At 41.6% G+C, this 288,358-nt stretch overlaps 1 protein-coding gene across 2 annotated transcripts; it reads right to left on the reverse strand.

Moving 5' to 3' along the window:
* Positions 1 to 10,377: 10,377 nt before the first annotated feature.
* EPHA4 (EPH receptor A4) lies at positions 10,378 to 225,698 on the reverse strand. 2 transcript variants are annotated; one of them, XM_061636780.1, is made up of 18 exons: positions 225,580 to 225,698; positions 221,772 to 221,839; positions 215,907 to 216,570; positions 147,159 to 147,314; positions 108,156 to 108,494; positions 66,584 to 66,708; positions 65,233 to 65,392; positions 58,068 to 58,179; positions 46,419 to 46,477; positions 45,031 to 45,144; positions 44,327 to 44,512; positions 34,501 to 34,562; positions 33,343 to 33,552; positions 29,069 to 29,218; positions 24,009 to 24,202; positions 17,892 to 18,047; positions 16,763 to 17,599; positions 10,378 to 12,804 (listed from the first exon to the last, which is right to left on the reverse strand). In XM_061636780.1, exons 1-17 carry the CDS (start codon positions 225,668 to 225,670, stop codon positions 17,485 to 17,487), a joined length of 2,961 nt encoding a protein of 986 aa, XP_061492764.1. In that variant the 5' UTR covers positions 225,671 to 225,698; the 3' UTR covers positions 10,378 to 12,804; positions 16,763 to 17,484. The 2 variants fall into 2 exon arrangements, with proteins under 2 accessions (XP_061492764.1, XP_061492765.1); XM_061636781.1 differs by having other exon boundaries at positions 16,728 to 17,599.
* Between the last annotated feature and the right edge of the window lie 62,660 nt (positions 225,699 to 288,358).

The following is a 288,358-nucleotide window of genomic DNA, read 5'->3' on the forward strand; positions in this document are numbered from 1 at the left end:
TAGGGTCTCAACATTTCTTAATCTGGCCCTGCCATTTTCCCGGGGCTGGCCCTACCATGAGGCAGAGTAAGACCGGTGGCAAATGCTGAGAAGTAGGCAGTGAGTGACGTGTGTGCCACATGGCCTGCCTTCAGGAGCAGTGGAGAATGCTGTCCCATTGCAAGTGTTAAAGTAAGATTCAAGTACCAGTCTGCCTGGCTTTTGGACAAGAGTGAGAAGGGGTGTCATTTTGTCCTTTGCCTCAGGCAGCAAAAGGTATTGGAATGACCCTGCACCTATGTACCTCACAACATAAGGTTTCTCTCTATGGTTAGAGCATACAACTTACATGCAGAAGGTCCCAGGTCCATTCTCAAGCATTGCTTTTTTGCTGGAGACCCTGAAGAGCCGCTGGCTTTCAGAGTGGATAATACTGGGTCAGATGGGCAAATACCTTGAATAAGGCAGCTTCCTATGTACCTGCTGAATCAGATCACAAAATCTGGGCTGAAGACTTATAGGAATTTTCTCTCCTTTTAGCAGTTTTTCACACCTGCTGACACCCCACTGGAAGCCAGTTCAGATAGTGATGGACTGAGTAATAACCTAAATTCAATAGGACAGTGCTGGACATCAAGAGTATGTCTACTGTATAGCAAGGTAGGTTTTTTTCTGTCAAGGTTCACATTCTCTTGGGGGTAATCTATTGGGGGTTGAATGCCAGTGATGGGTGGTGCCAGAGCCCAAAGTGGCAAGATACCCCTCCTCTCTCTCTGTTCCCCCCATGTCTTTTTCCCACTTTGCCACCCACGTGACATTAGCCTGCAGATTGCTCGACCCAACATATAGAATATAATGTGATGGTGGCTGCATTCAGACATGGGGTTTATTGCATTAGTTTTACTGATTATAATGGTAGTGTTTCTGTCCTAGTTTCCAGCATTCCTTTCACATTGCAATACCTGTTGCATTATAGAATTGTGGTTTTTTGACTGATATACTGCCATGTCATGTTAAATTTCATCCACATCACTGGATGTGATGTGACACAATAATGAACATCATTGGACAGGCCGCTACTCCCCCTTTTCCACACATGCACACTTCTATTCCCCCATGATTCCCCCATGAAATGGCAGGAAGGAACTGTATTCTGATATACTACCCCAAATTTCATCACTTTACTCCCGCAATTGTGTGGGTTAATGGAGTTGCCAAAAGGATTTTTTTCTGGAAGCAATTAACACAGAATAAGCACTAAACTTCTGCTATCTTCTGCTAGATTTCCAGAAGCAGCTTTTACACTGTGTGAAAGGTCCAATAAAATGTTGAAATGATCAGGTAAGAAAATATAAAGAAAACAATAAACTGCTTTCTGAAAGCAGCCAGTATCAGTGATACTCTGGTGACCTTGCATCTAGAAATAGGACTGAGCACACACACCCTTTCAGCAACTTTGCAAGGTCTGCTCTGAAAAGGGCAACTGTTTTCACCATTCATAATGAAGACAATACAGTCTTTATTTTCCTTGAGTGACATGCCAGGGGTGGGAAACCTGTGGCCCTCCAGATATTATTGGACTCCAACTCCCCTCAGCCCCAGCAATCCTGGCCAATGGTCTTGGATGATGGGAGCTGTAGTCCAGCAGCATCTAGAGGGCTGCAGGTTCCCCAATAAGTAGCCTCAAAATGATGCCAAAGCAGCAGCCTCACAGAGAAAAAACAATTCCAAAATAATAGGAACAAGAAAGATAAATATTTATGTATTTAAGGTTTTTTGGTGGGGAACATAGTCCCTCAAGCAATACATTAATAAAAATATGTAAATATTGAATGAAATCCTATATAGAATATGTGATCTACCTAATCTTCATTATCCCTAAACAAACAACCTTGACTAAAAGAGATGGATAGAAAATGGAAACCAGGCATACATACTCGCCTACACGTGTTTGCCCAGGTCCTAGAATGTTCTGCTTGTGGCACTACTAATGCCGAATTTTACTATTTTTAAATTGGTTTTGATTCCTTTTTATCTAGCAATATGATTGGTTTTAATATTGGATGTAGTTTAATTTCATTTTAATGTAGATTCTGTATGTTTTAATTATATGTGCTTTTATCTGGAAGCCAGTATTGGAAGGATGGCGGGATATAAATAAAGAATTACTAACTAAACTAACTAACTAACTAAACCAGACTGAGACCTAGTTCGCATATCCTAAATGCTTGGAGTAAAGTGTTCCCCTCCCTCTCATGCCAACCATGCTTAGGAGCATAGGAGCTTAGGACCCTGCCTTAGAGTGAGTCCAGCCTGCTCAATATTACCTACACTGACTGGCAGTGGCTCTCCATGGTTTCTATTCAGACAGAGTCTCTCCCAACTCTATCTGGAGGTGCTGGGGGTTGACCCTGGGACTTTCTGCATGCAAAGCAGATGCTCTACCACTGAGCTATGGGAATGAATCACCCGACATCTTTCCACAAGTAGAATTTTGCAGTGAAGACTGAGCTACAGAGACATGTGGATTGGCCCTTCATCGGCCATAGATGTGATTGCACACTTCAAACTCTCAAGGTCTAAAAACACTCCAGGCTGCAATGCTGTGCGCAGTTACAGGCTATGTATCTCCCATTGATTTTATTCTAAATCACCAGGTTAAGCAAGAAAAGAACAATTTTCGCTGAAGTCTTGGTCGTGCTTATAGACTTAATACACATAAAGAAATAATAAAAAAGCCTCATGCAATTTTGCCTCTAAAGTACCTTGAGTGATGTTATAGTATGTTTTATGGAACATGGCCCTGAACAACAAGCAAATCTCTGCAAAAAAGCACACCGTTTTGGTTATAAATGAATAATCCATAAACTGATTAAGTGGGGTATAATTGTGTAATGAATATTGGTGTATTTATGTAATATTAGCTAAATGCATACACATACTCAAGCAAATCATTGGCTTGTCCTTGTGCAGCTACTTTTCCATCTATGCTTTCCTAAGGATGATTAGGACTGAAATACCTTAAGTTTCCATTTTATTTTTTTAAAGGGAAACATTTACATATTCATAGAAGTCTCTTGGCGGCAGCTGTAAACAAAGAATTACGTTCAGGGCCATAGCCAGAAATAAGATATGTCAGAGGTCTATTACCCATTCAATCGAGAATCAGTAAATGGCCCAAGGGCACTTCCTTAAATGGGAAAGGGTAAAATAACTGAAGCTGAGGCCCCAAATGTAGCTGGAACTCAATCACATTGTTGATTTAGAGTATACCAGGCATTTTTTGTAATTGTCAAAATTCATTTAGCTTCTCTGACATGAGCAGAAGGGTCTGAGATCTCAAGATAAGGCATGCTTCCCCCCCATCGTTCACTGTGCTACACAGACCTCAAGACTGCATGCAGCAAGCACTAGGATTTTTAAGTATAACCAGGGGCACATGCATTTGGATTTCTGTTACAGTCATGCTACTCTGCTGATGCTACCAAAAGACATCAATGGAGGAACTTGCTCTCAGAGGAATAACAGCAGATGTGGAGGAGGGTCAACCGCTGCTGACCCTACACCCGCTACACCCTGACCCCCTCAAGGCCTGCCTTCCGATTCCAAAGCAAATGTATTGACTTCTGACAATGCCTTTATTCTCCAGACCAGATCCTGCCCTACCTTCCTTTCCTTGAGGCCTCTGTGTGTCATCTTTGATGGGTTCAGAGCCAGGTAAAAATATTTCTTAGGAAATGGTTAACCAACATGGTGTTCTTCACTTCCCATTACCGCTGACAATTGGCTGGAGCTGATTGGGCATTTGCTATGCCTTTCCTCTCAATGTACATTTGTGAGTTGTCTAACCTAAACAACAACAACACATTTCAGGAATTTATGTTACAGAGGCTAGCACACATTTTAAATGAGATTACTGCCTGTTCACTATTAAGCATGCTGCTTAGGTTAAAAGAAAACAAACAAGAACAAACTAACCACGTGTTCAGTTCCAACTAGTCTAATCTACAAAGCTCTTTAGGGGTCCTGAAATTGAAATGCCCTTCAACAGTGCACTAAGTGACATAACAAAAAAACACTATTGTATTGGATTAGATGTGCCTCCTTTTCTGATAAGGATCTTTATGATAGAATGAAATTTATGCACTTATTCTTTTATTTTCCTCAGGAAAGTTGGAGAGTGGCCAAGGGAAGAAGTGTGCCCACTATTTTCTGAAACTGCAGAATCATTATTTTCTCTCAATCTGGTAACTCCAGTCACACCCTTTTTCATGGGGGCTATCAACGGCTACAAGTCATGATACCTCCACTATTGTAGATAGAATGCCATTGAATATCAGTTGCTTACAAGCCTCTTTGCAATTAGGAAGGAACCCCACACCACGTATCCAGGCTGACTGGTCTAGAGGGCTAGCATATTAGCTTAATTTCATGACAGCAATTAATGTGCTTATTCCTGCACAGGATATGGATGATGTGACCTGAAAAAGGGGGCCGAATTCTCCCTCTTCACTGGTATCTTAATGCAAATTGTTTCTGAAGCAGCTATTAGTCCTAGGAGTAGATATTCCATTGGTGCCAATGCATGTTTCATGGGTCTAACAGAAGTTTTGGGGGGAATGTTCATTGGGACTTTCATGGGGGAGGGGAACTCTCCTCCCTACACACCACAGCCCATCTCCTCTTTGCCTCTCCATGTGGCTAAGGAAATTTTTTAAGCACATGAAATTCTTCCACACAATAAACATAATATGATGTGATCCGAAAGTTCTTTTTCATAACTAGCAAACCTGAACCTTAGGTGCTGGGTATTACCAGTGACAGAAATATGGATTTTGTTGCTTACAGGGATCTATCTAGATTCATTGTTTTTCTCTCTGTTTCTGTTTGCATATCTTCACTCCCCATCATATTCTGTGTTACTTAAACCCTCCCCCCCCACTATATTTCAAACTCTTTTTTGCTTATTGCTCCATTATTTTATGACATTATAATACAGGCAAGAAGAGGGACTATGGATTCTTAATGTAAGTTGCTTTGGGCCACTTTTTTGAGGAAAGCAACTAAAAATATAATAAATAATACTGATATTACTTTCAGTGATATTGTTGCAGCAGAAGGTGAAATGGGGCATCGTTCATAGGCTCAGCTGGGACAAGCTGCCATTTGTTTCCTCCTTTCCTTCAAATGTCAATTTTTAGCTGCCATTTTTACCAGCTACAGCAGAGAGGGACAGCAGGTCCCATAGCATCTGTTGCATTTGAACCCCAGCTAAAGGGCTGCCTTTCCCCATATGAACCTGCCCAGACCCTGAGTAGTCACCTGAGGCCCTTCTCTTCATGCCAACTTCAAGGGAGGTCTGGATGTGATAAGAGAACTAGACTTTTCTGTAGCAGTTCCTCAACTACAGAATGCTTTCCCCAGGGAGGCTTGCCTGGCACCAACTTTTTCATTGTTTCAGCACCAGAAACAATATGTTTCTGTTTTCCTGGGCCTTTGGGCAACACCAATGACTGGATATTTTGATTCAGATTATATTTTGTTTTATGTATTTTCTACTGTATTATTGTATCATATTCTTGTAAATCACTTCAGGACCGTCTGTTGTGAGAAATAATTCAGAAATTCAATGAAGAAACTAACCAGCTGCATTCTGGCCCATCTCCTCCCAGAACTGTTTGCATTCAAGCTGGTCTTCATGAGAACAACTATTTAATTTAAACTTCATGCCAGAGTTTTGTTCTTATTTTTCTCTTCACTCCCAAATCCTTTACTTTTCCCCCTTGTGTATTGTACCTTGTTTTTAATCTGTTTAAAATGTAAAACACTTAGCAAATTAGGCACTTTCTAAATGAAAATGAAAATACAGAAGTTTAGGACTTGGGTACCTTAAGAACCATCTTCTTCCATACATGCTTTTCCGCGAGCTCCAGTCATCATCTGAAGTCCTGCTCCAGAACCCTCAATCCCATGAGGTATGTCTGGCAGTATAAACAAAGCTAGAGAGCCAGTGTGGTGTAGTGGTTAAGGTGTTGGACTATGACCTGGGAGATGAGGGTTCGAATCCCCACATAGCCATGAAACTCACTGGGTGACCTTGGGCAAGTCACTGCCTCTCAGCCCCATGAAAAACCCTATTCATAGGGTTGCCATAAGTCAGAATTGACTGGAAGGCAGTACACATAAACAAAGCTAGGGCCTTCTCTAGTGGTGCCTTGCCCTGTGACTTCCTTCAGGCCCCTTCACTGTACTGTTTCAGGTAGCTGGTTAAGATATGGGTTGTGATGAAGAAACAGGCACTTTATTTGCAACAGGATGAAGCAGTCTCCCCTCCCCTTTAAAGACTGCTGGAACAATCTTTAAAGGGGTGAGGGAGAGTGTTTCAAACAGCACTTGTTTGGATCACTTTATCTTTGCATCAGCGGATCTGGCAATCCTGCTTAGCACTGAGTTTGGGTGTGCGAGAGCTCTGTGGCATACCCGGAGAGGGCTTTAATCCCCCCTCAGCTGGTGAGCGGGGATTAAATCTTGCTGCCTTAGCCACACAATCTTGTTCCCACAGGAGCATGCAGCCAAGGCAGGCTTAAACCCTGTCCTAGGGGCATCAGCTGGGTGTGGTTTGGGGGAAATTGCCGCATGAACCAAACTGGACCTCTTGCCGGCCAAAATTGGCCCGGAGGCCAGAGATTCCCCACCCCTGCTTTAAAGAAACCAAACCCAGTCATAAGACAATGAAAACATTAGAACCTTGCTGGATCAAACTAAAGGTTCATCTAGTCCACCATCCTGTTTCCAGCAGTGGTCAATGATATGCCTTTGAGAAGTCCACAAGAGAAGACAAGAATGACTCTCCTGTTGTTTCTTTCATTTTCTGCATTATGCATGTTGACTTTCGTCTATCCATTGTCTTGATCCCTTACCTTTTGACCTTCTGTTTCCTTGTATCCCAACATTTCTTTCAATAAGGATCAGGGCTTGTCTTTTTGGTGTTTCTATGGTGCTTAGTATACATGATGGGCCCAAGTCTGGGGGCCTAACTCTGAATGGAGCTTAACTTATTAACTTATTCCTTTCGTTTCAATGGCCCAGGGGCCTACTTCACACAGTGCAAATAAGGTGAGAAAACTGCTTCTAGACTGTAACACTTCAAGCTGCCGTGGGGAGAAACAACATGACTGAATGCTTCTGCACACCATAAATAAATCCCTGCTCATAGAAAACTAGACATCAAGACTGAGAATTCTAACTTGATCTAGTCTATGTCATGCTACTTATCTAGGTGCATATAAAAACACTCAACCATGCTATCTCCCACTGGCAATCTGTAGTGATACTGCCCATAATCATCACATCTATTTGTGTGAACTAAATTAATGTGGCGACTCTTCTACCTATTCACTAAAATAGTCTAGATGTAAACAGGTTTGATTTTGTGCAGCATGGAACTGAAAGTAACAAAGGGAATGCTAGTTATATTCACTAATAGGTGAAAAAAACCCATGCAGTTTAAGAACATACCTATAGCCAACAGATATTTCTATCAAACTTTAAAAAGCAGGGAAATTGGGCAGCTATAGTGAATGCACCAGGGGAGCAGGAGACCTGAACTCATCTCTGATATATTGTACTGCTCTACATATTTGTCAAAATGCAAACACAATTTTGGTTGGTCTTTCACAGTCCAATCCACTTCCTGTGCAGCGTGGAAGAATTTGGTAACATGCCTCTGAGCATATGGTGAGTGGTGGCAACACCTGCCATCTCCAAAGATGGAGAATTACATTTTTGTATGTTTATTGGTGTTTTTCTTACTTTGTTTCTTTTCTGTTACTACTGTTTCTACAGAGGATCTAACCTAGAAAATTATATTTCTCTCATTATTCATCATAGAAATCTGTGTCAAATTTATTTTTATTAATTTCACATCCTTTTTTATTGGTCAATGTGATATGATGGTGAAGACAGCCTTTTGTGTTTCAAACAGGAGGTTATGTTTTATTTCTATTTTGGGTGCATTAACAGTTGGATCTGAAACTGCCCTCTGATGTAAAATTAGACTGATTACAGTATGTTGCTACCAAAGCAATGACTCTAGCTGTTGGAAAAAACTTGGCCTGCCCAAGATGCATGTCTTCAGCCTGCTATGCTTAAACCACTCCACTTAAGGAAAGGTGGGCATGGCCAATTAAAAACAAAGAGCACACCTAGAAATTTGTTAAACATATTTCATCTCCTGCTGTTTTATGTTGTGTAAACTGAGACACTCCTCAGTCAGTGCCATTATTCCACAATTATTTTTTGAGTTTTTTTTTAGTGTAAATTATGCAGTGGTCCTGTACTTCCCATATTCATAGAAACAGAAGCAAAATAAAATGATTTACTTTAGGAAACCTCACTACAATTGCAAAGTGATGCCCAAGTGGTGTAACTTTCTCCTCTTGGAGACATGGACGGTTATACAATGATGGGACTCTACTGTATATTTGTTCTCTGTCTCTCTCTCTGTTTTCTCTAGATTTTGCAGACTAGATTGATTTGAGATTTCAGCCTGTTTTGTGATATTTTGTGGTGGCAGTACAATATCTCAGAGAGGTCAGGTCTCCTGCTACCCTGGTACATTCACCATAGCTGCCCAATTTCCCCACTTTTAAAAGTTTGATAGAAATACCTGGTGGCTAAAGGTACGTTCTTAAATCACAAGTTGTTTTTGGCCTATCAGTGAATTTCTCTGCTTTTTAATTTGGAAGGTAAGAAATGGAATCCTGTGCAAGTTTGCTGAGAATGTATTGATCATTTGCATGCTTATTGAGTTCAATGGGATTTACTCCCCTGTAATCATGCTTAGGTGAAACTGACCACAGGGGATGGGGAGGGGCAAGGGTAGGTGGGAGGAAGGAGGGGAGGAGGGGCAGAGGGGAGCAGGGGGAGGGGAGCAGGCATGAGGGGGAGGGCAGAGGAAGGGCAGATAATACTGGATAGATAAAACTGATCATGGGGAAAGGGGAGGGGAGAGAAGAGGGAAGGAGGGGGAAGGGAAAAGGGGATTGGAAGGGGAGGAGGAGGGGTGAAGGAAGGGGGAGAGAAGGGGCAAAAGGGAGGTAATAGGGAGGAGGAGGGCAGGTCTGATCATTTGCATGCTTATTGAGTTCAGTGGGATTTACTCCCATGCAATCATGGTTAGGATAGGTAAAACGGACCATGGGGGGGAGGGGAAGATGGAAAATGGGGGAGGAGTGGATAGGAAGGGGATAAGAGGAGCAAAAGATGAGGGAGGGAAGGGGCAAGTGGCAGGGTATAGGTGGGAGGAGGAGGGCAGGATCAATCATTTGCATGCTTTTTGAGTTCAATGGAATTTACTCCTGTGCAATCATGCTTAGGAAAGGTGAAACTGACCTGGGGGAGAGGCAGGGAGGGGTGGAGGGAGGGAGGGGTGGAGGAAGGGGGAGGGGAAGAGATTGAGTGGGTAGAGGTGAAGCCCCTTTCCTTTCCAAAAGGAAAACGTATAGCACATGTAGTCTCCCACCCAAATTGAAACTAAAGCTATCACTGGCCACATCCACACCAGGCCTTTATTGCACTTTACAGTCACAGCTTCCCCCAAAGAATCCTGGGAAGCCGAGTTAGTGAAGGGTGCTGAGAGTTGCTACGAGATGCCCTGTTCCCCTCACAGAGCTTTAATCAGAGCAGCTCACTGCTGAACCACTCTGGCCTTTGGAGCTTTGTCAGGGGAATAGAAGTCCCGTCAGCACCCTTCACAAACTACACTTCTGAGGATTCTCTGGGGCAAGCCATGACTGTCTCAAGTGAAATCAAAGTCTGGTGTGGGTGTGGCCCTGATTAGGCAAGCCAAGCAGCTGTGAGTCTGGCTTTTAGTACACTGACAGTTGGTTCTTACTGAGTATGCCCGACATTATCATTGAGTTCTAGCCAGTTCTGTGAACCTGGCTGTTTTTTAATGCATTTCAACAAATTATGAGAACTCTTTCAGAAAAAAGTCCCAAAGGGGCTGGTTTCTCTCTCTCTTTTTACACTTTGAACTCTCGATTCTCTCTGACTTTTTTGTGTATCACTATGAAAATTTAGAGAGTTGTTAAGTAAGCATTTTTGAGTTCAGGACTGTAAGGTTTTGTTTTGAAATGACCTTATGGGAAGCATCAGAATGGCATGGGGGCGGTATTTTCAATTTAACATTGCAGAATGTGAGCAATCCATGCTGGCTATAGTATACAGCCACTCTCGTAGCTGTATAATTTAATAAAAGGGATCACATTTGAGATTTGTACAGCAACTACTTTATTATTTTCAAATGCAAACTTTTGCATTTAGCTTGCTATTTTACAATTTTACAAACTAGGTATAAAAGACCATAAATAAATGACATAAGTTATGTGTACCTACGACTGATGGAGAGGGAAAAATTACAAATTAAAACAAAATAGAAAATCTATATTTCTAACCAAGAGATCGTTCAAATCTGCAAACCAAGCGATGCACTGTTAAGACTTTTCTTTTTCTTCCCCAGATTGGACTAAAATATTATATGCCTCATACATTCTAATTTTTTAACCACAGTTCTTGCATATTCTAACACACTGCAGTGATACAAAAAAATAAATGTACTCTCTCTCTCTTTTTAATCTGTCTAATTAGTATTCAGGATGCTTTCTTTCTGGTTATGAAAATGTCATGTAAAAGAAAAATACTGCTTTGAAGTCCCATTTACTGGCAAGAACCAGCTTCTTCTTCTTTTATACATATATATATATATTTAATACATAGATCCATCACAAAGTTAATACAGCAAGAAACCTGGACAAACATCAACCGGTGGGATTGTGAGCAGAACAATTTCCTAACGTACGGAGGTTTGCTGTTTTAAGAGTCCTGTTGATGTCTCATCTGTAAGCAGGAAGAAATGGAGGCCAGTTTTCTATTAATTTCTGGATGCTGCTGGGTTGTTTGTGTGTGGTGTCTTTTCCCCCATTCAAGCTCTGTTTAGCACATTTGACTGCAATCTGAGTATGCTGGGTTTGCAGTCCACAGTTTTTGCAACTTGTCTCCTTGACAGTGCTGTGTCTTGCCTTCAGCACAACTACACAAACCAAGAAATACTGGTCTTCAATTTTATGTTCATCAGACAAAAAACAAAACAACCTTTAAAATGGGAATGGGGAAAAGGAGGGAGGGAGAAGGAGAAGTGAGGATGAATAATAAACTCCAGATAAACTGTTTTAGGGGCTCATTCAATGCCAAACATTTTTAATGCAATATTTACACATTCCTTTCCTTCATTCCCTCCCCCACAGCATGTTGGATAGACTGTCCTGTTTTGGCTTGCTGTGCTGCACTGTATCTCAGTAGGGAAGAGTCTTCTATAACCAGAAAGCAGGTCAAGCACATCATCTGCTGAGCTCAAAATGTGGAATGGCAGTCCATTCCCTAGACTCCTGCATTCAGCTCGCCTCCAAGAACAGTAGTATACAGAAAAGTAATAGTGAACTCTCCAGACTCTGTAAACTTTCCTAGATAGGACCATTAGGTCATCACCACTTATTGCAGACTTGTACAGTAATTTACCTACTGTGTAGAAACATGATCGTTTTTGCAAACCTCTTGCTAACCTTCAAAATCTTGTATTCTTTCACTTGGGAGAAAATAAAATAGTTTGCTCAACAATCATTCATGGGCCCCAAAGTCCTCGCAGGTGACACACTGAATAATTTACTCCTGTGAATGGATAAGGATTGCATATTTCTGTTTGTGTTCATCAAGTCTCTCAAATATCTTTTCCAGAGAGGGAAAAAAAGGCTATTTAATAGTTCAGTTCAAAACAAATGCTGATGGATGAAGACTTCATCTCCACCTACTTTCCCTTAAAGTACTGCTGCTTCAATAATGAACAGGCCTTGACAAGTCTTATGGTTATTGATTGAATTCTTTATCACAGTTATGGAACTCACTATGGATCATTCCACAACTCAAGTGAAAGTGTCCCTGTTCTAGGCTGAAGAACTATTTGTTAAGGTTAGTGTGGCAGCTACATAATACATGAATAGATACAGGACTGTAACATTCAGAAGAGTGTGTTTTTTCTCACTACCGTTGCATAGGTCACCTACTGGCCCGGTAACTCAACAGCTCAGCAACAACCGTCAAGTTATCTGAGATGCTATCTGCATGTTCATGAGTGGCCCTGGGCAACAGGCAACACAGAAGCACACACATGTAAGTGCACACACACACACCCAAGGCCATACATACACTCACACATTCCCGGAAGAGATAATAAGTTATTTTCCATTCTATTAAAAATATTGATATTATCACAATGATACACTCTCTGTAAAAGATAACTTCACTGTCATATGCAGTCTCAGCTTTTTTTGAACTGGATTCTGTGCTACTGCACCTGACCCTGGCATCCATGGTCATGACTTGCAGAGCTCTGGTATTTGCACTCATACAAATGCAGCAGTGACATGCAGAAAAAAAGAACACACATACATACACACACAAATTAAATAAATGGAGTGAGGAAAGAAAAGTCTATAGGGCTTTGATCCAGTACATTCCTCAAGTGGCAATGAAAGAGCTGTATCTGGACCTGTTCGTCTTTCAGTTTTGTTGCTGACAAAAATAAAAATTAAAAAAAAAGCCAAAAGGACACTCTTCAGGGAGCAACGCTGCTTATATAGTACATCTTCTCTATCGACAGTGCTGAGGAAACCGGGACACTGGAAGGCTTTTGCGTCTGGTCTGTTAATCCTCCAAAGTCAACATGGGCACCAGGAAGGGCTGAGTCCAAGAAAGCAAGATCCGTTTTCCCTTAAAAAAAAAAAAGGACATCAGACAAATGCAAGGTCACCATGTAGGAAGCTAGGACAAGGATTGGTATGCCCTTTTCAGCCTCACTACGATACTGCTGTCTGAATGATTTTGCCTAGTTCTTAATTTGGGTTAGATTAGAGCCATGAATGTAGGGATGGGAAATTATCTTCATTTATTGAATTGCAAAAGAAAACATAAAGCTTGCTCGCCTTAGGAGCGTGATTCCAACTTTGGGTTGGGCAGCTTGTATGTTGATTTTCCAGACAAGCCAGGCTGAAAGGAAAAAAGGAGGGATGCATCTCTAATAGGGATTGCAGCTCAGTGATAGAGTAGATGCTTTGCCTGATTCAATATCCTGAAATCTCCTGTTTACACAAAGGACCAAAGGAATCTCTTCTGAGAACCTGGAAAGCCAATGTCAGTATCAGACAATACTAGGCTAGATGGACCAATGGTCTGACTCCATATAAGTTAGCTTGCTGTTGTCATAGTTTCTTTTATGGCAGAGGTTCACAGAACTGCACAGAGGAAACAGGTGTTTACAGCTGGCACTTTGTTTGCATCTCTGCTGCATTAGTGTACCATACACCGATTAATCCAGCACCACCTAGCGTGCTTAGTATTGGCTCTGATCCAGAAATCTGGCAGCACAGGACTTGAGCATGTTGTTGTGCTCCTAGTGTTGCCTACTTTGTCTATACAGGCATACCCTGCTTTAACGTATGCAATAGGACTGGAGAGTATACTTTAAGCGAAAATAACCTTTAAGTGAAGCAATTGTCTTCACTTGTACTGCATGCAATCACCACTAGATGGCGTCGTCACCATGCCAATAAGGTATACGGGGTATGGGGACAAATGGAGCATGTACGTTATAGCGAGGCAACGTTAAGCGGGGCAACGTTAAGCACGGTATGCCTGTATTATAAAAGCTGACAGAATAGTGATGTTCTTTCCTGTTGTGATAATCTATGTGGTGGGGGTAAGACCAATGATGAAGATATGCAAGTACTGTTGTGCTCTTGGACTTCTGGAGAGGGATGAGTATGTCTGATTAATGATGATAGTGGGTTACACACAAAAACACCTGGACATTTCAGGTGAACTTCTAGCAGACATGCGGCTGACATGCACATAATGCTAAAGCTATGGTTTAGCATAGAAGGGGCAGGGGGGACTTTCTGGTGCATGTGCCACATTGGGCCTGCCAGGCCATTTTGCCCGTGAGGCTGTTTTCCCAAAACCATGTCCACCTACCCACACCTGATGTCATTTGTAACATTGGGTGTAGGGCAGGTAGAGATGTGGTTGGATTGGCTGCTCATGTAGCCCATTCATGGAGAAAGCAGAATTGAACTCAGCTGATAGGCAGGGAGTTCAATCCTGCTTGGTTTAGCTGTGCGAGTGAGTGCCATTATGACATCAGATGATTAGCAGGTGGGTGATCCCGACCACCTGTGAAAGTTGGCCTGTGGGGGTTGGGAATAAAGATATGACCCACCAGCTCAAAAAGGTTCCCTACCTCTGAGCTAGAACACGCCCAATTGGAGCTTCAGGTTCATACTCTCCCTTCTCCTGCATAGTCAGGAGAAGGACTTTGTTTAGTTTCTGTCTTAGGATCCTGTTTTAGGATTTGATATGAATCAGAGGTTGTGCTTTAAAATAAACTCTGGTCAATTTGTTAACAAGCCAACTTCACACTATGGGTTATGAAGGTGAACTGTTTAGCTAGAATTTGTTTAAATCACAAAGCCAGGATTCTTTGGAAGTGAAGACTGAGGCTTCACTCAGGTCATGCTTTAGTCCTTGGCCCATGGATGTATCCTATTTCAGCAAACAGCATAATCCAAATAAGTATGTCTGTATATGTGACTGTGTTTTTCATAAACACCCCACATTTCTCTATATTTAAAAACTAAATTAGACAAGATGGGATCAGGTCTCTCTAAATTTGAGGGGGGAAGCAGCCATAGAGATATAATTTGGAATGGGGGGAGGAGAAATAGAAGTTTTAACCCTTTAACTACAATGAAAATCTCTCCCCCCATCTCCCTGAAGTTACTATTTGTCCTGTTAGGAAAACTTACATGGTACCTGTAAGCTTTCCCTAATATGGCAAATAGAAGCTTGGAGAAGGTCGGAACAATATTCTATGAGACTAAGGGTTAAAAAAACCATCTTTCCTAATTTGATCCTAGTCTGATTTTCTGTGCAAGCATGCATGCACACACACAGCTTTTTTTTAAAAAAAGTTTAAGAAGCAGGACATCCAATCATGGATCTCTGTTGTCTATTCTCATTTGGTTCAGAAAAATCTTAATATTTTCAGTGAATCTCAAAGCCTAATATTCTCCAGCAAATGTGTTAAAATATGACTGTTTTAAGTCACCTTTAAACAAAAACACCACCACCATATTCTTCTAAATAGAAAAGCTTTTATGGGTAATTCTGTAAAAAGGTTTTACTAAGCTGTCATAGTTTGACAGGTTCCAAATTTAGCATTCCATGTTCCCAATAATTTGCTTTCAGAGTCAAGTTCATAGGGGAAGCTTGTGGTTAAAATCGGTAAGTTGTTGTTACAAGTGACAAAAAATGATGAGAGTGACATTGGGAATATGGCAAGTTTGACTTGTTCAATTCACTCAGTGCTCCCGGCTTCCAAATAAATGCAGTGATTTCTGACAAATCAAACTGAAGTGTCATTCTCTCTTTGTGCTGAAGCTGCTGTCATGAGTAGATAGAACTAGAGAGGGGAAAAATCAAAGCTGAAAACCTAATAGGTGATGTTACCATCCTCAGAATAATAAGCTCAGCTGAAATCGTGGCATCACCTTATGACACTCATATTCTCTGCACCAAATCATCAACAGGTTTAATTCTCTTTCATTCCTGTACACTTCTCTGGTTACAAAACTACTTGAGATCTGGCTCTAAGGCTACAATCTCTTATTTGGAAGTGATTCCCATTGGGCTGAGATGGCTTTCCAGGTAAACATGCATGGAATTGGGTTGCATACCACTTTTGAATGACAAATCAAAACAAAGTGGGCACAACTGTAAGTTAAATATTTCCTCTTTTATCAGCATACAGTCCAGACAGCTGTTGATTTTTTTTTAAAAGCCTGATGGATATAAACAGCTGGATATGTTATGCCTTGGAGAGTAAAGCAAGAGCCTACAACACTTTTCAACTCTCAGTGGTGTTATAAATATATTATTATAAGTAATAATATTAATTTATCATGTTCCTCTCTCTGTACAGAGAATGGATGTTCAAGAGCTGAAATTAGATCACAGATTATCTCAGCACTGGTAGTTCCAGGACAGATTCCATGTCACATCAGTTCTGTAATTGTGTGGCAACAGGACAATAATCTTTTTAGGGCAGATCCACAGTGGGTTGATATATGGCTAACAGCAGTAGTGAGAAACTGCCCCAAATAAGGAGGTGGGGTATGAATTCCATCAAGCTTTCTATGTAGCAAACTAACACAGACTTTTCCTAGGCAATTGGTGGTTTATCTCTCTATGTCATTTTTAAAAAAACTGTGGTAGTGAGTCAGCCCTGACCTCCAGTGCATCTGCTATCCATATGCTAGACACCACAGCAACATAGGAACCTATGTGTGTAGAGCCCAATGTATGTAGAACTAGACCATGTAATCTGCATACCACAAAACAGAGTGTAAAGATCATGTAGCCTGAGCCTACAAGGCTCTACAAAAGTAATGTCCAATGCAGGGATGTCAGGCATTATGATGTTGGGAAATTGAGCCAACCAATGCAATCTCAATCCCCTATGCATAGAAAACAAACATCTAAGTTAAAATGTCTTATTAAATTAAAAAAGAAAAAATGGTATTTATTAGTTACATTCATAAACACATTCTATTTTATTACTGATAAGGAAATGAAATCACCATGATCACAGTGGGGAAGCCGTATTTCCACTGACCTTTTCAGTGTTGCACAATTAATTGTCTCTTAGAAGGGCAAAAGGATGCAAGTCTGGAAGATCCATAGTCAAGAATGGCTGACTGTTTTCAAAAATGATGATTGGTATAAGACTCAAACAATACTTCCCTCTCCAAAAAAAATAATAATCCAGTAATCCACAAAGATTGCACTCTGTCTCAGATTGCAAGTAGGCAAATCTTTGATTGAGAGGCACTGATCAGCCAAAGGATATTCTCCCTCAAGGTACCATTGATGCTCAGAATATGCCAACATTTCTTGGTACAGAAGATTCTTCATTCCACAAGGTGAATAACTGTGGTTCACCCCACAGATCAAACACAATGATTGTAATCCCAATGGCTGTTGAGGAACAACAGTATTTTCCTTCGTTTATCTGGTAGCAAACACCGCATCAGAACTTGTATGTGATGTTATATAGATACATGTATATTACATAATGTCAATCCAAACAGAAGTATATTCCAAGAAACAATTTGTTCCAGGCCTGTTTGCAAATGACGAGCTGTCATTTCTGTAGGTCCCCTCCCCACAACACTCTCCGCAAACTTTATGTATCAACCAATGCTGCAAATCTTTTTTTAATTATTATTATTATTATTTCAAATGGCGAGGAGAAGTAAAAAAAAGTGCAGTTCTTCAATTAAAGTGCATGGATGAGGTAAACTAATTTCAAGAGTTTTGAGTTAATTCAGTACTGGTTCAAACCGGAACCATTCTGCCGTGCATTTGTTGCATTTGGGTCCTCATTGCCTGGACGCTGCTCAGAATCTTATTCTGGTGTGCAATGGCAGTAATTCCAATTCTCGCCAGGTCACTGCATGAAGCAAAAAGGAAGAAACCAAAGGGTGAAAATTTTATGTCAGAAGCAGATCCAGTAAAATATATTAGAGGCAAGCACATACAAAAAAATGAGAAAAGAATGCAAAGCAAGGTGAAAGTATATTAATGCTTAATTAAAACATTAGAAGGCATTTTGAAATGATACACATTGTAGACTAAAGGCATTCCAATACTGTAACGAGTACAATGATAAGCAGCGCAAAGCAAAAAAAAAGCTGATTAAATCCAGATTTACCAGTTTTTTTGTTATACCGCTGAGTACTTACTCCTGGTTCATATGCACGACAGCCTCTAGGGTAGTGTAGCTGGCAGCTGTGAAGTTATCCTTGTATCGCTCCATCTTAATAGCCTGGAGCCAATCACCAACAGAAACTACAGCTGAGAATTCAGGAGAACTTGGATCCAGCAGAGCTGTATTAGGTCTAGGAACGACAACAAAAAAGAACAGATTAAAAAGATGTCTGCCTCAGCCACAATAAAAATTCAACTAGAGTTTATACTGCACAATCGGAAGTCGGAATAGATAAGAGAGGCATCGAATCCTTGAGATTTGTAAGAAACAAGACTCAAAAAGCAGGAAATGCAATTGTTTCCCACACAAATGTATAAGGAGGAAAAGTTCCAAAATGCTTAAGCACTAAGAGTGCTTAGCAAAAAATCCAAAATGTGTTAGGACTATCTTTACTTGGTCACAAAGAGTATTTAGGTGCTTTACTGAAATATAGGTAAAAATACATATCTAAAACACTGTGGGGAGCTTTAGAAGCATACTTGTTCTTGTAAATCTAATTCTAAGTGATCTGAGGTCCCATAAAAAAAAGGGTTGCCCAATGCACTGCTTTCCTGCTGGACAGTACAAAAGTGAGCCATTGTAAACAAAGGTAGTTATTAATCTTCTGTCTGATGAGATTAATGGTCTCAGTCCCTTTGGGGAACAATCTGTCAAGTCTCACTTATTCAGTTTTTAAATGTTTGTGATACTGTAATGTGGCTGCAACATTGTCACAATGCCATCATAAACCTTATCCCAAGCAGGTATGTACAGACACCATCTTCTGTGTGCAGACTATTAGGCATGTCCTCAGTGCCAATTCATACTCTCAAAATCTTTCTTCCTGTGAGATATCCCAACCATCCTCAGGAGCACGTTCACCTGAAATTCTTAACATGTGAGCTGGGTTCTCAAGGATACAGTTGCCAATATCTAGAAACATTACCTCTCACCATACATGAAAAAAGTGCTACCACAATTGTATATATTGCTGACAGAAAACTAGCTGATCTATCTGCTAAGTGGCAAGTTTTCCACTGGGGACAGTCATAACACACAATGTACAGGAAGATTTTGACTGTACACAAGAGTGCAGTTTAAGATGCATAATTTAAAAATGGAATAAAGTCAGAAGTGCCTGTTGCCGCATTAATCTATGATGCACAGAGACCAGAAAGGAAATAGACTGCACAGACAGTCTGGTGCAAACTTGTTTGTCAATGCAAGATATCATATAATTAAGAATTTCCAGAAGGTGCCTATCCAACCTTTCCCTAGAATTTATTAAACCGGAATTCACTGCACCATTCTGATCCTCCAAAATGCAACAGGCTACAGAAACCTATTTCATCCATAACATTTTGAAAAGTAAAGTGGTCTTAACGGGAAACAATCTACTGTGACTGAATCAACCTCACTCTATGTACCTCTTGTCTACCATGAAAAATCAGAGCTTCATTCAACATAACTGAAACATCAGTTGTTGAACTAAGTGCTCTCATACAGTTTGGAAGCTCAGAACTTAATGAAGGCTTCAACCAGACATGTTCCTGGCCAAGTCTGCTAACTGCCTGCACACAAAGCAGGGACGATATGAAGTTAATCCACTTTAATCAAGCAGTTCCTGACTGACATTTTGTGCCAGGACTAGCACAGAATAATGGTGGCTTTGATCTTTGTTTGGTGGAATGCGTGTTTCAGTTTTCCAATTCAGATATCTGTAGGATATTTTTTAATATAATCAGTGCATGCATTAATACAGTGTTTTATTATTTTACACCCATTGTAAGCAGCACTGGTTTTGAATATGCCATAGTACATTACTCCTATCTCAGATTTTAATTTTTTTTAAAGATGATTGTTGTAATTTATTTCAATAGGATCAAAGACTGGGTGTATGCCAGGCATCTTATAAGTTATTGTCCAAGATTGCTCTCATTTTGAATGAATGGTACTTCTAATTCTTAACAGCTGCCACACCCCTTTCTATAGCTGGTATATTTAGAGTGCATCAAAGTGTAAGTAATGGTTAGTCACAAAAGGGCACTTATTTGGTAGCTTTCACTGTACAGATACACAGATTAAGTGCAAACACACATCTTTTGCTTTGCACTGCATGCACGTGTAAAAAGGTACTTCTGACCCTTGGAGGAAATGAACCGTGAATATCAGATTCTAGATTGCAGTAGTAACTAAGAGTTGTCAGAGATATATGCTTATCAGTACACTAAAATCAAATACAACTGAAGGAGATTAAACAGTTGATATTATGTGGCACTCTCTCTTAAATAATTTAACACAGACAGAGGGATACATTTCCTAGGCTCCAGATGCAATTAGAGCAATCTGGAGAAAACAGGAGTATAGTGGCCTCAGAGGGATAATAACCTGTCTTGGGTAATGTAAATGGTAAGCAATGGTCACCGAGGGGCATACTCATTTAAACATGAAAAACCACTTTCTCCTTGATGCTTGACTGTCAGCAGCTGAATCTAGTACTGTCCGGCCTCTGTTGACACATTCACTTGTTTGAGGAGGCTCATTTGAGAGACATGCAATTGTGATTTCCCCTCAGCGTCATTCTTAGAATATTTGTTGCTTATGTCACATCTCGCCTCTGGTCAGCTATGACAACTTGTTCCTGGAGACACATGATGGATTATGCAGTTCTCCCCCTTCTTTAAGCAGAGAAGGAACAGCAAAATAATAAAACAGCCCGCAAGCATGAGATGTTATGCTTCTGTTCCTGTTCATCTCAGTCAAATATGGCTAATCCTATTTACTTGTAAGGTGAGGTCTGGCATGCCAATCTAAAAACAACCACCCTTGCATGAGTAGCCTTATCACTAATACCAGCAAAATAAATTTTGAGGAACCTAGAAAGCTTTCCCCACATAATACTCATACTTGTCATGGGTTGGATCATAGGAACATGCCCTGCTGTACCAGTCTAACAGCTCATCTAGCCTAACATCCTTTTGTCACATTAGCCAACCAGATGCCCATGAGAAGTCCACAAGCAGGGCTTGAGCATAACAGCACCCACCCCACTTGTGATTCCCAGCAACTGGTATTCATACTGCCTCTGACAATAGAGATGGTACGTAGCCATTATGGCTTGTAGCCACTGATAGCTTTATCTTCCGTGAAAGGGAACCTGAGAATTGGTGGCCTCTCCTGAATGGTGTGGGACTGTGAAGTGGGGTGCTTCTGGGGAAAGGTAAAATTGTCTCAAACTGGTAGAACATTCTATCAGTAGAATTCATGAGAAGATTTTTGGAGAGTTTCTTAGAATTCAATCCCATATAATGAGCTGTTTCTTTCTGACACCAGCAACAATCCCCATGACTGCTTAAGTCCATTATGAGAATGGGACAAGCTCTTCAGCCTCATGCAGTATAATAACCTACGCATGTTTACTCAGAAATAAATGACACTGGATTTAATGGGACTTAATCCCGCCATGGGCTCCTACTGGGAGGGAGGGTAGAATATAAATCTAATAAATAATAATAAGTAAGTGTGCAGAAGATTTCAGTCCTAGACCCTGTTCTTAAACACTTACACCTGCTCTTAGAATCACAATAGTACCACTGCAGCATCATTTTACATCCCAGACAGGTGACAGATCATTCCCAAATAGTTAAATTTAGGGCCAAATTATGTTACATAGGAAATCCATGGATGGGCTGTCAATTTCTTTGGAGCAACACTGGAGAGTGGGGACATGTTTGATGCTTCCCCCCTCTCCCCCACGCTGTCTTCCCAATCAAAATAGCTACTTACCACTTGCCCAATGGGCACATTTTAAGAAAAGCAAACAATGAAACAAAAACAGTGGCAAGACCCAATCCCAGATCTTCCATGCAGTGGTGGGTGGCACCCATTGGGACTGGTGGGGCAGAAAACAGGGAGCCCAATAGTAGATGGAGCCACAGCCAATGGCAGGCAGTACCAACTCATTCTAGCTTATTCCCCATCCTCCTTCCTGCTGAGTTCTACCAAAGCAACATTGACACTAAGGAGAAAGAAGCTGACAGAAGTTCAACCCCCCTGGACAAGTTGTCAGGAAGAAGGCAGGCATGTGGGGGCTACTGAGGGCAGACTGTTGTTGGAGGGGTAGTGCCCCATTTGGCCTAATGAAGCAGACTCCCAGATGGGTAAAAAGGGTTCATTTCTCCTGGGCCTGGGACCACCAGGGCTCCCAGACTCTTTGTTTTCATTTTTTAAAAATTAAGTTCCTAAGAGTAAAGAGATATACACCAAAATGTCAGCTGCCAACTCTCCCCCCACAACTTCTGTTAAATGAGCTAGTAAGCTGGCTGCTCCAATCTCCGCCCTTTCAGGTTTTTGGCCAATAAGTGAAATCAGAGTTGTGATTGACAAGAGATTTGTTGACCTCCGGGCAATAGGGAGAACCCCTTGCAAGTTCTGATAACAGCTGCCTGTTCCTGCTTGTCTGCATATCACATGAGTTGAGTAAGTTTACAGCTAGCAGGAGCAGCAATGTGCCTACTTGCACACTTTTGCATGCTTAGTGTGTGTGTGTGTGTGTTGGCAAGTTTTGTGGTGGTGTTTTGCTGTAAAATATCAGAACTGTGGGATGTTGCAGTTAAAGCAATGGGAGGAGCTGCTTTTGTGTATGTTTATCCCCTTCATTGCATGGTTTGTGAATATAACATGATACAGTATATTTGCACCTTGCTGTGCTTCCTGGATCCTCCCCCCTTTTATCTTTGCAACAACACTGTGAGATAGGTTAGGCTGAGAGTTGTTCAGTCAAGCTGCACAAGGTTTGTTCAGCTGCTCCTATTTTTTAAAACATATTTTAATGTTTAAATGTTATTTAATCATCATATGATTATGGTTTTGAACTATTTATAACTGTTGTAAAATGCCTTGTGAGGGTAGGAACTCTGAAAGGCAGGTTAAAATCTGTTAAATAAATACATCTTAAATTGAGACTGTGGATTTAAATTGAGACTGTGGATTCATGTTGGCAATATCAATATTCAAGACTGGATTACTGCAAATCACTCTGTTTGGGGCTTCCCTTGCACTTGACCCAGAAACTGCAATTAATGCAGAATGCTGCAGCCAGACTGCTGACGGGAGTGAGAAGACTACTGATCCCACCAGCACCAGCCATTTTGGATCCAGGAACTGCTTCCTTCCCCTCCCCTTACGATGCTGCCAAGGATGGAAAAGAAGGGTTACCTTTACAATTTCATTTTTTGTTTTCTAAAAAATAAGGAATTAACAATAACTTGGTGGAAATCTTGATTTTTTCCCCTTTTCAAGTCATTGTCATTTACAAACAGAAGTCTTTTTTAGATAAGCCTTTACTTATTAAGTATAAGTATTGTCCTAAGTAATGGTTTGTATTGAATCTGGACTTCGCTCCTGAGCAGGCAGTTAGTCACTATTACAATTCCTCTTTGCAAAACTTATTTAGGGATGAGGTTTATCAACCTTCCCTCCACTTTTTGCAAATTGTTTCTTAATTAAAAACAAATGATTTCTCTTGCTTTTTTTCATATTAAAGCAATATATGTGCCTTGCCTGCATTTTTTAAAAGCCTGAAAGTTCCATTGTGGTTAATGTCACAAGGAGGACAAATAAATGTTTATCCATATTTTGGGTTGCGTTTGGACTAGACCCACTGAAATTAATGGAACTAAGTCATATTTATAATTTCAATGGGTCTTCTCTGAGTAGCTCTGAATACCGTCTTTTGTTCTCCATTCTCTTTTCAATGAGAGAAGAAGCCTATCTTCCAGAATTTTCTATTCTTCATTTAAAAAAAAATGTTCAGGCTTATAGCTCAGCAACAATAAAATAAAATAAAAGACTGAGTGGTGCTTTTTGAGCTTTCAGAATCCCACAAGGATCTTGTCGCTATAAAGTGGGCCAACAGAATGCCAGCATAACCCAAATGGGAAACAGTCTGCTGCATTTATTTTTTTAAAAAAGGCAGGGGGAAGCTTAAAGAATCTGGCCAGTGTTATGAAGTATAGCCTTCAGTTTGGGCAAAGAAGTTGAGGTGAGTTACAGCTGCCTGTCACCACTAATATAATCCCTCATCCATCACCATTAAGAAAGCGCAGCTGACCTGGAGTTTTCGGAGCCTGTCCTCTTTAAGCTGTTGGGGTTGCGGATGAGTTTGTCTAGCATGTTGACAATCTGTCCAAATTTAGGCCTGTCACTGCGTTCCTTCTGCCAGCAGTCCAGCATCAACTGATGGAGAGCAATGGGGCAATCCATTGGGGGCGGCAGCCGATAACCTTCTTCGATGGCTTTGATAACCTAGCAAACAACCAAGCAGTATTTTAAGAGATCTGAATAAAACAGTGAATTTAATACTTATAAAACAGGGTAACCTTGAATACATTTTGGCATGTAAACAACTGCACATTTAACTAATAGGGTAAATAAATGTTTGTATACAAGTTCCAACTATTTTTGGGCTTCCCAACATTTATTGTTTTACTACAGTTAAGAGATTGCATTATTAAAATAGTGGAGGATGGAGACATTTAAAATATATTATAGCCAGTAAATATATACTAAAATGCATGTTTTAAATTTGAGATTAAAGAAAAAAAGTGTATTTGTTTTAGATTTTATTTCTAAAACTTATGTTTTATAAGAAGGCATAGGAAATATCATCCAAAATAGAAACTGATGAAGGATTTTTTTTAAAAAAAAATGCAAGCCTATGTTGACTGAGAAGAAGATTGTTTTTAACGATTGTTTTATTATGTTCATAATATTGAAAAGTTGTTTTTGCTTGCTGTAGTATTTGTTGTTATGTTACTGTTTTATTATTTTTTGTTATTAGGAAATTGTTTTTGCAATTGTTTTTGAGATGTGTTTCTGCTCACCTTGTTGTAAACCATTTTGAGCACAACTTTTTGTGGAAAGGCGGCATACAAATAAAATGATGAATGAATGAAGAAAAGCTATAATTCTCACCCCACTTACCAGGGAGTAAGCTCCACTGAATTCAGTAGGACTTTCTTCTGAGAGGACATGATTAGGATTGCACTGCAAATCACACAGAGTTTAATGCGGCTTATTTCCCTGGTAAGTGGGTACAGGATTGCAAGTTTAAGGACTGAATATACAGATTGGTGGATGAGGTCTTAAAAATTTGTAGTGGTACATCACTCATTGATACTTCTGTTGCTTTGCTGATCGTTGATCATTTTGGATGGGAGTGAAAGCGAAATGAGACTTCCTGAAGTTGTCCGCATTTCCCATATGCATCCCAGGCACCAGACTGTATTACTGTTCCCATGTGATGGCTCAGCTCAGCTCCACTCCACTGCCAGTAACACCTGGTCCTGTATTCTCTTCCTCAAATCTCTCTGTCTAGCGTCCAATGTGAAATTGCCTTGAGTTGTTCTGTACCCATAAAGGCCAGCTGCAAACTGGCCTACTATGTCACTTAAAAGTGTGTAATTATAAACAGTATCCAACAGGATCCGAAACCTGTCTGTATAAAAGACACCGTAAACCCTTCCGTATACATGGCTAATTATCACATGCTCCCTGTTTGGCAAACCTACGTAGAATAAGCTCATGCATAATCAAGATCTAGTTCCTGACAGCCGGGTATGCCCAGTTCACAACCCTTCACCCATCATAGTTGGCACTAATGGGCACTCTTGTTGGTAGTCTTTACAAAGAAAAGCAAGATTAATTGGCCACACACATTGATCTGCACAACCATACAACTGATTTCACAAGAAGAGTGTCGGGTAAGGCACAAAGGCAAGCAACATGGATTCATACTTCCATCCCCACTAGGCATTAAGGCAAACAGAGAAAAGTGTTGTCTCCAAGGCTACAAACCCTACCCTATTCACAACCACAAAATTAATAACTTTCCAAGCCTTATTTGCATTCTAATTGCAAGGCAAAAGATGTATATTCCTCCTCCTCCTCCTAACTGCCACTGTGCAGTATTTCTTTATCTGTGTGGCACTCTGTGCGAGCTGCATAGCTTCTCATTTACCTCCACTAGCAAAATGCATCGTAGCTACCATCACTGGCCCAATTAATCTGGGTATTCTTCTTGCTCTCTTGTGGGCAAGGAGTCATAGAAAGCATCAGCAAACCTACTTCTCTGAATTCCATTTTGTTAATAAAAGCTCATCATAAGAACATAAGAAGAGCCTGCTGGATCAGGCCAGTGGCCCATCTAGTCCAGCATCCTGTTCTCACAGTGGCCAGCCAGGTGCCTGGGGGAAGCCCGCAAGCAGGACCCGAGTGCAAGAACACTCTCCCCTCCTGGGGCTTCCGGCAACTGGTTTTCAGAAGCATGCTGCCTCTGACTAGGGTGGCACAGCACAGCCATCACAGCTAGTAGCCATTGATAGCCCTGTCCTCCATGAATTTGTCTAATCTTATAAGAACAATGTTTCTTATAAGAACATGTTTCTGAAGTACATCTAAAGCTTCAGATGTTTCTGAAGTACAATCCCCATCATCCTGACCACCGGTCATGCTGGATGGGGCTGATGGGAATCGAATAACATCAAGAGGGCTGCAGGTCCCCCCCCCACTTTAACAGGAGATGCCAGCAATTGTACCCATTATAGTATGCATGCAAACCATGTACTGAGCTATTGGGTCCTCCTGAAATATATTCCACATCTGAAGGAAATTAAAATGAAATCTCTTTTCAGCTTCAATGCCATCCACATGTAAACAGTGTTGGAAACTTTTCAGCTATGCAAAAGAAGGTGGATGAATATTATTCTGCTTCCTGCCTCAGACTAAAGTGTTCTATGTTTCATATCTCTAGATCAAGGTCGGAAGAAATGTTAATCTGCTTATAAATCCTCCTGGTAAAGATTGTATCTCATTTTCACCAGACTGTCATCCTTTTTCAGAACATTCTGATGTATATTAGGTTCCTCTTCTTCTTCAATACTATTCTACAATAGCAGGAATTTTATTAACTCCCTCTTGGAATGAACTGAAGGAGTCCAGATGGTACAGTTAAAGAGACCTGCATAATTTACAAGGGGTCATTTACTAAAGCTGCTTTTTAATGTTCCCCAAGGGCATATCTTCTATTGTTATTATTGCTTAAACCTTTCACACAACAATAATAGTATCATATGTTCCAAATGATTTTTTTGCATAGTCTTAGTTTAAATTAGTAGTTCAAAAATATGAATTTAATCCCACGCTAGGGTTTGAAATATTTACCCTTAATGGGAAAGCCAGTTTTACTGATGCATTCTTAATTGATTCTCAAGTGGGAAATTGTCGTACAGAATCAATAGCAGTTTTAACAATTTTCTTTCCACACTTATATGTCTGAAAATGCTTTGCAAATGGATAAAAACTTTCTTTTTCTGAGGTTCCTTCTGTAAGTTGTAACTCATTCCAACCCTTTCATATAATACGATGCAAAGGTGTAGACATACACACACAAGACAGGCAACCAAATGTTGCACTCTGGAATACTCTGATTCAGTGTTCCAGCCAGCCTGCCCTGCCCTTTTCTAGGACATGCCATTCTATTCCCTCTCCATGTCAATTTTCTTCCCCTACCAACCACTGGGCATGCTTAGTTCTCACTGTTTTTTTCTGGGGTGGGGAGAGTCGCCCCAAGTTTTCCCCCCTAAACATTTTTTTCTACTTCTGCAAACTTTGGATTTCCACAAGCATGCTGTTTCTCAGTGGCTCTGTTTTGGTTACATGGCTGTTGTTACTTAGCACCTGAGTCCGCTACTAGTGTGTGTCAATTCTCAACATTCCACATTAGTATAGAAAGAAGAGGAGCTCATAATGGCACTATGTAGCTGGACTATGGAGATAAGCCACTGGCTTTATTCCCAATTGTTTGGGTCATCAAGGACCACAAATTCAACCTCCACCCTAATTGGGTTCCCCGCTTGCATCTCTTTACTTTCTCACATATACATGAGGTGTTACCATTCACTCTTATGGAGCAGAGGACAGTCAAAAGCAAACCTGCTCTCTACATCCAACAATGGCTGGCACACTCTAGGAGAATACAAGAGAGAATGGGAGAGCATGTATGTCGGTGGCCATCCCCCTGCCACAGACCCTGCAATGATTTCATTTCAATCATTTTACTCTTCCTTTGTATCCTAGTGCGTCCTCAGGCATCTTACAGCAAATATATATAATTATAATTTGTTTTAAACTGCTTTTAATGTTGTATTTTACATTGTTGTGACCTGCCCTGGGACCTTGTGATGAAAGGTGGGAAATAAATAAAGTAACTACTGCTACTACTACAGTCACAATTTCTCAAAGGGTCTAGATTTTTCCTCAGTCACAATTTCTCAAAGAATCCGAATTTTTCCCTCCCCCCAAAAAGCAAAAAAACCCCAACACTATATAAACAAACAAACAAAATCAGGTAAATAAAACATATAAAACACTAAAATACAGCATATTATGTCTATCCTCAGCCTGGGTTCTGTTTCTTGGCCACCCAAGAAGGTGATGGAATATTGGAAAATGGTGTTTATATACAAATTCCACCTATGCGCACACACGCACACCATAAAGATGGGAACTTTGCTACTGTTCCCTCTCATATTTATTTTGAGGGTTTTAAAAAACTTTACATAAAAATAGTAAGGCACCAACCAAGGTAATGTTGCCTAACTATATCCATCCAGTCTAAATGGTAATCTGAAGCCTTCCAGAGTCTAACTGTGCCTGGTGGTATTATGAGGGAGGAAAAAAAACTATATCTTGAACTGCTGCTGAGATATTACTAGGATTGACCCCAGAACCAGTGACTAACTGAACTAAGAAGAAGAAATGCCGAGGTTAGGGAGCTCATGCCTTCATTTCCTGGGAAACCATCAACAACCTGCAAGGATTCTGCTGGTTTATTGTTTTTTCTGCAGAATTGGTAGAATGTTGATTCCGCTAGATAACCACATGACGCATATTTTGAGTTATTCAGAATCAGCCCTCAACTGCACGGGGACGGACCACACACACAGAAAAGCGGCCAATTAGCTGAGAGCTGGATGACATATTAGGCAGCAATCCTATACTTGCTTGAACCAATTGGACTTACTTCTGAGTATACAGACACAGGAATGTGGTTAGTGATTTTGGATAATTAGGGCTAACAATGGCAGTATGTAGATGGTGAACAACACTTACGTCTTGGTTGGACATATCCCAGTAAGGCCTCTCTCCATATGACATCACTTCCCACATTACAATTCCATAACTCCAGACATCACTAGCTGATGTAAATTTACGATAGGCAATTGCTTCTGGGGCAGTCCACCTGATGGGAATCTTCCCACCCTGCAAATAAATCCACAAAGGCATTTATATAACAGCAAGCACTTTAGGTTTATATCCATGTTTTACGTCATCATTTATCTAAAGCAATGGGGTGATGTTCATGAGAAGATGGAAAAATTATCACTAAAAAGGCAACAAGTCTGTTCAGAATACATATAAAAGGAATTTAGCACTTGACATAGTCCCCCCCAAATAAATCTACTATCTCATGACAAGCAGAAGCAGACTATATTATGCAAAAAAGCAAGATTATGCAAACTCACTTAATTTGCATGATTTATACAGATTGTAGAATTCTGCTTTTTTAATAAAACTTTTTTTGCACAGACCACACACAAAACCCTTGTCATATGCTACTGATGAGGAAGGGAATGTTACCCATCTGCTTTCTTTTGCCACAGGGATGAGAACCAGGAAATTGTCCTGTGTATTTTCATCCATTCATAACCATTCCTCTACTTAAGACTACATTAAAGCAGCTAGGAGTTCATAAAGTATGGACCATAGGATTATCAGTGCATACTTAATGTTTAGATACTTGTGACTAATGCAAGGGCTTTGCTACTGTAATCTTCCTTTTCTGTTGCTATTGCTAGACTTCTTTGTCCAGCTCTTCAAAATACAAGCCTTCAGATGAAGCCCACACTTATCAAAGAACTCTGGAATCTGTCCATAACTGGTGAACAAATTGGCTAAAGTTATATATCAAACACTTTGTGAACATATATACTGAATCACAAATAAAACATTTGGAAGCTGCTGTTGTGAAGCATGTCACTAAAATATCTAATCAAATCATTAGAAATTTAGTGATGGCTTGAACTTTTGCCCTTTCACCCAGTTTGAATGTCATTCTAGAAGTCTTCACAGTCTGCTTGGATTCATCATTTTAAATCATTTGGTGTGATCTGCTAACTTGGCTATTTTACCACTAATCCCTTAGCCTAAATCATTTAAAAATAAATAGCACTGGACCCAAGACAGATCCTGTGGCTTACTTCCAATCTTTGAGAATTGTCCATTCGATGCTAGTAATTTATCAGTAAAGAAATTCAAAAGAATGCATTTGTATAACTCTATAGTGCAACTGCATTTGGAATACTGTATACAGTTTGGGTTGCCCCCCAAAAGGATAGCAGAAGAAAGGAAAAAGTGCTTTAAATGGAAACCAAAATTACCAAGAGATCGGACCAAATTCCCTATGAGGAAAGACTAAATTGTTGGGATCTTTTCATTCAGAAAAAGATGATTAAGTAACTTCCTTCAGTTGAGAATACATGGAGGAGGGAATGGACACAAGCCACAACATCGCCAGATTTTCACAGCCAAATTTGCATGAGTTAGGTGGAAGATCTGAAGCGGGGAGAGTTTATACATCAGCTGAGTGTGCTTTGTCTTTCACACAACTGGAAATGCTGTGTGATGTTCCATCTGGTCAAAATACAACTTCTATTTATGCTGATTAGCTAGGATGAACTTTCTCCTCCTGACATGCCAGCATAAACAGAGTGTCCCTTCTCTGTCAACACATTCAAGATGTGCAGGTGTGAAAGAAGAGCATGGGAGCTGAAAGCCATCTCCTATGGATGACTTCTATGCAGGGTGACTTTCAGCCCTATCTTTTAATTTTGTCCCCGCAAAAGCTTTTCTCGCACTATTAGTTCTTATGCTGGTTGGGGAACAAAGCTTTGGGGGCAAATTTGGAGAGTGGGGACCTAAAGCCATCACTCCACACACACTATGTGTGCAGGGTTTATCCCTCCCCCCCACAAAAACGAATGCAGCCATTAGTTCCTATAGAAAAAGAAACACCCTGTTGATGTTGGGCAAAAAGGTGGGAAGTAGTCGCCTCACTGGCAAGTATGAACATGTTGTTACTTGGAATGGATGGTCCATGCTGCTCATCCCAATTCCACTTGGAGAAATCAAACAGGATTGTTCACTTTTACAAACAGCCCTCTCTTTCTGGAATCAACTATCTGGCCACTGTTGAAAACAGGATATTGGGCATGATAGATCTTTTGTAATATCTAGCAGAGGTTCATATGTTTTTATGCTTGTGAAACATCTGCAAGTACACATTGTTTTATCCTCAGCTTCATCTGCAACAGGTCATGGTGCTGAACCATCCAGCTGGTGGTGTTGGTTGAAAACAGCCTGGTACTTTGGTGCTGGTAGCTGCTGCAGAAATTATGAGAACACATGCAAATTTCTTGCACTCATGCTTTTGGGTGCTTCTGAATAGCGGCCAAGTTACAGCTTCTTTCATTTACAATGGCAATGAATAAAAGTACATTTAACCCACACAACCTGTATGATTAACGTGGCTTTCAATAGTATTTGCATGACTTTTAATAGAACAATCATAATTTGAAATTCCTTCTGGTTACTCAACTATGGCACTCATCCAAATTGTCCTGAATAGTGATACCAAAACAAGACAATGTTCTGTGATGCAAATTATAGATATTCGTTGTAGTTCTGTTGGAAGGGAAAACACTTTACCAAATTTGCACTCACTAAATTGAAAGGGAGGCTTTTCAATGGTTTACCTCCTGCCCTTCTGTTTGAACACAGTTCTCTAGAAATCTGTCTTGGCTCAAAACCTCACTGCCCTTGTTAGTGGGAAATTGCAGGGCTGGACAGCATTAAATACTCACATGGCAAATTGCATCCCCCCCACCCCCATTTAATGAACTGCATGTTCATTACAGGGGAAATGTGAGGATTAAACAGCACAAAATGGGTTTCCTAACAATCTTTACACTTGGGAGAACAGATGGAGAATTGCAAGCATTTAAAAGCAAAACATCTAACAAAAATTACAAATCTACATTATAAACCTTGTACTTCCTTTTATCCTGATGTGTATAAACTTCAAGGGTGTTTGTGATCATCAGGATATTGCTTTACAAGTTGCAGTGTTTTCCTCATTAGACTTTACATGCTGATGGCTAAAACCCATCTAGCAAAGTCAGTAAAACAATGCCTATAAAATCTTAATGTTCTACATCTTTAGGCAGCACAAGACATAAATACATTTGCATGCAGGAACATGACACTGATGTCAATGGCATGTAAGTACATGTAACTGTTAATGATCATGTCATAAATTCCCCTCCCTTCACTTTTTGAACTAAATACCAATGTGTTTGTCCTTAGTAATAATGAGGAATGACACAGGGTACATGATATTTGTAGCCTATTATGTATGCACATGTGCATGCATGAACACACATAAATTTATAAACACACAAACATACATCTCTAAATCTTCATCTGTCGATATGTAGATAAAGTCATACATACCTACATACACCCCCCCAAGATCAATAGTGATCCATGTTGCTTAGTATTTTCTGCAGTAACCAGCAGCGTCTCTCAAAGGTTTCTCTTTACCATACCTAGCTGGTGATTCCAGGAATTAAACCTGGGAGCTTTGGCATGCAAAACATGTGCTCCACCACCAAGTATATTGGTATACTCAAATTGTGGCAGAAGCAGAAAGATTTAAAACACAATGGCTGAAATTCTGGTACTACTGAAACCAGCGGCATGGGGATGTATGCTGGACACAATCTTGCATGTGAGGTTAATGAGTATTTCCAAGCCTTCTCCATTAAGGTTAGTTACTGCAAATCAACAAACCAATCAACACCTTTGACCTCCATTTCCAGAGGGGGCTTCACTCATGTGAGAGAACCTACACTGCTGGTTGATATTAAGAAAAGAAACAGGGATAAAGCTTTATGAGCAGATGCAGATTCTGATATGGATTAGGATCATGGCCACCATATAAGGTCACACAAAAAGGCAGTGCAGTAGACTATTGTGTGTCTCAGAAGTCACAGATGCAAGAAACAATCAGAGAAACTCTGAGCACCAAACTATCATGTTCCTGAATGGTCCAAGAAGGAATGGCTAATCAGAATATCAGAAGTGCATGACTTGTCTTTACATAAGGTTAAAGTGACATGAACAGGATTGTCATCTGTCTCAAGAACATGTAGTTTATACAACTCCTGGGCTGTTCTGATTACATTTGTTTTTTGCATGTGTATGAAATAGTGAAGTGGAAAACAAGTGATGTAGGAAACAATAGCCTGAAATATTTCTTGCTTTACCCTAGTAGTATAGGCTGCTTCAGGGTCATCTTCCAGAACACGGGACATGCCAAAGTCAGAAACTTTACAGACCAAGTTGCTATTGACTAGTATGTTTCGAGCAGCCAGATCCCGATGTACGTAGCTCATGTCAGACAAATACTTCATCCCGGAGCCAATGCCTCGAAGCATTCCTACCAACTGGATTACGGTAAATCTGCCATCATTCTTCTGCAACAAATAAGTAAGTAAGTAAATGAGTAACATTTGCAGTGTAAACTGTCAAAGAATGCATCCCACTTTGTCCTCATCTCAATATTTCTCAAACATTTTAAGCCTCGCCTTTCTTCTACCCTCTGGATCCTCCATGAACCCAGCATCCAAAACCTCTTCTACATGTTCAGAGATGGTTGTGTCATAGTTGTGTGCATACATCCTAAAGCTACATGCAAAGATTGGAGGAAGGTTAGTATGACCAAACTGGCATTAGAGGAGTAAATGCCAACAGAGAAACGCCAAAACAATGTTGCAGCTCTTTCTAAACTCCCTTCATGCCAAATCACATTAAGACTGAGGCAATCTGGGTGCAGCCACTTTCACAAATCCAATGTGGATTTGCGATGGTCCACCAACAGTGGGAATTCACACAACCCAGTAGCTGATAAGGGAGGAAGGCATCACTTGCCTAAGGACCCTGTGTCTCCCCAGAGATTTTGCCCCACTTCCCTTTAAGAGCCCCATTCTTCCAAGGGGGCCTGTCCCACAATTTAAGAACCATAGCCATATTTTTCTTTTTTGTTTAATATACTACTACATTACTTTCTTCTTTGCCATCTAGCCATGTCATTCACTAGCAAAGTACAGCCCAGTAGCTTTTGTCCTAGCTTCCTGGGATGTGTGGAATGTTCCAATTTTAATTAGCCCACAGCACTGTGAGACTTTTTAATGAGCATTTTAATCAAACCTGCTTCTGATTAAACACAGATTATTTAGAGTTTACTATTTTATGCTCCATGTCTACGTTGCCTGCCTTCCTACCCCTCCCAGCACTTGCAGCAGAAAAAAACACACTAGAAAATGTCTCTCCAGCATAATTTGGTTTCATCTTTAACCCACAAAGGATAAATAAATTTATCATAATGTTTTCCGCTTTGGGTTTATTAAATTCCAGGTACTTACTCTGAGGAAGGCATCCAAAGAACCATTCTCCATGTACTCAGTTATGATCATGACAGGTTTGCCTAGAAATTTGAAGAAAGAAAACACAATTCATAGATGAAGACAATTAAGAGGGCAAGGTTTTTGCTTTTCTAAAAAAACCCATCTAATGTAACTCTAAAATTTCCTAGCTCCTTCCTAAGCTATAGTGAGCTAGAAAAGAAATAATACAAGGCTAACGTGTTCAAGAGCTCCAGCCAGAAAATTAAAACTTTAGCTGACTCATTGACAAGGTCTTTAACTACGGTATACACCATGGTCTCCAGAGAATTTAAGAATCTATAATTGCTCACTAAAGAAGACAAGGTGATGCAGTAATAGACCCAAATAGGCCTATTTGCACTTGGAGTAATGTAAAGATAATTGCAATGTTTGCTAGGGAATTTGTATGTCTGTAGGCATTTGGCTGAGAGAAATCAAAGTTATTGTTTGAAGGATGCAGACTGTCAGCTATAAGTGAGGATCCAGGTGTGGCACAAACTGCAATTTCCCTTCTATTTACATAATGCATTGCATTTATTTTGTGATGTAAAAACATGCATTACCCATTTGCTCCATACTGGTAGAGGCAGGGTCAAATTAGTCTATGACCTATGTTGCACACATGGTAAACTGTAATAAAAATGGCTAACTGTAAATTAACATTGGGTTGCACACAGCTGATGTTACTCTAGGGCAATACTTTTCTGGGAAAAGATTCTACAGTGGAGCAACACCAGATCCATAGCCCTGCCAGCTTGCTATGGTCACGGTAGGAGGTGAGGTAGAGTTTGTCATGTTCCTTCCCAGAGACTTCAATTGAAGATGAAACTATGCCAGCTGCAGGGCTCAAATAGTTTTGCGACAATTTTGTGGGTGTGTCAGAGGAACAAGGGGGATTTGGATCCTATGGATCCATCAGTGCCCCAGAATGCCCAATTTTGTCCGCACCATCAGCAGAACATAAGTGGGAGAACATCTATGTCAAACCTAGTAGGAAGTTAGTGGTGGCGCAGGTGTCATTCTACCTGTAGACCTCCCTTTCCACTGTCGGAATGGCACTTATGCCACTGCCTAAGGCTCCTTGCACCCTAAATCCATTATTATTAAATATAATCTATTAATGTATTTAATAGTAGCGACATAATATCAACATGTTATCACACAGCCCTTAAAACATTTTGCAAACATAAAAGTCTGGTTTGCACATAGCATGAGCTAGAATGAGTTCAAGTGAAGCCATACTCCCCACTCCTTTTTTTCTGCACAGTAAAGAGAAGGAGTGAAGCAAGCATTTAATTTTGGTTTCAAAGAATTCTGGATTGTTGAACCAGATGAACCAGATATAATAATTTAAAACAAATTCAGGCTAGTTTTATAAGCCAGCTTCATGACCCATGGTTTGAATTTGGCTGGTAGGCTTGCTTGCTTATTTATTTATTTTATTTATATCCCGCCCTTCTTCCCAGTAAGGGCCCAGGGCAGCAAACAAAAACACTCTGAAAGGCTTGTTGAAAGAGGAAGGTCTTCAGTAGGTGCTGAAAAGATAAGAAAGGTGGTGCCTGCCTAATATTTAAGGGGAGGGAATTCCAAAGGGTAGGTGCCGCTTCCTATCTTGTGTGGAAGGACCTCCTAATAAGATGGTATCTGGAAGAGGCCCTCACCTGCAGAGTGCAGTGATCGACTGGATATATAAAGGGTAAGATGTCTTTCAGGTATCTGGGCCGAGAACCTTGAACTTAGCCCAGCAGCTAATAGGCAGCCAGTGCAATTTTTCAGCAGCGGGGTGACATGTTGACGATACCCTGCCCCAGTGAGCAGTCTCACTGCTGCATTTTGCACCAGCAACAGCTTCCAGACCAACCTCAAGGGCAAACCCACATAGAGCGCATTACAGTAATCCAGCCTGGAAGTTACCAGTGCATGGACAACAGTGGTCAGGCTATCCTGGTTCAGAAAGGGCTGCAATTGTCTTACCAGCTGAAGCTGGTAAAAGGCACTCCTAGCCACTGAGGTCACCTAGGCCTCTAGTGACAAAGATGGATCCTGAAGCAACCCCTGAACTATGAACCTGCTCTTTCAGAGGGAGTACGACCCTATCCAAAGCAGGCAACTGACCAATTATCCAAACTCGGAAACCACCAACTCACAATGCCTGCATTTTGCTAGGATTCAGACTCAGTTTATTGGCCCTCATCCAGTCCACTACCGAGTCCAGGCACTGGTCCAGATCTTGCATGGCCTCTCCCAATTAAGATGTTACAGAGAAATAGAGCTGGGTATGATACTGCTGGCACCTCGTCCCAAATCTCCTGATCACTACTCCCAAGGATTCATATAGATGTTAAACACCATTGGGGACAAGATGGTACCCTGTGGCACCACACAGCACAAGGGCCAGAGGGCTGAAAAACAGTCACCCAATGCTATTCTCTGAAAACAACCCTGGAGATAGGATCGGAACCGCTGTAAAACAGTGCCTCTGATACGCATTTTAGTAAGTCAGCTCAGAAGGATACTGTGGTTAATAGTATCAAAAGCCACCAAGAGATCAAGTAAGAATAATAGGGTCACACTCTCCCTATTCTTCTCCCAATAAAGGTCATCCATCAGGGCAACCAAGGCCGCTTCAGTCTCATAACCAGGCTTGAGCCCAGATTGGAATGGGTCAAGATAATCTGTTTCATCCAAGAGTACTTTCAATTGCTGCACCACAACCATCTCCATCACCTTCCCTAAGAAGGGGTATTTGTGACAAGGTGGTAGTTGTCACAAACCAATGGTTCTAGGGTGGGCTTTTTCAGGAGCAGTTGGATCATTGCCTCTTTCAAGGCAGCTGGAACCACTCCCTCCCGCAACAACGTGTTAACCACACTCTGGATCCACTCGGTCAATCCCCCTCAACAAGCTTTAATATGCCAAGAAGGGCAAGAGTTCAGAGGACACGTTGCTGGCGGCATTATCACAAGCACCTTGTCTACGTCATCAGGTTGCATCAACTGAAACCTCGAGACGTTGCAGCAGACGCTGCACTGGGCACCTCATTGGGGACTACAGTAGATGTGGATGGGTCATCAAGACTGCTACGGAGGCAAGCAATTTTACCCTCAAAAAGCCTTGCAAACAATTCACAGTGGGCCTCCGAAGGGTCTAAAACACCATTTCCTGGAGTTGATTTTAACAGACCCCTGACAATATGGAAAAGCTCCACTGGATGGCTACTTAAGGATGCAATGGTAGCACAGAAGTGGGCCTTCTTTGCTTCTCTCACCACCACACAGTAGGCACAGTTATGTTTTACTTGTGCCTGATCAGACTTACAGCACATCTTTCAACACTTGCACTTTAGCCTGTTTCACTGACCTTAGCTCACTGTACCAACGTGCAAACCAAGCTCTACAATGCCGGAGAGGGTGCTCAGGGGCAACCATATTTATAGTCCGACACGCCTCACTGTTGCACAGCATGACAAGGGCTGCAACAGGGTCACCTGCTCTATCTACTGGGAATCCTCCAGAGCATTCAGGAATCCAATGGATTCCAATAATCTCTGGGGTGGACCATCTTCATCTGTCCACCACACCCGCAGGGGGGGTTCAGAGCCATAAGTCTAAACTTCACCAGAAAGTGGTCTGATCATGTCAATGGGGTGACATCCACTCCTCCATCTAGAGCAAAAACCAAGTTGAGGGTATGCCCTGCCCTATTCGTCAGACCGGTGACAAACATGAGACAGCCCTACAATTGTCATGGAGGTCATGAAATCCCGAGCCAGAACACTGGAGGCAGCCTCAGCATGGATATTGAAATCACCCTGGACTATTGTTCTGGGCTCCTCCAACACCACAGCCAAGACGACCTCTACCAGCTTGGTTAGAGAAGCTGCCGGGCAGCAGGGTGGATGGTACATCAGCAGCAACCCTAGCTTACTGTCTCCTTGGCCCAACATTAGGTGCAGGCTCTCACACCCACCTCTAAAACAGAATGGTTTCCTGGTGACAGAGATGGAAGTTCTGTAGACCACAGCATCCCCTCCCCCTCACATCCCTGCAGCCTGTGCTGGTGTTGCATCGAGTATCCAGGTGGGCAAAGATGGGTCAGATGAACTCAGCTCACCCACCCAGGTCATGGTAATGCACACCAAATTGGCACCCTCATGCATTATCAAATCATAGTTGAGTGTGGTCTTATTGTGTACCAATCTGGCATTAAACAACAGCACACACACACACTGGCCAATGTGCACAGCAGATGAGCAATGAGAAACTCGTCCATGGGAGTAGTGGGAGCAAGGAACTAGGCATAGGGTATAGATAACCTTGCCCTTGTCTTCTATAGTAGCTCACCACTTCCCCATAGCTATACCTCCCTCTACCCATGATCACTGAAACTGGGGTGGCATCACTCATGTCCCTATTAAGACTCCTCCTAAACACCTGATATGGACATAAGAGCCCACCAACAAAACCTGAACCAGTTATCCAGTAGACCTCTGAGAGAATTGGGAACAGTCAGACCCACTCAATATCTTTCACACAGGGCACATCTACTCTCCCTGCCTCACACCCAGGGTGGGCCAGCCTTCTGCCAGTTGCAGGCATCTGGCAACTTTCTCCTATAATTCAGTTCACCGCACAGGCTTTCACCCTGTACAGGAACTACACATGTGCCTTACGCCCTCCCCACTACCTACCTTCTCCAGATGGGTAAAAAAATAGAAGGTGGTAGCGCCCTCTCCCTCAGGACTCCGTAAAGGGCTTCCCAAAGGTTGACCCCCCAAGGGCAGCCAGGCTTTTATGCCCCCTGACCCAGCCAGGAGCTGATGCCAGAGGCTGCAAGATTGACTGCAGCCTCTCTTTGGATTCAGGGTCAGGCAGGAGGTCCCAGTCCTTCCAGCACTTACCAGGGACCTCAGCTGTCTTGAGAGACATCACCCCAGAGAAGCGAGCAAGCATGCACCCAGATGCTCTAGGACTCACTCCCAGGGCAGGTCTTCTCCAGTCCCCCAGTGCTGCAGCTGTAGAAACCAAGTAGTGTTTGTTTTAAACCATAATCTCTGGATTGTATGAAACAAGAAGTCAGGATTCTTTGAAATCAAAAGCAAAGTATCTCCTGGAAGAAGTGGAGAGGAGGAGTATGTGAGTCCAAGGCCTTGTTCAGGCTCATTCCATGGTTTAGCATTACATACGAACTAACCAACCCATACCATATAACTTTCCTTGAAGGAAATCCTTTCTTTGAAGTTCTAATGTATGAGCATTCCTAATATTGATTGATTGATTGATTTCGTTAGTCGCCTAATACCAAGCGGCCTCTAGGCGACTTACAACAGATTTTGACACCAAGGTAAGCAGATCAATGTTACACTCAAGATGAAATAGCAGAAAAAGTTTGTCAATAAATCCAACCTAGAAAAAAGGACTGATCTCTTTTTGACAACTATGTTATAATTACAGAAGTTCCATTGTTCTCAAAGACTGAGATGGGACTTTTCAGCTAGGCACAGGAACTTGCTGGTGAGAGTAACTACCTTTACCAGATCTCTCCCAGCCTGATTTTGTTTTTTAACATGCCATGAACCTTCCTACATAAGCGGGTGGAAATCTTGTTTAGGTAAAAAGAATGTGCTTGTATGTGGAAAGATCTAGCTTAAATGAAAGTATTTTTCAACAGAACAACAAAAAGATCTGCTCAAATGTTTGGTTAGGAAAATTGCAGGTCTGTGAAATATTTTTACACTGAAAAGCTCTTATAATTGTATCTACATTAGCACATTTTTCACTCAGCAGGTTACCTCCACTTGCAATTCTACTAGGAGATCCTATTTCGGTAACAACTTTTTCTGATTAGAAAACAGTATGGTAAGGCACATTAATAGCCTGTACCTTTTTCACTTTTTCATTTCTATTTTTATTTAGGGACAGCTGGCCTGAAGCCATCCTCTCCAGAACCTATACGTCCATGATTCCCTTGCCTCTTCAGCTAGTGCCAAAACATTCAGGTCGCTGATCTTATTCCACATTTGTGTATGCAAACCAGTCTCTATGTGAAAGTGAAATGGAAATCAAGCAACTGCAGCCCTAACTATCTCATTTGCATGAATAAAAGTTTTTTCCCCCTGTGTTCATGCACAAAACTCTGAGACAGCTGTATCAATATAAGCTTAGAAATTCTGGCCAGGAATACAAATCCTTAAAGGCAAAGGCTGAGGAAAATCACCCTCTTCATGTATGAACATTCACCCCTCCCAACATTCATCAGTGAGAAAGGAATCCACTTAGATCCAATCTGCATATTTCCCCATGTCATTTATACTTTGCAACTGTGGCTTAGAGTCACTTGACAGAACAAATACATCTAAATGGGTTTTAATTAACCTTCTGCAATCAAAAGGTACTTTGTCAATTTAAAGAAATAAGAGACACTCCTCATTTGAATATATTAATGCATAACTCCTTTAGTCATCATACCTAAGCAGAGTAGTGATGGAATGGGAGAAAGAGGTCTAGAGACACGTGAATGATTTTTTTGGTCAACATAAAGTAGAATTTGTGTGGAACAGGGTAATCTGAAGGGGTCCAATATCTGATGAATTTTGATTCCACCACACTTTTGACAAGTGTTAAACAATTTTCTTATTGAGAATACGGTGCACTGGACTTGGTGGTGGATTTGTCTGATGTTGTTGTTATATGCCTTCAAGTCGATTACAACTTATGGCAACCCTATGAATCAGCGACCTCCAATAGCATCTGTTATAAACCACCCTGTTCAGATCTTAAACGTTCAGCTCTGTGGCTTCCTTTATGGAATCAATCCATCTCTTGTTTGGTCTTCCTCTTTTTCCACTCCCTTCTGTTTTTCCCAGCTTTATTGTCTTTTCTAGTGAATGATGCCTTCTCATTATCAGTTTTATCATTTTAGCTTCTAGGGATAGTTCTGGTTTAATTTGTTCTAACACCCAATTATTTGTCTTTTTCGCAGTCCATGGTACGTGCAAAGCTCTCCTCCAACACCACATCTGTCTGATGTAGATACCACCATATTGTGACTGTAAAAGTAACCGTATAATATGAACAAATGTAGCCATAGAATCTACCCATAGAGTTTAACAGGAACAGCTTGTCATCATGAAGTCCATTATTTAAAGCACTTGACTCACCACTAATAATGAATTTATATTATTCTGTTCCTTATCTCTCTCTCTCTCTCACACACACACACAAGTGCACTTACACATATCTGCCCCATCTATTTATCTTGTGTTGTCATTTCAGGAACCTTAAATGCACCCATTTTTCATCAACACTCAGTAAAAAGTGAGATAAATGTCTACTCAAGTAACCCTGTTTTCCAAATGGTGATGGCTTGGAGCTGTCTATGCTAGTTTGTAGAACTACAGGGAGCCAGGCAACAGAAGACACTTGGTTTGGCCTCCAACCTTCTGTAGGAAATTTAAAATAATTTTAATACAGTGACAAGTGCATTATGCAAATGCTATCTAGTAATTTATAACTGTTACAGCTGTTAACAGCTGGGGGTGGGGGGTTAAAAGCCTCAGTGGGATTTCAGTACAAAGATTCCCTTGTTGATTCTCTGTTTTACCAAGGTAGTATGAAGATCACTGTCTACAGCAAATGCACTGTGGCCTAAACAGAAACCTTTTTTTGAAGGAAATATATTGGTAACATGTATTCTTTTAAGTGCATTTGGACTTGATGTAGTAGAGAGTTCTACTTAACACCCCAAAAAGACAGCCAGTTAAGACTCCAGAGTGCAAGACAGTGTTTCACGATTGCTTTATCTGTGTGTGTGTTTTCAGCAGTTACAAAAACAAATTAATGCTATCCACTCATTACAGTGGTTTTAGCCAATTATCAGGCTTTAACTATTTAGTCAACTTAGTCAATTTAGTCAGCTTCTGAAATGTACATATTTGAAAGCAGCTCACTTAAAGGGTTTAGGTTCCTCAATGAAATTGAAAATCCAGTTTAAAAAAAGAAGAGTTATCTTATGTTTTGTTGTTATTTTAATTGTATATGTTTGGTGTGCCGCCCTTTGGTGGAAGGGGTGTTAGAAATAAAAGTTATTATTTATTGCGGGTGGGGGTTTCTATTGGGCAGCCAAGTTGGATCCAGAGGTTTCTTGAGTGAGCACAAAGGTTCTTCTGTTTACACAAGGGAAAGGTGCAATTTCTGTTGACTGTTCCTTCCACTGACAGTCTGGCATGCCATATCCCAGTGTTCTTCAATCTTGGGTCTCTAGCTTGGAACTGCAGTGAGGTGAGAGTGGGACTCATTTCATGGGCAGAGCATTGTTCACAGCTCTCTGGATACAACTCACTGTACTGAAATAAATTCAGTCCAGTCCAGCTGATCAATTACTTTCTCCCTGCAGAAAAGAAGGTTCATACATCCTAGACACATACCAGGATTTCCTCAGAAAACAACTTAAGAGATGATGGAAACCCACTGGTATTATTCCCATACAGTATGCAGTGCACTAGCACTTTGAGATTCATATGTTCAGTTTGTGGTTCCTGTAACCACACAAGCTGACAGAACTAGGGTGTTTGTTCTACTATAAATTTTGAACATACTAGCTTCTTGACGCTGGCAGAATAAATGGGAGGCACACTGCTTGCTCATAGTATCAACAGTACTGAGCCACCTTTGTGCAACACACAGGTGTAGCTTGGATATCCTACTACTGTGCGTGTTTAAACTTCATATTATTTTGCTCGAGCAAGGATAACAATAAAAAGACAAGAATCCTGCCCTAGAAATGGTGACTTTCTTGGTACACACTTAAAATCCATAATGAAAAAAAAATTGATTCATTTCATCAATTCATTCATTTTGGTCTGCAGTCCTAATAAAATCAGAACCTGAAATCTAAACAGATATTTTCTTTTTTAACAACACTGACCATATTTCATAGCTATATTCAGGGCTGTCTGGAGTAGAGCCACCATAAACAGTTAGGGCTTCTCCAACATATTTTTTCTTGGGTCTTTAAGTGAGGCAGGCCAATACAAGCTTCACAGGTGCATTTCAGTGCTGGCTTGAAAGTTATAACTGTGGGGTTTTGCTCTTTTCTTGCTGAGACCAGCGTTCAGTGGTACAGTGAATGCTAATCAACTTTAAAAGGGGGAGAGGAAGGGAGGGAAATATATTCTTGACCAGGTGTTGCTTGAAATTGAAGCAACTATATCAAAAACGTCAATCAGAAAGACCACACAAACTTGTCTTATCCTAAGGACAGGGTTATTTCCTTTTGAAAGGCCTGCTCCCTACATCTGTGCCTAAAGACTTAAAGCATAAAAGCTTGCAGGTTTATTGCATTTGGTCACTTATGAAATATTTTAGGTGCTTTACTTACCATCTGCTTTCCCTTCATCCTATTAAAAGCCACCATGATCCCCCCAAAAAGATGACTTTCAAAAATACCCACCTGGCATTCCAATAAAAAGTTAAAAAAAAAAAAACCTTCATATTAAAGCATTCTTCCATCACATTCCTACGCACTCCTTAAACACTGTAGTATTATGTTTCCTTGTAAAATTATGCACAACTTGCTCAGAGATAGGATATCGGCTGCAACCATAAAACCATTGAAAGCTGACAACAAGATCAATGACGAGTACTACACTAGTTTCCTCCTATTAGCTATCAGTGGATCTGTTCCATCTGTCATCTCAAAGCAAGAATGGCGAACGCTTTGCACTGATTTAATTTCATAGTGACTTCCAAATTGCGCTGGTCATAGGCATACTCACACATTTGGTGGCAGGTTGTGGCTTACTTACATTTTGTAACTACCCCTTCCAAGTGGATTATGTTGGGGTGGTCAAACTGTCCCATGATACTGGCTTCACTCAAGAAGTCCCTTCTTTGTTTGTCTGTGTATCCAGCTTTCAGAGTCTTGATAGCAACACAGATCTCTCTCTTTCCTGGCACCTTCAGACGACCACTGCAAACCTCTCCAAATTCACCTGCAGAGAAGGAAGACCCCCAAGGCCAACCATGAATGATTTTGATGACACATAAGCCACTGTATGGTTTTTATATGATTCTAATTCTACAAAGTTCTGTTTTAATTGAGTCTATAAAGATTCTATGAAGATGGGTCTTAATTGATAGCATCCAGTTTTGGTTATTTTTATTTGTAATACATTTTCTGATCTCCTTTGGATTTACCTTTTTGCTTGACTTATTTTACTCCTTTGGGGGGAAAATACAATTTAACTGTGATTAAAAACACAACACAACAAAAGAGTTGTTGCTTTCAACTACATTCAGTTATTGATGAACAGAAGACCACACTCCACTGAGAATGTAAACAACTTTATTCAAACATGTTTGTAAGCCTCCTTGAAGACCTAAATGGTAGAAAGGTGGGACAGAAATCTGTTAATTAAAGAAAAAATAAATTCCAGGAAATTAAAACTCCAGGAAATTTTCCAACATTATGAATCTATTATTTTCTAACATGAAAATGTCTTGAGCTTACCAACGCCAATGACTTTTTCAATCTTTATGCAAGAAGCATCAATCTCTTTGGCAAATTCCCGCACAGCTTGGTTGGGGTCCTCATATGTAAAGGGATCCACATATGTTCTAACACCTGCAATACAAAGATGCCTTGTTAAAAATCACTCCTCTGCTTAGGCAAGCTATGTGCAAATGAAGAAACATTAGTCCATATCCACAGTGGGTGTTCATAATGCTGAGTAAATAAAGAAACACAAGCTCTAAAAGGTTTAGGCATGTACTTTATTATGCAGAAATGTGTCATTCTGCATATATTAAAATAAAAAAATCAGACTTTGCCCTGGGAATGAATTACACTGGTAGCTGAAATATATCAAAGGCAGGCCTGTAACAATGAAAATGTCTTATTTTTAGGCTGGGGAAGATCTTGAGTATGAATACAAAGCTTGAGTTCTCGGTATGTTACATTAGGGACAATAATGTGTAAGCACATCTCAGATTAAATTTCCGTTTGAGTCTCTCTACAAACATGGAAGCAGCCTTAACAGAATGATGGTTAGAAGAAGTGATTACTACAAATTCTGTATCTCAGAAAATAATAGAAGGAATGAGAATTCTTTCCACAAGACCAAAATTAAAAAAAAAGTTTAAAAAATCTTGGAGATCACATAGAAGGTGTTTTAAATGGGCAAAATGCTGATCATTTCACACACTGGAGGGAGCTTTTATACATTAACGGTGTACTTCCAGGTAAAAGGGAGTAAACCAAGCAAGTAATTACATAGCAAGTATTTTCACACATATTTCTGAGCAGCAAAACAGTTTTTCAGGGAGGGAATAAAAATAACCAGCCAGATATGGGTGGAGATACATATATGTGTCCATAGCCCAGACCTGTATGTGCATTAGAACTCTTCAGTCTGTTTCAGCTCCCTTGCTGAACCTTAAACTGCTGTACACATTGCACTGAGAGCACAACGCTATATGTCTACTCAGAAGTAAGCCCCATTGAAGTCAACCCACTCCATATTATCCAGCCCTCCTATAAATCTTGCAATGCTATGAAAAAGAATTGTTAAGGTATGACATCATGTGTTCCAACCCACTGAACATTCTTTTCTGCTTGTTTGGTAAGTGTAGGGACTATCTTGACCACATACTATTATGTCCCTGTTTTTGGGTTGCTTGTGCATGATGTGCGTCTACAATTTGAAAAAGGCTACCAACCATGAAGCCACATAACCAATGCAACGTGTGAATAGGGATGCAAAGTTTCAGCTTTGGAGAATGCAAGCTGCAAAGTCACATTTAAGGAAATGTCACTTGTTATTTCCTGAGCTTCAGAACACACACAGGACATGCTTTGTGAACCAGATTGGAAAACCAATCATCACTGCTTTTTTTTACCTTGATTCAAATGTTTCTCCTCGTCTGCTTCTTGCTTGGCCTTACTATACTTGCTCCGTCTGTTGGAATGAAAAAGAGCATTGCAAATTAAAATAAGTATCTTACTTAGTGGTGAACTCAGAGTCTCCTGTACCTGCCAAAACATGTTCTCTGTGCTACTATAGTTTATGACCTAAGTTGGCCCTACCTGCAGCACAAGGGGTGTCACATTGCTTTATATTGCAGTACTTGTTACTGTCAAGGAAAGCATTCTTGCACTTTACAAAAAAGAAGTTTGCTTCAAAATGTAAAAAAATAAATAAATCTAAGACCAGATTTGAAAAGGTTAAAGAATTTAGGTTTATACAAACAATTAAAAAGTGCATATAAATCAAGGGATTTTTATGTACAAACAGTCTTATAGCACCTTAAAAAAATAAAATAAAAGATTATGCCATAAGCTTCCACTTCATCAGATTCAAGAAGTGTTATCCTGAGTTGTAGATACATATATACACGATGCGAATGGAAATTGACAGCTAGGTCAGAAGGAAATAAAATGCAGAAAAATACAATGTATATGTAATCACCAGATTTTCAAGAAGGATCCAGCTGATATTTCAGCGCAAACAGCAACATATACCTTCTCAAGCTATTTTCATTCTACATGTGCATATTAATAACATATGAAAAAATGCAACATACATATTAAAATTATTTATTTATTTATTTATTTAATTTGTATCCCGCCCTTCCTCCCAGCAGGAGCCCAGGGAGGCAAACAAAACACCAAAAAACTTTAAAACTTCATAAAAACAGATCTTAAAATACATTAATACAAAACAGCATTAAAAACAATTTAAAAAACAACCTTAAAAAAGGGTTAAAAAAATTAAGATTATGCATATTATTACAACGCATGATATGCTCATAATATTTACAACCTTCATTTTTTTAAAGCCTTTTAATAAACACAGATCTAAAAGAATCTGATAAAAGAAGGGCCTTGGTAAAGGAAAGATTTTCACATGGTGAAGAACAGCTACCTAGTTCAGCTGGTGCCTGCACCTCTCTAGGTTCTCAGGATCTCATGGTTTAGTTTGGCTTGCAACAGGAAATTCTAAAAGCACAAGCACAATTTAGCAATTGTAATTCAAAGTTTCCTCAAAGTGAATCTGCTGCTGCTTTTTGTTTTTCCTATGGGAACCTTTAGCTTTTCTTTATTATTGCCAACATCAGAAATTTCATGGGCATCACAGGGAGCAGTTTTGGGTCTGCTGTGTAAATTTGTCAACAAAAAGAAACTAGTCTGTCCCGGCCCCTCTTATGCGAGACCAACTCATCCTTCCTTTGAAGGTATTTCAAAGGGGAAGGGCTGTAGCTCAGTGGTAGAGCATTTGCCTTGCATGCAGAAGGCCCCAGGTTCAGTCCCTGGTATTTCCAGATAGGCCTGGGAGAGATTCCTGCCTGACACCCTGGAGAGCCACTGCCAGTCAGTGTAGACAGTACTGAGCTAGATGGACCATTGGTCTGACTCAGTGTAAGGCAGCTTCCTATGTTCCAATTTAAGCAATTTTAATGGTGACTACGTGTGAACTTTGTCTTTTCAAAGTATAAAAATTAAGGGCCAGTATTCTGGGCAGAGGATGGGCAAACAATCAATACACAATTTGATCCAGAATCTCTAAAAGAAAGAAGAAATGAACTCTTATCAATACTTATCAGTTGTAATATACAATCTGTGCTCCTGATCCGAACACATATCTACTCAGAAATAAGTCTCATTGAGCTCAATGGGGGTTACTTTCAGGTAAGTGCACATAGAACTGCAGCTTAATACTCCTCCATGAGCAAATGAATGCATATAGTTGCAACTGTTATACAAGCACTTCACATTATGCCAACAATGAAACCCTGGGACAAACACTCTGGAAATTTATATTGAAGGGCAGGAAAGAAATTTCTAGAAGAAACAAACTTGAATTAAGACTACAAGGAGCTCACTCTCCGGCACCCCCATTGATTGTTAACAGAATGAGCTGAATAGATTATGTATTGCAGCTGACACACAACACAGACGGGCCCTGAATTTTACACTGAAACCCCTAGGTATAATTGTGTCATGGATGGAGGGAAAAAAACCAGTAACTTTAAAAATCCTAGTTATCTATCTCCAGCCTAAAAACACCACTGAAAGCTCCCAAAAGAAGAGAGAAGCTAAAAGAAGCACAAGGAATACTTTTCAGTCTTTAATTACAGCTTATTAGCTTCTAAATAAAGGCTTCCCAACCTACTCTTCACTTCAGCTCTACCTTTTGTCACCTGTTGAGCTTTTGCTTAGGGCGGGAGACTGCTGGGGCCTATTGTCTTGAAAAGATACTCCCCTCTTGCTTTCCACCCCTCTGCTCATTATTGAGTCACTGGGAGGGCATGGGAAGTTCTCCGGACGCCTGAGGAATGCTGGACACAAACTGACATTCACAGACAGCTCACCTGAATGACAAAAAGAACCCTTTGTCACAGTGCGCAGTTCTGTAATTACAGGGATTTGGGTGACAGTGATTAAATAGGAGGCGGGGGCTCTGGAAGGGAATACAGACACTGAAAAACTGCAGGGGTCAGAGATGCAGGCGAGTCTACAGGTGGGGCTTCCACATAAAAAAGAGGTGGGTCTTCAATCTGACAGGCATGCACTCGGAATGACAAAGGGGGAGCCAAGGGGTATTAGCAGGTATTGTAGCAAAACAGCATGAGCCCCACATGCTTCTCTCCTAGCCAACACCAGAGTTGGCAACTCCAGCATTCAACAAACCAATGTGGGGGACACAAAGGCAGCTCAAAGTTTCCTGACTAACGTGTTCCCATATAGAAGGATATGACAAGGTAGCATGCCAAAACTCATCACTGCAGAGACCTACCTCAGTGGAACTCTAGTCACTTAATTTGAGATGCTTTGACGTTGTCTGTGGCAGTGGTGGTGATGCCTTTAGCAATGAGATACAACACTAACAAGAGCCACTATACCATCCTATCCCTCTTTTTAAAAACACTCTGCAGCACTATTTTCCTGTGTCCCTCAAGAAGTTCATTTTGAATTCTTTCACTTATTTATTGATTGAAACTATTTCTGACTCGCCCTTCCATTTTAAAATCAACACTCAAAAAAATGTACACCAGTTTTAAATGCAATGTAAAAAGCAATGCCAGCATAGTAGATCCAAATAGTCTACTTGCAGGATGAGTCAACATCAGGCTTTCTAAAAAAATAACTAAATAACCAATTGGTAGGATGGTGGCATCCTAAGAGGCTACCAGGCACAAGGTCCGATTCTGCAATATTTTTGCGTTTACACTTTGGGAAATAGTCACTTGGGTTGATTATGAGATGATCTGGACATGTTCGTTCATTTATTCAAATTTTTTAAATCTGTCTTTCAGGGCACACTCCCCTCAAAAGTCAGTTTACACAAAGTTTTAAAACTTATCAAAATAACAACAATGACAATTTAATCATTAACCTTAAAATATTAATTTGAAACCAGAAGCAGTTGGGTTTGGAATAAAAATGTCAGGGCAGACTTGCAAAGATGTAGAGAAGACCCTCTCCCTGGTATCCACCAGTTTAACAGCTCCAATTGGCAGGTCAGAGTGCAGTACCTCAGACAGAGATCTTAATTCTTGGGCAGGGCTCATATGCATGCAAATGCCTTCAAGTTACATATTTTTGTTAGAAGATCACCAGTTTCACATTTGAGTTCTTTAAGAATTCTTGGGTGGATTAGTGCTAGGCAGATCTTTTGGCTATTTGGGAAGAGAGGGAGAAATCATCCCCAACAAAAGTTGAGTAGGGGATGACAGAATCACCGAGAAATCCTCAGGGGTGAGGCCAGGAGAGGAGTCACATATCCCACTCAACAACTATAAGAGGTGGCCAACAAATGTACTCTCCATCCCATTCTTTCTTTTAATCTCTCAAAATCCGCAAAAGCGTTGTTTGAAATAGCTATACTTGATGAGAGCTGCTGAGAAACATTCAATCAGTGATCTATCCTTTGCTGATTTAACCAGTTTGTGTAGCATTGAAGCATATTATTATTATTATTATTATTATTATTATTATTATTATTATTATTATTATTATTATTATTATTATTGCCTGAACAGTTTGTCTGAACACACCTCATGTGGTAGTATCTTGGCAGAGTGTGGTAACACTTCTAAGTTAACAACTGGGCTTTAAGTTTGTATATACAACCAACACAGAAGTTTGTATCCAGAAAAGCCAGAAATGGAAATCTACTAAATTCAAGTTGCATGTAAACTGCTCAGAAAACCTTTGATTCAACTCCAACACAGGATTTGGACGTCCCTTGCAGAGACTCACTTAGACTGCGTTACTTAATGATGATGCTAGGCACAACTTTAAACAAACTGGGAAACATGCAGAAATCACTGAGCATCCAGCAAGGGGAACTGTGGGACTCGCCATGAGTATTTCATTTACATGATCTGTCCCCATCTCTACAGTGCTTGATGTGTTGTGTGCCAGGGCTATATTCCTGAGCCCACTGCCCATTTGTTTCTTTTTATACTATCCTCAGAAGAGGCTGGGCCGAGCACCCATTCTTATTAGTATGAACACTTCTTTCATCTTTTTTTGTCCAATTGGAACCCTTCTAAGGCAGATAACTAAGCAGACAGCTTGAGGCAGAATAAGTGCTGGTGGCAAACACATCAGCTCCTCCAGCAAGTCTGTCAGCTACCTGGCTCCCAATAGCCTTTTCTTTGACAGCTTTATGGCCAGTACTAAAGAGAATCAATAGGAGGGCAAGGGGTTGACATTTCATTTTCTAAAAAGTGATCCATTAAGGACCAATCACCAGGCAGTGTTTATCAGCCTTGGGAAGTGGCATTTTATTTTAAAAAATAAAAATGGGGAAGCTGTGTAGGAATAATCTCAGAGCAACTCAACAGGCACAATTCTCCAAGGTGGCAACTCGTAATTAGAAATCCAATGCATCTCACTATCAATCCTGCCTTAAATAATAAAGTGATCAATAAAAGCAGAGGGGGATTCAAGTCATCAAGATCAGCGATGCTATTTTCTGTTGCAATGGCTTTTAATAAACCTATCTTTCTGCATTACATTTTCATATGTTCTTTTCCACTGTCAGCATGAGGGCTAGTGAACCAGCTGAACACCCACTGAAATCCATTACGGCGAACAACTACTTATCAGAAATTATAACCACATGGATTTAACTGCTCTATTTTTTTAAGGAAAAAAATAATTTGTAGTAAGAAAGTGATTCAGAAGGAACATTATCTTGTTTTATGGAATACAAGAACATAGAAAGAGCCACACTGGATTAGATCAAGCATTCATCTCTTCCACCATCTTATTTTCAATAGCGGTCAGCTAGAGACTCCTGGGAAGTCCAGAAGGAGGCTGTGAAGATGATAGCCCCTTCTTATTGTTTGTGTCCAACCTACTGATACTCGGAGGTATACTTCCTCTGTACCTGGAGGTTTGGTTACTAGCCTACCTCACAGGAGGTTTGTGAGGAGAAAACAGGAAGAAAGAACACTGTACACTGCTCTGAGCTCTTTGAAGGAAGTGTAGGATAAAAATGTAATCTGGTAACATATAAAAAATATAATTTGCATAAAATAAAATGTAATTTGAATAATATCAGAACTCAGAGTCATAACAGTAGAATGTGGGGTCATCTGATGGAGCTGAATGTTTAGAGATTCAGAACATATAAAAGGAAGTACTTTTTCACAGTGGACATAGTTAAGATATGGAATTCAATACCATCAGTAGCAGCCAGTAGGGAAGGGTGGCACTGTGCACTTGGCCTCCAATCAGCAGAGTTGCTGCTGCTTACCAAGAGAGACAGGAGTGAGATGAAGGAGGCTGGCACTGTGTAGGGTCACCAGAGGAACCAATCCGACACTCCTGCTGTGCGCTCACATAGCACCAACCCCCCAGCCACCTCCCTCTCCCCGTCCTCGTAAGCAGTAGTGTCTTCACTGCCGTGTCCCAACAGATTCACAGAGTGTTAAAGGGTGAGACAGGATTCTATATTGCAGGGGTGGCCCAGGGCCCAAATGTGGCCCCCTAGGCCTCTCTATGTGGCCCTCAGGACTCTGCCCAGGCCACACACCTTTCCTAGTCACACCCACTCTCCCCAAGCCATACTCCCCACTGGCCCTGCTTCACATCCTCCTTGAGTGTTTCTGCCTGGCTGGGTGTCCCTGAAGTCTGATAATGTCTCTTGCTTGCTTTGATGGCAGATGAGAGGTGGGCGCATGTATGTAGAAAGTAGCCTATTATTCAAAGGTAAAAATTATAATCTGGCCTCGCCCACCACTGGTATGTGGCCCCTGGAAGGTTGTCCAGAAGGGAATGCGACCCTCGGGATGAAAGCGGTTTCCCACCCCTCTCATATTGAGACACAGGGAGCTCCTTCTGTCTATTTTTGATGTCTTTCTTGATTAGTAAAAGGAAGAGAGCCAACTTCCCCATTATACTCACCTCTTCTCCTTACAGAGGGCTTTGTGTCCCCAAACACATGCCAGTTATCAGTTAAGGTCCACTGATTCCTTTATATCCTGGCCCAGTCACTTGGGGGGAGTCTCTGTTGATGGTCCCCCATGGCTCAGATGCACAGCTCATAACTACTAGAAGCCATGCATTCAGTGTTGTGGGCCCAAGCCAGTGCAACTCCCTCCCAACTAAGATTAGACAGGTGTCCTCCTTCCTGAGCTTCAGGAACATGACTTCCTTGTTCCAGTAGACATCTTAAGGTAGTGTTTGGTTTTATGATGAATTTTTAATGTTTTATTTTCTGTATGATTTTATTTTGTGGTTTGCTTCCTCTTCTGTGGCTTTGTTTTTGTGGCTCGTCGTCGTTTCGGCCTTCGCAGCTGCTGTTGTGTGTGTGTGCACATTGTTGCGGCCTGTTTGGGCCCTGCTGCCGGCGGTGTTGCGTTGCCGCCGTTGCTGCTGCCTGTTCGCCCGCCCGCCATCGTTGTGCCACCGTCATTGCCGTCGCTGGCCCGCTTGCGTGCGTGCGGGCATTGTCGTCGCTGCCGGGGGGCGCGCCGCCGCTGAGGACTCCGTTGCCGCGCCGTCATTGCCGTCGTCCGCCCTCTTGTACGCTGTCGCTGCTGCTAGGGGGCGTGTTGCTGCTGGGGACTTTGTTGCCGCGGCCCGCGCCGCCGCTTTAGGCCAGCTTGCATGCGGATGTTGTCGCTGTCGCTGAGGGGCGTGTCGCTGCTGGGGACTCCGCTGTGACCCGTCCTGCTGCCATTGCTGCCGCTACCTTCGCCGCTTTTTTTTTTCACGTGTGGGTGCTGCTGTTACTGCTTGGTGCTGTGCTGCTGTCCTGGTGCCATTACTGCGGCTTGCTTTTGGATGGGGGGCTCGAGACTGCCATTGCTGCTTGAAGAGGATTAACTAATTTTAATGTTGTTTGTTGGGGTGTGTGTGTGGGTTAAATGTGGGGTGAATGTTTGTATGTTTGTTTGTCTGTGTAGATTTGTGTATTTTTAACATGTGCCTGGGAGAAAAGATTCCATCCTTCGTGGGGGGGCTTTCGGGGGCCCCAATTAACGTAGTGACGGGTAATGGGAGGTATGGTGTTAGGAGGAGAACAGGCCAGGTAAGGGGAACTCGTCCCAGACAAATTGTGTCTGTGCCTTGTTCCGGTTCTCCTCATACCCACAGGATTGCTGGTTGTCCTATCAGCCAGCTCTCGGATCTCCAAGTGCTGCTTTTGAATGCCAGGTCGGTACATAATAAATCCTCACTTGTCCATGATTTAATCCTGGAGGAGGGTGCCGACCTGGCATGTATAACCGAGACCTGGGTGGCTGATCAGGGAGGAGTTGCTCTTTCCCAGCTTTGTCCACCCGGGTATTTGGTTCAGCACTGTGGTAGATCTGAGGGCCGGGGAGGGGGGGTCGCTGTGGTCTATAGGAGTTCTTTTCCTCTCACCAAGCACCCTGTCCAGACGGCGACTGGTCTGGAATGTCTCCACCTTGTATTGGGCCAGGGAGACAGACTAGGAATACTGTTGGTGTACCGTCCACCTTGCTGCCCAACAGCTTCCTTAGCTGAGCTGACAGAGATAGTCTCGGAGGTGCTCTTGAGATCCCCTAGACTTTTGGTACTGGGGGATTTCAACGTCCATGCCGAGGCTGTCTTATCTGGTGCAGCTCAGGACTTCATTGCCTCCATGACAACAATGGGGCTGTCTCAATTTTCTACTGGCCCAACGCATGTGTCGGGACATACTCTTGATCTGATCTTCGCCACTGGACATGGAGATGGTGATCTGGTGGTGGGGTGTTTTTCATCTACCCCATTGTCATGGACAGATCACCGCTTGTTGAGATTTAGACTCACAGCGGCTCTTTCCCTCTGCAAAGGTGGAGGATCTATTAAGTTGATCCGCTCCCGGAGCCGGATGGATCCCGTAGGTTTTCAGAGGGCTCTGGGAGATTTTCCGGCTGATAGGACTGGTGCTCCTGTTGAGGCCTTGGTCGCACTGTGGAATACGGAACTGACCCGGGCTATTGACACGATCGCTCCCGCGCGCCCCCTCCGGTGTAGAGCTCATACAGCTCCGTGGTATACTCCGGAGCTAAGAGCGATGAAACAAGAGAGGAGGAGGCTGGAGTGCAGATGGAGGAAAACTCCCAGTGGATACAACTATGCTTTGGTAAGTGCCACCAATAAGTTGTATACAAAAGCGGTAAGGACAGCAAAGAAGCTCTATTTTGCTGCCTCTATTAGATCATCTTTATGCCGCCCAGCGGAGCTTTTTAAAGTCGTGTGAGGGCTCTTACACTCTGGCCCCCACGATACTATGGAAACATCTGAGACCCGCTGCAACGAAATTGCTGGACACTTTCAAGATAAGATCGCATGTATCCGCAGGGACCTTGACTCTGATGTTGTGACAGATGAATCCATTGAAGTGTCCGGAGCACGGCCTTGTCCTTCTTTATTGGATGAGTTTCAGCTGGTGCAGCTCGAGGAAGTGGACAAGGTGCTTGGAATGGTTCGGGCAACCACGTCTGTTCTGGATCCTTGTCCATCTTGGCTAGTGAAAGCTAGCAGGGCTGGGACCACCGGTTGGGCCAAGGAAGTGGTTAACGCCTCCTTGAGGGAGGGAGTAGTCCCTGGTAGCCTCAAGGAGGCAGTAGTGAGACCTCTTTTAAAGAAACCCTCCTTGGACCCAGATAATTTGAATAACTATAGACCGGTGGCGAATGTCCCTTTTTTGGGCAAGGTTTTGGAGCGGGTGGTTGCCAGCCAACTCCAGGCGCTCTTGGATGAAACCGATTATCTAGATCCGTTTCAATCCGGTTTCAGGCCCGGTTTTGGCACCGAAACAGCCTTGGTCGCCCTGTATGATGACCTTTGTCGGGAGAGGGACAGGGGGAGTGTGACTCTGTTGATTCTCCTTGATCTCTCAGCGGCGTTTGATACCATCGACCATGGTATCCTCCTGGGGAGACTCGCGGAGTTGGGTGTCGGGGGCACTGCTTGGCAGTGGTTCCGCTCCTACTTCGCGGATCGACACCAGAAGGTAGTGCTTGGGGAACATCACTCGACACCATGGACTCTCCATTGTGGAGTCCCCCAGGGATCGGTCTTGTCCCCCATGCTTTTCAACATCTACATGCAGCCGCTGGGTGCGGTCATCAGGAGTTTTGGAGTGCGTTGCCATCAGTACGCTGATGACACGCAGCTCTATTTCTCCTTTTCATCTTCCTCAGGTGAGTCTGTTGATGTGCTGAACCGTTGCCTGACCGCGATAATGGACTGGATGAGAGCTAATAAACTTAGACTCAATCCAGACAAGACCGAGACATTGTTGGTGAACGCCTTCCCTGCTCAGATGGTGGATGCTTACCCTGTTCTGGATGGGGTTACACTCCGCCTGAAAGAACAGGTACGTAGTTTGGGGGTTCTTCTCGACTCTTCCTTGTCTCTCGAGGCCCAAGTGGCCTCGGTGGCACGGAATGCGTTTTACCATCTTCGTCTGGTAGCCCAACTACGCCCCTATCTGGACAGGGACGACCTCGCCTCCGTTGTCCACGCTCTGGTAACTTCAAGATTGGATTACTGTAATGCGCTCTACGTAGGGCTGCCCTTGAAGACAGTTCGGAAGCTTCAGCTGGTGCAGAATGCAGCTGCCAGATTATTGACGAGGACCAGTCGGTCTTCGCATATAACACCTGTCCTGGCGCGTCTGCACTGGCTTCCTATTTGCTTCCGGGCGAGATTCAAGGTGCTGGTTTTGACCTATAAAGACTTACACGGCGTGGGACCTCAATACCGGAACGCCTCTCTCGCTATGAACCTACCTGCTCACTTCGTTCAGAATCTAAGGCCCTCCTCCGGGTACCAACCCATCGGGAAGCCCGGAGGGTGGTTACGAGATCTAGGGCCTTTTCTGTGGTGGCCCCTGAGTTGTGGAACAGCCTCCCCGAAGAGGTACGCCTGGCGCCTACACTTCCATCTTTTCGGCGCCAGGTAAAGACCTTTTTATGCTCCCAGGCATTTTAATCTTCTTAATCTTTTTTAATCTTTTAATCTGTATTTTTAATTTTTGTAGTATTTATTTTGTTTTTGCTGTGCTTTTTGTTGTTTGTTTGTATATGTTTTTGTATTTTTATTATGATATATTGTATTTTATCTTGTTTGTTCACCGCCCTGAGAGCTATTTTGCTAAGGGCGGTATATAAATCGAAATAATAAATAAATAAATAAATTTATGTACACCGCTTAGAATGCTAATGATTAAGGAGTATACAAATATGTTTTTAAAAAATCAACATTTGGGGGTTTGAAGAAGCAATATTCTATTTATCTGACCTTTTCTTCCAGGGACTATATGCTGTTAATAACTTTCTTTTCTTTGATGCATCTTCCTACCCCCACTTCAAGCCACCACAGGAAAACACTTTTGAGCAAATGGTTTTGTTTTAAAAAAACCCATAAATGTATTTACACTTCTAGAAGCTTAAATCATTGTTTGCTTGTTTGTGGGAACCTGATGACTGGGAAAAAAAAGGTTTACGGACTCCTTCTCGAATCTCCCTAGCACACAAAATTGTGAAGTTTAGTGTTTAGTCCACCTTCTTTTGCATTCCTCATAGGCAACAAGTACTGACCTGGCCAAATGCAGAAGCAATCAGGAAATCAAGAAGGAACCTTCTTCTCTCTTTATAATCTCAGATACAGCGGCTTGTTTCATTTCTCTACCCTCCACCCCCATCTGCCTGGCACATTTAGTATAAAACACCCATCAGTCCAGAATGATGCATTCATTAAAACTCTACATCAAATTATAGCCTCTCCTCAAACCTCATGTTGTTGGCTTACATCTTAAAACCTCCCACCACCACCACCCCATCACTAGAATTCGTTTTGCATTTGAAGAGCAAATAACTCTAGAACTATTACCATTACATTGCACTCTGCTGGGGTAGTTATGTTGGAAAGATCAAAGCAACACAGGAGAGGGCTTGTGATGCAAATCCACTGTTTATGATGCTAATCAATGAATTTAGCTTTGTTTGGGGGCGGGGAGACAAAAAACTTCCTCATGAAAGAGAAGGGGAAAGAAGGGGAGCTTAAGTTCTTACCTCCTGCTGATGACAAAGGCAGCAATGAGAATGACCACAAGGACAACACTGCCAGCCACTGAGACCAGAAGTACTGTGGGGTTAGTACCTTCGCCAATGATGGGAGATGGAACTAGAACGAGAAAAACGGATCTGTTAACATTCCGTGGTTATGATACAGGCAGGAACGACACAGGATCACACAGAAGAGTGTGTGGCTCTGCAGCTGAAGGACAGATGGAGGCAGTTCATTGAACTGTTCAAAGCCACTCTTGGACATTTCCATTAGGTATTCATTTGCAATAATTTTTCAAGAGGGCCTTAATTAGTAAAAGGCATTATGCTCAATAACAGGGGTGGAGGGTGGGGGGACTCATTGAGAATAAGGACTTTCCTCTTTCTTCCCTTTAAGTCTATCATGAGAGTATAATGGCTGATTTAGTGCCCACTGAGCTGCTTCCCATTTTACTTGATTTAAAATGGAACAGATGCTCATTCTTTGACTATGAGCAAGAAAGAGACTCAAACAAAACAAGATGTTTTTGACTGTCTTAAAGTGGGGTAGTGCACTTCCCGTTTTCATGTGCCCTGCCTGAGGGATGTTAATACTGAAAGGCACAACCTGAAATGATTAAAATTTCTCTGTGCAATGGAAATTAAATATCCTTTACCTCCTGTTATCTCAAGGAGCAATCATGCTTTCTACATTGTCTAACACAGACCCACAATATAGATAGTTATGCATTTTATTTCTGAAGCAAGGAGACCAGGGGGCAGAAGAACAGGAGAGCAGATAGGTGTAAAGCAGGCCACATTGTTATTGAATGAGAACTTCTGTATTTGGTGGAACAAGAGCACATTGGCAGTTGTTATTGACAGCCTGATTGCTGAGAACATCTGGATTAGGAAAGAAGGGAACACACAAACCCACTATATCAAGTGAGGCTATTGGTCCATCCGGCACAGGATTGCCTTCCCTGATGGTCAGCCTCAGGCTGAGGACTTTCACTGAGATCATTTTAAGTGGAGAAGCTGGTGAGTGAACTTGGGGTATTTTGCATGCTGACCATGTGCTCTACCACTTAGCTGCGTGCTCACCAGCACTACTGTTGGCTAGCTCTAGGACAAAGGAATGTCTTGTGGCCATGAACCACATGGATTGATGCTGCAGTCTACAGTCACACAGCCTGGGGGTGCAGCAAGAAACTAGCTCTTGTAGAGATTGGCTGTTACATAATCTTGAGCGTCTCAAACTCACCATGAAGGGGTTTATAGGGAGCCCATCCTGCTTACCATGATCCCTGACCAATGCTCTTAAATTCCAGTTTTGTGACTAACCACCAGTCCTAACCAGCAGCAAACCAGAAGCTTGCTATGAGAAAAGCCAAAAATGCCATCCCTGCCTGTCCAGTGTGGAAGTGAGTTAAATTTTCTTCCCAGCTCTGTCAATTGGCAGAGCCCAAGCCCAGCGCAAGGTTGAAGCGGAATAATGACCAGAACCAAAATGAGAGCAGATGGGACCAGGCACAGGATGTAATAGTGGTAATAGCCGAGGTTAGATAAGAAGGGCAGGTGAAAAGGGAGGGCAAAGAAGAAGCCAGAGCCTCTAGTTGGGCTCTTCTGCTAGAGGCAGACTGGACGATGCCCAGCTCCATCATTCCCAAACCCAAGTGAACCAGCATGAGGCTGACTGGTAAAGGGGCAAGATGGCAACATGGTCAGCCCTTTCAGATTGCTAAGCCATCCTCTGCAGAAGCTCCTGGGCTTCATCCCACTCGGCCCCTATACCAGGCACAACCTTGTCAATAAATGTAAAGCTGTCTCTTGTGGTTGTTTTTAAAAGTGCAAGAGTAGTACACAATGTGTTGTACTAGCTCATATCAATCTATAACAAGCTTATCTTGGGAGAGCCAACAATTATTATAAGGGATTTATTCTTTGCCAGATGAGATGTCCTTAAAATTTATGCAAACAGCTCATGTTAGCATTTTAGGAAGCTGAGCTTCTAAATCCCCCATGAATCAAGGGGGGATCTAGCTGTGGAGTAATTACAGTGTATCGTTCCGTTGTAGCTTATTAAGGCTACCTCATTAAAATGTTGAAACAGCTTGCACTGAACACATAGGATGTGCAAATGTTAGCAAATGTAATGTTTACTGAGGGCGGATTTACGTGACTCCTTTATTTTCTACATAATGTGATTTTCTTTAATCACTTTCTGGACCTGGGAACACAAGTTCATTTTATCTCCCTTATAGTCCTGGATTTTGAAAACTTCCAAATAGAGATGCCTGAACACAATCCAAGGACCTGTGGCACTGTTCACAAAAGGAGAATGAAGATGGATATTCACTAATAGGCAAAAAACCTTGCGGTTTAAGAACGGACCTATAGCCCACAGATATTTCTATCAAACTTTAAAAAGCAGGGAAATTGGGTAGCTATAGTGAATGCACCAGGGGATCAGGAGACCTGACCTCCTCTCTGAGATATTGGACTGGGGATTGGAAAGGGATGGGGAGAGAGGGGCAAAGGAAGAGGGAGGGAAGGGGCAAGAGGAAGGGGATAGGAGGGAGGAGAAAGGAGGGTGGGTTTGATCAGTTGCATACTTTTTGAGTTCAATGGGATTTATTTCTGTGCAATCATGTTGGAAAATGGAAATGGATGCCGACTTATGGTGACCCTATGAATAGGGTTTTCATGGTAAACGGTATTCAGAGGTGGTTTTACCATTGCCTTCCTCTGAGGCTGAGAGGCAGTGACTGGCCCAAGGTCACCCAGTGAGCTTCATGGCTGTGTAGGGATTCGAACCCTGGTCTCCCAGGTCACAGTCTAACACTGTGGGAGGGGAGGAGATTGGGTGGGCGGGCACTGGGCAGAGGGGAAGCCCCTTTCCTTTCCAAAAGAAAAACATTGTCAACAGTATAATTGCTTTTCAGGGTTTCCCCCACCTTTTTACTCTACAGCAGGCACATGTAGCCTCCCACACAAATTTAAACCAAAGCTGCCCTGTCCATATCCACACCAGGTCTTTATTTCATTTTAGACAGTCATGGCTTCTCTCAAAGAATCCTTGGAAGTGTAGTTGGTGAAGAGTGCTGAGGGTTGGTAGGAGATGCCCTGTTCCCCTCACAGACCTTTAATCAGAGTGGCTGACTGTTAAACATGTCTGGCCATTGGAGCTCTGTCAGGGGAATAGGAGTCTCCTCTCAGCACCCTTCACAAAGGACACTTCCCAGGATTCTTTGGGGAACGGCATGAGTATCTCAAATGAAATCAAAGTCTGGTGTGGGTATGGCCCCCTGATTAGCCAAGCCCAGCAGCTGTGAGGCTGGCTTTTAGAACACTGACAGTTGGTTCTTACTGAGCATGCCCAACATTATCATTGAGTTCCAGCCAAAATTTCTTAAATTAATTAAAAATCAGCCAGGCATTGTTTTAACTTTGAAACTGCAGAATATGAAGGTCAGAGTATGGGGCAGGGTCAGTAATAGGATTACAGGTACTCTGTGAACATGACTGATTTTTAATGAATTTCAGCGGATTATGAGAACTCTGACAGAAAAAAGCTCAAAAGGGCTCTGGGTTTTTTCCCTCTCTTTTTAGACTTTGTACTCTCTATTCTCTCTGACTGTTTTGCATATTGCCATGAAAATTTAGAGGGTTGTTAAGCCAGCGTTTCTGAGCTCATGACTATACGTTTTGTAAGGTTTTGGTTTGAAATGAGCTTATGGGAAGCATCAGAATGGCATGGGGTATTTTCAATTTAACATTGCAGAATGTGAAAAATCCACTCTGGCTATAGTATACAGCCACCAGGGGTGTCACTATGGGGGTGCGGGCGGTGCGGCACGCAACCGGGTGACACCAAGAGAGGGGTGACGCCCAGAGCCGCCCCGCCCCTAGGCACCGGGAAGCGGGTCAGCCGAGTGGCCGATTCCTCCCCAATCCAGCCGCTTAGTTCGTCGGTGCTCCAGCTCCGGGGGCCCAGGGGGAGTCCGGGGTTAAGGAGGAGCCTGCCTGGCCTGGCCTCCACCGCCACCGCCTCTTCATGGCTCCTGCTGAGGCTGCCAGGCCGCTTGGGTGCCGTCTTGGGAGCGGGCGGGGCCAGGCACGGTTGCTAGGAGACGGTGCCCGAGCGGCCTGGCAGCCTCAGCAGGAGCCGCGAAGAGGCGGTGGCGGTGGAGGCCAGGCCGGGCCAGCTCCTCCTTAGCCCCGGAGCCGGTTCCCCTGCTCCGGAAAGGACGCCCCGCTTCACCCCTCATGCTGTGGGTGCCGCTGGGCGGGAGCGGCCGCAACAGGGGCCCCCAGGCAGAGATGCCGCCACCACCGCTGCTGAGCCGAGGAAGAGACGGGTGAGGAGGAGTGGGAGCGCGGGGCTCTGGGCGGCAGAGCTGGTGGAGGGCATCCGAGGCCTGCCTGCCTGGGGGAAGAAAGGAAAGAGGGATGCTGCCTCCCCTTCCTTAACCTTCTCCACAGCAGGCCCAGGAAGGGCATCGAGGTTCATCACGGCCTAGGAGAGCTTCCCACGGCAGGGGCAGTCTATCTTGCTGCCTGGGTGCCACATGTTGCTCTTGGGGATTTAGAATGGCATTTCCCCCTTTGAAGGGGCTGGGGACTCTTCTGCTCTCATTTGATTGTATTTCACAGTATTTTGCTGTTGTTGTTATGTGCCTCCAAGTCGACTACGACTTATGGCGACCCTATGAATCAGTGACCTCCAACAGCATCTGTCATGAACCACCCTGTTCAGATCTTGTAAGTTCAGGTCTGTGGCTTCCTTGATGGAATCAATCCATCTCTGGTTTGGCCTTCCTCTTTTTCTACTTCCTTCTGTTTTTCCAAGCATTATTATCTTTTCTAATGAATCATGTCTTCTCATGATGTGTCCAAAGTATGATAAGCTCAGTTTCATCATTTTAGCTTCTAGTGATAGTTCTGGTTTATTTGTTTTACCACCCAATTATTTGTCTTTTTCGCAGTCCATGGTATGCGCAAAGCTCTCCTCCAACACCACATTTCAAATGAGTTGATTTTTCTCTTATCCGCTTTTTTCACTGTTCAACTTTCACATCCATACATAGAGATGGGGAGTACCATGGTCTGAATGATCCTGACTTTAGTGTTCAGTGATACATATTTGCATGTGAGTTCTCCAATAGCTGCCCTCCCCAGTCCTAGCCTAATTTCTTGACTATTGTCTCCATTTTGGTTAATGGCTGTGCCAAGGTATTGATAATCCTTGACAAGTTCAGTGTCCTCATTGTCAACTTTAAAGTAGGGAAGGGCTAAGCTGGGGTTGAGGGAGGGGGATTTGCTGCTCTCCCCCACCTTGCAATCCTGTGCATGTTTACTCAGAAGTAAATCCCACCCTGTTGAATGGGGCTTACCCACTAGGACTGGCGTCAGTTTTGCTGAGACGGCACCTCGGCATTGCACCTGCACTCTTTGCCCACTCACTTCTCCCTGCCTCCCATCACATCTGTGGTTCCCACTGGCCCTCAAAATTATCCCCAGGCCAGCAGAACAGTGAGTGCTTTTCTACCCTATAACTCAGTGGTAGGCTGAGCATGTGCTTTGCATGCATAAGGTCCTGGGTTCAATCTTTTGCATGTCCTTGTGAAAGGGAAAAAATGTTCTAGGTTGTTTGTGTGACGATCCCACAGCTGGCTCTGTGTGTGTGTGCTATTACATTCAGTGATATATGGGAATTACAATTTACGAGTAACATTAGTACAAAAAACATTACTAAGGATTCTGTATGGTCTGGTACGGGAGGAGGTCCATGGGGGTGACACCATGAGTTACCGCACCAGGTGACACCAACCCTAGTGACACCACTGACAGCCACTCTTGTGGCTGTATAATATACAGTATATAGCCAGGACTAGAGGAAATGCACAGATCCTACAAAAACTGTATCTCCTCTTCCTTTCTCCTCTGATAACATCTAATGACATGATCTCACCACGCTGCACTTCATTGGCTGCTGCTTGCAGATGTGGAGAAATCTGCAGTGCAGTGACATGATGTCCTGCATTTTGTGTTACTAGATATTACCAGCGGAGACAGGGAAAGGAATTTTGATGTATTAGAGACTAAGGATATTGTGAGGAACACTCTTGTTCTGTTCCTTGTTCCTGAGCAAGGTCTGCTTGGCCCTGATGATGATGATGATGATGATTTATTGCATTTATTCATCACATTCTACAAAAAAAGTCTTTCAGTGACTTACAAAATATATAAAATACCAAACAGCTTGTCAACAGTTTAAAAATAGAATAAAAAATACACAAAACAAATGTGCTCATCTAAGAATAGCTATAAAATGTACCCCACTCCACGAAAAGATGTAACTCACCAAACAGGCCATAAATCATAGCCCAGTATGATCTAAGTGAAAAAACAAAAGCATGGGCAAATAGGAATGCTTTAGCTTGGCACCAAAAGGTTTAACAATGTTGGTGCCAGCTGTGTTTCTCTAAGGAGAGTTTTCCACAATCAGGGAGCCACCACTGCTACAGCTGTTGCTACCACCTTCCCCTGCCCAGCCCAGGCAAGAGAAAGAGAAGCAGCATGGACACTTACAGCATCTATTTATAGTGTATGAAAGGACTGGAGCTGCACATCCCAGCATCCCCTGCAGGTAAATGATGCAGGGAAGAGGTTTTTCCTTGTGGAAATTGATGCAAATAGTGCCATTTCTCCTTAGGGGATGTAGGAACATATAGTGTTTGTCCCTTCTGCATTCAAGAAATGGAGGCTCAGAGCATCAGTGCTGCTGCCTCCCCTCTTCGCCCAAGGTGGGCAAGAGAAGAGAACCAGTGAAGATGGTCTTGGTAAGCACCTGTGAGTGTTTTGTCCTTGCTTGGACCACATTCAAAATATTAATGTTTTGCAATCGCACATTTGGAATGTGAATTAAGAACCTCCTTCTGAGACAAATAGAGGGATGCTTTCGAATCTCTTTTAGGGATAATTTCCTCCAGTCACAATCTGAATCAAAGCAATGGAAAGAAAAGTCTATGATCTGGGGATCTGCAGCCACTTGATCAAGGCCAAGCATTTCAAAAGGATTTGAAACCAACAAGAAATTCATTCATTCGAACTCAAAGCTAAATGCAGTGACAGGGAAAGAAAGGATGTCCAGGATTATACTAGTGAGATATGAGTTATTATTACTTACCTGTGTTGGTTGTAAATTCAAAGGGCCCACTGAAGTCTCCATACCCAGCTGCTGTCCTTGCTCTGACATGGAAGACATATGAAGTCAAAGGATTCAAGCCCTTGATATCTGTGTTTCTGGCAGCTGTTTTCACAATGCGATAACTGCGCTCATTTTGGTCCTAATAGAGAAAAAGCAGGGGAGAGCAAATAAACAGGGTTCTATGAACTCTGGAACTTTGCTATTGCCAAATCTATGATGACAATGTTACCAACAGGGAAGGAATTTTCAAAGGAGCTCTGAAAACTTTTGTCTTGTTATTTCAGTGTCATGAGAGATCAGCCAATTTCTACATTTTATCGTTCTTCTTTGGATGGGAAGGCAGAGGTATGACTGAGAAGCAATTATACAGTCAGGTAATGACTGCTTTTTTAAAAAAGGGAGGGCATGATAAAACGTTTTTGGAAAATATCTGAGACTCTAGTCACAATACTTCTGATGACCAAACAGTATTTTATTTTTCATACCCAACACTTTCTTTCCTCTCCATATCCCTTGCAGTTTAGAACTATGGATTCTTAGAATTCTGGGAAATGCCTGCCAACCTCTCTCTCTCTCTCTCTCTCCCCTCCCCCAGCACCTCATTTTAAAAGTCTGTTCTGCCTTTGTGTCTGGAAGATGTGTCAGGAAAAAACCTGCTATAATCTTGTTCCAGTGAAAATCTACAACTCAATTTTGGCATTATTAGATAAGCAAATAAACTTATTATATATATTTTTAAAGAGGGAGAGAGGAAGAGGAAGAGAAGGGGAACGGTAATTGTTCATTTTGGTGACAACCTTGAGAGGAAATAGCTCTTTCCACAGATCTGAACTGGAAGAAGAAAAAATTATTTGTAGAAATGTCTCCATATAACTTGAAGGAGGTAAAGAATGCAATTTCCTTCCTCTTATTTTCTATTAAAATCTATCAAACCCCCATCATCATTCTGGGCAAAAGCTATCAGCACATACAGAGCTCATTATTATTACTGTGTTATATGTTTCATTATTACACATCAGTCTCTGTTGTAAGGCTAATGTTGCACTACTTCTCTGTTCTATTGATTCTCATTACAAATAGCCCCACTGGAATCAGATAGTTCCTAGGGTGAGACAGAAAACAAAATGACACCAGTACTACAGAGCAAGAAAAAATGCAATATGCTCTTCAGGGCAACTGCTAAAATGTATTAAATGTCAAACTGGATATAATTATAAAGGCAAACAAAACTGTTGCTGATAAGGGCCATTTATGTGATGGCAAAGGTAAACCTATTTACCCTGGCATCAAACATAATAGATAAAAGTCATCTGTCCAGTGTGCAAAATACCTTTTCGTAATATTTGACTTCATATTCCAGAATGACTCCATTTGGCCTGTCAGGTTCCAGCCAAGCCAAGGCCACACTGTGCCTTGTTATTTCTTTAGCTTGGATCAAAGCTATTTGAGATGGAGCTGCCAAGAAAGAAAGGAGGAAAATGTTATACAGTGGCTCCCAGATGAGGCCTAAACACTGGAGGATGTTGGATTATTTGTCTTTTGCACAAATGCAATACAAGGTCTGTTGGACACATTCACTAAGGCATTCAATATAGACCTAGCCTTGGGCATGTTGGCACCACGGGCAGACTATTAAAACGTCCATGCGCTAAACTGAACATTACAACCTTTAGACCTGTAAGGAGCCTTCTTCTTTCCCATCACATTGGACATATGGCACTGTGCCCACCCTTCATCCTTTTGGGACACAGACCCCTGATGAGGTCTTTCAAGCTATCCTGGCAAAGGGACAGTAATGAAATGTTTTTTGGTGATGTCAATAGCATATATTCATTCAGCAAGTCCATTGGCATGTTTGTACCACACTGAAACTAACAAAAAACATTTCTGGCTAGCTACAAGGAAGGTTAAGCTATCACACTACATAAAAATTAATTGATAAGTGAGGCAGAGTCCAAAAAAGGAGGATCAGACACCAAATTTCTTGGATCAGTTTTCTCAGATCAATTTATGACTGGACCCTCCTAATTCTGCCCCCTCCCTTTCTGTGAGCCTTCCTCACTGTTTCTCTCACGTTCAGGAAGTTCAAAAAGGTAGCAAGTAGCAGGGAGGGTTTGTGACTACAAAAACTCTCAGATAATGGTGGAACACTGGGAAGGATCTCAGTGGGAAAACGTTGGCTGGCATGGGAGAAAGCAGTTCTTTAGTCCCTGTCAAACTTTTTATGATGTTGAGATCCTGTTCTCACAGTTGCCAACCAGATTCTCAGGTCCTGCTTGCAAGCTTCCCATAGATATGTGGTTGGCCACTGTAAGAACAGGATGCTAGACTAGATGGGCCACTGGCTTGATCCAGCAGGGCTCTTATATTCTTATGTTATGTTCTTATGAGAATGGGACTAGGCCTAGAGGGACACTTTCTCCCATATTAACCTTCCAGTGACTTACAGTTTTCTACTGAAGTCCTTCTCAGGTTGTCATCATTATCTGAGATCAAGTTGCTAGCAACAAGGGAGAGGGCATTTTCATCAGCAGGACCCCCACTCTCAGAGCTCCTTCCCCATGGAAGTTCATCTGGTGCCCAGGTTATCATCTAGATGCAATATTAAAACTCCTGCTCACCACTAGCAAACAAGTTTTCTAGATTGTACTTAACCAAAAGTATATTTTACCCCCCCCTTGTTGGGAATCCTCTTTCCTTTTAGTGCAGTCTAGCCCCATACCAAATGAGCTTCTGGACCCCTCACCAAATCAGAAGGTTGTGGGATATTATTGTCTAATGGGTTGGGCAAGCATTTCATGTACATTTCTGGAGAGTGAAGAGCAAGCCCTATGGTCTAATACAGGGCTTTTCTCTAGATATATAAAGCTGCCTTTACCAAGTCAAGCCATGGGACCATCTAGTCCAGTTCTGTCTACCCTAACTAGCAAAAACTTTCAACTGTCTCAGACAGAAATCTTTCCCAGCCTTAACTGGAGCAACAGGGATTGATATTGGAACCTTCTGCATACAAAGCACAATTCTCCTAATAAGCTATACTTCTCTTGGTTTACTGGGAAAGACTTTAAAAGAAGACTCACTCATGACATCAGATTTTAAATCCCAATGCAAATTATTGCAGAATAGACTAGAAACTCTAGGGATTTTTCTCCAACCTTGATTTTACTGTGCTTACTGATGAGCATAAGACTTTATTATTTATTATTGACTAAATAAATGAATATTTTTGCCTAGTCTACATCATCCGATATGTCTTGAGTCTAGTCATGGAATAAGCTGCTACCAATCTAAACAAAAGCATGGAATTTGTTCCTATAGTATGTGGGGCTAAATAATGAGCTGTGATTTAGCACTGTCCACATGTCAAGTGAGGATGATGGGGAGGAAGTTGGCAAAATTTAGCAGTGCAAGTTTCACATGCACTGGGCACTTTGTAACACAATCAATAGCTATAGAGTACTTGGATTCAAGTAAAGTATTTTCTTCCATGATTTCACTGGGAGGGAAAAAAGCCCCCCAAAACAAACAGGTTTCTCGACAATTCAACTTGTATTATAAAATGGATTAAAGTCCATGCTCCTTTAGAATTAGATTTTTGAACGCAATACGGAGTGCTAAGATAAAACAAACAATGGAATAAATGAGAATTGTCTCAATAGATGCTCCTGGTGGTTTACTGTAGGGCATCGTTGCTGCCTGAACTTGAGATGTTTAACAGGCCAGAGGACAATGCTTTTCCCTTTGACTATGACAGTAACAGATTCGGAGTCCTGTTGGAGGAATGGGCTTCCTGAAGATTTATGATCCAGGCTGCCCACTCCTTGTTGTTCTGTTACTATGTGGTCACGTCTCTAGACAGCTGTTATCAAGTCCTGCCACGACTGACAAGCACTCATACAAATGGGGACTTTCGGGAAGAAAAGGGGGCATTCAGGGATTTTTTTTAAAAAAAAATCTTATCTGCGAAAGCTGTTCCGTATAGTCACAGATTAAGCAGCTTCCAAAATTGAATATATTTCCTTCCTTTGTTCCTAAACCCCTAGAAATACGCAGGTGCTTCTTCTTCAAAAACAACCTCAAACAACAACTGTAAAATGAAGATCTATTAAGACATTTCAAGTGAAATCATAATGCTAACAAATATCCCATACAGAAAAGAAAGATCCAAGTCCAATGGGGGGAAATATCGCTAACATTTAACATTTTAATATTTTATAAGCTACTTCCTCGAGGATCATTTTAAATAACTAATTAAATAAATGTTACAAGAAACAACAACAAGAGGAAAATTGGGCATGAAAGCTTCAAAACTACTTGACCATATCAGACAGGTCTGATGGGAGAAAAACGAAGCAGCAGGCACCATACATATAGTCACACAAGGAACTCTCTGAGCTGAATTGTGTCTGTCAGAAAGACTGTTTCCTGATCTACTGCTTTGACAGTTTGGCATCTCTGTTAGAAATGACTCTGGAGCTCTGCTCCTGCCTCCCTCAACACGTCTGCCCATCTGTCTGTTTGTTCCTCAGCCGGAGTCTCATGTGCATGAAGATATACTGAATGACAGAAACATGGAGGATCTATTCAAAGGGGTTCTATCAAGTTATTTATAGAAGGTACCCAATACCGTCAGATGCAACTCTCCTGGCTTGATATCCCCAGGGAACCCTTAAGTAAAAGAAGGCTTTTTCAAGGAGATGTTCTTCTTTTCTTTTCTCCCTCCCCTCCCTCCTCCCACTTGCAATGGCGTCAAGGCTTAAGAAAGGAAATCAGGATAAAGCGCCACCACTCGCTACAGCAAGAGCAGATTAGTGACAGTCCAACCAGAAAGCCAAGTTCCTTAGTTAATCAGTGCCTCTTGGAGACCAGCTGGGTAATTTTTTCATAAGCAAATGTTCAACAGCTCTGAACCCATCAATCTCTGAGAAAACATTCTTTTTTTTGTTTCCCCTTTATTGTCTTCCTTTCATTTTAACATATATATTTGAAAGAAAAGATGTTGCTTCCATACAAAGAAATGATCTGCTGAAATAGAGGACCCAAAGCTTTATATCTGTCAAAACCGCTCATAAATGCACAGTGGTCTCAAGAGTCTTGCCCTTTCTCCTTTACTGCCCTGAATGCTTGGAATGCCTTCCCAGAATACCTGTGTCATGCCACCTCTCTTACTTCATAGAAACCTCTCCTCAAAACCACTTGTCCTGTGGAGCCTTTGGAGCTAACCCTATTCTACTGCAACCCAGCCTGTAACTAAGCCTTATCATATGCAACTGAAACAACTGCATATTGCTTCCATATTTACGGCTGCTCCCACATCTCAAACCCTCCCCCTTCCCCTGTGCCAAATTTTAAGACTGTATACTGCTTGGGGCAGTACTCTATAAAAGTGCCATGTACACAAATGGTGCTAAATACTACTAAAAAAATAATTTAATAGATTTTTATTCACCCTTCACCATGAGGTCTGCTCTGGCTTCCTTTCAGCTTTATATATGAATGCGGTTCTGAGGCTAAGGGCTTTTTTGTACCAATTGTTGTTAAGAAGTCTGCTTCCTTCTTTTGACAGTATGTAGACAGTGTGCGAAAGGGACTTGGGGGAGCAAATCAACAGTTTTGTGTGCCAGGATTTGGTCCAACAAACCCTTCTCCTCAGTTTCTGCTCACACATGGGAGAATTCCTTAAAAGTAGTACACCGATGGTTTGACACCCCAGCAAGACTGGCCCACACTTTGGGCCTGGGTCATAGAATCATAGAATCAGTAGCGTTGGAAGGGGTCTAAAAGGCCATCGAATGCAAGCCCTTGCTCAATACAGGAATCCAAGTTAAAGCATACCCAACAGGTGGCTGTTCAACTGACTGTTGGCAGGGATGCCCTCATAAAGGCACCTACTGGCACTTATTTTGGGAATGTGGTTTTGTTTCAGTTTTCTGAGACAAGGTGCATGGAGAGTTTGGGATCCTAAACTCTGTAGTCCCTGTTTTGTGGGGATAACTCTGAAATTGTGTTTAAACCTTTTGTAATTTTTCTCCTGGTCACAGCTCGTTTAACTATTTCTCAAGGTTGGTAAGATGCTTCAAACTACATGCTGGATGTATACTACAAAAAGGCCTCACACACTGCTGTTCTGGAAAAGCTGACTCACAAATTTAGAATTACCAGAGGTGATGTTGTACCTGAAGACTTTGCTGGAGTTTGGTGATCTTTCACAACATACATGAACAGATATAGTGTCCCCACTGCTCCCCAGGAAATATAATTTTATTTGGAAAAAAATTGATCTTTATGTTTGTTGGTTTGCTTGTATTCCCCTCCCTCCACCCGCCTGCTGATATCTTCTTTAACCTAAACGTGTTGCTGTTTCTCCCAGTTGTTGATCTATGCGTCCGTACACAGCATCTGTTGCAGTTGTTTGTTCTTTGGGCATTAATAATTGGTTTGTTTTCTATTATTACATTATATCCTTGTTATGATTCAAATATAATTAAAACAATGTAAACAATTGTGCCTGGGCAGGTGCACAAGCTGTTAGTGGTATAGTGTCCTGAGACCTTCCCCTGCTCAGCTGCTTTCTGCCATACAGAAAGGTGGGATCCACTGTCAACTCAAAGTGTTCCACCACTTGTTCCCACTATTCCCAGGTCTGAGCCTGTCTGAGTACATGTGACGTCACATTATCATACCTACCACGTGGCAGAAGCAAAAAGAAAAAGAAAAGAAAAGAAAGAAAGCATACTTTTTGGTCATTGTTGCATTTGCAAGGAGCTGCCCGGCAGAGCTTTTCTGACCAGTGAATGGGCTTTTGTCATCTGGCCGAGACAGCTTTGCTCTGACACCCTTGGAGGCTTGTTGTGATAACTTTGAGAGGCACTTTAGGGACAAAATCACTCAGATTCACACCGAGTTGGATGCCACAGTTAGAGCAAGTCCAGTGAAGGCACATAATGCACTGTCTGTCCCATCTGTACTGAATCAGTTTCGATTATTGGGGCCTAAGGATGTGGACAAGCTGCTTGAAGAAGTGCAGCCAACCATCTGCTCCCTTGACCCTTGCCCATCTTGGCTTCTTAGATCTAGCCATGGAGGCTGACTGGGTGGGTCCAAGGAGTGATCAATGCTTCACTGGAGGAGGGTAGAGGACCATCCACCTTCAAGGAGGCAGTGATACACCCCCTCCTTGAGAAGTCCCCCTTGGACCCAAAAGTGTTAAATATCCCTTTTTTGGGCAAGGTGCTCAAAGTAGTGACAGTCCAACTTCAGGCATGCTTGGAGCAGACTGAATATCTGGCTCTATTTCAGTCTGGCTTTAGGCCCGGTCATAGCACTGAAACTGCCTTGGTTGCCCTGGTTGATGACATTTGTCGAGAGAGAGATGGGGGAAACACAACCCAGCTTGCTTTCCATGATCTCTTGGTGGCTTTTGATACCATTGGCCACAGTATCCTTCTGGAGCGGCTCAGGGAGGCAGGGTCTGGGGGCACTGTACTTCAGTGGTTCTACTCCTAACTCCAGGGACATTTCCAGAAAATTGTTATGGGAGGCTTCTGTCAACAAGACCTCTCTCATTCCCATTGACAATACCCATGGGAGCACCATATGATTTGCTGCCAGCATCTATCGTGATGATAGATTGATATGGGGATTGGGGTGGAGGAAAGACACCTGCTGATGAAAACGAATCACATGTTGGTCAATGGGCAATGAGATAGACTCATAGTAGTAGTGGTTCTGACTTGCCCAGCAAACACAAATTCTGAAAAACTATGCCAGCAGACACAATATTCTTCTTGAAATAGTAATGGCATAATTCAATCTTAAATGAAGGATTGTTGAGAAGTGGACTAGTCTGCATGTGTTTTAGGGTTGCCAAGTGTCCGGTTTTTGCCCAGAGACTCTAGTTTTTGGGAGTCCTCTCTGGGTCTCCGGGTGAGTCACTTTAATCTCCGGATGCAGCTTTCATTTTTTAAAAAATTAAGTTTCTAGGTGGTCTGGTTCAAAAGATATAAACCAAAATGTCAGCCACCGCCACAGCAACTTCTATTAGTACCGGCTGCTCTAATCCCTGCCCTTTCAGGTTTCTAGCTAATAAGTGAAGTCAGGGTTGTGATTGACAAGGTTTGTTGACCCCCAGGCAATACCTAAACCCCATTTCAATTCTAAGAACAGTTTCCTTTTCTCAGAACCTGAGAAAAGCTTGTCTCACATTTCTTGTCTCGCATCAGGAATTCAGTAAATATATAGTTTTCAGCAGCATAAAGAGTACTTTGTCTGTACAGGATTGGGACTTGCTTCTGAGTAAACATGCATAGGATTGCACTACAACAGAAGATCACAGTAGGATCTTGGTGGGCATACACAGTAAACAATTTTAGTTATAATTATAATAAAAGTGTACATGCAGGTTTTTAATTACTTGCAAAAATGACATATTATACATTTTATCTTTCAAATATTTTTGAACAGATGTTTAAAAACTGTACATGCTACAGTGTTATACTTTCCTAATTAAGGTGTCAACCAAGTTTATATTTTACTGGACTGTTGAAGAGGGCAGTTTATTTGTCTTACTCATAACCTGTTTTGAAAACCTTCCCAATATGAAGCTGTTGTGGATAATTTGAAACCCCCAGTGCCAGCAAAACTATAATTCACTTGCCCTATCTAAACCAGCTTGGGCTTTATGGGAAATAGAACCAAAGTGGCCTTTATTTGACTTTTGATATAAAATGTCGGTTTATTTCCTGGTGACCTGACCCTTACCTACATTCCAGTGGCTCGCATAATAAAAGCCGGTTTAAGCTGGAAACTTCCCTACTATGCATTTCTGTATCACATTTATGCTTATGGCCTTGCTTAGTGTTACTAATGTGCCTTACAGGACAGATCTTGGCTAAGGTCGAAGAAGGTCTGGGAATCAAACATTCATTTCACACTGTTTACCATCCACAATCGTCTGGGGCGACGGAGAGACAGAACCGGGAGATTAAGACGGCATTGGCTAAGTATACTCAGGAAACAGGTTTAAGGTGGCCTCAGGTACTCCCTCTCGTTCTTTTCCATTTGCGCACCCGCCCTACCCGAGCCTTAGGGCTCTCGCCGTTTGAATTAATGTATGGCAGGCCTCCCACAAAAGGGGGGAGCTTGCCAAATGTGGATGTTTCACTATTGGGGGGGATCACATAACTGTATCCCAGTATCTTTCTGTGCAGAATAGACTCCGTGAACTGTGGAAAGCTGCCGGATCCATTAAATCGGTGCCCCTTGAGGACCAGGTGCATCCATACTGTCCCGGGGACTTTGTCTGGGCAAAGAAATTCGTGTGGGGGGGTTCTTTGCAGCCAAGATACACAGGACCACATCAAGTCCTGTTAACCACACAAGCAGCCATCTGCCTGGAAGGACGGAAGTCGTGGATACATCATTCCCACGTAAAGCCTGCTGTGGTAGCGGCACCACCACCACCCCAGGTCCCCAAAATACGTTTGCAGAGGAACGAAGAAACAGGCCAGTGGCAGGCGGCCCAACTCCCTTTCCAGGACGCAGACATCGAGTAAATATCAGCGCAGAAATGCCCCGGCAAGAATGGAGGATGTCTGCCTATTTGGGGGTTGTGGGTGTTTTGATTCACCATGCCTGGCCCTTACGTTGCCCCTCAAATGTGAAAATATGTAGTGACAATGACTATTACTATCTGAAAGACTTTGGACGAACAATTCCGAAAACACAGGACTGTCCAGATCCCTTCCTGTATGATGTGGACCAGATAAAGGAAGGAATGGTGAAGGCTGACATAGCGGGACGTTTGTGTCATAAAGCAGCTGTGATATTGCAACACAATTATACAGGCAGCTGGGTAGTACATTGTATCCGTGTGGAAATTGAATGGCCCATCAGACCTGCACTGCGGTGCAGGCAATATCGCCCTATGCCTAACTATGGTTGTCCCCCAAATGTGGATGCAAAATCCATAAGAGCTGAGTATAACATGCTTACCTTTCTGATACCAGATAACAGAATTGCCTTTCAGCCCAGGATAGCAGAAAAACAGAAGTTTTGTGTGGGTATCGGTATACCATCTTGCTATGCGTGGTTGAAGGATAAATTGAGCGTTCAGAAACCTTTACAGAAACAGGTAACACAGGCTACACAAAGGACAAAGACATTAGGTGGGTTTAAACAAAGAAATACTAAAATAGGCGATGGGTGGGATGGTAATACGTTTGTTGCCTTGATGGAAGAAACAGCTCCTAAAAAGAGCACTTGTTATGTCTGTGCACACACACCACCACATGGACAGGCTGGAGTCCCCTTGACTGGGGCCCCTTTGCCATTGAAAGAATATCTTTCCTTTGCCTCACATTCCAGCTCACAGGAACTAGAAGGGGGGCTGGTTCTAAGCGGGCCCATTGCTAGATCAGTCTGCGTAGGCAGCGGAAGCCGGCCGACGGGTGGGATGTTGTGTGATGGTTTAATTTACTCTACAAACCCGGGCAATTGGACGTTTTTGAATGGAACATATAGAACAGAGGGCTTGACTTGGTTATCCATCTGGCAGCATCTGTTGCGGCTGACTTTTACAGACCATCATCTGGTGCCTTTCCTCACGGACTTAGTGGACCATCAAACCCCAGCTGGACTCTGGTGGCTTTGTGGGCACTCAGCGGTAAGGAAACTACCAGTATCAGGCTCTTGGACCTGTACTCTGGGGAGGGTGGTACCAGGGCTCCGGGTTTCCCCCGCACTGCCTACTCTGCGCCGCCGAAATAAGAGAGGCACAGGGGAGGCAGTGCTGAGAGGATTTTTTCCAATGTATGGCGCAGCCAAAACATACCAGGAGCTCATAGAATTGTCTCAAGCCTTTGAACGTTTTATGAATGATTCGACTATTTCCTTTTCAGATCTTACAAACGAACAAGGGCAAATTAGAACTGTAGTTTTGCAAAACCGGCTCGCCTTGGACTTTTTATTGAGCTCTCACGGGGGGGTCTGTTCGTTAATAGGGAGTGAATGTTGTACCCATATCACAGACAGCAAAGCTGACGTCATTAAACACATAAATGATATTGGGAACATTTATCATGAGGTGGAGCGCATTGGGAATTTCTCTTTGTTCTCTGGGTTTTCTGACAGGTTTTCAGCATGGCCTGACTGGCACAAAATATTGTTTTACATTGCTTTGGTACTTGTTTTGTTAATTTCTGTTTGCTGTTGTTTGCAATGTATTCCTAACTTGATGCAATTGGCCTCGGTCTGTTTGGGCAAGCTCACATTGTCCTTTTCCCGAAAGCCACAACCAACTTACATGGAAATGGCTTTGAGACCGCTCTGGCAACCCAAGCAGGGAAATACAGCTACCTGAGAGACTAGTCTCTCAGGGCTGAAAGGGGGGACTGATGGGGATAATTTGAAACCCCCAGTGCCAGCAAAACTATAATTCACTTGCCCTATCTAAACCAGCTTGGGCTTTATGGGAAATAGAACCAAAGTGGCCTTTATTTGACTTTTGATATAAAATGTCGGTTTATTTCCTGGTGACCTGACCCTTACCTACATTCCAGTGGCTCGCATAATAAAAGCCGGTTTAAGCTGGAAACTTCCCTACTATGCATTTCTGTATCACATTTATGCTTATGGCCTTGCTTATTGTTACTAATGTGCCTTGCATAGCAATGTCAAACGCTATTCCAATGCCCCTCATATCCTTGACTTGTAATACTCCTTTTGATATGTAAGCAGAATAATATCATGTCTGTCTCTAGTTTAGGGGGCGCCCGGTTGCAGCTGGGCCTCCCCTCAATAGTTGTCTTTGTCTGCTCCTGCATAGTGCTTATCTCAAGGACATGTGAAATATGCAGACATAGAGTCTAAGAGATAGTCTTGATGTTTCCACTTTGTCCTTCCCCCGGTACCCCTTTACCTCCTTACATATGCCCCAAAGCTATGACAGTTAGCAACTGCTTCTTTTGTATTTTATGACGTGAACCCGATATTGTAAACTTCGGGGTAAGCCTATATAAACTCTTGAACACCAATAAACGAGGTTCCCATGCTGACCTGCTTCGGCTTGTAAGTATTGGGTCCCCTTTGCAAAGGTTTTTGTCTTGTGTTACTTGATCTCTGATAGTGGGTTCATTTGCACTCAGCTCCGCACTCTTCCCGGGTGTAATAAGCGAGTTGGGGTAGACAGGGCGGCTTGCGTGTTGGGTTTGGACCTAACAAAGCTTTTCTGGGAGTAAAGCTGCAATGCTAATTCCATATACCCGGTATCACTGAATTCAGTAGGACTTACATATGAGCAGACATGGTTAGGCTTGTACTGAAAATCAGTGGGACTTTTGAGTGAACATAGAAAAGGATTGTGTTGTAAATCTTTCTCTCCCCCTCTGGTCCTTTTTTTTAAAGTAGTTAGGCAGGGCTTACTTAGGTGTCACTGCTTTTATTTGGTAGGAAACTAATACTTTAAAAAATGTTCTGCAATAGCCAATTGGTTTTGACAATACACTATTATATAAAACAGTTGCAAAACAGCTCAAAGTGGCATGATTCTGAATTTTGGATTGGGTGAGTGAAGTTCCTTATCACTGAATTGCAGTCCTGTGCATGCTTCCCTGTCTGCGTAAGCCCCATTGAATACATTGGGACTTGCTTCTGAGTACACATGCATAGGATTGCACTATAAATATGTTTACAGGTTGTGCAAATTACAAACATCTTTGACATCCATGCTTATTAAATATTTCTTCATACTATGTCTTGATATGTATCTGATTTTACACTATCATTGTAAATTATTATTTACAAATTATTATTCGCTCTACATTCGAGGTGTGCACTACTTCCTTGGGGTGGTCATGGTCCCCCTCTGTTGTTTTCATCCTGAGGGGAAGATTAGGCTGAGAAATGGTGGTTAGCCCATGGTCACCCAGTAAACTTTGTAGCTTATTTCCATTTAAAAATTTAATTAAAATGATTTATACACAGGCAAAGTTTATAAAGTAATGCAGATCCACACAATACATTTAAAGCACATCCAACTCACATTTAAAGTGCATGACTTCCTCCAAAGAATCCTGAGAAAAGTAGTTTCCTCTTAATAGTTATAGTTCCCATCACCCTTAACAAGCTACAGTTCCCATGATTCTGTGGCAGGATTCATGTGCTTCAAATGTATGTTGTTGCTGTTGTTGTTATGTGCCTTCAAGTCTATTACGACTTATGGCGACCCTATGAATCAGTGACCTCCAAGAGCATCTGTCGTGAACCGCCCTGTTCAGATCTTGTATGTTCAGATCTGTGGCTTCGTTTATGGAATCAATCCATCTCTTGTTTGGTCTTCCTCTTTTTCTACTCCCTTCTGTTTTTCCCAGCATTATGGTCTTTTCTAATGAATCCTGTCTTCTCATTATGTGTCCAAAGTATGATAACCTCAGTTTAATCATTTTAGCTTCTAGTGACAGTTCTGGTTTAATTTGTTCTACTACCTAACTATTTGTCTTTTTCGCAGTCCATGGTATACGCAAAGCTCTCCTCCAGCACCACATTTCAAATGAGTTGATTTTTCTCTTATCTGCTTTTTTCACTGTTCAACTTTCACATCCATACATAGAGACTGGCAATACCATGGTATGAATGATCCTGACTTTGGTGTTCAGTGATACATCTTTGCATTTGAGGACCTTTTCTAGTTCTCTCATAGCTGCCCTCCCTAGTCCTAGCCTTCTTCTGATTTCTTGACTATTGTCTCCATTTTGGTTAATGACTGTGCCGAGGTATTGATAATCCTTGACTAGTTCAATGTCCTCATTGTCAACTTTAAAGTTACATAAATCTTCTGTTGTCATTACTTTAGTCTTTTTGACATTCAGCTGTAGTCCTGCTTTTGTGCTTTCCTCTTTAACTTTCATCAGCATTCATTTCAAATCATTACTGGTTTCTGCTAGTAGTATAGTATCATCTGCATATCTTAAATTATTGATATTTCTCCCTCCAATTTTCACACCTCCTTCATCTTGGTCCAATCCTGCTTTCTGTATGATATGTTCTGCGTACAGATTAAACAAATAGGGTGATAAAATACACCCCTGTCTCACACCCTTTCCTATTGGGAACCAATCAGTTTCTCCATATTCTGTCCTTACAGTAGTCTCTTGTCCAGAGTATAGGTTTCATGGTGTGGATCTGTCCTAGTATGCTGCGCATTTATTAGTGAAATGAAAAGAACAATGTCAAAAGATACTTTTTTAAACAGGGCTGTAGCTCAATAGTAGGGCACATGCTTTGCATGCAAAGGTCCAAAATTTAATCTCTGGAAGAGACTATTTTGTGGAATCCTGGAGAGCCAATGCTAGTCCATGTCATCAGTACTGAGCAAGATGGTATCATTTGTGCCTAAAAGTGGAAAGAGACCCAAGGGCCACAGTGACTCTAAAATTTATTTATGTATTTTATTTACGACATTTATATCCCACTTTATTGTAAAAAATCTCAAAGCGGTTTACAGAAGTAATTAAAGCAATAAAATTATTGTCAAAACAGTTAAAGACAGGTATTTAAAAACATTCAAAATAATAAAAACGATGAGTTAAAAACAAATAAAAAACATAATAGCTTCTACATGCCTGGGTAGGCTTGCCTAAACAAAAATGTTTTTAGCAGGTGCCAAAATGAATACAATGCAGGGCCTGCCTAATGTAAATAGGCAGGGAGTTCTAAAGCATAGGTACTGCCACACTAAAGGATAAATTTCTTACAAGAGCAGAACAAGTACTATGTGGAACCCATAACATGGAAAGCACACCTTGAACTTGGCCTGGTAGCAAATCAGCAACCAATGCAGATTTCAGAGTAGAGGAATGATGTGCTGATAGGGTCTCACTCATGTCAGCAATCATGCCGCAGCATTCTACGCTAACTGCAGCCCTGGGGTCAGGTTGTGCTGCATGGACATTTCTGTGACCTTGGCTGACTGGCTGCCACATTTTTTTTAGTTTCAGTTTTTGGTTAGGAATCCTGACTGGTTGTGGGATGCTGAGTTTTCTGCCTTACTCATAGAAATCTTGTGGTTGGTATGGTATTGCATTTAGGAAATCTTCACTGTCTTCTTGTTTTTCTTTTTCTATTTGCATTTCATTTACCTCTGACCTTACTCCCTTACATCCACAGAAGAAACAACAGTGGTTCCTGTGGTCAGCTCAACCCCCTTAAACGAACTGATGATGCACCTTGTTATTTTCATGATGGTTAGTTTCTTGCCCAATAGTGGTAAAAGAGAACTCACATATTGAGAAGTGAGGCTTCAATTGCTGTTGTTCCCAATCTACTTCCTGTGAAGATAGACCAAACCATGTGTGCTTTCTCTCTGTCAATTATTACTCACTGGAATTGGGTTGGCTGTCAAAGTGAGTTTATAGTAGCTTACAGAGTAGGCATGAAAGGGTAGAGAATCTTCTTAACTCTTATTCATTTCTCAAACCTCTCTCTGCAGTGAAGGGTCAAGTCTATAAAGAAGTTTGGAGCAACCACATTAAAAGGAGGGGCAAGGCATTCCAGGCAGGAGGTTGCCAACCCTGCTTTGATATGGATATTGTTGCAGACAATCCCTGGTCAAGCCTTACCAAGAGCACAATCCTAACAATATCTACTAAGAAGTAAGTCCTGTTTATATGGGGCATAATCCCTTAATAAGTGTGTTTAGAATTGCAGCCTTCAGGGGCATCCATCTTTATTCCTGAGTATTACCATGTAACATGTCCACATGTCCACTAGGCTTTCTTCCAACAATGGCCTTCTGGTGACTGGCCTGGCCTGAGGGTACTTAAACCCTTTGTTCCAGAAGCAAGATTAAATGTTTGTTACCCAGGCTCTCTAAGCAGGTGAGAAGGAATGATCCCGTCACTTCAGCTGGACCTGGAAACACCCTCATAATTTCTAATCAGAGAATTTTTTGTTTGTTTGAGTGTTATGATCCAAGCAACTGTAGTTGATGATTAATGTATCATGCTTAATGACATCACTAGGGCACACCCCCATGACATCACTAAGGCCCACCCCTTCTGACCTGGCAACCCTAGTGTGTTTAATATTATTACCAACATAAATTACTATTGGTAATAGGCCAAAATAAAAGACTTCATGTTGATAGGGCAAGAGTCAGAGAGGGGCAAACAAATGTGGGTACCCATGCCAGTGAATCACAAGGTGCAACCAATATTTATTAATGATATTGTGAATGAAAATAGGCCAAAATACTGAGACTAAACAAATCACGTGGAAGGAGTCAGAGAGGAACAAACTGGAGCTGCTTTAGTGTTAGAGAAGGGGGCACACACAGAGTCACAAATTGAGATGGATATATTATTTTGATGATGATAATATTAATGAGCTAAAAGAGGCTAATAGGCTGAGAGTAAGCTGCTGCCATAATTTAGTTGGACAGATGGACTCAGACTAGAGACAAATGGCTGTGAGTATAGAGAAGATGAAGCAGGTTCAGAAACAGTGATCAATATATATATTTTAATAGTAATATAATAATTGATAATGAAATAAAAGAGATTAATAGGCTGAGAGTGCGCTGCTGTGCTGTTATCCACTTAGACAGATTCAGAATTGAGACAGGTGGCTATCTTGAGTGCACCAGGCACTCAATATCTGTGGTCAATACCTTTTGAACTGATAATGATAATATTAATAATGAAATTAAAAGGCTACTAGGCTACTAGGTCAAGAGCAAGCGACGCATTTGGGCAGATTTGAGCCTTTGAGAGAAGCAGGGTTAAGGTTTATATATATAAAAAAAGACTTGCCTGCAAGTCTCAGACCTAGAGGGGAGATGGGATAAAACTTGACTAAAAAACTGAAGCAAAAAACTGCAAGAATAAAATGGAGGGAAATCATATGTATAATGCCCTGTAACTGAAAGAAGGAGGGATAATGTGCTTTGTGCTCATTCCCCCACTCTAACACTAAACCTGAACAGACTCCAACTAAAAAAGAAAAAAAAGAAACCAGAATGAAATAAAATAATTAAAAGTGATATTTTTTGTTAGTAAACAGAAAGTAGCCTACCACTCCTCCTCCTCCAGAGAAACAGAACTTGCAAAAGAGCAACAACCTTCTTAAACAACTTTTTAAAATTTCCTTCAGCATCCTTCCCGCAAAGCACTGTGATTTAGAGAGCTCAGGAAAAAAAATGTCTGTAATTAAAAACTACTCCTGTCCATCAAAAAGAAGTATCCCTTCCCACCTGAGCTGCACCAGGACATTTCCCTTATATTCAGCTTGGTTTTCTTGTAGTCTGCTGATCTGCAACTGTTTTGGGGTTACATGGGGTCACTGCTCCAACTCAGAGGGGCCTTGTTAACATCACAATCCAATGTCGGATGATGCAGCCAACTTGGAAAAGTAAAAGAAAACCTGAGTCATTCCCAATTCGACTTGTACACCTCTACCTTTTCTACAGTATAATCCTAAACTTCCCAGCTCCTTGTGGCAGTGGAAAATCAGCAAATCATTTTGGGAATCTTCTGTGCTTTTATTGGTAAAGAATGAGGTGCCAATACTATTATCTTGACAAAAATCCCGTGGGTGCCATAGGCAGCAAAAAAAAGAGGTGAGTACCGCCACAAAACAAAGCCCTGGGGGTACAGTTACTTACCTTACTTATTCAAAAAATTTCCATCTGGCAGTGCTCAGTTGGAAATAAAAAAGAAAAGAAAAGAAGGAATGGTGAGTGACTGCAATTACCCTCTCCTTAACCATTTCAGCAACCCAAACAGCACTGTTTGGGACTTAATAAAAATACAAACAAAACTGGAAAAAAACAGCAAGAAGCAGAAACAGAAGCAGCTTAGAAAAACAGGATTGTTTTTACTTGGTACCTGAAATTTAGGTGCCAACCAAGAATCTCCTAATTGCTGCATCAACTTAAAGTATATATCATGTACAAAGTCAGTGTGATGGTGCAGCTGTTTCAATGGTTAGACAAATATTCGAATCTCCACTGAACAATGAAGCTCACTAGATGACCCTGGGCCAGTCAGGGTTTCTTAACTTAACCTACCTCACAGGGTTGCTGTATGAATCTTGAGGGCTTTAGAGAAGGCAGGTGATAGATGTACTAATTCCCATGCTTTTCATGCTATAAGACTGCAAAGCAGAGAACTGCACGTCACTTTCCAAAGTGCCCCTTCAAGAAAGCTAGTTGCTGACCAGGGACATGCATTCTATATACACATTATCACATGTGCAGGCAAGTTTTTTATTCATTGTACATTTGCACAGACAACATGTTTCTTGGTGAATTCAGTGTGAAAAATGAAACTGTCATTGAGCAAATGGCTAAGTGTAACTTGCAGGCGGTCCAAACTCAGTAGTTCATCATACCACCCCTCCTCTTAAAAAGAGTTGCTTCCTACTGATGTGAAGACAGCAATTTTTTTCTGTCTACTACCCTGCCATTAAACACCTACTAGTAGCTTTATTACTCTGGTTCTTTGCTTGCGAACAACAAACATATAGGAGGAAAGCAGTTTCAGAACAAAACTTTTTCCAAACACTTTATAAAGAAATTTCCTGAAGCCAGCAAACCCTGAATTATTGTCACAGGCCTTTGGTATTTGCTAACCATGGCAGAGGTCAGGTAACATTGTTCATTGCTGATTCAGATTAGAAGAAAGGAACAAGAAGAAATCAACTGATTAAGTGAAAAGCTTTTGGCTTGTATAGTTTGCTACAGCCTCCTATGAAAATGAGAAGCCTGAAGGTTTGGATAGCACTGCACAGTGATCTCAGTGCATAACTAAAGATGAATCACAGCTAAAATATATATTTCACATCAAACATTTAAATTTAATTCAGTTTCTTTAAATACTATTTCATTCTTAAGGAGAATGTAACCATACTTGATAGATTCAACAAGTTGTCAAGGATCAAAATTAAATGCTTGAAAGCACTAATGACACTACTGTGATTAACAGTTTTACCTTGTGTGAGAGATGCTAAAAGCCTGCTTCATTATTAATTACTTTAAAAAAAGCTGAAGTGCTAAACCAGGATAAATACTCCTTTCTGGAATGGGAGAAGAACCTTCTTTTAAAAAAAAGTATAGGAAGGCATTGCTACACTCCTGTGTAAATAAAATAAATTGTGTGAACTTTTTAAAAATCCAATCAATCACAAGTCAGTTTGGCATTGGACCTTTTGTATCCAATAAAACTTTTGATTTCCAAGTTCATTGAGAATATGCCCTTCATTTTCATGTCTGAACATATTCAAACAGCAATTTGGGTGTATACTGGCCATATGAAAAGGCAGCATGGGCAACCACAGAGCCACTGTGAATCACAGGAACATAGGATGCTGTCTGATACTGAGTCAGACGCTTGTTCTGTCTAGCTTAGTATTGTCTATACTACTTCCACTACTGGGTCACAGCCTGGCCTACGGTGTGGTAGACAGCAGCAGAATCACCATACAAATATATAGAATAATAACAAAAACAAAAACAACAACAACATGTCTCCAACTGCACGTGTGGGCCAAATGTGGGCCCTTGGTTTTAAAAGATTAAAGACTACTGGTGTATATTGACTGGCAGTGGCTTTCCAGGGTTTCAGGCAGGAAGTAAGTCTCATTGTCTTTACTTCTGGGTAGACATGCATAGAATTACTACTAGAACAGGAAAATGGACAAAGAATTAAATATCCTGTCCCCCATTGCTGCTGCTCTATAAAGACACTGAGAGATGCAATTATAGACTTCCACATAATCCCTAAAGCTTCTGCTTATGTCATTAATTTCTTCAAACTGACTAAATGAACTTAAAATACAAGGAGTACTGTGGTTTGAGAGTTTGAACACTGTTTTACTCTATAAATGCACAATATTACTCTCTTATTGTAAGCATTATTATTTCTCCCCCTCCACCTCCAAAATCTTATCTTGAAAGACAACATTCAGATCTTCATGTCAATATGAAGCAACGTCAAAATCTGGAACTGCAACAGCTACAACATCCAGCCAAAGTTTTATTCCCTTGATCCTAGTGGCAGCGCAGAGCACACATGTAAGAACACACAGGTAAGTTTCTTTCATTGAAATCAATGAGACGCACCACCCATTCCAATGCATACTTATTCAAATGTTAGGTTGCAGTGAGTTCAATGGAACTTCTTCCAAGTGTGCATAGTCTAAGAGCCTTAAATGTGCTTGACTATGGCTGGATCATAGCCATAGATTTTATTTTCCCACTACAATGTTACGAAACAAAGATCGGTGAATCCTCCTTGTTTTATTTTTGAAGGAAGCTCTTGATGAGGCAGGGGGCTGCAGTACCACTCAAGCGAGGCATCTGTTTAGTCTGAGGACTACTTGGTTTATTTCTGCTTGCTTGCTAAGAAAGTCTGCTGGCACGTTCTGACAAAGATAACTTAATACTTGCCAACAGAAACATGGCAGGAAGCAATGTGTATGTTTCCTGTATGTATGAATGCCAGTTTTAAACAAACAGGAAAACAAGTCTTTCAGTAAGAAGGTAATTTATAAAAATATGTCTGAACGTTACAGCCACTTTTAAAAAAAGAAGATGCAAAAGAAAAGAGACATTCCCAAATGCTTGAATGACAGTGATTAACATGACATGGGTGGATGGAGTTAGCACTGCAAAACATTTGATGAAATGCTATGAGCAATTTGTTCAATTGGGAATTAGCCAGTGGCTCTCTAACTTGGGAAGCTTGAGGCTGCTGGGCCCCATGAAGTTGTAACAAGGAGCAGAACTCGGTCCACCATAAATGGGAAGCCAGCTTTGATAAATTATGCAGCCAATACTACTTTGAAAACACACAGGGTAATAAATTACATTGCATAAGGAGAAAGAACTGCAGAAACTGTAATGGGAAAGTATGGGCATTTGAGCTTCTTAATAGGCAAAAGTGCAATAGAGGAACTGGTAGTCTTACTTTGGGGTATGATCCCAACACAAGTTGTGCTTTCAGTGACAATGTTTAGTTGACATTGCTGAGGACTACAGGCAGCTGCCAGTCTTTCTGTGTTTTAACATACACGATGCACTTTATTAACAACAACAATAATAATGCCACAAATGCTGCACAATGATGAGAAAGCATTTCCCCCCTTTACTGAGACATACTTTCTGCAGTGGTTTGCTAAGTTTCCAAACACAGTGTTGAAAACATGATGGTGATCTCTGGATGAGAGAGTGATTCCCTGTTAACAACAGAGCAGAATTGCCAAGTCTCAGATTTGGTTGCAATGTAGTACAGTGATCCTACCAGTGTAACAGCCTTAAACAATTAGGGGCAGGTCCAGAATGTCAATGACAACTCAAATACTACTTTTTAAAACTTCCTTCTTTGTGTTATGGAAAAATATCAGAAGATGCTATTTGTCTAACCATGCACACGCCAGCTCTTACCTTAAAGCTAATCTTGCTTTCAATCCATCCAGATTTGCCAGCGGTATTTTATTCTACCTCCATTAAACACAGAGGATAACTGTAGCAGATCCACACCTCCAGTTTATAGTTAAAGAAAATGATCACTGGATTTTAAATTGTATTAGCTCTGCAGACCATTAAACTGCATCTCTTATAGCTGGAATTGCTGTCAATACCATGTACACAAAGATTATACATTCTCTTTGACCAAAATATAAACCTTAACTTGGGAAGTTGGTAAGGTTGGTTGGTTGGTTGGGGTTGAATCATGCCCTACTGTCACTCTTCTAGGTGGTTGTATTCTGGACAGTCCTCTCAAAATTCTTCACTCTTTTCTGATGCTCTCCCACAGAATTACAACTGTGGAAGAGCAAAGTGGAAAAACCAAAGGAAGGTGCTACAACCCCTTGCTTTCTCACAGCCATTACATTAAGAACTGATAGAAATAAGCAAGGTTGATAGGAATAGCAAGAATTTACATGGAATACATAATATTCCTTAAGGTGAATTCAGCTGTGGTAAGAATTACATGTGGGTAAAGGTGTAGGAAAAGCAAGACAAGTATGAATGACTCCATTCAACAGAATGCATTTTATTTCCTGGTTTGCTGTGTCAAAACATAAATGCTGCAAGGATATATTAAAGTATACATTTGGTATTTCAACAACAGGGCTGTTTCATCACGATGGTCACATTCCCTTGTGGGCAACCCTCCAGGGGCCATATACCAGTGATGGACTGGGCCAGAGGCAAAAGCAGGAGGAACAAAACATGTGAATTTGATCTGTGTTCAAGCAAACGGAAGGCTTTATCAGAGTTCAAGGACAGAGGGTGTGTGGCCTAGAGTCCCAAGAGTCAGTCCTGCTCTATATTATATGGGCAGACCCCTGTAACATCTGACAAAGGGTAATAAATGTTAGTTATACTGAGAGCAGACACACTGAAATCAAAAGTATTTGTGCACTGATTCGGGTGAGTTTACTCTGAGTATGACTAATGTTGGATATTAGCCCATGTAATCAAGTCCCCAGCATTACCACCCATTTGTAGAAGTCTGGGGAAATGAATGCTGGTTTTCACTATGCTATGGAACCCTACTTGCCTATATGGTTACAAGCACCATGCAGTAAGCTTTTCACATAGCTAGCAGACATGGTTCCTATTCATCTGAGGCCACTTCTAAATCACAACTACTGATAAACCCCTACAAATAAGTAAGAATAGTAATTGAAGCCCACCTCTAAGTTTGGACAAATGAAAATGACATTGGAATAAATGCCACAAAACTGCAAGGAGTGAAAAACGCCTGTGTGTTTAGGAGAGGGGTAGCTGGCAGCTTGGTTAAATATAAATTTCAGCATGTGGTTCCTAGAATTGGCAAAATTAGCCTGCTCTGTTGTGCCATGTACCATGAAATGTTTTGATGGTGTTAATTTGAGTGCTCTGTGTTATGACAACCAAAAACTCTGGATACTTTTGTTCGCCCTGAAAACTCCTACACAAGAGGTGGTGACTGCAAACACATCTATGCCATTCTGGCCTGCTAATGAACTGCAAACCTGTTCCTTACTTGAGGGACTGCCATAAAGAGTGAAAGGTTGGAGAGGGTGGGGGAAACAATGTTGCTCAAGTCTCTTCAGTTAACCACCCACAATTTTTTACCTGTAAACGGCTCTGTAATTGGGTAGAGTCCATTCTTCTTCATCTGAAACCTGTACTTTTTGTGGCAGCAAATTATAAACTGTTTGAAGCACAGACGAGAGAGAGAACTTTATTTTGTGCACTGCATAGTTGTAAAAATAAAAGGAGGTCAGCTCAAAGTGGAGTCAGAAACTTGAGAAGGGTCTTTGAGCCTTGAAATGTGCAAGCAAAAAATTAAAGTCCCACTTTAAGGTGTCAGCAGCAGCTTAAATTGCAGGTTCCACATTATTTCAGTTCACCCAGCATTAACTCACTTTTTCATTCCAACTTTGTGTTTTGAATGAAAAAAAAGTTGAATGGTAGGGATCATTTGGCCCTTCAGAAGTTCCTGAAGTATAACTGCCATCGTCCCTGGCCATTGGCCATGCTTGCTAGGGTCAGAGAGCCGCTGATGCACACTGACAGTACCGAGCTAGATGGACCCAGTGGTCTGACTTCATATAAGGCAGCTTCCTATGATGAGATAGGTGGAAGACTAACTCCCCTCATTTTGGAGCTCATTCTGGACATATATGGCTCCTAAAATTGGGACGTTCTCTGCTGTTTAATGAATTTAAGTGGTCTTTATGATGATAACAAAACAACACATTACATTTATTCATCCTGAACACTGTTATAGAAAAATGGCTTCAAAAGTAATACAAGCTAGGGTACTATGATCCAGGCACTTAGTAGCCAGCGGTGTTGAAAAATAAAACAGAAACAATCAAAAGGAGTGGTGTACAGGCATGGGAAAGAAACAAAACACCCACTAGCCTACCTACTCGGCAGTGGCAGAGAACACACATAGCGACTTGCATAGTACAGCTCACAGCTCTCTTCAGGCATATAGTAACATTCACAGCTCTCTTCAGGGTCAAAAACGTGTAGACTTAAACATGGTAGTGGTGAGGATGCACACACAAGTCCCTCTGCACTCAGGCAAATGCTGGAATACGACTCATGTTTGCAGACTATGTGGCCTTCCAACTCAGGCCTTATATCCCTTGGGTTGTGGATAGGGACAGACATCTCAGTTTCTACTAACATTTTAGCTGTATTTGGTTTAATTTTTGTAAGCCACCTTGAGTCCGAGTTTGGGGAGGGAAAGGAGAGATACAAATGAATAAAATAACAGCAGCATGGTCTTGTTTCTTTACCATAACCAGTGTAGCAAAATATCTAAAGGATAATGACTACAACCTATGTTTTGGCATGTTTATTTATTATTTGATTTATATCCCACCCTTCTTCCTGGCAGGAGCCCAGAGTGGCAAACAAAAGCACTAAAAACTTTAAAACATCAAAAACACATTAAAACAAAGCATTTTTAAAAACATTTATTAAAAAAGTTTTCAAAACATCATCTAAGATTAAAAACATTTTAAAAAGAAGGTTTAAGAACATATTGAGAGCCAGTGTGGTGTAGTGGTTAAGGTGTTGGACTACAACCTGGGAGACCAGGGTTCGAATCCCCACATAGCCATGAAGCTCACTGGGTGACCTTGGGCCAATCACTGCCTCTCAGCCTCATGAAAACGCTCTTCATAGGGTTGCTATAAGTTGGAATTGACTTGAAGGCAGTACATTTACATTTTTAAGAACATATTAAAAAGCTATTCCAACACAGACACAGACTGGGATTGGTCTCAATTTAAAAAGCTTGTTGAAAGAGGAAGGTCTTCAATAGGCAACAAAAATATAACAGAGATGGCACCTGTCTAATATTTAAGGGGAGGGAATTCCACAGGGTAGGTGCCGCCACACTAAAGGCGTGTTTCCTATGTTGTGCAGAACAGACCTCCTGATAAGACAGTATCTTCAGGAGGCCCTCACCTGCAGAGCACAGTGATCGACTGGGTATATAAGGGATAAGACGGTCTTTTAGGTATCCTGGTCCCAAGCTCTATAGGGCTTTGTACACCAAAACTAGAACCTTGAACTTGGCCCGGTAGCAAATGAGCAGCCAGTGCAATTCTTTCAGCAGTGGGGCGACATTTTGAGGATACCCTGCCCCAGTGAGCAGTCTCGCCGCCGCATTTTGCACCAGCTGCAACTTCCGGACCAATCTCAAGGGTAGCCCCACATTTTGCAACAAACCAAATATGGGGGAAGGAATAAAAAGTGCCCTGGAAATAACTATTGACCAGCTGTCATAGCAGTTCTAGCCTTCTTCACATGCATTGTTCAATCATGGAATATATGTGTAGAAAAAGGGGAGTGGGGCTGTGCCACCACCTGGGACTAGCGGAAGAAGAAGTGAACTGCTGCCAATTCCTGTGCCAGCTGGGGATGATGGGAGTTGTACTCCAAAACATCTGGAGGGCACCAGGTTTGCAATGGCTGGTCTTACTAATATGCTATTGCTCTTACTAATCTAATGTAAGCTGCTTTGGGAGCCTTTTGTTGGCTGAAGTACAAGGTAAAAATGTGTTTAATAAATTGAATAAATAAATAAATCACAGGTTTTGCATTTTCTCTCTTATGAGAGAACACATGGCCTGTAGTTTGTTTATTTATTACATTTCATATATTAAGATACTTTGGAGAGCCAATTTCTGAATATTATATTTCAGCTTGGTTTTTCTCTTTTAATAACAGCAAGACTCAAACATTTTAAATTGGTTCTGGGCAAGCAGTCATTACTTAACAGTTAAAATGACCTCTGCTAAACAATTGAAGGTTGCTTCTCCCATGGGAAATGGTCAACAGATGTATAAGAACACAGGATGGTGCCTTCTACTGACTCAGACCCCTAGTCCATCTAGCTCAGTATTGTCTACACTGACTGGCAGTGGCTCTCCAGGGTTTTAGGGAGGGGAACTTCCCTGCCCAGCCTGGAGATGCCAGGGATTGAAACTGGAAACTTCTGCATGCAAAGCAGATGCTCCACTACTGACCTACACCTCTCCCTTTTTTAATGTATAATCAGAAAAATTGGTTGTGATATATTATTATGAAAATCTGGCCCTTCCTCTTTGTTCCCTCAGCTAAAGCATCAAGCTCTGGTCATCTCTCTCTTTATGCTTTTTTTGTTTTGACTACTGCAACCATCTCTGTGGACTTCCCTTGTCACAACTCAGTCATTTTGCCTCTGTCCAAAAAATCCCATTATCAAAATGGTTCCCTTCTCTCAGTGGTCACACCAAGGATGAGGAAGCTGTCTGACTCCAGCTCCCCTCAGTCCCAGCCAGCATGGCTAATGGCAAGGGAGGAGCGTAGTCCAACAACATCTGGAGGACTACAGGTTCCCCATCTCTGGCTCAGACCATATGGACTAAGCTCCTACACTGGCTTCCAGAATGATGAAGGAGATGGAGCAACTCCCCTGTGAGGAAAGGTTGCAACATTTGGGGATTTTTAGTTTAAAGAAAAGGCGAGTCAGAGGCGACATGATAGAAGTGTATAAAATGATGCATGGTATGAAAAAAGTGGATACAGAAATGCTTTTCTCTCTCTCTCATACACTAGAACTCGTGGACATTCAATACAGCTGAATGTTGGAAGATTCAGGACAGACCAAAGAAAGTACTTCACGCAGCATATAGTTAAACTGTGGAATTTGCTCCCACAGGAGGCAGTGATAGCCGCTAACTGGGATGGCTTTAAAAGAGGATTAGACAAATTCATGGAGAATAAAGCTATCAATGGCTGTTGGACATGATGGCTGTGCTCTACCACCATAGTCAGAGGCAGTATGCTTCTGAAAACCAGTTGCTGGAAGCCACAGGAGGGGACAGTGCTCTTGCGCTCAGGTCCTGCTTGCAGGCTTCCCATGGGCATCTGGTTGGCCACCGTGAGAACAGAATGCTGGGCCACAGACCTGATCCAGTAGGGCTCTTCTTATTTTCTTATATTCTATCCAGTTCCACATCCCACTGGAATGGCTTCTCCTTCCCTTCTAATCTATATTACTACCTTTACAGCTCAATCCTATACATGTCTACTTACAGAATCACAGAATAGTAGAGTTGGAATGGGTCTATAAGGTCATCAAGTCCGACCCCCTGCTCAATGCGGGAATCCAAATCAAAGCATTTCCGACAGATGGCTGTCCAACTGCTCCTTGAATGCCTCCAGTGTCAGAAAGCCCACTACCTCTCTAGGTAATTGATTCCACTGTCATATCGCTTTAACAGTTAGGAAGTTTTTTCCTGATGTTCAGTCAAAATCTGGCTTCCTGCAACTTGAACCCATTATTCTGGGTCCTGCACTCTGGGATGATTGAGAACAGATCCCAACCCTCCTGTGTGACAACCTTTCATGTACTTGAAGAGTGCTATCATATCTCCCCTCAGTCTTCTCTTCTCCAGGCTAAACATGCCCACTTCTTTCAGCCTCTCCTCATAGGGCTTTGTTTCCATTCCCCTGATCATCCTTGTTGCCTTTCTCTGAACGTGTTCCGGTTTGTCTGCAACCTTCTTGAAGTGTGGAGACCAGAACCAGACGCAGTACTCAAGATGAGGCCTAACCAGTGCCAAATACTTCACACGATTTGGAAACTATACTTCTGTTAATGCAACCTAATATAGCATTTACCTTTTTTGCAGCCACATTGCACTGTTGGCACATATTCAGCTTGTGATCAATGACAATTCCAAGATCCTTCTCATATGTCATATTGCTGAGCTAAGTATCCCCCATCTTATAACTGTGCATTTGGTTTCATTTTCCTAAGTATAGAACTTTGCATTTATCCCTGTAGAATTTCATTCTGTTGTTTTCAGCCCAATGCTCCAGCTTATCACAGTTCCTTTGAGTTTTGTTTCTGACTTCCACGGTATTAGCTATGCCCCCCAATTTTGTATCATCTGCAAATTTGATAAGCATGCTCTGTACCTCCTCATCCAAGTCATTAATAAAAATGTTGAAGACCACTGGGCTCAGGACCAAGCCCTGTGGTACCCCACTCGTTACTTCTGCCCAGTTTGAGAAGGAACCATTGATAAGCACTCTTTTATGATTCTGGAGCCTCAGTACTATTCTCAGTACGATTCTGGATACTCATAAGGTAAGTGGGCACAGCATGGAAGCCTTACTGTCCCATGGCCAGGAAGCACATGATGCAGTAACCACAATGAAATTAAGCAGGGCGTGGTCACTGCCTGGATAAGAGTCCAGAGGGACAATCCTATGTACACCATGTTCCATGACACCACGAAAAATCTTGTGCTTTCTTGAACAATCCCACCCATTGTCCCTAACTGCCTGTATGCCTGGAATAACTCTTTCTGTGTTATTTCCCCCAAAGTCAGAATTTAGACTGGGGCAGGGAACTGTTCTGTTCGGTGTATGATGGTACATTGATGATGCTATATTAAATTATAAATAATGATGATAATATTCAAGTGAAGATGATATCCAACATATCCTAAGAATACCTCTTACTCCTACAGCATCCATTTCATGGCCCAAACTGGGTGGCTTAGATTCGGGAGACCTTTAATCACTTTGAAACTAAGTGGCAGCTTCAACTGTCAATGTGTAGAAAGCCAGTTGGAAATAAACATTTAGCAGAAAGGGGAGGGACTCATGCAGATCTTGTACTCCCAAGGTAACACAATATACATAAGATACACAAACCTCTCAAAGGCCTTCTGCCTCACAATTTCTGGAATTCAGGGCTGGCTGAAAGGTTTGAGCCCCCATTCAAGTCAGTGGCCTGTAGGGGACCCTTTCCTAACTCCCCTCCAGCTGACGTGATGGCTTTAGAGGCTTGCAGCCATCATTTCAATTCCCAGAAATGCCCCAAAGAAAGGCAACATCAGGATATTGTGGGAAATTAAAATGGCATCTCCACAGACCTAAACATCTAAGACAGCACAGCTGCACCCAAAGTGCCACGTGTTGACAACGGCCCTGATGGTGTAAAAGAGAGGATGTGGATTAGCTACTGGCTTTTGGCTTGTTAGCCTGCTTCTGCAGAGGCTCTCACAGAGAAAAGGAAACTGATCCTCATATGCCAGAAACGAAGGAGATGCTCAGAAAGACTGTCCCCATGAGGGGAGAATTTGAAAGATGAAATCGAAGGGGGGGGCAGGAAAGCTTGATAAAAAACAAAAGCTTCTCTCATTCAATACAATGCTTTCCAAGTGCTGAAACCTTTAAAAGAGCTTTCCCCTCTCTTCCAATAAAATACACCAACTAGATGTTTATGCTCCTCTTACAGCTCTCTTGATTTACAAAGCCTGTATCATTCTGTTTTGAAAGAGGCATGACCACAATTTGAGCCTCTTTTTTTCTAAATGCCTAAAGGAAGTTGGTGACATGTAAAGCCACGTAGATTAAGTGAGCAATTTACAGCAGTGGGTAACGAGCAGACTGCATTTGACTCAAAACAAGCCAGACAATGCCTACCCTGCAGAGCCTCACAGTTTACGACATTTGCTACTCATCACTCTTAACAAATGCTCTCTGGTTGAAGAGAAAATCACATGTCTTCCATTGCCATTGAAGCCATATCTCTTTGTGCCCATTCCAACCTTCAGAGGACTTCTTTTGGTTCTTCCTTCCTTACTGTTTGTATAATTGCAGCCTTTCAAACTTTCAACATAGCATAGCAGCAAAAGGAGGAAGATGGTGGTATGGTGCTGAAAATATGTCCTGCAGAGCAACTATAAAATTCTAAAGATAATTCATCAACCCACAAAGGTTTTTCCCAGTTCTCTTACCCCTGATTTCTTGAGAGATTAGAGGAGAGGCAATTCAGAACACAAAATGTATTTAGGTTTGCATACAGCATCATGACGCACAAGAGACTTGAGATGTAGCTATCCATTTTCAACACTGAGCTAGGAATGGGAAACTCATTTAGGCCAGAGGACCATACGGGGTAAGTGCAAGGGACTATAGACAATTGCAAAGAGGTAATTATAATTTGCAGTGGAATAGCATTAATCCACACAATGGGTATAACCCAGAGAAAGTGAGTTACACCCAAGTCCCACTGAAATAAATGGAAAAGCGCACTTAAGTTCTATTGTTTACAACAGAAACCAGCTTTCTCCAGATTTCTGTCCAATCTACAGCACAGCTGAAACGGTCACTTTATACTTTAAATTTTAAAGTAAATAATCTGTTAACTGAGATTTAAAAATCCTTATAGCAGCCACTGTTGAACAGTCTCTGCCACTATTCAAGTTTCATCAAGTTAGATGTTGCTAGCCCAAAATAGACTAGCAGGAAGGGCCATCTCAGGATCATCTAATGTAGACTACCAAATTCTAACTGATTTCTGCTTCTCTGCGACTGAAACAGTCATTGTGATGTGGAAGAAAAATGACTATTCATCGATAAACAACAGTATCAACCTTTACATAGTTTGAAAGCAATTCAGTTTCTCAATAATAACGAGGACCAGAAATTTGTATTTCTTTTCATAAAAGTTGGCCAACAAGATTCTAGGATGAATCTACATGCTGGGAACATGTTTACATTTGTGAGTTTCTTTGTTTGATTTTCCTCTTAATGAGCCATGTTAAGAAAATGTCTTATGTATATAAGTTGCTAAACTGAATGGATAAATCCCAAATCATACTTCATAAATTAAGACACAATTTCTTCATAATTTATAGACTTCATTATATTTTGTGAACATAGTTATTTCGTAATTACAGGGTTATATCCAACTAAGTAGACCCAGTGAAATTAACAGACCTGTTAGTCACGTCCATGCATTTAAATTGGTCTACTCTGGGTAGGACTAACATTGGATGCAACCCATAACGTCTATGAAAACATTCCACATTATATAGTAAATTTTTACAATGCCTGAAATTCACTTCTATCCATGACATTTTGGAGAGATAGTCAGCGCTGTAACAGTAGGATGCTGTGAAAACATAAATGTATTTTACTCTTTAAATAATAAAACCAATATAAAACAGTCAAGTGCATTTAATTCTGCTTTTTCCATCTCCCCCTCTAAAATCATACTTATAACAATATCCAGTGGTGAAACAAATAATAATTACATCCAAGTGAAAAGCTTTAAAGGAAAAAGCAAAGTAATGTGCGTGTTTTGTATTGGACTTTTTCCCATATGGAGTGTTCTGAACTAATAATGGCCAAAAGGCATAAAATATGTACATATGGCCTGGTTTTCTATTTTCCCTCTCTAGAATGTATTCAAGACAGAGGCATAAAAACACTATAAATGTCTGATAGTGATTAAGAGATTTCTCCCCCTTTACAAGAGCTCTGCAACCAAGTGCTCCAATGACCAAGACTATTAAATCAAGGACCTAGAATGCCAGTGCTTGAATTTAGTAATGAAGGCAGATTACATTAATCTAAACAGACTGCATGAAATCTTTCAAATGCATGCAGATAGCAACCATACATTTGCATGATTTGCTTGGGCAGGGGGAAACCCCGCTGGAGCTTTGTTGTACTGAATAAAGAGAAAACAACAACAACAGAAACGTTCCAAACAAAAAAACAAAACACCCCATCCACACTCTCTACACACCAGTTCACACACCAATCTAAATTGGATGTGATATATCTCAGTGAAAGGAGTCGAGTTTGCTGGAAAGCTCAGCATTGTGACGGCCTTCGAAACATTGCCACTTTGATTACAGACTGCGGTAGGAGCACTTACAGCTCTATGTGAACCAACACAAACCTATGCAAATGGACAATGTGGCCGATTCTCCAGATAATCAGCCTGTGCTAACTGTGTTCAGTTCTATAATATTTCTACCAGAAGAGTATCACAAGGACCGGTCTCCCCATGAGGGGCAGATTTTAAACAAACAGCTTGTTGGTCACTTCATCCCTTACATGTGAATATGTCTGACAGTCCTTTTCTGCTTCCCTCTACAGCTAAAGCTTAACAATTCAATATAGGAAAGTGAAGCTGGACCAGTGTTCTCATCCATGGATATAATCAGGTCAGCTTCCTACTCTGCTCCTTGAATCATGAGTCAGTAGAGCAATGCAGGGACTTAGAAGCAGGCTATGTTTATTTGTGCTACACTGCATGGCATTTTAATTAGTAACTCTGTAGATTTAAAACCTCTGAATGGACACACAGGGGCAGTTGTGTACCAGAGCTTTTGTGCTCTCATTGATGGAAAAAAATCCTGTTTGGGGACACCAGCAGGGGGTTAATAGAAGCTTTGATAAAGTTCTCTGAATCCTTTTATTGTTGCTCAACTACAGACTGGACTCTGGTGTCTTTCTGGCTCCTCTCAGGAGATTACGATTAATTTTACTCAGTTCAGGGGAGATGGCTAGAAAAAAATATAGCCACCTAAACATTTGGGAGCCATGAAGAAGGTGCAGTTTCTGCTAGAAAACTGATCTGGACTGGAACAGAAATTAAGAACCTGCCTAGCCTTTGCATACACTTCCCAGGACTTTTATGGATCAGGTCCCTGTGAGCTTACTAAAGAGCTTGCTCAAATGTGAAAATATGAAACAGAGAGCTGTTTTCTGAACTTAGAAGCATTACTAGTTTCAACATCTCATAGTCACAATGTAGCATTGTCCCCCAACTATGAATACCGGAAAAGGTAAGGACTGGTGCTACTCACACATGTAGAATAACAGAATCTGCTTTGCTACTGAGTGACAGTGAATTTCACTTCCCAAGGAAAACAGTCTGATCTCTGTCAAAATGTGACCAGATGTGTACTTAAATACCTCTTGACACTACAGAGTATACTACTTCCCCCTAAGTTGTTTACTGAACCCTGAAGCTGGTGATTTACCACGGTTAAAGTTGTTGAAACTTTTGCTTTGCCGACTGAATTTTACCCTCTTGTTGAATACCAATTCATGGAAATGGGTGGTACAGCTGCTTTGCCAAGCAGCAGTTGCTGTTTGTATTATTTCTCTGTGTAAAAATGTAATCACTTTAAAATAATAAATCTAACCCCTCCCAGTGATAGATTTCCCTTTTTGTTTTGTTTTGAGTTGGCTGCATGTACGCACATTCTTAATAGCACGTCCAGCGCACATGAACAAAGCTGGTTACCAAAGGGAAAAAGGCAGCTTAAGAGCAGATATTTCCTATCACAAGCTCACTCTTTTTCGGGGCATAATTAAATGACCATGGGAAGGAATTCTCAATTGATTGGCATTGTTTATTTTTGAGGTCCTTGAGAGTTCCCTTCCCAAGCACACATGACAGATAAATGAAAGGCATCTTTTAGCTAACCATTCATTTCAGTAGCATCTCAGAACAATTCAACGCTACGATTATTTTTTCTGCTCTCTGGATCTCCTACCACATTTAGACTTCCAAGTTCTGAGGTTTCTTGCATTTGTTTTCCTTTCAAAAGCTCTTTATACAGTATACTGTGAATCATCAAGCCATCAAAGGAACAAAAGCCAAAGTCTCAGGTAAACAATGACAGAATGATTTTTTAGAAAGCCAGCTGTCTCAATTTTTAAATATTTAAAACTTATGTTTGTTTTTATTAGGAGGAGGGTTTTTTTAACACAAAAAAACAAATAAAGTAGGGCTGGCATGTATGCAAAATGTGGGTTTCAAGGCACACATATCATTATGCTCCTGACCATATTACATCTTCCAAATATTTAACCATCTGTGAACTGCCTCCCTTACAAGCTTTGAACTTCAGATTCTTAATCACCTCCCATTTGTAGAAACTTCCTTTCCTTTGACACATAGAAAGGCTAAAGCTGCCCGCTGTGTCAAGCATCTGTGATATACATCTTAGGCTTGTCTCTTGCTGACAGATCTTCTTATCTTGGTTCACCAAGACACCCAACAATCAACCTTCCTTTCCTTTTCCTGTGGCTCCTGTACAAAGTTCCCCAGGCTGCTTTCTATACCTTTGAGGAGTCAAGATGCCAATCACATGAAGGAGGACACCATGCTGGACTGAAACATGCATGAACAGCATCTGTCTTTTGTTCAGTTACAACTTCAAAGTTCAAGTGAGAGCACCTTTCTGACCAAATTATCTCTGTACGGATTGTGAACAGCAAGAGCATATAGACAGATGTTCTTAGTGGCTGCCTTGCAATGATGAAACACCTTTTCCCTAGAGCTCTATTAATGTCTGAGCCAGAATACTTCCTGGAAAGGGTTTTAAATTTTCCAGCTTGGCCTGATGTTGAATGGTCAGGGTTAAAGAGACGCAAGTGGTGCTTTTGCATCAGTACAGTGGGATATAAAAGTTTTAAATAAATAACTAGGTTTTTTCAGGAGAGAGGTTTGTCAATTTCTTCTTCAAAAGCGTTATTAGTTGCCTAGTGAACATGAAAAAACTTACACCTCATCCTCCCCTTCCCAACTCTTATTTCCATTTTTGTTCCTTATTATCCTTTTTATCTGACTGAAAACAGAAGACTGGTTTTCCATTAGTTCCAAGAGGAATGTGATTTAATTATTAGAAGCCCCTTTTATTCTAGTTCTGTACCACCTAAAGAGATGATATATCAGTCTTCAAAACTTTTTATTTATTTATTATTTCATTTATATCCCGCCCTTCCTCCCAGCAGGAGCAGCAACAAAAACCTTTTGTTGTAATTTTAGTTACAAAGTTCATTCTTTTCTATTATTTTTGTTATACATCAAAGATTAAATTGTTGATGAAAAAGAGGAGTATTGTTACTCGTCTTAAGCATTTTGGGATAGAAATTGAACTATGTACATAAATAAATCATTTTTGAAATCTATTCTTCATTTACAGAATTATGAGCTTGTACTGTGAAGATGCTTCAAAACTAGTTGTTGTACTGCAGATGAAATGAATATTTCCTTACTTCTTGAAATGATGTAGAAGCAATGGACCTCAATATACTAAACACCAGCACAGACACTTACTATGTTCATATCAGAGTTAATTATTCTCTTTATTCATTTCACAGTATAAAACAGGAGCAGCCAACATGGGGCCCTCCAGATGTTATTGGATTCTAGATCCCATCAGCCCCAGCCAATATGTCCAATGGCAAGAAGGCTGCAGGTCATCCTGCTGCTTTTTGGCCATCACAACAAACCTTGCACCTCTGTAAAGAGGCCTTGCATGCTTCCCAGCCTGGCAGATAACACAGTCATGAGAAGAAACCACATCAGAACCTATTCCCATGTGATCTTAAGATTTCTCCCATTGCAAGAGTGAGATATAAAAGACACTCACAGCTTCCCACACTTTCCTTTGGCTCTTCATTTTGGAAAAGCATCTCATTCAAAACACTCTGTCAATGCGCTAAGATCCTTGCTGTCAGGCAACGGGGCTTTGCTCTTCTCAGACCACAACACTGTACATCCGCACTCTAATCAAGCAACATAACTGCCCACCAGCAGATGGAAGCTTGTGAGTACAGGATACAGAATCCCCATAGGACTTGGGTCTAGCCTTTAGATCTCAGTCCCACCAGAAATAAGAATGACCTTAGCCCTTACTACTTTGAGAACTAAACAGAATACTCATTAGTTTGACTTAGTTTCCTGTCACTGATTTCCTCACACACACTAAACCAAACACTCACTCAACAATACAAAGTTAAACAACTATACATTTGGGATGGGGGAAATAGCTCTTCAATCTATATGAAATAATAAAAACTTGCAAAAAGAAGGAAAAAGACAGATCACCCTTATTATTTGTGTAATTTTTTAAAAATGCAGTCCAGCCTCATTTACAGATTCAGCTGATGAAACATCCAAAATGTTAAGATAACAGAAAGTGACACTGTCAGGTGGGATACTGAGGAAAAAAGGAAGTCACACAGCAAATTTGGATAACTAGGTGTTTGGATGACAGAAGTCCAGGTGAGGAAACTTCTGCTGTAGCTGGCATGTGCGAAGCTGCCTCACTGACAAACTAGAGACGATGATGAATGAGACAGTCAATTAACTTTATTTTTGCATGCAAATGTAAATGTGTTTTTGCAGCTACTTAAAATAATTGTCCAACTTCATTTCATTTCAAATGTTTGTGAGTTATGGGCTAATTAGAAATACAGAAAGCAAGATGGCAGGAGAACAGAAAGACTGACAGACCCTTTGCTTTACTAGCCTTGGCAGCCTTAGCTATAACACTTGGAATCAAACTAAGGGCCATCTGATGCTTTTGATTTGCCTGTGCAACTTCCATCATTGTCAGTGCGAGCGACACAAACTTGACGCAGGGCATAATACAGCAATAGATTCTCATTTGATACACCTACACTATTGCACAGTCTAAATTAGACTGGCAGAACACAGAAGAGCTTTATATGAATTTTCTGTGCTGTACAGCACAATGCACATGGAATTCTAATCAGCATCTGAAAGGAAGCAGGGGTTTCTGAAAACATTACATCAAAATACCAATTTTTAAAAATAAAATCTTCCAGTACTTGTGAGTTACCTGGAAGTAACCGCCCTAAGTCCTGCAGCTGTTCTAATAATATGCTTAAAAAATTTAAACAGCAAAACATCCTATTGATCTCCCCTCCTCCCCCCATACACATATACACATTTCACCTCAACCATTGTGTCTCAGTTTGGAAAATCAAAGTGTGAATTCACTTTTCTTTCTCCATGACATCCATGAATATCTACCCTGGCTGCTGCTTGTGAAGATTTAGTTTGATGCTACTGAAACGAAACTCAAAACAGTATTTAGCTAGCAGAAGAATGTGTTCATTTTGACCTATTGGTTTGGCATTCTAGATCATATCTGACATGTCCTGAAAATTGGAGGCAAGCATTAAAGGCTAGAGGTGCTTAAGGATCTGGAGAAGGTGTGTGCGTGTGTGTCCCTTCGAAATAAAAAAGGTATGACAGGCAGACAGCTGGATGTGCTGAAAAAGAAGGAAGGGTGTGGATATCTTCATACAAAAGATCCATCACTGACTACAGCAGCAATTTTTAAATATCCACCACCAAGTGCAATGAAGGAAAAGCTTGCTAATTTATTTATAGGGCTTTCCCAACCAAATTGGTGTTTCCTCTACCCTGTCATAGTCAACTTATAAGAACATTAAGCTGAAGGTATCCAATAGGCTAACAAATTACCATGCAGTCTTAATGTGTCTGCCAAAACACCCCAAACCATTACAACAAAAACCCTTCATGCAACTTCTCCCCAAAGTCAGAAAGGAGCTGTGTCCTCTGAACTACACAAAATTAAGCCAAATGTAAAGAGGAAAGATAGAGACATTTCTATTTTTAATCATAACTCTGCTTTATTTTTTCCCATGCAGCTTTATTCCCATGTGAACGCTTTTTGTTTCAGAACAGAAACATTGCCTTTACTTCAGTGTGTACCCACATATAATATATACACAGCAAGATTAAAACTGAAGTTTGAACCCAAAAACACTCAATATGTTATCCCTATATCTAAAAAGCATGTGTTTGTGCGCATGTATTGTTCCCTGCCACAAAGCAAAGGTTCTTTACTTATCATGAACAGCATCTCTTCACCAAGAGATTTATTTTTCATTTTGAACAGCTTCGGTCTATTATCCTTTTTTCCCATGGTTGGTGGAATGTTCTGAGACTTTTAAGATACGTTTGTAAGAACTAAAGGTCCATCTAGTCCTGGATCCTGTTCTTACAGTGGCCAACAGGAAGTCTGCAAGCAGGACCTTAGGACGACAGCAATCTCCCCACTTATGATTGCCAGAAACTGGTATTCAGAAGCGTACTGCCTCCGACAGCAGAGGCAGAACATGGTTGGTAGTCATTATCTTCCATTAATTTGTCTAATCCTCTTTTAAAGCCATTGATACATTTTGTGAGAGCAAATTCCATGGTTCCACTATGTGAAAAAGTATTTTCTTTTGTCTGTCCCAAAAATGTTCAGCTTCGTTGGATGGCCCCAATTTCTATTATTACGAGACAGCCCTATCCACTTTCTCAATACCATGCACAATCTTAGACACTTCCATCATGTCCCTCCTTACTTGCCTTCTTTCTAAACTAAAAAGCTCCAAATTTTGCAACCTTTCCTCCTAGGAGAGTTGCTCCAGCACCTCAATCATTTTGCTTGCCCTTTTCTTGAGCCTTTTCTAGCTCTACAGTATCCTTTTTGAGGGGAAGCAGTCAGAATGTGCACGGTATTCCAAGTGTTGTCACACAGATTTATATAACGATATTATGATACTGGCAGTTTTATTTTCAATCCCTTTCCTAATATGTCCAACATGGAATATGCCTTTTTCACAGCTGCTGTACCCTGGATCGAATCAACAACTTCATCAAGCTATCTACCACATCCCCAAGGTCTTGTTTTTGATCAGTCACTGTCAGTTTAGTTCCCATGAGCATATATGTGAAATTAGAATTTTTTGCCCCAACGTGACTTTACATTTGCTTATACTGAATTGTATTTGCCATTTTGCTGCTCATTCACCCAGTTTAGAGAGATTGTTTTGGAGCTCCTCACAATCTCTTTTTGTTTTCAAATTTGGTATCATCAGCTTGGTAATGTTTCTCACTGAAAGCAGCCTTTTAACCTACACTTTCTACTTTCTATTACCAACATAGCTTGGTTTCTAGAGGATTTATTTTAAAAATATTGGTCTCAGTCCAGCCAAAGTTAAGAACTTATACACTCCATCCACTTCAAGAGAGGTAGGGATGTGGATTAAATACAAGCTTAACTTGTATGAAAGTGAATGAGACTGAAAAGTGCTTAATTTTAGCTGGATCATCCATCTATGCTTTATTGAAATTGGTTAGAAAGGTATGCAGTCTATTTCAGCTGACAGAAAACCACTGATTTTAGTAGTTAATTTACCTGCTTATAACAAAGTTACCACAAAAAAACCCTATTTTTATGATGGAAGAACTGATAAATTCAATTTCAGCTGATGTCCTCATTTCTCTTTGTGTAAAATTACTGTCATGCTACAATCCTATAGGTAATTATCTAGTAGCAAGTCCCATCATATTCACTGTGGCTTACTTCTGAGGAGACATGTATAGGATTGCACTGTTAATAGCCAAAGATCACCGCAGTATTGTTTCTTAATAAGATCGTATCAAGCCAAGAGATCTGCAAGCCATCTAATGTTTTTAACATATACCTTTCTGAAGAAAGAGCCAGTGTGGTATAGTGGTCAAGGTGTTGGACTACGACCTGGGATACCAGGGTTTGAATCCCCGCATAGCCATGAAGCTCACTGGGTGACCTTGGGCCAATCACTGCCTCTCAGCCTCATGAAAACCCTATTCACAGGGTTGCCATAAGTCGGAATCGACTTGAAGGCAGTGCATTTACATCTTTTTCTGAAGAAAGATTTTTTTTTTAAAAAAAGGAATATTGTATATGTACAAAGCCATATTTAGAAATTATGAGGGCAGACACAAATCTTATTAAATAATAATAATGTGTTTATATATTCACTTTGGTAACAAAAATTTTATTTGCATATTTTCATTTATACATTCCCCTGCAATACCTGAAACTGAAAAAAAAATACTGTAAACAAAACACAAATGAAAAAGTAAGGAAGTGAGTAAACTAAAGAGCAACTCAGCAGCCCAATTATATTGCTCCATCTGAGTTGATAAAAATTGTATAGAAAAAAAAAGACCACTCATGGCTCACTAATATACTGTTTCTCCTGTACAGTACTGTATTTATTTTCAATAAATGTGGTGCCAAGTATTTGGGCAAATAAATGGATGCTGTTGATTTAATGGAGGAGTCTCAATGAAATCCTTTTCACTTTTACAAGTTCTGTGAATATACTGTTGACAATATTATTTTCTGTCTCCTTTTACTTCTTTCTCTCTCACATACACAGAGCTTTTGTCAGGAATAGGATGCGCAGTATAGGAAAATAGGAAGCTGCCTTATACCAGGTCAGACTATTTGCTCATCCAGTCCAGCACTGATTGTACTTTGGCCCACCAATAGCTCTCCAAGGTATCAGTTGGTGGTCTTTCACACCACCTTCTATCTCATCTTTATAACTGGAGGTGCTGCTGACTGTACCTGGGACCTTTAGCATGCAAAGCATGTGTTGAATTACCACCCATCACTCTAAGCCACATGCATCCACACTGGCCAGCAATGATTAGAACAAGTCTAGCACAGGATGAACTATCTACACAACCCCCCAAACTATAACATTGGCTAAGTTTCTCTCATTCTATAACATAAGAATATAGTAAGAGCCTGCTGGATCAGGGAAATTATCTATCTAGTCCAGTATCCTGTTCTCACAGTGGCCAACCAGATGGTTTTGTGAAGATGAATCATAATAGTGTGAAGATATTTTGTACTAATTTCTAATATGGTGTTAACTATCCCAAATTAGGAGCAGGAGAAACACTGAATATCAAGAAACTATAGTTTGTTTCTAATGGTGCCTTGGCACTAGCAGAAACAACTTTTTCTTGAGCAAGATGTGGCACAGAATCTACACTGATGTCCCTATCTCCACTCCCACTGCAACCCCCTGACCCACATACAATGCCTTTGATTAAGCCCCCCCACTCAGGAGAAGTATTTTGGGAACAGAAGAAGCTGCAGAAAGGAAAGAGTGGGAAATTCACTCATGCAGAATTGGTACTATCCAATATGTTTCTTGACTCCAATTGTCATAACCAATCTTAGCTTTCCTGCAAAATTCTCAAGAGCAAATCAAACTCTAGAGAAGAAACAAACCACACAACAAGGACAATACACAAATTGAACTCATCTCTCCATGACAAAAGCAAATCAAAGAATAAATTAATTCCATATATGGCAGCAAGCTAGTATGATTTACATAATGATGTGACGTGTATTATTGCTTAGGGCACATAAGAAGATCCCTTTTGGGTCAGGTCAAAAGCCCATCTAGTCCAGCTTCCAGTTCTCACAGTGGCCAATCAGATACCTCTGGGAAGCCCATAAGAAGAACCTGAGTGCAACAGCACTCTCCCCATTTTTGATTCCCACCAACTGGCATTCTGAGGCATACTGACTCTGACATGATCTGAGATTTACATTCTAGATAAGTGTCTATTATTTTGATTTTGAACACACACACATACACCAGCTTTCCACGGAGAATGCTTTGACCTGCTTCACTTTCCCTTTCAAGTTCCTTTTTCCCAATCCTCTCTTTCTGGGGAAGTTTCTTCTTTTGAGGTCAAACGTGACTGTGTTGGGTTTTCTTGGCACCTGTCCACTTGGAAATGCATAGACAGCCTGGCTGGGAGTCCAGAGTCTGTGAGTTCAAATCCCCGCTTGTGTCTCCTGGGTGTCAAGGGCCAGCTAAAGATCATCCCCACAGTGAGTGGCTCCGGGTTACGTGCCCTGCCACCTGTGCAGCCGTGGGCAAGCTGCATAGTCCCAAGGAGCCCAGTTGCCCCCCAGCTGGCAGTTGTGGACAAGGAAGGGGCTGGCTTCTGCAGCTGTGGCAAGCTGAGCAGGCCCTAGCCAGCTGGGGAGGACTAGCCTCAAAGGGAGGCAATGGTAAACCCCCTCTGAATACCACTTACCATGAAAACCCTATTCATAGGGTAGCCATAAGTCGGGATCGACTTGAAGGCATCCCATTTCCATTTTTCATGGTCAGTGTTCCCAAATAGTTCAACATCATTTACATCTCATAGCAGGTTCTGCATGCCACTTAAGACTAAGTCCAGAATTACCACCCAGCTGGCCAGTTCCACTCTCCCAAATTAAGAGCAGGAGACACATTGAACATCAAGAAACTATAGTTTGTCTCTAATTTTACTTCTTTGTCATGACTGGAACATGCTTATAACCAGTCTATATGAGAGTAACTGAAGTCACCCATTATTATAGCACTTCCACTTTTGCATGCCTCCTTGATTTAATTCTCCATGATTGATTTAATTCTCAAAGTCACCCTGATCAGGAAGACAATGGTACATCTGCAATACTAAATTACTCTTGGGATCTGGTAACACCACCCACTGTGGAGAAGTCTGTCCCTTTGAGGATTTCTACCTTGTTGGACTCTGCATTGACTTTGTACATCAGAGAGACACTATTTCCAGTACATCCTTGCCTATTCTTCCAATAGAGTTTGTATCCAGAGACAACCATGTCCCACTACTTCCCACTGTTCCACCAGATTTCCATTGTGCCTACTATATCAATGCTCCCCTCTAAAATCAAGCACCTCATCTCGCCCATCTTGTCTTGGAGGCTTCTAGCATCAGCATATAAACCACGTATACACAGTGTCTCTCTCCAGATGTCTGGCATGTGCATTTTACCCCATAGTGCTTTGGCCTCTCTGAATTAAACAGCAATCCTGCAAGGCATATTCTCCTGAAACCATTCAGTGAGCCATTCCCTACAATGTTTCAGAAGCTCAGGATAAAAGCCAAACAAAATTGAAATTCTAGATCCTGGTGCCAAAGCTGGTGTAGGGAATCCTGGTGCCAAAGCTGATCTATCTGTATTCTTTATTCCCTGGTTGCTATTTTACTTCTCTTCCATATGGTGCTGAGAAAAAAAAAGGCTCATGGCTAAACAGCCCTCTGGCTCAAGCATTAAGACTCCTGACCAAAGAAGAATATAATGCACTTGTTAAAAGGTAATGCTTCCTATGCGGAATGAGTTCTGACGTTCTTTCAGATTAGCACATGCAGTCAAATATAGGCCAAAATGGCACAATGACTATTTCAGCAGCATCTCCTTAAAGCACAATTTCATCCTAATAAAGTAACTGTGAAAGGTAGTGAGCAAACATAATAATTTTGTAAGCATTTCATAGATTTTGCTGGTGTTGTATTTAGCATCAACTGATTAGCTCATACAGTTTTCAAACAAGATGGAGAATGGAGAGAAAGGGAGGAAACATCTATGTAGCATTTTACCTGCTTGGTTAGTTGTCACAGTGACAGACACAGCCTGGTCTGAGCTAGGATTCTGCTTGGATACTCCATTTACTGCCCAGATTTCAAAGGTGTAGTTAGTGTGCGCCAGAAGGTCAGTGATAGAAACCTTGGTGATTTTCAAGCCATTCTGCTGAGGGCTGAAGTGTACACCACTCCCACAAGACCGACAGCGGTTCAGATCATTGGCCCCACATCTCTTGCATACCACGTTATAGGAAACATCCTCACGACCACCTTTGTTCTGAGGAGGGCTCCATTCCAAGTTGACTGATGTCTCGTTGACATTGGATATCAGGTTCTGGGGGGCAGATGGAGGGCCTGCAAGACAAAAGCACCGACATTTTGAAATTACATGTCCACAACAATATCTGCCCTGATGCTTATCATGGGATCTACATCTAGCAGTCTGCATCTGTCCCATTTCATATGCAACTTTTTAAAAATACACACTCCCACAGAGCTAGGGTCATGTGCATATGGAAGCAGGCTTCCATGTACATATTTCTGGCTGGATAGCAAATTGTGTGTACCAATGGCTGCTGTGTGTGTGTATTGCCTGAGCTAAAAAAGACCAATCCAGGTGCTGTGCAGTAACAGTCAGAACACTGGAGAGAATGAGCTTTAGTCCTCTTGCTCTCCCTACATCCCTCTAAATAGATGATCATAGCCAAAGACCTAGATTGTGCTTTTCAGCTTCAGAAAATGTGTGCATAGCAGCCAGCTTCTGCATACATACGTTGCTGGATCAAAGCCAAAAGCATCACCAGGATCTCTCTTAATACTAGGAACAGGTGCATGAATAAAACGTTTCACAGCTCTTTTCTCCTGGCCTTTGCATTGCCCATTTCCCCCCAGATATTCACTAAGCTTCACAAAAAAATCACAGTGCACCTTTGTTAATTGCACTACCCTCATCATTTTACGCTTACCCACCTATTCTGCTATATCCTGCAAAGGCATGGTTTGCATGCTTTTTCTGTGCAAATTTGGCATGATTTAACATCGAGAAATATTATCAAAATGCATACATTAATGCAGTGGATTGGAGAAAGAAACAAGTATACATTGCAAACATGGCAAAATATATAAAGCTTATGAAAAACTCTGCAGATATAATAAGAAAAAAGTAATAGTGGGTCTGTTCCACTATTAATTTCACACTGGGGGACATCAGGCTCACACACTACCGTACCACCCCTGCTTTCCTCACTGGATGAAATGAATGGCAACTCATCTAGTGCATTCTCTCTCACAAGGTCAGGAAGACCCTACTTCAAATAAACATGGCATCTCCTCACTGGTTCAGTATGTTTTTTGCATGAAAAACACCAGAGCCTAAAGCACACTCAGAATCTTCCTATCAGCAGAGAGGGCATCTGAACAGGCCCAAGGGTGTGAACAGAAAGAGTCATGCCTTTAGTGCAGTGGGCCCAACTCTATGGAACTCTCTTCCATTAGAAATCTGGTAGGCACCGTCCCTCAAAAGTTTCAGACACCAGATCACAGTGGTATTATTTCAGGAGGCCTTGGCTCTATGAACGTGTTCTAATCCCCCCCCTTCTGATGTTTAAACATACATTTTAAATTCTGTGTATGGTATGTTTTACTCTTTCCTGTACAGTGTGGTGTTTTGAGACATACAGTGAAAAGCAGGGGACAAATTTCTTATAACAGGTCTAATTTGTCAGTGAGAATCCACAGAAATATCAAGTGTGGGAGAGAGTGAATGGGATGTGTGGAAAGAATGATATGTTGAAATGTGAAGTATGTACAAATGGACACAGGTGATGGGAATGGTATGGGAATGGGGGAAGGGTTTGTGTGTGAGTATATGTGCATGCAGAGAAGTAAATGAAAAGGCTGAATGATGTGTGTGTGTGTGTGCATGCAACGTGAAAAGTGTCTCTCTCTCTGTGTGTACAAACAGGAATAGTGTCTTACTAGTGTGAGTGTTATAGGCAAAAGCTGAAGACGCACCTCTTTACCCTGACCACTGGTGCATCTAGCTCAGTAGTGTCTGTACTGACTGGCAGCAACTCTCCAGGTTTTCAGGCAGGGTTATCTCCCAGCCCTGCCTGAAGTTGCCAGGGACTGAACTTGGGGCCTTCTGCATACAAGGCAGATGCTCTTCCACTGAGCTATGGCCCTTCCCTGTAAGGTGATAAGTGGGGAAATGACACAAAACATTTCTTTCTTTATTTGTTTATTACATTTATATCCCACCTCTCCACCAAAGAACCAAGGTGGCCTACATGCCATGGTTCTCTCCCTCCCCATGTTATCCTCACAACAACCCCGTGAAATAGGTTTGGCTGAGAGATGTGACTGGTTCAAGTTGAGCTTCATGGCTGAGTGTGGATTCGAACCCTGGTCTCCCAACTCCAAGTCCGACACTCTAACCACTACACCACACTACCTTTTTTAAAAAAGAAAATATAAAACATCTACAAATTACCATAGTTTTCCACTTGTTAGGCATATGTGCTGCCACAACTTATGTTTTGTTTTGTTTTTGTAGCTGGGGAGGGGGAGGAAATCACAGAAACACTAAGGAATTAACAAATAGATTTTTGACAACTGATATTTATCCATGCTGAATGGATCCTGCCTCCCATTCTGTGAGCTGTAGCTGCTTCCTGGCCTGCAACAACTTGAGGGTTAATACGAGAGAACCTCTCGAGTCCATTTAGATGTCTTTGATGGGGCTATGCCCAATATTGCTTGAGAAAATGTGTCACAATGAATCAAGTTCCTTGGAAGCAAACGTCAGTAATTAGTATGTAGGACAGGGCATGGTGGTGTCTAAACAGAGAAGCGTTCAAGCAGGAGACAAGGCAAGCAGATGCTTGTAGGTGCCATCACCTCCAACATAAAGAGGAAGTTGCAGGGGAAAGTTATCAAATGGTGGACTGATGCTAAACCAAAGGGACAGGCAGTATCTAGTCTTCCAAGAGCGCAGGAGCCACTGGAATGCTGGCAAGTTGAAGAGGGCAAGAACAACAGAGGGGTTTTTTTTAGTTTAATAGGTGCCTTGTTTTCCTTTGTTTCCTACATGATGTCTCTTACCGCAGAAAATCTCACAAGGCAAACCCCTTACTCAAACAGATGAACTACAGAGACAGCAGTCAGTGCATTTCTGTTGCAAGCATCCATCTTTCCTCAAGTAGTGAACTGTGCATTCACTAGAGCTCTGCATACATCCCAAGATAGAAGAGGGAAGGACTGGGATTATGCTAAGCGCGGAGAGGGCAAGGGCTGATGAAAGTTTTGTACCATGCAAGGATTCTGTGGTTTCACAGAAAGCCAAATCACTGAAAATGAAAATATGTATTTATTTATTGCATTTGTATACTGCCCCATAGCTGAAGCTCTCTGGGCGGTTTACAACGATTAAAAACATTAAAAACAAATATACAAATTTAAAAACACATTTTTAAAAGCAATTTAAAAACACATGTTAAAATGCCTGGGAGAAGAGGAAAGTCTTGACCTGGTGCCAAAAAGATAACAGTGTTGGCGCCAGGCACACCTCATCAGGAGGATCATTCCATAATTTGTGGGCCACCACTGAAAAGGCCCTCCTCCTTGTTGCCAGTCTCCCAGCTTCCCTCTGAGTAGGCACCCAGAGAAGGACCTTGGATGTTGGGTGTAGTGTATGGGTGGGTTCATGTTGGGAGAGGCGTTCCATCAGGTATTGTGGTCCCAAGTCATGTAAGGCTTTATAGGTTAAAACCAGCACCTTCAATCGAGCTCGGAAACATACAGGCAGCCAATGCAAGTGGGCCAGAATCGGTTTTATATGTTCGGACCGTCTGGTCCCTGTTACCAATCTGGCCGCTGCATTTTGCACAAGTTACAGTTTCCGAACCATCTTCAAAGGCAGCCCCATGTAGTGTGCATTGCAGTAATCTAACTTGGAAGTTACCAGAGCATGGACAACTGAAGCCAAGTTATCCCTGTTCAGATAAGGGCCACCAACCGAAGTTGGTAGAAGGCACTCCGTGCCACTGAGGCTACCTGAGCCTCAAGTGACAGAGATGGTTCTAGGAGAACCCCCAAGCTACAAACCTGCTCCTTCAGGGAGAGTGCAACTCCATCCAGGACAGGTTGGACATCCACCATCCAGTCAGAACCACCCACTAGCAGCATCTCAGTCTTGTCTGGATTGAGCCTCAGTTTATTAGCCCTCATCCAGTCCATTGCTGCAGCCAGGCACCGGTTCAGCACATTGACAGTCTCACCTGAAGAAGATGAAAAGGAGAAATAGAGCTGCATGTCATCAGCATACTGATGGCAACGCACTCCAAAGCTCCGGATGACCACACCCAATGGTTTCATGTAGATGTTGAACAGCATGGGGGACAGAACTGACCCCTGTGGAACCCCATACTGGAGATTCCAGGGTGCCAAGCAATGTTCCCCAAGCACCACCTTCTGGAGCCGACCCGCCAAGTAGGAGTGGAACCGCTGCCATGCAGTCCCTCCCACTCCCAACTCAGCCAGTCTTCCCAGAAGGATACCACGGTCAATGGTATCGAAAGCCACTGAGAGATCAAGGACAATCAACACAGTCACACTCCCCTTGTCTCTCTCCTGACAGAGGTCATACAGGGCGACCAAGACTGTTTCCGTGCCAAAACCAGGCCTGAAACCCGACTGAAATGGATCCAGAAAATTGGTCTCATCCAAGAGTGTCTGGAGCTGGCCTGCCACCACTCGTTCAAGGATCTTGCCCAGGAATGGAACATTTGCTGCCAGTATTGCACACACACCCCAAGTTGAGTTGACAAAGAATTGGTTTATACATTGCAGCTTCACTCCTTGGCTTGGGTAATTTTTCTGAATGTCTGATAAAATGTACACAAGTCACCTTTATCTGTTGAAATGTGCTAAGAGATGAGAAACACACTGGGGGAAAAGTATGCACATAGGGGTAGAGATCCCAACTATCAAATATCGCAATATTTGATAGCATTTTCTGTTAGGATCTATGGATTACAATGGCATTTTGCAAAATTAAGTGCATGCAGTAAACACTAAACAGAAGAGATATCTGCTGCATCTGTGCTCCTCAGGGAGCCATGCTGGCAAAAAGAACAAAGGAAGACAGAGAAGGAGCAGGAAGGGAGATTTGTTTCCTCTGAGGATATTAGTTTACACCTGGAAGGAAAGGTGAGCTTAGCTGAGAGTGGACAGAACAGTCCAGGAATTTAGGAGGACTTCTCTCTACATCTCTCCTTCCCACGTAGCATGCAATCGGCTCCCAGGCTAGGATTCTATGGTTTCACAGAAAGCCAAATCACTGAAAATGAAAATATTGTGCACCCCTCCCAAGCTGAGTTATCATTGTTCTACTACAAACGATTGGTTTACACATTGCAGTTTCACTCCTTGGCTTGGGTAATTTTTCTGAATGTCTGATAAAATGTACACAAGTGATCCTTATCTCTTGAAATGTGCTAAGAGAGGAGAAGCACACTGGGGGGAAAGTATGCACATGGGGGTGGGGATCCCAACTATCAAATACTGCAATATTTGAGAGCATTTCCAACATTAGTAGCTAAATGCTACATACCACTGCATAGCATGCATACTGTTCTTTTAAACTATGCAATTTTAAACATATACATTGTTTAAATTGCTTTTATTGTAACAAAGAGCCCTGCTGGACAAGACCAAAGGTCCATCTAGTCCAGCATCCTGTTCTCACAGTGGCAGTGAGAAGCCTATGGGAAGCCCACAAGCAGGACATGAGCACGACAGCCCTCTCCTGCTTGGAATCCCCAGAAACAGTTACTGAGACGCATACTGCCTCTAGTACTGGAAGTAACATATAGCCATTATGGCTAGTAGCACTGATACCCTTGCCCGCCATGAATTTGGCTAATTCCCTTAAAAGCCATTGGTGGTCATCACTATATTCCGTGGCAGCAAATTTCACAGTTTACCTATGCGATGTGTAAAGAAGTACTGTCATTTGTCTATCCTGAGTCTTCCAATATTCAACATCACTGGATGCCTCTGAGTTCTAGTATTGAGAGGTAGGAAATCTTCTTTCTATCCACTTCCTCCCCAACAGACATAATGTTATACATCAGTATCATGACCAGGCCTGGTGCCAGTGGGCGGCCAAGTCAGGCACGGGCCCAAGGGTCCCTGCAACTCAAACGGGCCCTTGTCTAAATCTATAGGCTGGGGCTGGGAGGGTGGAGCTCCATAATCTGCATCAGCATTAGGTCGGGGAGCACGATTTGCAGGCTGGAGTAAGGTGTTGACATGAGCTGCAAATAACACCCTGCAATCCAGCAGTGGTGCAGATAGCAGAGTTGGAGCTCCACCCTCTCAGACACTCCCCCCAACACAGCAATCATGGGCTTAAATAGGACTGGCTACCCCATCTCCTGCATTGCCATGCCAGGGTGTAAGCACAGTGTGCTAGCACATTGAAGTGACATACAGGAGGCAGGGTGGCTGGGCCTATTTAAGTCTGCACCAGCTGCATTGGGGGCTGGTTGGTGCCTGAGGGCACATTCATGCCTGGGGCTAACTCTAATCATGCCCCCCCAGCCTCTTTTTCAAAACTAAAAAGCCCCAAATGTTGCAGCCTTTCTTCAAGTGCGTGCTGCTACAGACCCTTGATCATTTTGGCTGCCCTTTTCTGCACTGTTCTAGTTCTGCAATATCCTTTTTGAGATGTGACAACCAAAACTATACACAGTATTTCAAAGGTGGTCACAGAATTTATATGTATAACGGCATCATATTATTTACAGTTTTATTTTCAATCCCTTTCCTAATGATCCCCAACAAAGGGTTATACTCAATGTAGCACTAAGGTTAAAGTTCCCTCAGTGCAAGGATTTCTCCTTGTGTGATAGAATAATCTCCCCCTCTCCTCCCTCTGTGCACCCACTAAATCTGTTTGGGGTTTTCCCCAACCTTCTGGAGTAGATCTGGTGATAGTGTGCGGTGGTGGTGGGGAAATCACCTTGCATTAGAACACAAAGTTAGTTGAATACTGCCCAAAGAATTCATCTTTTTTCATAGTTGTCACATTGTTCTTGAGCTATCCACCATAACCATAAAATCTCTTTCCCCATCAGGCACCCCCAGTTCAGATCCTATTAAGGTGTATATGACATTAGAGGGGTTTGTTCTAATGTGCATTATGTTACAATTGCTTACAATGAACTACATTTGCCATCTGAATGCCCATTCACAAGGTTTGCAGGGATCCTTCTGCAGCTCCTCACAAATCATTTGTCTTCTCACAACCCTGAAAAATCTGGTGTCATCAGCAAACTTTGTGTCTTCACTCTCACTCCTAACTCAGGATCATTTATGAGTAAGTTTAAAGCACTGATCCCAGCAAAGATCCTTGTGGGACCAGACTTGTTACATCCCCTAATAACTGGGGGAGGGTGTTGAGGGAGATGGTATAAGTTCCTATTATAAATAAATATATGATATTGATTACTAGATACTGTTAAATACTCTAAATAACAATGCATATCTCATACTGCATGCCATCACCATCATAATGAAATATTCCATATCACTGTATGCCAACTATTAAATGAGAATTGACAAACACAGAAAAATAAAACAGCAAAGTCTATTATCCAGCAAATATTTTACATAAGCATTTGTAGTAAAATTTGCAGAATCTTATGAATAAGCAAATGTGGTGCCCACCAGATGCTGCGGACCATGCTCCCTGAGGCTGATGGGAGTTGATTTGGAGGGCAACACATTATCTACCCTTGACTTACTTTATTTTTTACATTTTTTATTAATTAACTGATACATAACACATCTTATAAATATATATGCACAGATAAACAAGGAGTCTATCAACTGCCCTGTTAGAGATATATTGATTATTAATACCATAATAAATAAATACCATTATTGTATATTGAATTAAAGACAATGCTTATTTATATACTGATATCCCTTGCATTATATTAGAAGCAGGGAACCTTTTTCAGCCTGAGGGCCAAACAGAAAGGCTTGGAAGGCCACATTTGGTCTCAAGGGCTTGAGTTTCCCACCCCTGCTTTATATGCTAATAATACTTTACTTGGAAGAAGTTCAGATTGATTTCATTGTGATTTTATTTTTTTATGTAATTCATTTAGGTTCATGGTGTTAAAGTTAATTTATGCCTATATTTGCAAGAAAATAAAAAAGTACAGACCAAACCACCATGTCCTGTTAGTGTGGATGAAACAGTCATTTCAACCAAACGTGCATGAAAATGTAAAATGGCACTGAAATTAGTGGAAATTGCAAGGTCAGCCCATTTTGAAGACTCCTCCCTTTGAAAGTCTTGCAACACTGTTGACACAACCATCCCTCAAAATTAAAAAAAAAAATCATGGACCATAGCTCTGGAGTTTCTTTCTCTCGGCCAAGACTAGCAGAAAAAAGCATGGCATTTTGCCAAAGGGTGTCATATCTCCACCTTCCCATACTCTCATCCATCACCTAGCTTTAGAAAATCTGTAATCAGGATACAGTTAGTCCCTGAATGTCAAACCTACCTGCCTTCTCGCTAACATAAATCCCTTCTCTTTTAAGAGAAAAAAAACAAGCAAAACATTAGAAACAATCAGACACAGTATTTAGAAACTGCCTTTGAGATCTTGCTATTACTAAGGCTTTAATTTTGGTGTCTGTTCAGGCTGCATTTTCGGTAATCATCTGCTTAGTGAGTTCTTCTGAAAACTACCTTTGGTGTGATCAGACACTATCCTCAATTAAAGCTTTCTACAATTTGACCAGATTGACCAGTTTGACACAGGGGATATTGTTTTCCCTAAGCCAGGGAATATATAGCTTATCAGAAGTGTTTTGCTGCAATGACACCAAAAGACACATCCACCTGTTCTGCACTGAAATTATATCCCCATTCCCCCCAATCTATAGCGAGGCTGATGGCAACTGATAAGTGGCAGGGTCCCACTTATAGACTTCTCTCTTCAGGTAGGGTTGCCTGGCACCTACACTGATGTCTTTTCAGTATGCAGCAGCTGTGAAAATGGCAAATTCCATGGTAGGGATCATTAGAAAAGGAATTTAAAATAAAACTGTCAATGCAATAATGCTGTTATAAAAATCTACGGTGTGACCACATGTGAAATACTGTGTACAGTTCTCGTCGCCTCACCTCAAAAAAGATATAGAGTTGAAAAAGGTTCAGAAAATGTTCAGAAAAAATGATCAAGGGGTGGAGCAACTCCCCTATGAGGAAAGGTTGCAGCATTTGGGACTTTTTAGTTTAGAGAAAAACCAAGTAAGAGGTGACGTGACAGAAGCAGACAGAGAAAACTTTTTCTCTCCTTCTCGTAACACTAAAACTCATGAACATTCAGTGAAGTTGAAGAGAGACAAAAGATATTTCTTCCCACAGTGCATAGTTAAACTGTGAAATTCACTCCCACAAAAGGCAATGATGGCCACCAATTTGGATGGCTTTAAAAGAGAATCAGACAAATACATGGAAGATGCATCTAGACCTGATGGCTATACTCTGCCTCCACGATCAGATGCAGCATGCTTCTGAATACCAGTTGCTGGAAACCGCAGGAGGGGAGAGTGCTCTTCTGCTCAAGTCCTGCTTATGGGCTTCCCATGGGCATCTGGTTGGCCACTGAGATAACTGGATACTGGACTAGATGGGCCATTGGCCTGATCCAGCAGGCTCTTATGCTTCTTTGTTCAGCACCAAAAACCTTTTTTTTTTTTAATTCCAGGCCTCTTAACCGGAGGATATTTTATTCTGGTCTTTTAATTATTGTTGTTTATCTATTATCTTATATCATTTTAATGTGAAATATTCTACTTATTGGTGAGCAAAATGTCATTAAATAAGTAAACTAAGACAATAGAACCCTTTTCCTATTAAGGGCTTTAACTTACAGGAAAAGTTAGTTTGGGGCCACATTTGATGGGGGGTGAAGCCAACTGGTATTTCAGCACTGCATGAGTCTCTCTGTGCCACCCCATTCCCCTCTGTCTCTCCGTGCCACTCCATCTGTCCCTCTCAGTGTGGGAGAGGAAATGATTCCTAGAAGGATGGTCCAGAGAACAAGATGATACTGTGGGGTACAGGTTCCCCACCCCAGAAGTAAATAAATGAGATTATCAATAAAAGAGTCACCCCGCCAAAAAAACTTCTAAAATACAATGCCACAAAAGATTCTGAACTGCATTACATTTAGACTTTAATATGGATGGTGTCCAAGATACAGGAAGTAATAACTGTTGCCTGTTTCTTTGTGCCAATTACATTATTGGCCTTTTTCTGGAAATTCAGCAAGCTATGCCTGAGTTAACTTATGCATATTCTTCATTCAATGAATGCAACATTAAGTAATGACATAAATGTGTTAATGGTGAAAGATTTTCATCATGAAAGATTTCATCTTATCTCTCATTACCCCAAATGCAATACTTTTCAATGGAAACAGGTCACATGTCCAACTGTACGTCATCAAGTGTTGCCCTATCAAGTGATATAGAAAGGGGTAAGTAGAAGGTAAATTGCAGTCCACAAATGGACAACCGGCTAATTTCTAAAAGAGCACCTACTGTGTGATCTTTGCAAAGAATGGGGGACTAGAATGAAATTGGCCTTCTCCAGCACAAAAATGATTATGTTCTTCAACAAGTATCCATAATCAGAATAATTAAAACAGAATAGATATTTCCTAACTGTTAAATCATCCTGAACATGCATTCTTGGTTTGAAATCTTAAAACATCAGTGGGACATTTGGATTCTGGGGGATGGGATACTAGTACACCATGCTAGGCTAAAGTCAGCATGCATGATGGATATTTTTGCACATCTGCTCAGAAGTGCAGCTAAATTCAATGGACCTTACTCCTAGGTAAGTGTATATAGGATTTCAACCTGAACGACACTAGCCTAGAACCATGGTTTCCAACAACCTGACAGAGATCAGGTCTGGCAGAATTACAGCAGTTTTAATAAAATAAGAAAGAGTACTTTCATAAAATAAATCCACTAATTATTTTGAAAAGAGCAGTTTCTAACAGCTGCACTTATCCAAATCTGACAAGAAAGTAGAATCCTTAGGTCACAAAGGATGTGTTGAAAAGGACTTTTGCACTGTCTAGAAAGTGAAATTAATATCAGCTGTTGCTAAAATCAACTGTTATTCTATCAGTAGAGAGCCAGTGTGGTGTAGTGGTTAAGGTGCTGGACTACGACCTAGGAGACCAGGGTTCAATCCCACACAGCCATGAAGCTCACTGGGTGACCGTGGGCCAGTCACTGCCTCTCAGCCTCAGAAGAAGGCAATGCTAAACCCTCTCTGAATACTGCTTACCATGAAAACCCTATTTGTAGGGTCACCATAAGTCGGGATCGACTTGAAGGCAGTCCATTTCCATTTTTCATTCTATCAATAGGCTGAGGGAATTCTGAGAAGTCATGGGTGGAGGAATGAAGTACTGACTTAGCTGAATCAGGTGTTTTAAAAAAACCACCTTTCACACACACACATTTATATACTGTGTGTTTTAAAAATATAACATAAGCAACAATTATGTGTTTCTACAAATGATTACTGCTAGGGAGTCAGGGTAGCCAGCCAAAAAAGAGGACAGAACGCCTGTACCTTTAGTGGTTGCATAGGAGAGGGAATTTCAGCAGCTTGCATGACAAAACTCTGCGCTGCCATTCCCTATTCTACACAACTTGTAATATACCACCTGGCCATCCTAGCCTGGGAATTTGGAATCATGAGAAAGAAGCAATTTAGTTGAAAATAGTGGACTCCTCTTATTCCAATTGGTCTGGAATTAGCACATTTCAGACAGTATCTCCAGGTATTGATTTTTTCCTAGTATATGCAAACATTACTTGAAAGTATTAAAGGAATTAGAACATATTTGCACAACTCATCCCATTCCTAAGTCTGCATTTTAGCATCAAACCAACAGTTTGACCCTGGAAACAGAGATGCACTGCGACATTAGAAAAACTTGTTTTTGTTTTTGTCTGTCACCCTGTGTCACATGAGCGCTGCAGTCCAAACTGGCACACCTGTTCATGCATACACCCAAAATATCAGCATAGAATAGATAGTTTGCTGCAATCAGCAGTACTAAATTATCATTTTCAATTCCAATGTCTTAATTTGATATTTTTGCATCATCATCATCATCATCATCACTGTTTGTTGTTATAAGTATTGTGGCTTTTTTTAAAAAAATGCTTTTTGCAGTAAATACAACACAGAAGGAAAATGCAGAGGTCCGGTACATAGCCAATATACCAGGGGTCGCCAACATGTCACCCACAGGTGCCATGACCTGTGCAATAGCAATAGCCTTCAGTAGAGCCTCCAGCAGGTAGTCCAGAATCTAAGCTTTCATCTTTTTTAAAAAAGTAAGTCTCTAGCCCTCCTAGAAAGAAAGTTGTGAAACAAAATGTGGAGATATCCTTCTAAGTGATTTCTTTAAAATGAGTCATTCTGGCTGATCCTGCCTATCAGTGTTATTAGCCAAAGAGTGACGTCTGAGCTGTGATTGAGTTTGTGACTGGTGCCCCAGCACTCTTTCAAAATTTGAAATATGCTCTCTGGTCCAAAAAAGGTTGGTGCCCCCTGCTATATATAATATCCATACATATTAATGTGAGCTGAAAAAAATGGTACAGGAGGAGATGTCTTTTGAAAGTATTCACTTCACAGGGGGGATTATTAGGATACAGCTAAAAGAAGCTTGATCAATATAGGAAGAAAGGAAAATCAGATGGAGATTCAAAGCTCATGAGCTCCACATTTTGGCAACATTTGTTTGATAAAGATAGTGACGAAGTTTCCCAAAGCTGTAGAAGTTCTGCTTAACAAAGAATGTGATATACTCTTTAGAAGTAACATTAAAAAAAGAAAATGAAACGATATAGTTTTATTAGAAGTGCAAATCCTAAGGCCATTAGGCATTATATGGGCCCTGTTAACTGTCCTTTTTTTCTGAGTCATATCCTGTGAGGTAATATCTTAAACATCAGCAATATTAAAAGATGTTGATTGCATTCAGACTTTGCAGGCATCTCTAACCAATTTTCCAGAATAAGGAAAGTAAGGGGGGGGACGTAAAGTGATGCATGATAAAAAGGATGATCTAACAGGGGAGACTAGCCAACACACTTATTGTAGCCCAACAGGGAACAGTTACGAGGAATCAGATTTACATCAGTGCCATAACACTGACTGGATGATAAATCAGCACTTTAGTCTTCCACAGGGTATAGAAACTATTCAGTTTACTGCACTTGGGAGTAAATCAACAGATATCAATTCCTTTAACAGCTAAACACTTAAGATACTCATCCATTCTGTAAAATGATTGTAAAGATTAAGGTTGCAATCCTAACCCCACTGAATTTGATGGAGCAAACCTCACTGAAATCATTAGATTTACTTCTGAATAGACATAGATAGGATTGTGTTGTTAGTGACTTACTTCAGTCCATTGATTTTAATGGGTCTACTCTGAGCGTAACTTAGGTAAATATCGCCCGTAAACTTTTTTCTGCTATTGACTGTATACTACATATAAAACAGAACAAAATAGAAAGGATAAAAAGTGGTACCATCAGGGCAGGAACTTTGAGCCACATTCAGCAGAACAATCAGGAAGCCCCCCCCATATATTTTATTGACATAAATGTATTTATTTATTTATTTTCCTTCCAAGAAGCTCAAGGTGGCATACAAATATGGTTCACTCTCTCCTGATTTTATCTTCACAGCAACCCTGTAAGGTTATGCTGAGAAACAGCAACTGGCACCAGATCACCCAGTGCATTTAATGGTTGAGTGGGGATTTGAACACTGGTCTCCTGGGTCCCAGTCTGGCAATCTAAACACTACACCACACTGACTCTCCAATAACACGGTTGGCTTTAACTCTAAATAAGCAAGGAAACATCTAAAGAGGGGGCTCCTCCCCATAAGGCCATTAAGTCCAGAGTCTAAATTTACCTAGCTGTACTACTGTGCACAAGGAAGAAGAAAAAAGGAAAAGATTAAGAGTAAAAGGAACTCTGAAGGATCTTTGGACACCTTTGAAAATAACCCTAAATCAAATAAAAGTCTAAGTTGTAACAAACAAAAATCACCATGGAATTAGAACTAAGTCTAGAATAAAGTGAAAGGATGGAGTCAGGCTTCAGGACAGACATGACTAAATATTCTGTATCTTTATGCTCCTGTGTCAATCTACTAAAATACTGCGACAGGATTCCTCAAATTATACGTGCCTTTCTGCTGCTTCCCATAAGCTCATTTCAAAACAAAATCTTACAAAACTTATAGTCATGAACTCAGAAACACTTGCTTACATCCCTATCATGATGATATACACAACACTCAGAGCCAATTGTCAGTTTAAAGTCCAAACAAGAGAAAAAAATCCAGACCCTCGTTGGTCTTTTTTCTGTCAGTGGTTTCAAAATTTGTTGAAATCAATTAAAAATCAGCCATGTTCACAGAGTACCTGTAATCCTATTACTGACCTTGCCCCATACTCTGACTTTCATCTTCTGCTGTTTAAAAGTTAAAAAATGAATGGCTGATTTTTTATTAATTTAAGAAATTTTACATAGGAGTCTATGATAGCACAGGCATGCTCAGTAAGAACCAACTTGCAGTATACTAAAAACCAGACTAACAGCTGTTTGGTTTGGCTAATCAGGTGGCCACACCCACACCAGACTTTGATTTCACTTTAGACAGTAATGGCTTCCCCAAAGAATCCTAGGAAGTGTAGTTTGTGAAGAGTGCTGAGAGCTGCTATTGTTGTTATATGCGTTCAAGTCAATTAAGACTTATGGCGACCCTATGAATCAGCAACCCCCAGTAGCGTCTGATATACAGGAATACCCCGCTATACGGACCTTCACTTAAAGTACACTCGCTTTTACAGACATACTCCATACTCCACCATGCCCGTTTACATACACTTGCTTCACACTTACGGACACTTAATGGTGCGTGGGGGTGGAAATAGACCCGATCGCACTTACGCAAATCAGCTGGGAGGTGTGATTGCGATCAGCTGAGAGGCACGGCAGCGCAGCAGCAGAGGCTTTAGCGCGGGGCTTTGAGGCTCCGCATGAAGGAGAGGTAAAAAAAGTTTTAAAAGGTAGTGCTTCACTTTAAGGACATTTTTGGTTTTCGTACTCGCTCTGGTCTCATTGAGTACACCAGCACCACATTTCAAATGAGTTGATTTTTCTCTTATCCGCTTTTTCACTGTCCAACTTTCACATCTGTACATAGCAATCGGGAATACCATGATCTGAATTATCCTGACTGGTGTTCAGGGACAGCTTTGGTTTAAATTTGGGTAGGAGATTACACATGTCTGCTGTAGAATAAAAAGGGGGGAAACACCTCCCCCACAAATGATACTATTAACAATGTTTTCCTTTTGAAAAAGAAAGGGGCTTTCCCTCTGCCCAGTGCCCACCGACCCAATCTCCCCCCTTCCCTCCCCCTCCCCTTCTCCTATCCATCTTCCTCCCTATCCCTCCCCCTCCCCCAAGCTAGTTTCACCTATCCTGATCATGATTGCACAGGAGTAAATTCCACTGAACTCAATAAGCATGCAAATGATCAATCCAGTCTCAGCAAACTTGCACAGGATCCCATTTCTTACTTCCCGGATTAAAAAGCTGATAAATTCACTAACAGGCAAAACTAACCCAGTCGTGGTTTAAGAATGTACCTATAGCCAACAAATATTTCTATCAAACTTTAAAAAGCTACCCTCCTCCTCCCTCCTATCCCTCCTCCTTCCCCCTCCCCTTCCAATCCCTTTCCCCTCCCGCTCCCTTCCTCCTCCCCTCTCCTCTCCTCTCCTCTCCCCCTCCTTCCCCGTGGTCAGTTTCACCTATCCTAAGCATGATTGCATGGTAGTAATACAGGAAAGAAGCAAAGTAAGAACACCAACAAACATACAAAAAAATGTAATTCTCCATCATTGGAGATGCAGTCCTGATTGTAGGTGTTTCCACCACTCACCATATGCTCAGAGGCACTTTACCAAATTCTTCCAAGCTACACAGGAAGTGGATTGGACTGTGAAAGACTAACCCAAATTGTGTTTGCATTTTTACAAATTTGTAGGGCAGTATAATAACTCAGAGAGGAAGTCAGGTCTCCCCTGGTGCATTCACTATAGCTTCCCAATTTCCCTGCTTTTGAAAGTCTGTTAGATATATATATTGGCTATAGGTACATTCTTAAACCACAAGGGATTTTTTTGCCTGTTAGTGAATTTACTCATGGTGAACATTCTTAAGAGAACAGAGGTTGGCTGAGTTCCATAAAAGCTGTGTAAGTGTTTTGCAGTTTCCAGTTTTTTAAGCTGACTTCAGGCCAACCCCCGTTCTGTGCAAAACAGTCCACACTGTTTAGGAGGGTCCACAAGTCCTCAAGGCTTTTGAGCTGCAAGGACGACGGGATGGGAAAGAGCCTTGTACGAGCAGTTTCTACTCCCACAACCTCTGGTTCTGACCCAATACAGCTAAACCCAAACACAACTAAACTCTTCATCGTCTTTGTTTTCAGCCAACTACTTTAAAAAAGAAAAAGCATTCCAATTTCCAAAGGAAATAATTTGATCAAAAATTAGAACCTTCATGCGAATTCATCACTGAAGCAACTATGCCAGTTGAAAATCAGTTTTCTTGAGGTTTCATGGACATATAAATAAAACTCTTTGCCCTAAGAACAAATTCAGCAACTGATCTTCCCTTTCCAAAATTGTCCTATTTATTTATGTATTTATTTCTCTCTCCCCTCCTGTCTCATGTCCTCCCCTCTTTATTCCCTCCCCCCTTGCTTGTGCTTTAATTCACCAACTGACTTGGGCTCCCCCTAGGAAGTGGTCATCATTCTGTAGGAAGATCCATCTCCATTTGAAGCACTGGAGAGAATCGCGAATCCCTCCTTTTGCAACTTCATGAATCATAAACAACTCCAGAGCTGACAATGATGTTTCAGAGTTGAGAGCTGTACAGCCCTTCAGAAAAGCGTTTTCATTGTTAATCTCTCTCCTGCTGAAGGCCAGGATATAACACAGAGTAAACAGTGTGGATGTGTGAGTTTGACTCTGAAAGAAAGTCAGCGCTCTCCCCTGACAGCTGTAAATGTTGCAGCCTCTAATTGCTTTCTTTCAGCAGTCGAGGTGAGCTCCCTCATTGCTGTAGGCTAGTTTACATAAACTTTGCCACTGCGGGTGACCCTTTCTTCTGAGCAGCATGGTCATTCTTGAACATTTATCATAAGGGCCTATGTGTTTTTTCAGTAGGCAGAGCTCAGCCCACCAAGAGCAGCAGCCTCTTGAAAACATCAATCACCCGCTACTTTCCTTTTTTGGAGTAAGCACACACTTTCAGTTGTAACAAACAACAGAAGCGGGGGGGGGGGTGAGACGGAAAATCCTTTATATCCATGTTCTCTGGATACCTTAAATCTGGTGCCCAAATATTTCACACAATTTTAAGGCCGATGCAGGATTGCATCCAAAAAATGATTTTGGTACTTTGGGACAAGAAATCTTTTCTCCAGTTATTGTTACCAGCACTGCTGGTTCAGGTCACATCCATACTATATACTGAAAGCCTTCTTATACCATTTTAATAGTCATTGCTTTTCCCAAAGAATCCTGGGAACTGCAGTTTGTTAAGGATGCTGAAAGTTGTTAGGAGACCACTTACAGTGTGACAATTCGCGGGATCCTTAACAAACTACAGCTTCCAAGTTTCATGACATTAAAGCAATATAAGAGGGCTTTAAATGTATGGTGTGAAACATGGCATGCACAGCAACATCCTGTGATGCAACATCTTAGCACCAGTGACATCCCAACCTCTAGTTACTAGAGTCTAGTACAAGCTCCAAAATAATAGCTATTATAGCAAAAATGGTTTGTGACTAGGGTGGCCAGGCTCAGGACCTGAGACTGATCCTGTATCTTTAGGAGAAGAGAAAGTCAGCCAAGTGCAGGTGTTCTTGCAACTCTGTAATGGGAAAAACCACAAGGTGGAATTCTCCCCCTTGCACAACTTTTAAAGATACAGAAGACCTCTTAGTTGCCAGGCCTGAACCTGGCAACCCTATTTGTGACTCAGATAATTGAAAGACCAACTGCTCCCTAAGCTTGCCAGATCTCCGTTTTCCAGCCTGAGACTCTGGTTTCTGGAGGTCTCTTCCAGCTGATTCACCTTAATCTCCGGACTTTCAGCTTTCATTTAAACAAAATTAAGTTTCTAGGTGGTCTGGTTTCAGATATACACACCAAAATGTCAGCCACCCCCCCACAACTTCTTAGTTGCTCTAAATTCTGCTCTAATCCCTGCCCTTTCAGGTTTTTAGCCAATAAGAAATCAGGGTTGTGATTGACAAGGAATGATAAAGACAAAAATGTAGAGTCATATTGAATTGTCTGCCTTCAAGTCCATTCTGAATTATGGCAACCCTATGAACAGCGTTTTCATGGTAAGAGGTATTCGGGGGGGGGTTACCATTGCCTCCCTCTGAGGCTGAGAGGCAGTGACTGGCCCAAGGCTCAGAAACATGCTTTGTCCTCCTTTTCTGAACATCTCACAGATTGAATAAGTAAGCTTTCAGTCTTTTTCTCTCCTGTGTGTAGGAGTCAGGCAGATTTAAATTTTGAAGAGGGCAGTGTTTTGCATACTTCCCAAACTGAAGGTTTAACCCTCTTTCCTCCTCTCCTAGGCATTTTAACAGCATTTGAATAACATGTGTTTTTAACTTGCTTATCTGTTTTTATGGGTTTTAATGGTTTTGTATACTTGTTTTTAATGTTTTTAATTGTTGTAAACTGCCCAGAGAGCTTTGGCTATGGGGCGGTATATAAATGCAATAAACAACAACAACAACAATAATAATCTAGTACTTGATTTCCCAGAGTAAACATACCCAGAGTAAACCCCATTGAATTCAATAGGACTTCCTTTTGAGTAGACATGGTTAGGATTGTGCTGCAAATTGATGGGATTTTTGAGTGAACATAGGAAAGAATTGTGTTTGTGTTGTATATCTTTCTCTCCCCCTCCAATCCTATTTTTAAAGCAATTAGGCAGGGCTTACCTAGGTATCACTGTTTTTATTATGTTGGAAACTAATACCGATTTTATTTTTTTAATGTTCTCCAATGATCAACTGGTTTTGACAATAAACTATGATATGGGGTGTATGTATTTTTACATCTCCAGTGTGTGTGTGTATATGGGAATCTTTCCAACAACCTTGTGAGGTAGCGTTGCAGTCTGGAAACCAAGGCAGTTCACAATAAGAAATAAATCCCTTTAAAATCCAATAACCATAAAAACAAGTATAAACAGTTGCAAAAGCGGCATGATTCTGAATTTTGGGTTGTGTGAATGAAGTTGCTGATCACTTGAGGTTGCAGTTCTGTCCCTGTTTGAGTAAGCCCCACTGAATACACTGGAACTTGCTTCTGAATAAATAAACATAGGATTGCACTATAAATATCTTTACAGGTTGTGTAAATAATAAATATATTTGATAGTCATGCTTATATAAATATTTCTTCATTTATCATATTTTTGGTTTTTGGTTAGGAATCCTGACTGGTTGTGAGATGCTTAGTTTTCTGCCTTACTCATAGGAATCTTGTTGTGGTTGGTATGGTATTGCATTTAAGAAATTATCACTGTCTTTTGTTTTTCTTTTTGTATTTGCATTTCATTTACCTTTATCCTCACTCCCGTTCATCCATAGAAGCAACAACAGTGGTTCCATGTGCTCCACTCAACCTTCTTAAAACCACTGATGATTCACCTTGTTGTTTGTTTCTTGTCTAATAGTGGTGAAAGAGAATTCACATACTGGGCAGCATGGCTGCAATTATTGTTGTTCCTAAGCTACTGCTTATGAAGGTAGACCAAATCATGTGTGCTTCCTCTCTGTCAATTATATTCACTGGAACTAGGTTGGCTGATAAAGTGAATTTATAGCAGCCCACAGGGGAGACAAAAAAGGGTAGAGAATCTTCTTACTCATTACTCAGACTTCTTTCTGAAGTGAAGGGTCAAATCTGTAAAGAAATTTGGATGTTAAAAGGTAGGGGCAGGACATTCCAGGCAGGGGGTTGCCAACCCTACTTGGATATGGATATCTTTGCAGAGGATCCCTTGTCAAGCTTTACCAACAACACAATCTAAACCATATCTACTGAGAAGTAAGTCCTATTGAGTTCTATGGGGCTTAGTCCCTTAGTAAGCGTGTTTAGAATTGCAGCTCTTCGGGGGCATCCATCTTTATTCCTGAGTGCTCCTATCTAATCTCCACAACACTAGGCTCCTTTCTTCCTACAGTGGCCTTCTGGTGACAGGCCTGGCCTGGCCTGAGGGCACTTGAACCCTTTTTGACAGAAGCTAATTGGCTAGATTAAATGTTCCCTACCCAGGCTCCATCTTTTAGCTAAGATTTCTATCTTAATTTCCAATCAGATAAATGTTGTTGTATGAACTGTATGCGCCAATCAACTGTGGTTGATGCTTAATGTATCATGCTTAATGACATCACTTGGACCTGCCCCATGATGTCACTTGGACCCACCCTGTGACATCACTTGGACCTGCCCCATGATGTCACTTGGACCTGCCCCGTGACATCACTCGGGCCCGCCTCCAAAATCTCAGGGTTTGGGATGCTTCTGACCTGGCAACCCTACTGCTCCCTCATATATTGATGGCGTTTCTGTGTCAGGTAAAAACATGGCTAGTCACCCATGATTTGACTGGTGGTGCCCCCAGCTTGGCTGATGTAGTTATGTTGTTAGTATATTTCTGTTTTTACATTAACTTGCATTTAAATGAAATATTGATTTATTGCATTGTTCTACTGTTGTTTCTCACTCTGGGATTGTGTGGACAACGAACAGAGGGTTATAAATAATTCAAACAAAAAAACACTGGCTGTCATCTTCCTTCTCCTTCATCTCAGCATTGCCTGTGTAGAACTCAGCAGGGAGGAAGATGGGGACAAAACTAAAATTAGTTGGCTCTGCCTGTCATTGGCTCTGGCACCACCTACTGTTGGCCTCTCTTTCTTCCACCCCACCAATCCCAGTGGGCACCAACCGCTACCGCCTCTGACGGAGAGATGTTCCCTACTTGTTCCGTTACACTTTCACTCATTTAGGCCATGCCGGCGTCTTCTTGCTTCAATGAAGATCCATGCTGGTGGGGTCACTCTCATCATTGCTGCTAACCTTGGCCTCAGCTCTTTGCCCTGGGCCAGAAGGGCTAGGCATCAGCTGTGGGTTGGTGGTGGTACATTACCATGTTTTAAATTGTTTTTAAAATATGTGTTTTAAATTGTATATTTGTTTTAATGTTTTTGATTGCTGTAAACCGCCCAGAGAGTTTCAGCTATGGGGCGGTATACAAGTGCAATAAACAAACAAAACAAACAAACAAAACAAAAAGGCCAAAGAATATGGTGGCACCTTAACAGCTTACATGTTTACCATGACCTGGAGTTTCTGTAAACCTACATCTTGCTTTATTGGATATCTCTTATGAGTCTCACAATAAACTTGTTAGTCTTTTAAAGTCCACAGGGTTCTTTGGCATTCTTCAGGGTACAGAATCCTACATATTCAAAAACAAAGGTAGAAGGCTGAATGCTTGTAGGGGTATACACAATAAATGAGCTTTCAGATGAGAATGGGAAAAAACATTTTGTAAGAAAGTAAAACATCTCTTCATTTTGTGCTTACATAATTAGAGTTATCATTTGATATCTTCAGCTACAGCATAACACAGGTGAATTAAGCAGGTGAAGCTTCTCCTGGTTCAGAGATACAATTCTTACCAAAGCAAAACCATCTTCACTATTTCAGGTTTTTTTCTGAGGCGGTTTTAAAGGCATCGGAGCAAGGCTACTTTTTTGGCGGGGGGGGGAGAATGGTTGCAAGGCTAGTCTTGTACGAATAGCAATTTCAGACAACAGTTGAGTAGAAATCATACTGGGTCATATTTCAGGGGAACATATTCGGCATATTTAAGCAATGCCATTGCACCTAATTTGCTTTGTCTCCTAACAGCTAATTACATGTCAAATAAAAGGTTTGTTTTTATGCTTTGGAATTAGGGTATGCTGAAAAATTCTCAAGAAAAAATGTGAAAGAATTTATTCCAGTGGATCCTTATTGTTATATGTTATTTCTGTGCATCAACCAGTGACCTCAAAATTATACAAAACCTAAACAGATTACAGCTTGAAAATAACTGGACGCAGAATAAAGGAATGATAAAAAACAATAATGATGCAGATTACTTTATGGAAAAATGTATGGAAAACCAACCTGGGTTTTTGTTGTTTTTGGTATACACACTTACTTTTATGTACAACCAGGGAGCACTCACACAAAGTAAGTACAGATAAGAAAATGTAGGTGTAAGGACTCTTGGTGAGGCTTTAAACAGAACATACTGAATCAATAGCCTATTCTGAAATGTAATATTTGTGAGATGGAAACATTCAGCCATTTATCTAACTAGCCCTTGCCCTTGGAAAAAAATGTAATGACAGAATTATTTTCATCTGCATTCAAATTTTTACAACACAGTCACACGGCACTGGTAGAATCCTTGTTGAGTTTCCACTGTAGATTGCTCATCATTTCATTATGCTTCATTATGCTGATAACTGTCAGAAAGCATTAGAAGCTGGGGTTTTGAGTAATAGGACTGAAGTGGTAATTTAAAAACAATATACTTTCTAGAGGAACTAAAGCAGAGGGCTAAATTCAATTAGAAAAGGAGAATGCAAAGACAATCTAAGTGATGCTCGCAGTTTATAGTAAGACCCTTTTTTTCATTTCAGGATAACAGCCTCAAGTGAAAACAGAGGCTTTTTTAAAGAAGAATTGAGATTGTGTAGCTTTAAAATCTGTCCTTGTTAGATTGTTCCTCTTCTGTTAAGTATATTAAAAGTAACTTTATTTTAGTTTTATGTATCTATGCTATGCCATATGTCAAACAATCACTCTTTGTCTGGACAACCCATGAGACCCAAATTATTCAGAGTCGACAGCTAAGAATTACCTTGACCCAATAGAAATAATTAATAATCTTGATCAAATATTGTCTCTCAACTTAACCCGAATTAAAATGAAAAATATTGCTTTGAAAATTGATGTAAATAAATGCAGAAATAACAAAATATTCATGTCCTTTCTAGCAGGAAAATCCCCAGGATAACTGAAAAGATGTATTCTTGACTAAAGAATAAATGTTTTGATATATATAAATACAACTTTTCAATGTTGTATTTTATTATTTTAGTACATTTTAACCTCACCCTTCTTCCAAGGCTTTCATGGCTATGTATGTGGTTTATATTATTCTAACAACTCTGTGAGATTTATTAGGCTAGAAGAACAACTAGCCAGGTCAAATAGACTCCTTAGTTTATCTATCTATGGCTATATACACTTTCAGTCATTCAGTTGTTCAAATAATCACTGTATTGCTCAGAGGGAACATTTTTCCATAACATGTTTACGAAAAGTCAATCATGCTATCTCCATATCAGAGCTGACACACCTGCTAAAACTGCAAGTATGCAGTTCAGAATGTGTCTCAAACAGACAGCTACTCAGCACATCCACAATGCCAAACAGAACTGTGTCTTTCACAGAGACTTCTGTCTCCAACAACGATACTAGATCAGGTATTAACTCTGCAACTAGGAGTTTAAAGTCACAAGGCATCATCCTATAATCTACACATAGGACAGGGCATGCAGCTGCCAAGGGGAGGAGCAATCCCAGGTTCCCATTGACAACTACTGATCCATGTGGTGGGACATCTCAGTGAGCCCTGTTTATGTACTGGATATTGTGGTTTGCTGGGGAGCAGCGCCCCCAGAAACCATCTCAGAAAAACTGATGGTACAGGTTTGATCTGTTTGCTAGGGACACTGCAGCTTCCTCTCCATCATCACGGTTGATTCTTGGTTTATTAAAGCTTGCCGAGGGGGTTTGACCAAGTGGATCCAACACATCATTGCGGGAGGGAGTGATCCAGCCCCCCCTGAAAGAAGCAGTGATCGGACCACTCCTGAAAAAGCCCACCCTGGACCCATTGGTCTGCGACAATTACCGTCCAGTCGCAAATACCCCTTTTTAGGGAAGGTGATAGAGAGGGTTGTGGCGCAGCAATTGCAAGTACTCTTGGATGAAACAGATTATCTTGGCCCATTCCAGTCTGGGTTCAGGCCTGGTTATGGGACTGAATTGGCCTTGGTTGCCCTGTTAGATAACCTTTATCAGGCGAAGGACAGGGGGAGTGCGACCCTGTTACACTCACTTGATCTCTCAGCAGCTTTTGATACCATTGATCATGGTATCCTTCTGGGCCGACTTGGTGAGATGGGTATTGGAGCCACTGTTTTACAGTGTTTCCCATCCAGGGTCATTTTCAGAGAAAATTGGGTGATTGTCTTTCGGTGCCCGGTAAGTTGTGCCGCGGGGTGCCACAGGGTACCATCTTGTTCCCCGTGCTGTTTAACATCTATATGAAGCCCTTGGGAGTGGTCATCAGGAGATTTGGGGCAAGGTGTCAGCAGTATGCTGATGATACCCAGCTCTATTTCTCTGTAACATCTGAATTGGGAAAGGCCATGCAAGCCATGGACCGCTACCTGGACTCAGTGGTGGTCTGGATGAGGGCCAGTAAACTGAGTCTGAATCCTAGCAAGATGGAGGCGCTGTGGGTTACTGGTTCCCAAGTTCAGATAATTGGTCAGTTGCCTACTTTGGATGGGGTTGTACTCCCTCTAAAAGAGCAGGTCAGTAATCTGGGGGTGCTCCTGGATCCATCTTTGTCGCTAGAGGTCCAGGTGACCTCAGTGGCTAGGAGTGCGTTTTACTAGCTGCGGCTGGTAAGACAGCTGCGGCCATTTCTGGACCGGGATAGCCTGACCACTGTTGTCCAAGCACTGGTAACCTCCAGAGTGCATTACTGTAATGCACTCTATGTGGGGCTGCCCTTGAGGTTGATCCAGAAGCTGCAGCTGGTGCAAAATGCGGTGGCAAGACTGCTCACTAGGGCAGGATATCGCCAACATGATACTCTGCTGCTGAAAGAATTGCACTGGCTGCCCATTTGCTACCAGGCAAAGTTCAAGGTTTTGGTCTACAAAGCCCTATAGAGCTTGGGACCAGGATACCTGAAAGACCATCCTATCCCTTATATACCCAGTTGATCACTGTGCTCTGCAGGCGAGGGCCTCATGCAGATACCATCTTATCAGGAGGTCTGTTCTGCACAACATAGGAAACGGATCTTTAGTGTGGCGGCACCTACCCTGTGGAACACCCTCCCCTTAAATATTAGACAGGTGCCATCTCTGTTATCTTTTTGTCGCCTATTGAACACCTTCCTCTTTCAAAAAGCCTTCAAAGTTAAGACCTATCCCTGTCTGCTTCTGTGTTGGAATTGCTTTTTAATATGTTTTTAAACCGTTTTTTTAAACAATATGTTTTTTAACCTTTTTTAACAAATGTCTTCAAAGCTTTTTAAAAAAATGTTTTTAAAGTTGTTTTTTTTAATGTATTTTAAAGTCGTTTTTATGATGTTGTAAAGTGTTTTAGTGCTTTTGTTTGCCACCCTGGGCTCCTGCTGGGAGGAAGGGTGGGATATAAATCAAATAATAAATAAATATTCTGACCACTCCAGATCACTCCTCTTTGATCACTGATCTGTAATGTAGACTGACAGTATCCAATTTCTATGGTCTATGAAGATCTCCTGCCAATCCTTAACCAGTGACAACCTGCACATTTTATCAGGCCACCCATCATCCATCTCTACCTCTAATTAGCCATATTCTGGATTTGCAGGTTGCATACATTACATATGTTCTGAAAAGAAAGTACAATAGCATTTCATTCCAACACTTACAGAGGACCCATCTGCACTATACATTTCATGTAATATCACACAATTTTAACTAATCATATCTTCCCCCAAAGAGTCCTGGGAACTGTAGTTTGTTAAGGGAGCTGAATGTTGTTAGGAGACCCATCTATTCCCCTCACAGAGCCACAGTTCCCTGAATGGCCTGGGAAGAGGATTTTTGTGTACGGTAAATAGTGGCCTCCTAACAACTCACAGCTTCCTTAACAAACTACAGTTCCCAGGATTCTTTAGTGGGGAGGTCAGAATTGTTAAACTGATATGATACTGCTTTAAATGTATAGTGCAGATGGGGCCTTAAGTCTTCCACCATTTGCAGACTTAGGGAGAAATCCAAACCCAAGATCTGCTGGGATAAGCAGAGTTTGGAATAGGTGACTCTCTGGCTGAGTTTGGGCTCAGCCGGAGCTATGCCGACTGTAGTCCCCCATCCCAGTTCAGCTGAAAATATGTCAACATAAGCCCTCCATCCTGGCTCAGTCAGCTTAGTCGGAGCTCATCCAGCTAAGCTGAGGCCAGGGTAAGTCCCAAAAAAGGGTGTTCTGGGGAAGTGGCCAGGTTGTGACATGGCAGGAAAGGTAAGAGCAAGGATAAATTACACTAGTGTAAATTATGCTGGCTTCTTATAGTTTGGATTGCTCTGCCCAGCACCTTACCATCAGCCTCAGCATTCACATTTGTTCACTGTATCTAAAGTCACCAGAAATGCCACAACTGATTTAAAGAGAACAATACTGAGGAGCCAAATGGCCTTATACAATTTAACTTAAAACAAAAAGAACTCTAATATTCTTCAGCCAAGGTTATGATGTTAGGTATGTCAAGCACATTATAGGTCGTATGTAGTTCATTTTCTAGCATAAAGATTAAGCATGCAATTTTCATAATTTGTCATGGGGGTTGTATAAGAAGGGTGGTAGGGGGGAAAGCTTTCTAGTTTCCTTTTCCTTCAGTACGAGATTCCAGCAAAGCAGAAAGCTATTAGAGTCTACCTTACCTGGCCTGGGGAGTTAAGACGTAAATCCAAAGAAAATAGCTATTAAAATAGTTAAAGGAACAGCTGCCCATGGAACAATGATGAGCAAGAGTGGAGTCTTATGAATGTTTTAACAATTAAAATAAATAATTAGCAACAATAATACCTTTCTTTTCCCACCCACTCCTAACAAAATTGGAAGGGCGAGTGATTTTCTGTTCATTCCAGGTGTTTTCCTCTAAATTATCCAATATTTCTTTTTTCGTCCACCTGGCCTAATAGTGATCAGAAACCTGATTTTACAAGCCAATGGAGCAGAGTATATGTTTTTGCTAGAAGAATGGGTCTCAGATTCTATGTTTTATTTCTTCATTAGGAGGCCGTCACACTGAGCGGTTACTAAATGCAAGAATGAATGAGACTACTGGGGTTAAATAGAGCATAATGAACAAAGAAGGTCCTTGATTATTATACTGTCAGCACAAGGGAACTGGGTTTATCACCTGGTTTAACCAACTGGTAAGAAGAACTGAGATAAGTGTGAAAGATCCTCTGTTGTTTGTGTTCTTCTCCCCTTGTCAAAAAGTTAGGTAAACCAAGCAGCTTCCTCTGGAATGGCTCTTTAGATAGAGTTCCCCCCCCCTCTGCCCCATGACATTCCTTTTTTAAATGCTTACTTTGTTTAAAGTTTGGTTTCATTTGCACTTATAATTTAATTTGCACTTTTAATGTTCTTTAATAGAAATCACCTCTGACCTAAAGTTCCATTCTTGTTCCATTTGTGGTGATGCTCATGTTGGCATGCCCTCAAAAATTATCACATGTCAAAAGGTACAGGGCTTCTGTCTCTATAAAATGTTCTACAGGTTTAGCAACTCTTAAGGGAACGTAAGCCACCTGGTCTCTTTTGGAATATGGACATCATTCTACATGGGAGAGTGAGAAAGACCTAGGAATTGTCAGAACATCACATATGTGTGGGGAAAGCCATCCTTAAAGGGGTTTCTTGGCCTACTGGAAGGTATTATTGTTATTGGATTAATTTGTTTCATGCTTCTAATTAAGTTGTTTAAAATATTGTTATGATCTAGCAATTTTAAACTGACTGAGATGATTAGCTTGAATATTCTCCTGCTTAACTGTGACTTATTAAATAGACTAGTATTAATCTATAATTTGTTTTTAGATTTATAAACTGCTTCACAACCAAATGTTATGAATGTGAGGTGCGATATTATAACATACAAAGGACTGCAAACTCAGTAAACTAAAAGCTACAAAGCCATTTCTATGATTCTATAACTATTATGCTATAAAATGACTGTGTCATTTCAGGGAAAGCTTTCTTAAACAAAATATGTATTCCACAGCTGCCTCAATTTAAAAATGCCAGGTGCTTCTCTGATTTGCTAGACAGGGCTGGACGACATTCCTGGTTAGAGATAGGGCTGGAGGATATCCCTGGTTAGGGATGGCTCCTCTTTTTTTTTATCATTAATTTTTATTCAAATTTTCAAAGACAAAAAACAAAACAAAACAAAAATAATTAAACAATAAAATAAAATGTTGACTTCCGATTTGTCGCAGATCAGTTATAGGTCTACAATATATAACAATCCTGTCTCTTAAATTATATTATAAAATCACTTTCCTCCAGTAGTTATCTTAATTAATCATCAAATCCCATAAACATTACTTTATTCTCTCCACAGTCAAAGAGAGGTTTCAATTCCTTGAGAGATATATCTTTCAATTTTTCTCCAAATAAACATGTCGATTAATCCATCTCGTTCAAATCTGTTAGGTCCAATAATTTCAATAGCCATTCTTCCATTATCAATGTTAATTCCATCTTCCATCTTCAATAATCCTGTTAAGTCCAGTAATTTCAGTAGCCATTCTTCCATTATCAATAATCTTGTTAAGTCCAGTAATTTCAGTAGCCATTCTTCCATTATCAGTATCCCATATTAATCTTGCTGTCATAGCCATAGTCATATAATAAGAGTCTGATGGGAATTTCCTTTATCACAAATACTTCCTTGCCATCAATTCTGAATATGTTGCTGAAATATTGTTGTAAAATCATATCTCTGTTCTTCTTTTTTACAAAATGCACTGGCTCATCTCTTGAGAATTTTTCCATTGTCACATATCCGTAGTTAATTCCATAGATTTTTTCTATGTCAAGCTCCATCACATCATTCCAGTCCAGAAAATTATCCAAGACATTGATAACTTTATCTCTAATATCTTCATTAATTTCTTCAGAGACAACGTTGAATTCCAAACAGTAAACTTTGTTTCTAATATCCATAAACTCCAGATCTTTTTCCAATTCCACATTTGTTCCAATCTCCAGGGTTTGTATCTTCCCTTTAATTTTTCTTTTCTCATCTCTAATCTCATCAATCTCCTCTCTCACAAGATCCCCTATTTCTTTAAGATCCTGCGTCATTTTGCCTAATTCAATTTTCATCTCCTGTCTACCCTGTCTCAGGGTTTGTTTCGTTATCTCAATGTCATCCATTATTTTCTGAAACATAATTTCTTCCATGGTCTCAGCCACTTTCCTGATTGCCATTCTTAAAACCACGAGAACAAAAATTATTTCAGCCACAATTGGGTTAATATTCCAGGCTTGATGACATCACAGTGTAGACAGTACAGCCTGCCTTATCTCTTATTTGTTCAGGAATACAAAACAAATTTAGTTCCCAGCTTCAAAACAGTTAGTGGCGTCGTGAACAAGTAGATTCGTCAAAATGAAATAGACCAAAAAGAAAATAGTCCCGGACATATAATACTCCAAAGTTCATAAATCAAATTTATTTATTTTTTTTCCCTCCTCGAAATAGAAATCCCTCTTCCGTTTGTATCTTTAGAATGCACTTCCAGGCCAGCTTTTTGCAATAAAAACAAAGATAAGCTTTTTCAATTTCTTTCCTCCTTAATTTCGTGAATAAAAGAGAAGAGTTATAACTCACCCAGAAATTCTTTATAGCTGATTCATTGACAAATCTCTTTTTGCTGCAACGATTTAAACCAAGTGAAAAAAAAATAGAAAGAAGGATGCTTGCCTGTTAAAGTCCGTTTTTCTTTGAAGAAAAGATAAACGTGTCGCTTAATCAGTTAGAGCTTGTTGGAAGTCCATCCGGCATTTGCTGGCTGAACCTTCTCTCATATATTAATGAAATCCAGTCCTCCCAACAAAAACAGGCTTTTGTGGTTAATCTCTACGTTTCTCCCTGCCCGGGAGAAAATCTTTACCAGTCAAAAAGAACATTCTGACTGATTTTAAAACTGAAAAAGCTTCTTCTGAGACGAGAGCTCGTCTCAAAAAGCAGGCACAAGCGAAGTCACCCTTCCCGGAAGTCAGGGATGGCTCCTCTTAATGGTCGTGACAAGCAGGGTCTAGAAACTTCTTAGTCTCCTCTCCAGTGGGAGGAGTCATCCCGCCCTCCAGACCGGGTTGACAGAGCAAGAGCTCCTCAACCCCATCAATGCCAACCATGCAGATGTTTATTAAGCAGACACCTGGATTAAAGCTTCATATTGGGAAGATTTTAAAAACAGGGCCCTCTTCCACAGCCCAGGAAAATTTAAACTTGTTTGACTCCTGCACACAAGAAAGAAAAAGACTGAAAACTATATACTTAATTGATGAGATTTTCAGAAAAGCAGGCAAAAACAAGTTTTCTGACTTGCACAGGGCTCTAGTTACTGCCTTGTCAATCACAACCCTAACTTCACCTATTGGCTACAAACCTGAAAGGGCGAGATTAGAGCAGCCGGCTATGAGCTCATTTTACTGAAATCACGGGGGGGGGCTGACGTTTTGGTGTATATCTCGGGAACCAGACCACCTAGAAACTTAGGAGTCCAGAGATTAAGGTGACTTACCCGGAGATCTGGAGAGTACCCCAAAAATCCAGAGTCTCTGGGCAAAAACCGGGCATCTGGCAACTCTGCTAGGTGGGGTTTTAGTTTGATCCAGCACAGCTGTCACGTTTTTTATGCCTTGGGCACATTATATAGAAAGGGAGTTTAAAAAAATACATTTGGCATTGTGTTGTCCATTCCACAGAACCCAGCAAACTAATGTCATCTCTATACAGTAGGGCCCCGCTTTGAGGCACTCCGCTTTACAGCGTTCCACCAATACAGTGGTTGTCAATTGCAGAAAGGCCCTGCTCCTATGGCGCTTGTTCCAGTTTTATGGTGTTTTCGGGCATCGGGCACCATTTTTGTCAAGGTTAGTCAATGCATTCTGCTTTACAGCGGATTTTGCTTTACAGTGGTGGTCTAGAACGGAACCCGCCATATCAGCGGGACCCTACTGTACTTTAAACCAGGTTCATACCTCATAGGAAATTGCCTAATACTAGCAGAATTTATTTCATTCCATCTAGCTCAGTATTGTCTATTCTGACTGGCAGCAGCTGTACTGGGTTCCCAGTAGAGATCTCTCCCATCACAAACTACCAGATCCTTTTACTAGATGTCAGGGATTGAATTTAGGACCATCTGCATGGAAAGCTAGTTTACCTCTGAGCTACAGCCTTCATATTACCTGGCATGGCTCCTAACCCAAGACATTCAGACTGGAGTTATTTGAAGGGAGGAAGTCAGAACAAAAGAGACTGATTAGAAAGAAAAGGTCACTCTGGACAGAGCTCACAATTTAGTTTACAAACTGGCTCCAAGATAAATGCTTCCTCCAAGATCTGGATCGCAACAGACAATCAGCATTAACAGAGTTAGTGCTGTTCTTTGCCCATCCATGTCTTGCTCTCTTCTTTTGTGGGTGCTTTTCCAACTCAAACGTATTGTCTTGCCTACTTGAACACAACAGACCTAGATGTTAGAAATTCTGATGAGACTGTATTCCTATAGGTTCGAAATCAAAATATTCATCAATTATGCCTTTCCTAAACAACCTCCATGGAACATATTATGACATAAGAGATGTTGTATTGGTTGTTTTCTTGTTATTTACAAAATATTCATATCTTTGGTTCAGCTAATTCCTTCATGAGGTCCTGTATATGGCCGTGACATAACGCACTGAAGTTTCATTCAGTCAATTTATCCTTTCTCCAACTTCTAATCCCTCAAATTCCTCTAGTATCTAACCACATTTCAGTGGGTTTAAAGGTATCTGCATTGAGGTACCACAATTAAATGCAGACTAGTTTTTGGCGTGTTCAACCAACATGCACTCCAGAGTTTGGCCATCTTGATTATTATGAATGGGCAATTAGGTGGTCAGGAACAAAATAACAGTAGATGTTTTTTGATAGCCCAGAAACGCAATCCAACCTTTGGTATATAAAACAAAACAGATTTTGGGAAGATGGCCAAACCATCCCCTGCCCCACTAGAGGGAGGGGCAAAGAAAGCATTTTGAGAAAGTTTTGCTGTTTGCATTCAGGGAATGAGAGGAGAAGAGCTTCTAGATTAAAGATGAATATAACTTTGAAAGGCTGCAATGGTGACTCTTTGGGAATATAATGGAGAATTAGAAAATTTGCTGTCTGATTCAGGGGCCTATTTGTTTCTACTGCTGAAGGAGGATCTTAAAGCAACCCTGAAGGGGAACCAGAATAAGAGCTTTCCTGACAGCAGCTACCAAACTAGAAGCCCAGCTGCGGAGCACCCAGTCAGTGTTGGTAAAGAGATTTGAGGAGGTGTGCCTTATCACAGGTATGGGGAACCTTTGGCCCTCCAGATGTTGCTGAACTACAACTCCCATCAGCCCCAGCCAGCATGGCCAATAGCCAGGAATGATGGAGTTGTAGCTCAGCAGCATCTGGAGGATCAAAGATTTTCCACACCTGCCTACCTTCTATCAGTAGTTAACCTAGAGCATATAAGCAGAGACGAGCACAAAAAGCTATACAAAGATTGGCAGGAATGAGACAGATGCTGGGAAAACATATAGCCAAAAATTGACCCTTTTGTGTCTCAGCAATGCGGTGAATTAGATAAGATAACAGGATTCAGAATCCATTTTGTTCTCTTCGTGTCGTACTTATTTTAGCCATTAACTAAGAAGCAGGAATGTGGCTACAAAAAAGGCAAATGCTATTTTAGATGGCATCAACAGAAGTATAACTTCCAAATCGTGTGAAGTATTAGTTCCCCTCTATTCAGCACTGGTTAGGCCTCATCTTAAGTATTGCATCCAGTTTTGGACACCACACTTTAAGAAGGATGCAGACAAGCTGCATGAGGAGAGACTGAAAGAACTGGGCATGGTTAGCCTTGGGAAGAGAAGCCTGAGTGGAGATATGGTAGCACTCTTCAAGTACTTGAAAGGTTGTCACACAGAGGAGGCCCAGGATCTGTTCTTGATCATCCCAGAGTGCAGGACATGGAATAATGGGCTCAAGTTACAGGAAGCCAGATTTTGACTGAACACCAGGAATGGTATGACAATGGAACCAATTACCTAGGGAGGTGGTGGGATTTCCAACACTGGAGGCATTCCAGAGGCAGGTGGACAGCTACTTGGATTCCTGCATTGAGCAGGGGATTGGACTTGATGGCCTTACAGGACCCTTCCAACTCTACTATTCTTTGAAAGATAACAACTCTAATCAAAGACTATCAGCAGACTCTCTTTAAAAAGAAGGCAGCATAAATGTGTAGAGTAGCCTGCTGCAGAAATGTTTTCTTGCCCATGTCCAGTATAGACAACCATGTCCCATATAGACTGAAACTGTCACATCCAATCAGGACATGAAAAGATTTGGTCAACTGACCACTCAGTATTGTCAAATAGTGGTCCGATATTTTAAAAACATTTTATTTATTGGCATAAAAAAAGAGATAAACTTTAAGATCAACAGGTTTGATATTTTGTTAGTTACAAAAACAAATACAGTAATACCTCAGTTAACAAATCCTCCAGGAAAGAAACTTCTTTCAACAAAGTCTTTTTTGGGTTGGGCGTCCACTCAGACAATCAGAAAGTGGCTCCTTTCTATTGGATTGCAGCTGCTGCAGGCAGCTCTCTCACATGTGACTGGAAGGTACTCCTTGCCTGGTGGCTTAGGCACCTCTGCAACAAACAGTTCTTCAGGTGTCCTGGAAGCCCTGTTTACTGCAGACGCATCTGCTCAAGTGTAGCGGAGGATGGCAAAGAGAAAGAGAGACCAAGCACAGGATGATGGTGATGGCTACCACTTGCTTGCCTGTTTGAGTGTATGGAGAGGAGAACTGCGCTCAAAGCTTTAGATTGTTATAGCAAGATGCTACATGGTAAAAGAAAAAGGCAAGGCAAGCATCTCTGGATGCATTTTGGAAGAAGCTTTCAAGGGGTCTGTATGCAAGTCTTAGCTGACCTGGTGGTTTCATTTCAGACATGTGTATTGTTAGTTTTGAATAAAAAGTTTGAACTGCTCTTCTTTTTTGTGGTGTAGGAACATACCCTACTCTTTCCATGTTGTTCCTACCTCCGGTACCAAACTTTCTGTTAAAGAAGTAATGTCCAGGAATGCATCTCTTTCTTTAACGGAAGGATTACTGTATGTTAATTGTTCTTTTGAAACAATGAAATTAACTTTTTTTTAAAAAAATGTAACAAATGAGTCAAACTTTTAACAATGATTGTTAAAGTTTCCATCAATGTGAAAGATTGGCTGTTTTTTTACTTTTGATTCAGTACAGAGGACTCTGTCTACAATTGCAATTTTGTAAAAAAAAATGAAATTGAAACTGGAACAAAGTAACAGGTTTTGTTTAAAAATGTGTTGGACTAGAACCAGGGAGACCAGGGTTCAAACTCCTTGCTCAGCCAGGATGCTCACTGGATGATCGTGGGCCAGTTATTAGCTCTCAGCCTAACCTACCTCACAGGGCTGTTGTGAGGAGAAACATGTAAGCTGTCTTGAGCTCATCAGATGAAAGGTGGAATATAAACATAGCAAAATCAACAGATCAGGTTTTTAAAAGGCAGTTGTATTATGTAGATAGCAGGCTATTGTTCAAGCACAATCAGCATTAACTCCTTGGTTCTTGTAGCAAATGAGATGGAGTCCTGGGCAGTAAGTAACCTTTGTTTGGAGATGCCTACAGTTATTGCACGTGGTCAGCAGGAGAAGCTTTGCTATGTGGATAGATTTGGCAATGATTGCTTGACCAGAGACCAAACATCTCCCAGACAACCTGTAAGGGAAGTGCTGTAAGCTCAGTGGTAGAACATCTGTTACGCATGCAGAAGGTCCCAGAAGGTCCCAGGTTCAATTCTAGATGAGAATCATGTCAGAAATCCTGGAAAGCCGCTGCCAGTCAGTGTTGACAACACTGAGCTAGATGGACCAATGGCCTGACTCAGTATAAGGTAGCTTCCTATGTTCCTGTTAATCTTGATTTGTTTGCACAAAGTTTGTGGAGAGATTATAAGATGTTCTCTGTTTATTGAGCATTCATTTGGATTTGTTTTTAGAGAGGCTATACAACGTTGTGCCAAGCAATTGTTATTTCACAGTATGGGAGCAGCTAACATAATGAGATTTTATTTTTAAAATGTAATCTCACTTACGAAGTGACTTTCTTGGCTTTAAGAGATATTTGACAGTATTTGATGCGCCTATAGATACTAGGTAGTCATTAGATAATATTTGGTCAAATATTGTCAAAAGACTGGTGTACTGACGCTACTGTACTCAACATGGGGAAGTTCCTTTGTCTTCAGCATGACTGACACATCCATCTATCTAAGAATTAGATAGCCTGCTAGGAACAAGAGGTTAGATAAGATGCTATTTAACAATACTGGTTGCTAACAATATTGGTGCAAACTGAAATGCATAATAAGTAACTTGGCATGTTAAATAGAAGCCTTTGTTTTTCCAATGGTGCAGGGATTAGCAGAGGAAGGGAAAGAATTTTCTCTCCCTGAACCCCATGAATGTGTGCCAGACACAGACACTGTTGGGAAATGTAGTTTTCCCCACTCTAGTAGCATGGGCCAGGAGTTCTGGAAAAACTAGTTTTCCAGCACTCCTTCCATGTGTCATGTAGAGGTACCGCAGTGTATGAGGTGGGGGTGCTACAACAGAAAGTAATGGGATGAGAGGACCTTAGAGTAGTATGGATGAGAGGCAGGGAGATGGCAAGAATGGTGAAAGAAAAGCTCAACTTCCTCTGCAGCTGCAATGCTTGCTTCATATTGAGCCGAAAATTACACGCCCTGGGCTCCTACTGGGAGGAAGGGTGGAATATAAATGTAAATTAATATTAATAATATTAGTAATGATATTATTATTATTATTATTATTATTCCTCTCAGTTCTTTCTCAGATAATGTTCAGAATCATCACTATAAATTGCTACAGCCTTTTCACTCCAATAATAACCTCACTGTCCTTTGATCCTTGCACTGTCTAAACACCGAGAAGTCCCTTATCCCTTCCACCCAGCCTCCATGCAGTACACACATAGTGTATCAGATTAATTTTATTATTCATTTATTTAGATGATTTATATACCACCCTTTTCACAAGCCATAGGGTGGTTTGTAACAAGGCAAAAAGATAAAAACACATCAAATCCATAAAACACAGTCCTTAAAAACACAATAAAATCACCAAATGACGATTACTAATAGCAAGAGTAGCAGCAGCAACAGCAATCAGGTCTCTCCTCCTCCAAAGGCCTGCCAAAAAAAAAGTGCGTCTTAACCAATTCCCTAAAACAATAGAGAGGTGGAGCCAGACACACCTCAATAGGGAGTGTATTCCTCATATGAGAGCTGGTACTGAAAAGGCCCTTTCCTGGGGCCACATACCTCATACCAAGGAAGGATCATCAAGAGGTCCTCATCTGCTGTTCTTAGAGCATGAGCAAATTGTTACGGGAAGGTGTCCTTGCAGATATTTGGTTCCCAAGCCATTTAGTGGTTTAAACAACAAAATAAGCACCTTGAAAACCATTGGCAACAAGTGTAGCTTTTCTGGATTATACACATTACAGTAGTCCAGCCTATTCCTATCCAGAAATGGCTGTAGTTAACACACCAGCAAAGCTGGGCATTGTTGCTCCTAGCTGAGGCCATCTTGCTATCAAGTGATGATGGTCACAGGAGCACTCCCAAGCTACACACCTGCTTCTTCAAGGGGAGTGCAACCCCATCAAGAACAGGAAGTTAACCTGGCTGCCAAATGTAAGCACTATTCTCATCTTCCTATCTGCTAACTGTCAGAATCTTCTGGACAGTGACCACATCATCTGAATTCTGCTATACGGAACCACGGCATCAATGCCCTTGCTCATAGGTGGAGTGGCCCAAGGACAATGAAAACATTGCCTTTGTGACATACATTAGCATACTCAGAGAATCACTGCCCTGTCTGGTGTTTTCCTACCACAAGCTTTCTTGTGAAATTAAGATACAGTCCCCCCACTCACAAGATCCTATCTGCATGCACTCTCTGAGTTTGTTCTACTCTTCGAGATTTTAGAGATGATTGTAACAAATTCAGTTTGAAATCAATAGACATGTAACTCTTGGGCTGAATTCCACCCATGCAGTGTTCCGACAAAGTTGGCTGTGCGGCCCTGAAGAAGGGCCCTATAGAAAAAAAGAATGATATCCTGTTTTGCAGTTAGTGCACAGGAGCAGCCAAGCAAACAATTTTAGTTAAAAGAAACTCCTGAGTTATCTATGGATTGTATTCAACATAGCATTAAGTCCCTGGTTTCATCAGCACAAGAATTTCTCCTTCCACAATGAAATGTTCTCCCCCTCTCTTCTCCCTGTGCACCCTCCAAATCTGTTCTGGGTTTCCCCCTGACCCTCTGAAGCAGATTTGGGGATGGCATGGGTTGCATGCAAGGGGGAAGGATGGGGGGAAAGTCATGCTAGCGCTAATTCTTGCACTAGTGCAATTATTTAGCTGTATACCACCCTATATCAATGGATGATTATAGTGGCTGGATGTTGTGATAACAAGTTCTTAGCAGCAAAAATGTGAAATGAATTGAGAACCACAGAGTCATATGTTTCATTTGCTTTTATTTCAGCTCTAATAGCTGTGACCAAAAAGCCTACATCACAAACAAATCCACATCCTATTGACCAAATCATACAACCATTTTTCCCTGGTAGTTATGTCCTGACGCAATTATGGCATTTTGGGGGGACTGATTTTGCAAATGTCCTGGTCTTGTGCTTTGCCACTCCCCATTGCTGTGAATCCTGATATAATGTGGGCAAACCATCCAGGAAGCCAAGTTACAGTGCCAAAGACATCTGAATATGGTGACTTCGCTATGCAACCACCATGTTAAAATTTTTTTATCAATGGCTACTAGTCATGGCTATGTATTACCTCCTCAGAGGCAGAATGCCTCTGAATACGAGTTGCCAGAGATCATAAACAAGTGGAGACTACTGGGCTCATGTCTTGTTTGTGGGCTTCCCATGAATATCTGGTTAGCTACTGTGGGACGAGAATGCTGGACTGGATGGGCCTTCGTTCTGATCCAGGATTCAAATGTTTTTTGTAGAAAAAGAGAGAGGAAACCTATTTAGAGCCGCCACACATCATCTTTCACATCATTCCGTTTCCTTCAGAGCTACTTTCCGTCTGTTGTCCGATTTCATCTAATATATGCAAGGCTGTCATTGTCCCTCATTATGTGTACACAGTGCAGCCTCGTGGCACTTCTACAATACAGACAGCAGTGAAAAACAACAACAACCCCAAAATGGAACTAGAGCCTCTTATTCTTGCCATTGACCTACATACTGTCACTTAATTGCAAACTTCGTTTTCCAAGGTGTACCAGGAGAGAGGACTCGGTATTGACATGTTGTGTTGACTTGTTTAAAAGGGAATTGTTACTGAATGTCCCTGTCACCAACAAGACACTTTTCACAGCAGAATGTACATCTCTGGGGATTGCCTCGTGTATAAATTATTGAAGCAGCATAAGGAGTGGAAAAATGATAAAGGAGTCTGACTTACGAGTGCAGGGCATGGAGGCAGCATCGTTTTCTGCTCGAAAAAAACCTGGGTCGCAGGTGCAAGAGGTAGAACCTTCCAAGATGGAGAAGCTGTGAGGTGGGCACTTAGCACAGGCAACATCTGTTGAGAGGGCCTTGTAGTATCCAATCTTACAAGCTTAGAAGAAAAAATGGGGAAGAAGAGCGTTACTGGTGTGGGATTTGATAATAAATTGCTACTTCATTTATTCAGTATTCAGACATAGGGGCACTTTCAAAAGGGAAAAAATGATGTCCACTAAACACTAGGAGATAAATTAACCAGCCAACAAGCACTTGACTGCTAGGTCTCCAAGCAAGGCAGGCAATTTTTAATCCCAATGTGACCCCATTAACAAGTATGCCTGGAGAGCTTACAAGAGCACCTATAAGCATGTCCCTGTAGCAACGTGGTTGGAAAATCTGTCTCATTTTCTTCCATGCATGGGTTTATTATGTAATCCCTATTTCCTTGCTCCCACCTGCAGACACTCTCACATTGCAATAAACAGGGTGCAGTTGTTTTAATTCCATGACCAGTTGAGGAAGGCAGCTGATGGTATGACACTGCCAATTTTTGAGATGGAGCGGAATAAGACCCCACTGTGATTGGCAGCCGACCTCTTACTCTAACATGTACTGAAATAGCAATTCTCTCTCCTGGAGAAGCCAATTAATTTGCTTTCCTCTCCCCAAGAAACAAAGTCAACACTCCGCCCCTGAGCTGGAACATACCAATAGCTGCACTCTTTGATGCAAAGTCCCCATGTGCAGCAAGTGTTCATTGACATCACCTTCATAAACATGATGCTTACATGGATGGATGCTTTTACATCATTTGGATTAAAAAATATTCTGAAGTATCATTAAGAAATTCTCTTGAACAGTGGCACACAAGCCTGTCCCTCTAAGAAATTTTGGTCAGGGTTAAATATTGTAAATATTGTAATAGGGAATGTCATCTAGGCAGCTTTATCAAGAAGGGCAAAAGAAAGAAGTATTGCCAGTACTCACAGCGTGACTCACTTTCATGTTTCTTAATTTTATCACACAGTCTGCCTTCAGAGTTCCCTTGCTCTTTATTTGTACGCCTACAATAACCAACATGCATTCACTTTCAGTTTTTCTCCCACTCACTCCACATTCTTTAATATGATTTAATTTCTTTCCCCACCACTTTTATGGTGTACTTGTAAGAGCCATGGACTTTTTGCAACATGTTTGTGAAGGAGCAAGTCACTTCACCCTTATTAACTGACACCATTTATGGAATCTACTTAACAAGTCAAAACTTTACGAAGTGTGGTGCAGCATCCATAAAAATCACTGTGAGATCAATCTTGCCCTTGCTTGCTTTGGCTGTCACTGGACCAGGGAATCTTATAAAAACACATAGCTCTGGTGACTAAGATTTATGCTTTTGGCACTTACACACATCACATAATTAGATAGGGTTCAACTTGCAAGGTGCTTTCCAGCTACGCTTCAAACGGCCTTGAGGTTTTGATTAAAATCAAAAACTGCAACATTGGCAAGGAGATGCAGAGGGGTCAAGCTTAGCCTCCCCACATCAAACACAATTAGTCCCCAAACACACATGCAAACCTATTGAATACGGTCCATCATTCAGCCAGTCACTTCAAAGACAGCTTGTATAAAAAGGATGAGCGTCCTCATAAGATGAGCTGCGAAAGTACAAATTACAGTGTTTCTATGAAGAAAAACAGAGGCTGAATGTTTTACGAAGGAATTAGATTAACAGATCCAATGTGATTGGTGAAGAAGTATATTTTTTCAAGGACAATTTAAAAAGAAAGAAAAACTGAGATCCTGAAAAAAATGTGAAAATCTTTGGGATAATCTTAAAACTTACAATGATAATATAGAAATACTGATGATGCCTGAAGTTCTACTAGATTCATCGTATATCACACTGACCCAATTTCTAGCCTGACCTGCAAAGCCGCTTCTAATGCAGGAGCTTAGTGCAAAAATATGCTGGCTATAGGTTGTTCTTCCACTACCACTAACTGCTCTTCTGTATTGGGAATCTTGCTGCCACTACTAATAAGTGTTTATGCCCTCAGTCTGTACGGTCTACTGTGTAGCTTTGCCACTAGACATAAACTTGTTCTATTTGGAAACTAGGCCAATAATAGGTGGGCGTTAAAAACAAATGAATTTTATTTATTTAACAGAAGTAAGAAATATAAGCAAGTTTACTCTGTATTCAGGTTCCAGAAGTATGTGGTTACAAGTTAAAGATTACTGGTTTCGTTTATCTTACTCTTCGCAAAATCTCCTCAGAGAATAAAAATACAAGCCTGCTTGTGCTACCCATCTAACCACCCTTCTCTCCTATACATATCTACCATCCTCCATTAATTCTATCAGTCAGCACACAGTATTTCTCAACATTTTAAATTCACTTGCTTCCCCTCCCCCCTCTCCCCATACATTTATTCTAATATAGACCTTTTCCAAACATTACCTGTATAACTGACTATAACAAATCATGAAAAGTGAAACATCACAGACTGTGACTAACTTTTCAGATTTACAGAAAAGTTGGTGTTCAGTGTTCCATCCCTTACTCAAGTAAATAAAGAGGGCCCTTCTGGATAAGACCAAAGACATGTCTTGCACCCTGTGTCCCATAATAACCAGCCAGATACATGGGCTTTGAAATCAGTACAGAAACTTCTGCTGGTCCCAAAGAGGACACTAAGTTAGTAACTGGAAGTAGCCAATTTGATTTCATTATGCCAGTACATTTCCAATTCAAAGTGCTGGCCTTTATAGCCGTAAATGGCTTGGACCAAGCTACCTAAACAATCATCTGCTTCCATATATACCCACCCCGCCCTTATGGTCAACTTCAGAACACCCCCCCCCCAATGAGATACAGCAGGTGACTACTAAAGAAAGGGACTTGTGGTGGTTGCACTCCAATTGTGGAATGCCTTCCCCATAAAGGCTCACCTTCCACCTGCATTATATACTTTGGGGTGTCAGATGAAGAAATTTTGATTTTCCCAGATGTTATCTTTTAGTGTTTTTATTCTGCTGTACTGTGCTCCCCTGGTGGTAGTTTTAATTCTATACTATTGTTGATTTCATTTTAAATTAATTGTTATGATTGTTCTATTGTTATGGTTTCATTGAATTTTTGTTGTTGTTAACCAACCAGAGAATTTTGTTATATAATAGTGTAAAATAAAAAAGTAAGCAAGTAGGACATAAGGGCAACAGGCCTCTCCTCAGCAACTGGTATCCAGAGGCAAGTTGCCTCTGATCCTGTAGGTAGCATATTGCCATCATAGCAACTGATAGAGTAACATCTGTGAGTGTGAATGGCACTCCACTGTGGAATTTGCTTTCAAGGCAATTCACCTAGTGACCTCCAGTGACCAGGTTTGTTTTTTTTATACAGGAAATCTTTCTGAATTGCTCCTGTATTTCTTAATTTTTTTGAGCAGGGGGGGGCTGTTAGCTATATTATGTGTATTGTTTACTGGGATTTTATAGTAGGGGCTGCCACCCCTGCTCGCTTCGCTTGCCAACCCCTACTGTCACCAAAGTTCCCCTCCCCACTATGGGTCACCAGAGCTGCCTCCTTCCCCGCACGGGTCACAAAGCTGTCCCCTCCCCCCATGCATTGCCAGAGTTTTCCCCTCCCCTCACAGGGGTTGCCGAAGCTCCCCTTTTTGGAAATGTGACACATATAAAAATTGAACTGCTTGTTTTATGCTACATGGTGCTTGAGGTCTTTTCACAGAAATGTTATACATAAATCAATAACCTCCTAAAGTGTGTGTACACACACACACACACACAAACACACTATCATTTGTATGTTGAGATGAAAACCCATCTATTTTCTGTATTTGAGCATTGTGGTTTTTGAGGTTTGTAGCATGGCAGTTTGATTCTCAAATTAAGCTGTTATGACAGAAAGCAGTGAAGACAGTTGGGAGGGAGAGAATGTGGTGAGGGAGAGCCCAGGGAACCTGAGCTTTACCATTAACACCTCTCTCTGCTCAAAAGCATCTCCCTTGCAGTGGCTTAATGCCTTTTAAGAGATAGAGGATTGCTAGAGAACAATACAAGGATGGGACCTCTTTCCCTCAACAACATCAAGTACTGAGCTTCTCTCACACTGTTTTATGTTCTGTGCAGGTGATGTCAATGTTAATGCCCCAGTTCACACATCACAATTAGTTAATGGTTTGCTATGAATGCACCTTTCCAATAGGCTTTGCTCATCCTCAAGCTACAGTCCCTGGCTTAGCATTCCATCCAAACCAGAGATCATGGTTTGTTTTGCTCCCAGCAAACTATGATCTGTAGCCAATATCTGTGGAGTGAAACAAATTGCTTGTTCAAACAAAATGCTAAGCCAGGCATCATGGTTAGTGTCTTCCACATGCAGGTGGGGAGGTGAGAAACAGAACAGAAACAAACCATTAATTATGGTTTACTGTGACATGCAAATGAGGCTGATGTGGGATTTTAAAAAACAAACAAAGCCATTTTTAAACTGAATGTACATTCTAGCCAATGTAAGTTTTCCATTCAAATTATAGATCAATTTAAGCAAAAATGCATGCCCTGAAGTCACTTGGAGGCTGTTTCTTCCATTTTTCAGTCCACGTGCTTTGGTAGAAAGGGCTTAGTGAGCCCCAAAGTTGTTATTCTCCCTTTCCCTCACACCCTTTTCTTCCAAGCATTACATTCTTTCACTTTCTACTACATTAAACCCAGTTCATTAATTTTTCAGGAAGCTCGCTCTAAAGCTCTCTCTGAGGCAACAGCCATTTTGCCTAAGCTGTAGAAAATCCCATAACGGAATTCACCGTTTTCTTTATTTTGCTGTATTCAAATTCAATACATTCCAGCTCTTGGCACCGTACTCTATTTGCTAATCCACTGCATTTGTTCAACATTTCTTTACATTTTGATAGACTTCTGTGTCACAATCTAATCTAACTCTGTAAAGGGTTTCTTTTTCTTTCTTTTTTGGCATGGAAAATCAGCTGACACACCTATTATGACTGACCAGGGCCCTTTCAAAAGAAAACAAACTTAAGATATTATACAGTATTTTTGAATGTTAATGAATTGGTAGAAAAACCAAGCCTGCATAGATTCCCATTTCCTGAAAGTCTTTATTGCACACTGAAGACAATCTTTCATTCTTTTCTTTCTCTTGGAAGGATTTTCTGGAGAGGACAGAGCGTGAGTGGCTCGCAAAAGATGTATTCTTACACAGCTTGCAAAAGATGCCATTGTAAAAAGATTAGGTCACATGAGCAGTACAAACTTTGAATTCGATTCCTTTGGCTTTGCCTTAATTAGTTCTTTCCATTAGAAAGAGAGAGTGAAACGAGGCCAAGGAGGGACATTTTCTTTTTTTCAGATGCCACACCAACATGACAGGTAAATCATTTTGTACAGGGATAGGAGACCTTTTCCAGCCTAAGGGCCACATTCCCTTCTGGACAACTTTCCAGGGGTCACATGCCAATGCTGAATGGGACCAGAGGCAAACTGGGTGGAGCAATTAATATAAATTTTACCTTTGTACAGTAGGCTAGTTTCTTCCCACACTCACACTATCCTCCATCCAGGTAAAAATAGTTGTTATCGTAGTTCAAGGACCATTCCAGCCAGGCAAAAATACTCAAAGAGGGTGTGAAGCAGGACCAGTGAGAGGGTGTGGCCTGGGAAGAGTTCCAACCGCTGGACAGGCCTAGAGGGCCACACCTGATTTGAAATATTACTGTCTTCACAATATGACAATAAAATTTTTGAATCAGGGAAAAATAAAACAGTGGCACTGACATGGACTCCCTGGCCCCCTCCCAACACATCAATTTTATTGCACATGTACGTAAACTCAAACTAAATAAAGTCAGGAATGCACTTAATTCTGTGCTATATTGTGGCCATGGGGTTAAGATCCCCCCACATCAATGGGTTTTAGTTCAACTTCATAGCACCAGTCCAAATATAGTCATGTGCAAGCAGGTGTTGTGTGCAGATAGTACATTATGAGTCAAAGTTATGAGCACCAAGCATTGAATGATACACTTTCCCATCCACAGTTAAGCACTGCAGCCAGCATCAACCAACACATAGGAAAGATGTATGTTGGGAGCTAGCCTATTAATACACACATAAGCCCTCTTCAGAAGTTCTGTTTACTTGCATGAAGACAATCACACAAAGAAAACAGGGGTGCTCTGGCAAGGCCTGCCTCCACAGTGTATCACTTCCCTCTTTCTTTACAGCGCCTCCCCCCCACTTGGAGAGCGACGTCGTGAAGCAGGGAGCCTCCTCCTCCTTGTGGAGACTCCTCGCAGGCTTTAGAACCCTGGAAAAGCAAGGTTCCAGAATGCACAGGGAGCCTCCACAAGTACAAAAGGCTCCCCGCTTCACAAGTTCTCCTCCAGCTCATGGAGAACTGTAAATACAGGAAAAGTGATTCACTGGAGGGATCAAGGTTTGCCAACATGCTCCCACTCTCTTTCATATCGTTCTCTTCTTGCTGCTGTTGGGCAAAGAGAATGCCCAAATAGGGCTATAATTTAATTCAAGTTTTCCATGCACAACAAATGCTTCACAGGCTCAAAGCCACTACTGTCCTTGTAAAATGATTTCTGAATCAGAACAAATGATTGCAGCTCAGTCCTACATGTGTTGGCAGGGCTTTCTAGTTGCCCTGTGCAACCAAGAGCCAGTGATAGGAATCCCATGTAGGTAGAAGACTCTTGTATAGCAGTACGTTGGCACGATCCCAGAACTGTATGAGTCTCCAATCAATATGCACACTGTGCTTCAGGAATACAGATATATTTGCCATGTTATGGCATCTCAATTGCTTGCATGCAACAGAGGATGGTCCACTAGAATTGCTGGGGCACAGACCTCCCGAAGAGAATGTAATATAATTTTTAACACACACACACCAAATCTCAAAGCTGCATACAGGAATACCCCACTATACAGACCTTCACTTTACGGACACTCGCTAGTATGGACAATTTACAGTAGCACCATTCCCGTTTACGTACGCTCGCTTCGCAAGAACGGACACTTGACAGGATGATGCCACCGCCCGATCAGTTTCCAACTACAAAGATTTTCTTAAAATAAGGCCTACTGTGTTTATTTTAGTTATAAATGCGTTATTTACATCAGTTATGCCCGTATATGACGATTGCAGTGCAGTATATGCATCGATAAGTGAAAAAAGGTAGTGCTTCACTTTAAGTACATTTTTGGTTTACGTACTCGCTCTGGACCCATTGCGTACGTTAATGCGGGGTATTCCTGTACTCTTTCCTGATCCATATACCATTTTATCACTTCTTGAATTTACAGAGGCTTTTCTGTCAATTCAGTCAATCTCCTCTTCTCTGGCCAAATAGCTCTTTACACCACTCAGCCAATCCTTATCCAAAAGTGTAGTTATGGCAAAGAGGTCCCTCCCTGGACTGCCTGTTTGTCAGCTTAGTTAGGAAGGCTCTTGCTCCATCTGTTGTTATGAGACTTATCCAGCACAGTCAGTACAGCAGATTACGAAGGAATCAAGCCTGCTTCAAGAACAGCCCTGGTTTTAAGCATGCTCAGAGCTGTTTCTCTGAAGGTCAGATGTCTTCATAGGTAACTAGAGAAGCAACAGGGAGTGTTTTCTATTTTGAGGAGCTTTTTTTGTTTAGTTTGGTGGGTGTGAAACCTTCCCAGAGAGAGAGTGAAAGAGCAAGCAGGCAAGCAGTGAGTCTCTTTCTATAATAATCTATTTTTTACTTAACCATTTTGCATTTATTTTTGTGACTTGTGGAACTGGGAAGAGAAATAGTGAGTGGCTTGTGCATGTGTTGCAACACACTCTGTATTAACCATTTCCCTGTGTTCACTCATTAAAAACTGGATGAAGCAGGGCAGCTTGATCTGAGCCACTTGTAATTTCAGAGTATTTCCCAGGGCATTTCCAGAAAAGGTGTGTGGATCTGCTACCTCTCAGAATATTTTCAATACAGAGGAGCGGAGTGAAATGCTGGCATTATTATTTGTAGCTTTGTGAGTTTTATCAGTGATTTCTAAAATAAAAGTTTGGGCTCTCTGCCTGTCTGGATATGACTCCACATCCTTCCCCAAACCTGGAAGATATTCTCCCTAATCTCAGACATAGCAGAGGCTGATTATTATTAGTCTAGCATGATTGGTCTGCACATGAGCAGAGATTATTACTTCATGTTTTCAGGACTGAGCCATGCATTCCAAATATGTTGTGCTGTGCTCTGGTGTGCCCTGGCTCAAATGAAACAATATTTTATCTATTGGTTGAAATGCTTTGTTCTTTTAATTTAGAGGAAAAAGTGTTGTAAATAATACAAACTAATTTTTTTGGGGGGGAGGAAAACTGCATGCAACTGGAAGCAAGTGTTCCTCACATTTTAAAAGTTTTTGTGGGTTTGTTTAGCTTTTTGGCAGTAGATGTGCAGGTGTAATCAACACATGAATTCAAAAACTTAAGTCATGTGGTATGGCTTAATTTCTAAATACAGGCAGGTTCCGTTCCGGACCCCCACCGTAAAGCAGAAATCGCCGTACAGCAGAACCCCATTGAATATAATGGTGCGCTTCACGCCAAAATGACGTGAAAATGCTGCAAAATGCCGCAAAAGGGCAAAATCGGCTTTAAAAACGGGGAATCAAAGCTGTTGCATTAGCGGAACGCCGGGAAGCAAAGCGCCGGGAAGCAGGGCCCTACTGCTATGATGTCAATCATGTCTGAAAATCATACTTGGTCCTCTTACATGGGAGCTCTTCCACCCATAGATGTGCAGAGATTTATTTTTAGTGAGGAGACAGTGGCACTCTGCACATGTGTAGAACACAAGTCTTAGTGTGATGAAAACAGCAAGGTTAAAAATTGTAGCCCCACCAAGTGAAAATGTTACCAGCCACCACTGCATACATGGACAATTACTAAATTCTCTAGGAAAAATGCCACATAACACTGAATGCCAAGGAGTATTATGCCTTTTTAATCAGTTACAGACAATAATCTGTAATATATAGCAGGGCTTTGCTATGTTCTGTGAAATGGACTTTATATCCCCAATGATATAAAGTGTATATACCTTTGTTCTTCAACACTAGCAGAATATGGAAAATCTTCAATAATATGGCAACATGTGCAATGGAGGAAAAATGAATTCTTTAAGGAAGCAGGCTCAAGCCGCCCACTTCCTATCAATTGTCTGCAAACAAAAATAGCAACAACATTATTTTGTAAAATGGCAAAAAACAACAACAACGCCTTGCTAGTGTCTTGCTGAATGCATTCTAGACTGATGATCACTGGTTTACAATATCAAGAGCACCTGCTACCTTGGAAAATAGCTGCAATTTATATTTTAGTGGCACTCTGTGAAATAAAAAGATAGAAGTTTCATCACTTTCCTCCCCTCTACTTCCCCTCCCCTTTAAATAGATTCTTTTTCTCAAATTATAACAAAACCACATCTGCCACACAAGCGGATAGCTGCTTCTTCGTTCTTTTTTATTGTTATTACCATCTCTGAACAGATTTCCGGGTGTTAATTATAGAACTCAATTGTTTCAATAGCCTCTCTTGATCAGCTCTTTACCCCACCCCAAAAGCCCCCTCAGTAATTGTGCAACTGTTCTGAGTCCCAAAGGCTCATCAGAACTTTTTGACAAGCTGTCCTTTGATTGGCTCTTTTGACCCAAAAGTCAAAGGAGGAGAGTCACCCTCATCTCCCTGAGACAAATATCCCAGGTCTTTCAACATTGCCCTTCCCCAACATCTGGAACACAATTCTTTTTCAGACCATTAGTAACATATGCATAATTGGAGAGGGTTAAATGAGAAGGTTTTAAATAGAACGAATTAATAAGTTTCTTGTAAAAATTGCAATATTTTCCTAGTCTAATCTAATTATTCAGTGCAAGGCCTCCAGGGTGATATAAATCCTTAGAATTCAGAAGAAGAAGAAATGAGCCTTCTCTTGAGCCCTTCATACATTCACGCTGTAGAATGCAATGTGATGTACCAAATTGCTAAATAAAAGCAGCTCCCTTTGATCTTGGGCACTGTAACGTCTTTTGTCTCCTTTGGTTGGAAGCTGCATGTATCCTGCAAACTAAATAAAATATATGTATCCCTTAAATATCACAACACTATTGGGTTAAACAGTGTTTTGTAATGTCAAAAACTATTTTAAATACCACATCTCTATAAAAAAAGAGGGGCAACAGGGAAGGAACAACTAAAGGTCTATCATTATTTTCTAACTTGCAGAGGCTCTAAGAAAGTCTGATTTGGCCTTGCCAGCTAGCTGCCCATTTGTCTGCAGGGTACATAGGAATTATTTATTTTTTAATTTATATCCCGCCCTTCCTCCCAGCAGGAGCAGGAATTATTTTTGTTTGAACAGTTGCTGTGCTTGCCATACCTATTGCTCAGATCATCCTCCCCTATTACATTAAACTAGGCTAGTAGTAATCCATTTTCAGTTCATTGCCTTCCCTTCCCTTCCTTCCATTTTCTTTGGAAAGGTAAGTTATGTTTGAGACCTAAAATTGCATTTCATACAGAAAAAAAAGCACAAGGCTGGCTGGATGCTATTTGTATCCTTCCATACCTTCAGCTGGGTGACTCTAGCATAATTCCTTCTGCTTACAACCTTGATTTTTAGGCATGTGCCTCTTGAGTCTGTATCCTCTGGAAAATACACAATGATGAAATTCATAACTGAAATGGGAGTTCTCCAACCCAGGATCCTGATGTCAATTGCAAATGGTACAGTTTCTGTTAACTAGGCAATGGTAGAAGGCCAGTCACCTAGTATTTCTATCAGGCCTGGCCAATCCAGAAGTTTTATACTGCCTGCTAATCACAGGAGCTCATCTTGCACACAATCCTGTTTCATTCTGTGTCTGAAAAGGGTTCACTCAACTACGCTTGGGCCCAGGCTCAGGCCATGGGGTTAAGCCCTAGAATTCTTCAATACCATTGAAGGTATCCAGTTCTATCTGATTTATGAAAGACCCTGCCTTTTCTAATGACCAGAAAATATTTTCCCAAGGCAACAGAGAAAGATTTTTCTTCTTCTCCCACTCATTGATTATAAACCATTCCTTTCCTCATTAAGGGCACTTAAGGATCTGTGAGAAAGGGGCAGGGAGGGTTGAAATATTTTATCACTGAATTTCGAGAGTTCTGATAGGACCTCAGATGGAGATAGATTTTGCTTATTCAAAATTATTCAATATTTTAGATCAAGGCTGACTACAGACCATCAGCACTGCAGTAGGGCAGTTATTCAAACTGGCAGGTGGGGAACAGCTCCAAGCCAGTGTTTCAAGATTCTATGAATACAGAGAAGTGATCACTACTGATGGGTGGGTGGAAGTCCTGCTTATGCCTAGATAGGATGGCAGTGAGGGTATTTGTGGTGGAGGGAGAATCTGTCATGAATCATTTTGGAGGGGGAACAGCTCAGTGGCAGTTGGCTCAGATGACCCAAATCTCTGAGCTAGGAGGAGGAGCAAACTGAGGAGTGTTGGAAGTGGGGCAAGAGCAACTCCTGTTTTGTTCTTTTGTTTAAGCTCCAGAGGGAAGATAGGGCTAGGGTCCTCCAGATGGATAGGCTTTGTTTACCTTTTACCTGTGATGCTCTGACTGACTTCCTTCTGTCGCTAGACTGTGACGCCTTTAGGGAGGCTTACCTGCCCCTCCTCCTTCTGCCCTTTCCCACTTCCTTTGTTCTCCGGCTGACCAGGAGAGAGGAGACTGCCTTTGTCTCTGCCCTCTCTCAGAGCATGGGGCTGACTCCTACACCTGGGAGTTATGCCTCCAACTTAGCTAGTTAGTTAGAACTAGGTTTGCCTTTTCTATCTACTATGTATTTCTATAAATAAAGTAGCTTTTCTTATTTTACTAAGTCTCCAGTCTCAGTGATGCTGATGCAGGGTAAAAACCTGCTTTCTTAGGCAAACGCGCGCATACGCTGGCACACTCGCATTTCAACATCTGCTGTTACTCTCTGCTGCTGTGGTGCTGCTTTTAAACGAAATTCAGCAACACAACTACACACAGCGCAACAAGGAGTTGGGAACCCGAAGGGGCAGTCAGGAGATGAAATTCAAAGGAAAATATTTGTCAGCTCTTAATCTTTGAGGAGATGTGTGAGACCCCTTAGCACATGGTCCTACCCTCACCCTACACGTATCCTTTAGATAACGGATGGGCAGGTGGTAGATTGGGACCTTCTGGTAGTTCTTGGGGTGATTTGCAGAAGATCAGCAATGGTTTCTAGTTTCCAATAGTTTAACAACAGCAGCAAGAGCAAGGGCTCCTACTGGGATAAAAGGTGGGATATAAATCTAATAAATAAAAAAATAACTAAATCTAATAAATAAAAAGGCAGCCTCCCCCAAATTGTGGTGTTAAAAACCCTAATAGGTAGTATATTTATACATGCCAATTATCCCAGTGCAGTAGGTAGTTAGCTGTGCTCCTGGGCCATCATTCTGCATCTGGCTGTGCAAACAATTGCACCTCAGCCACTGCTTTGTATTTGGGCTCCAGATGGTGAATCTCAGGTTTCTAGTAAAAAAATAAAATAAAAAGCGGATCCTCTAAGCCTGAAATCTGCCCACCCCTGCTTTAGATAGATATCTCCCGATGTGTCAAGGTGTTGTATCCAATGACATTGTCCCATTTGCACAAGGATTTCTGCTTGTGCAGTGGAAGGTCCCCTCCCACTCTTTTCCACATGCACCCCAAATCTCTGAAGGGTTGGGGGAACCCCAAGAACAGATTGGGGGTGTGGGGGGAGAGGAGGGAGGGGAGGCTCCTTTGCAGAACTTGCATGAATGGGACAACTTTGTTGGATACAACCCAAGGTTTGAAGCCTCTCCAATGGTCACTTCTCTACTCCAGGAAGTAGCACAATGTGGTCTAGTCAAGCCTTCTAAAGAGACCAGCATGGCAACTTAGAGTGTGGTATGAGGTACTACAAATAACTGAGACCTTTAAAAAGTTAAGGAAGGATGACCATTCCTCTCAGATTTCCTCCCATAGAGCTTGAGGGTAAAGCCCTTTGTATTTAAATTGCTTGTGGGGTCCTAAAGAATTGCAGAGAGGGAGGGAATAAAATTAAAGGGGAATATATCAAACCATATTTTAATGATGAAAAATATTTTTTTAGGACCTTCAGCTGTAGGTTGATATCAAAATTGTTAGAAACACAATCAGTGCATATGGCCTTAATGTGGCATACTCTAATGAATAGTGCACTAAACTCATAAGCTGGCACAGTAGATCTAAAGCGCAAGCCATAAAACTTTAGTGTTTATAAATAAATACTTGAGAAGATTTTATTTTTAACCCCAAAAGTTAGAAAGGATTTCTTTTTAAAACCCACCAAAATGCTCCATAGGGAAAAAAATGCTTGTGGTATATGGGAGAAATGCTTCACAATTTCAAGACGCTGGAGGCTATCCTAGGTACACTTGGTACCCACTTCAGGTCCATTGCCTTTGCAAAGATTGCTCCAACTTTCACTTGATTCCCCCCCCCATTGAATAACATTTAACACTGGTGTCAGCAGCAAGTGGTGCTGAGCGAACAATAATATCTGAACTAGCTTTTCCATTTCAAACTGCTCAAGCTGCTGCTATGCTTATTATAGGCTTCATCTGGGGTGGGAAATTTAATTGCTTCTACAGAAAGCTGTTAAGATTCAGGAAATGAGTCAGCTAGTAAATTTCAGAGAGCTAAGACATTTTTAAAAAACTCAGCCAGTCATTTCTCCCTTTCTTCAAGCAACTAAGGGCAATCCATGATGACACTGTTAAATTGATACTTTTAAAACCTACATCAGTAAAGCATTCCCTGTCATATGGAAAAAACTAATGGTTAGATCACACAGGTATGCTTATTCTTGATGACTCCAACCTCAAGTGATGACGTGCACATGTGAATGGCCCGTCACACATTTAGGGATCATAAGCAGATCTCTCATATCTTCTTATGTCATATCAAATACAAATATGTGTATTACAGACACAATGCATTTTAAAAAAGTAGATTTGGAAGGAGGTGACTGAGAGTGCAGAAACAGCCAGGGAGAGGATGCTCAACCCAAAGTAGTTTAAAACAGGATTTCCAAAATACTACCTTCCCCCATACAAGCCTGCTTGTAGATTGATATCTTTTTCTGAAGCCCTGGTGCCCATGGCTTTGAAGGTTAAATAAGTCTTAGCACGGAGAATCTCCCCCTAACTCTGGAATGCTCTGCCCAGGAGATTCACCTGGCTTCATCATTGTTATCTTTTAGCTGCCAGATTAGGTTTGTCCTGTTTCATTTAGTAATTTTTAATGTGTTTATGCCACTGATTAATTTATTACTGCTAATTGCGGGTTTTGGGATATTTTACTGTGATTTTGAATTGCATATTGAAAGGCAACTTGAAGAGTATTTAAAGTGGAAAGGAAGGATACAATAGTTTTAACTGAATGAATGAATGACTTCTTCCCTAGTGCTATCTCCTCTAAATTGATTCATCCAGCTGTTTTCTGCTCCTGTGGGGACTGAACCAGATCACAACTCAAACTCCGTGATGGAACAAATAGCTAAGGCTGGGAGCAGTTTGAAACAATGAAACAGCAAGCAGGGTAAAAATTAAAAGCCCCCCACCCACATTCTTCATCCTCAATCACCCCATCATGAAACTGCTTTTTTAAAAATAAAAACTGCATTGGAGCCTTGATATGTGCATTTGTGCATAATATGTGGTTAGTCCCTCAAGCTCAAGTCAGTTTATGCACTGAACAGCCAGCCAGTCACCAAGTGTCCAAAATTCAAGTGATGAACATGCATATGTGAATCATTCCCAATTTCAGTTTAGATAAATTCACGGTGGGAAGTGTAGACATACAAAGAGGGTCCGGCAGCAGATTGCTTTATGGACAGAAAAACATTGGTCTTTTTCTATAACATCAGAATCAGTGGGGATTACAAGATAGCCTACTAGGCAAGCCTTTACAATCTCCTCCTCTTAAAGCTTACTAATTGCCTGAATCCTCACATTAACAAACCCTAATCCCATTGTCAGGAGACCTGCTTACAAGTTTCTTTCCCCAATCAGTAGGGAAAAAACATTGACAGGAACACAGAGATCTGCATCTGTAAGCATAGTCCAGTCAACTGGGATTATCTTTCATCTCTTTAAAGCTAACAAACAGCTCAGTGAAAGGGCTATTAAACTCCCCAAATTAGATAAAGGCTATGATAGTGCACAGAAGTAGTTGCACTAGAGAAAGAGTCAACATTTCCTTGCCCTTCTGCTGCCAACTGCACTGCTTTAAAGGGATACTGGCTAACTGAATGTATGCAGTAGGAGTAAGTGACTATTGGGAAGCTAGAAATACCATCAGATAACAGAACCAGCACAAAGGAAAAAAATTCTGAACCCTGAAAAATGGGATATATTTTCTTTGATCTGGAAATTAGTACTCGTCCGTCAATGGCAATTGTTATAGGCTGTAGTTTACCATAACAGACCTTGTGCGGCAGTGCCAACAATATTTATTTATTTATTTATTACTTGATTTATATCCCACCCTTCCTCCCAGCAGGAGCCCAGAGCGGCAAACAAAAGCACTAAAAACACTTTACAACATCAAAAGCTTTCAAGACATCTTTAAAATACATACTGTTTAAAAAAAACAGTTTAAAAACATTTTAAAAACCAATTCCAACACAGATGCAGATTGGGATAAGGTCTCAACTTAAAAGGCTTGTTGAAAGAGGAAGGTCTTTAATAGGCACCGAAAAAATAACAGAGATGGCACCTGTCTAATATTTAAGGGAAGGGAATTCCACAGGGTAGGTGCCGCCACACTAAAGGTCCATTTCCTATGTTGTGCAGAACGGACCTCCTGATAAGACGGTATCTTTAGGAGGCCCTCACCTGCAGAGCGCAGTGATCGACTGGGTATGTAAGGGATAAGATGGTCTTTCAGGTATCCTGGTCCCAAGCTCTATAGGGCTTTGTACACCAAGACTAGAACCTTGAACTTGGCCCAGCAGCACATGGGCAGCCAGTGCAATTCTTTCAGCAGTGGAGTGACATGTTGGCGATACCCTGCCCCAGTGAGCAGTCTTGCCACCGTATTTTGCACCAGCTGCAGCTTCTGGACCAACCTCAAGGGCAGCCCAACATAGAGCGTATTACAGTAATCGAGCCTAGAGGTTGCCAATGCATGGACAACAGTGGTGTCAGGCTATCCCAGTCCAGAAATGGCCACAGCTGTCTTACCAGCCAAAGCTGGTAAAAGGCACTGCTAGCCACTGAGGTCACCTGGGCCTCTAGTGACAAAGATGGATCCAGGAGCACCCCCAGACTACAAACCTGCTCTTTCAGAGGGAGTACAACCCCATCCAAAGCAGGCAACTGACCAATTATCTGAACTCAGGAACCACCAACCCAGAGTGCCTCTGTCTTGCTAGGATTCAGACTCAGTTTATTGGCCCTCATCCAGACCACCACCGAGTCCAGGCAGCAGTGCAGGGCTTGCAGGGCCTCTCCCAATTCAGGTGTTACAGAGAAATAGAGCTGGGTATCATCAGCGAACTGCTGACACCTTGCCTCAAATCTCCTGATGACCACTGCCAAGGGCTTCATATAGATGTTAAACAGCATTGGGGACAAGATTGTACCCTGCAGCACCCCAGAGCACAACTGCCACAGGGCCGAAAGACAATCAACCAATACGATTATCTGAAAATGGTGGATGTCCAACCTGTCCTGGATGGGGTTGCACGTCCCCTGAAGGAGCAGGTTTGTAGCTTGGAGGTTCTCCTAGAACCATCTCTGTCACTTGAGGCTAAGGTAGCCTCAGTGGCACGGAGTGCCTTCTACCAACTTCGGTTGGTGGCCCAGCTGCGCCCCTATCTGGACAGGAATAACCTGGCTTCAGTTGTCCATGCTCTGGTAACCTCCAAGTTAGATTACTGCAATGCACTCTACGCGGGGCTGCCTTTGAAGATGGTTCAGAAACTGCAGCTTGTGCAAAATGCAGCAGCCAGATTGGTAACAGGGACCAGACGGTTCGAACATATAAAACCGATTCTGGCCCGCTTGCATTGGCTCTCTGTATGTTTCCGAGCTACATTCAATGTGCTGGTTTTAACCTATAAAGCCTTACACGGCTTAGAACCACAATACCTGATGGAACACCTCTCCTGACACGAACCCACCCGTACACTACGCTCCACATCCAAGGTCCTCCTCTGGGTGCCTACTTGGAGGGAAGCTGGGAGTCTGGCAACAAGGAGAGGGCCTTCTCAGTGGTGGCCCCCAAATTATGAAATGACCTCCTTGATGAGGTGCGTCTGGCACCAACACTGTTATCTTTTTGGCACCAGGTCAAGACTTTACTCTTCTCCCAGGCATTTTAGCATGCGTTTTTAAATTGTGTTTTAAAAGATGTGTTTTTAAATTTGTATATTTGTTTTTAATGTTTTTAATTGTTGTAAACCACCCAGAGAGCTTCGGCTATGGGGCAGTATACAAATGCATTAAATAAATAAATAAATAAAATACCTTGGAGATAGGATCGGAACCACTCTAAAACAGTGCCTCCAATACCCATCTCACCAAGTCAGCCCAGAAGGATACCATGGCCAATGGTATCAAAACAATTTCTCTGTTCACTCTGCTTGCCTAGATCCTATCTCATCTCAGCCACTTTTTTTTGTCTCTTATTTCGGCTGTTATCTTTAACCAGGTAAATGGAGGACTCTACTGTGGTTCCACATGTGCTTTTGTTCCAGGTTTCTAAGGGCCAGCAGGCCTTTAGAACCTGGAGAGTGAGACACAGAGGCAGAAATAAAGAGAGGACAAGAAAGGGAGGGTCTTGCCTCAGCAGCTATGTGCTGTACTATGTTACATTTTTGTGAGTAGGAACAGCAATGCTAAAAAGAGGGGAAAGACACCCCATGCATTCATTGTACATCTGAAAAAGGACTATTGTGGTAACACAAGATAAAAGTGGAAGCAATAAAGCGTCCCCAAGTTGGTGCCCTCCAGATGGACTTCAGCTCCCATCAGCCCCAGCCAGCATTGCAAATGGTCAAGTATGACAAGAGTTGTAGTCCAAAACATTTGGAGGATATCAGTTTGGGGAAGGCAGCAATAGAGAGAAACATATTCAGCATTGGTGGCACAGGGATTCAGAGGAAAGAGCATTTTCCTATTTGTTTTAGACCTGTAGAGAGTATAGCTCAGACCTGGAGTGAGTGAGTAAGTCATAGATCAAATATAAATTATCAATTAGTTCCATACATTATATAAATGAATTGCATTATTAATATTATACATTAATAAAAGCCATTTAAAACAGTGCACTGGTCCAACTTTTTAGTTTTAGCAGTAGCAGCAGGCTAAAAATATGGGAATGATTAAGGAAACCTATCAGAGTGGATTTTAAATGTGTTACTGGAAGTTAAGTCTCCGTGGAGGTTGCTTCTGTGCTTAGGATCAGTCTGAATGACTTCCATATGTGCAGTATCATAGCTTCTGTGAATATTAATTTGAGACAATTCATAGATGCACCTCTGAAAGCTTTATATAATGATCCCCATAAAAACTATCAATCCCTGTCTAAGATGTACATCAATCAAAATACTAGCATGCAAATCATATCCATTAACAGCTCCATACTTGATTACCCATGACATTTCAGAGAGGGCCATTCATTTGATGAGTTGCATCCGTCATCTTTACCCTTTGATATTTTGGATGCACCAACATTAATATCACATTACAATTACAGACATTTTAGAGCATAGTACGGTTTAATGCCAGTCGATAAGAAAAGAGCCAGTGTGTTTTATTCTGTTTCTTCCCTAAGCATGTTTCTGTGTTGGTATAATCACTTCTACATCAACTCAATAAACTCTCAATATAAAATGGGGGATTCAAATTATATAGGAGATTTTCTCCTTATCTTTCTTCCATCATCGTTTCTACATAATTATATGTAAAAGCAAAGTGAGATTGAATATATTTTCTTCTTACCAAAAAAATTCAGGCACTGAGAAGTATATTTTTTTCTGAAGAGAGGTTTGATCTAAGTAGAGAAGAAGCACTGCATCCTTTAACGCCCCAATGCATGTCATTCTTGCTTAGTTTGTCTTAAACATGGTAAATTCTTAAACATCATGACATTTGAAAGCAGGGGTGTGAACTTTTTTCAGCTCCAGAGCCAGACTGTCTTGGCCAACCCTCTGGGGCTACATGCCAGCAGTGGATGAGACCAAAAAGTGGGTGTAGCCACCCCATATTCTCATGAACACACATAGATGCAGCATATGCACACAGCATACACATACATGACATCACAAAGCAACTGCTCCTCCTCTTTTCCTATCTCTGCATCGGAGGGAAGCTACTAGTGCAGGAAGAGCGACTAGTGGCAGTGATCTCTCCTCTTTTCCTCTCCACCTACTTTCACAACAGCATGGGTAAGGAAACCCATCAGGTTGAGAGGAGCCATCTGGGCAGAAGTCATTAACAAAAGCAATCTCTCCTCTTCTCCTCTACTTCCACATCAGTGTGGATGAGGGTGGTCTTCAGAGCCATCAGGGTATAAGCCATTAGTGGCTGGGATCTCTCCTCTCCTCCTACTTCCAAATCAGTGCTCCAGTGTGTCACAAAGTTTCCTTAGAGCTGGTGATGATCAGAATACTTAGCCGCCTACTTTTCCGGTGGATGAGCGGAACAGAGAAGAGACATAGCTGCCCACCACTGTAGCTCCCACAGAGAAGAATAGGAAGTTGCACCAGAGCACTGAGTCAGGTGCTGATCGGTGTGCTCAGCTACCTACTTCCTCAGTGGGGGAGAGGAGCAGAGATGTGATACCCCCACCCCCAATGGGTCCCATGCAGAATAGTATGAAGTTGCACTAGAGCAGGGATTGTGAACCTTTGGCCCTCCAGGTGTTGCTGAAATACATCTGCCATCAACCCTGGCTAATAGGAGCTATAGTCCAACAGCATCTGGAGGGCCAAAGGTTCACCACCCCAGCACCAGAGCATTAGGTCAGGGGCTGATACTACTGCAGCCAGAGTACAGGGTCAAGGCTGGAATGCCACTTGGCAAAGTATTCCATTTGAATTTCACTGGGTTTTCTTTTCAATGGCGCTGCTGATGCCAACACCAGTACCAGTAAATTTTTTACATACCTGTTAATAATCACAGAGGGTACAAATGAAAAAGTGACAAACAAGATTATTTAAAATACCTAACCTTGTACCAATCATATATCAATATTTTCAATATGTGCCATATTTTTCACACACTTCTATTTCCTTTATTCAGAATACACAGTAGATCTGGATAACCTGAAGCCATGTTGTGGCCATTTTAAGCTTATTATGTGGGACCTGTAATTAAGTGGTGAGGTACTCATTTGTAAACCTCTGTGCAGCTAAGCCAAGCATTATCACCCTTCTGAAGCAACCTGGAAATCTGAGGAACCAAAGAAGTAACATAGGAAGGTAACACAGGGCTTATAGCAAATCAGACAAATCAGACCCCCAGCAACTCTCAAGACAGAAAACAGGAATCTTTCCCAGCCCTACTTGGGAGATGCCTGGGTTTGAACCTGGGCCTTTTTGCCTGCAAATATCGTTGAGCAAGTCATACTAAATATGTACACTGGATATGCTTCTCAGCCTCATTTCCAATAAGTATGGGAGCATGAAAGTTGTACAGCCTCAATTTACAAGAATTTCACACTGAGGAGCTCATAAGGTAACACAGATGAGGATACTTGAGAGAAAGCCTCTAATAGGTGTACTCTTTTTTTCTTTTTTATAGCTGAAATTTCACAATCATGCTGCATAGTTAAAGCGAACAGGGATTCCATGGGAAAGAAAAAGTTAAAGGTTAAATGGCTGCCCATTTGCTACCGGGCCAAGTTCAAGGTTCTAGTTTTGGTGTACAAAGCCCTATACAGCTTGGGACCAGGATACCTGAAAGACCATCTTACCCGTTATATACCCAGCCGATCACTGCGCTCTGCAGGTGAGGGCCTCCTGCAGATACCATCTTATCAGGAGGTTCATTCTGCACAATATAGGAAATTGACCTTTAGTGTGGCAGCACCTACCCTGTGGAATTCCCTCTCCTTAAATATTAGGCAGGTGCCATCTCTGCTATCTTTTCGGCGCCTTTTCAAGACTTTCCTCTTTCAACAAGCCTTTTAAGTTGAGGCCTATCCCAGTCTGCATCTGTGTTAAAATTGCTTAATATGTTTTTTAATAATGTTTTTAACCCTTTTTAAAAGTTTTTTTAAATGTTTTTAACGCTGTTTCGTTTTAATGTATTTTAAGATCTGTTTTTATGATGTTTTAAAGTGTTTTTAGCGCTCTGTTTGCCGCCCTGGGCTCCTGCTGGGAGGAAGGGTGGGATACAAATAAATAAATAAATAAGAGATGACATATCTCTCCTTTGAGTGAGCTCAGGGTTTAACAGGTAGAATAAATTCCAGCACTTTTTGGATACTTTTCTTACCAGCATTCACTTTACCACTGGAGAGGAAATGGCACAAGCCTTAGCAGGTGAATTCTTTGCCTTTTTTCAATTTGCCTTATTGATGGCACAATCCTATGCATGTTTTCTAAAAGGCAAGTCCCACTATATTCAATGGGGCTTACTCCCAGGCAAGTCTGCATAAGAATTCAGCCTTAGAATTTTATTGGGCACTTGAAGGATTGCTCCAACAAGCCCAGTGAAATTTTATCTCATGTATGACTGCCTTCAAGTCGATCCCAACTTATGGCTACCCTATGAATAGGGTTTTCATGGTAAGCAGTGTTCAGAGGGGGTTTACCATTGCCTCCCTCTGAGGCTAATCCTCCCCAGCTGGCTAGGGCCTGCTCAGCTTGCCACAGCTGCACAAGACAGCCCCTTCCTTGTCCGCAACTGTCAGCTGGGGGGCAACTGGGCTCCTTGGGACTATGTAGCTTGCCCACGGCTGCACAGGTGGCAGAGCACATAACCCCTGAGCCACTCACTGTAGGGATGATCTTTAACTTGGCCCTTTACACCCAGGAGACATGAGCGGGGATTTGAACTCACAGTCTCTGGACTCCCAGACAGGCTCTCCTCAGTGATGCCAAGTAAATGATCATGTAGAATGTGAATATGAGATTTGTGAGCTACAGGATTTAACCACAAACAAAGAAAAAGAAGCCAAGAATTTATCTTGGGGAAAACATAAGACTTGTAGCATTGCAACATGATCTGTTGAGTCCTGAATTAAGACACTGCTGTGATTAATTCTTAAAACAAACCTATGTCATGAAATGTGAAAAGACACTGGAAAAATACATTCCCAACAGCAGTCTTTTTGCATTGCCAATGTATTTGAAAGTGTTGACCAGTCTCCAGAACTAGCATTTATGTCTTAAGGCCAAAGCACATACGCTATTGATGATCCACGATCAGATCAATTTTTTAATATAAATATCAGTCCCCTCTCAATTTTCTGGCCTGCCAGAGACCTAGGTAGCATTTTCATTTATTTTTAAAAAAACAGCTTCTCTTGTGGAAACGCAAGAGTTTTGTGGTTGGCTGGGAATGAGTGTCATGTAATATTAAGCCTCAGTTACAGCAATGCAGCTGTACCGAGAGAATGGTCTGTATCCTGGATCCGTGGATCGGATATGAAGATACTTACAATGGTCTCGTGGACCGAAACTGTCAACAAACCAAGGTTTAGGTATAGGGATGGTGCCCAGTCAGAATCTGGTCTGCAACTGTGGCTTCTAGATACATTTCTAGATTAGACTCAGGACCTACTACTTCCAGTGAACCCCAAATCCATTCTGGAAATTCATGACAAATGGGTATAGCATTCCCATAATATGCTCACCTCCCATGCCTGGAATCCCTAGCACACAAAGTTTTCTATTTTGAGAACTTGGTAGTTGAAAAGCTGTTTGTGATTGTAAGTTGCTTTGAATTGTTTTTAAGGATGTATTTTAAACTGTTGTAACCCGCCCTGGGACATCAGGGTAATGGGCGAGTAGATGATGATGATGTAAATGGAGTATACAATAAACAATATTGCCTGGAGGTCCTTGGAGCCTGCTCCAAGAAGCCTAGCCATGCTAAATGTCTCTGTGCAAGTCCAAACTATACTAGGGGATCTGTTTTGGATGCAACAATCCAATCTAGAATTTTGACAGAGTGGAATATATTCATTCTGCTCTTCACCAAAACTTTACTCCTGCTTGGGGAAAACTGGTCCACATGGTGCCCAAGGAGGGGGAGAAATATCCAAACTGCAGTTTTTATGTCTTTGTAGCTAAACAAGCACATTAGGCAACAGGCACAGGATTTATTTGTTTATATAATGTATATGATATGGAAATTAGTAGCAGAAACAAACCTGGGACACTGCTTTTACAGAAGTAATTTTCAAAGTACAACTAATGTTTGAAATGCTGCAAGGCCCTTGCTTGCCACCCCCATTACCTCTGATTTTGGGCCAGGATCTTGATAATAAGATTAACACTATCAGCTTACTGTTCCTATGTCATTACTTTTATCTAGTTTCAATAAAAGGTAGTAAGGCTTAATTTTACTACAATGATTAACAAAATGCTTTCAGTGACATCCCAGTGGTGTTTGAAATGGCTTTGTACAGTGAAGCTTTAGTGTATCAGTGACAAGGTAATCTCATCCCAGCAAAATAAATAAATTAGTCTTTTGTGTGCAGGAGAGCTGCTTACAGAATTCATAGCCATTTTCCCACCAATGTCAAATACACAAAGAGGAATACTTGCAGCCAGGAAGATCTGCCAACAGGACCGCAGGCAGAGACTTGTTATCTGGACTTAGCTTATGATTCTTAGGGAGCCAGTGCTTAATTTCATGCAAAACACTTCTGCATTCCAGTCAGTTTTTGTGACTGGAAGACACTGCCACCAAACCAGTTCCAGTCATTCCCATGTACCATAAATAATTGGCAGTCAGAAGACAGAACTCTTCCACAAGCTTAACAGTTATCTTTGCAATTACAGTAGAATTCCCCATAGTCAGAACCTTGGAGCTAGTTTAGACATTATCTTTGTGTAGGGTTTTTGGAGGGTGGGGGAGGAGTATTATTGAAGAAAGAGCTACCCGTATGATATATTAATGTGAGTACTGCTGATTATTGTCTGTAAACAATTCTAGGAATATGGGGCTTCAGGAGAAGGAAATGCTCTCTCATAATACTAGAACTCAGGGCCATCTAATGAAGTTAAATGTTAGGAGACTCAGGACAGATGAAAGAAAATATTCCTTCACAGAGTGTTATTTCACTCCCAAAGATTTAGTGATAGACATCAGCTTGGATGGCTTTAAAAGAGGATTAAACAAATTTGAGGAGGATAAGGCTACTAGCAACAGTGGCTATATTCTGGTATGCCTCTAAATACCAGTTGCTGGGAATCACAAGGATGGAGAGGGCTATTGCACTCAGGTCTTGCTTGTAGGCTTCACATAGGTATCTGGTAGGCCATTGTGAGAAGAGAATGCTGGGCTAGGTGGGCCTTTGATCTGATCCAGCAAGGTGGGTTTTTTTTTTAATGTTCTCATTCTTTTAAATCATTTTTCAGGGTTACAGGTTAATGTCTGATGAGAACTCAGGGTTCAAATCCCCACATAGCCATGAAGCTCACTGGGTGACCTTGGGCCAGTCACTGCCTCTCAGTCTCATGAAAACCCTATTCATAGGGTTGCCATAAGTCGGAATCGACTTGAAGGCAGTACATTCATTCAAAATACGGATGGGGAACATGTGGCCCTTCAAATGCTTTTTTTGGATTCAAGCTCCCATCAGGAAGGATGATGATCAAGGAGGTAAATGGTCAGGGATGATGGGTGTTGAATCAAACAACATAATCTGGAGGTCCACAGGTTCACCATTCCTGCTGTAAAAGAATTTAAGATGGCTATTTGTGTAGTGACCAAGCTCTTCCTGCAGATATCTGAATGCCTGGACAACTGAAGAAGTGGAACTGTTTCATCTGTTTATTGTGTTCCTGGGACCTTATGGTGAAGGGCAAGTAAAAAATCTTATACGTTAATCGATAATTTTTGAAGTGCAGGATCTCATTATGACAGTCCCCATAGCTATGCCACCAGAAAAGAGTCCAAAATGCAGAAAAGCTGCTCTGACCATCACTCATATCTATATATTCTCAAACAGCAGCAGTAGAGAGCATAATGCCCATTTTATTAGGATCTGCTAACAGCCACAGAATGATGAGGGTGGTAAAGGCTGCATGTTGGATTTTACATGTTGGACTTCATTAGCATGTTGGCTGGGGTAACGTGGGTTCACCAATGTTCACTGTATGATCTTACGTCATTTGCTGTCTGAGCCTAGCCTACCCAGCAAAGGGAGCATGTGCTAAGCTGAAGGGCTTCAAGTATTGATGGCCTCTTTTAGTGTGGCAGGTTTTACAAGATCTGTCTATTGTCTGTACAGATGTGTTTTTAGATTTATTGGTTTGTTTCTTACAATTGGTTTTAGTGTTTTATTGTTGTTGTATGTTGCTTTTGCAAGAAGAAGAAGAAGAAGAAGATATAGGCCTGAAATCTAACCATCCAATTTTATGACTTATCCAATCCATTGACTAGCAAATACCCCTCCAGAGCTTCCACTGGTAATATTTGAACCTCACTCTTGGTCTTTGATTCAAAGGTTAAATGATCTCATCTGCAGTTATTGTGTACTTTAAGGTTAATGTTAGGACAAGGCACAGAGCATGGGAGTGATCAATGCGTCAGCAACTTACCCACTAAAAATGTAATGGGGATGGAGAAAATGTGAGCTATTCTCACATTTGCAATGCCCTCTAAATGATGTGTCTAAATTGGCACTCAGTTATTATCCAATTGCTTTGGATTCTCCCCCCCTCCACGAAGTTCTGTATAACTGCAACCTCCAATAAATAACAGCTCTGTTTTTTTACAATTCCCAAAATATTGTTGCGCGCATCCCCCAATCTCCGAGCAGTGAGATTTCGGGGGTCCCTGCTCCCATCCAGGGTTTGGTTTCCTTTGGGAAGAAGGTCAGCGGAGACTGCGATGTCTTTATGAAATATGGTTTATTTATTTACACACATTCCAACCTGAGCTTAGGATGGAGGAGTTCAAGGCATCAGCAGTCCAATATCCAGCTTTTCCATCTGGGTGCAGGGGCATCCTATAGCCATGATGCCGAGGGATAGCCTCTCTGCATGCCTGCAGCCCCAGCCATTCTCTAGAACACACACTACCAACTCCAAACACACTTCTGCCCGCCCAGGAGTGGGGGGAGAGACTCTCCTCCAGTAGAGTTTAAAATGACAAAAGGATCTTCCTAGCCCCTTTCACCAGTTGCCGGGGCAATTAAACAGGCCCATTAACTACCTGGCCACTCTATTTGATTAACAAAGGAGATTCATCTGGCTAGCCGAGCCAGCCTCCCGGGCATAGGATTCCAAATCAGAGGCTGGAAAGGTGACCCACTGAAATCATCCATTCCAGCCCCCCCCCCATGCTCATAACAATATTCTGTAAATGTTGAAGGTCCTTTGAAAAGCCACGAATTTACCTTGGTGTCAAATCACAGACATCACACACACACAAACATGGTCTAAAAAAATCTTATGCTGAGCATTTTACAATGAATGTCTCAAAGCAATATAGATAGAAGCTTTCTTTGTGATACAAGAATACAACTGCAACCTGACATCACAAGCAAAGCTGAGTTTTTATCAATGGAAATCTTACATTGACAAGATATACAGGACTGTGGAGCCTCAGGTGTCTAATTTGCAAATGCTTACTACAATGTTAGAGACTTAGGAATGAGTAATACATAGCTCAGTACAATGAGGAATCCAACAAATTTATTCTAGCATCTTTCCTTCTCTTGTCTTTCTCTTATGCACAGATTTTTTTCCTGCTCTTGTTTATTTCTACATTAGTAAATCAGCAGATCACAAATGAACATAAATATAGATTTAGTGTGATACCTTAGTCATACTCAAAGAAGTCCCATTTAAATCAGTGGACTTAAGTAAGTTAAGTACATTTATGTCAATGGGTCTACTCCGATATCAACCATACAATATAATTCTATGCATTTTTACTCAGAAGTAAGCCACATTGAATTCAATGAGACGTATTCATGTAGGCAGAGAAAGCAGGCAATAAGGCAGTTGCATCTGTGGAAGGATTCGCTATAGTAATGATGTATGATATAAATTTGCTTTTGTGCAATGCAGGTACAGATATAAATAATATTTTCCATTAATTTTTTTATTTGTATAGATACTCCATGATTGCAATCCTCAAAGCACTTATTCTAATTTAATTAATAGCCTTTCACAAAATTATTTTGGAGTTAAATCCTTTAAAGATCAGCTTTGAAGGACTTAATTTGTGAGGTGTCTTGCTGCTTAGCATTAGACCTTCTCACGTTTGCTTGACGTTTTTAAGGCTATAATATATTTATATTCTGGTCAGGTAAGCATGCGTAAAACATTTGTGCACAATGTGTAACGTGTGTTGATGCTTGTTTAAGGTTTTGTTCAGGGGCCACTAGTTAATAAAAAGGCTAATAAAAGGTTAATAAAAATAGTTTGTCTTGCCTGTATCCATCTGTTAAAATAACGTTTGATCTGCACCAGCCATCTTCTGTTAAATAGTAACATTAAAACACACACAGAGAGCAGAAGAGTAAAAGTAGTATCAGGTGAAGTAATGGCTGCAATGAATTAGTTATGGCATGGCTGATGTGTCAAGTTTATTCTCTACACTTATTTTCCCCCCTGTGAATTTGCAGCCAAACAGCAGCCACTAGTGGTTCAATATACATACAGAGTGCCAGTTGAAACTGAGTCTGGAAGGTCGGCCGCTCGGTGGGAAAATAACTGATAGACACTTTGACTGTATTTAATATTTTGATGCTTCTGTCTGATTTTGCTAACATGCTGCTAGGCACAGCACCTCTCGCCTTGTGCCAGTCGCATACAGCAGAGGCAGCACAAACACCTTTGTCAATGTAAACTGGGGCTTCACTGTGCAAATATTTAATGACATCATTCTCCTGGATGGGCTCTGCTCTCCACAATACATGATTACCTGGATGTTTGCTTTAGAGCTTCAGTGGAGTGTAATACTTGAGTGTTCTCATTTTGATAACCAGATTCTAGCTCTTAATGAAATATCCTCCCGCTCTCTTTTTGGCTTCCAATTGCTTTAAACCCATAGAGAGAGGAGAACAAAGACAGGCATTCATGCATAAGAGCAGCTTGGTTGCACTTCTTTACAGCACACAAAATAACACCCGCCTCCTAAAAACAGACTTGTGATGCGGCCCGTGATTTAGTACATTTCAATTCTGGGTAGGCAAAATGAGATCCACACACACACCACCCCCCTCTGGACATGATGGAATCACTATCAGAATTCTGATAAGGGTACAGAGATTGAGAATTCTTCCACCTGCAATGCATTACAAAAGGCTGAGCATGAACACACACACACCAGCACATCAACCATCGTGAAATACTGAAACACTTCCAGACACTACTATAAAGAATAATCCGCCATACACTTGAATATACTTGGATATTAAAAGCATAAAGAATCATTTTGTTGTGTTCCCAAATGTGAAACAAGGCAACAAAGGGGTTAAACCATGCTTCATAATTTAGCTCCCACCCTTGAACTGCACATTCGCTAAGCCAATGATACACGACATTAGCAATTCAAAGCAGCCTAGAATCCAAGGTCAGTGTTTTCTAGTACTACACATACCTGTAAAGCCAAGGTAGGTTTTAGAGTACTCATTAAATAACTTCTTGATGGGGGAGGTGGGGAATACATTTACAAAGTGAGGGAGAGATCAAGTAGGTGCTCGCTGTCAAATTCTGTTCATAATTTATTTTTATTTTTTTTAAAAAAGTTTTGCAGCAAAATTTGTGGGAATGAAAGCTCAGTCACCACCAGAGGCACTGACAGTCTGATATAAAATGACAATTAAAAAGGTGTGTCTGGATGATTTAGCTATGAGAAATGATGAAATGCCTGTGAAATTTCACCTGTGTGGGTTGGGACAAGAGGTGGTGCCTTCGAAAGAAAGGGGAAAAAGAAGCTCAGATGTTAGTGTTAAATAAAAGAAACAGACTTCAGAACAGAACGTTCCAGCCAGAGAAGGTAATAAATATTAAAGGTTGTGGGAATCGGTATGAAACAGAGATGCACCAAGATTGGATGGTGCAATAGAACTGAACAAATAAATGACCAGCAGAAGTAACTTCTCTTCCTCTCCAAGTAAAGAATTTTGCCTCTCAGTTTACAGGCCTATGGCAATTTCTCTATAAATTCTAATGCCTTTGGTTTCCCTCCCCCCCCCCACAGAAAATATACAGGAATGCAGCTAATATTTTTGACTGGTCTAAGGAATGAAGCTATGGGGAGAATGGAGTTCTCCGTATCATCACATTGTTCTACTGAAATAGTTAATATTAACACCCGTGATAGTCAACAGCAACTTTCAACGAACAAAAGAGGGACACTGAAATCCCATTACAGGGCCTCAGCAGCAAGCCTTGAAAACATGCCACTTTTCACAGTGGAAAAACAGCGTATCCGACCAGCTTTCATTCCATCAGCCCATTCTGTCAGTAGTAAAAAGCTGTTTTTCTAGGCCAGGGCATTTTACATTAATGCAATCTGATTTGCCGCTGCATCGTTTAGAAAGCAAAGGTGAACATGAGATTGAGGAGAAGAGCTGTCAGTAAGCCTGATAAAGAAGCCTGAATGAAACTCCTCAAGCAGAGCAAGGCCAATGAATGGCTGCCTGTGGAAAACCCCACAACAAATGGCTGCAGGCAGCATTGCTTCAGTGTCTGTAGAAGGCTTGCACAGGTATGTGCATAATCTATGGCAGCCCAAACATAAAATATGATGTTCTGTATATTTTGATATAGAAATCCAGATCCTACTTTGAAATTTTTGCCACAGCTAGTTATAATTTCCACACTAGCTGAAATGTCTGCTCATGCCTACAAAAATGTTCAGAGCTCTTCCAAGCATTGTTTGTTTTTCATCTTAAGATTTTTTTTAAGAAAAGCAAAGTATGGGTGTGTCTTTGAAGCCACAAAAGCAAAACAATCAGTTCTCCAATGTCCTCCATTGCTATTTCATAATAATGTAATGTTTAGCAGTGTTTCAAAAACAGTCACCTATTACCCACCTGAAATACAAAACTTGAGCTTTGCCCAGATTCTGAAAAGATTATTCAACTGTAGAAAGAATTTTGTGGTGCTTTGAAGACTAATATTCATTTATTATGGCATAAGGTTTCATGGAATAAAACCCACTTAGTCCACAAAAACCTGTGCCACAAAAAAATTAGTTTGCCACTCTCTAAGGTGCCACAATTCTTGTTGTTGCTTTTGCTGCAATAGACTAACACAGTTACTCCTCTAGAACCTGTGGAAAGAGACATCCATTTGTATGTTCTCTGCTGGTCTGAGACCTGTGCATGGAAAACAATGTTTGTGTGGCCTTTATGGCTGGACCCCATATCAGCTCCAGTCTTCAACCTGCATACAAAGGTTACTAAATCAGATACCACCACAGCGGCTACGAATTGTGAAATGTCACAGTAAATTTTGATTTAGGTGATACAACCTGTTTAGGATAAAGAAGAGACTAAATGCAAGCCTTCCTTTCCTAGGAGCAATAGCCATCTACACACCATTCTCCAGAACAGGATGCTTATGTAATATATGTGCAATGAAATAGTTTCTACTACAATATTTGCGGTGAAGCTTGCAAAATAACCCAAAATAACCAAGGCTTCAATCCCTGATTTAGGCTGCAATCCAATGCACACTTACCTGGGAGTAATTCCCACTGAACCCAATGTAGCTTACTTCTGAGTAATGTATTGGATTGACAGAGCTTGGAAAAGTTACTTTTTTAAACTACAACTCCCATCAGCCCCAGCCAGCGTGGCCACTGGATTGGGCTGATGGGAGTTGTAGTCCAAAAAAGTAACTTTTCCAAGCTCTGGGATTGCAGCAGCAGTCACATAAGGCTGGCCTCAATAATTGTATATCTCCTCAAGAAGATGCTTAGGCTGGGGCTCTGACTGTTCATAAACTGAGCACTTGCAAAATCTTACATAATTATGCAAATTGTCCTACCAGTGTTTTGAGATTATTTTGCAAGATTGTCATTATTTTCAGTTTACTTGTGCCTGCAGTTCTGACCTTGCTGAAATTGTATCATGCATCTCTTGAGTTCTCATTATTAATTTGCAGATTTCAAAAGTAAATGAAAAATCTGGGCTGTCATCCCACCTAAAGATTTTAACAGATCTAACCAAAATCAAGTACTTTTCAGTCCAATTGCATGTAAAATGTCCTATTTAAATAATAAATGATACTAATCCTAGCCCCATTTACCTGGGTGTGAACCCCATTGAATTCAACAAGATTTACTTCTGAATGGTAAGGATTACACTGTTAAGCATTAAATTTGACTCATGAATAATGCTGGAGAAGAGTTTCACCTCTGAAGGTGCCAAAGCCTACTCTGTGTGCTAGATTAGTTCTGTAGCACTTTAAATATGTGCTAATTCTTTCACTCAAGCATCAAAGCAAAAGAGGAATAGTTCTAATTTTGCAATGGACAAGATAAAAAATCTTGCATATCAGAAACATACATACCACTGAGATTAAGAATACATGTAAGTTGCAAACCTATACCTACCTACCTAAGTCCCACTGAACTCAATGGGACTTTCTTCTGAGTAGGCATGTATAGGATGTCACTGTCATTGTGGGAGTTAACAGCACAATCTTACACACATCTACTCAGAAAAATGCCACACTGGGTTCAATGGAGTTTATTCCCACAGTTCTTTAACAGATGAGCATCTCCTCTGAGACTTTACTTTAGGCCTTCCCACCATTAGAAAAAAAAATGGCACAGAAAAGGCTTTCATGGCTGTAGAGCTCAAGATTCAGAACAGCCACCCAAGGAGGTCCACCTGCCCTACTGTTTGAACAATGAAGATGGTTTTATTTCAACAAGTTTATACATAACACTTTTAAACATGTTTTTTGCAGTAAGCTGAAGCACCCTTGCGAGCAAGCCCCATTGAACTCAATGGATTTTATATTGGAGTACTAATTCATATTCCGAGTAGGCACATTAATATCAGTGGTTCTACTCCAAGTGTGACTAATACTGGATGTCACCCTTAAATCTTTTTTTAGCCTGTTTTCAATGGGTAGGGTTGAAATTGTTGTTATTTGCATTGTTTTTGTGCGTTGATTTTATTTTCCACTGTAGTTTTTAAATTTTTATTTTATAAAGAAAAGTACAACATTTACAGTTAGTACATAGTATAACAATTTAAATATAGAGTGCATCAAATTTATAACAACACTGTAAATACTCACATTTTGTAAGTCTTATTCTAGTTTTCAGTACCCATGGGTACCTATCACCATCGTGTGAAGAGTCTATTGAGAACATGTGGGCTTATCCTGCCCCCTAAAGACCAATGCGTGCACTGACTACATACCCAGCCAATGCATGGTTGCCATTTGAAGATTCCCCCCATGGGACAGGATGTCCAGCTGGCTAAGGTTCCTGTACCAATAGAGGGAATTTAACACATGGTTATCCATACTTGTGTAAGTCTTCCAAACACTCAATGGACAAGGGCATTGTTCTTTAGGTAGCAGGATTAGAGTACACATCCTCCATAGCAGTCATCCGGAGCTTTGGAGTGTGTTGCCATCAGTATGTTGATGACATGCAACTCTATTTCTCTTTCCATCTTCCTCAGGTGAGGCTGTCAATGTGCTGAACTAGTGCCTGACTGCAACAATGGACTGGATGAGGGCTAATAAACTGAGGCTCAGTCCAGACAAGACTGAGATGCTGCTAGTGGGTGGTTCTTCTGACCAGATGGTAGATGTCCAGCCTGTCCTGGATGGGGTTGCACTCCCCCTGAAGGAGCAGGTTCGTAGCTTGGGGGTTCTCCTAGAACCATCTCTGTCACTTGAGGCTCAGGTAGCCACGGTGGCACAGCATGCTTTCTACCAACTTCAGCTGGTGGCCCAGCTATGCCCCTATCTGGACAGGGATAACCTGGCTTCAGTTGTCCATGCTCTGGTAACCTCCAAGTTAGATTACTGCAATGCACTCTACATGGGGCTGCCTTTGAAGACGGTTCGGAAGCTGCAGCTTGTGCAAAACGCAGCAGCCAGATTGATAACAGGGACCAGACGGTTCAAACATATAAAACCGATTCTGGCCCACTTGCATTGGCTGCCTGTATGTTTCTGAGCTCGACTGAAGGTGCTGGTTTTAACCTATAAAGCCTTACATGGCTTAGGATCACAATACCTGACCCTATTCATAGGGTCGCCATAAGTCAGAACAGACTTGAAGGCAATACATTTACGTCTCTCCTGACACGAACCCACCTATACATTACGCTCCACATACAAGGCCCTCCTCTGGGTGCCTACTTGGAGGGAAGCTGGGAGTCTGGCAACAAGGGAGAGGGCCTTCTCAGTGGTGGCCCCCAAATTATGAAATGACCTCCTTGATGAGGTGCACCTGGTGCCAACACTCTTATCTTTTTGGCACCAAGTCAAGACTTTCCTCTTCTCCCAGGCATTTCAGCATGTGTTTTTAAATTGTTTTTTTTAAAAATAATAATTGTGTTTTTAAATTGTTTTTTGTGTTTTAAAATTTGTATATTTGTTTTTAATGTTTTTAATTGATGTAAACCACCCAGAGAGCTTCGGCTATGGGGCGGTATATAAATGTAATAAATAAATAGATAAATAAATAGCCCACTACACATGATTAATGGCCACAGAAGCCAGATGCCTGAACAGGACTAGAGATGTAGCATTAAAATCTGGCACAACTTTTGAAGACCATTTTCTTTTGAAATGATAAATTATAAGCAAAATTTGTCCCATCCCTTTATTAAAATTTGATAGATCTACTGGGGGACAGAAAAATGGACTTGCAGATTAGATCTGGCTGAAATGTTACCGGCTGGTAATCTGTGAACAAAATAATACTTAATGACAAATGCAAATTTGGAAACAAGATTTTACATGCCTACCCTAAGGATATTTCCTTGATATTTAGTATCATTCTCTAACCACTATATATAATGTGGAATCTACACAAATGCAACATATTTAAAATACAAATTTGCTGTCAAAATTTTGAATAAAAAATCTACTCTGTTGTAAAAGATGTAAAGAAATAAATGAAAATTAATTAATTACACCAATAATTTGGTTTGGAATAAGTCTTTGGTCTGCAAATGGAAGGTATTAGTGAACTTGGGAAACTGCAGAGTATATTAACTGGGAAATACCTCATAGGTCTTTTGAAATGCAAATCACTGATTGATCCTTCACAAACTCAAGCAAAGTGTGTTCTTTCAAGGAAGGAGGGTTTCACAGAGTGAAGAAAACAATTCCGAGTGTGTTTGAGAGGTGAATTTCAAATACCTTTCAGTTGTCACAGTATGATCTGAATGGCCCTCTTGAAAGATGAAACAAACTGATGGATTGAGATTTAACAATATATTCCATGCACCAACTGCCTTGAGCAGTTTGAGATCAGCTTTTAACCTTCTAGGTAGGCACACGTTAGAGGAATTAACTAGATACTTTGTCAATATCAATCACCAGCACAGCCTGTCTTCTCTTCTGGAAATAAAGCAGCTATTCTTTCCTTGTCATGAAGCTTTCATCCAGCATTAGACTTTGCTCAGCATTGATACTGAATATTAATTTGGGATGCAGATTGCGTTAAGGTCTAAAGATGTTCCTTTTGTAAATCCCAAAATAACATCCAACTTGAACAAGCTCTGGCTTGGATACAAAGTACTTTGTGGAAGACAACAATCTGCATTTTTATTAATCCAATTGGAGTTTCATGCTACCAGATTAAGCCAGTAGAGAGGTGAATATTGTCCACTCCCATCCATTTCTGGATGAGTCAAAGGTGGGATGTCAGAGCCCGAGTTACATTCAAACTAATCCAGCCCAATCCTTTGAAATGAAGTTCACCCTTTCTTCCCTAATATGTATGTTAAATCATCCAGATTATTTTATGATGCATTGTAGAACCTACATTATAGGTGATATACATAATATCCGATAACACTGTATGGTATGATACTGTATATGCTATACATGTCATGCGTACTGTGGAACAGTCTTGGAGCAATGAGGACTAAGAGGAGTTGGAATGGGTCTTAGGGGAGGGCCCAAGTGACGTATTCAGAGGGGGGTTGAGGCTGAAGGCTTCAGTGCTGCTGACAGTAACAGCTCTGCCCCATAGCTCCAATTAAAATTGATGAGGTGCTACCTGATCAGGAGGCTGCCTCTTCGCCTTCCCTTCACCCCCCTTCCTCGCTTGCCCTGCTGTCACTGCCGTGCACCCCTCCTACTGAGGAGAGTCTAGCTGAAGTGTCTCTGCCACCCTCACCTCAAATATGTAGGCTACTGTGCCAGCAGGCCCAAAGGGTTTCCACTGTCCCACTGAGGAGTGCTCACATGCATGCATGCACGCTCCCATCTGTGACACCCTTCCCACACAAATAGAAGGAGCCTGCCCACACTTACTTAAGGTTTGTGAAGGGGCATGTCTAACTGCTGTGTCAACGTCTTAGCTCTGTGTAGTCGTGCCTAATTATGCACTGTAGAGATGCTGAATCTTGTGTAACCTGTAAGCTAATTCATTAAGCGTCTGAACTGGGATTCTCCATTAAACCTATTAAAGAAAAGCGCACCTTCACATCTGCATCTGACTTCAATGGGCTTGGGCAGGACAATAAGAACATAAGAACATAAGAAGAGCCTGCTGGATCAGGCCAGTGGCCCATCTAGTCCAGCATCCTGTTCTCACAGTGGCCAACCAGGTGCCTGGGGGAAGCCCACAAGCAGGACCCGAGTGCAAGAACACTCTCCCCTCCTGAGGCTTCCGGCAACTGGTTTTCAGAAGCATGCTGCCTCTGACTAGGGTGGCAGAGCACAGCCATCATGGCTAGTAGCCATTGATAGCCCTGTCCTCCATGAATTTGTCTAATCTTCTTTTAAAGCCATCCAAGCTGGTGGCCATTACTGCATCTTGTGGGAGCAAATTCCATAGTTTAACTATGCGCTGAGTAAAGAAGTACTTCCTTTTGTCTGTCCTGAATCTTCCAACATTCAGCTTCTTTGAATGTCCACGAGTTCTAGTATTATGAGAGAGGGAGAAGAACTTTTCTCTATCCATTTTCTCAATGCCATGCATAATTTTATACACTTCTATCATGTCTCCTCTGACCCGCCTTTTCTCTAAACTAAAAAGCCCCAAATGCTGCAACCTTTCCTCGTAAGGGAGTCGCTCCATCCCCTTGATCATTCTGGTTGCCCTCTCTGAACCTTTTCCAACTCTAGAATATCCTTTTTGAGATGAGGCGACCAGAACTGTACACAGTATTCCAAATGCGGCCGCACCACAGATTTATACAACGGCATTATGATATCGGCTGTTTTATTTTCAATAACTTTCCTAATTATTGCTAGCATGGAATTTGCCTTTTTCACAGCTGCCGCACACTGGGTCGACGTTTTCATCGTGCTGTCCACTACAACCCCGAGGTCTCTGTCCTGGTCGGTCACCGCCAGTTCAGACCCCATGAGCGTATATGTGAAATTAAGATTTTTTGCTCCAATATGCATAATTTTACACTTGTTTATATTGAATTGCATTTGCCATTTTTCCGCCCATTCACTCAGTTTGGAGAGGTCTTTTTGGAGCTCTTCGCAATCCCTTTTTGTTTTAACAACCCTGAACAATTTAGTGTCGTCAGCAAACTTGGCCACTTCACTGCTCACTCCTAATTCTAGATCATTAATGAACAAGTTGAAAAGTACAGGTCCCAATACCGATCCTTGAGGGACTCCACTTTCTACAGCCCTCCATTGGGAGAACTGTCCTTTTATTCCTACTCTCTGCTTTCTGCTTCTTAACCAATTCCTTATCCACAAGAGGACCTCTCCTCTTATTCCATGACTGCTAAGCTTCCTCAGAAGCCTTTGGTGAGGTACCTTGTCAAACGCTTTTTGAAAGTCTAAGTACACTATGTCCACTGGATCACCTCTATCTATATGCTTGTTGACACTCTCAAAGAATTCTAATAGGTTACTGAGACAGGACTTTCCCTTGCAGAAGCCATGCTGGCTCTGCTTCAGCAAGGCTTGTTCTTCTATGTGCTTCGTTAATCTAGCTTTAATAATACTTTCTACCAGTTTTCCAGGGACAGAAGTTAAGCTAACTGGCCTGTAATTTCCAGGATCCCCTCTGGATCCCTTTTTGAAGATTGGCGTTACATTTGCCACTTTCCAGTCCTCAGGCACGGAGGAGGACCCGAGGGACAAGTTACATATTTTAGTTAGCAGATCAGCAATTTCACCTTTGAGTTCTTTGAGAACTCTCGGGTGGATGCCATCCGGGCCCGGTGATTTGTCAGTTTTTATATTGTCCATTAAGCTTAGAACTTCCTCTCTCGTTACCACTATTTGTCTTAGTTCCTCAGAATCCCTTCCTGCAAATGTTAGTTCAGGTTCAGGGATCTGCCCTATATCTTCCACTGTGAAGACAGATGCAAAGAATTCATTTAGCTTCTCTGCAATCTCCTTATCGTTCTTTAGTACACCTTTGACTCCCTTATCATCCAAGGGTCCAATTGTCTCCCTAGATGGTCTTCTGCTTTGAATGTATTTATAGAATTTTTTGTTGTTGGTTTTTATGTTCTTAGCAATGTGCTCCTCAAATTCTTTTTTAGCATCCCTTATTGTCTTCTTGCATTTCTTTTGCCAGAGTTTGTGTTCTTTTTTATTTTCTTCATTCGGACAAGACTTCCATTTTCTGAAGGAAGACTTTTTGCCTCTAAGAGCTTCCTTGACTTTGCTTGTTAACCATGCTGGCATCTTCTTGGCCCTGGCGGTACCTTTTCTGATCTGCGGTATGCACTCCAGTTGAGCTTCTAATATAGTGTTTTTAAACAACTTCCAAGCATTTTCGAGTGATGTGACCCTCTGGACTTTGTTTTTCAGCTTTCTTTTTACCAATCCCCTCATTTTTGTGAAGTTTCCTCTTTTGAAGTCAAATGTGACCGTGTTGGATTTTCTTGGCAATTGGCCAGTTACATGTATGTTTAATTTAATAGCACTGTGGTCACTGCTTCCAATCGGTTCAACAACACTTACATCTCGCACCAGGTCCCGGTCCCCACTGAGGATTAAGTCCAGGGTTGCCGTCCCTCTGGTCGGTTCCATGACCAACTGATCTAGGGAATAGTCATTTAGAATATCTAGAAACTTTGCTTCTTTGTCATGACTGGAACACATATGCAGCCAGTCTATGTCCGGGTAGTTGAAGTCACCCATTACTACCACATTTCCTAGTTTGGATGCTTCCTCAATTTCATATCTCATCTCAAGGTCTCCCTGAGCATTTTGATCGGGGGGACGATAGATCAATACATATAATCAAACTGTAAATGTCATGCAGTACAGTTTGCAGCACCACAAACAGGTGGTGCTGCAAGCTGCAGCATGAATGCTTCCCCCCTCACATGCATAACGCTCACACTGCCTGCCACTGCCCACCTCAGCAAGCAGGCAAGGTGGTAGTGGCAGCCTTGGCAAATGAGCAGGTGTTCTAAATGTGGCAACCTGGGTGGGCAGGTACGATGGGGTGGGAGGACAGTGTGCAGCCTAAGTGCACTACACAGTGGCAATGTTTGGGGCAGCAGTAGTGGAGGAACAGGCAAGGCAAGTTGGTTGGTAAGGGGAGTAGGGGTGCCTGAGGGGATGTGGGTTGGCGAGGACAGTGGGGTTGTCTGCGAGGTGGCAGGGGGTTGGGGTTGATGTGGGTTGGCAAGCAGAGTGAGTACATGTATGTTTATCACAACTGCAATGGTCATGGTGGCTAGTCAATAAAAAATACTTAATTCATCCAACCATCTTTGTCTTGCAGTTCTGTAATGGAGAGCACTAAACCTGCAATCCTATGAGTGCATACCTAGAATAAGTCCTACTGAGACTAACTTTTGAGTACTCATGTATATGCACTGTGTATATCAGTCCTGGGACCTCGGTCCATTGTCCAGCTATAGTCGTTTTAGAACCTATCTTAAGATTTAGAGTAATTTAGGGGCAACCAATGTGCTACTTTTAAATTTTTTATTTTACCACTTCCACAAACAAAGAAGTCCCAAAGTGACTCACAAAAACAACATGCACACACATAGAAAATGTATAACTTTATAAAAACACTAAAAGTTCACCCCCAAAATTAAAAGGATCTTTCCCCACCCAGCAATTGGGTAAACAACAACTTCTGCCAGAAAAAGGCCACAAGGCCAACACAGTATTAATGTCCCAATGCTTGGGAGCAGAAGAAAATTTTCGCCTGACACTGAAAAAAATGACACAAGGTGCTTCAGCCCACGCCTCTCCGTGTGACTGACAGGGACCAGTGCAGATTATGCAAGCATACATTTCCACAGTGATTCATTGGAATCCCAGGAGTGGGAGAAAGATCCTTGCCTTTTTCAGTAATATGTTTAACATTCCCAACTGCCAGTTCAGTAGATTTTAAAATAAATAAATATCTAAAGGCTTAAAAACAGAAAGCAGAGAAATTTGGCAGACAAACATACATGATACATGATATAGTAGTGAGCAAGTGCAGTTCCATATTATTTGCTTGGATGATATATGTAAGCTGTTTGTTTTGTTCTGTTTTTTAAGAACCAGAGCTGAAGTGGAACAGACTTTAAAGTGGGAATTTTCAGAACAAGTGAAATTTGAGAATGATTTTTGAAAATGAGAGAGACAACACAACTTGTGTGGTTAGGGAGTACGTTCTAGGCATGGAAAAATAACATGTCAGCTGAGGGTACCACCCTCAGACATGTGAGGCAACAGGGTTACAAGAACAAATGCTTAATTCATGTATTGAATTCACTGCCATAAAATAGGATGGCTGTTAGCTTAGATGGTTTTAAAGGGGGATTCGATGAGCCTTCCCCAACCTGGTGTGCCTGGTCCTGAAGCTCCAGCTGGTGCAAACTGCTGTGGCTAGACTGTTGATGGGGACAGGCTACTGCCAGCACATAACTCCAGTGCTTAAAAGCTTGCGCTGGCTGCCCATGTTACCAAACCAGGTTCAAAGTTCTTTTATTAATCTTCAAGGCCCTTAACTTCGATCCAGGATATCTTAAGGATCACCAGATTCCTTATATCCTGGCCTGATCACTGAGATAGGAATTATAGGAAAGAAATACAGGAAGGTGCCTTATTGAGTAAGACCATGGTCCATCTAGCTCAGTACTGTCTACATTAGTGGCTCTCCAAGGCAACAGTATCTCTCACCCCACCTGGAAATGCCGGGGACTTAATGTGGGACCTTCTGCAGGCAAAACTGTTGCTATATCACTGAGCTACAACCCTTCTCCTTTGGAACTCTTTGGGGGAGGAGTCTCTGTTGGTGGTCCCCCATGCTCAGATACACAGCTTGTAACAACTAGAAGCTGTGCATTCAGTGTAGTGAACAGAAGCCTGTGGAACTCCCAACCAAGAAGAGACAGGCACCCTCGTCAAACTTCAGGTGCAAAACTAAGACTTTCTTGTTCCAGCAGGCATTTTATGGTAGTATTTGGTTTTATGATTATTTTATTGTTTGTTTCATTTTATGTGTGACTTGTTTTTAGGTATATTGCTTAGAAATGTGAATGATTAAGCGGTATATAAATGTTTTAAATAAATAAATGTTCAGTGGTAGGATACTGCTGAATGCCAATGGCTAGGAGGCCATAGTGGTAGATGGCTATTGTTTTCATGTCCTGCTCGTGGATTTCCTGCAGGCATTTAGTTGGCAACACTGGGTAACAGAATGCAGGACTAGATGGACCTTTGGTTTGATCCAGCAGGTTTTTGGTTCTTAAGAATGAAGGCAGAAAGAAGGAAAAAATGAGAGCTTAAAGATAGGGTAACAAGATGATTAGGGCCTAAGGCAGGAGGGCTGTGGCCCCTTAGATGTTGTCAGATTACACCTCTCACCACTCCTGACCACTGGCCATACTGGCTGTTGTGTATCCTGTGATAATGATGGATCTAAGAGCATCCCCAAACTATAATCTTGATCCTTTAGGGAAAGTACAACCCCTCCAGAACAGGTTGACTACCATACATCCAAAAAGAGAAACAACCTTTGTTGACAGTGTTTAGTGCCCCTTGTTGTGGATGTTGCTGGTTGCCATTTATAAGGGGCATGAAGATTGTCCATACCATAACAGTAATTCTGTTGATAAGCACTTCTCAATGGTATGCACCATGTTCCACTTGCCATATTGAAGATGAAAATACTAGTTATGCCAATGTTTGTAGACAGACAGGAGTCCATCTGCATCTAGAGCCTATACTAAACACAGCATCTGCAAACACATGAGTTTAGAAGATTTATATGAGTTTTCTCATGTTTGATTATGTGCTGTTACATCTTGGGAATTACACAGCAGACCCAAATGTTGCATGCAGAGATGCAGCCCTAGAAACTGCCCACAGATCCAGGTCCAGTACGCCCTACTGAGTCTTTGAAGAAGTCTGTTTCTAGCCATGCCCGATTAGAAGATCGGCATAATGTCATACTAAGGCGATAAGAAACTAATTTGCCCTGTTCCATATTTGTACCATAAGTAACCAAATCTCCATCTTTCATTGTAAACCAATATCTAACATTCTCCCTTCCACTGTCATTTTCACTATAATGCCATGTGGTATTTTATTTATTTATTATTTATTTATTACTTGAATTTATATGCCACTTTTCCATACAAATATGCTCAAAGTGGCTTACAAAAATGCTCATTAGCAATCAAAAAACATAACAATCATTTCAAAACATAATCCAACAATAACTCTAATTACCTAAACGTTATCACATTTAAAGTCATCATAAAACAGGCTCTCAATCAATTAAAATATATCAAAGTAATAACATAACACTTCAATATTAATAACATAACATTCCAATACAAAAGCATAAAAAAACAGTTTTTGTCACTAGCATTGATGTTAAGAGTCTCTGCTGATGGCTGCTGTTGTTATATGATGACTCCATGTTCATAGACGCAGACTAACTCTGGGCACTGGTGGCTGGAGAGAACCCACAGTGGGATAAGGCTATGCTTGTAGGCTCCCCCAACAAGCAGCTAGATGGACACTGCAGAAAGGCAAGACGCTAGATAAGGCAGCACCTCTGATGCGCCTGGAATGCAAAACTCTCCACACGGTGGTAAGGAGGAGGGAGGACACCAGATGGAGTTGCTATCTAACATGCCTCTTCCTATGGCAGAAGGATTTACCCAACTGAGTCAGTCCACAACCACACTGTTATTCCCAGGCTATGCTCTGAAGGCACATAAGGCCAGCTCCCTACTGAAGCTAAGCAGGGTCAGGTCTGGTCAGTGCCTGGATGGGAGACAGCCTGGGAACCTTTTTTCTATTATGAAAAAGCAGGGTATAAATGTAATAAATAAATTAATAATAAAATAAATATCCAACTTTGGGACCCCAGATATTGTTGGACTACAACTCTCATGCCCCCTGGCTGGGAATGATGAGAGTTGCAGTCCAAGAACACCTGGGGATCCAAAGCTGAAGAATAGGCTTCCACATACGCAATGGGACTTCTTCACCTTTCTGTCCTCCCATCAGGGCTGTGGAGTCGGAGTCGTGAAGTCAGAGTCGGAAGCAATTTTGGGTGGAGTCGGAGTTGGAAGAAATGTACTGTCTCCGACTTCAAAATAAAATTAATATTTTAATATTAATATTAATGTTAATTTATTAATATTAATACATCAATATAAATTTGCCATTTATGAAGGAGTCGGAGTCAGACAGTAGAAAAATAGGGGAGTCTGAGTCAAAGGTTTGACATACCGACTCTACAGCCCTGCCTCCCATCACCCTGTAGCCCTCTGTGTATTCCCGAAATTTGCTGTGGAGGGCCCCCATCCCTCTGGAACAGATTTGGGGGAGAGGAGAGGACGAGGAAGTCTTCTCACATGAGGTTGGATTTTACCTTTAATTTTTAACATTAATTGTAATGTGACACTTTTTTCTTGTATAAAAACTGGAACAATTATTACAAGCATTTTACAATAAAGACATCTACAGTTTCTCAGAAACTACTCTTCTCTACAATGCCAGAGTGATACATTGTTATATATCAGATCCCAACTGCAAACCCTAGGAAATTCTCTATCAATTACTGTATAAGAATGTTACACACCTAATAATATCATTAGAAGGATTTGTTCCAAACTAAAGGAGACTTTCCAGCTTATATTGCACATAAGAAGCTGACTTGCTAGAACTCTCATAACTCACATGATTAATATTTCCTTGGCACTTCACTCAACTCAAGAGTTTATGCTGGCAAAGGCAATGAGGGCTGCATGTTAAACTTGTCCTTTGATCTAGTAAATAAGCCCATAGTGAATTCAGGTTCAATTAACGTGTTTAAATTTATGACATCTCCACTACTATAACAAGCTAGTGACAAATGCCAGCTTTATTCTGAAAATGTGTGTTAACTTGGGTAGCAAATTAAAAAAAATCAATTGCCCTTCTCCAAATTTATCAAAACATATTTTGGCACATTTTATGTAGTCCTTTATATGTAGTCAATTCAGCTGATTGCAGTTTTATTTAAAATAAGCAGCCTACTATTACAGGAAACCTTTCATTTTGATGGATTGAATAGCAGAGAAATTTTCATTGCTAAATATTTTCTTCAGTATGTGGGTATGCATTCTGGATATGTACATGTGTGTAAGCACATAAGTATGTCACTATCTCTGAAATTGAATTCTCTTCTGAAAAACTCATAAAAAATGCTATTGCATTTCAATTACAAGTAATGAAAATGATTTTGAAAATCATAAAGACTTAAAATGATGCTGCTAAAGCAAGAGTTCTTGTTACATTCTCGGCTTTTGTTTTCCCCTAAAGATCTAGGTTTTTGGAGAATAATTAAACTTAAATTTTCATCTTTTAAAACAACATCCATTTGTAGAACCCACACTTGTAAACAAAAGCAGGGCTGAAATACCACAAATGATTGAAAAAGAAAAGAAAAACATGACAAGTAATAATCACACAGTGCATTCAGGCAATGTAGGTTATCTTTGTCACAAAATATTTTGCTTGCCTGAGCTAAGAAGCCATTGCCTTTGAACATAAGAAGAGAGTTGTGGATCATACCCGAAAGTCCACCTGCTTCAGCATCCTGTTTCCAACACTGCCCAGTCGGATGCCTCTAGTACAGGCACAGGGAATCTCCAGCCCGTGGGCCTAATTAACTTTGACAGGCCTCCCCATTTGGCCCATGAGGCCATGCTTGACCAGCCACACCCACATGCCTCAACCAAAAGGGAATTTGCAGCCCCTGCTGATCAGCTGATTGGTAGTGCCTGCAAAGTCTTGTGCAAACCACTCTGCAAGACCCAACTATCAGGTGGTGGTCAGGTCTTGTGAAGCCCCATACAAAGAGGTCTGCAAGACCTATGTGGACACACACACAAAGAAACACACCATATGACATCATTTTGACATCAGGTGATTGGCTTGGCCCGGGAGGGGTGGGGAAGATAATGATTTATAATTTATGTCATCAAATGTAAAAAAACCCCAGGATGTCATATCCAATATGTAGGAAAAACTACAGCTGACCTATGCACACACTTCAGAAACCCCAGATCGGCAATCTTGACAAAAAAAGTGGAGCAACCAGTTTGCAAAACATTTTAACACTGAGGGCCACAGCCTGTTGGACTTTTCTGTAACAGCTATAGAGATACCAACAGATCCAGCAACATTGACAAAGAGGAAGAACTTTTGGATATACTGTCTGGACACATTGGCACCACATGGCCATAACTTGGAGGACAGTACAAACATGACTTAGCTTCTGTAAATGAAGCCCTTCTGAGCATTCCATCCTTAAAGCTCTATAACTGCTATATATATAACCTGGGAGACCAGGGTTTGGATCCCCACACAGCCATGAAGCTCACTGAGTGACCTTGGGCCAGTCACTGCCTCTCAGCCTCAGAGGAAGGCAATGGTAAACCCCCTCTGAATGCCGCTTACCATGAAAGATATACACATTATATTGACTATTGTTCCATCTAGATCAGCATTGTCTACACTGACTGGCAGCAGCTCTCCAGGATTTCAGACAGAGGACAGTTCCCACCTTTACCTGGAGACACCCAGGGCCTTCTGCCTGCAAAGCAGATTCTCTACTACTGAGCTACAGCCACTAGGAATAAGCCCTACTGAACTCAATGGGACTTACTTCTGAGTATAGGATTTAACTCTAAATAATTTCCTTTCCCCCTTTCCCTCAATATGACATGAAAAGAATTGTCCCACCACCTTCTCTGTAACATTAAAGGCTACACACTTTTTTTTAAAATTGAAGACTCTAAGGAGTTTATGATCACATGATCAGAGATAATATCACTACTGCTGGTAAAAACACCTTTCCTTTGCAATTCATAGTATATGAACATTCCTTCAGCATCTCTCCACCACGGGAATACTGCATTGCTATTGTTACTTTATACATGCAAATATATTTTTCTTCTTTCTCTAAACCTCTTAGTTTCTTTCTTACCTCTGCTGGAACTCACCCTGATTATAATAATATTTAATCCTGCAGGCCTTTGGGAATATAGCTTGCAGAAATGAGGCTAGCCAGAAAACATTACAGATACCAAACAATTTTACAGCCCTCTAAAGCCATTAATGCCTTTCACAGCACCAAAAAGTCCAACTAATGGTTTATTTCAGGCTTACAATTAGCTGCTTGCCTAGTCACCTGTGGCATGCAAAAATTAACCCCAGGTAACCAGGCAAGTCCCTCTTCTTCCTTTAAGCTTTAAGTAACTACTAAGTTGTTTTAGTTAGATGGGAGACAGGTCTGTGTGGAACTCTCAGAACACCTTTTAATGTGTTTGCCAATTTGCTACTGCGCCAGGTTCAAGGTACTTGGGCTAATTTACAAAACCCTAAACAGCTTGGGCTCAAAGTGCCTTACAGTATGCCTGATTCCTTATGCTCCCCTTTAATCACTGAGAACACTCTTGGTTGTTCCCCATGCCTGTGAGGTTCGGTCAGCCTTTACTAGGGACCAAGTCTCTAGTGTGGCAGGCTCTGCCACGTGGAACTCTCTGCCAGTCATCCCTACCTACTTTCAAACTGTTATTCAGACTGGCCTTTGAAACAGGAATTTCTTTTTTTCCCCAACCAGCTTTTACTGATGCTTATACTTGATGTTTTATCGAAGTTACTGTGATTCTGTATGTTGTATACAGCCTTGCTGTATTGTGCAGTCTGTATTTAAATAAATAAATTGGGCTGTGATATATAGGTTACACATTGGTCTTTCTTACTTTGAGGATTTGAGTTGGTCTGAAAGCTGCAGCTGGTGCAAAATGTGGTGGCATGACTGCTCACTGGGGCAGAGTATCGCCAACATGTCACCCTGCTGCTGAAATAATTGCACTGGCTGCCCATTAGCTACAGGACAAGGTTCAAGGTTCTGGTTTTGGTGTACAAAGCCCTATGCAGCTTGGGACCAGGATATTTGAAAGATCGTCTTACCCCCTATATACCCAGTTGATCACTGCACTCTCCTCCTGCAGATAATACTGTATCTTATCAGGTTCTGTTCCACACAACATTGGAAGCGAACCTTTAGTGTTGTGGCACCTACTCTTTGGAATTCCCTCCCTTTAAATATTATACAGGCACTATCTCTTATCTTTTTGGCACTGACTGAAGACCTTCCATTTTCAACAAGCCTTTTAAGTAGAGACCTTATCCCAATCTGTATCTGTCTTGGAATTGCTTTTTAAGATGTTTGTAAAGGTTTTTTTAAAAAAAGATGTTTTGAAGATGTTTTGTTTTAATATATTTAAAAGTCTGTTTTTAAGATGTTTTAGAGTGTTTTTAGTGTTTTGTTTGCCACCCTGGGCTCCTTCAGGGAGGAACGGTGGGATAAAAATTAAATAAATAAACACTATATGAATGGTGAAGAAACAGTCCTGAACACAGCCAGGAAACAATGTGTTGTATGCAACATAGCACTAAGTCAGGGTCCCATCAGTGCAAGGAGGACAACCTCTAGCACAATAGGACTCCCCCCTCTCCTTCCCCGCACAACCCCTAAATCTGTATAGGGGATCCCCCAACCCTCTGGAGCAGATTCCCATTATCCCATTACATAAGTGATAATCTTTGCACTGACAGGATCCGTTTGTTGAGTACCACCCTATATAAAAAGACCAACCACTGTCTAGCACACACACACATGCACACACACACATGCACACACAGAGAGAGCGCACTAGGTTCTTGATGTTCTCACTTTTCTTCCTCGCCTCTGTTGTGTGTGTGTGTGTGGTTAACTTGCAGTGGGGGGTTTTCTATCTGCATTTTCAGGATGGCTGTAGGGATTCCCCTGAAGGGTGAGAGTGGAACTAAGCAGAAAGGTACTATCAAAGCTGTATCGTTTGTTAACAAAACAACACAGCTAAAACTGATGAAAAACAACAAGAACTTTGAAAGGCACTATTGTAGGTTCTCAACCAGTTTGAAATTGCTTTCCAACAAAAATATGCTAAACCTGTTACAACAGCATAAAAACCCGCAAGTACTGTATTTGGATGGTGCAACTGCTGATGTTATCTTATTAAGGTGACAATGGTATGCCAAGTTTGTTTATCTTGGAATGAATCATTAATTGGTTTAAATTTAGTAGCTACCCTTGCCTAGAATTATTTGACATAAAAAAAATCAATCATTCAGCTACTGAATGTGTTTCCTGGTTGATTTCTGTGCTGTTAAAAGGAGCCACCAAAAAGCAAAATATAGGCTGTAAAGAGTGTATTTTTCCCTCCCTCTCTCCATTTCAAAGACGTAAAAACTCCCCATATATTACAGCAAGGTGATTTATTTATTTTTTTGACTGCTCAGGTAATGATACAATAATTCAAAAATGATGCATGCACCACGTATGGCTCTAAACTTGTAAACAGTTTTAATATTTCACAGCTTACTACTAGCTCAGTTTAGAGGGGAAAAATCTATTCAGCGTTTGTTTTCTGAGAGATAGTTCTTTGCTTTTGACTTTTAATTATGATCCAGGTTCATTTATACTGTATTGGTCTGTTAATTAAAACAAACCATGGCCAAATGGAAAGTGTTTTATTTCTAATGTGTACTAAATTTTTAACGGAACACATAGGTGGTCAACATATCTTCCACATCCCTTTGACCCAATTATACAGCAAGAGCAATAGTGGAAGATGGGTATCTATAGGTCAAAAAGTGAAAAGAGAAGGGTTTCTGTGTAGGTGCTGAAAGACAGCTACTTCATACCTTGTCGATCATGAGCTGGTTCACACATGAAGGGGAGTCCATCAGTTGCTTCAGATGTCTTGTAAAGATGTATCTTGTTGCCTAGGTTTTCTCTGACCTCTAAGATAAAACACTGCTTTTATTTGTTTGAATTCCCTGAATTTCTGTTTTTATTCATTTTTATATGCTTTTATACTACTATTTTACTGGCTTTATGTGGCAATTTTGTTTTCAAGATATTGCCTATTGTTTTTATGTTGTGCACCACTTAGAGGATGGATGGATGGATAGATAGCTGACAGCTGAATATATAAACTAATACCATTGAAAATCATTGTGCTGAGGTAATATGAGGTGACAAGAAAGTTCTAGCTGGTGTGCTACAGCTGTGATGGTGCATTTATTCTCTCTCTATGTCACACACACACACACTTATCATCTTGATGTTGCAGTCATTAAGTGAACCAAGCCCACAACTCTATTCAGTTGGAACATAAGTCATATTTTTGTAAGATTTCAAAATCTTACAAATTCCACAAAGAATGGGGCCACATAGAAGCAATTTTTCATAGACACTACAAGTAGTTTGTAACATCTTCAGTCCTTTGTTGCTAGTTAACACTGCCCACCCCAATCAGCTTAGACAGAGAGCTAGTTCAGATAGTCAATGTTGAGCCTTTTGCTTGCTTATATATATGCACAAACACAAAAGCCATGATTAAACCACCAACTCTCAAATTATTATTTTTTGCTTCATCCAAACCAGAAAGCTATAGCTGCCCACTTTGGAACAAGCCAGGATATTAAACCAACTTCAAACCATGTTTTAATATTCTGACATGTTCCAAAATGGGTAAGCATATTTTCCTGGTTTCAAATGAAAAGGGAAACTATAATGAATTAGAGACTACCAGGTTTAATAGCAGTTACTGACAAAAGGAAGAGCAGAAGGGCTGCCCGCACAAACAAAAGGCGTCTGCATATCCTGGGTTAACAAACTGAAATATCATCGTCCAAACATGGCCAGATACTATGTGAGATCAAAAAACGCACTATAGAAAAAAAAGATTCTGAGGATCATTTAAAGAATCAGAGGTAATATAAAACAAATAAGATAAATATTGAAGTTAAACCACTAATAGCAATGAGAAATGGAATGCAAAAATTCAGTCTGTGTGGCTACGACTGGCTAAAAATGGATTCACATGAATGCAGCTGTTGTTTTCAAGCACCTTCCTTGCGGCACCTGATGGCATACACCCATTTATATCTAGCTATTATATAGATCTGTTCAAATGGCAGAAGACACTTAAATGCTAGTCCTACCCTTCAGTCAAACAAAGGCTCCAGAGTGGCTCAGTAATATTAATAAGAAGACAGTCACTGCCCTCAGGCTTACAATTTTTAAAAGTCTCAAAAGAAAAAGAGATTGGGAGGAAGAAAAAATCAGCCACCAGTTCTTATACGGACCATCTGGGAGGTAAACAGTTCAGGGAGAGGAGGAGCCAAAAGGAGCTGGTCTCCCAGTAAAACCAACAGAGTAGCCTTGCTTCCTTTTCTTCCTCTACCACAAGCCGGATGGAATGGCTGTTGCTGGGTGACAGTTGAGGAGGAGGAGGAGCCAAACGGAACTGGGATCTCAACAGCACCGATGGCCCCTGCTTGCCTTTGCTCCGTCGCTTCAGTATTCAACTTGCACATGCACATTTAATACTGCACCATATGTGCTGTTGCATGTGTTCCAAGTGGTTCACAATGGGGGACAGCAACACACAGATTCAAAGGATCATGGTTCTAGCCCCCCACAGATCCCGACAGAATTGCAAAGCCAGTCATTCAGATTTCCTTATGAAAGTCTGTCCAGGTGCAGAACTGGGGGGAGGGGTGTCATACACCAGAATAGTTCCAGAAAGGCAGGGGAGAATGGTGTTTTCATAATATTAGTCAATGATTCTAATACACCAGATTAATAAGAACAGACATGGTCCATAACACGTTAAATCATTTGCAACTCCTGAAGAAAATCACTCTGTGTATATTTGCTGTTGTTATGTGCCTTCAAGTCGACTACGACTTATGGCAACCCTATGAATCAGCGATCTCCAACAGCATCTGTCGTAAACCACCCTGTTCAGATCTCGTAAGTTCAAGTATAATCCATTTTATTTCTTTTAATTGGTAAAAAGATAAAATCAATTCTAAATTATTGTTATTTGCAAGGGGGTAAAGATTTCTTTACATTGAATATGAGCCATAAAACTTAATTTTCTAAGTGCTTCCTTTGCAAGAGTCATTTATCATCTGGTAACTTCTACCTTCCTGGCATGAAATTGATTAGCAGTAGACTGCAGATATCTCTCAAGTGCACGCACATCAAGAACGTCGTGGGAAATGTTAAGGAAATTTTCCAGTATGTGTTAGTATTACCTGGAAATAAAGTCTTCCTCTTTTTTGGGGGGGGGAGGGTGGCTTTTAAAGATGCAGCTTTCATTACAAAAGTGGACCTCACACCTAGTCACCCTTTGAGTCATTTTTTCACCGCCTCATTCAATTCAAAGAACCAAATTTCTTTTGCAAATGTAATGGGACATCATGAAAGTAGAATAGTAGAATATGAGGACTAAAGTTGACTCCAATCCTTGTGAGGTTAAACCAATAAAAGAAAATGTTCTGCCATGCTCCTAAAAATAAGCGGCATGAGTGTCACATATTTTATCAAACTTTTAAAGCTGCACCTCACTTCCCCTCTCTGTTCTACAGCATAGGTAGCAGAATAATCATTAGTCAACAATGCAGTAATATGAGGACTTGAGCTTTATTAATTGCATAATCATTTCATCTTCACAGGGTCAGCCAGAACCCAAAAAGAAAGGTCACAAATTGACACAAATGTGTTTGAATGTGGAAGGGCAAACTTCAAGTTATGTTTGATTACAGCAAAGCCTTTGACTGTGTAGATCATAAAAAACTATGCAATGCTTTAAAACAAATGGAGATGCCACAGCATCTGATTGTCCTGATGCACAACCTATACTCTGGACAAGAGGCTAACTGTAAGGACAGAATATGGAGAAACTGATTGGTTCCCTATCGGAAAGGGTGTGAGACAGGGATGTATTTTGTCACCTTATTTATTTAATCTGTATGCAGAACATATCATACGGAGAGAAGAATTGGACCAAGATGAAGGTGGAGTGAAAATTGGAGGGAGAAATATCAATAAGATATGCAAACGATACCATACTACTAGCAGAAATGCTGATGAAAGTTAAAGAAGAAAGCACAAAAGCAGGACTACAGCTGAACGTCAAAAAGACTAAAGTAATGATAACAGAAGATTTATGTAACTTTAAAGTTGACAATGACATTGAACTTGTCAAGGATTATCAATACCTTAGCACAGTCATTAACCAAAATGGAGACAATAGTCAAGAAATCAGAAGAAGGCTAGGACTGGGGAGGGCAGCTGTGAGAGAACTAGAAAAGGTCCTCAAATGCAAAGATGTATCATTGAACACTAAAGTCAGGATCATTCAGACCACGGTATTCCCAATCTCTATGTATGGATGTGAAAGTTGGACAGTGAAAAAAGGGGGTAAGAGAAAAATAAACTCATTTGAAATGTGCTGGAGGAGAGCTTTGTGCATATCATGGCCTGCGAAAAGGACAAATAATTGGGTCATAGAACAAATTAAACCAGAACTGCCCCTAGAAGCTAAAATGATGAAACTGAGGTTATCATACTTTGGACACACAATGAGAAGACATGATTCACTAGAAAAGACCATAATGCTGGGAAAAACAGAAGGGAGTAGAAAAAGAGGAAGGCCAAACAAGAGATGGCTTGATTCCATAAAGGAAGCCACAGACCTGAACTTACAAGATCTGAACAGGGTGGTTCACGACAGATGCTCTTGGAGGTCACTGATTCATAGGGTCGTCATAAGTTGTAGTCGACTTGAAGGCACATAACAACAAACCCTTAACTATTGGCAGCTCTCAATAAGAGAACTGAACATAACAGTATACAATTTCAAAATCTTGCAGGCAAAAATCAGAACTTATCTGTCAAACTACCAGAACCTCTCACCACATGGGCAAAACCACTGCACTAGCATCTGAGCAGATGGGATGCTTATAAGAAGGAAGGGGGAGCAAGGTGGCGGGGATGTTAGTGCCCTGCAAACACACCAGTGAAGCCAATCCAGCACTCCTACTGTTGCATTTGCACCACACCAACCTCCCTGCCACCTCACTCCTCCCATTCTCCCTCCCAGTAACCAACAGTGACCTACCTTCCAGTGTAGCAGCTCTAAGCAGCCCCGCCTGATGAGCTGTTTCTGCAAACTACTGTACATATGAATGAAAATGGGGTGGCTAACCTTGATTGAGCCAAGGACCCCATCCTTGAGATGTGAAGACCTGGGGGGAAAACTGGAAAAATTCAGGGGGGAAACATTTTTTTCCTCAAAAAATTAGGGGGGAAATGGACAGCTTTTTTCTTCCTAATTATTCCAGGCCTTCACATTTGTACCTCATCCAGCCTTGCTCAACCTCCGAGGGCTGCATGTCAGTGTCTGGTACGACTGAAGATGGGTGTCATCACCCATCCTCTCACGCACACCACACACCTGTATAGATCAGCTGAGGTTGGCCATCCTTACTTTAGACTGTGGTTATCAAACATGCTGAAATAATACTTCCAATAAAGGCAAGGGAAAGAGAAAAATCCCAGTTCCATCATCGTTCAGGTTGATGCTGGTGCCGAAGAGTTTTGACATGTTTTCCCATCACTGCATAACTGGAACTCAATTTGAAGTTGTTCTAATTTTTTCCCCTTAGTGCCTAGGAATGTGAAATGTCTTTTTTTTCCCCCAGTATCTGATCTCATAAATTAGAGCCAGCTAGACATACCTTTGATTCTAAGAAACTGCATTTAATAATAGTGGTGCCAAAAACAAGACAACCAGGAATATATTTCCAAGGAAAACATTTCCAGTTATAACATCAGGTAAAGTGCATCCAGATATAATCATTGGTCAAAATAATTCTCTAATTAAAACACACATAGTTGCAGGGAAAGGTACTGACCAGCTGGGGAATATATAGCCCTATTCATCCTCAAGGCATCTTTGCAAACACTGCCTAATTTTTAAAACTCTAAGGTTAATGTCAGCCATGCTTGACAGATGGGAATGTAAAAGCAGAGAGTTTAAATGTACTGCCTACAGCCAAAGGAGCAGTCAAGGTCAAAACTCTTTTAGCTAGGTGGATCAAACCTCTCTCTGTCATTGAGCAGCATAATTTTGTGTCATGTTAATCACAGAGAATAAATGGCATGAAATAATACTTTTAGTTAGGAGAAAATGTATCAGTGAGAATGGTTGTAAGCCTTTGAGCATCACCAAGCTCTTAAATGAAGTTTACATCTGAAAAAGAAAAAAACAAAATCTTCCATGAGCTCAGCAACAGTTATTATCGAATTAAATGTGCAGTTTATTTATTATTTATTAAATTTATATCCCAACCCTCCCAAAGGAGCCCAGGGTAGCAGATTACCTACATGTTTAAACCCAGCCAAGCAGCCAGTATCTGTGACATCTGGCTGCAGTTTTTCCATCCTTTTTTTATATATATATAAAAACCCAATTCAGTTGTAACAAAGCACACATGGTTTAAAATAATTAGCAAACTCCTGCTTTTCTAAACATCAAGATTGTTTCTAACAGTTCGCAGAATTGTTGTTAATTTCTCTACCAAGTCTGTGGTCTCTGCACATTTTATAAAACAACAGGGTTGTTGCTGGTGGAGGGACTGTGTTTACATTGTATTGAGTAAGTCCAAAGAAATCTTCTACATACTCATCCTAAATGTTACAAAATTGAGTTCCCCAACTTCTAAGGATGAGTTCAGTCAACTTGTGCCCTTGTATTGATCTCCTATTTCTCTCTACGCTTGCCTTCTAATCCTCTCCATAATTACATGAACTGACTGTGCTTCCCAAAGCTGTCAATTTTCCTTGAATCCATTTTCAAATGACTGTATTTGAGCCTGGGAAGTGGATCAAAAAGCCTTAGTTTGACCAAGATACATCTCTGGCTAGGTACGCATACCACACCACACTCAAACACTGACTGGTTCTTCTGCTGAGAGTGATACTCCTGATACTACTTAAAATGCTCCAGTCAGGAAGAGATAGGAAGTGGGGAGTGAAGGCGGGAGGTATTGATCCACTTCTTTTAACATGCTAATTTTCCTTGTGGTTTCAATCATTGACAGGCTGGCATATCAAAAGAAATTGTTTTCCAAGTGGGAACAGTCTTTTTCAGCTATAGAAAACTATAGAAAAGAGGGGGCAATATAACTACACTGCAAGTACCAAGTTCATAGAAATACACATCAATGTGTACATACTAGAAGGGCTGCAAGGCTTTCCTGTTTGATTTGCCTTTACACAACCAAGTATACGCAGGTGCGGAATCGGGATTTCCCTGGAAGATATTCTTCCACCTCATCAACCCCTTAAAACTATTGTTGCTTGGCCCAAGCCCTGGTGGGCAGCATAGATGCAAGGAAGGGAGGGAGGGAGGGTGAGAGAAAGAGATAGACAGACCAAAAAGAAATAAAATGTTTAAACTTGGCTAGGTGAAATGGAAAGGCAAAGCCAAATAATTTAAAAGCTGATATGGAAAGCAAGGCTAATGAATTAGTATTTTTATAGTTTTGACCTCTTGAGAAGCCTCAAGAGCAGCATTTTTTAAAAAAGATAAAAGATAGATTGTTCCATGTTTTGAAACCTAGCATTATGTTGTTGTTGTTTAAAGGTAAAACAGGAATATCTAAGCCTTTGACTGGATTTCACTCATTTGGGTTTTCCCCCCAGACACCTGTTCTTCTTGGGAAAACAATTAAAGAAGGTGTAATTAAAACAGCAGTAATTCATTACTGGCCCCACAGCAGAGGAACACTAGCACCCTTCTTAAAAGTCTTGATGGCGGGCATAGAAAACCAATTGTTCAACTCACTCAAATGCTGGTGAGAAAGCAAACCGCACTCTAAACAAAACCCTCCACCCAAGAGCATTATTGTGTGACAACCCCATGATTAAAATATCTGAAAAAGAAGCAGCGTCCTTTCCTCCTGTCTTTGTTACCAGTGTGAGCTGCCCTTGAGTCGTGGATGAATACAATGGAAGTAATGGAGACAAAGACAAGATTTAATTAACTGTCTTGGGAACTATTTACGAAGGGAAAAAAATGCTTGATAACTGCTAAGTTAACAAGAGACAGAAAATTACTGAGAATTGTAATTGCTTTGCACTTGTTGTTCAGGTCATTTGCACAAAGGTTTTTGAGAGATAAAATTCAGGACTTGGAGAAGCTGCGGGTCTAGATTGCAGATCCTCTTGCCACTAGAAGCGAGAGCCAACAGTTTTAATCCAGATCTTCATTTATCGAAAAGAAAACCTTGACTTCTTCAAACATATCACAAATTTTCAAAGGCTCCCAGCTTAAGGGAATGCATCAAAGGGAAATGGAGCTGCTTTCAAAATCATGCAATTCAGAAAAAAAAAACAGCCAAGGAAGGAAACGTTAATCCGAAAGGAAGCACATCTCTCCCTTAAAAGAGACTAGAGGACAAATATCTTCAACATGGGCTGCATGTTAATCAAGTACCAGTCCTGGCCATATTTACCTGCCATCAATATTGGGGGAGGAAATCAGTATTCTGTTTAACCTCTGACCCCCTGGAACTGAAGCAGACAAAGAACCAAACTGGAGCCATGGGAGAGCACAGCCAAATGGCAAACGGCAGGGAGCCGATTGTTCCAGTGACATTTGGCTCTGGAGCAGGCAGCTTCATTGGGACAAACTGTTATTCTCTCAAACAAGGCATGAAGAGATAACACCATAAAATATGAACAAAATGGAACTTGTTTCCTTGCCACTAAATTGTTAGCTTTATGGGACTTCATGCTGAACAGTATGAAAAAAAATCCAATTTGCTTTGAAGCGCATTAGTCTGTCTAACATCCTAATTATTGTTTACATTGCCATTTGACTTCTATTAAGAATTGAATAATTACCTAGCACTTCATAGTTTGAAAAATACAAGCAAACAGGATTATCTGGATAATTAAGACACTATATTGCAGGTTTGTACTACTATCTGTGCCAATCAGACAAGTTAGCATTATCAATGGACTTGTTTCATATGATACTTTAAGGGCTTTAAGCACATGGCAATCTATAGCTTGTTAAGGCAGATATATTGGAACTGATTTTGACTAGCCTGGCTTTGTTAAAAGCATGTTAAACAATAATCAGTCTGGACCTAGACCAGAATAAAGGAATGCTTCATTCCTCCATAAACCTACTTCATATCACCAGGTAATCTGACCTTTATTCACTCTCAGAGCAATTTTAACATCAAAATTGCTGAGCAATCCGATCACCCTTATAAAATTTGTGATCCCATTTTAGAGATGAGTAACTGAGGCTAACATAATATGCCATCTGGCCGACTGATCCCCTATCTCCCATTTCCAAATACTGTATAACATTTTACTACAATGGTTGGTGCAGCACATAGTTTAACTATGGAATTTGCTTCCCTGAGAGGTACTGATAGCCACCAACTTGGATAGCTTTAAAAGAGGATTAGATAAATTCATGGAGGATAAGGCTATCAGTGGCTACTAGCCTTGATGGCTATGCTCTGCTTCCACAGTCAGAAGGCAGTATGCTTCTGAATACCAGTTGCTGGAAACAGAGGGGAGAGTGCTGTTTGCACTCTGGTCCAGCTTGCTGGCTTCTGGTTGGCCACTGTGAAAACAGGATGCTGGACAAGATGGGCCATTGACCTGATCCAGCAAGCTCTTCTTATGTTCTTATGATGTATCAAGCTCACTGTCCTTCACTACCACTCCGCCCTGAGTAAATGGGGTTCCATATGCTAATGCACTACAATGGAAGCCAAGTAAAACTGTCCTTTGCCCAGATGACAAAAGTGATAAAAACTCATAATGTTGTTTTATAGGAATTCTACACTCATGCTTGAAAACTGTTGGTACCAATGTAGTCCCTAGGGAAAATACGGCTCCTAAGTAGAGCTGTCAAAATCAATACAGGGCAAGGATCAGGGCTTTTGCTGTTGCTTTTAGCTTCCTTTACTATTTCAGTAATATGACTGGAGAAAGGTATACCTGTTAAAATTCTTTCATGCTACTATAAAATGGCATCAAAGCCCCCTTCAACAACATTACTCTTAAGACTAAACTAGATGTGAGGGGTTATCACATGCATGTGAAACACATATTTGCCCCTTTCACATATAAAGCAGGAGCGACACTCACTGTGCTCGGTTGCGTTAAGCAATTGTGTCCCTAGCTGGCTCACTATCGATATGTTAGTTTACTGAATTTCTGAAACGCTTCTCACAACAGACAGTCCTAAAGCAATTTAAAATAATGAAATACAATGATACAGTAGAAAATACATAAACAAATTAAAAACATCCCATCATTGGGGCTTCCTAAGTGCCCAGGAAAACAAAAACCATCTTTGCCTGATGCCAAAACAATGACATAGGTGGTGGCAGGCGAGCCTCCTTGCAGATATCATTCTATAGACCGGGGGGGGGGGCTACAACAGAAAAGGACTGTTCTCTCATTGCCACCCTCCATACCTCCCTGAGAGGCAGCACACAGAGAAGGGCCTCAGATGACAATTTCAGGGTCCAGGCAGATTCATATGGGGAGAGGTAGTCATTGAGGTATAGGGGGTCTCAAGCCATACAAGAACAAAACCAGCACTTTGGATTAGGCCCAGAAACAAACTGGCAGCCAGTGCAGTGAACCAGGCTAAGGAACAATTGCTTCAGTGCCATGGAGGTCAGCATACGAGGCAGAGGAGAAGGTTGGATTTCTCTCCCCTCTCACATATAAAGAACAGAACAACTTTATATCTGAATGAGTCAACATATATGTAATTGCCCTGCATGTCTAATTTGGCCCTCAAGAAGATGTCTTTTGACTGGTCACTTTGGTCTCTGAGGTCATTCGCTTCACACATGATGGTTTTTGAAACATTTACAAATGTCATAGGAATGGTCACAGAAGAGGTCTTAGGCCCCATCTGTATTATACATTTAAAGCACCATCATGCCTCTTTAAAACGTCATGGCTTCCCCCAAAGAATCCTGGGAACTGTAGCTTGTTAAAGGTGCTGAGAGTTAGCAGGAGGCCCCTATTTCCCTCACAGAGCTACAATTCCCAGAGTTGTTTAACAATCAGTCCTTCCCTCTGAAAACGGTAGCTCTGTGAGGGGAATCGGGGTCTCCTAATAGCTCTCAACACCCTTAAAATACAGTTCCCAGGATTTTTTTTGAGGCACTGTTTAAGGTGGTATGATATTGCTTTAAATGCACAGTGCAGATGGGGCCTTAGCCTCTCCCATCTCTGATATCTCTGCACTGTCAGACTGTATGATCCTTGGGAGCGGAGAACATCATTTTTCATTTTTCGTGTCTTTGATAAATAACCAAAACAGCTATTTTGTGTCAAATATTTACACAAAGGTTATCAGTAATCTGGGATAGGACCAGATATGACACCTGCTATTCAAGTTGGCCACTGTGCCAAATTGCATGCATCCTCTGTTCCAGTTAAGGAATTCATAATACAACTCCAGTAAACACCTGGTAATCTCATTGAGGAAACCATATTCCACTCACATCCTTACATCCCAAAGCCACTTCCAGCTATGAGAACCTGAACATCTCACAGTTGTTTTTCAAAGAGCCTGAGCCCGACCTCCATTAGCAAGGAGTGGCAGTTACTATAGCAAGCCCACTGGAATGTTGTGGCCAGAACCCACAAAATCCTGAGGCTTTGAAACTTGCAGATAAGTAGAGGGATACAAGGTGCTGGGGCAAGAGTGTCAGGTTCTAAGTCATTTATAACACTGAGGTTATACTGTATAAGGATGTGTCATATACGTCCACATTAGCTTACATTACTTTGGGAACGAACAGAGTGTATCTCTGAACCAGGCCTCAACTGGAGCCAAGGATCATCAGGACACAATTAGAAAAAAATGGTTCATCTCCATAAATTGTTTTCAGTGTTGCCACTCACCTCTCAAACATTATCATCACCCTTCATTATTTATATCAATGTGCATGGAACATTACAGTATTCCAAGAAGACAGATCTCTGTCCCAATGAGCTTACAGTCTAAAATTGGGAGGGGGATCAATAGAAGAAAGGGAGAGGAAGGTGGGAGTAAACAGGGAAACTTTTAATTATGTTACAAGTGCTTAGGCACATGATTCATGAAGCAATATGGCAGAATAAAAGTCCCTCTGTACAATAAATAAGGTTAGCCTGTCCTAACTATCTGGGATTAAAAGGACACAACTTGTAAATTGATGTGAGTCTCACTGCCACTGAAGTAGCTACTGCTTTTTTGGGTTGCCATATTGCTGCAGGCAAGACAGCTCTGAAGATAGGGAGATGATCCACTGATGTGACTCCTCCTATCATCATCCTTTGAATGATGGAGAAAGAAGCTGAACTCAGGAAACTTATTAAAATGTTGTGATGCAATTTCAGAAGGCACAGGACCATAACAGACCTCATATTTCCTTTTCTAAACTTACTCTAGAAACCTACCCAGAAACAGCATCCTGCGAGACTTTGGGTGGATCTGTGTTGAGCTGCTGACCTTCCTATCAATACATTTGGAACTATACTACAGTTAGAAAGCAACTTAGAAACAATGTCCTGTTTATAAGGCTGCATATTCATTGGCTGGCATAGTCGAGTTTTAGTATGTTTTGTATGTTTGGATGGACTGGTTAACAAAAGAATTGCAAAACAAAACATCAACCATTTTTATAAAAAGACCTAAGATGATGTTGCTCATACTAGAAGATTTCCCTACCTGAGGACCAGGGCTCATGTACCTGTAACTGATCGTAACTCTTCAATGAAACAATCAAGGCTCAGAACTTCTTAAAGTGAAGGCAACCTGTGACTAGCCAGAAGTTATTATTGGACTCCAAATCCCATCTTTCCTGACCACTGGTGCTGCCAGCTGGGGCTAATGGGAGTTGGAATCTAACAATATCTGAAGGGCCGCATCTCTGTCTCACAGCATAACCACAACCTCACAGGGAATGCTAAAAGGGCCACTATGTGATCCCTGAAAGGGAGGAGCAAGGTTTTTTGCAACCAATTGTTGAGTGCCAGTTGGCCTCAGCAGATTTAGAACATGAAGAAAGGAGGGAGGATTAGCAAAGGTACAGCTATATATACACAAGCAGACAGGTAGGAAAGGAAAAGATCAGGCTCTATATGACTGTCCCCAGTGACAGTTTTAATTGGGGAAGAGGTGAACAAAAAGATCTAGAAAGTTTAGAAGATGGCCTCAGTTCCATAACTTCTTTAAAACAACACATAAATTCTTCAGACTCAAAACTACTTTCCCTGAGAGGTTAAACCAAAAGCACAGGCCAGGCAAGAGGTGCCTCTTGGTATTATTAAACCCCAACAGCCCTTCCAATTATACTTGGAAGCAAATGGTCTCACTTCCTTCAATGCTGCTCAGGCCTAAACCAGAGCTTCTGCACGTTTCCTTGTTGTTTTAAACCTCTGCTTAATTATGCCATACGGCCTGACACTCTGCAGTTTACTGCTCTGTGAAATTAACTTTGAGTTAAACGCTAATTGCACATCAAAAAGCTTTGTGTACATATTCACAGGGGGCAAAAAAACCTGCCCTTTTCTGTTGGTTTTAGAGAAAATAGATCTAGCATGGATTTTGGTTCTGATTTCATACTGTTGATTTATAAAACACAAGATGAAAACAATCCATCATTTTTTTCCTTTTGTAAATGTAGTGTATACGTGCTTCATGTGCTGTTGTTCAAATCGATAAACCTTTCAACCAAACTGTCCCAAACAAGCCTCTGATCTGGAGCCTACAGAAAACTCCTTCATGTTCTACATCAGGTCAAAGGCAGTTTTAAATGAATGCTTTAAAAGAGAGGGTGTTAGAAAAACCTCTTAGGCTGCAATCCTATACATAGTTTCCTGGATGCAGGGGCTTACTTCTAAGTAGACATGCCTAGGATTACTCTGATCATGTAAAAAAAAAAATCTGTGTGTAATGCAACACAAATATCTTCTTAGATATTTTACCCTTTTTGTTAAGTTGACCAAACAGATACTACTATGATTATTTTTATAAGTAAGTAAAAATTTATTGCAAACTTAGCCATAGGCCATGTGCAAACACAATAAATACAAACATACATAGCATACAACATTAAAATTCATTTTAAAACCATATCCCAAATTTGAGGCTCTACTGTGATGTTTCAGTGGCAAATTTCGCTCTCAGTTTTTGTGCCGCTAAGGCAAAGTTAGCCAACGCTAGGGTTACCACTTTATAATTATCGGCCAGAAGTACAATAACCAATTCCTCTGTAGAGTAAGATTCAAAAGGGGCAAGGAGAGGAAATAAAAATTTGCGTCTTGGATCCTCATATAAGGGACAGTAAAGTAGATAATGTGAAATCTCCTCTATCGCCTTACAGCCGTAAATACAAAAACGATGGGAGGGTGGAATACTACAGTAGCGGCCTTCTAAGAAGGCCGAGGGCATGGACTGGAATCTCAGAGCAGTAAACGCTCTCCTAATGGGAGCGAATGATAAAACTCCCAAGTATGTAGAGAAAGAGTGGTTGGGCTTTATAATTGGGTACCAAATTGAATATGGTGCCGTCGCAATGGTAGCTCGATCCTGGATAGCATCTTGGTCAAAAATCCAGTTACGAAGGGCAACCTTGCTTAATTCAAAGAATGTGGTGCGGGGCAGATTATATTTGTCAAGAATCTGTTGGCATTCTTGAGCCCACCCTGAAGTTTTTTGTTGCTCCAGCCAGGACTGTTTGACCAAAGAGGAATCGTCTGAGCTAGCAATACGAAGCCAATATCGCAAGTAAGCCAGGTCAAAATGGGCCGAGAGAGAGGGGAGACCAAATTCAGCCCTTAAATGGGCAGCAGGGGTCCCCGGTGGGAGTCCAAGAATTTGCTTCATAAATGAATTTTGTATTGATTCTAATTTGGGCTTGGCCAGTGCTCCCCATAGTTTGGAGCCATATAATATTTTCGGTAGGATTTTAGTTTTTAAAATTTTCACCATTGGGACATCAAGTTGGCCTCCACAAGAATAAAAAAAACTTTTGACTTGACCTAAGGCGCGGGACCCTAGGAGGGACATGGCTTTAATCTGAGAAGCCCAAGAAAGAGTATTAGAAAAGTGAATCCCAAGATATTTAAAGGTTCGGACCTGTTCAATTGGTGCACCGTTTAATGACCAGGAAATTTGAGACCTCATAAATTTCCCGCAAACCATTATTTTGGTTTTAGACTGGTTGACAGTGAGCTTCTGCGTGCGGCAGTATTCCTCCAGTTTCAAAATCATATGTTTAAGACCAATTCTGGTTAAAGAGCATAAGGCCAGGTCGTCCGCGTATAATAGGGCAGGAATCTTCCTCTGGCCGATTGAAGGCGGGAAAAAATCAGGGGATTTTTATAAGGTTACAGTTTAAATTCTTTACCCATCATTTGATTTGCTTTTTATAAAGGCTCAACACAACGCAGCTTCATATCAGTTTCCAATCAGAAATCGGGGGGGGGGGGGAATTCCCTGCCATTTACCCAAACTGAATGGTACCTAATGTTCTGTTATTTATAAAACTTTGAAAACATGGATGAAGTTCACACCTAAAGTGAATTCTTTACCTAACAGCTTTGCATTGCATGAGTAGGCAGCTTTTCCCATAAAGCAAAGAGGGCCTCAATGCCTCTGTGTGTGAGAGGGAGGGGGGGTTAGGAAGGACTGGGCCACAAAGAGGAATGCTAGGCAAATATGCACTCCCTATCTCTTAAACAAAGAACTTAAATCAAATAAATTTGCATAAGATCCAAGACTTTAGGATCTGCATAAATTGAAGGAGCTTCTCCTCCAGACTTTCCAAAAGAAGCGCTTATCTCCTTTGTGAAAGGGGGAAATGGGTGAGCTACTTTACATGGGGATGTATACAAAATATGCAAACGAAGAATCTGCTGCATGCAAAAGGCAAACTGGCCAGACAGCTGACAATCCTCATTCACAGGGGAAACCTCTCCAGTCTCCAGTGGGAGTAATGAGAATGAAACCAACATGTTTGCTTCCCAGGGAGAGTGAAGCAGATCGTGAATATTCATAAAGTGACCATTTAGTCATGGAAGTGTTAATTATTTCCAGCTCATGCAACTATGTGACATCACCTGCTCTCACAAAGGATATCAAAAGACGACAGCAGAATCAGATGAAATGAGAGTCGAGTTTGATCCACAAGTTTGATCCACAAGGAAATGATGAGTGGGAAAAAAAAAAGAGAGATTCAAAAGATATAAGGGATGGCTGAAATCTTTCTTTATTGTGTCCCCTCAAAGCAACAATAAAAATCTAAGATCAGTGAACCATACTATCAGCCACAGATAAATAACCCAGGGACAGCCAAGCTGTATTTCTATGGCGAGTCCTACAAGTTAGAAAGGATGTACAAGATTTTGTACACTGTAACTAGGAAAGATCCACATACTATTCAGAAACCTTTAATAAAACTAGTCCAGAGTTTGTTACAGCTCACATTCAGCAGGGGAAAAACTGCAATGCATTTTAGTGGAGAGAAGACAACCACCACACAAGAACAAACACATGTCACAAATTTGTCTCCAAATTGTTTTATTTAAAAAAAATCCCTGCACCTCACATAATTTCTCAGTAAGACTGATCTTTTACACACACACATGCTCACGCATACATATACACACTTATAATCATTCACTCACACACACACACACACACACACACATTTCCAACGGAAACCAGCATTCAGTTTACAAATCAAGTGGTATGGACCATTTTGCTATTCTGGGTATGTCCAAACGATGACATGCAAAGTTTCTCATAAGCAATACCTGTTTATTTCAATAAGAAGCAAAAGAAGAACTGCAGTTTAGGATTGCTTTTATGCATATACTATATATGCATATAGAATAGACATCCATATTTTCAAAATGTGTTCAGTAGGACAAAGCAGAGGATGACCTACTCTTTAAGAACAACAAACCCACTGTAGTCCCCTGGCACAGTGAAATAGTTCTCTAAAGCCAGACAGATACCGGTATTTAACATTCAAATTAGTGTTTCTTAAAGACCCTTTTATCAAAGGTAAAGAGGAAAGAAAGGAAATTCCAAAAATGACAAAAAGAAGGTGATTTCAAAGACATATCTTAAACCTTGTAGGATTTTCTGCCAATTAGATTGCCAAGAATTCCTAACAGAGAAAATATGTACTAAGAAATGCTAAACTCTTGGGACGTTTATGCAAATCATAATAAAAATATCTGAATTTTAAATAGGATACATACAAATTTAACTTTCCAGTTTCACAGCATCACAACAATTACAGAGAGCTAAAACTCTATTACTTGGTTGATTAAGCATTTTCTTTGCTTTTTCCATATATTACATCTATTAATTTTGATAAGGAAATTAAGTAACAGAAATCAAAACCACATTGAGCTAGTGTGTAACAAAACAATCTCAATTACCAGTGGTATCTTTTAGCAAAGGAGCATCAGCCAACAACTATTTTTTTTCTTAAAGGAGTCAATTGACATAGCTTTTGAGATACACCTCAAAAGTATGGTGATTTCATGTTTCATTAACAGTATTTCCCATGGATTTTTTCCATGTTTGTTTCCGAAACACAAAGCTATTAGTAAATAGGTTGGGACGGGGGGGGGGAATCAAAGGAACATTTCCTTTATTTATGTTTGAAACTAGAAGTGCAACTTTCAACAAACAAAGGAATACCCTCAAAATGTTAGATCACTCATTTTAAACACGGATGAGTGTAAGACAGTACATAGGAAAATTCCTAACAAAACAAAAAACAACAGATTCTTGATTATTTTTAGTTTTTGGAACCCCGCTTCTATCTGTTTCCCTGCCCTTTTGCAGATATTGCAAAGTCTCAATCGAATAATTATCTTTTGCTGAAACCACTCAGTAAGTTCAAGCTTCTTTTAACCCCAATCACACATTCTTCTTACTTCAGCACGCAGTTGTTTCACCAATAAGCAGCAGAGAGAAGCAAAAGGGAAGGTTCCCATTTCAGAAAGTGTTATTCAAGATCAAGATGGTGAATGAACTTGCAGCTGCTTTGGGGGGCAATCCAGGCATCACCTGGTAGATATGTCTGTCTGTCTGTCTGTCTGTCTTTCTTTCTTTCTTTCTTTCTTTCTTTCTTTCTAACTCAATTAGCATACACTGCTGGATGAAAGAAAGCCGAGAGGAAATGTCGTTTGGTCCCCAAGGTTCTAAAGACTCCAGCAGATGAGCAGTGTTAGATCTCAGAACAAGAGGGGCACCCTCTGCACCCCCCCATCATCTGCCTGGCCCACTTTTGCCCACCAAGCCTTTGTCGAGCTTTTAAGATCTTAATCAATCTTAACTCTGACCTCAGGATCACAGGAGGAAGATGGATGAGGAAGGGAATGACCTCTGACCTCCTCCTGCATTTGTCCTGCCGCAGTCAGCACATTGGTAAATTGGGCTAGAACCTGCTCACAATCCTCCAGTCTTACGCTGGAGTCTTTTATAAGCTCTTGTGGATTTGAGATAGCTTTCTTATGTTGGCCTTCCAGTTCCATAACAACCCTTTTTCATCCCTCCATAGTGTTTGTTTTCTCAAAAGTTACAAGGGAAACAAATCTGTTGAGCTACAATGATAACCAAACACCAAGTTAAACCTCTGCAGAATTATCCATTTGATTCACCTGTACACTGAAAGGAACATAGTTTGGATTCCTATCATAAACATGATTAACAAGCAATCCCCAGTAAAGCCTGGACATTGGGAAGAGTATAAAAAGAAAGAAAGAAAAAGGTTTGTCTTAGAACTACAAGAAACACTTTACAAGGAAAACACAAACCACTGATGAAATTTAAAATTGTTTACTGGACTGCATTTTCTCCCAGTGCCTCTTTTAATAGGAAGGTTTTAAAATATGGGAGATGCAAAACACAAAAGGTCTACTTTTTCCTTTTATATATTATCTCATCAGGACTGGTCATTAACTTTAGGTGTGAACAATCAGTTCTTGTAAGTCCAGTAAAGCCTAACAGAGAGTTTCCAGGTATTTTATCTGAAGGTATCAATTTCAACCACCTACTGCTTTTAAAAAAAAAAGCAAACCAAATGCCCCCTGTACTTCCTGCCCCTAAAAGATCACAAGTAACTACTTCCACACAACACAATGTTTGTCGTGTGATTAGATAATAATGTGTGGGTCAATGACTAAGGAGTGCTTTAATTCCGCATCAATCAGGTTTAGCCAATACTGCCCTATCACCCCCTTTAGTGAAATGCAAAGTAATCTCTTTGCAACAGGGAACTTTCTCATTTGATCCACCTGCTTTCCCATAATCAAAACTATATAAAAATAATACTCTCTCAAGAACTGTTACTTACAAATGAGGAAAAAAACAGTTTTAAGAGATCTGACACCGCCGACCTTTTTTTTAAAAAAAAAACCATTCAGCATTGTATCTGCATGTTGGTAACTATTTGTTTTTGACATGTAAGGTTTCCAAGTTCCTGCCACTCCAACAGACAGAATAATTTCCTCAAGACATGTGCCCTGTCATTATGCAATTTGTTTTTCAATTCTCACTCCAACCCTTCATAATTGTGTTGCTGATAAGATACGGTCATCTCCCCCCCTCCTTTCCCCAATGACATGCACATAACTGATGAAAAAATGATAGCAAAGGAAAATGTTTGTGCTCAGAGCTGCTCTCCTGACAACTCTTAATTTCAATGCATAATAATGAACTTCACATTGCCTATAAATGCTCACATAAAATCATTTCAGTAGAACATTCTTCTTGGTGGGAGGAAACTGCCATTTTATATCTATTTTGCAAAAAAGCTGTCTAATGTTTGCTTTTTCCTACATTTTTCCTATATATGTGTGTGTACACACACACACACACACACATATAATTATGACCCATAGCAAAATGCAATTAAAATAAACCCGACTTAGTGTCACTGGGCCCAATACAGTTGCATCAGTTTAGCAATATATACAAAGAGGCATTCATTGAGCAAAAACAAGCCATTAGAGACTGATCCTGAACGGACAACTAAAGGGGTAATCAAGTCCATAACCAGTAATAGTCTACTTATAAAATCATGATAATGTATAACTAAAAATCACAGGAGCTCACAAAGGAGATTTAAATCTCTCCCTGCGCCTCTTTTCTTTGCTTTAAACTAAGCTGTCTTTTATAGGAACCTTAATCCCTAATTCTGCAGAGGATAGGGAAAGGAGGGGGGCCAAGAGATGACTTATTGCATTTCTTAGTGTCTCCTAGCATGCTCCGTTCTAAAGCAAACAATGGAGACTTTCTGAGAAATAAAAATATTTCACAATAGCAACCATGTCACATATTCAAGGATTATGTAGTGCAAAAGTTATCAAATGAGACACTAAAGAGTAAAGTAACATCTCTTTACTTTACTTAGCCCCCCCCCCCAAAAGAAGTTTCTGTCTTCCATCATGAAGGAAAAGACAGCCTATTGCTGCTGTGTTTTGTTATTTTTCCTTTTTAAAAAAGGAAGAAAAAAGAGATCCTGTCACTTTAAGTAGCAACACGGCTTCCATAGTCATTCAAATATGAGTGGTGAGATGCAAGCCAGTTCTAATCTACCCTCTGATAGCAAATGTGTTGTGCCTTCTGCTGATTATGGTGTGCCATTTGTTCTGTCAGCATTATGCGCTCCTTAGCCCTGCCACCTGGAACTACCCGACTTCCTCATTAGACCCCTTCATCCCATTGCATCCCACAGGGACTGCTAATTACTGGCATTATTCCATTGACTCTCATCTCTGATTCAATTATGTACACCAACCTCTAATGAACTGCACAATGCAGGGGGGGCCCTACCTTGGCATTCTCCATTGCGTTCTTCATACCCAGCATTGCACAGGCAGTTGCCAATGGGTACCAGCCATTCACCATCTGCCCCGCAGTACATTTTTGGCACATCCTTCTCTTCTGAATTGTTGACACATGAGCCACGAACTTCCACCAGAGAAGATGTATCCGCCCCAGTGATTGTGTCCGGAAACTGGGCCAGATTACGGACTGTCAGCGGACACTTTTTGTAGAAAACACGGACAGACACTAAGGCAATGCAAGCACCTACATCCTGGAAAGCCAGATAAAATCCTTTCTTGCTCAGTGGCCCCACATCACGGATCTCTGTGTTGAGCTTCATGATCCTGTCACCAATGTCCACCTGAGTGAAGCTCTCGTCGGCAGCAATCGTGTCAATCTTGGCAAACTGGCTCTCTCGAATAAAGCGCTCTTTATCGTTGCTCGACTCATAGTAGTAGAGGTTAAACGTCTCCTTGCAAGTTCCCATGACACCTGGCAGGCTGTTACAGTCTCTTAGTGTGAACTTGATTTCAATATAAACCCTCTGAGCCCCTTCGCGGGGAATCCAATCAGTTCGTAACCAATTGTTCTGACTTGACTCCATCACGTTGCAGACTTGATAAGTGCGGATTGGGGTATTTTTCTCATCCATAATGCTCACTTCCTCCCACTGTGAAGAACCAAAGGGATAAATGTGAGAGTGTGAAAAGTACAATCAAACTGTACCCTCACTAGAGAACTTAATTCCTATCCAATTGGTTTCATTTATTTTTCTTTACACAAGAAGCCATTAAAATCAAACCACATAAGAAGCTTCGAACACCTGTACGAAGATAAACCCATATACTAAAAGAAAACAAGCTTTTAAAAAGCAATTTAGATCTCAGACAAGTGATATTTTCCAAAGGAAAACAGGGCATATGCAGACAACCCTGCTTGTTATCAGTCTTTGTATAACAACAACCTGAATGGACCCTAGCAGCTATAGTCTAAACCCCAAACACTGTGCAACCTTAACACGTATTCTCTTCGGTATACAAAGGTAGATATTTTTTAAAAAGCACGATGCAAAGAGGACACTGAGGCTGCAATCCTACACATATTTACCTGGGAGCAAGTCCAACTGAAGTAAATGTAGCTTACTTCTGAGCAAATAAGTATAGGACTGCACTATAAGAAACTTCCCCAGGGTCACACACACCATTGGAGGCAGAACAGGAAATAAGAACCAGATCACCTCAATACCTATTCAGTACACGACAATAGTATCTGGCTGCTTGGATAGCAACAATAGTGCTTATATTTGATATTCAAAGTTCTTTGCATACATTATCTGAAGCAGGGAAAGGCTGTAGCTCAGTAATAAAGCACAAGCAAAAGGTCCCAGGTTCAATCCCCGGCATCTCCAGATAGGGCTGGAAAAAGTTGCCTGCCTGAAACCCTGGAGAACAACGGCCAGTCAGTGTAGGCATCACTGAATTTGACCAATAATCTGACTTGGTATAAAGCAGGTTCTTATGTTCTTCTTATCTCAGTAATCCGTACAACAGTCCTGAAATACAGATCAGTATCATTTCCCCTATGTTGCAGATGTAGAAGGAAGGGACCTTGGCTGTGGCCAAGAGAACAGTAGCTTCCCTAAAGCCACCTAGTGATTTTATGGCAGAGGAGAACCCAGAATTCCACAATTCACAATCCCAGCTTGTACACTACAACAGTCCGCTGTTCCTCTCCACTTCCCAGAATTGTTCTTCATACCCAGGTCCAACCATCTTCAGTTTGGGATGGCTACAACTTGGCTGTCAACAAATATTATGTCAACAAATATTGATTATGTTGCATTGGCTAACTCAGCCTTCATCAACCTGATGCCCTGCAGTTGTTTTGGACAACAACTCATTGCTGTCCTGACTGAGGCTGAGGGGAATTGTAGTCAAATATCTCAGCGCACCAATTGGTGAAGGCTGACCTAAGTGGAGACCTCAGACTATGAATTATATGTGTGTGTTCATATCATTCATATTTCTGTATTCTATTTCTATAGTCACCACCCTTGAACGATCTCAGTGAAGTGTAAGCATGCCTATATTTTTGCTGTCTTGAATCCACTGGTTCCATTTCAAGCATTCTAGCTTAAGACCCCTCAGGACTTTCTATTCTGAAGGAATTCTAATAGCAATAATGGAGTAACAGGCCATGCCTTAGAAATCTGCATTGCTTAACTGAAGTGTGTGCTTTCTCCTTCAATTCTGGACTGTTTGGAAAATTGCCACAAAAAATAAGCCCGCAGAAAAAAAATAAAACTTTGATTCAAAATGAGTTTGATTCTGTATTATCAAGCTGTGTTCCAGTAGGAGTGGAGTGAACATATCATAAAAGAAAAGAAGAGTGGAAGTGGCTTTGAACATTGTTTAATGAGATTATGTTAATCACATGATACAGAAAAGAAAGCAACTGCTGTGGCCTTCTCTGTCTCTTCTTTTCGAAAAAGGAGCATGGTTCTGCCGAATTAATGTTCAAAGGGTGGGAAGGACCTTTTTTCATTTATGCAAAAAAATAGCTAAATTCTGAGGCTCCAGCCCATACAGTGTAGCATGTGGGAAGGAGGAAAATGGAATAGGGTTAGAATGTAACTTCTCAGGATTTCCTAACCATCAACTATTAAACATGTTTGCCAAATAGACATTACAGGACTCAGCCTACAATTCTAATGGATTTGTTCATTCCCATTAAAGTCACCCTACAATTCTTCTTTATGTTAAAAAGAATCTAGAGTAGCTAGATCTCTTTATAGATCTGTGGCAGTTAACACCAACAGTCACCAGAGTCAAGAAGGTAAGATCTGAGTTATTGCCTGGAGAAGATACTTGCAAATTCAAAAAAAGGGAGGGGGGGAAATAAATCAATACTCATTGTGTCAAAGTTTGTCACCGATATAGAGAAAACTGGAAAGCCATTTATCAGTGTAAAATGCTAACATGATGTAAGCAATAGAGTTCTTTAATTTACAACTCCCATGAAGCGAGACTTGTGTTACAATCCTGCCCTTTATGATCCATCACTTTCCATTTTATCAACCCATAGTCTGTGCGGGGCCAGGGAGGGAACTGGAGAGGGAAATAAGAACTGTCAATGGGATTTCCTTTTGTGTATTTACACAAAACAAGTTATAGGGTTAGCTCCAAAGCCTATTGAAGTCTATGAAAGGAACATGACTACATTCAGTGGCTCCTAGCTGTAAAAATCCTCACAGGGTTTGCTTCTGGCTTTCTCCCTTTTGATTTTTGTTTGACAAAGTTGTTTATTTTATTTTTAAAAAATAGATATTTACCTCAATATCAGAGCCAAATGGCTGAATACAAGAAAAGTTCCACATTTCTAAAATGTGTTGTCAAAGACAAACACTTCTTTTTTCACTTCAGCTTTCTAAACCAACTCTTCTCATGGTTAAAAGCAGTAAAAGCATTCCAGACCCAAGATTTCCTTTCAACTGGGAATTTTAAAGGTAAATCATTAATTAAACTTATAACGTAACACATTCATTCCTCTAGGGCTACTATAGATTTAGTAATAGCTCTATTCACTGGTAAAGTGGCCTATTTTTATCTCCCAATGTCTCATATTAACATATAAAATACTTCACACTTCAGGAATTACCTGTTCTGGATCTATAAAAACTGGAGTGCTTTGCAACATACCGTGAGCTATATACAGCATAAAAAGACGCAGTGCTGGTCTTGAAGGCTACATCTTGAAGACAGACAGAGAAGAGCGTTCCCTTCTCAAATGCTTTGAAACAAATCTGCAGCCTATGAGGCTATATTAAAGAGCTTTCTATGCAATCCTGCAGGCATACCTGAAGACAAGACTGAGCTCTCTTGAATTTTTCACTGCTAATTTTAAAAGAGAACAGGCATACATAGCTTTAGTGAAACTAGTCATGGATAAGCACTCTACATTTCTCCTTCAACTTCAGATTGTAAGAATGTAGGTCAATATATATACACACATTCCAAGTTATGATTAATATAATGACTTCCTCTGCCAATCAGTTACATTACTGACTTCTACAAAACAACAATATTTGAATCTACAGAAGGGGTACCCCTGGGTGCACCAAAGAAAGACTAATTCAGTAACCTTTCCAGGGTATAGGATTAACTTGGATGCCTGACTCTCACTGAGATAAAGCTGTACCTTTTCCCACTGTCAAACATGAGGCAACTGCCTGCAATCAACAGTGAATGTGCGCTGTCTGCATCACCAGAGGCCTGTCAATCATTCCATTTTTCTAGGGGGAGGAATGGTTCCAAGGACAGCACAGTGCGCACAGGCAGAGCATAACTTGACTGCAGTCAAGTTTGGGCAGAGCAACAATAGAAGCAGGACAATACTCCATTTTCCCATGATAGGGCTAATTCAGAGCTTATGCATAATGCATTGCTAAATAAACAGCCTCACATTCTTTCCATTTGCACTATCCCCCCCCCCGCCACCCTTCTTTTTAATTACAGGACCTACAAATGTTAAAAGTACGGTATATTTCATTAGCACATTGAAGGAATTTGGTTTTCTGTTTATTATATGTCTGGTAATCTTTCAAAACTTTGATTTTTAATTATTTTGACTTAGGCATGAATTGTTTGCCTTTAATCGCAGTCAGAAGAGGTTTCCATTTAATTTTAAAGGGATTTGAGCGTATTTGAACGTAGCTGGAAATACCATTGTTCCTCTCCCCCATCCCGACCCCACTGAAAATGTTCTTAATATTCACCCTATGTGTGTGGCACTGAAAATAGGATTGTCTTTTTCTTAATTAATAAAAATTCCTGATCCCCATGGCATGCTGAGGGTTACCCAACGTCTCCTATAAGAATTATGGCCTACTTAGCAGTTCTTCAGCATCATATCAGACTAGTTGGCTGCATGCTATTTGTCTACAAATCCTTTGCTAAATTGTGAGTGAAAGTCTGCATAGAGCTGATTAAGCTGAGATTCTGCTCTCTCCCAGAGTCCAAATCTGCAAATGTATTAAACATTTGCCATTCAGCAATGGATTAAGGAACAAGCTCTTATTCTGCTTTTCTTTATACAATACACTGCCACTTCCCAAACACAGACATTTTGAAAGAAGTAAAAGAAAAGAAAGAAAACTTATGAACTACAATATCAACTCACAGTGTGGGTTTTTCACTCACTTGCAGATAAATCTATTAAATTACTGGGGCTTCACACCTTTTGAATTGTCTTAGGATAAATGTCACTCTAAATCAGGGAACATGATGCCTTCTAGATGTTGTTGGACGACAACTCCTATCATCCATGGCCATTGGCCATGCTTGCTGAGCTTGATGGAAGTTGGAGTCTGACAACATCTGGAGGGCCACGGGTTCCCCAGCCCTGCTCTAAATGTAAAGAAATCTACAGGTGTAGATTTCCATTTGATCACCATGAAATATTTTCTCTTCATTTTTTAGGTAAAAAGTAGGTGTCTAAGGATGCAGTCCTGCACACTTACCTCAAAGTAAGCCCCACTGAACCCACTGGAACTTGCACCTGAATGAGCATGCATAGTTCAACCTCATTGAACTAAACAGGACTTACTTCTGAAGAAATATGCTTAGGATTGGGATGTAAATATTCATTTCTTGATCAAACTTCTGATTCTGAAAATCTCTTTCTGGTTCCTTTCTTGACAGAGCTATGCACTAGGAGTATAAGATTTCTCAAACAAAGTGAAGTTCACATCACAGACCATGGAACAAATCTGACCTCCCCACAATCAACAATAATCGAGCAATTCAGATTCACCAGAAACTTACAAATCATTCCCATTCTACCCTGAAGATCAGATAGGGATTCAGAACTTACCCCTCCTTCCAATGGGCTTGCTATCCACCCAAGTTCACCCTGAACCGATCTGGAATCCAATAAGGTAACTGCAAAAACGAGAAACCAAATATAAATACAAAGCTACACTTACTGAAACCCAGACTGAGTTTTAGAAAACATTTACCTGACTGTTTCCACATGTGAAAAGAAACACCCTTCCCAGCCAAGATTTATAGCAAAACTAATTTCTTTTTTTAAAAACCAGTCACACCAATACAATCAAGGACTTCTTCTAATGGTAGATCAGATTGTTTAAAAAAAAAACACACCTTTGTGGCCCTGATTCAGATAAAGCTACATGAATGAGAAGAAAGCCCCTTAGAATTCCATAAGACAGATGTCTTATCTGAGATCTACTCAGATAAATGCTTAATAGGGCAATCCTATACTTATGTACTCAGGAGTAAGCCCTACTATGTTCAGTAAGACTTACTCTCAGGTAACCATGTACTGGTTTGCAGCCTACATCTCATGCAAATTAATGGGTTATGTGTGACTGTTTTGTTCATTAAGTAAAACTAACACTTTATGGATCAGTGCACATTTATATAGTGTATTTCCAGATTACACAAGGTGCTTCACCTATTTCAGTAACTTTACAATACTCCTACATAGTAATCGAGTTCTAGTATTCCCATATTGCAAATACTGCACATAGGACCAAGCCAGAGTGTCCTCCTAGAGGCAGGGTTATCCATGATGTTTCCTCCAGAGGTTGTTGGAATACAACTCGCATCATCCCTGACTATTGGCCATGCTGGCAGGAGCTGAAGTCCAACAACATCTGGAAGACACTACACTGACTGCCCCTGTCCTTGAGCCACCGACTGCTTCTGTGGTTAAAGTAGGATTTGAACTGAGGACCTCTAAGCTCTCAGCCCTTTCTCTGAATACTATGCCCTACAACTGTACAAAATAAGTTCTAGAGGCAATGGCCTGACGTTTTTAACGTATACATCATGAGAAGACATGATTCACTAGAAAAGACAATAATGCTGGGAAAAACAGAAGAGAATAGAAAAAGCAGAAGGCCAAACAAGAGATGGATTGATTCCATAAAGGAAGCCACAGACTTGAACTTACAAGATCTGAACAGGGTGGTTTATTACAGATGCTACTGAAAGTCACTGATTCATAGGGTCGCCATAAGTCAAAATCGACTTGAAGGCACATAACAACAAACAACAAAACATCCAAACTGGATTAGCTTGCACACTTAAAAAAATAAAGTGAAAATAAAAATTACTAATGATAAGGTCCTATCAATGATTTTATTTGGTCCTCTAATTTATATACAATACAATTCTATCCATATTTAATCAGAAGTCTGTCCCACTGTGTTCAAAGGGATTTATTCCCATTGAACACACGCACTGGATTTCAGCCATTCCGAACAGTCCTACGGGGGACTTATTGCTCACAAATAAACATATTTAGGATCACAGCCTCAGTGTTCAAAGTTGAGGAAGAGGCTGAATGGACAGGTGGATACACACCTGTGGCAATGCTGTATTTAACATAGGGGCCCTGTGATGCCAGGTATCAGAAAAGTAATTTCGTTTGCTTTGCAACAAATGTCTTTGTTTATACTGTTTGTCACTTCTGTTTATGAAAGTCTCTTAGTATGTCACTTAAATTCAGAAGCAGGTGCAGTATGCAGTTTGATATGTAGCTTAATCCAAATTGGTGTATCACTGCCACTATAAACATTGAACCCAACATGTTCTGTTACCACCTTCTGGATGTTTAATGACACTTGCAAGAAAAACAGATTTATTTTTCTTTTAACCCACCCCCAAAGGTAACATTTCTAGCTAGTAAGGAAGAGATGGGGTAAATCGACTGAGTAGTATGTAGGACCCAAAACAAGGAGGGGTAACCTCAGCCTGTTATAAGGCCCACCACTGCAATCCCTGTACCTCCTAAGCCTCTTGTTAAAGATGGAGTAAGAGGTGGGGACATGAAAAATGGCTCCCCTGGTGCAGACTGAACTTAAAGATGCTGAGACAGATTCAAATGAAATTGCAGCTGCTCAGTAGTGTTCTCCTCACTTTCCTATAGCGAGCCTACAACACCAGAGGTTCTAAATAAATCATACAAAAGGCTTTGAACTACAGGAAACAAATAGGATACCCTTTTTGAATGGAACGGCTCTATTATTTAATTTGCTTTTTTATTATTAATGTCAGTGGAGATAATTTGCCATTTTTGTGCATGTTCCACATCAGAAGATCAAGAAGAATCAGCCAGAAACTATTTTATAAGAGAGAGAGAGAGAGAGACAAAGCCTTCTCAAATTGAGTCACCTCTTCTGCACCAGAGAGGTCAAGGCTGCATCCCTCGCAATGAACGTAAAAATGAATGAGACCAGAAAAGAGGAAATGAAGGATGTGCGGCTCAATTGCTAATGATAGAGAAAATAATGGAAAACAGGGGTTGAAAACAAAAAAATAGGTTTAAAAAACATGCAAGGGTGTCCACCTTCCTCAGGCAGAGGCAAATCAATCTACAAAATCTTTTGCCTCTCTGTTTCAAGTTTAAACTGCGTATTGCCTGCACTGGTGTTGTGCACCAGGTAATTTTAAGGCCTCTGACATTATATCATGACCAAGTTGGACTAGGAGCCAAATTACTAGCAGCTGGAGGGAAATTTCTATTTCAGGGCATCTCTCTCTCTCTCTCTCTCTCTCTCACCCACACACACACACACACAGGGAGAGAAGCAGGAGGGTACACACACACACACACACACCCCTTCCTGTCAAGCTGGTTCAGGAACATACAGGCCACCTGGATGTGTATAAAACAAGACAGGTAGTCCAGGAAAAGCGTCTCTCTCTGTGTGTCTGTACGCGTTTGTGTACGCGCGCATGTCCCTGATTATGTAACATCAGGTTTACAAACGCCAAGATCTTTAAGCTTCCTTCCTTCCTTCCCTTCCATCACCTTTTCAAGACGAAGGTCAATAATAATAATGACCGGGGGGGGGAATAGTCCAATTTATACACTCGCCGCTGCATGCAGCAACAAGCCAGGAGGTGAAATTGGAAGAGCGGACGGAGAGAGAGAGAGAGAGACGGAGTCCTGTTCCGGACTTTAGAGCTCTGGTTTAGATTTTATATGGGTTGATAAGGTGGCAAATAAGGGCCCTTTCTTCGCATGGCGGCGGCCCCCGGGCGTACTTATTACGAGGCTGCCACGGCTAGTTGGCTAAACGCATCCCGCCACGGTGGAAATCCAGGTCAAGCTCCCACGCGTTTTTGCGCCGCGCGTGCTGGGCTGGCCGACCGCAAGGCTGTCGCGTCTGCGGCAAATGCACGTCCGGAAGGCGAGGATCCGAGCCGGCCAGTCGTGCGGAAAGCCAGCAGCCCCGCGTTCCAAACTTTAACCCGCCCCCCCCTCCATCCAGTAGCCGGGCGATGGTGCCGAGCGTGGGGAGAGGGTGGATGCGGGCGAAGCTCCTGCCAAGCCCCCTTGCGACGCTACCCTCTGGCTCTCCAGCGTCACTTTGCAGGATGCCCAACCGCGGGATCGTCCGACGGCCCGTTCGTCTCTTCTTTCAGGCGGCTGGGTCCAACTTTCTCTTGCCGGCACAAGTTGCCCGGCGCTGCCCGGAAGCGCGTCCTGCACACATCGCGCGGTCCCAGTGACTTACGTGCCCTGCCACCGGCATTCCTGAAGAAGAGGGGACACCCCAAACCCCACTCCGGCTACAAGAGAAGAGGGGAGACTGAGCCTCGGAACAGCCTGGGACCCCTCCCAGGGGCTATTTTTCCCCCTCACTCACCTTCATTGGCTGGATATATCCGAGAGCCGGTGACTCCCTCGCAAATCCCAAAGAGAAGCGAAAAGACGGTGAAATATACAATCCCAGCCATGGTTTTTTGGTGCCAGCGCCGCTCTAGACTCCTCTATCCCAGTGGAATAAATGCTTAAATTGGGAGTGCAGCAAGCTGTAGACATTGCCAAGGGGGCGGGGGAGGACCCGTGACGTCCCGCCGTCCATCAATGCCATTCGCCTGCCGGAGGAGCTCCTTGCAAGGAAAGCCCCGCCCCGTCCCCTCCAAAGCCACGCCTCCTCGCCGTCGTGTAAGGGTCCCTCGAACGGGGCAAAAAAGTGTCTGGCGGCGGATCTGCTCTCTTCCCGACTCCCTTCCCCAGTAGCATCATGATCAGAATACCTCCAAGCTTGGCACTGAAACGCTCCGTGTTCATTCTTTCATCCCCCCCCCCGTCCCCGGTGCGCTTCAGTTAAGACTCCGAATTTCCTGGGCTTTTTGAAAGCTAACGAGCGATGTCCTGGATCGAATTCCCCAGGAAAGGATTAGCGAAGGATTTTCTTTTCTTTTATTTGATAGAATAAAAAGAGTGCACTCCTCCCCCCCCATTTTTTAAAAAAGAGGCTAAGCGTAACAAGAACACCCACACTTGACTTTTTATTCATCTGAATGAGATATATATGATCAGATGAACAAAAGGGCGCGGAATAATTCTGCGAGCGGCGTGTCCGCTTCGTGTGCACCGTTTCAATAGAATCGGGCCCCGCGTTAGATCGCGATCCATTTTCTGGACAGATCTCTCGAAAAACTATGTTCCTGCAGTAGCCGGAGGGATAAGAGTTTGGAGGAGGGGAGAGGGGAGGAGAAGCGCGGAGGGCCAGGGGTAAATAGCTCGTCGCTTCTTCCAGTTCCAGCCATTCCAAAGCAACCGTATTCGTGATCGTTCGTGGGAATGGAAAGCACTATAAGCAACAAAGTTGTTTTTTCCCTAGAGTCTGTCTGGTGACAGGCCGACGGTTTTTTGTTTTACATCGGCTGCTTGGCTTTAAAAACAATCGACATACGCTGATATTGAGCAGCCTATGTTACGATCCAAAGAAACAGAGAGGGAGGTCGAAAACTCTTGATCAGCAGGCAAGACACTGAGGCGCAGTTCCTCGAAGAGTCCCTCTTACAGTCAGGAAATATATAAGTGCTTCTAGCCAAGTATATACGTGCTTCTAGCCAAATGCGCAACGCCCGGGCAAGATCTCTTTGGGGAGGATTCCTCCGATAGAGGATCACGCCTTCCTGCTTAACGGCAGACGATGGAAGCGGATGTCACTACTTCCCCCTGCCGCTCCCCACCTGGAGATCTTGCACACTTTTAGGACCGATCGCAGGCAAAAGTCCACGAGCAGACAAACAAGCCAGTAACTAGCCACCGCGGCTTCTTTTTTGCTTTCTCTTCCCTTAGCGGAAAAGGCCTGGCTTGGGACAGACACACACACACACGGTGGGGGGAAATCTCAGCGCACTTCACACAAGCGAAAGGAGAAAAGGGGTTTCCAATATAAACCAAGAGCGCCACCTTGTGGGCTGCCTCTTAGCGAAGAGCATTCAGACAAAGACGTCAGTGTGACAAGGTAACTTTTTTTGAAAGGTGTTTGCATCAAAGTCTTCACTTCTCTTCCCCTCCCCCCTCAAGTAGCACCGAAAGGCTGCATAAATAATATGCCTTCGCAAGCTTGCTCATTTTAGATCTTCAGCGCCTCAAGAGATTGAAGACTGAGGCAAGGAGTGCTGTGATACGTTCGAAACTAAATGGTTTCTGGTACTGCAAGGAAGGCTCGGCAGACAAACTGAATTTAACGAATTCACAGCACAATCTCGTACGTGTTTCATCGGGAGTAAGTCCCGTGGAGTTCAATGACGCTTACTTCCAGGTGAGTGGGCACAGCAATGCAGTCTAAACCGCCTAATTAAGGGTGAGAATAAACAATAAAGGACCCCCCCCCATGAACACGCCGCTGTGTCCTTAGGATAGTTAATATGTACAGAAGCCGCTCGCCCGCTGAGGCAGAGGTGCTGCGCTCGCTTCCCAGCAGGTGTTGCTTACTGGGAAGGAGAAGCATCGGGACGCTGGAGCGCTGGATTGGCTCTGCGGGTGCGTTTGCACCTTACCAACCTCCTCGCTTCCCTCTGGCCGGGGAAGCAACAGCCACCCGCCTCCAGGAAAGCTGGTGTAGCAGTGACACCCCAACCAGCACAACATTGCTGGCTAATGTAGCCGAAAAAGAATGCACGAAGGAGAAACTAGTCCTCAAATGTGCCAGCAGTTGCGTTTAAGGTAGCTCCGGTACTTGAAGCGGCATGGGGGGGGGGTATGTAAATGCACTAGTCTCCGGAGCAAAGCGTTTCCATTGGCCACACCTGGAGGGGGAACCGGTTGATCTGCCGATCAGTTGCAAAATCTCTTTGAAGCTGAATTTTTTTTTAAAAAAAACCTGCTCCAGCTGCCGCACCAGATTTTACAGTAGAAAGGAGTGGGGTTTGACTAGCGTTGTGTGCCCCTGTTTTCAGAACAGAGAGGTGTGGAGATGCACTGGAAGCGGCAGAGCAGTGCCTGCGTTTCTATTTGCTGGGAATCGCTCTTCTTGTGTCCTTTTAATGCACTGAGCTACAATAAGCTAATAGGTGGCACATTTGAGAATTTCTTTATATTGGTTTCTGTGCCTCTGTCCTATTTTTGTTTGCTTGTTTGTCTGCTTGCTTGCATTTTGTTTTTAGGCTAGTTAGCCAAATGCGGGGCAATTTATCTTTATTTTATTTTATTTTATTTTGGAACGAGAGTGAACAACCCACACAACCCTTAGTGCCATTTCAAACCCCAAATATCTCTACTTGAATTTGTAAAGGCTGCCACCTTCTCTGCCAAATGTTCTCTAGTTAGTTAGTTATTGTACGTTTCAGTGGCAGGTCCTTATGACTGGAAGAGGAAGGTGTGCCCAGTTTTTACAAAAGGAACGTCCAATTTATTGCATTCATTCTCTACCAAGGGACAGAGCCATATGCCTGATGTCAACTGTCAAAAGCATGGCTGAAAAGGAAAAGCATATAGAGGCGGTGAGACAGGCAAGCACATGAGCCCTTGACAATGTGATTGATGCCATTAGATCCAGTAACTCTGTTTCCAGTGTGGTTAAAGGGACGCAGCTGCCATTGAGGTCTGGGATTCACCTCAGTCCCTGGTCAGGGCAGCCATTCTGTTTGCTTCCATGCTTTGCTTCCATGCTTACTTGCCAGGATGAAGTGGCATCAGAACGTAAGAGGAGTCCTCCTGGGTCAGGCCCACCTAATCCAGCGTCCTGTTCTCACAGTGGCCAACCCCAGATGCCTATGGGAAGCCCACAAGCAAGACCAGAGCCCAACAGCCCTTGCAAATGCAGACTGTGTTCTGATTAAAACACACACACACACACAAAATCAATTCCAACTTATTGCAAGGGTGGATTATAAATACCTCAACAAATCAATGTTCTCTGTTTAGCTCTGTTCTCTATTTTCCATTTAAGCAACGCAGCCTTATGATGAGAGATGGAGGGTACTCCCATTTACTGAGGGACAGGGCCACAGGCCTCATCTCAATGTCAATAAATAAATAAATACCAGGTATTCCGAGGCATACTGCCACCAACAGCAGAGGTAGAACACAGTCAACAATTGCCCCAAGGTGAGCAGATGACGAACCATGCCTGTCTTTCCCATCAGTATCTCAAGAGCATGTCCCAGCCCTGTAAAAATGCACTATGATGTCTAGAGTTGAGTTGCTTTTCCTGCTCTCTCTGCGGCCAAGACGGAGAAAGAAATAGCAAAAGCTGCTGGGATGGTACTGATTTGTGACTCCATAACCACAGTGCAACAATATATGGGCTATGTAGGAAAGTTTACAAAAATGCATATATTAGTGGGGGAAAGTGCATTAAAATGAATGTGTTAGTGAAAATAACATACAAAAATGCATTATATTGGGAAAAATCCCTTGCCAAAAATTTGTACATTAGTCAAAACTGCGTACAAAAATATATTTAGTTTTGAGAAATTCATACCAAAAGGCTGAAAAGGTTCACGAGGATTTTTAAAAAGCATTCACCAATTACTGCAGAACTGAGTTTAAGATTGGAAAAATGAGAGAGAGAATTGAACTTGATAGATTTTTCCATCTCTGCTGATGCCTTCACACCAGTGCACCTGACCTCCAAGCATGCAAATGTGTGCACTGCGGCCATGTGTAGACTCCAACCCTGGCATCTGTAAACCAGAAAAAAAGTGGGGTGTGTGGACTGTGTGACTGCAGCCTACATATTTAGCTTCTGTGCCCACATTCTTCTGTCTGCATTGAGGTCAAATGCTCGGGAAGATGATGCCAGTGGCACAATCAAGATCCTCCACAGATACAAAGGGTATCTCAAAGAATATCTGTGGAGGGGGGTCTTTGGCTTATGGTAACGATGCTGCCAAGATTGCAGTGTAGGGGAGACTAACCTTTTCCAGCCAAAGGACCACACTGGTGGTCAGCCACCTTTCTGAGGGCTGCATGCCAGCATACATGCACTTACACATGCAGGCCACACGTACACACTCACCACAAATACAGCAGTATCTCTCCAATACACTACCTTGCTCTGTCTCTCTCTCTTTCTGGAACACCGAGACAGTCCCACTCCTCACTCCCAATGCTCCAATGGGGAGGATTTTCAGAGAACAATCTCCAAAGAGCAATTTTTTTCACTCCTCTTGATTGCGGCACTGCAATGGAACTGGGAGGCAGGGACACTTTGCTTAACTCATACAGAGTTAAGACTTCACTGGAGGGGGTGCGTTGCATTTCCCACCCCCCTCACAGCTCTGCAGTTGCGGTTAGGAAGAGAAGACATGCTGTCTCCTGATAGCCAGGGATTTGTTCCCTGAAGATCAAAAGAGGAGATGAAATGCCATCTTTTGCTGGTCGGGAAATGATCTGTGAAGATCAAGAGGCAGCAGTTCCCAACCCCCCCCCCCCCCGTTGCAGGGCTGGAATAATCTCTGAAGAGGAAGAGACAGTGTTTCCTCTCTTCCTGATTGCAGTGCTGGCCTAGGAGGAGAGCTCCTGACTAACTTGCTAAGGTGCCTTTTCTCCCTCCGAAGCAGTACCACTGCTGAAACGCCTCAGCGTGCAGGGGAAAGCGCTCCCTAAAGAAATGTTTGCAAAACTGGGTTGGTGAGGTTGTGTTATGAATACAGACAGACTTCCTCCTACCGTTTACTTTAGAAAGTTATTATTTAAAATTATTATTATTATTTAAAATTATTATTCTAATCAAGGGACTGAAACCTTTAGGTATGATTTTGTTGTTTGTGTTTTTAAAGGTAACACTAGGTTTGATTATGATGAATCCTTGCAGTGTTCTTTGTTGTTGATCACTGCTTAACAACTGCACCTTCTGTGATGTGAGCTGGAATGTTGGATTGTTAGCACGGGGAACATTTTGTAACTAAACTGTGATCCAGTTAATTGTGATGATTCTGATGATGATTTTCACGCCAGAGAAAAAGGACTTTTTAGCTTTGCCTCTGGACTACTGACCTAGCAATAGACCAGCCCTAACTATCTAACAAATCAATTGACTTAACTTTTTTTCTGTTCTGTTCATTACTTTAAAATATATGTATTGTTTAATTTTAAAAGATCACAAGCCTACAACAAAACCCACAATGTTTTATATTAAATCGAGGGGGTAGTGAAGAATGTTGGTCTTTGTGTGTGTTTCTCCCCCTATTTCTCTCAGTGTCTAAGTCATTCTCTGTAGATGTTCTCTGAAAGCATCCTTGATGCAGCTTAATTTTATTCCTTGGCTCCAAGAGGCCTTTTACTACATCCTTTCGGAATGCACATGATTGCACCAAATGGTGGGTATTTTCCAAACAGCTCTAAAGCTCCTAGCTGGTTTTTTCCTCCTACTCAAAATTGCTCAGATGAAACAAATGGAAAACAAAGACGTGAGGTAGCTTCTGAAGACAAGGCTTGATCAATGGACATCTTGGGCCTTTGCTTTTCTGCAAATATGCAAATGAAATCATTATTTTCTCCACTCTGTGCCCCCTCCCCCCCACTCATCCACAGTGCAGGAAAGAGCTGCTGTATCATGACTTCCTTTTTTTAAAGGGACACCATCATCCTCAATATTAAGCACACCTTTTCAGCAGTCTGCACTTGTCAGTTACATGTGCAGAGGGGACTTTGTTCTTCATTGTCTTATTTATTATTTATTTATTAGATTTATTTGCCACCCTTCCTCCAAGTAGGAGCCCAGGACGGCTGTGTTGGATTGCTTTTTAATAAGTTTTAAAAGCTTTTTTTAAAAAAGCTTCTTATCATCATCACCATTATTATTATTATTAAGGTCATATAGCAGACATGTAATCTGCAAAGTCTGTAAAATACACATTAGAGGAAGAGCAGATGTAGGACCTCCTTTGAATATGGCTGGGTTGAGATAACAATTGAGGCCTCTATACCTTCCCTGAACATCATTGTGTATTACCACCCTCAAGGCCTGAGAACATTTATACACCTATACATCCACACTCTTTTTAAAGGAGGAACTCAGAAATTCATAGTTTGCCTAGGTTTAGGATGCATGGGGCCTGCCAAGATTAAATAAACTGAAGGAAATGCCTCACTCTTGTATGAAAAGTCATGTGCTCATGTCCCTTGAATGCATGCGCTAGGGAAGGCCAAGTTTGTCGCTTGTGGTTTCCCTAAGGCTCTCATTTGCCCAATTGTATGTTCAGTTCACCACATTTATGTATCAGTTTGTGATTTTTTTAAAGTCCTGATGAGAATTCTTGTAAATGTCCCCTATATACATATTTTGTGTGCAATTTCCCCCTAACATAATGCATTTTTGTATGCTCTTTCCACTAATGTACATATGTTTACACGCACATCCCCTTAATATATACATCTTTGTAAACCTTTTTTTGGTTGGAGAACTGCATTGCAAAATTCAGGGATATGTAACTATTGAAGGACAGCTATGCTTTGGTTCGCATATAGACTTGGGAAGAGTGAATTAGGGAGTTTTGCATTAAAATGTGAGGCGAGCCAAATTCCCCTCCCCCATCCCACCCATGCACACACAAAGAGTGAGCGTACTTTCCAAATGACCCTGCTAACCAGAGGTAGTCCCGGTTTTCCCTATTTTGTCTTTTGGCAATCTCTTTCCTTCCATATTAATTTTTGCTACTAGTAAAATGTATACCTGGGCTCTGATGTAGTGAGGTTGTTAAGAGGCTGAGCTAAGAATCAGTGGGCAGAGCAATCCGACTTGTCGGAGACCAGTGGGAGCAAAGCTGGCGGAGGCAGTGCTGGTGGAAGGGGCCGCCCCACCCAGCTGCTGCTCGGAGGCTGTGGTTGCGCTGGTAAGCAAGTCTCCGGAAGAAAGAAAATACATATTTCCTTTTGCCACCCTTTTCCTGGGATACCGGCTGCCATGACGGAGGGCTGCGGGAGGGAGCCAAATGGGGCCTGGATATTGCATAAGTCCCTCCCTGGCTTCTCCTCCGTCATGCCCCAGAACACCCCTTTTTCAGGCCTTCTGCTAGCTTCCCCAGCTTTCATTAGACCAGGCTGGGCTCCCAAGCCTCCCCCCCCCCTGCTGCCTGCATCTGCAATATTGGGGGATAATATTTATTTTAGAGTGGCTGGTTACACATTCCCCCCAAAGAGGACATGCATCGCCCAAACACCTGGTGAAAGAGGGCACAGAATTGCATAACAAGTGTGCATGCTAATATCATATAAGCAAACTTAGAAATAACTGTGATCATTTTAAGTAGAAATGCAACACATGTCACCCTAATGGGGGAGAGTGTGACCAGGTGAACTCTGGCTGCTCAGTCAGCCATCCGGATGCTAAGCTTGGATAGCCAGCTTCAAGGCCCCTGTTGCTCTCCTGTCCCTTCTTATGGTTCTTTGTCTTTAAACCACATTTGGACAGAAAGCTCTTCAAACAGAGGTCACCTACAAATATCAATAGCCGATTGTACAGAAGGACACATGGTCATCTTTACAGGGTTGTTGTAAGGATGACAAGTAGGTAATGCAAGTGAAGTCCTGTGAACTCATGGAAGTGCTATACAAATGCTGGTTTTGTCATTGCTAAATCATCATCATCACCTTAGTATTTTACTATGCACAAGTTCATTAGACAACCCTAGCTTACCTTCTGCTTACCTTCCTGCGCTAGAAAACAACATAGAAATTGTTGAATGTGGATGCTTGAGTGAAACAAAGCTGTTCTGCAATTAAGTACAACCAGATCCATTGCAAGATTTAACATTCTATTAAGTACGCCTATGTTTGGGGAAAAAGTTACAATCAGTTTACTAAGACACCTGTTGCAGAAGCCAGAACAGGACAGGTTGTTTTAGAGTAAGCAAATAGCATGCATAGTGGCTCAAAAAGAGCCTTTAAGAAACTGTAATAGTAAAAGGAGCATATGCCTCATTAAGAAGTAACACTACACAGTAATCCTGCTGCTGCTCTTGCAAATTCTTCTGCCACAGCCACCGCTGGGGCAGCAGCACAGAGGGACCCAGGGCTTTTCTTGCCTTGGTTCCTTTGGCAGCTATTGCCCAAGTGGTGGGAGAATTTGCAAGCAGCCAGAATGGCGGCAGCAGTAGCCGTGAGAACCCAGGAAGGTTTGCTTGGCCTTTGACAGAGGCAAGGAAGGTAGCAAGATGCTGCAGGAGAGCCAGCAAGCACCTCTCTGCTTTGCAATCTTCCTCTCCGCCTGAGCAGAGAAGCTCCCCACCATCTCTCTCCCTTTAGCTGCCCCCAGTACCACTCATGTTTGATTACAAGTGGAGAAGCATCAGATCCGACTCTCCAACTACCAACCCCAACACAAACACACACCATCCCCATTGCCCCAAGCCACCTGTATCCCCCTAACACTCAGCACCTTCTCTCTCTCTCTCTCTCTCTCTCTGATAGTTCTGTGGCTGGCTGGCAATTAGAGATTAAGAGATGTAGGAAAAGGGATGTAGCTCAATGGTAGAGCATCTATACTGGATGCAGATTATTATTATTGTTATTGTTATTATTAAACGATGTAAGGAAAAGACGGTGGAAGTTTGCATTAGTTGGTTCTCCAGAGACAGCAAATGTGTGAACTGTTGGGAATATAATGTCAAATTCAAATTCAGCGGAATTGTCACCCATCTCTATCCCCGGTCTATGGTTTAGCATTGGCATTAAACTATGGCTTGTTGCGCACCTTCCTGCCCTCTCCTTGCATCCAAACAAGGCTTATGTCTCTCTCACTAACAGAGTTTTCTAAATGCTCTTTTCCATCTCCTGTGTACTGTAATCATTTATTGTTCAACAGCCTGTGCAGGACCATAATTTCACAGTCTGTTTACAGATTTACAAATACTGTTAGAGGAAAAAGGGCCAAACGAAATATGATCCCACTGTATGTGTTTTATTTTTATTTATTTTTAGCAGGTATGGAATGTATATTGTATTAGGTTTTGTTATTGACCCTGTATGGTTGCAGTGTATTAAAAAATGTTAATTATGCAGTTTAACTTGTTGGACTCTGTTTCCATTCAGTGTTGTGATTACTGGGATCTGAGCCGTGCTTTGCTTGATCCACACAAGGTTTTCTCCTTATGGAACACCCACTATCATTCATTTAAAGATAACTCTATAATGATAGTTAGTGTGTCTGTGCATTTTTGCAAGAGAAGATAAGTGGCAGTTTAGATAAAAGAACCTTAAAATGGTTCATGCAAATAAAAAGTAATGGTTAAATACTGCATTTCCTGCACTTAAGTATCTGAGAGATTTGTTGGCTTAAATAATGGAGTGGGGGAATTGATTGTGTCTATTTATGTGAAAATACAACACTTGATTAAAGGAGTCGAGTAGTTCTATTTTACATTTCATATATACCAGCAAATCCATTCTGATTCACCTGGAAACTTTCCAAGGAAGGTTATATGCATGAACAGAGAGAGAAGATATCACATTGTTTTTAACAGTAAACAACAACATACCAACCTACATAAGGGAAAGAATACAGGGCAAAGTGAGGAAACTGTGCATATGATTTCAGAAAGGGGCTTGTGAGAACAATTTTGTCTAATAGCAAGCTCTGTGTGAAAATCCTTATACAGACAAGCCAAAATGGCACCACACACACACATACACACACACACACACAAGAGGGAGGTATTACCAGGCTTGAGTGAACATGCTCATTGGCCACAAAATACTGACTGACTCTTGAGAGGAGGGATAGCATGAAGTATCTTAGAAGAATGCATAGCTGGCTGTGTGGATCCCTGAACAGGAGCACTCCACACTGCCATATTTTTTTTTTGCAGGTATTAGTTTTAACTCCAGTTGTTGTAGTTTATCAACCAAACACAACATTTCTACACATGTGCTCTATTAGGATTATTGTATACCATCTCTAGATGCCAAATGCTGGGAATCACAAGTGGGGAGAGTGCTGTTGCACTCAGATCCTGCATCTGGTTGCCTATTGTGAGAACAGGATGCTGCACTAGATTGGTCTTTGCCCATATCCAGCAGGGCTTTTCTTATGTTCTTATTTACAGAAAATGTGTTTACAATGCATGCAACTTATAATGGCTACATTTTGATTTTGTGTAAACCAGGGCCACTCCAAGGCAGTTTGGTACTTGTTCTTCACTGTTCTGCTTCAGCCATTCAGGTCTTTACTTTTTTATTGCTGTTAAAAAGAACAATATGCCCTATTTTTAACCTGCCTGGTCTTATTATTGTGTAGCTTACTATTGGAAAGGATTCAATTTTACCAGAGTAAGTCACATTTAAAACATTAGCAAGTTTACACTACTGAAATGGCGAAATTAGTCTCATGTTTTAGTAGCCTCATCTAAAACACCTGAAGCCATTTTACAAACACACACACTTTGAGCACATATTGTAATAACTTACACCACCATGCTAAAAGACTGGCCATATCTTTTTATTTATTTATTTCATTTTTTGTTTATTAATTGCTTCCCATAAAACATCCTGAAGCAATTTAACCACAAAAAATCAAATACATATAGGTATATGTCTATATACACAATTTCGAGTCCAATTTAGACACAGGCTGGGATAAAAATCGCAACTTAAAAAGCTTGTCAGAAAAGGAAGATCTTCAATAGGTCCTGAAATAGAGACGGTGCCTGTCTGATATGTAATAGGAGGGATTTCTACAGGGTAGGTACCCCCCATGCTAAAAGACCCAATTCCTATATCTTATCAAATGGACCTCGTGATGAGATGGCACAGTGATTGGTTGGTTATAAAGAGATGATCCTTTAGGCAGGGGTGTAGTTGCTCAGGGTCTTGGGGGGTCTTAGAACCCTTACTTTTTTGGGAGCAGAGTCCCAGCAGGGTCCCTATGTCTCCAGCACCTACGAGCCAATTAGTATGAAAGGGGAGTGTCTGAGAAGAGCCTTCAAACATGCTTCCTTGTCCTTTCCTGATGTTGGAGCCAATCAGAGTGAAAGGAGGTGAGTCAGCCCCTGAGAAGACTCTTCAGCAGCTAACATGCTCACCTTTCATGCTAACTGGCTCCTAGGGAGCCAGTCTGTTGTTGTGGGAGAAGGCATTAACAAGGATCTCATTCTCAACCCAGCAGCAAAAAAAAAAGGGGGGGGAGTAACTGTGACTATCACGAAGGGACTTTGCACTTCTGAATTTGCCACTATACTACTGCATTTAGGTATCCTGGTCCCAAGCTGTATAGGGCTTTGTAGACCAGTGCCAACACCTTGAAATTAGCTTGGTAGTATCATCATTATCATCTTGATTTATTACTGTAGGGGTCCCAGGATTGGTCACAATAATTTAAAATATTGAAAACAGTTTAAAACAAATTACAATTACAAGAATAGGGCGGGTCCTACAATTACACTTCTCAAGCATCAAAGGCCAGGGTAAAGAGGTGTGTCTTCAGCATTCAAGAAAAACTACAGTGAAGATGCCAGACACACCTCTGTGGGGAGGATGTTCCATAATTTAGGGGCTGCCACAGAGAATGCCCTCTCCTGGGCCAGCCCCCCCCCAAATCTGAGGGTGTTGGAACTGCCAAGAGGGTTCTCTCTGCTGATCTTAACAACTGAGAGAGTCTGTGGGGAAGGAGGTGGTCTTTCAGATATTTGGGGCCTAAGTCATTTGGGGTTTAACATTAGATGTAAGCACCTTGAATTGAGCCTGGAAATGAACGGGCAGTCAATGCAGCTGTTTTAAAACAGAGGTTATATGAGATCTAAATGAGTAATCGAGCTGCTGCATTTTGGACCAATTGAAGTTTCCGAGTTGTCCACAAGGGCATTCCCACACAGATAGCATTGCAATAATCCAGTCTGGAAGTTACCAGAGCATGAAGTACAAAGGCCAAGTCATTTCTGTTCAAAAGGGCTGTTCTGTTCAGCCAAAGCTGAAAAAAGGCACTCCTGGCCACCAAGGGCACCTGAGCCTCCAGTGATAGTGTGGAATCCAGGAGTACACCCAAGCTATGGACCTGCTCCATGCAGGGGAGTACAACCCTGTCCAGAACAGGATGTCCCCCCCCACCTCCTAGATTTGAGCACTCAGAACACTTAATTCCTCTGTCTTTTCAGGATTCAGCTTCAATTTATTGGCCCACATCCAGCCCAACACCACCTCCAAGCATTGGTCTAACTCTTCAAAAGGCTCCCCCAGTTCAAATGAAATAGAGACACAGCTGGGTGTCATCTGCATATTGATGACACCTCACTCCAAAACACCTGATGACAGCTCCCAGTGGCTTCATATAGATGTTAAGTAATATGGTAGCTCATTGGCAGCTAGTGCAATTCTTTCAACAGCCACATAACATGATGGTGATATTCTGCCTCAGTGAACAGTCAAGCTACTGTATTTTTAAAGGATAGCCACAACAAAATGATGTAGAGAATTGGTTTCTGTGCCTAGAAAACTAGAATATACACAAATGATCAGTTTTGAGTATTTCTGTAAATAATTTTATTTCCGCCTAGAAAACTTCATTTGACTAAATACATCAGAATCTTGATATATTCTTACGAGGATAAAATTTAGTTCATTTATAATTAATAAAGGGCATGATCCAGCCAAAGTTAAATACTTGTAAGTACTTTTGGTTTCAGTGGGAAAGATTTGAATATATATCTTACTCAACCACTGAAGTCAATGGAATATAACATTGCTTCACTGGATCATTCCCCATGCCTGTGACCATCCAGCCATTCATTTTCAGTGCAATTAATTGGCTTAACTTTAAGCAGGACTGCAGTTAAAGCTGTGATCTTTTATGAGCTCCTTTACTTCAATAGGATTTTGAGCCAAATCCTAATCCTGAAAGTTCATTTTTACACTCAGATTAATTTGTTATTTTCATTTTACAGGAAAAGCCTAAAAGTAGGCTTGGATGACAGGCTTCACTTGCAAAGAGGTGCAAGTCTTCTAGTCCATTTTTATTTCAAAATTTCAAACCCCTGTTTTCCCCATATCTAGCTACACATGTTTGTCCATCTTTCCCAAAGCTTTATGTCAGTCTTGCAACAGTCTCAGTAAGAGCTATTGTGTGTTCTTGGGACTCCCGAGGCCTGGTGCTACATTTAGATGAGGGGGAGAAGGAAACATAAGCTTTAGTATTCAGATCCATAGGCTGGAAGGGGTGGGGGGAAGGGATGCATTTGGCTTCTTCAGAAACTGTTTTCCCATGAAAATGCAAGTCCTCTTCTGAAACTCCCACACACCTCCGGCCCTAAAACAGCTATTTGGAAGTTTGGAACAGTAAAAATCACCCTTGGATGTCTCCCGTCCCGTCCATACAAAAACCCCAACCAAGAAATAGCCATGATGTACTTTGATTAAGCAAAGCAGAACAAAATTAATCTAGTTTACTGTCTAATAGAAAGGCCCTCAATAGGCTAGGCTTTCCTTGCTTGAAGTTGCAGGTCCTGTGAGTATTTTAATTTTTTAATGACATCAGAGCTAACAGCTGACAGCAATTTGAGATCAACTCTGGTTTCCTCTTCTGTCTTTTTTTAAATTTTTTTTACTGTAATGAGATATCCTACTCTTCAGTGTGTTTTATGTCAGGATTTCCATTGTCTCATAATATAATACCATGATTAAGAGAATATTTATGTTTGGATGAGATTGGAAAACTAATGGCTGCAGAAGTGAAACTACTCACTAAAGGTGCCATGGAAGACGATGCAACAGCTTGTAAATATATTGCAAATTGCAGCTCGAAACATTTGAATGCAGGATCTTCCCCCTGGAAACAAGGCCCAGATCCTTATTTTATTCCCCTCCCCCTTATATTTACATATAATGCCTTTTTTCTGTGATCGAACTCAAGGTGATATAAATATGATTATCAAGCAGTCTCCCATCCTGGTACAGAGCAGATCTAGACCTGCTTAATACCAGCTCGATTTTGCATTAAGGAGCCTTCAACTCATGCCCTGGGATCCATACAAAGCAGAATATGGCATCAAATATAGTGTTTAAATTAATACATGATGAAAAGGCTGGTGCTGATGATTATGCTGGGCATAATCCAGAGAAAGCTAGGCCTACCTTAGTGGCTCTGAAATGTATTTTATTATTTATTTATTTTAGTATAAATATGATGATATGCCTGTTTCATGAAGGCTTGGGTAAGACAGCATCCAAACAGAACAGATTTTTTTGAACAGATTAGTTCATTGAAATATAAATGTTAGAGTCATCCTGATATCAGGGAAAAGGGTGGGATACCACTATTTCAATTTGAAACCAAAGGAACACATAAATGTGAGCAACAGATAGCATAAGTGGTGCCTGTTACACATGATATTCAGACAGTCATTTGATATATCTTAAAAAGAAAAGTGTGTCACCCAAAAATATCTCAGAAGACTGTCGTTTTAAACTTGCAAGCTGAACACTTGGCAAAATAATGTGAAAAGGAGGAAAACATTTGTTTGTTTTAGATAATTTTGTTCTGCTCTTCATCTGACAAAGTGATACAAAACCAATAATAAGGCTATATAAAGCCAATGCAATTCATTAACAATATGAAATGTAAAAGCAGACCAGATAATAACAATAAAAAGCAACATAACATCCAAGAACTAGAAGGTGTTTAAAAGTGCCAAGCATTGAATAAATTCCAGAGACCTGGGACAAATTTTCATCTGGCATCCAAAAGAAAAAAAACAGCATCAGGAGAACCTCTTGAGGAGGGAGTTCCATAAACAGGGTGCTACAACTAAAAAGGCCCTGTCTGTCCTTCACTTCAGTCTCCTAGCAGTGAGAAATCTTCAGGTGTTGCTGCGATTACTCAGGGTTTGGTTTCCTTGGAAAAGAGGAGACTGTGGTATCTTTATGAAATATGGTTTGTTTGTTTATACATGCTCCAACTTGAGTTTAAAATGGAGGGGTTCAAAGCATCAGCAGTCCAATAGATCTTGCATTTTCTAGCAGGCTTACACCCTAAAGCCATGGTGCAGAGAGCCAGCCTCTCTGCATGTCTCCCATTCCCAGCCTTTCCTCCAACTCAAACTAAAAAGCCTCTCCTAGGCCCCAGGAGGGGGGGCTCTCCTGAAAAATTTCAATAACAATAGGATCTCGCTAGCTCACCTGGCCACTCTATTAGACTAACAAAGGGGACTCATCTGACCAGTGGAGTGGGTTTCTCATCTGCAGAGCCCACCTCCAGGCGCAGGGTTCCAAATCAGAGGCTGGAAGGGGACTCACAGAAATCATCTATCTCAACCCCAAACCCATAACAACCTCCAAAGGTAATCTTCAAGACAGGCAATCCTTTAGGTGCCCTAGTTTTAAACCATTTCTGGGCTTTATAAAGTTAATACCAGCAGTTTGAAATGCACTCAGAAATGGTCTGATAGCCCATGTTGCTGTTTTAAAACTTGTATGACATTTAACAAGATATATATATATCAGCATGTCAGTTTGGTATTATTTTGGGAAGATCATATTTGTATGTTCATCGGATGGTGAGTGCACCATCAGATAAAGATCTGATTGTATGAAGGAGCCATCAAGGAAGAATCAGGGCAGACAGAATTTTTGTTACTCTCTATCACCCCCACACATTCCACTTATCAATTGTTTTGTTAGATACCTTGAACCTTGTGGAAATAAATAAATAAATAAAATTAAGGATGCATATGTATGTAGGAGCTAAAGCCACTTCTTATGTGAATGGATAGACAATATAAATGGAGTGTAAGGCTATTTCATGGAGGATAAGGTTATCAGTAGCTACTAACCCTCATAGTTATGTTCTGTGGGAGATAGGTATATATTGCAGTGAAATGCAGAAACGAATAGTCTGGTAAGACTGTTTAAAAGAATAAAGAAACTTTAGGTTTATTACTACTGGGACAATAAAGTCATTCTGATTATAGGCATACTTGTGGCCACGGTAGAGCCATAAGGCTCACACTCACAGACACTAACCGACTAGAAAGTAACAAAGGATGTAAAGCCTCAGGGTGAGGGGGGTACTAACCAAAAAGGAATCAGCAAGGGAAGAATAGGTTGCCTTTCTGTTGCCCCCGACTGGGTCAGGTTACTTGTTACAATGTTGGTGGTTTACTCTCAACATGTTCAACCTCCACTGTTGAAGACAGTATGCTTCCGAATGCCAATTTCTGGAAACCGCAGGAGGGGAGAGTGCTGTTGCACTCAGGTCTTGCTAATGGGCTTCCCATAGGCACCTGGTTGGCCACTGTGAGTACACGATGCTGGACTAGATGGGCCACTGGCCTGATCCAGCAGGCTCTTCTTATGTACTTAAGTTATTATAATTGACTGTAATTCACACACACACTAACACTCCTCCAAGCACATGGACTGTTTTTGGCATGTGCAACATGCCCCTACCTCTTGATTGGGTCTTTCAATCTTCTCTACAATGTAGTTAGTCAGTCAAGCAAGGTCCAATTTGCATGCTTTGGTAAAGCTACTTTTTTTCTCTTTTCAGGATGGATAACACAGGTTTAGATAACATTCCCTGTAATTCAAAAATAAGTCCAATTTCCTCAGGCAACACACCAGTAGTTATCTGCCTCAAGCCTAACTAAAGCAATGCTTCCTTTTGCCATTCCCACAATATCTTAAAAGGTTTTCCAGCCATTGGAAAAGTGCGGGATAAACTCTTCCACTTCTTTGCTATTATTATATTTGCTTCATTAAAATAAGATGAAGTGACATTTCTGACAGCTGGTTCTATAGAACTCTGGGTTATTTTATCAAGCCCCATCATTGGAGTGTTTTTTTTAGGCAGGGGTCATGAATGTGGCATCCATGGATACCAACGCACCCACAGAGCCCATCTCTATGCTGAAATTAGGGTTGAAAGAAACATTCCAGCCAATATGTGGTTCAACAGTTTATCCAGTTTGCACATGTGCCCAATAGCCCAAAAAACTTGGTGAGCCCTGTTTTACGTTTACCCAGCATAACACATTGCTACAAGCACACTTTGTCAGTTTGTACATTATAATCTGCATACATTTGGGACCTCAAACTGGTAGGTGTTTGTGACTCTGAAGTCGTCCTGTACAGGAAGGATAAATGGGAAGCCTGGGTTCAAAGAAACAGAGAAACTTGACTGTCTGAAGCTGACGTCACTGTGGGACATTTCACATCTTCCAAAATCCCCATCTAGACTTCACAGCCTCTGTGCAGGAAATAATTTGCAATTTGCATGCAGATTTTTACCTTTTATTTAATTTAAATATTTTTATCCTGCCCTTCAGTTATATTTCAAGGACATCTTACAAAAAGTACAATGAAAAAGTAAGTACAAAAAATATAACAAGTGACATGACACTAAATCATAGGTGGCAGGATTAAAATGTTTTCTAAAAAGCTCAGGGAAATGAAAAGAGACGGGGAGCCACAGCAGTTGGCATAGCACAGACATAATATGATCACCAAACAAAGTTGCAGTTTGTAACCTAGACTCTTTGTAACCTAGCAGCAACAGTCTTCCCTAACTGGAGTTCCCAGTGTTTAAAATGGGTGAGGAACTGAATCTGGATGGCGGGCCAGAGTGTTCTGTCCCCCACACCTCACAGGCCAAGTCTGAAAGATAGGTGAAGCCGCCCACCTATCAGTCACCTGATGTCATAATGATGTGCCTGCAGGGGACTTCAGAAGCTCTTTTCAAACCACTATTTTGTGCAGTGATTTGGAAGGGGCTTCTGAAAATCCTACAACCAGCTGACAACTATCTTGCCCACCATTCTGCACAGGGCTTTGCAGGTGTAGAGAGGTGAGAGTGACTTGGCCAAAGTGGTCCTTTGAGCCAAATGGGGAGGCCTGGTGGACCTAATTGGGCCTGTGAGCCAGAAGTTCCCCATCTCTTGTTAAAAGGCAGCCTTGCTTATAGCATGTCATAGTACTCTAATCTGGAGGTTATCTGGTGAGGGAAATAGAATTCTTATAAATCACAACAACAACAGCTTCCAAGCTTAAGGTGGTACAACATTGAGTGCCCAAGTGGGCACAGCTGGGAAAGATCAACTGTATCCAGCTCATCCACCCAGGTTTCAGTGATATAAACCCCCTCATCCATGATCAAGTTATGATTATTATGATATGGACCAATCTAGTATTTAGCAACAACGCCAATATGACCAAAGGTGGGCTGGCAGAACAAGTAGAGACACAGGTTGGGGAAAAGACAGACAAGAGGAAGATTTCACCTGTCTGATCCCCTATCACTTCGACTTGTTCATCTGACACGCACTCCATATGATATGGGAGCACCCCTGCCTCTTATTTATTTATTGCATTTATATACCGCCCCATAGCCGAAGCTCTGTGGGCAGTTTACAACAGTTAAAAACATTAAAAACAAATATACAAATGTTAAAAAAAACAACGCATTTTAAAAAAGCAATTTAAAATCACATGCTAAAATGCCTAGGCTAAAATGAGTAGGCACCCAGAGGAGGACCTTCGATGTTGACCGTAGTGTACGGATGGGTTCATGTCGGGAGAGACGTTCCATCAGGTATTGATGGAATCGATCCATTTAAGCTTTATAGCTTAAAACCAGCACCTTGAATTGAGCTCGGAAACATACAGGCAGCCAATGCAAGCGGGCCAGAATTGGTTTTATATGTTCAAACTGTCCGGTCCCTGTTACCAATCTGGCCGCTGCATTTTGCACAAACTGCAATTTCCGAACCGTCTTCAAAGGCAGCCCCACAGAGAGCTCATTGCAGTAATCTAATTTGGAGGTTACCAGAGCATGGACAACTGAAGCCAGGTTATCCTTGTCCAGATAGGGGCACCAGAGTTGGTAGAAGGCATTCTGTGCCACCAAGGCTACCTGAGCCTCAAGTGACAGAGATGGTTCTAGGAGAACCCCCAAGCTACGAATCTGCTCCTTCAGGAGGAGTGAGACCCCATCCAGGACAGGCTGGACATCCGCCATCCAGTCAGAAGAACCACTCACTAACAGCATCTGTCTTGTCTGGATTGAGCCAGATTATAATCTTCCCAGATTATGACCTTAATTTCCAAAAGGCAGCTTCATACAGTCAAAACAGCAAGATTAAAGAAGCTAAAAATGCTATTATGTACTAGAAGCTTCGCCCCTGAATGCTTTGCATGCCAACCCCACCCTCCAGTTACCACCAGCCACCCAGGCACCCTCCAAAGTCCCAAGGCACACTAGGCACACCCAACCCCTTCAGGCATCCATCACTCACCCCCACTCCACCAGGTTCCCCTGCTAACCTCCTTCACCATATCCCCCTGTGGCTCCAAGCATTGGTGTGTGTTAGCCACTATGGGCCTCTTGTATTTCTCGCCGACTACCTCGGCTGTTCCTGTGCCACTACAGGTCTCCACTGCTGTCCCACGCAGATGTTCTCCTTGTCAAATGACTGCCCCCATCAAATGCCACCCCATCAAATGCTACCATTGTATAGCATGCCTAGGATGCTGCTGTGCTACCCCCATCAAAAGCTATCCCGTCAAATGCTAACATCGTACAGCATGCCTAGGATGCTGCTGTGCTGCCTGGATCACTTACCAACCTGCCACCCACCTGGGTGCCCAGGCTTCCACTGCTGATTCCCTACCTACACTGCTTACTAGCCTCTCATCCAGGCTGCTGCCACCACCACCATTCCACTTTGGCTGCCCCCACTCACCTTCCTTTCTTCCCCTCACTCCCAGCCTTGAGCCCAGCATGGCTCAGTCACACTGCAGTTCACAGTGCCACCTGGATGTGGCCAAGCAAACTGCAGTGTGATGGGTTAGGGGCTTACAAATATATAATGTAGAGGAATAAAACTGCAAAGTAGATTCAAGATGTCAAAATACACGTTAAAAGTGATAACTGCTAAAATCCAAGCACACCATATTATGACAATGGAATCAATACTAAAAATTAAAATTGATGATCCCATAAAAGCTGTAATAAGAACTATAGGCACAAATTGTTCAAAACAAGATTAAAATAAACAGGCAGATCAAATTCATTGAAAAGTTAGATGCTGAAACCAAGGTAGAAAGCATAAGACAATAGCATACAGAAATAAGTTTCCTTAAGGTCTCAGTCATCTAGTTCTGAGGGCAATTAGGACATCTCAAGGTTGAGAGCTTCCATGCCTGAACATCTGACATAGGATAGGGTCTTACATAAAACAAATCCCACATCCCCCTCTTAATGGTTTTTTCCCTTCAATCAGAAGATTCTCCTCCTCTCATTAAATAAGTCTAAACCTATTTCCACCAACTTTTCTCAAGCAATTGAAATAGCCTGGCCCTGCCCTCACAAAACCACTTTGATGTCGATCTACAGCTGGAGGACCCACCCACCCACATTGCTTCTGGAGTAAACGCCCCACCCTTAATTGGCATCTTGGGTTGTTGTTTTTTTCAAGTGGCCTTGGGGGCGGCAGAGCCATCCTCACGCAGACCTGAGTGAACGCAAATGGTATATTAACACAGGTGTATCAATCATAGTCCAAAAATGAACATTAAGAGATCATTGACAGCTATCCTGAATCTATTTGTGGCAAGTTTTAGTTTTGTTATGGCCTACTGGAGAAATAAACTTCAGGCCAATGAACACATCATCTGTTGATGCTCATTAAAATGAGGAAGTAATCTTTTGTCATAGATAATAAATGGAATTTCTAAACGGATCCAGGACACATTGTGTAAGAAATCACACACCAAGTTAATCTGCCCAATGAGACTGTAGAATTTTGTTTTTGAAACAGCAGCCTTATCCTCCATACAGTACAGCAAACTGCTTTTTAATGAAACTTCTGTTTCAAAAGAAATTTTTGACATGACATGAGAATTCACTGTTCAAATGAAAAAGACAAAAAAATCAGTTCTGTGTGTATGAGTATGCATGCTTGTTAGTATGTATGCATATGTATGAGCACTTAAGGGATGCGAGCGTGCAGCACGCATGCGTGCCATCAGCCAAGAAGGAGGCAGAGGCTTCAGCCCCTTAGGAAAACCTCAGCCGCCATCTTTCTTAAGGGCACTGCTGCGTGCGCAACCACAGAACAAGGTAAGTTAAGCAAGGGACTTGCGGAACCCCGAAGCTCTCACCATGTGATCTGCGGCAGCGATCCTGCCGCAAATTGCGGAAGGGGAGCAGAGGGGCCCCTCAGGGGCTCCTGTAGCTTCAGGGGCCCTCGGGCCAGTGCCTCGCCTGGCTGCCTCTTGGAACCGGCCCTGCACAGAAGCTCACACCTAAACTGTATTATTATTATTGATTATTATATTTGTGTGTAGTACTTTAAAACAAGGCAAGCCTATTCAGACACATAGATGTTGATTTTTTAAACATCTTTTTAGTTCTGTTATTGTATTTGTTTTAAAAATGTTGTTAATTACTTGTTTTTAATTATATTGTGTGTGTGTGTATGTAAACCACCAAGAAGTTTTTTACAATCAAGCTGGATATACATTTTCTTAAATAAGTAAGAAAAGAAATGTTCCTGTTCTATAAGAACATAACAGCCTGCTGGATCAGGCCTGTGGCCCATCTAGTCCACCCAGGGCCAGATCCAAAGGGCTGCCAAGTGGGGCCCTGACTGAGGGCCCCATGGCCCACAGAGGCCCCTGAAAAGCCCCTCGTTATGATGGGGGAGTAGTGCTCTCTTTCCACAGCAGGCTTCCTGCTGCAGATTACAGGGAGGGAACTGCCCACCCACCAGCTCCCTCTCCCCTGCACCCGCCTACTCGCGCTCCACCCCTGCCTGCTCCCTCACCCTCTGCCCCTGCCCGCTCTCTCACTCGCTCACCCTCCTCCTGCTCGCTTGCCTTCTCCCCCACTTGCTTACCCTCCCCCCACCCCCGCTCGCTCATTTGCCATCCCACCCCCTGCCCACTCCCTCTCTTGCCTTCCCCCACCTGCTCACCCTCCCCCCACTTGCTCGCTCACTCACCCTCTCCCCTGCTCGCTAGCCTGCCCAACCTCCCACTCCTCTACCCACATGGTAGGTAGGTAGGTGGGGAGTGCATGCATGTGGGTGCCAGGGCCTAGAGCAGGCTGGTGCCCAAGGGCCTCTGCATGCCTGGGGCTGGCCCTGAGTCCAGCATCCTGTTCTCACAGTGCCCAGCCAGATGCCCATGGGAAACCTGCAAGCAGGACCTGAGCGTAAGATCACTCTCCCCTCCTGCAGCTTCTGGCAACTGGTTTTCAGAAGCCATTGATAGCCTTATCATCTATGAATTTGTCTAATCTTCTTTTAAAGCCATCCAAGTTGGCGGCTATCACTGCCTCCAATGGGAACGAATTCCATAGTTTAACTATGTGCTGTGTTATGAAGCACTTTCTTTTGTCTATCCTGAATCTTCCAAAATTCAGTTTAATTGAATGTCCATGCATTCTAGTGTGATGAGGGAGGGAGAAAAACTTTTATCTATCTACTTTTTCCATGCCATGCATAATTTTATACATTTCTATCATGTCGCCTCTGCCTTGCCTTTTCTCTAAACTAAAAAGGCCCAATTGCTACAACCTTTCCTCATTCTGGTTGCCCTTCTCTGAACCTTTTCCAGCTCTACAATATCCTTTTTGAGGTGAAGTGACCAGAATTGTATTCCAAATTCAGGTGCACCATTGATTTATACAACAGCATTATAATATCAGCAGTTTTATTTTCAATACCTTTCCTAATGATTCCTAGCATGGAATTTGCCTTTTCCACAGCTGCTGCACACACAGGATTGACATCTTCATCAACCTATCCCCTATAACCCAAAAGATCTCAAGATTGCTGGTCTATATGTGCACATTTATACCTAGGGTAAGCCCCATCAAACTCAGTGGGACTTTCTTCTGAGTAGAAATGTATAGGATTGTGCCATAAAGTTACCATCTCCAGGGGAAGAAGAACTCTGAAAGAGTCTTGTGGCACCTTAAAGACTATTTTATTATGGTATAATGATGCCATTCTAGTTCACAAAAGCTTATGCCATAAGAAATTAGTTAGTCTTGAAAATACCACAAAACTGTGTTGTTTTCTGCCACAGACAAAGCTGGCTGCACTCTGAAAACATTTCCAAAAAGCCACCCTGTGGCTGTTTCCTTTGAAACATGTTATTGAAAATAGGCATTTTGGGAGGGCAATGCATGGTGGGTAGTCCCAATTACATATCAAAAATATTGTGGACTGCAATCAGTGTGGTGAGCGCACATCAAACCTGCCCATACATGCAACTGCTGCAGTTCAGGGAACTGTGTGCAGATTCATTCCTTTCTTAACTTATGGAAGCTGTACCACAGCTGCTGATGAACATGCACTGGTTGGCTGACAGCTAGTGGCCTCAATCCAGCAGCACCAATGTGCATACCGGTTGTGCAGACAGGTTTCCACACGAATATCTATCTGCTTCAGCTTGAGCCCAAGCCAGTTGTGGAGGAGGGGAATTCCTCACTTCCATGCACGCTGCCCTCCCAGCTATAGAGTGTTCACACTTTGGGTCAGTATGGATGCTCCTCCTCCACTTCTTCCTGTACCTACTCACCTAAACTGGAACAAGTTCAGAGGAGAGCAACAAGGATGATCAGGGGACTAGAAACCAAGCCCTATGAGGAGAGACTGAAAGAACTGGGCATGTTTACCCTTGAGAAGAGAAGACTGAGGCAAAATATGATAGCACTCTTCAAGTACATGAAAAGTTGTCACACACAGGAGGGCTAGGATCTCTTCTCGATCATCCCAGTGTGTAGGACACGGAATAATGGGCTCAAGTTGCAGGAAGCCAGATTTTGACTGAACATCAGAAAAAACTTCCTGTTAGAGACATACGACAATGGAACCCATTACCTAGAGAGGTAGTGGGCCCTCCGACCCTGGAGGCATTCAAGAGGCAGCTGGACAGCCATCTGTCGGGAATGCTTTGATTTGGATTCCTACATTGAGCAGGGGGTTGGACTTGATGGCCTTATAGGCCCCGTCCAACTCTACTATTCTATGATTCTATGAAATATTTATCAGTCCTGCCTTCACAACAGTTTCATCTCATCTGAGACACAGTAAGAAGTACAGAAGTGGATTACATCCCTGGAGGTCCCTAGATCAGAGCAAATGGAATAGAGATATTTCTGGAACAGGATGATAACAAAGCCTTTTTGTATCTCTGGGTCAGAGAAGGTCTTGTCTATATTGTATAGTGATTCATTAGGTATCTGTGGTTTTGAAGCCTTTGTTATGCCTGGTGTGGAGAAAGCAGCTAGAGAGGTTTTCTACCTCTCTCATAGAACCTGGGGTCATCCAACGAAGCTGAATGTTGTGAGATTCAGGACAGAGAGAAGGAAGCACTTCTTCACACACTACATAGTTAAACTATGGAATTTGCTACCCCAAGATACAGTGATGGCCACTGACCTGCATGGCTTTAAAGGGGATTGACAAATTCATGGAGGGTAAGGCTATCGATGGCTACCCACCATGATGACTATGCATACATGGACCTGTGCCTCAGGATACCAATTTCTGGGGATCTCACACATGAGAATGGTGTTCAGCTCATTTCCTGCATATGAGCTTTCCATCGGCAACTGGTGGGTCACTATGTGAACAGAATGCTGGACTAGATGGGCCTTTCATCTGACCCAACAAGACTCTTCCTATGATATTATATTTACTCTTAAAAGCATTAAATAGTAGAACAGTAATTACAACATACAAACACATGATAAAATTAAAAACCAATAAAAACATAATTAAAACAAATAAAAGCATCAACAAATACTGCATTGGTTGGGGAAAAAAAGAGAATTCATGTTAAAAGTTCTCTCTAAAAAGTTCGGTTTTCAAGAGACATCTGAGAGAATGAAGGGATGAGGAACTGCCACCAAGAAGGCCCTGTCATGGCTCATTGCCAACCAGGCAGCCCGTTTTAAGTATAAAGCAGACAAGGAAGGTAAGGATGGATGAATCTGTCGATTTCAATTTATCTTTTTTAAAAAATCTTAATTTCAGAATACCACATTTTCACATACATTTGGGGAGGGGTGTTGGGAAGTTTTCATGCACATTTCTCTCTATACACACTTTTGCATGTAATTTTGCCTTGTAAATGTGTTTACACAAGCAATTTGCCCCTAACAGAATGCTGTTTTCCGTTCATGTATTGGTTCAGAAAGCACAAATGTGGGGGGGTTGCATTAAAATGTGAACTGGATTAATTTGTCACTATCCCTAAATGAAGGGGAAGAAGGGGAAGGGGAAGAACTTGTATCTTCTTCCCCTTCCTTTAGGGATTGTGACAAATTAAGTGACTGATATGCAAATTTTCCACATCTTGATTTGTAAACTGGCTCAGTATTTCCAAGTGTTCCTGAAGAACTCTCAAGACGCTTCTAAAAAGTTGTCCTAAGCTTGGAAATAAGTAGACCCTGAGAGTCAGTTTTCCTTCCTATATTTTACCAAGCTTACCAAATAAAGATCGGGGAAGGAAACTTACAGCAGAGAAAACAACCATGGCTCCCAACTGCCTTCATTCCAGTCATCATCACCACATCACAAGACTCTCCCATCAAATGCAGACAGGATCCACAGAAACTTTGCCTTAATCGGGATGGATGGAGCCACAGAAACTTTGGATGAGTCAGTCTTCTCTGCTGTCAGTTTCTCGTCCCTTCCCCCCTTGCAATTTAATAAGCTTGGGAAGAGGAGACTGGAAGCGAGGAAAGCTAAGGCTAGTGGAAGGAGCCATTCCAAGCTGAGTAGTCAAAATCCAGAGGGAGATTTGGCTTAGCTTGTAATGGCTCAAGATTTCTGGATGTCCCATTTTTCAAATTCGTGATAATCACTATAGAGAAGGTGCTAAAGGAGGGGAGTAGGTGTTGGGTTTTATTTAAGTATATGAAGTATTAGGATCATCTCAGTCTCAGAAAACAAAGAATTCCAAAGAAAAGGAACAGAAAGAGGAAAGGAATGAAGACAGGGAATAGAGAGGAATAAAACTGAGATTTGTGAAGTAACAAAAGAACCAACAGAATGAATCAGACAAAATTCCATAAACAAAGATTGAGGGAATGCAGCATTGTGTTAATATTTGTAGATCAAAACTTACAATGGATAAGCTAAGGAGATGGAAGCCAGTGGAGATGAGGAATTAATGTCATTTTCTCATGGCCAAACTAGCCATGATGATAAACACCAGTAGCAGTAAGAGACCCTGGCCCTCCTCTGTGTGACAACCTTTCAAGTATGTGAAGAGTGCTATCATATCTCCCTTCAGTCTTCTTAAGGCTAAACATGCCCAGTTCTTTCAGTGTCTCCACATAGGGCTTTGTTCCAGTCTCCTGATCATCCTTGTTGCCTTCCTCTAAACTTGTTCCACTTTGTCTGCATCCTTCTTAAAGTGTGGTGTTCAGAATTGGACGCAGTACTCAAGATGAGGCTTAACCAGTGTCAGGTAGAGGGGGATTAATGCTTCATGTGGTTTGGAAACTATACTTCTGTTAATGCAGCCTAAAATAGCGTTTGGCTTTTTTGCAGCCACATAGCACATTGGCTCATATTCAGTTTGTCATTAACAACAATTCCAAGATCCTTCTCGCATGTAGTATTGCTGAGCCAAGTATTTCCCATCTTGTAACTATGCATTTGATTTCTTTTTCCTAGGTGTAGAACTTTGTACTTATCCCTGTTAAATTTCATTCTGTTGTTTTCAGCCCAATTACTCCAGCATCAAGATCACTTTACACTGGACTTTGATACCTGAGACACATACTTTACTACCCTCCCTAGTCTCTTGATTGTGATCTATTTTAACTTTTTAAATATTGTATTTTTAAATTGTTGTAACCTGCCCTGGAACCTCATGTTGAAAGGTGAGTAAGAAATAATAATAATAATAATAATAATAATAATAATAATAATAATAATAATAATAATACCAGCAACAAACAATACTACCCACTTTTGGCTCGCACAGCAGATTGTGTCTTAAAATCACTTAATATCTGCACATATTGTATGTGTCCCCTGCAGTTTTTTATTTTTTTTAATATCTTCAAATATATGCAGTATCAAATATCTTTAAACCTGTTGTGTGCGTGTGTTTTAAACCTGTCTTAAAGTAACAATAGCACATTTTAAACAATTATAACTGTAACGGGATTAGTATAGTATTAATTTGCAACATATTAAATATGTAGCCAATTATTTTAGAAGTGAGCTTTCAAGGCCTGGAAACCAAGATAAAATTTGTTTCGCTATATGAAATCCATTAAAAAAATTTCCTTTCAGTATTCTCATTTCCATCTGCATTCACATTTATTTTGAACGTGTTTATGAATATATTTCTTTCAGTGTCAGAAGGTCTTCATAAATAAAACAACTTTTTTTTTAAGAGGAGTATGCTTTGAATAACAAGTCAGCTACCGAGCTAACAGATGGGATATATTTTAATTGGTTAATCAGCTCTTGCCTTTCTATTAGAAAAATCTTCATCTTAGTCTTGCAAAGTAATGCTGTTTATGCTAAACTCATGATGGGCCACCAAGTTGAACTAAGAGCTGATTCACACATGCATGTTCATTATTTTATGACGAACAAAAAACAGAGGAAGGGTTCCCACATATAGTAACAAAAAAAGACAAAGCCACAAGATGCCACGTGACAATAACATGATAGTGATTATTAGAACATAAACAACCATACATGTAATCATATGTAACTATATGTGTGCAAAATTACAAAAAGTAGTCCAAGGTATGGCCACTATATAAGAAAACAGTGAAGTTCTTCAAGTAGGTTCTCTTCATGCCATTATCCTCAAACAACACCAGTCTTGATGCTTTTCTCCTGTAAAGAATATGGGGATAATCCAATAAGATGGGGGTATTTGGGCTCCAAATTGCTCTGCTCAGGGTACAGACAATTTGTTTCTGTGTTTTTGGGTGGGTGGATCAATCCTCACTTTCTGCTACCTCCCTTTCCATGCCCACTGCTTCCTCAATGCTTTCATTTCTTTTCTAGCCACGCTTGTAATTATTTTTGGTGTGCTCCTGAACAAAGGAACATATCTTTTTCATCCTTCAGATTTGCACAAAACCAGAAAACTGCACAAGCAAACCACATTAAAATGGTGTGCTGAGAATGTACAATTGCCTGTCTGACTGTGTGCTTTTGCACATTTCCTGGGCAGGGAAACTTTTTTAAAAAGGCATGCACGCAGCTATTTGCATGCATGTCCTGTCAGTACTTAATTGGGATAACAAAATAAAAAAAATTAGAAGGAGAGGACGAACACAAAAAGGTATGAATGGGAAAAACTGAAGTTGCTCCTCATATATAAATATTTCCCAAATGCAGGAAACTCAACTGCATAATTTGTGATGGTACAGGTGTGGACTACTCCAGTCTAATCTGAATGGATAAAAATGGATTACACAAGTTCCTTTGTGTAAATGCACGTGTGAAATGGCCCACACTAGGCTGGATTGGATGGTTTTTTATGGCCACACCTAACATTTAGTTCTAAGGTATGTTTTTTCTTATTTTATTTTTTTTACAGTCAAAGATCTGAGATAGGTCACAGTTACATGGGGTAGAAAAGACACTGGGTCCTGATCCAGCCCATCGCATGGAAGAGAGCAAATGTATGTTATTCTGCCACACCCAACCAGTGTGCCTGCCACATTTCAGCAATGCCCACACATCCAGGTGTAGAAAAAGCATCTATATTTGGCCTGTGTGGGGAGTGCAATAAGACCTGCACCAGTAGTTACAACTGCCAGGAGCCTGGGGAAGAAGACACACCATCATTACCCTCCAAAGCATTTCTCTTTTGCTCCTGTTGTTTTCCTCTGGGGAAGAGAAGAGGATGCCAGCTGTAAGCCATCTAGCATAGTGAGAGGACCCTTCCCCTCTGAACTGCATTTAAGCCAGGCTCTGCTGAAGTTCTTTGGAGTGGAGCAAGACCAGCACCTGGAGCTCTATTGGGCATCCACTTTCTTCTTGCTTTGCATTTAAATCTAGATCATTTCTTTTGTAATATAATTTATTTAGTGTTTGCTAAATTGTTGGTTTTTGCCTTATTTAATTGATTGGTTTTTTTTGTAAACTGACTTCTCTTCCCTATCCCAGTGTTTGTATTCTGATATTTTCAATCTGTGCTGTAAACTACTTGGGGCACAGCTCACTGAGGACAGGTGGCATATAAATAAACTCAGTCAATATGTGTGTACAGCTCCATGTGCATAGGTCAAAATAATAACCTATTCTGGGGGGAAATTGGAGAATCGCATGGTTTACATCTATGATTTTGAGCTGTGTACATTGGATTTATTTTGTGTAGGGATGGCAGATGCAGGCAGGTATGCCAGCTGATGGGGGAGGGCTGGCGTGCAATCACATCCTTTCACATGCTGGGTCAGATTGGGGAAAGGTGTCTGACTTAGCTGGGAGACAAAACTGATAAGGTGCATTTATAAACCTGTGGCCTTCCAGATGTTGTTGGACTCCCATCACTCCCACCCAGCATGGCCAATGGCAAGGGATGGCAGGAGTTGTCATCCAGCAGCATCTGGAGGACCAGAGGTTCCTCACTCCAGTTTTAATAGGTAATTCTTGATGTATTTCAGCTTTCTTCATAAGGGAATTCAGCAGTTAGCAAGACCCCAAGCTACAGCTCCTTCTAGTGTAACTTATGCAAATCAGCTCTGTCTCCAAACATGATGTCGTGCAGTGAAGCAAAGATTCCAGGAATGATCACTGCACTGAAAGTTGCTAAAAATATATTTTTGGTTGGGAATTCGGAACATAGAATAATTTTTTTTAAAGGGATCAGCTTTAATGGTTCAATTCATAAAGCGGAACTTTGTTGTGAACTTTGCTGTTCTCCCACTAAAATCTCTGTTCCTCGCTCTCAGAAACCTGAAATGACATCCTCAGTCTACATAGGAAAAGGACGGGGAGGATAGGGACCCTCAGCGATACTTCTAGTTAATACTGCTGTGATAAAGCACCAATTCAGAAATTCTCTTAAAGATATCTTTAGTTACATCAGTAGAAATGGGAAGCAAATGCTAAGTAAGAGTTACAGTGATGGTAAATATATGAGCCTATTAGACAGGTTGATTAGCCAAGGTCTGAAGATACAGGAACATAGAGTTGTATCAAAAGTAGCACTAAGTCACAGTATGAGATACGCAAGGATTACCACCAACCTTACTCCCTCTCCTCCCCTGGGTGCCCCCTCTGGTTCAAGGGTTTTCCCAAACCTTGTGGAACAGATTTGCCAGAAAGGAGAGGGGGGAAAGCCCTATTGCATTAGCAGTAATCCTTGTGCGATGGGACACATTAGAATGGATACTACCCTTACGCTGAAATCTTAGGCTTATTTATTTGAGAGCAGCCCCATTTAACGCAATGAAATTTACTCCAGAGTAGACATGTTGGACTTCACTATCGAACACTCACTTTGTACACCAGCAGTAGCTCTTGCCAACTTTTGATAGATTGACAAGCTAAAGGATAATGTAGAAGCAGCAATTTACATTTAGTTATTTTATTGTTAAGATTGGGAGGCTTGTCATTCAAACTGTCTATAGATAACTGTTATGCGGAAGCATCATTCCAACTCAGAATAAGCTTCTGCTACATAAATGCCACAGCTTTCTCAGATCTCTCCCTTGCAGTGTTACTTTTGCCTTGGTATAGACTGGCTTATGGTAGCTTGATTCTCCACTAATAAAGCATAAAGGACTCAATTTAAGAATGATGTAAAATTGGTGAAAAAATCAAGACTTAATTTGATAATTCAGTAATTTAAAACAACTTCCAAGGCTTCATTTTAGATGGAAATTAAAACTTCTCAATAGGTTTTAATTCTTTCTTTCGTATTTAATTAAGGTTTTACTAAATATTTCATGCCAGGGTTGGCAACTGAATGTAAACCGTGTGTTACTTGTGTTTGCTAATAAATTACCTTCCTTAATATAGAATCCATTTTATAACTCACATAGAGGGGGAAATCCCTCTATATTTTGGAGTCAACAGTATATATATTTTTCTTTGTACTTTCTCCCCAATTAATAACTGTGTGACTTTTGACATTCCTTTTAATATTTTCTAGCAAATTATTTATCATTTAATTTTCTTTTTGTCCAGAAGATCTGGTTTAGAATTGAGAAGCAGATAATACATTTGAGAACTAAATGCTTTAGACTAAAAAGAAGGTCAACCATGGACCAGGTGACCATCTGAGGGGCTTTGAGGCCTTTTTGTACTCGTGGCCATTAGGCTGGTGGAATAGCGCTAACCTAATTATGAGATAGAGCAACATCTGGCAAATTCAGCACCCGGCTGAAAATCTATTGTCCATCTGTGTCAAAGGATGAATGCGCCATGAGTGTACGTTAGGGTGCGCAATCATAAAGCCCACATTAGCAAGCAACGATAACTGTGGCATTCTTGAGTAACTTCATCCAATGAAATGGCCCACAAAAAAACGGTGGCAGAAGGCACAAAAGTGCTGATGCCAACAAGACTTGACACGCTGCGGGCGATGTCTGACACCAAGGCTGTGGGCTGATTTATGTCAGCGGCATGATGGATGACTTTCAGATTATCCCCATTCTATCATATCTTTGAGAAATTCTCCCTTCCTCAAACACCTTTTTGTTCTCCAACTCTAGGCTGCAGATGGCATCAACCCACACATCCCTATTGTCTGGAGCCCACAGAGGACTCCACCATTCTTTCAGATGGTTGAGCTGCTAGCATCCAATTAAGGCTTGAAAATCTGGCTTTGGGCACTTTAACCTCTGCCACTGTGTCCCTTTCAGAATTTCCCTGGGTTCTACTAATACTATTCAGTGCAGACTAAAAACGATCATGAGAAAGACAGAGAGTTTTAAAAAGGTACTGCATTCAACTATTTGTGTGAGTGACTATAAAATAACAGCATGCAGACATTTAGTTTGATTCTGATTATCATTCCAGAACTATACACACTGCTTGGAAGTTCCAGCCATTTATGTAGAATTTCATAATAATGACTTAAGCATCAACGTATCAGTCAGACACCTTTTTACATAGCAACGTAATTTGGCCTTACATTATCTTTCTGCATGCCAAGCTATTTCGGCTTGCAATCTGCAAAACACAGATATATTATGGAAAGGGAGTTCTTAGCATGAAGATTCAGCTTGCCATTGTCATAACTCATACCTTACAAAGGTTAAGTATAGTTATTAAATGAAAGGTTAAACTTGAGTATTCGATCAGCTTACTGGCATATTTTGCCATTGTAATTTATTAATCTTTTTTTTTACTCCTCAGAATGGAAATTCATTTTTTTCATGTTCCTTCAGAGAGAGTCTCACCCCCAGCAACAAAAATTGCTAAGGCAGATTGTTTGTTACACTAGCATCTGTTATAGCTCTGGTAATTCTATTTCAGAAAAAATCTTATTGACCTTTTTGGCAATATTGCTTCAAACCAAGAGTCAAGGCAATTGGCAGGATCTTTCACATCATGTAAACGTTCAGGACTGCCTTCAGGATGTAGTCACACAAATCATGCGTTCATTTCTTATGTCAGCAATATTGGGGTGGGGGGAGGACTACGATTAATCATAGTTTTTTGGAGGGATGATGGAGAAACAGCATAGCCTTCAGGCCTTTCCTGCTTTACTTAGCTAACCTTTCCTTCTTTCATTGTTCAGATAGAGCCATTCCATAGCACGACTCCTACATTTATATCATGAATGAAACCATGGCAATTGGAAGTACAAAGACTTAAGACTGGATTGAGTCAGTTTATAAATATAGGGTCAACTTTTTAGGACTAGACATGCAGATCTTTGTGCTTTGTGTTACTAATGATAATAAGTAACTGAATCATCCAAAAGCATAGATGTGTTCCTGGACATTACTTCTTTTACAGAAACTTTGGTACTAGAGGTAAGAATAAAATGGAAAGAATAGGAATAGGTTCCTACACCTGCTCATAGATGGTGGGGGCAGCTTCAACAGGGGCTTTAAAGGGTGACTACCCAGCACCCACTCCCTCCCCATATCCATAGCAAAGCCAAGACACAGGTTGATTAGTTTCACCTTAAGGCAAAGGCACAGGATTGTCAGTTTATTATCTAGGCCAGTGTAGGTCATATTGTGTTCCCTGATAAAGACAAGAGGTAGTATCAATTCTAGTCATGCTCAGAGTAGATCCATTGAAGTTAATCAACATGACTAACTTAAGTTCATTGATTTCAATAGGTCTACTCTGAGTAGGACTGAGTAGTTACTACAACTCACATGTTGCATGCAACACTTGCAAAGGTGGACATCTGCCAGGCCTCATGATTCCCTGGCAGGGAATCTTCTATAAATCAGAGGCTTCCAACTTATTTATTACATTTCTACCCCGCCTTTCTTTTCATGATTGAAACCCAAGGCAGCTTACATATGGTTCCCAGGCAGTCTCCCATCCAGGTACTGACCATACGTGACCCTGCTTAGCTTCAGCAGGGTGGTGGCCTTATGTACATTTGAATGAGTGTGCATTGCTGCACTTACAGGAGGCAAAGGAGTCTGGTCCCGGGATGGCTCCTACAAAGGCTTGCACCCAGGCAGATTAAACAGTGAGCAGCTAGGCCTGCCATGAAAAATGCAGAACCCAGATACCAACAGTGCTGCTGTGGATGACAGTGGAGCATAAGCTCTGAGTCCACTCTTTCCACTGAAATCTCTGTGCTACCAGTAAGGGACACTTACGCAGGCAGAACAAATTCCAAGCTCATCATCAGGGCCATGTTCAGAAAGTAGCACTGGATGACTACTTCTCAACCCCCTGGAATTTGTATTACGGGGCTCTGCAGGGCACTATCCTCTCTCCAGTGCCAATTATATTTTTAATTTTTTTTTATTTCTTGCATTTATATACTGCCTCATAGCCAAAGCTCTCTGGGTGGTTTACAACAATTAAAAACATTAAAAACTAGAAATTTAAAACCATACCAAATAAAAGCCCATAAAAAGCAATAGACAAGTTAAAAACGTGCTATTCAATGCTGTTAAAAAAGGCCTGGGAGAAGAGGAAAGTCTTGACCTGGCGCCCAAAAGATAACAGTGTTGGCGCCAGGAGCACCTTGTCAGGGAGATCATTCCATAATTTGGGGGCCACCACTGAAAAGGTCCTCTCCCTTGTTGCCAGACTCCCAGATTCCCTCTGAGTAGGCACCCGGAGGAGGACCTTTGATGTTGAGTGTAATGTATGGGTGGGTTCGTGTAGAGAGAGGCATTCCATCAGCCTTTATAGGTTAAAACCAGCACCTTGAATCGGGCTCGGAAACATACAGGCAGCCAATGCAAGCAGGCCAGAATCAGTTTTATATGTTCGAACCGTCTGGTCCCTTTTACCAATTTGGTCACTGCATTTTGCACAAGCTGCAGTTTCCGAACTGTTTTCTGAACCGTCCTCAGAGACAGCCGCAATGGCTTCATCTATGTGAAGCCATTGGGAATGGACATTAAGAGTTTTGGAGCAAGGTGTCATTAGTAGACTGATGACACACAGCTCTGTTTCTCCATAACATCTGAATGAGGAGTGGCTGTGAAAGCTCTGGACCAGTGTCTGAATGCAGTGGTGGATTGGATGAAGGCCAATAAACTGTGCTTGAACTCTGGGCAAATGAAGGCTCTTTGGCTGGTAGTTGCCATTTGTGGGAGAAAGGCAAGTTACCTGTTCTGGATAGGCTCCCTCTGAAGGAGCAGGTACATAGTCTGGGGGTATTCCTGGATATATTTTTGTCACTAGAGGCCCAAATGTTCTCTGCAGTTAGGAGTGCCTTTTATCAGCTTTGCTTGGTTTGCCAACTATGGCTGTTCCAAGAGAGGGATAGGGCCAACAGAAGCAGGAGCCAACCCTGGTGAAAGACCTTCTTCACCTCTGCCGTGCCTTAAGCATGTCTGGGATGACAGACAGAAAGAACAACAGAGTGTTTTGTAGTTAACTGTTAAGGTGCCACAGTATTCTTTTGTTGTTTTCCTGGAACAGCTTTGACACAAACACCCTCTGGGATCATAGAGTGGTAGTAATTGATATGTTTTTCCTTCTATGAAAACAGGGCTCCATTTCAAAGTATGGCGTATATCTTGTAAGTAAATCTTACAAGAATTATACTTCTTTCTAATTTCAATTCCTCCTTATTTATCTTGTGTGGTTATCCCATCCCTGATCTGGAATTATTGGGGATGTGAGCTATGTATCAGTGGCCCAGAGACTAGTTCTGTCTGTTGAGTGATTATGAGAAAGCTTGGTAAGTTTCTTTCCAAACAACAGAAAAAATCTTGCTCGAGTATTTTAAGTAGGTCAAAAGAAAATGAAAGCTGTCCTTGGGCAGCCTAAAAACAAATTAAAATTGACTTTAAAAGTGTAGCAATCAGTTGCAAAACATTTCAACTGTGAAAACCACAGCCTATTAAGACTTTTCTATAACAGCTATAGAGATGCTAGCAGATCCAACAACATTAACTAAGAGGGAGATCTACACACTGGCAACATGTGGCCTCAACTTGGAGGACAGTACAAACATTGCTTAGTGTCTATGAATGAAGTTCCTCTGAGGTTCCATTCTCTAAGCTCTATAACTGCCACGTTGGTAACTGCATCATTACATTTGTATGGTAGCAGCTGATGAAGGCGGAAGCCAAAACACTTTGATAGGAAAATAAAAACTTGTTTTGTTAATCACAATTACGTGTATGTATGTGTGTGTACAGTTTCTTCATGGTTGAAAAGGAATGAAAACATAAACCTCCTGTTGCAAAGCTCCACAGTATTTATTTTATTATTATTTCACCTCTATAGAATCCTTGGGATTACATGTAGGGATGTGCCAGAATTTCACCCAGTTCGAATTTAGTACCGAATTTCCATTAATTTCCTTATTCTCAATCACTGAGGATCAGATTTTAATGTAGTGAATTTCCACGGCTATTTTTGAAAATGAACTTTTTAAAAAAAATCCGTCCCTAAAACATCGATTGTTAGAATTATAATTTATCAATATTTCCTTTTACAATATTGATATTTCCTTTAAAAATATCAATATTAATGTCAATGTTTTTTCTGAGCGGAAAAAATGGATCAGTAAAAGCAGTGACTAATGGATACACAACAAACTAAACTGATGCCAGCCTGTTAGGTCAACAGAATGCTTTCAAATCCGTACTGGCCAACAGATTCCATCCCTACGTACATGGGAGTCTGAGTTGGAACTAGAAGTAACAATGAACATGGCAAAGTTGCCAAAATTGATAATCCTGTGTCAGGTTTCCTCTCCCTTCTTTCCTGAATGTATTTTTTTGAGGGGGAGAGGAGGGGGGGTCACACACACTAGTCACAACTCCTGCATGCTGATGCCAGCCACATTATTTACCTGCTGCACATTCACCAGAAGTGTAGAGGAAATGTGCACACATCTGTCTATGTAAAGAGCCCCTTTCAAATTTCTGCTGAATGTGTCACCTGAAGACATGTCAGCATTTGGGGATATGGCCAGTGGGCACAATCCTGCTCCCTGTCAAACATTCATTACTCTGTGTGTGTGTGTGTATGTGTGTGTGTGTGTGTTAGTTATTGAGCAAGGATATTTCAGTCGGGTTTTAGGCCTGGTTTTGGCACTGAGACAGCCTTGGTCGCCCTGTTTGATGACCTATGTCGGGAGAGAGACAGAGGGAGTGTAACTCTGTTGATTCTCCTTGATCTCTCAGTGGCTTTTGATACCATCGACCATGGTATCCTTTTGGAGGGGCTCACGGAGTTGGGAGTTGGAGGTACTGCTTGGCAGTGGTTCCGCTCCTACTTGGCGGGCCGTCTCCAGAAGGTAGTGCTGGGGGAACATTGCTCGACACCGTGGGCTCTCCAATGTGGGGTCCCGCAGGGGTCGGTTTTGTCTCCTATGCTTTTCAACATCTACATGAAGCCGTTGGGTGCGGTCATCAGGAGTTTTGGAGTGCGTTGTCATCAGTATGCTGATGACATGCAGCTCTACTTCTCCTTTTCATCCTCGTCAGGTGAGGCTATCGATGTGCTGAACCATTGCCTGGCCGCGACAATGGACTGGATGAGAGCTAACAAAATGAGGCTAAATCCTGACAAGACTGAGATGCTGTTGGTGGATGGTTTCTCTGATCGGATGGTGGATATATACCCTGTCCTGGATGGGGTTACACTCCCCCTAAAGGAGCAGGTTCGTAGTCTGGGAGTCTTCTTAGACTCTTCCCTCTCACTTGAGGCTCAAGTAGCCTCGGTGGCTCTGAATGTGTTCTACCAACTTCGATTGGTAGCCCAGCTACTTCCCTATCTGAGTAAGGAGGACCTTACATCAGTTGTACATGCTTTGGTAACCTCGCGTTTGGACTACTGCAATGCGCTCTACGTAGGGCTACCTTTGAAGACAGCTCGGAAGCTACAGCTAGTGCAAAATGCGGCGGCCAGATTGTTAACAAGGACCAAGTGGTCCGAGCACATAACACCTGTTCTGGCTTGCCTGCACTGGTTGCCAATATGCTTCCGGGCCAGATTCAAAGTGTTGGTATTAACCTATAAAGCCTTATACGGCGCGGGACGATACCTGTCGGAACGTCTCTCCCGATATGAACCGACCCGTACACTACGGTCTACTATGAAGGCCCTCCTCCGGGTTCCGACTCATAGGGAGGCCCGGAGGGTGGTGACAAGATCTAGGGCCTTCTCAGTGGTGGCCCCCAAATTGTGGAATAGTCTCCCCGAGGAGGTGCGCTTGGCGCCACATTGTTATCCTTTCGGCGCCAAGTTAAAACCTTCCTCTTCTCTGAGGCATTTTAATTTAAGTCACTTAGTTTTAAATCCGCTGTAACTGTTTTTAGATTGTTTTATTTTATATGCTTTGTTGTATTATATTGTGTGATTTTATTGTATTTCTGTTGTTCACCGCCCAGAGAGCTATTCCTAGACGGGCAGTATAAAAATCTAATAAATAAATAAATAATAAATAAATAAATAAGGAGAAATCCTTATGGAACAATTGCCTTAGCACCACATTGAATACAACCCTGTGTATTGTGTGAGAGAGGATGGGAATTTATCATGAGGATGGCATTTTTGCAGCAGCTACAGAGTTCGTCCTCATCATGGTGGGGCTGTCTGTCTCAATTGCCTGACCAAAAAAAAAAAAAATCTTAATATGCCCTGTGTCCCTCCGTTTCTATTTACTGAACTTCCTTCTCAAAGGCCTGTAATCAGAAATTGTGTGGTGAGGGGGCCTAAGGGTGTGTGGAATCACAGCAGTGCATAAACACAGGTAATCTAAGGCATTTAAAATCATTTAATTGTATTATTTTGTAGTGAGCAATTGGGTAAAAAATTGCTCTCATGCTTCCTCTTCTATTCAGCACCTGGCATCCTAGAGCAGCTGTCTCGGCCCTAGGGCTTTGGGCACTTTAACCTCAGCCACTGCGTCCCTTTCAGAATTTCCATGGGTTCTACTAATACGATTCAGCAAGGCCTAAAACTGATAATGAGAGAGAGAGATTGCATTCACTTAAGTTGTTTGAGCAACTATAAAATAACAGCATGTGGAGACTTAGTTTGATTTTCACCCCACACCTAAATCCATTGCTTTGGAAGTTCCACCAATTTCAGTGGAAATCTCTTTGGGCAATTTGAGCAATTGGACAGAAAACTGCCCTCATGCTTTTCTCATATTCACAGCTGGCATTCTAGAGCAGCTCTTGTGGCCCCAGCAGTGCTTTCACTGGCCCCAGGCACTCCATATACGTAACTGCATCTGTGAGCCTCCATTTTCATTTCCCACAATGTGCCAGAGTGGCACTACATCAGGCACTTCTCCTGTAACAAAATGAAAGAACCACAAGATGAAGCCTAATTGGATTGTGCTTCCTGAGCGGCACCAGAAGCAAGGCTCACTGCTTCTGCTCTGAGGAGAGAGAGGCCATAGACTAAGAGAGCTCTGTAATAAACAGTTTGTCTGTAAAGCAGATCATGGTTGATTTTGCAAGGGCTTATAGCACAACCTTAAAACCACTCCAGGGCATTATGGGAAATGGTAGCTCCCAGTCCCAGCCACCCATGGAATGTGCTGCTGCCACCTCAACCACTGTAAGTAATCTGAGGAGCCCTGTTAACATAGGAGGGGCCCCACCTAGAGCACTTCACCCAGGACCCTGTCAAATTGACAGTGGCCCTACCTGATATCTATGCAACTATAAGAACTAGAGACTTACAGCATGTCTACTCAGAAGTAAGTCCTACTGAATTCAACAGGGCTTCCAGATAGGTGGGGCTAGGATTGCAGTCTTGCTCTCTTTTTTATAATGAAAGATGAACATTTACGGTGAATCCCTGGCATATCCCTGACCCCATCTGCAGTATCCATGTAAAGTGGTATTATGCCACTTTAAACTGTAGTTTTCAAGGGTGCTTTGAGATACAATTTTCAGAGTGGTTTACGAATCAGTTTCTCTTTCAAGGGAACTCTGAATTATAGCTTTGTGAAAGGAATAGGGGTCTCCTACAAACTCCAGGCACCCTTAACACAAAGTACAGTTCCCGGGATTCTTTGAGGGAAGCCATGACTGTTTAAAATGGTATAATACTGCTTTAAATATGTAGTGCAGATGGGCCCCCTCCATGACAAGGCCTTTACAGACTTCTGTCTGGATACAACTCTGGCTGTGAGCACACTAGTCGCCAGAGCAAAGCTTTTCCATTAGCCCCACCTAGAGGGGAAACAGGTTGATCTGTCGATCAGTTGTGAAAACTCTTTGAAGCTGAATTTTTTTAAAAAAAACTGTACTCAGGCTGCTCCCACCAGGTTTTACAGTAAATAGGGATGGGGTTTGACTAGTGTTGTGTGACCCCGTTTTCAGAAGAGAGAGGTGGAGATGCACTGGAATGAGCAGAACAGTGTGTTTCTACCCCCTGCCTTCTAAAGACTGCCTCCAGGGTCAGAGGTGCCATAGTTCTGAATATGTGTTGGTGGGAAACAACAGTTGGAAAGGGCACTTGTCCTTGTGTCTTCCTTGTGGGCTTCCCAGAAGCATCTGCTTGATCACTGTGGAATACAAGGTGCTAGACTGGACAGGCCCTTGAGCTCTTCTTATCATATTGGCAGACATTATAGATGACAAACTGTATGCACATTATGGTAAGTTTACACATTGTCAATGAACGATTCAATCTGTATTCACCCTTTGTTTAAAGACACAGCACCAGTAGGTTCTGCCTCACATTTCTAGATGTTCTGGAAAACCAATGTATTGGAAAAGGGAGAGGTTTGTCATAGTTATCCAACTATAGCAGATGTGAGGAACTTTTTTTCTGTTGACTGTGGCTTAGTGGTTAGAGTGTTGGACTACAACCTGGGAGACCAGGGTTCGAATCCCCACACAGCCATGAAGCTCACTGGGTGACCTTGGGCCAGTCACTGCCTCTCAGCCTCAGAGGAAGGCAATGGTAAGCCACCTCTGAATACCGCTTACCATGAAAACTCTATTCATAGGGTCGCCATAAGTCGGAAACGACTTGAAGGCAGTCCATTTCATTTTGTATCCCTTGGGGGTAATTTTGCTGGGCACTACACTCTGGTCATGGGTGGGGCCAGAACCAATGCAGGTGGGGCCAGAAGTGGGCAGAGAATGTCTTTTCTCTCTGTTTGCTACCTTCTTCTCTCTTTGCACCCACTTTCCTCGTTTTTACCTCTTTGCCACTTGCATGAAATTAGACTAAAGATAGGGACATAAGAAAGCATTGTTTCCCATTCCTCCTTGCATCCACCGCATGCAGCACTGTTTCCATTCTGCTGCAATTCGTTTTCCATCAAAAACTATGTTTTGTCTCGCTGTCCACTGTGGCAACATTATTACTATTATTAGTTATTGACTTTATATTGTGCCCTTCCTCCCATAGGAGCCCAGGTGGCAAGTTTACATAACTGTCATACCTAAAAATTATATTTAATAGTTAATTACATTACTTTGTCATTGTACTAGTCCATTCCTTTTATTTCACTGCAAAGAAAATACAATGCAAATGGGTGGGGGGAGGAATCAGTCACCTATCAGCCAGCTCTCAGGCCTCCAGATGCTGCTCCTAAACGCCACATCGGTGCATAATAAGATCTCCCTCATTCACGATTTAATTGTGGATGAGGCAGCCGATCTGGCATGTATAACCGAGACCTGGGTGGGTGAGCAGGGAGGAGTCAGTCTCTCCCAGCTATGTCCACCAGGGTACCTGGTCCAGCATCAGGGTAAACCTGAGGGTTGGGGAGGGGGGTTGCTGTGGTCTATAGGAGCTCCATCTCCCTCTGCAAGCACCCTGTCCATGTGACTACTGGTCTGGAGTGTTTGCACCTTATGCTGGGTCAATGGGACAGACTGGGGATTCTGTTGGTGTACTGTCCACCCCGCTGCCCAACAGACTCACTAGCTGAGCTGACGAAGGTGGTCTCGGGTGTACTGTTGAGATCCCCCAGACTGTTGGTTCTGGGGGATGGCAACATTCATGCCGAGGCCGCCTTATCCGGGGCGGCTCAGGATTTCATGGTTTCCATGACAACCATGGGACTGTCCCAATACGCCATTGGCCCAACACATGTAGCAGGGCATACTCTAGATCTGGTTTTTGCAACTGGACATAGAGTTGGTGATCTGAATGTGGGGGGCCTTACATCAGTCCCTCTGTCATGGGCAGATCACTGCTTGCTGAAGTTTAGACTTACAGTGGCTTTTCCTCTCTGCAAGGGTGGGGGACCTATTAAGTTGGTCCGCCCCCAGAGACTAATGGATCCAGATGGTTTCCAAAGAGCTCTGGGGACTTTTCCGGCTGATAGCGCTGGCGCTCCTGTCGAAACCCTGGTTGAACTGTGGAATACAGAAATGACCCGGGTGGTTGACATGATTGCTCCTGAGCGCCCTCTCCTGTGTAAAGCTCGTACGGCTCCATGGTATACCCCAGAGCTGAGAGCGATGAAACAATCTCGGAGACGGCTTGAGTGCAGATGGAGACGAACTCCTGGTGGATGCAATTATACACTGGTAAGTGCCTATGGTAAGCTGTATTTAGGGGCAGTGAGGGCAGCAGAAAAACAATATTTTGCTGCCACTATCGAATCATCACTCTTCCACCCAGCGGAGCTCTTCAGAATTGTCTGGGGGCTATTACACTCTAGCCCCAGGGACAAGGTAGAACCATCTGAGGCCTGCTGTAATGAATTTGCTAGGCACTTCCAGGATAAAATCTTTAGCGTCCACCAGGACTAAGACTCCAGTGTTATAGCAGATGAATCAAGCAAGTTATCCAGAGCACAGCCTTGTCCCGATTTCTTGGATGAGTTTCAGTTGGTGCAGCTTGAGGATGTTGACAAGGTGCTTGGACAGGTTCGTGCAACCACTTCTGTGCTGGATCCTTGCCCTTCTTGGCTAATAAAAGCTAGCAGGGATGGAACAGCTGGCTGGACCAGGGAAGTGATTAATGCCTCTCTGAGAGAGGGGGTGGTCCCTGGTTGCCTGAAAGAGGCAGTAGTGAGACCACTCCTGAAGAGACCCTCCCTGGACCCAGAAAATCTTAATAACTATAGGCCAGTAGCAAATGTTCCATTCCTGGGCAAGGTCCTGGAATGAGTGGTTGCCAGCCAGCTCCAGACACTCTTGGATGAGACCGATTATCTGGATCCATTTCAGTCGGGTTTCAGGCCTGGTTTTGGCACAGAAACAGCCTTGGTCGCCCTGTATGATGACCTCTGTCTGGAGAGAGACAGGGGGAGTGTGACTGTGTTGATTCTCCTTGATCTCTCAGTGGCTTTCGATACCATCGACCATGGTATCCTTCTGGGGAGACTAACTGAGTTGGGAGTGGGAGGTACTGCTTGGCAGTGGTTCCACTCCTACTTGGCAGGTCGCCTCCAGACGGTGGTGCTTGGGGAACATTACTCGGCACCCTGGACTCTCCAGTATGGGGTTCCGCAGGGGTTAGTTCTGTCCCCCTTGCTGTTCAACATCTACATGAAACTGTTGGGTGCGGTCATCCGGAGCTTTGGAGTGTGTTGCCGTCAGTATGCTGATGACACGCAGCTCTATTTCTCCTTTTCATTTTCTTCAGGTGAGGCTGTCAATGTGCTGAACCAGTGCCTGGCTGCGACAATGGACTGGATGAGGGCTAATAAACTGAGGCTCAATCCAGACAAGACTGAGATGCTGCTAGTGGGTGGTTCTTCTGACTGGATAGTGGATGTCCAACCTGTCCTGGATGGGGTTGCACTCCCCCTGAAGGAGCAGGTTCGTAGTTTGGAGGTTCTCCTAGAACCATCTCTGTCACTTGAGGCTCAGGTAGCCTCGGTGGCACAGAGTGCCTTCTACCAACTTCGGTTGGTGGCCCAACTACATCCCTATCTGAACAGGGATAACCTGGCTTCAGTTGTCCATGCTCTGGTAACCTCCAAATTAAATTACTGCAATGCACTCTATGTGGGGCTGCCTTTGAAGACGGTTTGGAAACTGCATCTTGTGCAAAATGCAGAGGCCAGATTGGTAACAGGGACCAGACAGTCCGAACATATAAAACCAATTCTGGCCCACTTGCACTGGCTGCCTGTACATTTCTGAGCTCGATTCAAGGTGCTGGTTTTGACCTATAAAGCCTTACATGGCTTGGGACCACAATACCTGATGGAACGCCTCTCCCGATACAAACCCACCTGTACACTACGTTCAAGATCAAAGGCCCTCCTCCGGGTGCCTACTCCAAGGGAAGCTGGGAGTCTGGCAACAAGGGAGAGGGCCTTCTCAGTGGTGGCCCCCAAATTATGGATTGATATGTTTGACGAGGTGCACCTGGCGCCAACACTGTTATCTGTTTGGCGCCAGGTCAAGACTTTCCTCTTCTCCCAAGCATTTTAGCATGTGTTTTATACTGTTTAAATTTTTAAATTGTGTTTTAAATTGTTTTTATAAGATCTGTTTTAAACTGTATTTGTTTTAATGTTTTTAGTTACTGTAAACCGCCCAGAGAGCTTCAGCTATGGGGCGGTATACAAGTATAATAAAATAAATAAATAAATATTGTACATGGATTGAAAGCAACAACAATGGTGAATACCAATCATATTCATAGAAGTGATTTCCTTCCTGGAGTTGGGACTAATTAGAGAATATCAGCAATTTCCTCTCCTGTTTCTGGTTTTCATTGGAATTTTCTGACATCTCTAGCTGAGGGCCATGTGATGTAAGGTTGAGGGTCACATAGTTGTGCACCCCTGATCTATAGGAACATACCTGATTGCTGATACTTAAATGTGACAAACAATTTTTTGTCTTCCAGTCATTTATTTTCTTCCATAAAAGTGGCTGCTCTTAATACATTCCTATGGGGAGAAATAAAACACTGTGCTTGAGAAAAATACTCTGGTGGACACCACTGATGGCAGTGGCTTTGCCCTCGGTGACAGAGATCCTACCAGTTTCATGCCACCTTCCCATGAGTCTTTGCAACATGCATGCCCACCTTCCACCCATATCCCACCCATAACAATGATGAACATTTTACTGATAAGTAATTATCAGGGCCAGTTCTAAAGGGCGGCCAGGTTGGGCACTGGCCCGAGGGCCCTGGAGCTACAGGAGCCCATGAGGGGCCCTCTGCTCCCCTTCCATGATCTGCTCCCCCCCACGCCCCCCACTTACCTGTCAGCCGGCTTTTTAGCATTGCCCTTAATGAAGATGGCAGCCGCAGCTTCCCTAAGGTACTGAAGCCACTGCCGCCATCTTAGTTGATGGCAGAGATGTGTGCACATAGCATGCACATGCGCCATCAACAAAGATGGCGGCAGAGGCTTCATTCCGCTTAGGGAAACCACAGCCGCCATCTTCATTAAGGGCAATGGTAAAGACTAGACAGGTAGGGGGCTGGGGGGCATGCGGGGGGCACACAGGGGTGGGGGGCACACGCACGTGCACGCACACCCACCCACTGGGGAGCCAGGGCAAGCTGATGCCCAAGGGACCCTGCATGCCTGGAGCCGGCCCTGGTAATAATATGGACCATCTGAGTCATGAGCTTGATTGTTTCATTGGATATGAATGTCCAAAGCATTCTTCATTTAGCATGCTTCTAGAGCTCCTTTACTACTGAAACACTCTTTTTATTTGTAGAATTGCTCCTGCGCACAGAATATTTAGTTCTGGGTGAAGACTCTACCACTTATTCATGGTAATTATGAACACGCCGTTGACCTTGACAAAGATCTCTTGTGCATATTTTGTTCCATTTGTGACTTTGATCTTGTTTCTTGTTTTGTTTTCTTAAAAAAAATGAAACAGGCTGACATTTCATTTGAAAGACATTGAGCCTTTATCAGTTAAAAGGAAACAAAAAGGTGAAAAGCCAGTGTTGTACAATCCTGTTGCATATAGAGTAACAACAAGCTGAGTGCTATTTTTTTCGATTAGGGGGCATCTGGTTGAACTTCAAGGGAAGTGAAAGAGTTGTATTCTTGGGTAGGGAAGCAACAGAACATCTTATGTGGATGTCAAAAACCCAGTTAGGCAGCTTAAGGGAGTATGTGTTGCTGAGGATGAAGGTGACAGGGTGGGGGGAAGCGCAAATTATTGGAGCCATCACAGTGACAGCAGATTTTACTGGGGGGAAAAGACACATGGGACTCAGCAGTGTGCATTACAAAAGAGTGGTTTCCATGGCAACATCAAAGTGGTTGGGCTGGAGAGAGAGCTATACAAATCAGCATAGAGCTCCAGCTGCATGACTGAAAGAGCTGTCTATAATTTAGCTTAACTCTCGTTATGTAATATATTTCCCCCTAATTATTGACTTAGCTTGAAGAAGAAGATACCCTGAGCGAGAGAACCTCAGCTAAGAACAATTACCACAGGGGCATAGTCTTTCACATTAGTCAAGGTCAAAGTTTCAGTTTTTATTATCTTGGACCAAGGACAAACCAAAACATTTTGGTATCTGAGACAAAGGACAAAATAACACTCCCTCCCCACCCCTGGGCTACCAGTTGAATCTTACTTCAAGACTGGTAATGGGACAATATTCTCCACTGCACTTGAGGGTAGCAGGCTAGCTTATGAGCTGCACATACAGAGCTCTGTCCTTCAGCACCTCATAACTGCTCTCTGCGCCTGGAATCTATCATCTCTGGTGGTCAACTCATTCTACCTAATGGTAGGACTGGCCCTGTCCTGGACTTTTAGCGCCCATAGGAGATACTGGATTATATCACAAACCATGCTACATGGTGGTGTTTGAGCCAGAATACAGTACTTGCTTGTATCGCCTTAGGCCTATATATCCCAAATCTAACAAAAAGCTACAACTAATTTTAACACTGAAAGTCCCTGAGATTTAAACATAGGTATACATTATTTGCTAAATTCAGATATAGCTCACACTTTCCTTAGGAACCACCTTGAACTTTGAGAACTATCACCTAATTGTATTTAAGCACACATAAGTTTGTCTTCCTAATTGGAGAAGAATTGTCCCATTCCTTTGATATAATTTATGGCAATGATTGCTGAATTTTGATTAAGGGGGGGGCCGCCACTAAAATCTTGAATCAACATACACTGGTAGCAATTTGGCAAGTTACTCCCAAGATTCTCAGAACTAGCTAATGAAACCCTCCACTGGAAAATTACTGATTTATCAGAGTGTAATAAAACTTGCTTACCTTATGACAATAATCTTGGTCCTCACATAAATTTGGCTCAGTGTTTCCCACTTCTCAAGGATTATTCTCTCATTTGCTTCTAGATCAGAAAAAGTGATGCCAACTTGTTTCATGTCTATTCTACTACAGTGTAATAGGGGAGGTTCAGAGGCTCACTTAGTTTTACTAACCAATCCTACTGATGGATCAGTGGGCCATAATATTTAATATCACCCCCATTTTTTATAATATTTAAATCACCCCCATTTTTAGAATCTATTATCTAAGGATTAATTTGATCATGACCTACTTCAGTGGTTCCCAAATCTTTTCCCCCACAGACTACTTGAAACCTGCTGAGGGTCTTAGCAGACCACTTAATGATGTTTTTTCTGCCCGTTGTAGCAATTGTGATGTGCTGTGCTAGATGCTGTGTGATTTTTAAATTGTAATATGAGAAAATACAATATAAGAAATAAAAGAAGCAATAAAAATACAATTGAAAATCAATATGAATATTTACTATGGGCATGCTGTGGACTACCTGAATGAAGCTCATGGATCACTAGTGGTCCATGAACTACAGTTTAGGAACCCCTGACCTACCTGAACATGTTTTTTTGCCTTGGGATAGTAGCCATGATAAAATGTGAGAACTCCTGCGGTTAGTCATAGAAAAGACACCTATAATCAAAATTAAAAACTATTTCAACAGTAGTACAACACAACTGTTCAAAGCCTTTTCTCAGTGGTTACTACTGCCATGTTATGAGGACCAGACTAGGGCACTATATTATACTATAATCTAAATCTGGAGATAAAGAGTATGTTTGAGAGCTTGAAGCCAGAGTCCTTGCAGTTAGCTGCTGGAGCTGAGGTGGGCAGCAAATGATAGTGACATGTGGACCAGGGAAGGGCATAATGCCAGTCTCCCAGTGTTTAAGCCAAACCTGGCCAATTGAGAGGCTCCATACTACCTTCTAATTTAGGCATGGGGAAGCTGTGGCCCTCTAGATGTTGTACTCTAACTCCAATCAGTTCTGCCTGACATGCCAATGGTCAGGGATGATGGGAGTTATAGTCCAGCAACATCTGGAAGGCAACAACCTCCCCACTGCTATTCTAACTGGACGGCCTGGTGATCAATGGCCCTATTTCCTTCTGTGCCTAAAGAGGACTCTGAAGCCTGAGTATATATTGTTGTTGGCAGATTGCTAGATTATGCTCCAGCCATGAGGTTCCTATCTTAAGTTTCAACATGAGAACTTCCCACTGGTTTGTACCTATGGTATTCCCCACCCCACACAAAAAAGCCATAATTGACAAAAGGATTCTTTCCCAATGTTAAGAAACAGTGCTGTGCCAAAACCAGTTCTCTAATTTGTCAAACCTTTTCTCTCCCTATGAAAGAGACTTCCATTTTACTGCTTCATTCTTGGAACAGTTTAGAATTTCCATGAGTGTAGGATTTTGAGTTTACCTTATCGTTGTGAAATTGCCAAGGGTGGTATCTATGTTATTCCTTTTCAGTAAACATTTCTCTGAAATCTTCTGCTGCCCTGGGCTTCTGCTGGGAGGAAGGGTGGGATATAAATCTAATAAATAAATAAATAAAACTTAAAGATACACATCCAAAGCCTCCATCAAAGTCTTTCATTGGCAGAAATTACCAATACATTACTGTTTTAGAGTGAGAGAAATCAGATGTAAGAGAATTACACCATCACAATTTATTGTATGAGAGTTTCACATCTTTAAGAATTGCATCTTAATTCCAGGTTGAATATGACTGTGTGAGAGCTATAATTACCCCCCTTCTTTCCTTCTATACTATAGAAATGTTTTTAAAAATCATAATTCTTTCTGTCACTTTTACATTCTTATAATGTTGCTAACAGTTTAAAAAGTTTTCTTAACATAAAATTAGCAGTTATAACATTTTTTAAAAGTGAAAATTAGTTTCAGAGGGTTGCAAAAGTCCTCAGTATCTCAGTATGCACTGTTAAGAGTAAAACTATAAAACTAATGAATATTAAAATCTGTCAGCTGATGATTTAGAAAGAACGAATGGGGAAATACGGTTCATTATCTGTAGTTTGAGAGTTTTATGGCATACAGATCTCTGTTCTTTTACCCTTTAAAAGAATTAAGAGTGTGCCTGCCTCCCTTTCTTGCCCCCTCCATTTACCGATGTGAGCAACAGGGTGCAACGATTAAAGGGTCCTTCTTCTTTTGAATGCTTTGGTGAGTAAGAGTTGTATGAAGACAACAGCATTTAAGACACACACATTTTATTCTATGTGCCTGCTGAAGTGATTTAAATGTTCAAGACATAGGCAAGAGTCCCTCTGATTCTTGACAGCTGTCATAGCCATTGAACACAAGTATAACAGGCCAAGAAAGCTTTATTAGTATACTGTTTTGTTGCACCACAAAAGCAAGCCCTCCATTTTGCACAAGCATCTGTTACCATATTTTAGAGCTTTTATTTCCTCCACTTCCAACAAAGATGAAATTTTGGTACCATGTGCATTTCCCTCTTCTTCATTAAACTCCATTGGGTGGCTTTTTCCCCACCATGACTAGAAGGTTTTGTTTACAGAAATCTTCAGGGAAAATACAGTTTTGTGATGCAGACTTGTCCTTTCAAGTCTCTTATGTTGCAACAATAGAGGCCACAGGCTTTGAATAGGAAGTGGTATGGCTTCAAGTACTTTGAATTAGGGACAGAAAGATCTGTTTGTTTCGGTTCCCTCCGTTTCTCATTTTTCCAGTGTTAAATACAGTTCTCTACATTTCTACAGTGATCTGCAATTTTTTTTTTAAAAAAATCCTCATGAAAATTCTTACTATTTTAGTGTAAATTTCTCCAAATAAACACATTTTTTGTAGGCAGTTTTGACAAAAGTAAACACTTTTGCAAGCCATTTCTCACTTCATGCCCTCCTGCATGTTATTTTCATTCGTATTCATTTTTATGCATACTTTCCCCTAATATATGCATTTATGTAAATGTTGTTTAGTTGGTGAACTGCATCCCAAAGTCCTAATAAATGCAAATGTCAAAAGATGGCTGTGTTTCGGTTCTCATATTGTTTTGGAAATTGCGAATTTGATAAATTCTGCTTGAAATGCGAACTGAATCAAAATTCTCACCAATCCCTACTTTGAATGCAGATGCATGTAGTTTATGGCAAATAGTGGAAGCCAGTCAATGTATTTTTTTTATGCTAGGAAAATGTTCCTGATGTTCTTCAGCTAACTCTAAAAGATATCAATCTGCTGTTCATTTGCATATATTATTATATTTAAATGTATGCAAATATGAAATTCTCCATTTATTAAACTAAAACAAAACAACAAAAGCTAACTGCTGCTTTTCATTTCAGTGGCCCTTATTCAGAGAGCTATATGGTGAAATGTGCAGCAGGCAGTGCTTTCTTTTTTTTTTTTTACAATAATTTTTATTCAAATTTTCATAAAACATACAAAACAAAATCATAAAACATTCAAAGACAAAAAACAAAACAAAACAAAAATAATTGATACTTGGATAAACTTCAGCACTGGCCTTTGATGGAGCAGACCATGAGGACAGAAATGATAAGAAAGCAAGAACACAAGAAGAGGCCTGCTGGATCAGACCAAAGTCTATTCGAGTCCAGCATTCTGTTCCCACAGTGGCCACAAGCAGGACATGAATGCAATAGCTATCTCCTGCTGTTGCTCACCAGTGACCGGTATTCAAAGGCATCTGATCTGGTGGTAGTGTATCAGCCATCATGACTAGAACCCATGAACAACAGAAGAATCCCATTTTGATTCTCTTGGGTAATTGGCAGCAATCAACATGTCTGTTCTGAATCTTCTACCGTTTCCTTCATTATATAATCCTGGACTATAAGAAAAGGAAGAAAATTTCTCTCTTTCTCTCAGAAGTCATCAGAAACAATAGTGAGAATTCATCCAAGACCTTATACATACTCAAAGGGGCTTTCTGAATTATGACTGAAACCAATCCAGAGGCAGTTTATTGTGTTCAAGCTGCTGAAAGATCTGGTTGCAGACTGAGCGGGGAAAGCAGGACTCCAAAACCTAGTGACTCTGAAACTGTGGAGCATCAGCCGCTCTGTTTCTTTCCTGTCATCCTTAGCAAAAGGTCCTGAAGCAGTATCCCATGTTTAATAAGAATAAAATGGTTCTTTAAAAAAAAAAAACCTCATGAAAAAGAGAGGATGGGTTGATTTGGGTCAGGATGAGCTACATCTCCCCATCCTTTCCAAAGAGTGTGTGATGCAAATGAAGTAATCAGATATTGATCAGGAATTACCCATGGAAAGCTATTGCAAAGTGTGCGGTGTGGGATGAATGATGACAGAAACTTGATCCACATGCTGAAGATTAATGTATGGACTGGAATGAACATCTACTGGCTTTCTCACATTCAGAATGTTTCAGCGTGATTCTTGGATTAAAGGAAGTGTCAAAGTACATTTTAGAAACTGCATATTTTGAAAGAAAATATGGGTGGTATTCAATGCTAATCCTATTCAGAGTAGGCCCACTGAAGTTAATACACGACTCATTAATTTCAGTGGGTCTGCTCTGAGTAGGACTTCATTGAATGCAACCCTATGTGTTTAAATGCAAATGATTGTGTATATCTTTTTTATTTAAAAAATGTAGATCAATGCAATAATGGGACAGAAGAGACATGTGGATTCACCCTATTCTCATTGTAAAGCACTTTGACTGATTTTAATATTGTACTTTTATATTGTAACTCGCTCTGAAACCTTATAGCGGGCAGGTAAGAAATTTGAATCATTATCATCATCATCAATTAAACTTAAAATATAATTTATAATTTGGCTCTTAAGTGCATAATGCTATATAAAAAGTGTTTTTTTCATCATACTCTATATCAGCCTTTACCAACCAGTGTGCCTCCAGGTGTTGTTGGACCACAACTTCCATCAGCCTCAGCCAGCATTGCCAATGGTCAGGAAAGATGGGAATTGTGGTCCAACAACATCTGGAGGCACACTGGTTGGGAAAGGCTGCTCTATATACTGTAAACCACCATTTGATACGATTGCTCAGCAACAGGTGTAATACTGTTACAGGAAGAAGTACTTTCATGAATAAAAAGAACAATGTTCATCTCATTATTTTGAAACACTGAGTAAATTCACACAAACATTATTTCCACATGGAAATATAACTTACCACACATAATAGCTTGGTCATTTCAAAGCTTCCATTGTGGGTTAGATCTCTCCACAATATCCTTTTGAACAGAAGCATGGAATAGCCATAAACGAAAGGGACAATTGTCCATGATTTCATCATGATATGCATAGGTCACCCAATTAATCAGTTATACAGTAGCACAATAATAAAACAGTTGGGTGTAAAGTTTATGATTTCATTCATGCACAGTGCCTAATGTATTTTAAGTGCTTTGTGGAATAAAAAATGATGGTGATAATTTCAAACTGTTTCAAATTCTGTAACATCTCTTTCCATCTTTCACCTCTTCTTTCTGGCTAGTTCTTCCACTCTTCTGTATGTTCTTCTGTATGTCAAAAACCTTGTTGCTAACTTGTACTCACAGAGCTCATATATATCCCAGCAGTTTGCAAGGTGCAGTTTAGCCCCCTTCCCATCTTTCCACTGAAGACACAGATAGACCAGGGATAGCTGCTGACGCACCTCACATTTACTGAAAAAGTGCAACCAGCCAAACCCACAGTTACCTCCCTCACATTTGGGCAGCAGGGTTTCTTTTAAGGTTCAAAGGGAAATGCACACAATCCATCTGTTTAGGATGTCTGTTTCTGAGTGAAGGAAAATACGTTAATTGACAGTTTTATCCACCTTTCATAGGATTTTCTCTCTGTGAATCTGTTTTTTTAAAAATCACAGCTAGAATGGAGCTAGCCATTTTGATTGGAGTAAAGTTTGTCACAGAGATAAACTATGGCATCTTGTCAGCGAGGATCTCTTTTTTATATTTATTGCTTCTAAGAAAATTATTTAAAACACATTCAGAGGCAATGGAATGTTTGTTTTTTGTGCAATGAAACCTGTACACTTCTGAAGTAATATATGCAGATGTGCATTTTATATCATTTTAATACTGTCTCCAGACAGATGTTCTTCTCTCCCAAATGCATAAGGGCACAGAAGCTTGCACATGCACTTCATTTACCCCATGGTGCATCATCGCAATGAGGTGCCATGCGTGACTTTTATTGGTTAGAAAGTTTCTTCCAAGAAGCTGGCTCCCTCTTTCTGTAGCGATACATACTCATTCACAGAGCAGCAAGAAACAGAAATTGTGTAAGTTCTATAACAGGAAAATATGGTAGTCATGTATTGCTGCCTGATGCCTGTAAACAGACGTTGCTAAAAGGTATGCACTCAGACTGAGAAAGTAATGGTGATAAAAGCTAATTAGACTAGAAGCAACCGTGAACAAACATGTTAGAAGAATCAATAACTGGAACTGATCAGCTTTTTCTTTAATTGTGCCAGCTGGACTGTAGCAATGTGCTTAGCAGAGCATAATTACCAATTTCAGACATATAGCAGCATTGCAATGGCTCTGCCACCACCTCTGTTCCCCTCTTCTTTCTCCCTAGCTCATTCTTTCTTCTTCTTCTTTTAGATTAGTAGCTGCATGTGTGCCCATAAAGGAAGAGAAGGTAGGTTTGAGAAATTAGTGGCAAAGTGGTTATTCTCACATTGAAAAAGATATTATAGGAATAATTGGGAGGAGTTTTGAATGATTAGGCCGAATGTGAAGGCCATCAAGGAAATATAACTATTTTCACAATTTAAAAGAGATGATTCATGTGGAGTCCAAAGGTACATTATGAAAAATTCATATTCTGGTGTGCAAATTTGGAAAGCTGTAATTGATCCAGCTGCAGATTTCTATATGGGAAGAAAGTCTGGGCAGAAGCAAAATAAAGGCAGCAGGTAAGATGCTGTCAGATTTATAAAAGAAAAAAAGAGCCACTTTCTTCACTGGCAGATGCTGATTCTTCATTGTGAAACCAAATCAAATGAAGTACAACTCTGTAAACTATTTATGCAGCAAATCCAAAGTCATCCCAGCTATATGATACAGATGGAACTGTATCATTTTGAATAAACTAATGGACCAAGTGATTTTCTGCTACTTAGTGCACATCCCCCAACTGTACCTATTTAATCCTATATATTAAAAATATTTATTTAGCACTTGTAAAACCCACCCTTCATCAATTGATCTGAGGGAGTATTACAACTCCATTTAAAACAATTTAGAACAATTAATTCAAACAATAATCCAAACAAAATAAGAGCAGGTCATAATTTAAATTATGGGTGGTATCCAATGTTAGTCCAACATAGAGTAGACCAATTAAAAATAATGGATATGACAGACAGTGGCATCACTAGGGTTGGTGTCACCCGGTGCGGCCCGCACCCGCCGCACCGCCCTAGTGACGCCCCTGATTGCAATGTAAACTTCACTGGGCTGATCCGCAGACAAAATCCAATGGGAAACACAAGGTAAACCTGTTCCTGCAATACAGAGCCGTGTTTTTGCTGGACTTTTAAATGGCCAGTTTGCAGTAACTGCTCTGAGGCATGACTGGTGGCATGGGATCCCTCTTTGCTCAAAAGTGACCTGATCCTCCAAACGCCAAGATTTTAGAAGAGAATGGAGAGGAGAATGGCTTTGCCCCTTTGAGTACTCTGATCCTTAGCTCATCTATTGGAGGGACTAAAATGAAAAGGACCACTCAGATACATTTTCGTATACGTGGAATGTGAATGGCAAAATTTGCAACACCGGTGAATGGGTTTAATTCCGCGTCCCTGCATTTGGAAGGAAAGCATGACACTCCAACCCTGTTTCCACACACATTTGTTCAGAAGCAAGGCTCTTTGATTGCAACAGGGTTTCTGAGTGAGGATGCTTATAGCCATAACCCCAGATTAGAGCCGGCAAAGCAGATGCAACAAAGATTGGAGCCACCAGCAATCCAGGATCAGTTCTGATGATCACCCCCACTCAGGAAACTTTCCCCCTGAGTACAGTGGAAGTTATTTCCATGTAGGACCATGGCCTCCGGGCAGCAGCTTGTGTTTCCCATGAAGGACTAATGATATCTCGCAGCACAATCCTAACCATGTTTACACAGAAGTAAGTCCTAGTGAATTCAGGCGGGCTTACTCCTAACTGACTTTAGGATTGCAGCCTTCATTTTCAATACTTTCTGTTGGGCCCAAATGAAAACCAAAAGCAACAGGCCAGGTTGGTCACAGACTATCCCTACAACGTAAAACAAAACAAGCCCCCACATGATTTATTGAAGGAATGCCACAGAAAGAGTGAGTCTTTTGATACGCGCGCCTTTCCCTACCTATACTTTCAGAAAGAGCAGGCCCACTTCAGCCTTCCCGTAGCTGAAGCCCGACGAGGAGCTCCGGAACTACCTGCCCCCTCAATAACCAAGCACAACAGCCAGCACTCTCGAAAGAAATTGGACTTCCTCCCAAGCCTAAGATCGGGGCGTAAGAGAAGGATGACACAGGAGGGGGGAGATTGCCCCTCAGAAGCACCAAGCTGAACCCCCAATCTGCACAGCCCAGCGCACTTTCGACCAGAATTCTGGGGATTTTGCTGTGACCCACGCAGGTTAAACCACGCCTACTTTGCCTGAAGTGGTTAGCTAACTTGTGGGAGCGCGCACGTGAGAAGGAGGGAGGCAGGAGAGAAAGAGCATGCGGGAGTGAGCTGTGAGGGAGTGCGAAGGAGCCAGCCTGTGAGGCGGCAGGGCAGGCGCTGAGGGAAGAGGGCAGTCGCCGCACTTGCTCCTGATCTCTCTCTCTCTCTATCCTCCTTGGCCGTGCCTGCCGCTTCCCGGCAGCGGTGCTTAGGGCGGGGGGCGGCTCTGGGTGTCACCCCCATCTCATGGTGTCACCCGGTGCGGCCCTCACCCACCGCACTGCCCTAGTGATGCCCCTGCTTAGGTCCATTAAGATTAATGGGTTTATTCAAATAATTTGTTGGATATACAGGATGCAGGCTTCTTGGGAGTAGCACCCCATTTGTGAAATATGCTCCTCCTGGAAGTACACCCAGTGACAACATTGCTGACATTTCTGTGCCAGATTAAACCTTGTCTGTTTGCCCAGGCATTTATGGGATCTTAGTCCACTGTTGCAATTGGTGTGCAGTCAATTTAAAGAACATGGATATGTGAACTCACCCTATACAGCATGTACAGATTGTTGGCATATTCTAAATTTGCCTGGATTTTCAAGATTCCCTGTTAACTATATTTATACCAATGCAGGGTGGCAAAAGCTCACCTGTATTATGTGGGAACTGATTTTGACAACTTCGCTAATTATACAGCCACGAGAGTGGCTGTATACTATAGCCAGCGTGGATTTTTCACATTCCGCAATGTTAAATTGAAAATACCCCCTCATGACATTCTGATGCTTCCCATAAGCTCATTTCAAAACAAAACTTTACAGAACTTATAGTCCTGAACTCAGAAATGCTTGCTTAACAACCGTCTAAACATGGCAATACACAAAACTGTCAGAGAGAATCGAGAGGTCAGTCTAAAAAGAGGGAGAAAAAACCCAAAGCCCTTTGGACTTTTTTCTGTCAGAGTTCTTATAATGTGTTGAAATTCATTAAAAATCAGCCATGTTCACAGAGTACCTGTAATACTATTACTGACCTTGCCCCATACTCTGACCTTCATCATCTGCAGTTTCAAAGAAAAAAAATGCCTCACTGATTTTTCATTAATTTAAGAAATTTTGGCTGGGACTCAATGATAATGTCGGGCATGCTCAGTAAGAACCAACTGTCAGCGTTCTAAAAGCCAGACTCCCAGCTGCTGTGCTTGGCTAATCAGGGGGCCACACCCACACCAGACTTTGATTTCACTTGAGACAGTCGTGGCTTTCCCCCGAAGAATCCTGGGAAGTGTAGTTTGTGAAGGGTGCTGAGAGGAGACTCCTATGCCCCTGAGACAGCTCCAGTGGCCAGAGTGGTTTAACAGTCAGTTGCTCTGATTGAAGGTCTGTGAGGGGAATGAGGCGTCTGCTAGCAACTCTCAGCACCCTTCACTAACTACACTTCCCAGGATTCTTTGAGAGAAGCTATGACTGTCCAAAATGAAATAAAGGCCTGGTGTGGATTTAGCCAGGACAGCTTCTGTTTAAATTTGGGTGGGAGGCTACATGTGCCTGCTGTAGAATAAAAAGGTGGGGGAAACACTGAAAAGCAATGATACTGTTCACAATGGTTTCCTTTTGGAAAGGAAAAGGGCTTCCCCTCTGCCCAGTGCGCACCCACCCAATCTCCTCCCCTCCCCTCCCCCTCCTTCTAACCTCCCTGCTCCTCCCCTGGGTCAGTGTTGGACTATGACCTGAGAGACCAGGGTACGAATTCCTACACAGCCATGAAGCTCACTGGGTAACCTTGGGCCAGTCACTGCCTCTCAGCCTCAGAGGAAGGCAATGGTAAAACCCCCTCTGAATACCGTTTACCATGAAAACTCTATTCATAGGGTTGCCATAAGTCAGCATCAACTTGAAGGCAGTCCATTTCCATTTTCAAACATGATTGCACAGAAATAAATCCCACTGAACTCAAAAAATATGTAAATGATCAAACCCACCCTCCCTTCTCATCCCTCCTATCCCCTCCCTCTTGCCCCTTCCTTCCCCCTTCCTTTGCTCCTCCCGCCCCATCCCCTTCCAACCCCTCCTCCCCCTTCACCCTCCCCTTCCTCCTCCCCATGGTCAGTTTTACCTATCTTAAGCATGATTGCACAGGAGTAAATACCATTGAACTCTATAAGCATGCAAATGATCAAACCTGCCCTCCCCTCCCCCTTCCCTTGCCCCCCTCCAATCCACTCCTTCCCTTTCCTCCTCACCCTGCTCCTCCCCCATGGTCAGTTTTACATATCCTAACCATTATTGCATAGGAGTAAATCCCACTGAACTCAATAAGCATGCAAATGATCATACCTGATTTTCCCTTCCCTCCCCTCTCCTCTCCCTTCCTCCTCCCCTCCCCTCCCCTCTTCCTTCTTTCTCCTCTCCTGCCCGCTCCAGCCCTCTCTCCCTCCCTCCTGGTCAGTTATACCTATCCTAAATATGTTTGCACGGGAGTAAATCCCACTGAACTCAATAGACATGCAAATGATCAAACCTGTCCTCCTCCCCTCCTCCTCCTGCCTGCTCCCATCCCCCTCCTCCCCTCTGCCCTTCCTCCCCTCCCTCCTCCTCCCCTCCCTATCCCCTGTGGTCAGTTTCACCTATCCTAAGTATAATTGCAGGGGAGTAAATCCCACTGAACTCAATAAGCATGCAAATGATCAATCCATTCTCAGCAAACTTGCACAGGATCCCATTTCTTACCTCCCGGATTAAAAAGCAGAGAAATTCACTGATAGGCAAAAAACCTTGCGGTTTAAGAATGTACCTATAGCCAACAAATATTTCTATCAAACTTTAAAAAGCAGGGAAATTGGGCAGCTATAGTGAATGCACCAGGGGAGCAGGAGACCTGACCTTCTCTCTGAGATATTGTACTGCCCTACATATTGGTCAAAATGCAAACACAATTTGGGTTGGTCTTTCACAGTCCAATCCACTTGCTGTGTAGCTTGGAAGAATTTGGTAACATGTGCCTCTGAGCATATGGTGAGTGGTGGCAACACCAGCAGTCAGCCCAAATAACAGTAACAAGACATGTGCTGATTTTGTTTTAGCAGGAAGGAAGCAACATTATTAAGGCAGTTTATATAGTTCTGACTGTCACTTTAAATATATCTGATTTATTTGGCAATTTTAGTTAAGTTTCTTATAGGAAATCATTTTGTTTTGTTTCTATTTCTATGAATGTGTGAAGTACAGCCACACTTTGCAAAATGTACACTAAAAAACCTCCAAAAATAATTGTGGAATAATGGCACTTGACTATTCTGCAGAAGAGTCTCCAGGGGACATCAGGAGTGTCTCAATTTGTACAAGATAAAACAGTGGGAGATAAAATATATTATAGCAAAATTCTAGGTGTGCTCTATGTTTTTAATTGACCATGCCCACCTTGCCTTAAATGAAGTGGTTTAAACACAGTAGACTGAAAACATGCATCCTCTTTTGTCCAACAGCTAGAGTCATTGCTGAAGTAGCAACATATTGTAATCAGTCTGATTTTACATCAAACTGCAGTTTCAGATTCAACTGTTAATGAGCCCAAAATAGAAATGACATAACCTCCAATTTGAAACACAAAAGGCTGTCTTCACCATCATATGACACTGACCAATAAACAGGCTTTGAAATTAATAAAAATAAATTTGACACAGATTTCTAGGATGAATAAGGGAAATAAAATTTTCTAGATTAGATTTTCTGTAGAAACATTAGTAACACAGCAAAGAAGCAAAGTAAGAAGAACACCAACAAACATACAAAAATATAATTCTCCATCTTTGGAGATGGCAGGTGTTCCCACCACTCACCATATGCTCAGAGGCACATGTTACCAAGTTTTTCCAAGCTACACAGCAAGTGGTTTGGACTGTGAAAGACCAACCCAAATTGTGTTTGCATTTTGACAACTTTGTAGTTGTCAAAGTTTGATAGAAATATATGTGGGCTATAGGTAAGTTCTGAAACCACAAGGTTTGTTACCTATTGGTGAATCTGCATTAGGTTTTGAAATTCTGAAATGGGATGGTGTATAGTAAAGCAAATATTTTTGTTTATCACATCAGAAGTTATTTGTCTCTGTCGTGTCCAGGTTGAGGCTCAGGAACCAGACCAGTTGATGAAAGCAAATCAGTTTTTATTAAAGTAATATCCAGACAAAGACTACGCCGTCTCATGAACTTTAACTACTAGACATAACCTGCGACATAGAAGAGAGTTGACAGAACAAGGAACCACCACTCCCCCTGTCCCTTAAGAAGGGGGCAAACGGGTGCGAATTCTCTCACTCCGCCTCAAAGTGCCCTCATCCACACCCCACCTCTCCCCCTTCTTTTGCCACCTCTTTGCTGTCTCCTTGTACGTGGTGAACGGGGTGCCACCGCCCCCTCCCTTTCTGAGAAATCTGACTCAGGTATGGGGGAAAGCGGGGGGGCAATGCTTAAACCATCTGGCTGTTTCTCCTTGCTTTTCTCTGGATCAGGAGGGGGTTGGATTCCTCCTTGCCCTCCCTCCTTCTCCAACTCCTCCAAGCTCGGAGGAGGAGGAGGCGTGGGAAGCTCATGGTAAGAATCTGTGTCTGTTGGACATTCAAGGTCCTCGCTCCCAGACAGTTCTATCTCTGAGATTCCCTCCCCCTCTTCTGCTTCTCCTTCACACGACTGTCCAAATGACCCCCTCCCTCTCCTCATCGTCTGAAACTTCAGGGCCCCAATCCTGCATCCTGACAGTCTCACACTGTTAACTCTTTACTTGAAACAAGCATGTATGTCTTCCTTTGTCAAAGGCTGGAGTCAAGAAATAGTGAAGGGACAGTAGTACTTGGCAAATCAATGGCATTTGTGGATAGAATATGGGTTAACAATGTTTTTGGACCAGTGGGGACATTTCAAATTTTGAGAGAGTGCTGAGGGTGTCAGTTACAAAATGGCTGCCTGGTGGTGTGGCATAACACAAAATATGAGAGAATACAGTCATTGCTGTTTCTCCCCCCCCCGGGCGACCTCATGTTTACCATGGAAAGTCATGTCCTACTGATCCTCATTGTGGAGGTACAGCTGTTAAAGGCACAAGAACCCTGTTTTTCCCCAATGCCAACTTTAAATGAAAGCATAGGCTGCCATCTTGTATTCACCTTCCTGGGAGTAAACCTAATTAAACATGAAGAGACTTACTTCTGAAGAAGACATGTATGCCATTATATTGTAAGTTGACTATACAGTTAATACTTAAGGAACACCTAGACATCAGCTCCTGCACAGCAGGAGCTGTGCCTAATCCTTTTTCAAGGTTTGCACATTTTGCAGTTACCATTTGGGGAGTGGATTATTTAACATGTACCCACAATTATTGTGTAGTAGTATTTTAAATATATAATTTGTAGGGAGTACCTGATCTCAGACAACATACCATGGGAAAGATGCATCACGGTTGTTAGGAAAAAACTATGGCGATTCCAAGGACTAGTAGAAAATAAGTCAGAAGCAGGAAAAATGCAGTCAAGGGGAGGGAAAACAGGAGCTGTTTAGGAGCCAAGAGATTCTTATTGCCTGGTGTCCAAACAAGTCATTTATCAACCATAGCTCTCACTTCACACATTGGCTAATAACATTGACAGGCAGGATCAGCCAAGCTGGTTCGTTTCATACAAATTATGTAGAAGGGTACCTGCACATGTTACTCCATAACTTTCTCTCTAGGAGGGCAGGAGACTTACTTTTTTAAAAAACAAAACAGCTCAGATTCTGAGCTACCTGCTGGACATGCCACTGAAGGCCTTCACATGTGCCATGGCGCCTGGGGGCACTGGATTGACAACCCCAATATAGCATTAACACACATGGAGAGAACAGGATCATAGTTTTAGACTCAGTCTCTGATCTGCATTCATTCATTCAAAGGTTTGAAGAGAGCCTAGCAATATTTCATTTTTTAAATTTACTTCATTTATATACCAGCCCTATAACAGGTTCTCTGCATGGCTCACCAAAACAAATAAGAACAGTAAACAAATGTTAAAACACAGTATCATACTATATTACAGCTTTGCAGAGCTTGGGAAAGTTACTTTTTAAAACTACAACTCACATGAGCCCCAGCCTGCATGGCTACTGGATTGGGCTGATGTAGGGTTGACAGGTCGGAACCATCCAAAAACCTGAGAAAATGGGGGCGGGCCCTAGTGATGTCACGGGGCGGGCCCTAGTGATGTCATGGGGCAGGCCCTAGTGACGTCATGGGGTGGGCCCTAGTGACATCATGAAGCATGATACATTGTATCAACCACGCTTGCATGCAGCATACCATTCAAAAAAAAATTTCTGATTGGAAATTAAAATAGAAATCTTACCTAAAAGAGGTCCAGCTGAAGTGACAAGGTCATTCCTTCTCACCATCTCAGGGAGTATGGATGGAAAATGGAAATGGAATGCCTTCAAGTCGATCCCAACTTTTGGTGACCCTATGAATAGGGTTTTCATGGTAAGAGGTATTCAGAGGTGGTTTACCATTGCCTTCCTCTGACTTTGGACACATATACTTTGGACACATAATGAGAAGACATGATTCATTAGAAAAGACAATAATACTGGAAAAAACAGAAGGGAGTAGAAAAAGAGGAAGACCAAACAAGAGATGGATTGATTCCATAAAGGAAGCCACAGACCTGAACTTGCAAGATCTGAACAGGGTGGTTTATGACAGATGCTATTGGGGTCGCTGATTCATAGGGTCACCATAAGTTG

The sequence above is a fragment of the Rhineura floridana genome, chromosome 7, assembly GCF_030035675.1.
Source record: "Rhineura floridana isolate rRhiFlo1 chromosome 7, rRhiFlo1.hap2, whole genome shotgun sequence".
NCBI classification, from domain to species: Eukaryota; Metazoa; Chordata; class Lepidosauria; order Squamata; family Rhineuridae; genus Rhineura; species Rhineura floridana.

What these genes read in the sequence shown, in the direction of transcription:
- EPHA4 (XM_061636780.1), bottom strand. Translation starts at nt 225,670, where the DNA reads ATGGCTGGGATTGTATATTTCACCGTCTTTTCGCTTCTCTTTGGGATT. An exon ending in TGAATTTACAACCAACACAG is followed by an intron (nt 58,180 to 65,232) that starts GTAAGTAATAAT and finishes TTCTCGTTCTAG; the next exon opens with TTCCATCTCCCATCATTGGC. An exon ending in GGAAGGGGTAGTTACAAAAT is followed by an intron (nt 34,563 to 44,326) that starts GTAAGTAAGCCA and finishes TCAAATTTCTAG; the next exon opens with GCAAACCTGTCATGATCATA.